At 41.7% G+C, this 288,358-nt stretch overlaps 3 protein-coding genes across 5 annotated transcripts; 2 read left to right on the top strand and 1 right to left on the bottom strand.

The window, feature by feature from the left end:
- The first annotated feature begins 93,422 nt into the window (after nucleotides 1-93,422).
- On the top strand, nucleotides 93,423-212,229 carry LOC115134624 (zinc finger protein 385B-like). The gene is made up of 8 exons (XM_065021601.1): nucleotides 93,423-93,756; nucleotides 146,820-146,962; nucleotides 181,099-181,209; nucleotides 203,101-203,290; nucleotides 204,670-204,975; nucleotides 205,191-205,372; nucleotides 206,166-206,267; nucleotides 207,461-212,229. Exons 1-8 carry the CDS (start codon nucleotides 93,423-93,425, stop codon nucleotides 207,671-207,673), a joined length of 1,581 nt encoding a protein of 526 aa, XP_064877673.1. The 3' UTR covers nucleotides 207,674-212,229.
- Nucleotides 212,230-224,566: 12,337 nt separating this feature from the next.
- Nucleotides 224,567-243,016, bottom strand: plekha3 (pleckstrin homology domain containing, family A (phosphoinositide binding specific) member 3). Its single transcript, XM_029668790.2, has 8 exons — nucleotides 242,664-243,016; nucleotides 239,483-239,599; nucleotides 239,078-239,233; nucleotides 236,057-236,202; nucleotides 232,407-232,580; nucleotides 228,470-228,513; nucleotides 228,128-228,243; nucleotides 224,567-225,808 (listed from the first exon to the last, which is right to left on the bottom strand). The coding sequence occupies exons 1-8, from the start codon at nucleotides 242,701-242,703 to the stop codon at nucleotides 225,675-225,677; spliced, it is 927 nt and encodes a 308-aa protein (XP_029524650.1). The 5' UTR covers nucleotides 242,704-243,016; the 3' UTR covers nucleotides 224,567-225,674.
- Nucleotides 243,017-254,795: 11,779 nt separating this feature from the next.
- Nucleotides 254,796-287,275, top strand: ankrd10a (ankyrin repeat domain 10a). 3 transcript variants are annotated; one of them, XM_029668770.2, is made up of 7 exons: nucleotides 254,796-255,165; nucleotides 260,176-260,328; nucleotides 262,711-262,802; nucleotides 273,032-273,276; nucleotides 273,544-273,627; nucleotides 283,402-283,896; nucleotides 286,374-287,275. In XM_029668770.2, exons 1-6 carry the CDS (start codon nucleotides 254,968-254,970, stop codon nucleotides 283,869-283,871), a joined length of 1,242 nt encoding a protein of 413 aa, XP_029524630.1. In that variant the 5' UTR covers nucleotides 254,796-254,967; the 3' UTR covers nucleotides 283,872-283,896; nucleotides 286,374-287,275. The 3 variants fall into 3 exon arrangements, with proteins under 3 accessions (XP_029524630.1, XP_029524639.1, XP_029524621.1); XM_029668779.2 differs by having other exon boundaries at nucleotides 254,797-255,165; nucleotides 283,405-287,275; XM_029668761.2 differs by having other exon boundaries at nucleotides 254,797-255,165; nucleotides 283,402-287,275.
- Nucleotides 287,276-288,358: the final 1,083 nt, after the last annotated feature.

Genomic DNA, 288,358 nt, shown 5'->3' with positions numbered 1-288,358 from the left:
CCTCTGGTCTGCCTGGATAATTGCCTTATGTTTTAGATTTATGTAATTTCGGTCAAATGTACAGGCATGGACGTATGGCACATTTGCAGCAGAGATATTCATATTCAGGTTTTGAGATAAAGTGGTTTAATAGGGCTTGCTTGAGATTAGAGCATATTTCCCTTTGGAATACCTGTGTAGGATCAACACTCAGTTTTCTATAGAAACGTTCATTGCGGAGTTGTCTCTGAATTTCTTCTTTATATTTGTCATAGTCTAAAACAACCACAGCACCCCCCTTATCTGCAGGTTTCATAACCAAAGATGAATCTTTCATTCATTCATTAAGTGCCTGTTATTCTGTTCTAGTGAGATTCTTCTGAATGTAGTTTGTTTGTCTGATGTATACTGACATGGCTTCTTGTTTGACTAACCTAAAAATAGGTATTAATCGAGGAGTTGTTAACCATAGGACAGAATTTGCTTTTGGGCTTAAAATGGGTACCAGTTCTTTGATGTGTTTCTATGCCCGAAACATTGTTTGCAAAAACACATGCTTAAGTTTAATCTTGCGAAAGAATTTCAACAGATCTACTTTCGTATCAAATGATTTATCTGTACATGTAGGTACAAAAGAGAGGCCCTTAGATAAGACTGAGACTTGAGCGTCAGTAAGGTCTTTTTTGGAGAGGTTAATTACCACGTCCTGCTATAGCTCCGTGTCCACGGCCTCTGTTCCTGGTCTCCTCTTCGACCACTTGCCTCTCCTACATCATTTATTTTCTTTCGTGGAGCCTTATGTTGCTTCCGGGCTAAAAGAAAAGCGACTGTGTGTCATGGTAGCTGGAGTCACTGTCTGTAGGGAATTCACTCTCAGTGGATGCCTCTGTGTCCAAGTGTCCATGTCCTCCCGCTGCTGCGTATCTGCATCCCCCAATCAGTGGTGCGTCCCTACATCGGCCTCTCCGGGCTCCTGTCCTTGGGCCTTCCATGCATACACCTGGTTGAGCTGGTAGTCCTCTGTGTCTCACTGATATTTTTTGATCTTTGTTGCTTGTTGCTTATTTCAGTATTTCAGAGTGAAAAACAGTCATTCAAAAACTCACAAAAGCTCTGAAGAAGGCCGTGAGGCCGGTACATTCGCTTATTAAAGATCAGTGATACTGTCAAGAGCAGTGTGCCGTTTTCTTTTTCCTTCATCTTATTATTACGAGATGAAATCACATTATAACATCACGTTATAACTAAATAATCCATTATCTTATTACAAGAAAGATAACGTTATAATGAGAAAAATGTTGATATTACGAAACAATCCGATGTGCGTTATTATGAGAAATAGCCTTTATTATGCAAAAACGTTAGGATAGGCTACTTTGCAAGCTTGGCTTCTTCTCAAGAACAGGTTGAAATTATGATCGGTTTGCTTGAGTTGATCAGCTTTTATTCTCTCCTCAGTTTGAGACATTGGGAGATATGTGTCACTGAGCAATATAGATGGTGTTGTCATTAGTTTATTCACAGTACATTACAGAGAATTCTGAGTTCTCTACGGATCTATAGACAGAAGAATACTATCTGACCTCCTTGACATAGCGTTATTCCTTCTTGAGCAACTGGGCCGACATGGGAAGCTTCATAGATACAAATGAATGCATCTTACATGTATCCAAGCGGGATATGTGTTGACCCTAAACACAGTCAGGTGTTTAGTCTCTGAGAATGAGATTAGCTAGCTACCTTAACTTCACAACCAAGGGGATATAGAGGAACAGTTTAGGTAAGTGTCATTTTTGTAATATTTGGAAGGTGCATTGAAACAATTAGCTATCATGATAATATAATTTCTAGAGCAGCCAACTAGCTGGCTAGCTACTGTATATGAACAATGCACTGAAATTAGCTACTGGGGGTTCACTATGGCAGCTAGAAAGGACTTTTCTCAAGAACAAGCAAGCCCCTATCTGAGAAGCATGTCCAACTGATCGAGCATCCTACTCAATGAGTCAGTGAGCCCTGATTTGATCAAAGCGCTTTACAGTGGCTTGGAAATACAATGACATTGCAAAAGGAGGTAAATAATGATGGCAAAGTTTATTCCTAATAAACATTTGCCTACTTTAGCAATGCCATCAGATTTCCAGGCCACTACAGTGTTATTTAAACAAAACAGTTGTTAGCCTCCATCAATCACAACCTTTGGGCACCACTATAGTGATGCAGGCAGAAGACAGCTTGAGAACGTTCATGACAATGGCTTGACGTGACCCAGTGATGGAGATGCAACCTTTGAGTAGCAATATTTGTTTTGCATTATTTTATCTATTTTACCCAGCTCTCACACTGTGTGTGTCTGTCCGTCTGTCTGCCTGCTAGTCTGTCTTTATTGGAGTTCCCGATGTGGTTGAAGGAGTGGTGGTAGCCACTGGAGGGCAACTTTAATACTGGAGCACATGGAGGAGCTTATTGTCAAGCTGTAGGAGCCAAGTTCATCGCCATTCAACCAGTGGAGGCTCCTCAGAGGAGGAAGAGGAGGACCACCCTCTTCAGGGGAAGGGGAGGACCATCCTCAGTGAATTTCATAAAAATAGAGAAACATTAAAGTTATCCTTTTTAGATTAAACTATACTAAATTGATCTGTTTCACCTGTCTTTGTGCTCGTCTCCACCCCACTTCAGGTGTCGCCCATCTTCCCCCTATGACTGCGGGATCAGCCTTCTCCCAGGCACCGCCCCGGGAATGACTGTACTCTCTGTCGGGTCCGGAGACCAAGGTTATGGAGACCTACAAGGAGGACTCTGTAGCTGCAGGGTGTATCCACCCTTCTGCCTACCCCGCTGGCGCAGGGTTCTGCATTAACAACAGAGTGTTTTCTGTTTTCTTTATATTTTGGTTAGGTCAGGGTGTGACTAGGGTGGGTACGTTCGTTTTTTTATTTATTTATTTATTTATTATTTTTGTATGTCTAGGGTTTTTGTAGGTCTAGGTGATTTGAATGTTTATGGTGGCCTGATATGGTTCCCAATCAGAGGCAGCTGTTTATCATTGTCTCTGATTGGGGATCATATTTAGGTAACCATTTCCCTTTGGTGGTTGTGGGATGTCAACACTCGTTTGTATAGCTTCACGGTTTGTTATTTTGTTAGTTTGTTCAGTGTTCATTCTTTTAATAAATAAGAATGTACGCATACCACACTGCGCTTTGGACCGATCCTTAAAACAAACGTGACAGAGGCCTCAATGACATCACTGTGGAGAACCGCTACCAGCTACCACTCATAGCCTCGGCCTTCGAACCGCACCAGGGGGCCACCATTTTCTCCACGTTGAACCTGCGGAAGGCCTACCACCTGGTGCGAATACGGGAAGGGGACAAGTGTAAGACTGCCTTCAACATAGCCAGCGGTCACTATGAATATTTAATCATGCCATTTGGCCTTAACAACGCTCCAACTGTGTTCCAGGCCCTGGTCAATGACATTCTCCGCAACATTTTGAACTGGTTCATCTTCGACTACCTTGACGACATACACGTTTTCTCCTACTCAGCCCAAGAACACGTGCTCCACGTCCAACAGGTCCTCCACTGCTTCCTGGAGAACCAGCTTTTAGCGAAAGTGGAGAAATGTGAATTCCATCGCTCCACCATCCCCTTCCTTGGTTACATCATCGCTGCAGGGAATGTACAGATGGTTCCCAGGATGGTGAGAGTGGTGGTGGATTGGCCCCAGCCTACATCCATGCAACTGCAACATTTCCTGGGATTTGCCAATTTATCCAGGCTTCTCCCCTGTCTGCACTCACCTCTCCCAAGGTTCCGTTCAAATGGTCCCAAGCTGTGGACCGGGCATTCCGGGACCTCAAGCACCACTTCACAACAGCTCCCATATTGGTTCATCCTGACCCGTTCCGTCAGTTCGTTGTGGAGGCCGTTGCTTCGGATGTCTGAGTGGGGGCTGTACTGTACCAGCATTCTGCCCTGGACCTCAAGTTACACCCCTGCGCCTTCCTCTCCTATCACCTCAGCGCTATGGAGAGGAATTACGATGTGGGGAATCGTGAGCCTTTCATGGTGAAGATGGCGTTGAAGGAGTGGAGACACTGGTTGGAAGGGGAAGAACATCCTTTCATTGAGTGGACAGATCACAAGTACCTGGAAAATCTCTGCACCGCCAAGCTTCTCAATTCCAGACAAGCTATGTGGGCCCTGCTTTCCACCCAATTTAACTTCTCCCTCTCTTACTGACCGGGATCCAGGTATATCAAGCCAGATTCAATGTCACAACGCTATTGTGCGTTCCTCCAGGCTTACCTGCCACCTGGGCTCCCGTCGGACCCTGGCCTTTGTGCGGCAACGCTTTTGGTGGCCTACCATGGTCCCGGACGTCTCCGCGTTCATCGTCGCCTGCACGATCTGTGCTCAAAACAAGACTCCTCGGCGAACTCCTGCTGGTCTCCTTCAACCACTGCCTGTCCTTCACCATCCCTGGTCTCACATATCCCTGGATTTTGTCACGGGTCTCCCCCGTCTAATGGCAACACTTCCATCCTGACAGTAGTGGGTAAGTTTTCCGAAGCTACCCACTTCTTTCCTCTCCTTAAGCTACCCTCTGCCAAAGTGTCGGCCCAGCTCTTGGTGCAGCACGTCTTCCGGATCCATGGAGCTCCAACGGGGTTCCTCAGTTCTCATCCCGTTCCTGGAAGGCATTCTCATTGAGTCGTTGGCCAGCCTGTCCTCCTGGTTCCACCCTCAGTCCAACGGCCAGTCAGAGCGAGCCAATCAACCTGGAGATGACCCTTCACTGCCTTGTCTCTGCTCCACCAGCTGGAGCCAGCAACTCGTATGGGTTGAATATTCCCGCAACACCCTCCCTTGCTCTGCCACTGGGCTCTCTTCTTTCGAGTGTCCCCTAGGTTATCAGCCCCCGCTCTTCCCGGGGTAAGAGGAAGAGGTCAGCATGCCCTCTGTCCGGATGATTGTCTGCCACTGTCACCGTATCTGGAAGAGAGCACCTACAGTTATTGACGACAAGTGGACCGCCACCAGACCCCGGCATCGTCTCAGGCAGAGGGTATGGCTGTCCACTCAAGATGTTCCGCAAACTTTCCCCCCATTATATCGGCCCTCCCCATCTCCAAGATTACGGTCCCCTCAGCTGTTCGCCTTCTGTTGCACCATACCCTCCGTTTACATCCCACTTTTCATGTGTCTAGGATTAAACCCATTTATCACAGCCCTTTGTCTCCTGTTTCTAGGCCCACCCCTCTTCCCCATTTCATCGACAGACAAACAGCACATCCCGAAAGCTCGACCCAGAGACAGGGGATTCCAGTACCTGGTTGACTGGGTCCCTGCTAAGGGACATCCTGACACAAGCCTCATCACTCAGTTCCAAAGCCGGTGACCCGGTCAACCAGGTATGTGCCCAGGTAGGACGCCAGGTGACGCCCCTGGAGGGGTGTGTACTGTCACACCCTGATCGGTTTCACCTGTCTTTGTGCTTGTCTCCACTCCCCTCCAAGTTTCGCCCATCTTCCCCAGTGTACTTATGTGTTCTGTTTTTTTTGTTTCGTCAAGCCTAACAGCGTTTTTCCCATGCTCCTGTCTTTCTCTAGTTCCTGTTTTCTAGCTTTCCCGGTTTTGGCCTTTCTGCCTGCCTGCCGTTCCGACTCTGCTCTTGACCTGTCGTTTGCCTGCACCCCTGTTCCTGCAATAAATGTTAGTTACATTGAAACAGTCTGCATCTGGGTCTTCTCCTGAGCCTTGACACTAAATATATTTACATGTCACCAAATAATTTATTAAAACACTGTTTTGCAATGAAGGTCTACACTAGCCTCAACAGCACTCTGTATCGTGGCACCATGGTGTAGCCAGAAGACAGCAAGTTGTCGTCCCCCTCTGTGTACATTGACTTCAATACAAAATGTTGGAGACTCATTGTTTTCACCCCCTTCCATAGACTTACACAGTAATTAAGACAACTTCTGGAGGATGTCCTCCAACTATCAGAGCTCTTGTAGCATGAACTGACATGTTGTCCACCCAATAAAATATCAGAGAATGGATCTAGCACTGAAAGCATAAGCTACCTAGCACTGCAGTTCATAAAATATGAGTAGTTGACTCAGAAAGACAGTAGTTGAACAGTTTTGAACAAATCCATTTATTGAAAAATGAAGGAGAAGCATGAGAGCGAGAGAGCCAGCTATATTTCAAATTAACCTCAGTAGGGTAGGGGGCACTATTTTCACTTCCGGATGAAAAGCATGCCGAAAGCAAACTGCCTGCTACTCAGGCCCAGAAGCTAGAGTATGCATATAATTAGTAGATTTGGATAGAACACTCCAGTTTCTAAAACTGATAAAATAATGTCTGAGTATAACAGAACTGAAATGCCAGGCGAAAACCTGAGCAAAATCCATCCAGGAAGTGGGATTTTTTAAATTTTTGTTATACAGGTTCCATTGACTTAGGACTCAAATAGCACTTCCTATGGCTTCCACTAGATGTCAGTCTTTAGAAATTGTTTCAGGCTTGTATTCTGAAAAATGAGGGAGTAAGACCACTCTGAATGAGTGGACAATGCAGTGTCCCAGAAGTTTTTCATGCACGTGACCGAGAGCCCACCATTCTTTTTTTACTTTTATATTGACACAACTTTTGTCCTGTTGAAATATTTAATTATAAACATCGTTTGACGTGTTTCTACGAACTTTACTGGTACTTTTTGGATATTTCATCTGCCTGTTGTGACTGCCTTTGAGCCTGTCGATTACTGAACAGAGGTTTTTGGATATAAAGAGGTACTTTATCGAACAAAACAAACATTTATTGAGTAAATGGGAGTCTGTGAGTGCAACCATATGAAGATCAAAGGTAAGTGATTAACCTCTAGTGACACCCCATCCTGTGAACGGGACCGTTGTCATCATCTGACACTAATTAGCATAACGCGACAGACATAAATATTACTAGAAAATGTTCATATTCATGAAAATCACAAGTGAAATATATTCAGACACAGGTTAGCCTTTTGTTAATCATCCTGTCATCTCAGATTTTCAAAATATGCTTTACAGCCCAAGCTAGAAAAGCATTTGTGTAAGTTTATCGATAGCCTAGCATAGCATTTTGTCCAGCTAGCAGCAGGTAACTTGGTCACGGAAATCAGAAAAGCAATCAAATTAAATCGTTTACCTTTGATGAGCTTCGGATGTTTTCACTCACGAGACTCCCAGTTAGATAGCAAATGTTCCTTTTTTCCAAAAATATTATTTTTGTAGGCGAAATATCTCCGTTTGTTCTTCACGTTTGGCTGAGAAATCGCCCGGAAATAGAAGTCATGAAAACGGCGAAAAATATTCCAAATTAGCTTCATAATATTGACAGAAACATGGCAAACGTTGTTTATAATCAATCCTCAAGGTGTTTTTCAAATATCTATTCGATAATATATCCATCGGGACAATTCTTTTTTCAGTAGGACCGATTGGAGTAATGGCTACCTCTGTATTTTACGCGAGAATCTCTCTGGGAGCATCAGGTGACAACTTGCGCAATGTAGCCGCCTACGGGTATTCTTCAACATAAATGCGTAAAACTACGTCACAATGCTGTAGAAACCTTCGGGAATACGGAGAAAGAGTAATCTGGTTGAAAGCCCATTCACTGCTCAATAGGGACACACTCTTTCAAAACACTTCCGGATTGGATTTTTCTCAGGCTTTCGTCTGTAACATCATTTCTGTTATACTCACAGACAATATTTTTAAAGTTTTGGAAGCGTTAGAGTGTTTTCTATCCTAAGCTGTCAATTATATGCATATTCTAGCATCTTGTCCTGACAAAATATCCCGTTTACTACGGGAATATTTTTTTTCCAAAAGTGAAAATACTGCCCCCTAGTCACAAAAGGTTAACCTGTCTAGGACTGGAACCCCATTCAGCTAGCAGAACCCCTCGCCAACAGCCAATAAAATTGGCATCATTCAGACATCATTCAAACAGTTTTAGAAACTTCAGAGTGTTTTCTATCCAATACTAATATGCATATATTAGCATCTGAGACTGAGTAGGAGGCAGTTCACTCTGGGCACGCTATTCATCCAAAAGTGAAAATGCTACCCCCTATCCCAAACAAGTTAATTTTATCGCTATTTCTGAGTTCTCTACTTGGCTGTTAACTGTTTGTAATGATTTGTCTGCTGGGCACTGTTCTCAGATATTCGCATGGTATGCTTTCGCCGTAAAGCCTTTTTTGAGATCTGACACCATGGTTGGATTAACAAGAAGTTAAGTGTTATACATCAGTTTAAAGATTATGTTTTATGAATTTTTACAATGTGTATTTCTGTTTTTGAATTTGGTGCTCTGCAATTTCACTGGTTGTTGGCCAGGTGGGACGCTACCGTCCCACACCTCCTAGAGAGGTTAACACTTTCCCAGCAAGAAGGTAGTTCTAATAAGGGGAATTTCACTCTGGCTCTGTCACAGCATATAGTCATTACTATATTAACATTACATTTTTTATCATAAACATCACAATTATCCAAACCACAAGCTAGAACTCTCACATTTTCATTTTACTGGGTGAATAGGGAAGTTTCGACTCCCTGTGTATTTGTCTGCTCATAGTGAACCACAAAGTCTGGCATTCATAGCAAAAACTGATACCGCCTGCTAGGTAGAGGGGGCATGCCCACAAACGTGAATAAAGAATAAATACTCCAACCCCAGTTGTAACTAACCTGATTCAATTTACCAACCAGCTAATTAGAATCAGGTGTGGTAGATTATAGAACTGGGTATACAACAAGAATGTTATTTGGTCAGAGTAACATACCAAAAAAAGTCTGAGTGTGTCTCTACGTGTAGAGACCACAAGTGCAGAGAACTGTAGCTACATATTGTTAACACCATGGAACAAACTGTATATCAGATGATAATATCGGGTACACTTTGACCTGGTACAGAACCTCAGTGTACTCCGAAAGCTGCACGCTAGGAGGTGGAGGGGGTAGGCCTACGCTTTCTTAACTGTGCGTGTGTGTGTGTGACTTAGAGAGGAGGAAAGGGAGAGAGGAGGGGTGGAAAGAAGGAGGTAGAGAGAGAGGCTCCCCTCTCTCTCTCCCCCCTCTCTCTCTGCACATTTTAAAACCTCAGTGCAGAGTGTCTCTTCGATTCACGCTGGGATGTTTAAAAATACTCTTCCAAACAGCGCTTCGACCTTTGCAAGGGAAATATTAGATGACAAACTTGAAATGAGTCCACCTCCTCAAAGAATATTGACTTTTGCTATTTCAAGAGTGGGGAAAAGTCAGTATTTTCAACTAGATGGAAGCAGAGACGACTACATTTCGTCACATTATCCATCTTGCCAATGAGTCAAGGGCACGATTCCTAGAATCCTCTGAGCTTTATAAATGGTTTATTTGAGGATATTGAGGACATGAGAAAGTGGGTAAAATTCCTAATTCCATATCCATCTTCAGCATAAATGTGATCCCATACAAATGTTAAGAATATGAGAGAATATACACCTGGCAAGAGTGAAGTATTTGTGGAGTAAGTCATTTTTCACAAAAAAGCAACATGCTGGGGCTAGAGACCACAGTTCAATGATAATGACGCATTTAAGTTGCATAGTGCTTTTCAAGAGACAATGCTTTAGAGGATAGGTGTGACATATGTCATTTTCAGGTGTTAGATATTTAAGTCTGTGATTCAGTCATTCCATGGTTCGGGTGTAGTAGAGCCTCGCTGGTAAGCAGGCCAGTGCAAACATTTAGAGGGAGATGACACATGCATCAACTGTATATCATCCAACTGCCGGTGCCCAAAATAGCCCAATTGGCCTCATTGAGGTCTGTTACTATGCATGGCACAAAGACCTAGCGATGCCACCAGATAGAGGTTAGTCATGCATGCCATGCAGGACCCTGGCATTCTGGTGACTGCCCACCTTCTGGTTGTCTTTCAGTGGTTGTCAATTGCGGGTCACATTATGCCAGGCAATGCTCTGGTAAATTCTCTACAGAAATAAGAACCAAGGAGAAAAAGGCATTCACACCCACACCCCACACGTGCTAATACACAGTCTACATGTTTTTCAAAATGAGGGCAACTGATGCTACTGAGCCAGATGTCTATGTGTGAGGGGAGAAGCTCCAGGTGGTGTCCGATTTTAAGTACTTAGGCATCATAATTAATTCAAACCTCTCTTTTCAAAGACTGGTTATTTGAGTTACCTTTTTCACCTATTTCAACCTAGCTAATTTCCAATTTGACTACAAACTGTTCTTTAATGCTCTGATACTTCACAACTTAACATACCGCTTGACTAGTTGGGCCAAGCTTGCTGTACAACATTAAAACCCTTTTAAATGTTTTATTTATTTAACTAGCCAAGTCAGTTAATAAGAACAAATTCTTATACACAATGACGGCCTACCCCGGTCTATAACGATTTTCTTCCTGGGAAAGAGAAGCGGACCAAAACGCAACGTGGTTAGGGTTAAACATCTTTAATGAAGACGAATACCGGGAAAAACACTACAAATATACAAAACAATAAAATGTGAAAACCGAAACAGTCCTGTGTGGTGAAACAAACACAACACAGAAACAACCACCCACAAAACCCAACACAAAACAGGCTACCTAAATATGGTTCCCAATCTGAGACAATGACTAACACCTGCCTCTGATTGAGAACCATATCAGGCCCAAACACAGAAACAGACAAACTAGACATCCAACATAGAATGCCCACTCAGATCACACCCTGACCAAACAAAACATAGAAACATACAAAGCAAACTATGGTCAGGGTGTGACACGGTCAAAACCTCCCCTAACCCGGACGACACTTGGCTAATTGTGCGCCACCCTATGGGACTCCCGATCACGGCTGGTTGTGATTACAGCCCAGATCGAACCCAGGTCTGTAACTCAAATAACCAAATTCAACCTAGCTCATTTCCGATTTGACTATAAACTGTTCTTTAATGCTCTGATACTTCACAACTTAACATACCGCTTGACTAGTTGGGCCAAGCTTGCTGTACAACATTAAAACCCTTTTAAAAAATTTAACTAGCCAAGTCAGTTAATAAGAACAAATTCTTATTCACAATGATGGCCTACCCCGGTCAAAACCTCCCCTAACCCGGACGACACTTGGCCAATTGTGCGCCACCCTATGGGACTCCCGATCACGGCTGGTTATGATACAGCCCAGATCGAACCCACCCCTCTAGCACTAGCGATGCAGTACCTTAGACCGCTGCGCCGCTCGGGAGGTCTAAAATTCAGTCTATCTACAAACAGGCTCTCAATGTGCTTGATAGGAAGCCCAATGGCCATCATCACTGTTACATCCTCAGAAAGCACAAGCTCCTGAGTTGAAAAAATATTGTGCAATACATACACCGATGCATGTCTTGTATTCAAGATCCTAAATGGCCTAGCTCCCCCTCAACTTACTACTTTTGTCAAACAGAAAATCCAAACTCATGGCAGCAGATCCACACAGTCTGCCATGCGAGATGACTGTATAGTTAAAACCTCTCTGGGATATGTGGGACGCAGACTTTGTGGATCTGCTGCCATGAGTTTGGACTTTCTGTTTGACAAAAGCCAAAAGCCAGGGAAAATGCAGAGTGCCAAATTCAAATAAATTACTATAAAAATCAAACTTTCCTTAAATCACACATGCAAGATAGTAAATTAAAGCTACACTTATTGTGAATCCAGCCAACATGTCAGATTTCAAAAAGGCTTTTCGGCGAAAGCAAATGATGCTATTATCTGACGATAGCACCTCCGTAAACAAAGAGAGAAACCATATTTCAACCCTGCAAGTCCGACACAAAACGAAGAAATAAAAATATAATTCATGCTTTACCTTTGACAAGCTTCTTTTGTTGGCACTCCAATATGTCCCATAAACATCACAAGTGGTCCTTTTGTTAATTCCGATTAATTCCGTCGATATATATCCCAAAATGTCCATTTATTTGGCGCGTTTGATCCAGAAAAACACTGGTTCCAACGTGACTGCAAAATATTTCAAAAGTTACCTGTAAACTTTGCCAAAACATTTCAAACTACTTTTGTAATTCAACTTTAGCTATATATTTAACGTAAATAATCGTTAAAATTGAAGACGGGTTGATCTGTGTTTAATACAGGAGGAAACAAACTGTATCTATCTTTCTGGTCACGCGGCTCTATCTAACAGTACACTTCAAGTAACCCTTGTTCAAGATGGCCGTACATTACACAATGGAATAACCTCAACCAATTTCTAAAGACTGTTGACATCCAGTGGAAGCGATAGGAACTGCAAGAAGGTCCCTTAGAAATTTGGATTCCCAATGAAACCCTATCAAAAACAAAATCTGAATGGTGTGTCCTCTGGGTTTCACCTGCTATATAGGTTCTGTTATACTCACAGACATGATTCACACAGTTTTAGAAACTTCAGCGTGTTTTCTATCCAAATCTACTAATAATATTCATATCTTAACTTCTGGGGATGAGTAGCAGGCAGTTGCATTTGGGCATGCATTTCATCCGGATGTGAAAATACTGCCCCGGTCACCAAGAAGTTATAAGGAAAAGCACCTTTAGTCAATCTGCTTTCTCTGCTTTCTTTGTGAGAGCTTCCCATATCTGTAACACACTGCCATCAGACACACACAACTGCACCACCTATCGCACCTTCACAAAAAACGTAAAGACATGGCTAAATCAGACTTGTGAACTTAATCTCTAGCTGTGTATTGCCACTTTCCATGTTATCTGTTGTCTGTTGCTTGTGAGGTGTGTGAACACTTTGTTGCTTTTATGGATTTTGTTTTGTTGCTTTTTGTGCAATTGCTCTGTCTGCATGACACGTGTTGCTTGTCATATGTTTGTCTGAATGTGCTTACTGTTCATTGTTTGTCTGTACTGTTACTGACCAGGGACTGAGGTTGAAATTAGCCTGCTCGCTAATACCGGCACTTTTACTGAAATGTTGATTAATTAAAAAATAAAATAAAACTCAACTCACACACGTGCACAACAGTGGAGGCTCCTCAGTGGAGGAAGGGGAGGACCATCCTACTCAGTCAATTTCATAAATTAAAAATAGTGAAACATTTAAAGTTATCCTTTTAAGAAAGGACTATACTCAATATATTCTCATGTCAAATAACTCATTTAAACACACTGTTTCACAATGAACATTACAGTAGCCTCAACAGCCCTCTGTAGTATAGCATCATGGTGTAGCCAGAGGACAGCTAGCTTCCATCCTCCTCTTGGTACATTGACTTCAATACAAAACCTAGGAGGCTCATGGTTCTCACTCCCTTCCATAGACTGAGAAAGTTATTATGACAACTTCCAACCTTTTGAGAGATCTTGGAGCATGAACTGACATGTTGTCCACCCAATCAAAGGATCAGAGAAGAATTAATCTAGTACTGAAAGCATAAGCTACAGCTAGCTAGAGCCACAGTGTATAACATGTGGTGAATATTTGACTCAAAGAGAGAGAAAGACAATAGTTGAACAGTTTTAACCAATTCATTTCTTTAACAATGTAGAAGCTAGAGAGAGAGAGTAAAACGAGAGAGCTAACTATATGTTTTTGTTTTATTTTTCACTTTCACTTAGCTAGCAAATGCAGCTAGCTAGTTTAGCCAAACACCTGGCTCAAACAGAGAGGGATACTATGTTAGCTAGCTGGCTATGGCTATCCAACACTGAAACTTTTCCATGTCAAGGTAAGCTTTCTTAATTTATTGCCACCGGGGACCGCCGGTGTAACTGCTAAACTGCTTGCTCACACTGTACTGCAAGATTGTAGTGGGTTTACTAATGCTTTAGTTATTTTAGAAATGTTGACTTTGACATCAGCTAATATGGTGACAATGATGTAGGCTGTGTATAGTGGTTTTCAATTGATTCTTTGGCTTGGAAAGTTGTTTTGCCTGGTCACAGACAGCTGATTTGTACTGAAGTCCACAAGCAAATGAAAAAGGTGAGAGGAGAGCACATAAATGCAAGAAGAAATTATACAACAAGCAACATGATGATGCTGTTTGTGTGTGGCTGCTATGAAAGTGAACTGTGTTTGCGTGTGATCAGGGGTGTATTCATTCTGCCAATTCTGTTGAAAACAAAATCTTGGAAGTAAACAAAACAAAACCAGGATAAACATACCTGAATTTGTCCAACAGAATCTCCTATTTGCAACTGTTGGACTAATGATTACAGCCTAGATCAGCTAGATGCAGGCAATAGTGTTCAAGGCTCTTGTCATGTTCTGACCTTAGTTCCTTTGTTTTGTCTTTGTTTTAGTATGGTCAGGACGTGAGTTGGGCGGGCAGTCTATGTTTGTTTTTCTATGTTGGTTTTTGTGTTCGGCCTAGTATGGTTCTCAATCAGAGGCAGGTGTCGCTAGTTGTCTCTGATTGAGAATCATACTTAGGTAGCCTTTTTCCACCTGGGTTTCGTGGGTGTTTATTTCCTGTTTAGTGTTTTGTCATTCGGGACTGTTCGGTTGTTGTTTATTATTTTTGTTCAGTGTTCATTTTGCCTCATTAAATTATGGACACTTACCATGCTGTGCTTTGGTCCTCCTCTCTTTCTCCCGACTACATCCGTTACAGCTGTATTTAATGTGCCAAATTTTTCTCTCAATCTGTGCACCGAGTGTACGTTGTATTCTTTCATTCATAGGCTAGGTTGTAGCAACCTCATGATGGGTATAGGGAAATTTGAGTATCATGTAGTAGCCTAACTCTTATATCTGACATTGAGCTGGGTGAATGGAATAGAAATGACAGTCATCCAATATGCGGTAATAGAAATAAGGCCATGCTCATTAAAAAAATTAGCGTTCGCCCTCATCTTAAACGGCACAGACGACCACTTGTGCGCACGCACACACACACACACGCACACACACTCCTCTGAGGCAGAGCAGTTGGCCAATTTCTGAGGGCAGTTTTTTCAGACAAACAGGCAGGAGCAGGAATAGAGAAACCTCTATCTGTTGGTTAACAACAAGTATGCATTCCAAATGTCACCCATTTCCCATTATTATTATTATTATTTTATTTTTTTCACCTTTATTTAACCAGGTAGGCTAGTTGAGAACAAGTTCTCATTTAAAACTGCGACCTGGCCAAGATAAAGCAAAGCAGTGCGACACAAACAACAACACCGTTACACATGGAATAAACCAACATACAGTCAATAATACAATAGAAAAGTCTATAGACAGTGTGTGCAAATGAGGTAGGATAAGGGAGTTACTACACAGTGCCAAAATAATTACAATATAGCAATTAAACACTGGAGTGATATATGTGCAGAAGATGAGTGTGCAAGTAGAGATACTGGGGTGCAAAGAAGCAAAATAAATAAAATAAGTAATAGTATGGGGATGAGATAGTTGGATGGGCTATATACAGATGGGCAATGTGCAGTGTGCAGTGATCTGTGAGCTGCTCTGACAGCTGGTGCTTAAAGTTAGTGATGGAGATGTGTCTCCAGCTTCAGTGATTTTTGCAGTTTGTTCCAGTCATGGCAGCAGGAAACTGGAAGGAAAGGCAGCCAAAGGAGGAGTTGGCTTTGGGGGTGACCAGTGAAATATACCTGCTGGAGCGCGTGCTATTATAGTGCACTAATTGTTACCAATTTTGCACTACGTAGGGAATAGGGTGCCATTTGGGATGCATTAATAGATTCTACAACAGGAGGCTAAACACACACTTCTAAACACACACTGTTGCTCAGCTTTTATATACTGTACACCATAAAACATATAATGAACCCCTAGCCACTGGCAAGCTCTGTCCCCATAATTCTTTACCATTGGTCGTAAGACAATGATATGGGAGTTTTTTAGTGGCAGTTGTGCTGCTGCTGGTGCACATCACTAAGGCTAGCAAGGTCAGACTGTGATCTTGAGGAAAGAGAGGGAGGGAGAGAAAAAGGGAGAGAGATATAGTGATCAAAGGGGATAGAGGGTGAGGGGAGTAGAGGGCGATATAGAGTGAAAGAGAGGGGGAGAGAGGAGTAGGGATGCAAAGGGAGAGAGAGTGATAGTGAGAGAGGGATGCATGGAAAGAGGGGGTAATAGAGAGAGGGGTGGTATAAAGGATGAGCAAGATGGGGAGGGAGATAGATTGCGGTGTACATTTGTGACTGGTGGTGGGTGGCGGAGATGGTGATGTGTTAAATGTGCTATTTACAGGCATCCCCTGGCCAGCGGCTCCTCCTGTTTTATGACTAATTAATCTGATTTATCAAATTGCTCGGTGGCAAGGCGAGGCAGCTTGATTGTAGACAAATAATTGTATTCTTAATTAACCTGTGGGGGGTGGAGAGAGATGGAGGCTTTGATGTGCTTCCGCAGACCTATTAAGTGGCCAGAGTGTGAAGGGAGAGAGGAGGAGAGGAGAAGCAAGTCTAGCAGAGCTGGCTTCTCCGAAGGGTGCGAGATGCACGTGTAGGCCGCGGCAACGCCAGCAGCTCACAGGAAATTGGGTTTTGCTGTGTACTAGGCAGGGGGAACATGACCAATAGCATGAAAACAACCTTAGATTTAGACAGTTGAACTAAGCTCATGAGGCATTTATAAGTGATATTCTTCAAGAATCAATGAGTATAGTATCAAAAAAATGACCGCACGGTTCAAATCACCATTTGAAATTGTGTTTTTTACATTGGATAAACGTAGAGACTCCTAGCTAGAAAATTGTATATCATACACTACAGTTGAGGAACAATGGTAAAGTAATTCTGCTTTGAAAGTTGATAAACTTGTAACCTCACTTTTGAAAAAATGGTCTTGGAATGTTTTGGTACTACTACTAGAGAGCCCTTCTTTGTCTACACCCATTCAGCATCAACCAATCTCTTTGGGTGGATCTGAGTGTTCTGTCCTAACAACAGCAGTCAAGCACTGAAGCTAACTGGCTAATGTTGGATAGCTTGCTAGCTACTTCCAGACACGTGAGAGAACAGCTCACTGACCATTTTACTCGCCCTAGCAGAGCTGGTTAGACTGTTTTTATGCTATCCAGAGCGTTGGTAACGGCAACTGTGCTACCGGCAACAATAAATAAATACAAATTTGCTGACACAGGCCATATTCAACGGGTGTTGAACGTTCATAAATTCGTCAGTTATTCTTCACTCTGGCACACTCAAGGCGAGAGTGCTCTGAAATCAGAGTAGATAGCTAGCAACATCTATCAACAGTTTTCGCAGTGACATCATTTAAACCTCTTAAGGATCCCCCCTATTTTTTTTTATTGACGCTTTGCCTGTTTGATGGTTTTTAATGAACCTTTCTAAGGCAGGCGTCCTGCTTATAGAACCCCTCGACAACATTCTGCTGAAAAGGCAGCGTGTGAAATTCAAAAATATATTTTTTAAATATGTAACTTTCACACATTAATTAACAAGTCCAATACAGCAAATGAAAGATAAACATCTTGCTAATCTACCCATCATGTCAGATTTCAAAACTGCTTTACAGCGAAAGTACAACATATGATTATGTTAGGTCAATAGCCAAGTCAAAAAAACACACAGCCATTTTTCCAGCCAAAGATAGGAGTCACAAAAAGCAGAAATATAGATACAATTAATCACTAACCTTTGATGATAGTCATCAGATGACACTCATAGGACATCATGTTACACAATACATGTATGTTTTGTTCGATATTTGCATGTGCATATTTATATCCAAAAATCTCAGTTTACATTGGCTCGTTACGTGCAGTAATGTTTCGATTCCAAAATATCCGGTGATTTTGCAGAAATACTCATAACAAACGTTAATAAAAGATACAAGTGTTATTCACAGAATTAAAGATAAACTTCTCCTTAATGCAACCGCTGTGTCAGATTTCAAAAATACTTTACAGAAAAAGCATAATCTGAGGATGGCGCTCAGAGCCCAAAACAGCCAGAGAAATATCCGCCATTTTGGAGTCAACAGAAGTTAGAAATAACATCATAAATATTCACTTACCTTTGATGATCTTCATCAGAAGGCACTCCCCGGAATCCCAGTTCGACAATAAATGACTGATTTGTTCCATAAAGTCCATAATTTATGTCCAAATAGCCACTTGTTGTTAGCATGTTCAGCCCAGTAATTCATCTACATGAGGTGCAGGCACTTCGTCCAGACAAAAACTCAAAAAGTTCCATTACAGTCCTTTAGAAACATGTCAAACGATGTATGGAATCAATCTTTAGGATGTTTTTAACATAAAACATCAATGATGTTCCAACCGGAGAATTCCTATTCCTGAAGAAAAGCAATGGAACGAGAGGTAACTCTGTCGGGAGCGCACGTCATGAGACCAAGGCACTATGCCAGACCACTGACTCAAACAGGTCTCATGAGCCCCTCCTTTATAGTAGAATCCTCATTCAAGTTTCTAAAGACGGTTGACATCTAGTGGAAGCCGTAGGAAGTGCATCTTTATCCATATCCCACTATATATTCGGTAGGCCAAGCTTGGAAAAACTACAAACCTCAGATGTCCCACTTCCTGGTTGGATTTTTCTCAGGTTTTCTCAGCTGCCATATGAGTTCTGTTATACTCACAGACATTATTCAAACAGTTTTAGAAACTTCAGAGTGTTTTCTATCCAATACTAATAATAATATGCATATATTAGCATCTGGGACAGAGTAGGAGGCAGTTCACTCTGGGCACGCTATTCATCCAAAAGTGAAAATGCTCCCCCCTATCCCAAAATAGTTTTAACCTAGTTTTGCTAAACAAAACAAACAATTGCGCAGATGGTATATGTTACAAAAAAATGTAATTTTCCTATAATAACCGCAGCTCCATGCCTACTGATAACAATCAGCAAATACCCATTCGGGGGAAAAATAATTTCTATTTAATTCTGTTATATTCCATCATATTCTTTCTGTAAAATATACAGTCCCTTCAGAAAGTATTCAGACCCCTTGACTTTCTTTCCACATTTTGTTATGTTACAGCTTTATTATAAAATTGATTAAATTGTATTTTATTTTATATAAATCTACACAAAATACTCCATAATGACAAAGCAAAAACAGGTTTTTAGACATTTTTGCTCATTTATAAAACCTAATAGAACTAAAATATTACATTTACATAAGTATTCAGACCCTTTACTCAGTACTTTGTTGAAGTTGGTAGCGATCTTGGGTATGATGCTACAAGCTTGGCACACCTGTATTTGGGGAGTTTCTCCCATTCTTCTCTGTAGATCCTCTCATGCGCGGTCAGGTTGGATGGGGAGCATTACTGCACAGCTATTTTCAGGTCTCTAGAGATGTTTGATCGATCGGGTTCAAGAACGGGCTCTGGCTGGGCCACTCAAGGACATTCAGAGACTTATTCAGAGACATTCAGAGACTTCATCATATATGCATAGTCACTTTAACCATATCTACATGTACATATTACCTCAATCAGCCTGACTAACCGGTGTCTGTATGTAGCCTCACTACTTTTATAGCCTTGCTACTGTATATAGCCTCGTTACTGTTTTTCACTGTCTTTTTACTGTTGTTTTTATTTCTTTACTTACCTATTGTTCACCTAATACTTTTTTTGCACTATTGGTTAGAGCAAAAAATAAATGTTCTATTAAGGTATCTTTACCTGTTGTATTTGGCGCACGTGACAAATAAACCTTGAATTTGTTTTTTGATTTTGATTTATCCCGAAGCCACTCCTGCGTTGTCTTGGCTGTGTGCTTAAGGTCGTTGTTGTCCTGTTGGAAGGGGAACCTGACCCAGTCTGAGGTCCTGAGAGCTCTGGAGCAGGTTTTCATCAAGGATCTCTCTATACTTTGCTCCATTCATCTTTGCCTCGATCCGGACTAGTCTCCCAGTACTTGCCACTGAAAAACATCCCCACAGCATGATGCTGCCACCACCATGCTTCACTGTAGGGATGGTGGCAGGTGCCACGTGACGCTTGGCATTCAGGCCAAAGAGTTCAATGATATTTTCATCTGACCAGAGAATCTTGTTTTGTCATGGTCTGAGAGTCTTTAGGTGCCTTTTGGCAAACTCTAAGTGGGCTGTCATATGCCTTCTACTGAGGAGTGGCTTCCATCTGGTTACTTTAGAATAAACGCCTGATTGGTGGAGTGCTACAGAGATTGTTGTCCTTCTGGAACGTTCTTCAATCTCCACAGAGGAACTCCAGAGCTCTGTCAGAGTGACCATTGGGTTTTTGGTAACCTCCATGGCCAAGGCCTTCCTACCCGATTGCTCAGTTTGGCCGGGTGGCCAGCCCTAGGAAGAGTCTTGGTGGTTCCAAACTTCCTCCATTTAAGAATGTTGGAGGCCACTGTGTTCTTGGGGACCTTCAATGCTGCAGAAATGTTTTGGTACCCTTCCCCAGATCTGTGCCTCGACAAAATCCTGTCTCGGACCTCTACGGACAATTCCTTCGACCTAATGGCTTGTTTTTTCCTCTGACATGCACAGTCAACTGTGCAGTGGTGAAAAAGTACCCAATTGTCATACAGTAAAATACTGCTTGAGTAAAAGTTTTAAACTATTTGGTTTTAAATATACTTAAGTATCAAAAGTACATGTAATTGCTAAAATGTACTTAAGTATCAAAAGTAAAAGTACAAGTATAAATAATTTAGTGTTCATTATATTAAAGAAAGCAGACAGCCACATTTACCAGTTTTTATTTATTTACGGATAGCCAGGGGCACGCTACAACTCTCAGACATAATTTAAAAATGAAGCATGTGCTTAGTGAATTTGCCAGATCAGAGGCAGTAGGGATGACCAGGGATGTTCTCTTGATAAGTGTGTGAATTTGACCATTTTCCTGTCCTGCTAAGCATTCAAAATGTAACAAGCACTTTTGTGTGTCAGAGAAAATGTGTGGAGTAAAGAGTACATCATTTTCTTTGGGAATGTAGTGAAGTAAAAGTAAAAGTTGTCAAAAATATGAATAGTAAAGTACAGATTCCCGTAAAAACTGCTTAAGTAGTACTTTAAAGTATTTTTACTTAAGTACTTTACACCACTGCAACTGTGGGACCTTATATAAACCGGTGTGTGCCTTTCCTATCCAATCAACTGAATTTACAACAGGTGAACTCTAATCAAGTTGTAGAAACATCAAGGATGATCATTGGAAACAGGATGTACCTGAGCTCAATTTCGAGTCTGATAGCGAAGGGTCTGAATACTTATGTACTCTAAATAAGATATTTCAGTTTTTTATCAATAAATTAGCACAAAAACAACAAAAAACTGTTTACACTTGCCATTATGGGGTATTGTGTGTAGAGTGCTGAGGATATTTTTTTATTTAATACATTTTAGAAAAAGGCTTGAATACGTTCCGAAGGGGTCTGAATACTTTCTGAAGGCACTGTATGTGTGACTGTGGCAGGGCTGGGGAATATAAGTGTGTAATTAACAAGTTAATTTCATTGACATGGTGTAGCCATAGCCTCAGCTACTATAGTACAGATGAATAAATATTAAAACATGCTATTCTGTTCATTTGAAATAAATAGTCTTAGAATGTTTTTATGACATTCCTATACAAAATACGAATACATTTCTTTGTGATTGTGTATATTACATTTATTGGTACGCTACTCGTTGAGTCTCAGCTATTCTACTGTTAATATTGCTTGTGGTGCATCAGACCATAATGGCGCTTTGAGGATTACATTCTCAGAAGGTTTTTGTCATTTATGATATTTATCTCAATGTAGGACTACTGCTAGAGTGTAAAATACACATTTTTAAGAAAATTCAGGGACAGATGGGTTAAAGGTTTTTATTGAAATTAAATTATTGAAATGACATGGAGCTGTAGGGCTAAGAGTCATGTCTACAGTATCTGTCTTAACGTAACTTACTTATTGGCCTAAAGGCCTACTTCAATATATACAACATGATAAAAGGTATGTGGACACCTGCTTGTTGAACATCTCATTCCAAAATCATGGGCATGAATATGGAGTTGTTATAACAGCCTCCACTCTTCTGGGAAGGCTTTCCACTAGATGTTGGAAGATTGCTGCAAGGACTTGCTTCCATTCAGCCACAAGAGCATTAGTGAGGTCAGCACTGATATTGGGTGATTAGACCACTTCATCCCAAAAGTGTTTGAAGGGTTTGAGGTCAGGGCTCTGTGCAGCAAGTCAATTTCTTCCACACCGATCTTAACAAGCAATTTCTGTATGGACCTTGCTTTGTGCACGGGTGCATTGTCATGCTGAAACAGGAAAGGGCCTTCCCTAAACTGTTGCCATAAAGTTGGAAGCACAGAATTGTCTAGAATGTCATTGTATGCTGTAGCGTTAAGATTTCCCTTCACTGGAACTAAGGGGTCTAGCCCAAACCAACAGCCCCAGACCATTATTCCTCCTCCGCCACACTTTACAGTTGGCACTATGCATCAAATCAATTAAAAGTGTATTGGTCACATACATATATTTAGTAGATGTTATTGCAAGTTTAACGAAATACTTGTGTTCCTAGCTCAAACAGTGCAGTTATACTTAACAATTCACCATAATACACACAAATCTAAAAGTAAAATAATGGAATTAAGAAATATATAAATATTAGGATAAGCAATGTCAGAGTGGCATTGACTAAAATACAGTATATACATATGAAATGAGTAAAGCAGTATGTAAACATTTTTATAGTGAGTGGTGTAGCATTATTAATTAAAGTGCTACAGAGGATAAGTTCATTAGAGTTACCACAGAAATTGCAGCCCAAATAAATTCTTCACAGAGTTCAAGTAACAGACAAATCTCAACATCAGCTGTTTTGAGGAGACTGCGTGAATCAGACCTTTATGGTCAAATTGCTGCAAAGAAACCACTACTAAAGGACACCAATAAGAAGAAGAGACTTGTTTGGGCCAAGAAACACGAGGTTTTGACATTAGACCGATGAGTCCAAATGAGATTTTTGGTTCCAATCGCCGTGTCTTTGTGAGACGCAGAGTAGGTGAACGGATGATCTCCACATGTGTGGTTCCCACGGTGAAGCATGAAACATGGTCAAATAATGATAATCACAGTAGTTGTCGAGGGTGAAACAGGTCAGCGCCTCAGGAGTAAATGTCAGTTGGCTTTTCATAGCAGATCATTGAGAGTATCTCTACGGTTCCTGTTGTCTCTAGAGAGTTGAAAACAGCAGCGCTGGGACAGGTAGCACGTCCGGTGAATCCATGTAAAATTTCCCTGTTTTAGGTCAGTTAGGATCACGTCTTCATTTTAGGAATGTAAAGTGTCAGAATAATAGTAGAGAGAATGATTTATTTCAGCTTTTATTTATTTCATCACATTTCCAGTGGGTCAGAAGTTGACATACACTCAATTAGTATTTGGTAGCATTGCCTTTAAATTGTTTAACTTGGGTGAAACGTTTTGGGTAGACTTCCACAAGCTTCCCACAATAAGTTGGGTGAATTTTGGCCCATTCCTCCTGATTGATTTGTACTTTTTGCCCATCTGGGATTGATTTGTACTTTTCTCACCAAAGTACGTTCCAATCTAGGAGACAGAACGCGTCTCCTTCCTGATAGGTATGACTGCTGCGTGGTCCCATGGTGTTTATACTTGCGTACTATTGTTTGTACAGATGAACGTGGTACCTTCAGGCGTTTGGAATTGCTCCCAATGATGAACCAGACTTGCGGAGGTCTACAATTTTTGGCTGATTTCTTTTGATTTTCCCTTGAGGTCAAGCAAAGAGGCACTGAGTTTGAAGGTAGGCCTTGAAATACCTCCACAGGTACACCTCCAATTGACTCAAATTATGTCAAAAGCTTCTAAAGCCATTACATCATTTTCTAGAATTTTCCAAGCTTTTAAATGCACAGTCAATTTAGTGTATGTAAATTTCTGATCCACTGGAATTGTGATACAGTGAATTATAAGTGAAATAATCTGTCCTGTAAACAATTGTTGAAAAAATTACTTGTGTCATGTACAAAGTAGATGTCCTAACCGACTTGTCAAAACTGTAGTTTGTTAACAAGAAATTTGTGGAGTGGTTGAAAAATGAGTTTTAATGACTCCAACATAAGTGTATGTAAACTTCCGACTTCAACTCTATGTATCTTTTTAGAATATAATTTCCTTCATTATTCCCCGTAAACCGTACCACCCTCTCCCAATTGGAGTAAACTAATAAACAATAGCACTTAGCCTTCTACTTCCAGCATATAGATACTATATACATTTAGTGTCCAAAGTGTCAATATTTTGTGTGGCCACCATAATTTTCCAGCACTGCCTTAACCCTCTTGGGCATGGAGTTCACCAGAGCTTCACAGATTGCCACTGGAGTCCTCTTCCACTCCTCCATGACGACATCACGGAGCTAGTGGATGTTATAGACCTTGCACTCCTTCATCTTCCGTTTGAGGATGCCCCACAGATGCTCAATAGGGTTTAGGTCTGGAGACATGCTTGGCCAGTCCATCACCTTTACCCTCAGCTTCTTTAGCAAGGCAGTGGTCGTCTTGGAGGTGTGTTTGGGGTCGTTATCATGTTGGAATACATGACCTTGTATTCCAACATGATAACGACCCCAAACACACCTCCAAGCTCTGGTGAACTCCATGCCCAAGAGGGTTAAGGCAGTCTCCGAAGGGAGGGGATCATGCTCTGCTTCAGTATGTCACAGTACATGTTGGCATTCATAGTTCCCTCAATGAACTGTAGCTCCCCAGTGCCCAGACCATGACACTCCCACCACCATGCTTGACTGTAGGCAAGACACACTTGTATTTGTACTCCTCACCTAGTTGCCGCCACACACGCTTGACACCATCTGAACCAAATAAGTTTATCTTGGTCTCATCAGACCACAGGACATGGTTCCAGTAATCCATGTCCTTAGTCTGCTTGTCTTCAGCAAACTGTTTGCGGGCTTTCTTGTGCATCATCTTTAGAAGAGGCTTCCTTCTGGGACGACAGCCATGCAGACCAATTTGATGCAGTGTACGGCGTATGGTCTGAGCACTGACAGGCTGACCACCCACCCCTTCAACCTCTGCAGCAATGCTGGCAGCACTCATACGTCTATTTCCCAAAAACAACCTCTAGATATGACGCTGACAACGTGCACTCAACTTCTTTGGTCGACCATGGCGAGGCCTGTTCTGAGTGGAACCTGTTCAGTTAAACCGCTGTATGGTCTTGACCACCGTGCTGCAGCTCAGTTTCAGGGTCTTGGCAATCTTCTTATAGCCCAGGCCATCTTTATGTATAGCAACAATTGTTTTTCCCAGGTCCTCAGAGAGTTCTTTGCCATGAGGTGCCATGTTGAACTTCCAGTGACCAGTCAGTATGAAGGAGTGTGAGAGTGATGACACCAAATTTAACACACCTGCTCCCCATTCACACCTGAGACCTTGTAACACTAACAAGTCACACTTTTATACAAGCTTTACACTCACTACTTTACATTGTAGCAAAATGTCATTTCTTCAGTGTTGTCACATGAAAAGAAAAACTCAAATATTTACAAAAATGTCAGGGGTGTACTCACTTTTGTGATATACTGTACATTTTACAGACCTCGTATGTTTTACATTTATTATCTTGTTGTTTTTACGCCCACCCTTCAGCTCCATTCAACCCCTCCCATCTATCTCAACCCCTCCCACCTATTTTGGATTTCTAATTGCCATATATTTTCAACTGTGCTGTGATGCTTCACAAAAGTACTGAACCTTTCTATTCGCATATATTCTACAGATTGTAAATTAAAGATAATTTAGATAGATGCTGTCGGAAAGACAGCCACAAACCCACACCTGCACATAATTGGCGCGTTATCACTCATTCCTCTCGCAAGGCATTCTGGGACTTGCAGTCAAAAAGCGTAATTCAACACAACCCAATACAATTACATATGCAAATAAATCTAAAGAAATATCTTTAGATACAGCTCAAAGAATAAACTTAAACATTAACTCAAACACATTAAAGTTACAACAGTGGGTACTTGATTCGCGAAAGCATCATGTGTGCTTACTGCACGTCAGAAACACTGCTAACCAGACAACAGAGCAAGTTTCATCGATTATTCCCAGACCTCAAAAGTAATCTCCTTGTGTAGTTTAAGCATTGCTGGAAACACAGAACATCAAAATGGGTGATATCTGAAACCTGGAATAACAAAACCGAGTAAATTAAACTCAGCCAAAAAATAAACGTCCTCTCACTGTCAACTGCGTTTATTTTCAGCAAACTTAATATGTGTAAAGATGTGTATGAACATAACAAGATTCAGCAACTGAAACAACTGAACAAAGTGGGGGTCAAAATCAAAGGAAAAATCGGTATCTGGTGTGGCCACCAGCTGCATTAAGTACTGCAGTGCATCTCCTCCTCATGGACTGCACCAGATTTGCCAGTTCTTGCTGTGAGATGTTACCCCAGTCTTCCACCAAGGCACCCGCAAATTCCCGGACATTTCCATGGTGGAATGGCCCTATCCCTCACCCTCCGATCCAACAGGTCCCAGAAGTGTTCAATGGGATTGAGATCCGGTCTCTTCGCTGGCCATGGCAGAACACTGACATTCATGTCTTGCAAGAACTCACGCACAGAATGAGCAGTATGGCTGGTGGCATTGTCGTGCAGGAGGGTCATGTCAGCATGAGCCTGCAGGAAGTGTACCACATGAGAGAGGAGAATGTCTTCCCTGTAACGCACAGTATTGAGATTTTCTGCAATGACAAGCTCAGTCCGATGATGCTGTGACACACCGCCCCAGACCATGACGGACCCTCCACCTCCAAATCGATCCCGCTCCAGAGTACAGGCCTTGGTGTATCGCTAATTCCTTTGACGATAAAAGCAAATCCGACCGTCACCCCTAGTGAGACAAAACCGTGACTCGTCAGTAAAGAGCACTTTTTTGCCAGTCCTGTCTGGTCCAGTGACAGTGTGTTTGTGCCCGTTGTTGCCAGTGATGTCTGGTGAGGACCTGCCTTACAACAGGCCTACAAGCTCTCAGTCCAGCCTCTCTCAGCCGATTGCGGACAGTCTGAGCACTGGAGGAGGGATTGTGCGTTCCTGGTGTAACTCGGGCAGTTGTTGTTGCCATCCTATACCTGTTCTGCAGGTGTGATGTTCGACTGTACCGATCCTGTGCAGGTGTTGTAACACGTGGTCTGCCACTGTGAGGATGATCAGCTGTCCGTCCTGTCTCCCTATAGCGCTGTCTTAGGCGTCTCACAATACGGACATTGCAATTTATTGCCCTGGCCACATCTGCAGTCCTCATGCTTCCTTGCAGCATGCTTAAGGCACGTTCACGCAGATGAGCAGGGACCCTGGGCATCTTTCTTTTTGTGTTTTTCAGAGTCAGTAGAAAGGCCTCTTTAGTGTTTAGTTTTCATAACTGTGACGTTATTTGCCTACCGTTTCATTGAACAAACATGGGAAACAGTGTTTATACCCTTTACAATGAAGATCTGTGAAGTTATTTGGATTTTTACGAATTATCATTGAAAATGATCCCAGTCCACATGGCCGTGCTGCTGCTCCAGTTTCAACTGTTCTGCCTTATTATTATTGGATCATGCTGGTCATTTATGAACATTTGAACATCTTGGCCATGTTCTGTTATAATCTCCACCCGGCACAGCCAGAAGAGGACTGGCCACCCCACATAGCCTGGTTCCTCTCTAGGTTTCTTCCTAGGTTTTGGCCTTTCTAGGGCGTTTTTCCTAGCCACCGTGCTTCTACACCTGCATTGCTTGCTGTTTGGGGTTTTAGGCTGGGTTTCTGTACAGCACTTTGAGATATCAGCTGATATACGAAGGGCTATATAAATCAATTTGATTTGAAAACAGGGTCCTGAAAAAGGGACGTTTCTTTTTTTGCTGAGTTTATTTGACTGCGCATGACTGCACTTTAGTGTGTCATCCTGCAGCACAGCATTTTGGGGAAAGTTTAGGTCAGGTCCAATATTGGCTATGCACCCAAGAGAGCCATCCTGTTTTAAAGTAATAGAATATAATTTAGAAACTGGCTGATTCGAGCCCTGAATGCTGTTTGGCTGACAGCCGTGGTATATCAGATCGTATACCACAGGTATAACAAACCATTTATTTTTACTGCTCTAATTATGTTCGTAACCAGATTATAATAGCAATAAGGCACCTCAGGGTTTGTGGCATATGGCCAGTATAACACGGCTAAGTGCTGTGTCCAGGTACTCTGCATTGCGTCATGCAATAAAAACAGCCCTTAGTCGTAGTATATTGTCCATACCCCCCCCCCCCCCCACACACACTTTTATCCAAAGCGATTTCAGTTGTGTGTGCATACATTTTTGAGTATGGGTGGTCCCGTGAATCTAACACACTATCCTGGCGTTACAATGCTCTTCCTAGAAGCATGACAAGGTTTTAAATTTATTGTGAAGCCTCAATTGAATATGATTTATAAAGGCTTTATTTGGCGGTGCTTATGCCACCCTTTATAAAGCACAGGTTTATGTCATATTTAAGATAGTGGGTTTTGTCACATTTGGCTAGCAGATACCCATAGACTTCCAGTCATTGTGCTAACGCTAGTTAGCATTGGCTCGCAAAACCACCTCAAACTTCCTGCATACTTGACATACAAATGGTATCTACAAGTTCATCTGAATCTGGGGAAGTAGATACAGGGCCTCATTGCCAAAATCATAAAGTATACCTTTAATCCCCACATGAAATAAATTCTTTCCCCACTCACATCAGCAAGAGAACCTGGAAAAGGTCTACATTTTTTTTATATATATATATATATATATATATATATATATATATATATATATATATATATGTGTATGTATTTTTATTTTTTATTTTTATTTTACCCCCTTTTCTCCCCAATTTCATGGTATCCAATTGTTAGTAGTTACTATCTTGTCTCATTGCTACAACTCCTGTACTGGCTCGGGAGAGACGAAGGTCAAAAGCTGTGCGTTTTCCGAAACACAACCCAACCAAGCAGCACTGCTCCTTAACACAGCGCGCATCCAACCCGGAAGCCAGCCGCACCAATGTGTTGGAGGAAACACCGTGCACCTGACGACCTGGTTAGTGTGCACTGCGCCCGGCCCGCCACAGGAGTCGCTAGTGCGCGATGAGACAAGGATATCCCTACCGGCCAAACCCTCCCTAACCCAGACGACGCTAGGCCAATTGTGTGTCGCCCCATGGACCTCCCGGTCGCGGCCGGCTGCGACAGTTTTCTATATTTTTTTTAACCTATATTTAACTGTGATTGAGGCACCCTTACCAAAAAACAGGCTTCTGGCAAACAATTGTGGCAAATATTTAGCCAATTTGCCCCAAATTTGCGACAAGCTCATATTTTCCCATGCAAATGAGTATTGTGGCAACATGATTCCATATATGTTATTTCATAGTTTTGATGTCTTCACTATTATTCTACAATGTAGAAAAGAGTAAACATGTAGAAAAACCCTGGAATGAGTTGGTGTGTCCAAACATTTGACTGGTACTGTATCTACGACAAAAAAAATCCATGTGTATGTGTGTGTAGAGTGCGTGTCTTATCATGTGTATGTGTTTCTGTGCCTGTGTGTGTGTGTGTCTCTTCACAGTCCCCACTGTTCCATAAGGTGTATTTTTAACTGATTCTAGTGCTTTCATCAGTTACCTGATATGGAATAGAGTTCCATGTAGCCATAGCTCTATGCAGTACTGTGCGCCTCCCATGATCTGTTCTTGACTTGGGGACTGTGAAGAGACCTTTTGGTGGCATGTCTTGTGGGATATACATGGGTTTCAAAGCAGCTAGTAGTTTGAACAGACACTTTTTTACATTCGATATGTCAACACTTCTTATAAAAACAAGTAGTGATGAAGTCAATCTCTCCTACACTTTGAGCCACTAGAGATTCACAGTAAATCCATATTGTTAATGTCAGCTCTCCATGTACATTTAAGGGCCAGCCGTGCTGCCCTGTTCTGAGTAAACATTGGAGATGGCAGACCTGTGGAAGTACTTCGTCTAAAGCTTGTTGAATGCAGGGCACTGAAACAATCAGAAAACACAAAACAAAAACAACATTAAGATAGAGAAAACAATTACTCAAAACATGTTCTATTTTGGCATCTTGAAATGTGGACTGGGAGGCTAATGGGCAGGTTTGGCTTTGGAAAAGCAGGGTCAGCTGTTAAAAAATTGCGCTGATGTTGCTATGCTTCTCACTTAATAAATTGGCATTCTATATATTCATCAGCATGGAAACAATTGTATCAATGCTATATAAACAAACAATTTAGCTAGCAGAAACTGGGATTTAGGCCTACTAATTCTACATTTAAATATGTACCTAGAGAGCCACAGTAAACACAATTTTTCTTCAGCCGAGCCTCAACACAACGGATCAACTAATTATGATCTTCCGTCTAGACTGGGGACGTCATCATCAAGAGCCAGTTGTCTACTAATTGTCTATTCTTCCGGACTCCAGTGTATAAGGCTTGGGTGGAAGAAAAGCTAAATAAAATGTTATGTTTATGGAAATTGATATGAATTTTTCAAAAAATGATTATTGTTAACTTACATCTCAAGGACATGCATGAAAGAAGTATTAACCCTATGCACCCATATTTCTCTGATCCTCACTTTGATTGAAGGCCTCAATTTGTATTTTTGCCTGGTAACTGCTTCTAGAAAGAGCAGTTGGTTCAAAGAAAATGAGTTGGCTACAATTATGAGAATAAGACATGCATTTGCTTACCTTATCAAGACGATACACACATTTATCACAACAAAGAGTGTTTTGAGTGAGTGCACCACAAACATCTTTCCAGGGTGTTGATGTATCCTCATTCCCATGCAACACCTTTCAACACCATGGGTAGGGAAAAGTATCCATCTGCAAAAGCAAAGCATGATGTCAAGTCAGCTCATATTGTTGCTACCTTAGCTTTTGTGCTAGCTAATATGCTACTCAACAGTGAGACAAGGATATTAAAATGCATATACAAAGCCTTCAGAAAGTATTCACATCCATGAACTTATTCCACATATTATTGTGTAACAGTTAAAATTGATTAAATATAGATTTGTTTGTCACTGGCCTACACACAATAACCCATAATTTCAAAATGGATTTTTTTTATTCTGAATGTTTACAAATTCATAAAAATTTAAATCTGAACTCTTGACTCTTGAAGAACAATCTGGCCTTAATAGCCATGCGCTCTTTTAATTTCCATCCAGCACAGCCTGAAGAGGACTGACCACTCATCAGAGCCTGGTTCCTCTCTAGGTTTCTGCTGATGTAAAAAGGGCTTAATAAATACATTTGATTGATTGATCGAGTCAATAAGTATTCAAGCCCTTTGTTAAGGCGAGCCTAAATAACTTCAGAATAAAATAGTTGCTTTAACAAGTCACCGAAGTTGCATGGACTGACTGTGTGCAATAATAGTGTTTAACATGATTTTTGAATGACTACCTCATCTCTGTACCCCACACATACATTTATCTGTAAGTTCCCTCAGTCAAGCAGTGAATTTCAAACAAAGATTCAACCACAAAGACTAGAGAGGTTTTCCAATGGCTCGCAAAGAAGGGCACCTATTGGTAGATGGGTAAAATACAAAAAGCAGATATTTAATATCCTTTTGAGCATGGTGAAGTTAATTAATTAATTACACTTTGGATGGTGTATCAATGCACCAAGTCACTACAAAGATATGTGGGTCCTTCCTAACAGTTGCCAGAGAGGAAGGAAACGGCTCAGGGATTTCACCATGAGGCCAAAGGTGAATTTAACACAGTTACAGAGTTTAATGGCTGTGATAGGCGAAAACTGAGGATGGATCAACAACATTGTAGTTACTCCACAATACTAACCGAATTGAGAGGGAAAAGAAGGAAGCCTGTTAAGAAAAGCATTCCAAAATAAGAATCATGTTCAAAATATAACTGCAAAAAAATGTGGCAAAGCAATTCACTTTTTGTTCTAAATATAAAGTAAGTTTGGGGCAAATACAATACAATACTTTACAGAGTACGACTCTCCACATTTTCAAACATGGTGATGGCTGCATCCTTTTTATGGGTATGCTTCTAATTGTCAAGGACTGGTGAGTTTTTCCAGAATAAAAAAAATAAACAGAATGGAGCTAAGCACAGGAAAAATCCGAGAGGAAAACCTGGTTCAGTCTGCTTTCTACCAGACCCTGGGAGATTACTTCACCTTTCAGTAGGACAATAGCCTAAAACACAAGGCCAAATCTACACGGGAGTTGCTTACCAAGAAGACAGTGAATATTCCTGCATGGCCAGGTTACAGTTTCGTCTTAAATCTACTTGAAAATCTATGGCAAGGCCTGAAAATAGTTATCTAGCAATGATCAACAACCAATTTGACAGAGCTTGAAGAATTTTGACAGGAGTAATGGGCAAATGTTGCACAATCCAGGTGTGGAAAGCTCTTACCCAGAAAGATTTACCCCGAAAGACTCAAAGCTGTAATTGCTTCCAAAGGGCCTTTTACAAAGTGTTGACTCAGGAGTGTGAAAACTTATGTAAATTAGATATGTGTATTTCATTGCCTATAAATGTACAGACATTTCTTAAAACATGTTTTCACTTTGTCATTAATGGGTATTGAGTGCAGATGCATGATTTGTTTATTTTTTAATCAATTTTGAATTCAGGCTGTAACACAACAAAATTATCAAGTGCTATGAATACTTTCTGAAGGTACTGTAGGTTTTAAAAGACAGCAACGTCTTCACCAAAAAATATGTGTTGAATATATCCAGCAAATCATGAATTCGCAAGCTAGCTATCACATGCAAAAAAATATATGATAGCTAACTTTAGCTAGTTAAGCGCTAGATACTAGCTAGCTAGCCAGTCAGTGGCATTGACAGTATCACGTTCTGACCTTTATTTCCTTTGTTTTGTCTTTATTTAGTATGGTCAGGGCATGAGTTGGGGTGGGCAGTCTATGCTTGTTTTTCTATGTTTGGTTTCTGTTTCGGCCTAGTATGGTTCTCAATCAGAGGCAGGTGTCGTTAGTTGTCTCTGATTGAGAATCATACTTAGGTAGCCTGGGTTTCACTTTTGAGTTGTGGGTGTTTGTTTCCGTGTGAATGTTTGTTGCCACATGGTACTGTTTCGGTTTTCGTTCATGTTCACATTCATTGTTTATTATATTTCAGTGTTCAATTCGTTGTGAATAAATCATCATGAACACTTACCACACTACGCTTTGGCTGTCTCTCCGTCTTCTGCCTACAGGCGTTCCCACCTGTCCAGCGCCGCTAGAGCCTTCCTCCTCTCCAGAGCCGCCAGAGTCTCCCGTCTGTCCTGAGGCGCCAGAGTCTCCCATCTGTCCTGAGCCGCCAGAGTCTCCCGTCTGTCCTGAGCCGCCAGTCTGTCCTGAGCCGCCAGTCTGTCCTGAGCCGCCAGAGCCGCCAGTCAGCCAGGAGCTGCCAGAGCCGCCTGTCATGCCGGCATCGCCCTTCACTCCGGAGCTGCCGGATTCTTCCGCCGGTCCGGCGCTGCCGGAGACTCCCGCCTGTACGGCACTGCCGGAGTCTCCCGCCTGTACGGCGCTCTGCCGGAGTCTTCCGCCTGTACGGCGCTGCCGGAGTCTCCCGTCCATTCGGGACCCATTTTTAGGGTCCCCAGTCCGAGGTCGGCGGTGAGGGTCGCCGCTCGTAAGAGGCCACGGAGGCGGACAATGAGGCGGACAAAAACTGTGGTGAAGTGGGATCCACGTCCCGCGCCAGAGCTGCCACCGCGGACAGACGCCCACCCAGACCCTCCCCTATAGGTTCAGGTTTTGTGGCCGGAGTCTGTAGGTACTGTAAGTTTTAAAAGACAGCAACGTCTTCACCAAAAAATATGTGTTGAAAATATCCAGCAAATCATGAATTCACAAGCTAGCTATCACATGCAAAAAAATATATGATAACTAACTTTAGCTAGTTAAGCGCTAGATACTAGCTAGCTAGCCAGTCAGTGGCATTGACAGTGTCACGTTCTGACCTTTATTTCCTTTGTTTTGTCTTTATTAGTATGGTCAGGGCGTGAGTTGGGGTGGGCAGTCTGTTTGTTTTTCTATGTTTGGTTTCTGTTTTGGCCTAGTATGGTTCTCAATCAGAGGCAGGTGTCGTTAGTTGTCTCTGATTGAGAATCATACTTAGGTAGCCTGTGTTTCACTTTTGAGTTGTGGGTGTTTGTTTCCGTGTGATTGTTTGTTGCCGCACGGTACTGTTTCGGTTTTCGTTCATGTTCACATTTATTGTTTTATATTTCATAGCGTTCAGTTATGAATAAACGTTATGGTCACTTGCCACGCATTCTTTGAAAGACTCTTTGATCCATAGGTCTCCACTTAACACTGCAGCTGTCATGCCTGCTCCCACTCTCCCTCCCTGGTGCGCGGCAAGGCTCCCCAGCATTACGCACTCCTGCCACCTGCCTTTCCCCGTCACGCACATCAGCGTATTATTTGACTCAATCACCTGTTTATTACTTCCCCTATATCCCCTATATCTGTCAGTTCCCCATCCCTGCCTTAATTGTAATTTGTCCTTGTATACCAATGTGCTGACTCTGCTGCTGTCCTGTTCTCTGTCTATTCCTAATTAAATGTCAACTCCCCATACCTGCTTCTCAAATCCAGCATCGGTCCCTACAGTAGCTAAATTCCTATCATTGTCAGGGTGAAGTCAGGGGTCTTTGGGATCGACATCACTGCATAGTGAGCACAATAGCACGGGACTGTTCTCTTGGAGGTTGATTTGAAGAGGGGCCACTATTGCCTTCCTCCTAGACGGCAGCCCGAGCAATGACCCATCATACCCTCCCCAACACACCTCTCCCCCTTCAAGCCTCCTGCCCAGGCCCAAACCACAGCCTGTCATACACCCCTCCTCGCCTGGTGATGGAATCGCAGTGATTAGAAATGTACTCCTACGGTTCTCTGAGCTCACCCCCCAGTCCAGAATGGCCCTCACTTAACTCTCTGAGTGAAGTAAGAGGGTTTGTCAGGCGTTTAGCATAGGACTGGATTGGTCAGGCCCCAGCCCAGAGGTTGCAGCAAAGCAGCAGCCTTTTCACAGTTGACTTGGCAGCATGGTTATAAAAATGCCACATGACCTTACCGGGTCAGAACACCAGGGCTTGCCTGAATAGGCCCCATCTAGTCCAAATACTGTACAAGACTGGACACAGTGCTTTGTAGAATGTTTACGATCTCTGCCCTTGCCATTGACTTCTTCTGCTTTGTTCTCCACCTTCCTTTCTCTCTCCCTCTTTCTTTCCACAGAGTCCTCTGTCATTTACAAGAGAACATCAGAGGTTCCTCAAAGAGCTTTTCCTTGTGCGTAGATAAAAGTGAACCGACTGAACAGTGTCCCAGAAATCAATGATCTGTCTGCAATTATGACTCACCGTGGTCGCTTTAGATCATCGATTTCTGGGACTGTTCAGTAGGTTCACTTTTATCTAAGCACTAAGGAAATGCTCTTTTGAGGAACCTCTGTTCTCCTATAAATGACAGAGGACTCTGTGGAAAGAGAGAGAGAGATAGAAAGAGAGGTCGGGTATATGCTGGAATATAACAGTAGGTAAAGGCATTCATGAGATGCAGAAGTCAACTGATATTCTATTGTGTGTCATCTGTAATTATGACTCACCTTGGTCGCTTTGATTGAAGTTTACAGACGATAGGAATGTCAGTTTACTTTTGCATCTCATGAATGCCTTTACTTACGGTTCTCTTCCAGCATATACCTGTCTGTGTCACGTGTGCTCCCCCTCAAGCCTCTAGGTCACCAGGCTGCTCGTTAAGGCGCACACCTGTCACCATCGTTACACGCATTAGTGCAATATTACATTCCTTGATTACCTGCCCTATATATATATATATATATATATGTGTCACTCCCCTTGGTTCATTCCCCAGGCGTCATTGTTTCTGTTTCATGTCTGTGCGTTGTTCGTATTTCTTGTTTTGAGTTATGTTGCATTTTTCATTAAAACACTCACTCCCTGAACTTGCTTCCCGACTCAGCGCACAACGTTAGTCTGTGTCCAACAGTACTATAATTATAGCAATGATCAACATTGACACGGACATCCATCTCAGTAGTTTGTGTACTTGCAATATTTACATTACGTTTTATAGTTATGTTGAAATTGAAATGGGGCTCAGGTGGTTTTTAAAATGATTGCTGGGAATATAAAGTTGTCAATCAAAAAACAATCACATCAACATTTATGTAAACGCAAATAATTCAAATCACAAGGAAAAGTTCTCCAAGTTTCAGGAAGACAATGTGGATATTTGTGATATTTGTGATATAGTGGTCAGTGCTAAGGGTAGTAGAGCATTATGGCAGGGCAGAGCACAGAGAAAGCTGCCGATACTGTTTATATAAATTATATAAATGATTATGTATGGTCCTGTGTGGTTCAGTTGGTAGAGCACGGCACTTGCAGTGATAGTCACTAGGCCACCCATATGAAAAAATCTTTGCATGCACTTTAGTAAGTCACTTTGGATAAAGCATCTGCTAAATGGCATATATTATATAAATAATCAAAGTAACTGGTTATCACCACACACAGATCTTACAGTTGCTGTAATATTATCATATGTCTATATTAACATGACCTTCGATTGGCATCATCAATCTCGAATTCATTCAAGTCTTCTTACAAAATCGAATGTCCAAATAACTATTATGATTTACCGTCGGATAAATCAAGTGTTTAAAATACCCAATTACGAAGGAGCTATTAATTTATTTTATGCGACAATAAAATATCAGAGCTTACTAGTGAGAGCTAAAATCAGCGGGAGGAGTAACATTTGTAAGCAGCTGAGCACTCACATTTCTATACAGTCCCTCTGCATCATCTGAGATGGTCAAATACAGCTATATTACCAAACAAAGCATTGGTTCACTTTTAAGCATTGTATAGCCGCTCAATTTAACAAAAAATGCCCTCCCACCCCATAAAAAAAACATCCAAAAAGCAGTACTTTCACAAACTATCCACTAATCCCTCTGAGAGTAGAGAAAGACTAACCAAGCCTTTCTCCTCCAACCTTGGGCTGTTCCTTCAAGGTTGCGACAGGATATTTGAATGTGTTATAGCTCATCTAGTGGAGAAAGTTAAGTTTGGAGCAATGATATTGGTCAGGGGGATGAGGGGAAGAGGGGAATGGGAACTCTTGGTAATCGGCCAAGCACACACACACCTTTCACAGTCCCTCCACAGAACTTTGAGGGAATGTTGCACCTCACCCTCTGAGGCTAATTCCAGGAGCCTGTGTCATTCAGTCACACTCTGTGTGTAATTGTCGAGTCTGACTGAGCAATTGTCAGCGATGGCTCATGTGTTATTATCACTATCTCTCTTCAGCGAAGATGTGCTGCGTTTAATCACAACGTTCATCCCTATTAAAGACTCATCACCGAGGGGATACTAATATATATATACAGTATATACAGTATCAATGTCTTATTTCTCTAAAATGGCTTCCTCTGAACAATGTCTTATAAGCGTGTCAGAAACACTTGATGATCAACTGTACTGTACGGCTGGTGTGGCTGCTTTCACATACAGAGAGAATCCTTGACAGAGAGGTGAGGCAGGCTTGGCACAAGAGAGAGAGAGAGAGAGAGAGAGAGAGAGGGTCTGTAGCAGGGGTGAGTATGGTCCTGGACTAGCTCGTACCAGAGAAAAGTATCTCAGACACACACACACACAGGCCTACCTCCCTATGTTCTCTAACCCCCTCTCACGGTTGCAACTCTTGCTCTTAGCAGTAATATGAATTGGATAACAACACCTTGTCCTGTGTCTAAAGGCACCATCAGGAATACTCCTAATAACCTCTGTGCTTAGCAGCCTTTTCTTCATGGCCTTCAAGATAACTAGCCATCATGTTCAAAATAACTACTGTACACTACATGACCAAAAGTATGTGAAAACCTGCTCGTCGAATATCTAATTTCAAAATCATGGACAATAATATGTGGTAGGAACTCACCTTTGCTGCTATAACAGCCTCCACTCTTCTGGGGTTTTCCACTAGATGTTGGAACATTTGCTGCGGGGACTTGCTTCCATTCAGCCACAGTGAGGTTGGTCAATGATGATCGGTGATTAGGCCTGGCTTTCAATCATTGTTCCAATTCATCCCAAAGGTGTTCAATGGGGTTGAGATCAGGGCTCTGAGTAGTTCTGTCAAGTTCTTCCACACCGATCTCGACATTTCCGTTTGGACCTTGCTTTGTGCACAGAGGCATTGTCATGCTAAAACAAGAAAGGGCCTTCCCCAAACTGTTGCCACAAAGTTGGAAGCACAGAATTGTCTACAATGTCATTGTATGCTGTAGCTTTAAGATATCCCTACACAGGAACTAAGGGGCCTAGCAAAAACAATGAAAAACAGCTCCAGACCATTATTCTTCCTCCACCAAACTTTACAGCTGTCACTTTGCATTTGGGCAGGTAGCGTTCTCCTGGAATCCTCCAAACCCAGATTCATCTGTCGGACTGCCAGATGGTGATGCGTGATTCATCACTCCAGAGAATGCGTTTCCACTGCTCCAGAGTACAATGGCGACGAGCTTTACCCCACTTCAGCCTAAGCTTGGCATTGCACATAGTAATATTTTGCTTGTGTGCGGCTGCTCAGCCATGGAAACCCATGTCATGAATCTCCTGATGAACAGTTCTTGTGCTGAGTGTTGCAACCGAGAACAGAATATTTTTACGCGCAACACGCTTTCAGCACTCGGCGGTCCCATTCTGTGAGCTTGTGTGGCCTACCACCTTGCTTTGAGCCGTTGTTAGTCCTAGACGTTTCCACTTCACAATAATAGCACTTACATTTGACCGGGGCAGCACTAGCCAAATCAAATCATATCAAATTGTATTGGTCACATACACGTATTTAGCAGATGTTATTGCGGGTGTAGCGAAATGCTTGTGTTTCTAGCTCCAACAGTGCTGCAATATCTAACAAGTAATATCTAACAATTTCCCAACAATATAGTCAATACACACAAATCTAAGTAAAGGAATGGAATTAATAATAAGAATTAAATATTTACAGGAGCAATGTCAGCACAGCATAGACTAAGATAGAATAGAATACAGTACATACATATAAGATTAATAATGTTGAAATATTTTGCATTACCAAAGTGTCTAGTGTTCCATTATTAAAGTGGCCAGTGATTTCAAGTTTATGTATATAGGGCAGCAGCCTCCAATGTGCTAGTGATTGCAATTTAACAGTCTGATAGCCTTGAGATAGAAGCTGTTTTGCAGTCTTTCGGTCCCAGCTTTGACGCACCTGTACTGACCTCGCCTTCTGGATGATAACGGGGTGAACAGGCAGTTTCTCAGGTGGTTGTTGTCCTTGATGAGCTTTTTGGCCTTCCTGTGACATCGGGTGCTGTAGATGTCGAGGAGGGCAGGTAGTTTGCCACTGGCGATGCGTTGGTCACCACCCCCTGGCGATGCCTTGGGCACCACCCCCTGGCGATGCGTTGGGCACCACCCTCTGGAAAGCCCTGTGGTTGCGTGCGGTACAGTTGCCAAACCTGGTGATAAAGCCCGACAGGATGCTCTCGACTGTGCATCTGTAAAAGTTTGAAGGTTTTAGGCGCCAAGACAAATTTCATCAGCCTCCTGAGGTTGAAGAGGTGTGTTGTGCCTTCTTCACCACGCTGTCTGTGTGGGTTGACTATTTCAGTTTGTCAGTGATGTGTACACTGACTGACTTGAAACTTTCCTCCTTCTCCCTCTGCTGTTTCCTGAAGTCCACAATCAGCTCCTTTGTTTTGTTGACATTGAGTGAGAGGTTATTTTCCTGGCACCACACACCCAATGCCCTCACCTCCTACCTGTAGGCTGTCTCGTCATTGTTGGTAATCAGGCCTACTACTGTTGTGTCATCTGAAAACTTGATGATTGAGTTGGAGGCGTGCGTGGCCACGCAGTCATGGGTGAACAGGGAGTACAGGAGGGGGCTTGAGTATGCACCCTTGTGAGGCCCCAGTGTTGAGGATCAGCAAAGTGGAGGTGTTGTTTCCTACTCTCACCACCTAGGAGCGGCCCGTCAGGAAGTCCAGGACCAAGTTGTACAGGGTGGGGTTCAGACCCAGGGCCTTGAGCATAATGATGCGCTTGGAGGGTACTAGGATGTTGAATGCTGAGCAACAGTCAATGAACAGCATTTTTACATAGGTATTCCTCTTCTCCAGATAAGATAGGGCAGCGTGCAGTGCAATCACGATTGCATCGTTTGTCGATCTATTGGGGTGGTAAGCAAATTGAAGTGGGTCTAGGTTGTCAGGTAAGGTAGAGGTGATATGATCCTTGACAAGCCTCTCAAAGCACTTCATGATGACTGAAGGGAGTGCTACAGGGCGAAAGTCATTTAGCTCAGTTACCTTTGCTTTCTTGGGTACAGGAGCAATGGTGGCCTTTTCGAAGCATGTGGGGAAAGCAGACTGGGATAGGGAGAGATTGAATATGTCCGTAAACACTCCAGCCAGCTGGTCTACGCATTCTCTGAAGATGCGGCTAGGGATGCCGTCTGGGCCGGCAGCCTTGCGAGGATTAGCACTCTTAAATGTCTTACTCACGTCGGCCACAGAGAAGGAGAGGTCACAGTCCTTGGTAGCGGGCCACGTCGGGGGCACTGTGTTATCTTCCAAGCGGACGAAGAAGGTGTTTAGCTTGTCTGGAAGCAAGACGTCAGTGTCCGATGTGTCTGGTTTTCCCTTTGTACTCCTTGATTGTCTGTAGACCCTGCCAGATATGTCTTGTGTCTGAGCCATTGAATTGCGACTCCACTTGCTCTCTACACTAACGTTTTGCCTGTTTGATTGTCTTACAGAGGGAATAACTGCACTGTTTGTATTCGGCCATATTTCCAGTCACCTTGCCATGTTTAAATGCAGTGGTTTGCACTTTCAGTTTTGCGCAAATGCTGCCATCTATCCATGGTTTCTGGTTAGTGTAGGTTTTAATAGTCACAGTTGGTACAACATTTCCTATACACTTCCTGATAGACAAATACACCGACATGGTGACTGAGTTTATATGTAATGCTCGGAAGCTACCCAGAACATATCCCAGTTCGCATGATCAAAACAGTCTTGAAGCATGGATTCCAATTGGTCAGACCAGCAATAGTCCTTAGCATGGGTACTTCCTGTTTGAGTTTCTGCCTACAGGAAGGGAAGAGCAAAATGGAGTCATGTTGAGATTTGCCAAAGGGAGGGTGGGGGAGGGGGCATTTTAGCCATTCCGGAAGTTGGAGTAGCAGTGGTCGAGTGTTTTAGCAGCGAGTACTACAGTCAAATGTGTTGATAGATTTTTTGTAAAATGTTCCTCATAATTTGCTTTGTTAAAATCTCCAGCTACAATAAAAGCTATCTCAGGATATGTGGTCTCCAGTTTGCATAGTCCAGTGAAGCTATTTGTAGGGCCGTCGTGGTACTGGCTTGGGGGGGAATATACACATATATATATGCCCTTAACCAACACAAAAACATCCTATGGCGTTCTGCATTAGCATCGAACAGACCTCGTGATATGCAGCTGTTCAGGAAAGCTAGAAATTAGCAGAAATTAGCAGAAATTAGCTTCCTGCAACACTAACTCAAAAAAGTTCTGGGACACTGTAAAGTCCATGGAGAATAAGAACACCTCTTCCCAGCTGCCCACTGCACTGAAGATAGGAAACACTGTCACCACTGATAAATCCACCATAATTGAGAATTTCAATAAGCATTTTTCTACGGCTGGCCATGCTTTCCATCTGGCTACTCCTACCCCGGTCAACAGCACTGCACCCCCCACAGCAACTCGCCCAAGCCTTCCCCATTTCTCCTTCTCCCAAATCCGTTCAGCTGATGTTCTGAAAGAGCTGCAAAATCTGGACCCCTACAAATCAGCCGGGCTAGACAATCTGGACCCTTTCTTTCTAAAATTATCTGCCGAAATTGTTGCCACCCCTCTTACTAGCCTGTTCAACCTCTCTTTCGTGTCGTCTGAGATTCCCAAAGATTGGAAAGCAGCTGCGGTCATCCCCCTTTTCAAAGGGGGGGACACTCTTGACCCAAACTGCTACAGACCTATATCTATCCTACCATGCCTTTCTAAGGTCTTCGAAAGCCAAGTCAACAAACAGATTACCGACCATTTCGAATCTCACCATACCTTCTCTGCTATGCAATCTGGTTTCAGAGCTGGTCATGGGTGCACCTCAGCCACGCTCAAGGTCCTAAATGATATCTTAACCGCCATCGATAAGAAACATTACTGTGCAGCCGTATTCATTGATCTGGCCAAGGCTTTCGACTCTGTCAATCACCACATCCTCATCGGCAGACTCGACAGCCTTGGTTTCTCAAATGATTGCCTCGCCTGGTTCACCAACTACTTCTCTGATAGAGTTCAGTGTGTCAAATCGGAGGGTCTGCTGTCCGGACCTCTGGCAGTCTCTATGGGGGTGCCACAGGGTTCAATTCTTGGACCGACTCTCTTCTCTGTATACATCAATGAGGTCGCTCTTGCTGCTGGTGAGTCTCTGATCCACCTCTAGGCAGACAACACCATTCTGTATACTTCTGGCCCTTCTTTGGACACTGTGTTAACAACCCTCCAGGCAAGCTTCAATGCCATACAACTCTCCTTCCGTGGCCTCCAATTGCTCTTAAATACAAGTAAAACTAAATGCATGCTCTTCAACCGATCGCTACCTGCACCTGCCCGCCTGTCCAACATCACTACTCTGGACGGCTCTAACTTAGAATACGTGGACAACTACAAATACTTAGGTGTCTGTTTAGACTGTAAACTCTCCTTCCAGACCCATATCAAACATCTCCAATCCAAAGTTAAATCTAGAATTGGCTTCCTATTTCGCAACAAAGCATCCTTCACTCATGCTGCCAAACGTACCCTTGTAAAACTGACCATCCTACCAATCCTCGACTTTGACGATGTCATTTACAAAATAGCCTCCAATACCCTACTCAACAAATTGGATGCAGTCTATCACAGTGCAATCCGTTTTGTCACCAAAGCCCCATATACTACCCACCATTGCGACCTGTGCGCTCTCGTTGGCTGGCCCTCGCTTCATACTCATCGCCAAACCCACTGGCTCCATGTCATCTACAAGACCCTACTAGGTAAAGTCCCCCCTTATCTCAGCTCGCTGGTCACCATAGCATCTCCCACCTATAGCACACGCTCCAGCAGGTATATCTCTCTAGTCACCCCCAAAACCAATTCTTTCTTTGGCCGCCTCTCCTTCCAGTTCTCTGCTGCCAATGACTGGAACGGACTACAAAAATCTCTGAAACTGGAAACACTTATCTCCCTCACTAGCTTTAAGCACCAACTGTCAGAGCAGCTCACAGATTACTGCACCTGTACATAGCCCACCTATAATTTAGCCCAAACAACTACCTCTTTCCCTACTGTATTTAATTAATTTATTTATTTTGCTCCTTTGCACCCCATTATTTTTTATTTCTACTTTGCACATTCTTCCACTGCAAATCTACCATTCCAGTGTTTTACTTGCTATATTGTATTCACTTTGCCACCGTGGCCTTTTTTTGCCTTTACCTCCCTTATCTCACCTCATTTGCTCACATCGTATATAGACTTGTTTATACTGTATAATTGACTGTATGTTTGTTTTACTCCATGTGTAACTCTGTGTCGTTGTATGTGTCGAACTGCTTTGCTTTATCTTGGCCAGGTCGCAATTGCAAATGAGAACTTGTTCTCAACTTGCCTACCTGGTTAAATAAAGGTTAAATAAATAAAATAAATAAATAAATAAAATACACGGCTGTGTCTATAACCGAAGAGAATTCTCTTGGGAGGTAATACGGTCGGCGTTTAATTGTGAGGTATTCTAGGTCACGTGAACAAAATCATACCATGTGTAGTTAATCATGAAACATACACCCCCGCCCCTCTTCTTCCCAGAGAGATATTTATTCCAGTCTAAGCGATGGACTGAGAAGCCACCTGGCTGTATGGACTCAGACAGTACTGTATATCCCGAGAGAGCCATGTTTCCGAAAAAAAACAGAGTAAGTTACAATCCCTGATGTCTCTCTGGAAGGAAATCCTCAGCCTGAGCTCGTCAACATTACTATCCAGAGACTGAACATTAGCGAGTGATATACTCGGAAGTGGGTATGGTAGTTTCGCTGGTGTGTGCGCCTCCTGAGTTGAACTCCGGCGCACTCCAAGAAGTCCACTCCGAATACCTCCTCTCCGCCGGTGTTCTTTGGGATCGGCTTCTGGAATCATTTACATTTCCCTGGGGGATATGAACAAAGGATCCGATTCGGGAAAGTCGTAATGCTTGTGAGTTACCGCCACTCTGATATCCAAAAGTTATTCTCATCTGAATGCAATAACACCAAATAATTCTGAGAAAGTAATGTAAGAAGTAACACATAAACAAAAATACTGCAAAGTATTGAAACAGCCGAATACACCGATTTGAAGTGGTGTCCACATACTTTTATATATTCAGTTGAAATTGTAAGTTTACATATACCATAGCCAAATACATTTAAACTCAGTTTTTAACAATTCCTGACATTTAATCTTAGTAAAAATTGCCTGTCTTAGATCAGTTAGGATCACCACTTTATTTTAAGAATGTGAAATTTCAGAATAATAGTAGATAGAATTATTTATTTCAGCTTTTCAGAATGCTGTTAATTTCAGCTATTTCGTTCATCACATTCCCAGTGGGTCAGAAGTTTACATACACTCAATTAGTATTTGGTAGCATTGCCTTTAAATTGTTTAACTTGGGTCAAACGTTTTAGGTAGCCTTCCACAAGCTTCCCACAATAAGTTGGGTGAATTTTGGCACATTCTTCCTGACAGAGCTGGTGTAACTGAGTCAGGTTTGTAGGCCTCCTTGCTCGCACACGCTTTTTCAGTTCTGCCCACAAATTTTCTATGGGATTGAGGTCAGGGCTTTGTGATGGCCACTCCAATACCTTGACTTTGTGGTCATTAAGCCATTGTGCCACAATTTTGGACGTATGCTTGGGGTCATTGTCCATTTGGAAGACCCATTTGTGACCAAGCTTTAACTTGACTGATGTCTTGAGATGTTGCTTCAATATATCCACGTACTTTTCTATCCTCATGATGCCATCTATTTTGTGAAGTGCACTAGTCCCTCCTACAGAAAAGCACCCCCACAACATGATGCTGCCACCCCCGTGCTTCACAGTTGGGATGGTGTTTTTCGGCTTGCAAGGTTCCCCCTTTTCCTCCAATCATAACGATGGTCATTATGGCCAAACAGTTCTATTTTGTTTCATCAGACCAGAGGACATTTCTCCAAAAGTACGACCTTTGTCCCCATGTGCAGTTGCAAACTGTAGTCTGGCATTTTATTGCGGTTTTTGAGCAGTGGCTTCTTCCTTGCTGAGCGACCTTTCAGGTTATGTCGATATAGGACTCGTTTTACTGTGGATATAGATACTTTTGTACCTGTTTCCTCCAGCACTTTTTCCATCATGTCAAGCAAAGAGGCACTGAGTTTGAAGGTAGGCCTTGAAATAAATCCACAGGTGCCTCTGATTGACTCAAATGATGTCAATTAGCCTATCAGAAGATTCTAAAGCCATGACATAATTTTCTGGATTTTCCTAGCTGTTTAAAGGCACAGTCAACTTAGTGTATGTAAACTTCTGACCCACTGGAATTGTGATACAGTGAATTATAAGTGAAAATATTTGTCTGTAAACAATTGTTGGAAAAATGACTTGTGTCATGCACAAAGTAGATGTCCTAACTGACTTGCCAAAACTATAGTTTGTTAACAAGTAATTTGGGAAGTATTTGAAAATCTAGCTTTAATGACTTTAACCTAAACTTCCGACTTCAACTATATAGTGTATCTGCAGACATATATGGAAAGCAAATTTGCTAAATCATAGTTAAAGTGTGGGTCTGGTCTGATGTGACATTTATGCTTAAATCCAAAAATTACCAAAACATGGGCTAAAACATCATAATCAGTGAAGACATCTCATGGATACATTCACAACCTAAAATTGACACTACTCCACATGGCACACAACAATTCTAAAGGAAAACACACAAAATCCAATTTAATTTGTTTCATCTTTCAGTCCAGACCTTTAAGGCTAGGTGTCCCGCTAAAGAGACAACTTCCGGTTAAAATGGAGGGCCCGCAATTCAAATAAATAATCATAAAAATTATGGATATTAAACATTTAGGAACATACAAGTGTCTTATATCGGTTAAAAGCTTGTTCTTTTTAATCTAACTGCACTGCCCGAATTACAATACGATTTACAGCGAAAGCATGTAAAGCATTTTAATGCCCTGTGATTGTTTGAGGACGGCGCCCCACATCAAAATATTTTTCCATCAGCACAGGTTTCATAAATTCACAAATAGTGGTTAAATATTCACTTACTTTAAAAAAATCTTCCTCTGATATGTCATCCAAAGAGGCCCAGCTACAACATGTTGTGTCGTTTTGTTAGATAAAATCCTTCTTTATATCCCAAAAAGTCTGTTTAGTTCGTGCCATCTATTTGAGTAATCCACTTGTTCAACATGCAAAGAAAGGAATCCAAAAAGCTACCGCTAAACTTTGTTAAAACAAGTCAAAATACATTTCTAAGTAATCCTCAGGTATCCTAAAATGTAATTAAATTATACTATTTCATATGGAAAGAAGTATGTTCAATAGAAAAACGATATTAGCAGCTGCGCGTCATCTTCGTTGCGCGTGGATAGACTGATTTCCAAAGCTGTATCCCAGTACTAAAACTCATAATTCTTCTTTGGGAAGAAACCAGCCTGAAACATTGAACAAAGACTACTGACATCCAGTGGAACCCATAGGAATTGCATACTAGGAGCTAGATAAACATTTTTTTTTAAATCTGGTTGGTTTTCTCCTCCCATATCTACTGTGTTATAGTCTCCTACATTATTTTTAAAAATTCTACAAACTTCAGAGTGTTTTCTTTACAATGGTACCAATTATATGCATATCCTGGCTTCAGGGCCTGAGCAACAGGCAGTTTACTTTGGGCACGTCAGTCAGGCAGAAATAGAGAAAAATAGACCCTAGCCTGAGGAAGTTTTTAATGCTCTGATTTCTCCACTTTCACAGGACATATTCTATTCAATAATTTTGAATGGTGTAAAATGTTTTTGAATAAGACAAAGAACATGTCACATGTATCAGTTTGTAGCATATTGTTGATTTATGTATTATTTATTTTATTTAGCCATCATAATTAATATCTTATCATATAGGCTATATCACATATGCATGCGGGTTTGGATGAGGCTGGGATACCTTGTTAGCGTCCCAACTATCTGACCTTCAGATGCATAATCTCTAACACGTTATCACATCAAGATCACTTATTTTGTCATTAAACCGCACATAACGGCACGGCGCAGTCAAGGAGAAAGTAGGACAATCGTCTGGTAAGGTAGTACAGTAGCCCCCTGAATGCTGCGGGTGAGCATGCGTAGAAAGATTGCAACCCAACATGAATCACATCGCAGTCCAACATTTGGAGCGAACAACAACGCAACGTTATCATCAGTGTTTGACTCGGCATTCCACTGGCATCTGTTGGAAAATTTGCCTATCACTTGTCCATAGGTAAGGATATATAACGTTTATTTAAATAGCTTGACAAATGCAGTGCGCAAGTTTTGTTCTTACTTCTACCCTGGCTGTTGATCGGAAAGAGTAACTTTAATGTCAAAGAGAAATGTCAAGCAGCGTTTTTAATGTATGTTGTGGCTCTTTTGTTCACGAGCGAATAATCTGTCAGTGCACAAAAAAATAATATGATAATGTGCCTGACCTGATACACTGTTCAAATGTATCCGGTCTATTTCAGGACATATCTTACCTGGTCATACATTAAGACAGTCTACAGTAGTGCATTTTGTTCCACCCCAGAATTGGGATCTTGGTTATAGTTGACAGCATGATGATATATGTTCTGGTATTTCTGGCTTTGTGAACCTTTGGCGTCATAAAATCCAAAAGCTATCCGTTTGTTTTGTGTAAGAGCTCAATTATGAAAGGTGTTTTGCGACACTCAAACTTTTCTCTCAATGGGGGGATTCAGATACTGTAGATTTCAGCCACCTTTTGATTTTAATCCTCTCTGGTCCATCTCAGTCTGGTCTATCTATATAGTATAAATATGTATCCAGATACATACCTTTCATTAAAAGCTTTCCTGCTGTACTTGGACCAACCTACGTTATCAGGAGTGCTGTTCTCTTTGTATTTTGTAATTGACAACAAGTGTGTGTCAAATTTAGCAGTCACCAGTCCATTGAGAGCGAGAGAGAGTGTGTAAAACGTAACACCTTTTTAAACCAATTACAGTTGTCCTCACATGAGAAAGAAAGAAAATGTTCTACTTTGGTGAAGGTGCCAAGTTCACATCATTCCACTGTTAGCTGGTTATGTGTTGCTATTTCTGGGCATCAAACAAGTCACACATGGAAAAATGACTCATTTAACATATCTCAAGCACTGTGTCAGAAGCATTCAGATCATTGAAGAATACTAATGTAATGCAGCTCATGCTGTTTGGTATAGAGGGCACTTTATGACCTCCCAAGAGGTGTTTGCAAATGTGTGAATATGGAGCTAGATTCATATTTGTATTACCAGGTAAGGATCTGTTTTGTATATATGTTATGTAGATCATTAGTAGGTTTGTCATGCTGCCAGAGCGCATGTCAGCGGCTCTCCCTTACTTTTTTCAATTAGAGAATACATGAAGCTGGTAAAACTATTTACTTAAAAATGATAGAATGACAAACTAAATAAATATGTATAGCAGCCTAGAGGTAGGCCTAGCTACAAGGTGGTTTCTTCCTTGTCTTCTCTATAGTGGTGGAGGGAATGATGAAGAACTATAGGCTATTTGTGTGAACTGCGGAGGCCCATCACATGTTTGACCACTTTGGCCAATCAGAACGTTGATAAAAAGCTGCTGTTTTTGGTGGGCATTTCTGCATCTGCAGTAACCCCTCTTTATACTTCAACTGGTTAATATTTAATTTAGGACAGGTGGGAGGAGAGGGTGTTCCAGTACAGTAAGTGGTGTTAATGCACAATAATGTTGGATGCCAGCCACCGATAATCCCCAGGCTCTGTCGTAACCGGCCGCGACCGGGAGGTCTGTGGAGCGACGCACAATTGGCCTAGCGCCGTCCAGGTTAGGGAGGGGTTGGCCGGTAGGGATATCCTTGTCTCATCACGCACCAGCAACTCCAGTGGCGGGCCGGGCGCAGTGCGTGCTAACCAAGGTTGCCAGGTGCACGGTGTTTCCTCCGACACAATGGTGCGGCTGGCTTCCGGGTTGGATGCGCGCTGTGTTAAGAAGCAGTGCGGCTTGGTTGGGTGGTGTATCGGAGGACGCATGACTTTCAACGTTCGTCTCTCCCGTGCCCGTACGGGAGTTGTAGCGATGAGACAAGATAGTAGCTACTAAAACAATTGGATACCATGAAATTGGGGAGAAAACGAAGTAAAAAAATAATAATAATAAAAGAAGGGGCGGAGGCGACTACGGTAGCTAGCTTGCTGTACACTGGTAGACAGTGTCCTTCGCCCCTGCCTGTCAGGCACTCTTTTCCCACAGTTCTGTTAACAACAGCGAGGGCAGGTGCTCGGCACGCGGGAGCGAAGGACACTGTGTGCTAGCTTAGCCAGCTAGTCCTAAGGAGGACTCTAGTACACAGCAGCTGGGAGGTGAGCAAGCTAACAAGCATACTGTGTCACTAACTATCAAGCTAGCTATTATACGGTGTTGCCCAAGCCTCGTGTGCTAGAGGGAGACGGTGATGACCTGTAGACAGTGTACTACACCCCCGCCTGTCGCAGACGGTTTTCTCTGGTACACAGCAGGCGGGAGCGACACAGTGTGCTAGCTAGCTAACTAGAAAGCTAGCACACTGTGTCGCTAACTAGCAAGCTAGCTAGTAAACTAGCATACGGTGTCACCCTAGGCTCCTAGTGGGAGCTAGTGGGAGGCAGGGACGACTGGAAGAGAGTGTCCTTCGCCCCCGCCTATCGGGCACTGACTAAGGGCAGGACACTGTCTACTGGTGTCGCTCCTGCTAGCTAGCAAGTAGGACTCCGGTAGGCAGGGGCGAAAAACTCAGATAATACTTTTATTTCCACACCGGAGTGATCACATCAAAGCCCAAGGAGCCTGAACGTCTCTGGATGTTGCTTGGGATATTTTGCCTATATTCACAATTGGTTGAGATGCAGGCCCTGTTCTAGCTTGTTATGTTAGGGTGGGCAATTGAAAATGTGAAAGCATTTAGGTTATAGAACAACAGGTTTTTACCTCATCAGCTCGGGGATTCGATCCAGCAACCTTTCGGCTCCTGGCCCAACGCTCTAACCACTAGGCTACCTGCTGCTCCAAGATTCGTTCCCATACCAGGAGTCGAATCCGGGCCGCCAGGGTAAAAACCACAAATCCTAACCTCTAGACCATATGGGAAATGCATGAATACACCACACCAAAAGCTTGATTTTTATGGGTGTTTTAAAACTATTTTCCTGCAATTCTATGTCGTAAAGATTTATGTTTACTACTTGGCCAATTGATTTGATAGGTGGGAAATGTTCTTGTTACTTATGCTCATGCTAGTCACATTAGCTCAACAGTCCCGAGGGTGAAACACCAATCTGTAGAGATCCTTAAGAGGATTTATTAACCTCTAAAGGATCATCGCCCCCTAAAGCGCAACTCTAAATTGTGCCTAGATTCCTAAGTCATATTGGCCTTTCTCATGCATTTCAAAGATGATGGAACAAAAAATAATGCATGTTTTTGTCTTTGTATTATCTTTTACCAGATATGTGTCATTCTCCTACATTCATTTCACATTTCCACAAACTTCAAAGTGTTTCCTTTCAAATGGTATCAATCATATGCATATCATTGCTTCAGGTCCTGAGCTACAGGCAGTTAGATTTGGGTATGTCATTTTAGGTGACATTTTAGAAAAAGGGTCCGATCCTTAAGAGGTCCTTTAAACAGTAACAGCAGCATAGGCGATGAGTCAAAATAGTTAGTGCAAAAAGGGTAAATGCAGATAGTTAACTATTTAGCAGTTTCCATTCCAAGTGGTGATGCTGCACGTCAAGATGCTCTCAATGGTGCAGCTGTAGAATGTTTTGAGGATCTGAGGGCCCATGCCAAATCTTTTCAGCATCCTGATGGGGAAGAGGTGTTGTCATGCCCTCTTCAGGACTGTGTTGGTGTGTGTGAACTAGGGCTGGGTGATATGGCCAAAATATCATATCTCTTTCTAAATTTAGTTTATAAATAGTGAGTGACCCTAGGGTGGCAACACATACGTTCTAAGTGATTTCAATGTGTCTTTTTCCATTCTGATTGTTTTATACTGTTCAGTTCAACTGAAAATCATTTTTAGCATTTTCATCAACTTCTGCATTTCGGGCACTCATTTCAGATCATTTCCACACTGCCACGTAGGGCTGCACGATATGGCCAAACAATCTAAGCTGTATTTCTAACCAAATGTTGCAATTGCGATGTTAATTGCGATTTAGAGCAACACACTTGGGTAAACTGTTGAAATAACGGAAATAGAATGATAATTCAAATTCTATAGTTAGAATATAATAGTGGGCATTTTCAATAGTGTTTGACATGACAACGAATGAAAATGAAGAGTAGGAACCAAAGTGTTGATAAGTGTTTCCTTGTGGACTCTATAATCTTTGGATACATTCCACCCTACCTGACACCCTAGACCCACTCCAATTTGCTTACCGCCCAAATAGGTCCACAGACGATGCAATCTCAACCACACTGCACACTGCCCTAACCCATCTGGACAAGAGGAATACCTATGTGAGAATGCTGTTCATCGACTACAGCTCGGCATTCAACACCATAGTACCCTCCAAGCTCGTCATCAAGCTCGAGACCCTGGGTCTCGACCCCGCCCCGTCCTGGACTTCCTGACGGGCCGCCCCCAGGTGGTGAGGGTAGGCAACAACATCTCCTCCCCGCTGATCCTCAACACTGGGGCCCCACAAGGGTGCTTTCTGAGCCCTCTCCTGTACTCCCTGTTCACCCACGACTGCGTGGCCACGCACGCCTCCAACTCAATCATCAAGTTTGCGGACGACACAACAGTGGTAGGCTTGATTACCAACAACGACGAGACGGCCTACAGGGAGGAGGTGAGGGCCCTCGGAGTGTGGTGTCAGGAAAATAACCTCAACGTCAACAAAAATAAGGAGATGATTGTGGACTTCAGGAAACAGCAGAGGGAACACCCCCCTATCCACATCGATGGAACAGTAGTGGAGAGGGTAGCAAGTTTTAAGTTCCTCGGCATACACATCACAGACAAACTGAATTGGTCCACTCACACAGACAGCATCGTGAAGAAGGCGCAGCAGCGCCTCTTCAACCTCAGGAGGCTGAAGAAATTCGGCTTGTCACCAAAAGCACTCACAAACTTCTACAGATGCACAATCGAGAGCATTCTGGCGGGCTGTATCACCGCCTGGTACGGCAACTGCTCCGCCCTCAACCGTAAGGCTCTCCAGAGGGTAGTGAGGTCTGCACAACGCATCACCGGGGGCAAACTACCTGCCCTCCAGGACACCTACACCACCCGATGTTACAGGAAGGCCATAAAGATCATCAAGGACATCAACCACCCGAGCCACTGCCTGTTCACCCCGCTATCATCCAGAAGGCGAGGTCAGTACAGGTGCATCAAAGCTGGGACCGAGAGACTGAAAAACAGCTTCTATCTCAAGGCCATCAGACTGTTAAACAGCCACCACTAACATTGAGTGGCTGCTGCCAACACACTGACACTGACTCAACTCCAGCCACTTTAATAATGGGAATTGATGGGAAATGATGTAAATATATAACTAGCCACTTTAAACAATGCTACCTTATATAATGTTACTTACCCTACATTATTCATCTCATATGCATACGTATATACTGTACAATATATCATCGACTGCATCCTTATGTAATACATGTATCACTAGCCACTTTAACTATGCCACTTTGTTTACATACTCATCTCATATGTATATACTGTACTCGATACCATCTACTGTATCTTGCCTATGCTGCTCTGTACCATCACTCATTCATATATCCTTATGTACATTTACATTTACATTTAAGTCATTTAGCAGACGCTCTTATCCAGAGCGACTTATGTACATATTCTTTATCCCCTTACACTCTGTATAAGACAGTAGTTTAGGAATTGTTAGTTCGATTACTTGTTGGTTATTACTGCATTGTCGGAACTAGAAGCACAAGCATTTCGCTACACTCGCATTAACATCTGCTAACCATGTGTATGTGACAAATAACATTTGATTTGATGTTTTCTCTTAGCTACAAGATGTAGCTGACATATTCTTGCTTCGCATATTCCTCTTTGATTTAGAAGATACTGTTGCAAAAACATGCTGATTTTAGGCCTACACCATCACTGGTATTATCAGGCTGTATAGCTAATTGGGTTCGCTCTGACTCAGTACAAGTATTAGCTAGCTAGCAATTCGCATTAGCAATTAGTATGGACTATTAGCGGATAACAAGATTGTATTCAGCAACTTGGGCATCAATCTAGCTGTTTCCAGATGTAAGAAGTCACAAACTAATAGTGTAATTACAGAATGCTAGTGGATTTACCGTTGAAGTCAGAAGTTTACATATACCTTAACCAAATACATTTAAACTCAGTTTTCACAATTCCTGACATTTTAATGCTCGTAAAAATTCCCGGTCTTAGGACCACAACTTTATTTTAAGAATGTGAAATGTAATAATAATAGTAGAGAGAATAATTTATTTCAACTTTTATTTCTTTCATCACATTCCCATTTGGTCAGATGTTTACATACACTCAATTAGTATTTGGTAGCATTGCCTGGGTCAAACGTTTTGGGTAGCCTTCCACAAGCTTCCCACGATAAGTTGGGCCCATTCCTCCTGACAGAGCTGGTGTAACCCTTCTCCACTGACATAATTTTCTGGCCTTTTCCAAGCTGTTTAAAGACAGTCAACTTATTGAATGTAAACTTCTAACCCACTGGAATTGTGATACACGGAATTATAAGTGAAATAATCTGTCTGTAAACAATTGTTGGAAAAATTACTTGTCATGCACAAATTAATGTCCTAACCGACTTGCCAAAGCTATAGTTTGTTAACAAGACATTTGTGGAGTTATGACTCCAACCTAAGTGTATGTAAACTTCTGATTTCAACTGTCGTTAAAAGTGAAGACAGTTTGTTATGTGGTGATTTTATGTGGGCACACAATCCATAAATGCAATTGGTTCGGATGTTGTAGATCAGTGTTTCCCAAACCTTTTTATAGACCGGTACCCCTTAAAACATTCAACCTCCAGCTGCGTACCCCCCTAGCACCAGGGTCAGCATACTTTCAAATATATATTTTTCCATCATTGTAAGCCTGCCACAAGCACACTATACAATAAATGTATTTAACATAAGGATGAGTGTGAGTTTCTCACTTCCCATGCCCCGGATTGTGACAAAGAGCTCTTATAAGACCAGGGCACAAATACGAATACGAATATAAATATTATCAATAATTTTGCTCTCTTATTTAGCAATGTTTCCTATAAAACCTTACTTGTTCATCAACAATTGTGAATAACTCACTACAGGTTAATGAGAAGGATGTGCTTGAAAGGATGCACATAACTCTGCAATGTTGTATTGGAGAGAGTCTGTCTTAAATCATTTTCCACACACAGTCTATGCCTGTATTTAGTTTTCATGCTAGTGTGGGTCGAGAACATAAACTCAGCAACAAAAAAAAAAGAAACTGCCCTTTTTCAGGACCCTGTCTTTCAAAGATAATTAGTAAAAATTCAAATAACTTCACAGATCTTCATTGTAAAGGGTTTTAACAATGTTTCCCATGCTTGTTCAATGAACCATAAACAATGAATGAACATGCACCTGTGGAACGGTCATTAAGACACTAACAGCTTACAGACGGTAGGCAATTAAGGTCACAGTTAGGAAACTTAGGACACCAAAGAGGCCTTTCTACTGACACTGAAAAACAAGACCTATGGGTTCTGGTCAAAAGTAGTGCACTTTATAGGGATAGGGTGCCATTTGGGACGATATCCTAAATCTAGACGGCAGAGAATAATCAGATAGGATAGAAGCTGATTCATTGAAGAGAAGGAAGAAGCTTTTATTCACTGAAAAGAGGATCCATTGTTCTTTCTAAGGAAACTTTAGTGAGTAGTTTTATATGTAGGCTTCTACTATACCTGCAGAGTCTCTAAACACTACAGCTATAGTGGCTTCCAAAGAAATAAATTCAGCAAAAAAAGAAACAGGACCCTGTCTTTCAAAAATAATCCATAAAAATCCAAATAGCTTCACAGATCTTCATTGTAAAGGGTTTAAACAATTAATGAACATGCACCTGTGGAATGGTCGTTAAGACACTAACAGCTTACAGACGGTAGGCATTTAAGGTCACAGCCATGAAAACTTAGGACACTAAATAGGCCTTTATACTGACTAAATAGGCCTTTATACTGAAACACACCAAAAGAAAGATGCCCAGGGTCCCTGCTCATCTGCGTGAACATGCCTTAGGCATGCTGCAAGGAGGCATGAGGACTGCAGATGTGGCCAGGGCAATAAATTGCAATGTTCGTACTGTGAGACACCTAAGACAGCGCAACAGGGAGACAACAACTGCACAGGATCGGTAAAAAAATAAACGCAGTTGACAGTGAGAGGATTTTTCTTTTTTTGCTGAGTTTAGGCACGTGGTTGCAAAAAGCATGTGTCATTAACTTCTTTGGGATAGTGGTCAGCATTTTCACTTTTGGATGAATAGTGTGCCCAGAGTGAACTGCCTCCTACTCAGTCCTGGATGCTAATATATGCATATTATTATTGGATAGAAAACACTGACGTTTCTAAAACTGTTTGAATGAAGTCTGTGAGTATAACAGAACTCCTATATGGCAGGCAAAAATCTGAGAAGAACTCCAAACAGGAAGTGGGAAATCTGAGGTTTCGAGTTTTTGAACTCAACCCATATCCCACTGTGAATTCAATAGGGGCTATGTTGCACTTCCTAAGACTTCCACTAGATGTCAACCGTCTTTAGAACGTTGTTTCAGGCTTCTCATGTGAAGGGGGGCCGGATGGGAGCTGTTTGACTAAGGGGTCTGCCAGCAGCCTTGTTCTCAGTCACGCGCATTTCGCATGAGGTATCTCTCGTTCCATTGCTTTTCTACAGACAATAGAATACTCCGGTTGGACCATTATTGAACATTTATGATAAAAACATCCTAAAGATTGATTCTATACTTAGTTTGACAAGTTTCTTCGACCTGTAACAACTTTTTGAACTATTCGTCCGACTGGATTTGAACGCGCTTTTAAAACAAACATTTATTGTGGAACTGTGATTCCTGGGAGTGCATTCTGATGAAGATCATCAAAGGTAAGTGAATATTTATAATGCTATTTTTGACTAATGTTGACTGCGCAACATGACAGATATTTATTTTCGCTGGTTTCGGCTCTGACCGTTCTCAGATTATGCTTTTTCCGTAAAGTTTTTTTGAAATCTGACACTCCTTAACCAGTTGAAGATCCTATTTCATTATTGGATTAAAAAAACGTTCCCGTTTTAAGCGCAATATTTTGTCACGAAAAGATGCTCGACTATGCATATAATTGGCACTCTGACGTTTTCAAAACTGCAAAGATATTATTTGTGAGTGCCACAGAACTCATGCTACAGGTGAAACCAAGATGAAACCTCCAACAGGAAATGAGCAGAATTTTTGAGGCTCTGTTTTTCTATCGTCTCCTTATATGGCTGTGAATGTGCCATGGTGAGCTTATGCTCTCTGCCGTTCGTCCAAGATGTCTGCACCATTGTGACGTATTTGTAGGCATATCATTGGAAGATTGGCCATAAGAGACTACATTTGCCAGGGGTCCGCCCGGTGTCCTTTGTCTAAATTGGTGCGTAATTCTCAGCTGCATGCATTTTCACATGGGATACAGAGGTGAAAGCACACTTCCACGAACAATATATCTTTGAAGGGATATGTAGAAAAACACCTTGAGGATTGATTCTAAACAACGTTTGCCATGTTTCAGCCGATATTATGGAGTTATTTTGGAAAAAGTTTGGCGTTTTTATAACTGAATTTTCAGGGTTTTTTGGTAGCCAAACATGACGCAGAAAACGGACCGATTTCTCCTGCACAAATAATCTTTCAGGAAAAACTGAACATTTGCTATCTAACAGAGTCTCCTCATTGAAAACATCTGAAGTTTTTCAAAGGTAAATGATTTATTTGAATGTTTTTCTGGTTTTTGTGAAAATGTTGCCTGCTGGTGCTAACGCTAAATGCTAATGCTAACGCTAAATGCTAAATGCTAGTTTTGCTATGGTTGAGAAGCATAATTTTGAAAATCTGAGATGACAGTGTTGTTAACAAAAGGCTAAGCTTGAGAGCTAGCATATTGATTTCATTTCATTTGCGATTTTCATGAATAGTTAATGTTGTGTTATGCTAATGAGCTTGCGGATAGATTTACACAATCCTGGATACAGGTTTTTTTAGTAGCTAAACGTGACGCACAAAATGGAGCGATTTCTCCTAAACAAATAATCTTTCAGGAAAAACTGAACATTTGCTATCTAACAGAGTCTCCTCATTGAAAACATCCGAAGTTCTTCAAAGGTAAATTATTTTATTTGAATGGTTTTCTGGTTTTTGTGAAAATGTTGCCTGCTGAATGCTAACGCTAAATGCTAATGCTAGCTATCAATACTGTTACACAACTGCTAGTTTTGCTATGGTTGAGAAGCATATTTTTTAAAATCTGAGATGACAGTGTTGTTAACAAAAGGCTAAGCTTGAGAGCTAGCATATTGATTTCATTTCATTTGCGATTTTCATGAATAGTTAACGTTGCGTTATGGTAATGAGCTTGAGGCTGTATTCACGATCCGGGATGGCTCGCCGCAAGAAGTTAAAGCAACCACTGTATCTAAAGTTCCATGCATAACACTTGAATTTTCATCAACATTTATAATGAGTATTTCTGTGAATTCATGTGGCTCTCTGCAATATCACCGCATGTGTTCTGGAACTACTGAACATAACACGCCAATGTAAAATAAGATTTTTGGATATAAATATGAACTTTACCTAACAAAACATACATGTATTGTGTAACAGATGTCCTATGAGTGTCATCTGATGAAGATCATCAAAGGTTAGTGATTTCCTTTTATCTCTGTGCTTTTTGTGACTCCTCTCTTTGGCTGGAAAAATTGCTGGGGTTTTCTGAGTTGGTGGTGACCTAACATAATCGTTTGTGGAGCTTTTGTTGTAAAGCATTTTTTAAATCGGACACTGTGGCTGGATTAACGAGAATTGTATATTTGAGAAATTTGATTTATGAGATTTCTGTTGATTTGTATTTGGCGCCCTGCAATTTCTTTGGCTGTTGGAGAGCGGAACCCCAGTCCTAGACAGGTTAACAGTGCGATTTGCCAAGGCAGGATACTCTGAGCGCAGCCCAATACAGAAATCAGGCAGTAGCTTCTGATTTTGAAATAAAAATTTCACAGAACCACTTTTTGCAATTTCGATGAGGCTCTCTTGTTCAGATATCGGTAAGTGGACTGGAGGCAGGGCATGAAAGGGATAACCAATCTCAGACAGAGAAGAGCCCCAACTTCTTAATCATAGCCTCAATGTAGTCCCACTAATCCTAGATTCAGATCATTCAGGTGAAAAAAAAGATCACCCAGATAGGCCAGTCGTGTGAGAAACTCGTCATTACGCAAGCGGTCAGAAAAGGGAAAATTATGGTCAGTAAATAACTTTAAGCTCGTCTCTCAATTAAAAAAACGTGTTTATACTTTTCCCCTTGATAACCAGCGTTATGTGGTCGCTGCCCATATCATTGCATTGTGCAGAAATTACTTGAGAGTTCAGGGGCTTTGCTTTAAACAACGTTAACCATTTTCACTGTAGTGTCCAAAACGTCTTTCAAGGTGTCAGGCATTCCCTTGGCAGCAAGAGCCTTTCGGTGGATGCTGCAGTGTACCCAAGTAGCGTCAGGAGCAACTGCTTGCATGTGCGTTACCACTCCACTATGTCTCCCTGTCATGGCTTTTGCACCATCAGTACAGACACCAACACATCTTGACCACCAAACTCCATTTGATGTCCCAAAGCTGTCCAGTACTTAAAAAATAACATATCCTGTTGTCCTGGTTTCCAGTGGTTTGCAGAAGAGGATGTCTTCCTTTAATTGACCCCCATAAGTGTAACGGACAAATACCAGGAGCTGTGCCAAGCCTGCCACGTCTGACTCATCCAGCTGTAACGCATATAATTCACTGGCTTGTATGCGAAGCAGTAATTGTTTCAAAACATCTCCTGCCATGTCACTGATGCGTCGTGAAACAGTGTTGTTTGATGAAGGAATTGTCTGCATAGTTTCCCCCCCATCATTGTGCCAGCCATATCTGTGGCAGTAGGAATAATTAAGTCCTCCACAATACTTACTTACTGACTTTCTTGTCCCCATGGGGAAATGTTGTTGCAGTGTCATGTACACATTTTAAAGTGGCATTTAAATACAAGACAAAATTGACAATACAACTTTCATAAGTTACATACCAATAAATTAAAAAAATTAGGAATAAAGAAATGAAACATATATTTTTTTTTTAAAGACTGGCCTGCTGGCCTTACGGAGTCGATAGGAACATTAGCCCAAGCTATTTAGGATGGATATCACGCCTGGCACAAATTATTGTCTAGTTCTGTTTTTCCTGCTGAGGGATTCCCTATACCTGCACCCAGAGGGGAGTAGTTCAAAGTCCAGGTACAGGGGGTGGCTTGGGTCTAAAATTATTTTGTGAGCCTTACGGAGGGTCCTGACCTTAAAGATCTCATCCAGGCCTGACTGTTTGACTCCAAATACCTTGCTTGTTGTGGTAATAATCCTTCTCAACATATTTCTCTGGCTAACAGTGGCATTGCCAAACCAACAAACAATACAAAAAGTTAAAATACTCTCATTAAAAGATTTGTAAAACAGAGTCAATATAGTACAGTCTACATTAAAATATCCCAGTTTTTTGAGAAAGTACAGTCTCTGTTGGCTCTTTTTGTAGATCAGGTCTGTACATTTACTCCACTGAAGCTTATTGTCCAAAAGGACACCCAGATAATTGTATTCCTCTACAATTTCTATATTCTGACCTCTGACAGATGTTGCAGAGGTAGGTGTTGTACGCTTCCTGAAGTCTCTGCACATCTATTTGGTCTTGTTGGTATTGAGGACCAAGTGTGATTCCTAACACCACTCTACAAAGTCATCATGGACCGGGCCATGATGTTCTTTGTCATCATGCAACAGGCTGATCAAGGCAGTGTCATCAGCGAACTTAACGAGGAACTAGTACAACTGTTACTGTACAGGAGTGGGGACAAAACACATCTCTGAGGAGAGCCTGTGTTGGTATTGCGTATATCCGACACGCAGGGACCTATTTTGAGAGTTGGCTCAGGAAGTCCAACAGCCACAAAACCAGCCCCCCATCTAAGGAGACGTCCCGAATGACATTCTGGCACAGAGACTAAGGCTGGATTGTGTTGAAGGCAGAAGAAAAGTCAACAAACAGAACCCTGACATGGGATTTGGCACCCTCTAAATGTCTATAGACCATGTTAAGGAGGGTAAGAATGGCATCATCAACTCTGCTAGGCTGATAGGCAAACTGAAATGGGTCGAGAAGCTTCTGGGTGACACTGAGTATGACTTTTCGCAATTTTCTCAAGGCATTCCATTACTAAGGATGTCAAGGCGACAGGGCTGTAGTACAGAGGGATTAGATGCTTTAGGAAATGGTATAATTATTGTTTTTCCACAATACTGGCACGTGTTGCTGGTCGAGTGAGGATTGGAAAATGTCTGTTAAACACCAGCCAATTGTTCAGCACCGTGCTTTGCCACACGTCCACTTATTTTGTCTGGGCCTGGGCTTTTGTATACGTTAAATCCCTGAACAACATTAAAACATCAGACTGTTTAACAACAACTCTCTCAAACATTTGTAATGATGCTTCCATTTGTTTTTGTTTTTTTACCTCTGACACAAAGTTGTCCGATTCAAATCTTGAGAAAACATTCAGTTCATTGGGCCCTCATATCCCCCAAGGTCAGCACTGTTTTTTCCCCTGCCTATGTGGGGGGTACTAGCCATGGATTTAATCCCTTGCCAGGCCACCCTTGGGTTTCTTGAGAGGGTCCTCTCCACCCTTTGCTTATATGCCTCCTTGTCCACCAGTATCTGTCTTTGGATCTCACATTGTATATCTCTTAAAGCCTGTCTATCACCCACAGCATGAACTGCCTTCTTCCTAGCAAGTAGCGATTTTAGATATTTTGATACCCAAGGGTTATTGTTAGGGAATACTTTACAGGTTTTAGTAGACACAACTGACTCAACACAAGTTTATGTAGTCTGAAATAACATCTCTGAGTTCATCAAGATCAGAGCTGCTGTGCTCAAATACCTCCCACATTGTACAGTCAAAACACCCCTGGAGACAAGTGATACTGTTGTCATTCCAGATCTGGACAGTTCTAACTGTGGGTTTCTCCCTCTCCAGGAGCCGACAATAGATTGGCCTGAGGTAGACCACATTGTGGTCTGATGTCCCCAGGGGAGGTCTGGTGGTGGCAGAGAACGCATTTGGTATTGTCTCATAGCACAAATCAAGAGTCCTATTTTTTGCTAGTGTGACATTTCACATACTGGTGGTATGTGCGCAGGACTTTGCAAGGTATAGTTGTTCAAATCCCCTAAAATAAATTTGGGAGCGTCGGGGGAGATGGATTCCAGTTTATGTGACAGATTATAAATTATCTCTGATGCCTTTTTATATTAGCTTTCGGTTGAATGTGCACAACGGTAACAAACAATTGGGGGAACTCACAGGGCAGATGATAAGGTCGCAGTGATACAGAAAACAATAGTATGGGTCTTGCCTGTTCTTATTAATGGTATCTGTTGCTTTTATACATGTCTTGCTACTCGAAAGTTGTCTTAATTCTCGCTCAGAAAGCATCTGTGGCTTATTTTTCAAATTGGCATGTTTTGTTTCTAAATTTCTTCACGAGTGAAGGTTTCATCGAGTTGTGAGAGTACTTTTGCACATATAACACACTGTGGCTGAGGAAAGGCACTACTCCCAATATAAGTGAACCTCACATGTGGAATTACTAATGCTTGCATTGGATGTGCTCGTGGAAGCAGAACAACTTGTTTCGTCGACACGTGCAGGTGTAGAACTGCTGGTAGAAGCAGTACTACCACCAGTAGAGCTGGTATGTGTCTCTATGGATGAGGGCATTACTTCTTTTTTTTTAACCATTTTATCTATTTTTGAGCAAAAAGAATGAGCAGCAGCTACGTTTGGCTACGGTTAATGTGATTGGATTATTTATTTGACTAGGCTACCTCTATTTGACATGGGGTTCTTATTTCGCTGACCACTAGATGGTTACATTTTATTTTCTGTCAGTGAAACAAGGCTACTCAGGCAAGAATAAAACCTCACAAATGTATAGCACCGTTGGACGGCAGTGTGCGCACCCATGGGGGACACGTACCCCAGTTTGAGAATACCTGTTGTAGATTACAGCATGCCCTTGTTTTGCTGTAGGTAAGCACACTGTTCAAAGAAATAGGATATTAGCTGCGTATCCCAACTCCCGAAGTGACTTGGCTATGTTTTAGAAATGACTGGGAATCTGTTCAAAACAGTCCATGTATTTCAAATTGGAAATCGGAGGTGGATACTTTGAAAACAGGGTTATGTTAAGTTGGCACCAAACAGTAAAAACTGAAATTGAGAGGTATCTCTAATTGTCAAATAAGAAGTGCTTGTTTTCATTTTCTGAAACATTTTGCTACAGTATGCTCTTGTGAACATGACCCAGGCCTTCTGGTAGATACAGGGAGAACTCGGATGCTGCAGGGGCCCCTATACTCGGCCTCCAGGGTTCTCTATATGGGCCTGCGCATGATTGAGAAGATGGTGTGGGAAGATTCATACTGTTTGTGAATGTGCCATTTAGGCAAATCCCACTCCCATGAGAAAAGTGCAATCCAGGTGAGCTGTGCTGACTCTAGCCCTGAGGTCAACCTCCATCCCCCCCTATCCATTCCCACTTCCCCCTTTCCCTCTCTCTCCCAGGTGTGCACTGCCTACTAGATAAGAAAGCGTCAGGTGCACCATGGGAAAATAATTCCTAAATCAGCAGAATAGGCCTGGGAAAAATTATAGATGCAGGGCTATGCACGTGAAATGCAGAAACACAAAAAACACTTTGAATGCAAACTATGAACTTGACTTGATACTTTCGTGTTGATATGTTAGAATGGACCCGGACGATGTTGGGCCAATTGTGTTCCGCCCTATGGGACTCCAATCACGGCCCGATTTTGATACAGCCTGGATTCAAACCAGGGATTGTAGTGACACCTCTTGCACTGAGATTTACATTTACATTTAAGTCATTTAGCAGACGCTCTTATCCAGAGTGACTTACAAATTGGTGCGTTCACCTTAAGACATCCAGTGGAACAGCCACTTTACAATAGTGCATCTAAATCTTTTAAGGGGGGGGGTGAGAAGGATTACTTTATCCTATCCTAGGTATTCCTGAAAGAGGTGGGGTTTCAGGTGTCTCCGGAAGGTGGTGATTGATGCAGTGCCTTAGACCGCTGCGTCACTCGGCAGCGACCCCGTAATGGGTTGCTCTATGATCGCTGTGAGATCCTATACCAGCTTTTGTTTACTGTAGTGGTTCTCATTGACTGGTATGAGACTAGACTGTTGTGCCTTTTTACTGTGAGGGTGGGGTTCGTTAGGCACTAGACAGAGAAACTGACAGACAGCCAGGGACCACCTGGACCTGTAAGAAACGCTCATTTACATGTTCTGTTGATTGCCCTCATGAACACAACACTGAAGTAGAGTGTTTTTGCACAGTAGTGGGGATAAGTAGTTCAACAAGCTAGAATTGGGAATACCGTACTATTTGAATGAGCATTTGAGTTGAAGTATCCTGAAGGCTACAATATAGAAATCAACTATTGTAATGTTAATAGGTAAAATGTATGCAATATTGGAATGCTTTCATAACCTTACAATTTACATTTACATTTAGCAGGCGCTCTTATCCAGAGCGACTTAGTTAGTGCATTCATCTTAAGATAGCTAGGTGAGACTACTACAAATCACAGTCGTAGTAAGTCTTTTTTTTCTCAGTGAAGGAGTTATCAGCAAAGTCAGTGCTATTACGAAAGGACAAGTGCAGTAAAAAACAAACATTTATGGGGGTAACAATGAGATGTCTTATTTAAGATACTCTTTGAATAGGTAGGGTTTCAGAATTTTTCAGAAGATGGGCAGTGACTGCTGTCCTAGTGTCAGGGGGAAGCTTGTTCCACCATTGGGGTGCCAGGACAGAGAAGACTTTTTAATTAGGCTGGGATGGCCAAGAGACCAGACGTGGCAGAAAGGAGTGCTCCCGTTGCAGTGTGGGGTTTGAGCATAGCCTGAAGGTAGAGAGGGGCAGTTCCCATTGCTGCTCCGTAGGCAACCCTCATGGTGTTGTGGTGGATTCAAGCTTTGAATGGAAGCCAGTGGAATCTGCAGAGGAGTGAGGTGACCTGGGAGAACTTGGAAAGGTTGAACACCAAGTGTTCTGGATAAGTTGCAGGGTTTTGATGGCGCAAGCGGGGAGCCCAGCCAACTGAGAGTTGCAGTAGTCCAGACGGGAGATGACAAGTGCCTGGATTAGGACCTGTGCCGCTTCCTGTATGAAGAAAGGTTGTACTCTACGGATTAAACTCTATAGTATGTATCGATCTTTGAGTTTGCCACATTATGTTGCTCTAACATTAGTAAAAAGGTGTTGAGATTTATTTTGAGTCCAAATCTAGACCCCACTATCAGCATAAATCAGAGAAATGAGATTCAAAGCTACAGACTACATTGTTATCATGTGGAGTCCCCCCCCCCCCCCCCATGTACTTTACCATTGCCTTTGCATTGTGGGGCCCTGTGTTCACCATGAAATGTACATGTTTATACGACACTCGACGGAGCCCGCCATAGAGGTTGCTGGGTAGTGAACTGCACATAAATAAATTGGCTCCATGTCTCGGGTGTCTCGGCGGACCTAAACAAATGGTCGCTGTGGAGATGAACTAGGATATTGGGAAGGTCAGATGGTTCCAGCAATTAGCTGCAAGGATACGGAGAGTGAAGGAGTCTAGGTCTACGTCCCAACTGGCACCCTATTCCATATGTAGTGCATTACTTTTGATCAGGGTCTTGTCAAAAGTAGAGCAGTATGTAGTAGAGGTCGACCAATTTATGATTTTTCAACACCAATACCGATTATTGGAGGACCAAAAAAAAGCCGATACCGATTAATCGGACGATTTTTAAAATGTGTGTGTGTGGGGATATATATACACATTTTTGTAATAATGACAATTGCAACAACACTGAATGAACAATGAACACTTTTATTTGAACTTAATACATATGGGCTTTTGGATGGGTGTTCTTAAGGTGATTCCACAGGTTGGTGGTATTCTTTGATTTAGTCGTTGCTGACCCCATGCTTACATCTTTATCACAAATAAGACCCCTTGCTTTCCCTTGTGCCAATTCCATGTAATAGTCCCACACTGGTGCCCTGCTTTTCTCTGCCATCTGTAAAACACACACACAGCACACACACAGCTCTGAAGTGACAATGCTTAGGAGACAAATACTCTCAATTGTTACCTGTGATGAATGTTGAAAACAAAAACTGTAATTTCTACGTGCAGGAAATCCTATTTTATTTTAATAATGGACATGGTAAGAATTGACTACCAAAGTGCGAGTTATAATTCCCATGACACCAAGCAAAATCTGAAAAGCGGTTCCTTCATTAATTTATTCCATAGGATATTTTTTTAGATTCACTTAAAATAAGGTCTGTGTTTTGTGTAGGCTTACACCACCTTGCCAATTTTATAACTGTGTAGATATCCATAGGACAAGGTAACTCTGATCAATATTGGCTAAATATAAGCGAATATCACAGACCTTATTTGAAGTAGATCAAGACATTCTCTATGGAAGACATGAACGGTAAAATAACGAAGGAACCCCTTTCAAGTTCAGGAATTATAACGCGTCGACTATTTCTCTCTAAACCATATACCTTTGACTATTACGAGCCTGCTGCTGCCTACCACCCCCCAATCAGACTGCTCTATCAAATATAAAATCATAGACTTAACTATAATAATCACACAGAAATACAAGCCTTAGGTCAAATCCGGAAACTATCACCTCAAACAAAACGTTTATTCCGTTCTGTATTTTATCTAACGGGCGGCAACCATGAGTCTAAATATTCTGGCAAGTTCGTTCGCAAAAAGCCAGGCTGCCCAAACTGTTGCATATACCCTGACTCTGCGTGCAATGAACGCAAGAGAAGTGACACAATTTCACCTGGTTAATATTGCCTGCTATCCTGGATTTCTTTTAGCTAAATATACAGGTTTAAAAATATATACTTGTGTATTGATTTTAAGATAGGCATTGATGTTTATGGTTAAGTACACATTGGAGCAACGACAGTCGTTGATTTATTTGTTTTTTTATAAGATAACTTTCATGCTAGCTAGCAACTTACCTTGGCTTACTGCATTCGCGTAACAGGCAGGCTCCTCATGAGGCAGGTGGTTAGAGCGTTGGACTAGTTAACTGTAAGGTAGCAAGATTTGATCCCCCAAGCTGACTTGGTAAAAAACTGTCGTTCTGCCTCGTTCCTAGGCCGTCATTGAATATAAGAATGTGTTCTTAACTGACTTGCCTAGTTAAATAAAGATTCAATAAAGGTGTAAATAAAAAAGTAAGGAAATTCGGCGCCCAAAATACCGATTTCCAATTGTTATGAAAACAACTTGAAATCGGCCCTAATTAATCAGCCATTCCGATTTAACCGGTCGACCTATGTAGGGAATAGCGTGCCAGTTAGATGCAGCCTGGGAGCTCGGAGGGGCGGTGGAAGAAGACAGGAGGGCTGGGGAAGACCCCTACTGTTGGGTGATTAATTCATCATTCCTGTCAGGTACAGAGCTATTATGGGTAGAGAACAGAGGGAAAAAGAAAGATGGAGTTCTTGAACAGCAATGGTCTATGTAAACTCATGTCATTAGCACACACACACACACCCCCCCAAAAAACACCTACGTCTATCCGTTGGCCTTCTCGCAGATGGGTGAGGAGAGGGCAGGCAAGTAGAGGTATGCTGTGAACCGTAGTTCATCTCAGGTTGCCAGTGATTATATGCTAGCCCATCTTGTGTAAGGTTCTCTTTATTGGTTTGGTCATTTTGTCCTGCTCTGCCCTTCAGTTGAGCTGTAGAAGCTACCTCTGCACTCCCCCACTCTGCGCTTCCCCCATAGGTTAAAGATGCCAATCTAGGCCCCTCTCTGGCTGTCAGATCTGGAGGTCACGTCCCCCACAACATCGACAGCCCTTAGATGTGATAGTGCAGATGTAAATGTGTGATAATTCACTCAATGCCCATCAAGGGCAGAGTGAAGGAGAGGAGCTGACGCATATTTGACTGCTGGAGTGCAGAGCAAGAGGCTGCCACCCTCTCTGTTACTTCACCCTCTCCACACTCTCTGCTCTAGCAAAGGCTATTATGTAACTTCAAAACATGGCTCATTCTCCCTTGTTTTCGAAGAGGTATAACTATTCCCTGGGCTGCCTTCGCTTCATTAAACTGAGGTCAGGTTACGTGGCATGTTGAAGCTCTGCCAGTCATCGGGTCTGTTTGGAGAGGCAGTCAGATGGAAAACACTCCTCACAACAAGGCACTGGTTGCAAACACAGCCCTGTCTCCCACACAATACTTCAACTCAGTCCAGTAGTATTTTCATACCTACAGTAGCATCTGGGTCATATTCATTAGTGCACACTGCTTCAAACCCTTTTGCAACGGAAAAGGAAAACAAGCGTTCTGGTAGATCCCTCTCTGTTACATTGTTTTTTAAATTTGGTACCTGATTAACAAAACCCAGTCAGCAGATGATTCTCTGAAGACCACAAGGCCAACTTAACAGAAGTGATGTCATGGAGTAAAGGTCTACAGAGCCAAAATAGCTTCAATCAGTCCACTTAATCCCATGTTGTGCCGGAATACTTACTAATCAATGTTTACAATCAATATAAAATTGATTTGTCAGCCTGTTTAAGCAACGACTAACTTAAATACAATGAATTACAGGCAAACTGAATAGCAGTCAGTCCCATAAATGCCCTACATTTATTAATATGTTTCTGAACAGGGCAGAGGTCACCTCAAGTAAGAAAGTAAAGAGTTATTGCATGAAGTAGATAGAAAGAAGGTAGAGGTCTCTTCAGTAAGGTATAGGAACTGAAGGCACACACCCAAACACGTAACTGGTGCAGACCAACCTCATAAGGTTATGATTATATACTGCAGAGTTAACCTTTAGCACCTCCAGTGGTGTAAAATACTTCAGTAAAAATAATACTTTAAAGTACTACTTAAGAAGTTATTTTTGGGCATCTGTACTTTACTATTAACAATTTATACTTTAACTCCACTACATTCTTAATGATAATAACACTTTTTATGCCATACATTTTTCCTGACAACCAAAAGTTTTTATGCTTAGCAGTACAGAAAAATGGTCCAATTCACATGCTTATCAAGAGAACATCCTTGGTGATCCCAACTGTCTTCAATCTGGAGAACTCTAAACTAAACACACATGCATCATTTGCTAATTATGTTGGAGTGTGCCCCCTGGATATCTGTAAAAATAAAAAATAAAAATTGCGCCATCTGGTTTGCTTAATATAAGGAATTTGAAATTATGTATACTGTTATTTTTGACACATTAATACATTTTAGGGATTACATGTACTTTGATACTTAAGTATATTTAAAACCAATTACTTTTAGACTTTTACTCAAGTAGTATTTTACTGGATGACTCACTTTTACTTAAGTAATTTTTCTATTAAGATATCTTTCCTTTTACTCAAGTATGACAAGTGGGTACTTTTTCCACCACTGAGTACCACACATTACTTGTAGCTGAAACGTTTTTTAATGGATTTTTTAATGACATGAATCAGCATTAGCTGGGGGAAAAAGATACTTCAACAGTCTTTAGTTTCACCTTTAGTACCCGCAGTGACTCTTTATCAACTCTTTGCTCGTAAATGGCAGAATGAAATCCCTCTACTCCTTAACTGTGTCACATCCTCCAACAGACACTTCCTCATTTCCACTATGGCGGAGAACGAGAGAGAGGGGAAAGGGCTCCAGTAGATTATGTGTTTAATTACTTCCACAGTAGGAGATTCACAGGCCGGCAGAAAGCCCCTCTACAGCTGAGACCATAATAATAGAATGATTTAGAATGGACAATCCCATTCAAGTGAATATCCTGTGATTGGGTGGACAGGCAGCCATATTGATTTGAAGATATTCCTGGAGGTGGACTGAAGTTTTTTTTGGCTCTTTTGACCTTTCTCTATAGCAACACTTCTTTTAAGATGACCTTGTGATCTTTAACAGAGATGAATCTGTATCTCAACCTGGGTTGTGTTCATTAGGCCCCAACCAAAGAAAATGGACTGAGACAGGAAGGGAGTACCTGGACAATAAGAAACGCTCCATTCAAGTAAGAAAATACAAGTAAAGAGTTATTTCATAAAGTAGATAGAAAGCAGGTAGAGGTATCTTCAGTAAGGTAGCACACACCGAAACACAAGTAATTTCAAATAACAAAATCAAATTAGATTCACTACCCTTAACTCCATAAATAAAAATAATTGTAGCCATACGGTCATAGTAAAATAGACTTATAACAGCCTAGCCCTCTCCTTCTTCCCATTGGTCCAAATCACAAATAGGGCTAAGAACTAGAAGCTTCATCATAATCATCAATATTACAAATGACCTTCAAATCAGTATTACAAATGACCTTAAATTCATTTTTCAAATGTCTTTCCAGTGAGGGTGATCAAACCACATTGGAAAGTCAGGACAGAGATCATACAAACCCTTCAAAGAAGTTTCTTAAAATATTAGACAAACATTTAATATCCCAGATTTCCAGTAAGTTCCCAGTACATGTCTTATCAAAATAATTCACGTTTTCAATTAAAACTCAAAAAAGAAAAACTTCCATGTGTGTGTGCCTCTTTAAGATACCTTGGCACGAAGACAAAAGGAAAACTCACTAAACCCAAATGAAATAGAACACTCACAATAAATCAAATGTAGTATTTTAAAAACACCAACAAATTGTCATATCAGGTGTGTTGTGTGTGAGTATTTGCAAAACTAAAGGTAAAAACAAACAAAAATGGTCAGGCCTTATTTAATTTGGCAGTTTATGGCCTCAATCTCACTCACTACTCTCCCCAAGACCATAGCCCCGGGAAACATTTCAAAGAGAGAAAATGACTACCCACATTATCCTGGAAACAAATAAAAAAATGTCAATTTCATTAGCATTCACTATAATAATATCAAAATCAGTAACCCAAAGGTTTATGATAAGTCCATTGTACTCCCTCAAATCATTAATCATTTGTTTTAATGTACCCCAGCACTTATGTGCGCTCAATTTAGCATATGCTACCCTTAGACTCCGTGGCGAGATACATTTTGCTGTGTATAACAATTCACTCCCATATTATATGACTGGTCTCTTTTTCATAACCATATAACATTATTCTGGTATCGTTACTAAATGTACTACTTTTTTTAACTGTCGCAAATGTCAATTTCTCAGCGTAAGGAATCAGTGATATTTGATCCCAGGCATCTATTAAATTAGTTTGAGACATGGTCTCCTACGTCTCCCTTAAGGGTTTGTTTATTTTAAGTTTCAATTCCACTTAACATACATACTGTAGGGGACTTCCATCAGTCCTGGAAGGAAGAATCCTACTCAAAACACATCAGATAACACTGTTTCATTAACTTCTTATGGCTGCAGGGGCAGTATTGAGTAGCTTGGATGAAATGTGCCCAGAGTAAACGGCCTGCTCCTCAGTCCCAGTTTCTAATATATGCATATTATTATTAGTATTGGATAGAAAACACTCTGACGTTTCTAAAACTGTTTGAATGATGTCTGTGAGTATAACAGAACTCATATGGCAGGCAAAAACCTGAGAAGAAATCCAAACAGGAAGTGGGAAATCTGAGGTTGGTCGATTTTCAACCCAGCCCCTATTGAATACACAGTGGGATATTGGTTGTGTTGCACTTCCTAAGGCTTCCACTAGATGTCAACCATCTTTAGAAACTTGTTTGAGGATTCTACTGTGAAGTGGGGCCTCATAAGGGCTGTTTGAGCCAGGTCTCTGGCAGATTGCCACAGGCTCTGAGGCGCGTTCACGAGAGAGTTAGCTCTCGTTCCATTGCTTTTCGACAGACATAGGAATTCTCCGGTTGGAATATTATTGAAGTTTTATGTTAAAAACATCCTAAAGATTGATTCCATACATTGTTTGACATGTTTCTACGGACAAAATGTTTCCACGGACTAAATCAAACATTTAATGTGGAACTGGGATTCCTGGGAGTGCATTCTGATGAAGATCATCAAAAGTTAAGTGAATATTTATAATGCTATTGATGACTAATGTTGACTATCCAATATCGCAGATATCTTTTTGGCTGCTTTGTTGCATGGTTTGCTTTTTCCGTAAAGTTTTGTGAAATCTGACACAGCGGTTGCATAAAGGAGAATGTATCTATATTTCCATGTCTAACAATTGTATTTTCATCGACCTTAATGAGTATTACTGTAAAAGGATGTGGCTCTCTGCAATATCACCGGATGTTTTTGGAACTAGAGAACATAACGCGCCAATGTATACTGAGATTTTTTTTATATAAATATGCACTTTATCGAACAAAACATATGTATTGTGTAACATGAAGTCCTATGAGTGTCATCTGATGAAGATCATCAAACGTTAGTGATTCATTTTCTCTTTTTGTGACTCCTCTCTTTGGCTGGAAAAATGGCTGAATTTTTTTGTGACTTGGCGGTGACCTAACATAATCGTTTGTGGTGCTTTCGCTGTAAAGCCTATTTGAAATCTGACACTTTGGTGGGATTAACAACAATATTACCTTTTAAAATGGTATAAGATACATGTATGTTTGAGGAATTTTAATAATGAGATTTTTGTAGTTTGAATTTGGCGCTCTACACTTTCACTGGCTGTTGTCATATCAATCCCGTTAACGCGATTGCAGCCCTAAGAAGTTAACCGCATCCAGTAATCTAATCATTTAAACCTGTTGCATTAATTTAGTAAAAATATAAACCTGTTGTTTAACAAATCTAGAACCTTCAAAAAGTTGGTGCTGTCTCATCACTGTAACAGTCAAAACTAACTGTCGCCGACTCTTAATTATGATGTGGGTGTTCCCCAAGGATCAGTACTATTCAGCCTGTACATTAATGGTCTGCCTTCTGTCTGTACTGGGGTCTGAAGTTCAAATGTATGCAGATTGTTAAAAAGAAAAATACTATTGCAACCTCTCTGTAATAAGGAGTTGAGACCAAAAGCTCAAGAGAAGTTTCAAGTGTTTAATACCAAGGATACAGTCAGCCGAGTGCATGCATTTAGAAAGTTTACAACGCATCTTCCCTTGTGTGCGTCACCTCCCCAGCTACATTGGGGCAAAAAAGTATTTAGTCAGCCACCAATTGTGCAAGTTCTCCCACTTAAGATGAGAGAGGCCTGTCATTTCCATCATAGGTACACTTCAACTATGACAGACAAAATGAGAAAAAAAAATCCAGACAATCACATTGTAGGATTTTTAATGAATTTATTTGCAAATTATGGTGGAAAATACGTATTTGGTCACCTACAAACAAGCAAGATTTCTGGCCGTCACAGACCTGTAACGTCTTCTTTAAGAGGCTCCTCTGTCCTCCACTCGTTACCTGTATTAATGGCACCTGTTTGAACTTGTTATCAGTATAAAAGACACCTGTCCACAACCTCAAACAGTCACACTCCACTATGAACAAGACCAAAGAGCTGTCAAAGGACACCAGAAACAAAATGGTAGACCTGCACCAGGCTGGGAAGACTGAATCTGCAATAGGTAAGCAGCTTGCTTTGAAGAAATCAATTGTGGGAGCAATTATTAGGAAATGGAAGACATACAAACCACTGATAATCTCCCACGCAAGATTTCACGCCGTGGGGTCAAAATGATCACAAGAACGGTGAGAAAAAGTCCCAGAACCACACTGGGGGACCTAGTGAATGACCTGCAGAGAGCTGGGACCAAAGTAACAAAGCCTACCATCAGTAACACACTACGCCGCAGGGACTCAAATCCTGCAGTGCCAGACGTGTCCCCCTGCTTAAGCCAGTACATGTCCAGGCCCGTCTGAAGTTTGCTATAGAGCATTTGGATGATCCAGAAGAAGATTGGGAGAATGTCATATGGTCAGATGAAACCAAAATATTACTTTTTGGTACAAACTCAACTCGTCATGTTTGGAGGACAAAGAATGCTGAGTTGCATCCAAAGAACACCATACCTACTGTGAAGCATGGGGGTGGAAACATCATGCTTTGGGGCTGTTTTTCTGCAAAGGGACCAGGACGACTGATCCATGTAAAGGAAAGAATGAATGGGGCCATGTATCGTGAGATTTTGAGTGAAAACCTCCTTCCATCAGCAAACACACCACCCGGGCAACGAAGGAGTGGCTTCGTAAGAAGCATTTCAAGGTCCTGGAGTGGCCTAGCCAGTCTCCAGATCTCAACCCCATAGAAAATCTTTGGAGGGAAAAGTCCATGTTGCCCAGCAACAGCCCCAAAACATCACTGCTCTAGAGGAGATCTGCATGGAGCATGGAGGAATGGGCCAAAATACCAGCAACCGTGTGTGAAAACCTTGTGAAGACTTACAGAAAACGTTTGACCTCTTTCATTGCCAACAAAGGGTATATAACAAAGTATTGAGAAACTTTTGTTATTGACCAAATACTTATTTTCCACTATAATTTGCAAATTCATAAAAAATCCTACAATGTGATTTTCTGGATATTTTTTTTCTCATTTTGTCTGTCATAGTTGAAGTGTACCTAATGATGAAAATTACAGGCCTCATCTTTGTAAGTTGGAGAACTTGCACAATTGGTGGCTGACTAAATACTTTTTTTGCCCCACTGTATATATTTTATGACCCCCAATGAGCTTCCCTCTGGCTCCCCTGTGGAATTTCCATGGTCCTCTGTTTGTTAAGCCAGGTGTCAGAATCACAACCCTGTCCATCTTCTGTTCTGGGCCTGACCCTGCTCTCTGATCCTCTTATCTGATTAGGTCATGGCTTCTAAATTAGCATGCACACAGTTTCATGGCCTAAACTCCATTAATACTCACAGTAATCATTCACTAAACAGGATACAAACTACATTTTTAACTTGAAACATGTTACATTTTAATAGAATCCATCAGTCCCACCTAGTAAAGACACAACAGTTTAATATCATTAACTGAAGACTGATAGTTTTTATCAAAGATTCTCTGTAATTAGTTATTACGCGATTAGACTGATTAATCATGTAACCGTAATTACTAGGAAGTCGGAGCACCAAGGAAAAATATTCCGATTACAAAGTTGTAATTTCCTAAAATAACTTTTCAGATATTTTATCTGATCAATTAGTCTTCGAATGAATGAATAATTTACTTTACCTCACGTTAGTCTCATTCCAAACGTCGTAAATTGTTTCTTATCTGCACTAACCCAGTCTTCACTATGAGTCATCCATACATAAATTGTCTTAAATCATTTATTTATTACTAACTAAGTAATTCACAGAAATGCATAAACAAACAAACAAGGTAAATGTGGTTACATGAAATGAGAGGAGAATGTGCCCTAGTAGGCTGAACCGGCATGGCGGCTTGTTAGACAAAAGGGGAAGTGGGGGTCGACTAAAGTCACTACAAAGTGATAATTATAGCAATTGAAATGCATGCTAATCCTTTGCACATGAACGCTCACTCATTCGGGAACAATTGCAATCAGTATATATATTTACGCTCAGTGTGTTGTTTTGATCACTGGTGAAAAGTTTCTTTATTTTGTAGAATTGTCCATCTCTCTCTCTCTCTCTCTCTCTCTCGGTTGTGGTTAGAGGGGATTGTTCAGAGTGACATTCGTTAAAGAATAGATGTTTCGGCGGTTGTCGTTCTTTTCTTTGTTCAATGATACCGAATTCCTAGCTGCAGACTAGTAATTAATATCAAAGACTTGTTCTTATTCTGTCGGTATCGATAGTCTAAGAGTTTAACCACGTGGTATGGTTAAAAGATTCAGCAATGGTCTACAACCTTTGTCCTCCTAATGGAGAAAAACACGGTCTTCAACCTTTAGCCATCTCGTAATTGAGGTAAGCTCGGTCTGCTGATAATTTCTCAAAGTTGGGTTTTATTCGGAATGGCAGAAAAGGGGCTGTCCCAGGAGGCCTGACCCTAACTGGGCTCAGGGGCGGTCCTCTGATTTAGTTCAAATCAAAAGGGAATTCTATTTTTCTTCATTAAACAGTCAAATCATATTACACAATTATACAAACAGTATCATACTCATTCATCTTATACAACAATTAGATGTAAACCTCATCTGAGGCTATTATATAAATAGTGTTATGGTAATGTGGCCACACCGTCTCCCATGAGCTTCCCCAAGTTGTGACAAACGGACCAGTTCGTAGCTGGATTCTTCACGGATCTTTTATACTTTCTCCGGAACATGAAATTTGTTCGTACCTCAAGTTCTGTGAGGTGGAAGGATTTCCTTTGTTTTCCATGAAAATCTACTCTCTATACTGTGTGTCCATGAGGAGATTCTCAGGAATTTACGACATCTCTCTGACCACAGCAACCTAGTTGAAGGAGGAAAGGGGGAAGCAGGGAGAGGTGGATGGGCTTGCTATACCCAAAGAGGCCAATGTCATGACAAAACCATAAACACATTGTTTAATATCTCTAAACAATCATTCAACTACTGTTAACGCTTTCTTCCGTCGAAGGAGAGGTGGACCAAAATGCAGCGTGGTTATTTCGATACATGTTTAATAAAAGATAAACATGAACAAATACAAAACAATAAACGTACCGTGAAAACCTAAACAGCCTATTCTGGTGCAAACTAACACAGAGGCAGGAACAATCACCCACGAAACACTCAAAGAATATGGCTGCCTAAATATGGTTCCCAATCAGAGACAACGATAAACACCTGCCTCTGATTGAGAACCACTCCAGTTAGCCATAGACTATTCTAGACAACCCCACTAACCACAATCTCATGGCCTACAAAAACCCCAAGACAAAACACACCACATAAATAACCCATGTCACACCCTGGCCTGACCAAAATAATAAAGAAAACACAAAATACTAAGACCAGGGCGTGATAACTGCCTGCTGTAGACTTTCTTCTTTGGTTTTCTCCAGACCGGAGAGTGTGATAGAATCAACAGACTTGATAGAGAAAAGAAAATACTAAACACAAAACAGAAACAAAAAACAATCATGAGTTAAAACAATCCTACGTTCTACTGATTATCATAAGCTTCTATGTAGATACATTTATAAACTAAATCTCTGACCACAGCTTAAAGAACCCGACTGACGCAATCTCCTGCTACCCATGAACACTATGCCCACTGATATGCTTTTCTGATAAGGTCCACAAAGATGTTTTTCAGCCAAGTCCTCCTCACTGCGTCCACCTCCTAAAGCTACCCTGAAGACGCGAGCCGGAGCCTGAATCAATTTCACCTCCTACTGTGGCAGTTCCTCACTATAGATGCGTTTCAACAACAAAGCTTTTACTATATGGATTCCTAACAATGCCATCAGAGCTACCTCGTAACTGCCAATGCGGCATAATCCAAAATCCACCTTATTTGATTAATAGTCCAATACCATGCTGTTCCTACAGCATCTTCCACAACCTTAAGTGTATTTTGTTATTACTCCCAATGTAACTGCAGTAAGTATTGTTACAGCTGTAACTCTGTCACTGTCAGTAACTTTCATCACTGGCTTTACCGCTAGATCTATGATTGAGTTTGTGAGATATTCTCTGCCTTTTTCCCAGTCCTCTCCTAATGTTTTCCTGACCATCTCATCTATTGCCTCCTTATGTTGTGCTATAGTAGGGACTGGTGGGTAATAATTACCATTACTCGGATCTGGATCACATCTCTCATCCCATGGCATACCTATCCCCCAACCCCTTGTGAAAACCCTGTTTGTGACATAGATTTTAGGGCCTAAAGGTTGTTTTTCCACAATCCCTCTACAAATTCCTGTTAACCGTGTGTTGGTCCCAGTTCTCTGGGAGGTATGTCAATGGATTATCTGCTCTTTGATATGGAGGAGAGAGCAGTGGGTTTGAGAGTGTGTCCAGTTCAACATATCTCTGAGTCACATGCTTCCTGATTGTCCGCTGCAACAGATGAGCTGCCACAACTACTGCAAGCTTTTTCCTCTGGGAATACAGCTTCCTGTATACATGGGTCTGTGGCAACCCTCTCAATTGTTGTTCCCTCATCAGTAAAACCGTCACCATATGTGGATATTAAAGTCTGAAATGACTCAACTATTTCGGCGACGGTTATGATCACTCTCCTAGAGTCCTCCACATTGAGCTTATCCTCATAGTAGTCCTTCCACTCTGCACAGTGGAGTGGTATCATTCTCTAATGAGTCTATCACCCATTTTCTTAATTTATAGGCGAGTCACATTTATTCCTCTATTTCCTGTCCCTGTAAAGACTATGGCCTTGGTTATCAGAATACCCTGGAGAGGCCTTACATGGGTTACCCCCACATCTGACATCAACACTCCATATAAATGTCCAGTACTTCCCACACTCTGCCAAAGGCATTGGTGTATATGTGTCTCATGAACTAAAGTAGGGCCTAACCGAGCCTGTAAATGAGCCTTCATCTGCTCATATCCCTCACTTTGCTCATGCCGTTTAACAATAAGGACTATCTGGTCATTATACTCTCTTTGCATAATATCATCCAGGGTCTGATTACCCCAACAAGCTATTTCTCACCAGGTCCTTAGCCTCTCACTATCTAAAATCTTCCCAGACCATTTCATTCCTGTTGGTGTTGGGTAATACGGGGTGACCGGTATGTAAAACCTCTTGCTCCGAAATAATCTCCTCTTTTTTGTTTCTGTAGCTTCACCTGGCTTGACGTCCTGTGTCGTATAACTCTCAAAAGTGTTGTCCTCTGCCTACACTAACTTGAATGTTATTAATTGAACTGCTGTTCTTATATCTGGAGTCTATCGCACACAATGCCAAGTTGAGGGAGGGTCAAGAATCTGGTTTCATCCCTCAAACTATCTGTTCCATTGCGCTCTTTACAAATGCATGTTTGTAAGAGAACCGTCCTCTTATCAGAACATCCTACGTCTAGGACACTAGACCTATTTTCTAATGGTGCCTCCCATATCCCCATACCCTTATTATTAGTCACGCTCATGGCTTCAGCAACTTTGGATGTTACTCTCTCCCAATGAACCCGAGTATCGAGCTATCCACTCTATATGAAGTGGTATTTGGATTTTCTCCCCTTGGAGTAGTAGTGATTATAGCAGCTGCCACAAAAACTACCCCAACTAAAAATGTCCCTAGGCCCCACATTAATGCCCTTCTACAGTGTGATCTACACTCCTTTTCCATTATCACCTCTATCAAATCTTGCTCTAGCCTCTCCCAATTTTGACTCCCATCTAATTTCCCGTGACCCATACAGCCTTTCATCAATTCATTAAATCTATTTCAGAATATGACGAAATATCTCTCACAAGATTAAAACATTTCCCCCAATGTTCTCTGAGTTTGCAATGAGTATTTCCCCATTCCGATTCTAACTTGTTACCTTTTATCCTCCATTGTCTTTGATTCTCGCAAGGATTTTCCAACCCCCCCCACCCGTATCGCCTTAGATGATGACAATATTACCCTGATAAATTAAGTTGTTTCCTGTCGCAAATGTAGCATATATCTTATCTTATTTAATCCCTGGCATCTTAAAATGTTGCGTGAGACGTGTCCTCCCACGTCTCCCTTCACGTAACTCTATGATCTCTATGAACCACTATTGATCGAACTGAGGCCATACAACGCTATTTAAAAGTTTCCTGCTCCTCTGCCTTTAACAGTTGCTCTGTTCTTTGGTTGAAGATGCAAACACTTGCATTGCTGCATTCTCTCCGAATGCACCGGGTGTAGTCGGCTCCATTACTACTCTACACTCATTCTTCCAATGGTCCCACATCTAAAACAGGGATCTATCACCTTAGAAACCAGGCTCTGGCTCTGAGCCATCGCTCCCTGGTACCTTATGGAACAGAAACGCCAACTCATGCTATGGAATGCGGTCACCCAAAGCATCGTAAATCTTCTGTCAGCATTAAGCCCCCCAGAGGCCCACTTTCAGTTCACACAGACACAATAGAGTTATAAGAACCATCGATGTTGCATTAAACAACCATTGATGCAATACAGTATTATAGGAATCTTGCAGACAATCATAAGGTTATGATTGTATAGAATTAACCTTCAGTACCAGCAGTGTTAAAACATTTAGGTAAAAAAACTTGAGTTCTACTTACGAAGTTGTTTTGGGGTATCTGTACTTTACTATTTATATTTTGTGTTCATTAGGCCCCAACCGAAGAAAATGGACAGAGACAGGAAGGGAGTACCTGGACAATAAGAAACACTCCTTTCATGTAGAAAAGTAAAATGAATACTTGGACAAGGAGTACCTGGACAAAAAGAAACACTCCTTTTCATTTTCCGTTGCAAAGCTTCCTGCCCTAATGAACATGACCCAGGTGATTTGATTTCTTAATGTACATAATGGCAATCCAGCATAGAGTCCCCACAGGGTAGGCTATGCAGTCTGCGTATTTGTCGAAATTAATTGGACTTTATTACTGCAATCCCTGGGGTGGAAATTAAGAGCACACAAACATAATAACAACACATTATAAACAGTATTGGTCCACTCCACTCTCAGTGATGTGTGTGTGTGCCATCATTGACATGTCCACCTCAATGTATTGTTTTATTGACAGCTAAGTCAGAAGGTAGAGAGTAGGGGCTGAGGTGAGGTCTGGAGTCGGCAGTACAACTAGGCCAGACTTCGGCACGGGTGTGTTTATGTGAGTAAGAGAGAGTCATACAGTCCTACTGACATTGGTTTTGCATGCAGCAAGTGTGTCCGTCAGAGTAATGATATCATGCTTGGCCGGATGCTGTGCTGAGCAGGTGCATACACCGCAGACACTTTGACCTCTGCCACTCCACATGCCAGCGTGGCAGATGGAGGAGAGTTTAGTCCTACCCCCCCAACCCCCTCCTCCCACCGACCGACCATCATCACCTTGTCCACAGCCCTCCGAGGAGAAACTAAATGAAATGTTCCGTCACTGTGTTGGCGCTGCCTCCTCTTCTCCTGGTTCCCTGCCTGGCCATTACCTCACAGCCCTGTGTCGGCACAAAACCTGGCTACATGCATGGCACGAGTCTCACTAAGTACCTCCCTATGGAGACAGTATGGCCAAGCCGCTAGGGAAAAAGACAAGGCATCAAAAGGATGCTGATTCAAGCCCCTATTTGGGATTTGAAGCCCCTTTTGGGATACATAAGTTTTATACAATTGTTTGTTTGTTGTTTATCACAGTGAATATATATTCTCGCTTTCATCCTTTGTTTTCTGTTTGGAACAGAGGTATTGTGGACTTGTGAAGACTAATTTGCTGAATGAAAAAAAAACCTGAGGCAAGTACTGACCTGGATGGGAGAATTAAGAGTTGTTGTCTCCAGCTGTTACCCTCCTCATAGGGATTGTTAGCAAACACAGAGGTTGAGTCCTGAATGGAACCCTGTTCCCTTTATGGTACACTACATTTGGCTAGTGCCCATAGGGCTCTAGTCAAAGTAGTGCACTATAAAGGGAATATGGTGCCATTTGGGATGCATCCAGAAGCACTGGAGAGATTAGTCAAATAAGATTATTTAACTTGATTTGGAAAGATGAGTAGAAAATGTTTTGTACCTTTTCAGAAATATAAAATACAACTGTATTGTCCATATGTTACACCGCCGAAAGATGGACATTTGTCTTCTGCTCCATTCTCAACCCATGCATCCCTTTTGATATTTTAAGTAGAAATTGTGCACCAATATTGAATTATAAAAGCCTGTTATATTAAATGAATTGCCTTTTAATAAAGAACACATTCATTTTAATATGAATAAAGGCTTGGTAAAGTGCCAACAATCTGCATTTTGACATGTCCCTAATGTTTTCTGATTTCTAGGAAGATTTGTACACACTTAACAAAAATTAATATCATTGTAAAGTTACTTTGTTACCATTTCTGAAGATGATTATTAATTTAACATGATTCATTTTCATTTGTCCTTCATTTTAAGGTCAACTCTGTCACGTGAACTGAACTCTTGTTTTAATATGGTGAAAATATTCCTTTTAAAATTGTTTTTTTCAAACGAAACATTGAACATCTAATAGTCAAATCATTATGGAATGGCCAGGGAGCTGGTTCTACTCTTTTTGGCAATTTTGTGGTGGAAAACTGAGCGGGTCGAGCACAACATGTCAACTCTGTTACCCATAGACAGATAGGCCATTTGAGTTTTTTGTCAAACTTGCATTCAATTGCCCTCCCTGTTGCATACAACAAGCTTCCATTTCCCCTGTCACTATGGGATTTATGACCGATTTAAGATTACGTCAACCCTGTTACTTTAATTGACACCAGTCAGGGGTGGACATGGGAAATCAGCAAATTATATCACAAATTGGCTTAAACTACGATGCATTGTATTGAAAAAATCTTTCAACTGTTAATTTGTATCTGTCCCTAGTGTATTCAAAACATCTATTTGAAAATGAAGACAGAAAATATTCAAGTTAGATACATGTTAACTTAAGTAGTAACTGACTCCCATTGAATAATTACCAACCTTTGAAAGCAGTAAGGCAATTCCAAGGTAACATAGTGACACTAAGACTTGTCCAGGGGCGCGCCATTCACTGGGGACATAATCCCCCCACATTCTGAAATTGCATTTTTGTCCCCGTCCCCTGGAGTTTAATCATTGCACTGTGATACAAAAAGCGGAACCGGGGTGCCTTAGGACCACGCAGACACCTCAGAGTGGTTGGGTAGGCTGTTTGGTGGTTTTCCCAGACTGGATTTAGGCGCGGATACCACAGAGCGTGCGAACAGAGGCAGCTGTTGTCTATGTGTGTTTTGCTTTTTATCAGAGTTGTAAAGCAAGCAGAGCAGAAACTGGCTACTCTTTATTTGGCTGATGTAGCTGGCAAGGTAACTGCTGTTTGACTTAACAGGAAACAAGTGTTTGCTCTGTGCTGAGCTGGTAGTGTAACAGACATGTAAAGTAAGCTAATGTTTTATCCCCTCTTGACTGAAGTTCTGTCTGAAGTGAATGAACTAGCTAGCTAGCTACAACAGCCAGTTCAGCTGTAGCCTCTAGCTATCTGCGAGGTAGCAGTATCTAACAGCTGTTGTATGTATGGTCATGTTTTGTAGCCTTTGTTTTGTCCCCTTTCAACAGAAGTAAATTGATGTACCATTGGTGCGAGCCAAAAGTTGGTTAACCTTAGATGTTATTTTTTACTTCAATCAGTCAGTATAGCAATGTAACATTATTGGTCTGTCATTTTCCCAAGATAATTCCTGACTTTACACACTGAAACGGTAAAAACAGCTCTACGGGCTTCACTTTCATGGTGCACAGTCAGTACACAACACTTTGCTCATTATATCTTAGCAGGATCAGATGGTAACAGGTGTCCCAGCAGGGTCAGACAGCTGCCAGAGAAGACCAGTCTACAGAGCTCAGGTGAATTTTGCAGTATATTATCACAATCAGTGAATGAAAACAAAGTTCCATCTTGAGTTGATGGGTAGGCTACAGTCTGGGATCTGGGAATAATGGTAATTTCAATTATTGAACTATTAATTCTATTCTTGGATAATATCTCACCTCATCTGAGGAGGATAAGATGGTGACGGGTCTCCGCAGGGTCAGGCAACTAGGGAAGACCAGTCTGTGATGGCGCTGAGGGGAACTCTAGGAGATGCAGCAAACATTGGACAAGCCAGAAACTTCAAAGATGAAAACTATTTGAAGGCAGTTTGACAAACTTATAAAGTTGATTTCCAAACTGTATTAAGAGGCGTTTCCCGATGACACAAAACATGTAAAACAGAAATGTGAGGAAAATCTAGGAGACACTACTGATGAATGGATACAGTCATGTTCATATAATCTCAGACATAAATTACTCCAGTGTAAGACCCTCCATAGACTGTACTATATGCCAGTGAAACTGAATATCATACTTTCAGAAATGTAATTCCTCTGCTGAAGGTGCAAAACACAAAAGAGGACATATTTCAGTATGTTATACTCTTGTGAAGGCTGGCTGAATTCGGGCAGTGTTCTTTTATCTCAGCATGTCTACAGATTCCCTGTTTTTGTTTGCTTGGGAATGTTGATACTGGAGACTCTTACCTGAATAATCTCTGTAACCAAGCATTTGTGTCTAAGAAATGCTTTGCAATTAATTGGATGGTTGGTTATCCTCCGACGATGTATGGCAGAAATGTCAAGTTATGTATCACTAGATGAATTACAAGATTAAGAGTATACTGTGCAACTTTCATAAGGTCTGGATGCCTTATATAGAATACTGTAAGACAAAAGGAGTCTGTATTGAAAACATGCCCATGTCAGGGGAGATACCTACAGTGCCTTGCGAAAGTATTCGGCCCCCTTGAACTTTGCGACCTTTTGCCACATTTCAGGCTTCAAACATAAAGATATAAAACTGTATTTTCTGTGAAGAATCAACAACAAGTGGGACACAATCATGAAGTGGAACGACATTTATTGGATATTTCAAACTTTTTTAACAAATCAAAAACTGAAAAATTGGGCGTGCAAAATTATTCAACCCCTTAAGTTAATACTTTGTAGCACCACCTTTTGCTGCGATTACAGCTGTAAGTCGCTTGGGGTATGTCTATCAGTTTTGCACATCGAGAGACTGACATTTTTTCCCATTCCTCCTTGCAAAACAGCTCGAGCTCAGTGAGGTTGGATGGAGAGCATTTGTGAACAGCAGTTTTCAGTTCTTTCCACAGATTCTCGATTGGATTCAGGTCTGGACTTTGACTTGGCCATTCTAACACCTGGATATGTTTATTTTTGAACCATTCCATTGTAGATTTTGCTTTATGTTTTGGATCATTGTCTTGTTGGAGGACAAATCTCCGTCCCAGTCTCAGGTCTTGCAGACTCCATCAGGTTATCTTCCAGAATGGTCCTGTATTTGGCTCCATCCATCTTCCCATCAATTTTAACCATCTTCCCTGTCCCTGCTGAAGATAAGCAGGCCCAAACCATGATGCTGCCACCACCATGTTTGACAGTGGGTATGGTGTGTTCAGGGTGATGAGCTGTGTTGCTTTTACGCCAAACATAACGTTTTGCATTGTTGCCAAAAAGTTCAATTTTGGTTTCATCTGACCAGAGCACCTTCTTCCACATGTTTGGTGTGTCTCCCAGGTGGCTTGTGGCAAACTTTAAACGACACTTTTTATGGATATCTTTAAGAAATGGCTTTCTTCTTGCCACTCTTCCATAAAGGCCAGATTTGTGCAATATACGACTGATTGTTGTCCTATGGACAGAGTCTCCCACCTCAGCTGTAGATCTCTGCAGTTCATCCAGAGTGATCATGGGCCTCTTGGCTGCATCTCTGATCAGTCTTCTCCTTGTATGAGCTGAAAGTTTTTAGAGGGACGGCCAGGTCTTGGTAGATTTGCAGTGGTCTGATACTCCTTCCATTTCAATATTATCTCTTGCACAGTGCTCCTTGGGATGTTTAAAGCTTGGGAAATCTTTTTGTATCCAAATCCGGCTTTAAACTTCTTTACAACAGTATCTCGGACCTGCCTGGTGTGTTCCTTGTTCTTCGTGATGCTCTCTGCGCTTTTAACAGACCTCTGAGACTATCACAGTGCAGGTGCATTTATACGGAGACTTGATTACACACAGGTGGATTGTATTTATCATCATTAGTCATTTAGGTCAACATTGGATCATTCAGAGATCCTCACTGAACTTCTGGAGAGAGTTTGCTGCACTGAAAGTAAAGGGGCTGAATAATTTTGCACGCCCAATTTTTCAGTTTTTGAAATGTTAAAAAAGTTTGAAATATCCAATAAATGTCGTTCCACTTCATGATTGTGTCCCACTTGTTGTTGATTCTTCACAAAAAAAATACAGTTTTATATCTTTATGTTTGAAGCCTGAAATGTGGCAAAAGGTCGCAAAGTTCAAGGGTGCCGAATACTTTCGCAAGGCACTGTATTTAGGCAATCCCTAGCTACTGGGCTGTTCAGTCCTGGCTCAGGGGGTCTGCCGTACTGTCACTCTGGCCTTGGCCTAACACACCTGAAACCAATAATGAATGTTTCACTGAGATCCTAAAGCAGACTGGGGTGTTGGGTTGGGGCGGTGGACCCCTGAGGGCAGGACGAGATGATCCAGCTATATTGTGTACAAGTAAAAAGAGCTCTACAGTAAGATTAGGCCTATGGTATGAATGACAGTGCCCTCTGTAATTATTGGGACAGTGAAGCATTTTTTTTTCTAATTTGGCTCTATGCTCAAAGTTTGGATTTGAAATTAAACATTGACTATGAAGTTAATGTGCAGACAGTCAGCTTTCATTTCAGGGTATTTTTTTAAATCAATATCGGGAAACTTATTTTGAAATTACAGAACTTTTTGTACATAGTTCCCCCATTGTAGGGAAGCAAAAGTATTTGGACAAATTCCCTTATGTCTATTAAAGTAGTAAAAAGTTAAGTATGTGGTCCCACATTCCATGCACACAATGACTACATCAAGCTTGTGACTCTACTAATTTGTTGGATGCATTTGCTGTTTGTTCATCCCGACTGAATAGTGATGAGTGAGAAAGTTATATGCGCAAATGTCATACCTCCAAGACATGCTAATCTCTCACCAATACAATAATAGGGGAGGTTAGCATTTTTGGGGGGCATGATATTCGTGCATCTAACTTTCTCACTCATCATTCACAATTCATTCAGGATGATCCATAATCATGGTAGCATCCACATTCATGTAAAAGTGTATAGAAATAAGTGATCCCAAAAGGGTCATTAGATTGTATCAATGCAGGAAATTAGCTTTAGATCCCCCAGACCCCTACCAGGTTGTGTCCCCATGTCCCCACCACTTCTAAAACCAAAGTTGCACCCCTGGATTTTTCACATTAAAATATACAGTACCAGTCAAAAGTTTGGATACACCTACTCATGCATTCCAGGTGACTACCACATTAATTATATTTATCACGTGACCAAAACAACGGTGAAATGCTTACTTACAAGCCCTTAATTAAAAAGCAGCAGTAAAATAACAGTAGCGAATACAGGGGGTACCGGTACAGAGTCAATGTTCGGGGGCCTGAGCAGGCACCCCTGAGGGGCACCCTTGTTGAGGATCAGCGTGGGGGTGGCCCGTCAGGAAGTCCAGAATCCAGATGCAGAGGGAGGTGTTTTGTCCCAGGGTCCCAGTAGTCATTTAGGCAGGTTACCTTGGTGTTCTTGGGCACAGGGACTAGGGTGGTTTGCTTGAAACATGTTGGGATTGCACACTCAATCAGGGACAGGTTGAAAATGTCAGTGAAGACATTTGCCAGTTGGTCAGTGCATGCTTGGAGTACACGTCCAGGTAATCCGTCTGGCCTTGTGAATGTTGACCTGTTTAAAGGTCTTACTAACATCGGCTACGGAGAGCACAATCACAGTCATCCGGAACAGCCCTGCAAGCCCTGCCACAACCAACGAGCGTCCGCACCGGTGTAATACGATTCAATCAAAACAGTTCTGTAGCTGAGCATCTGTGTCATCTGACCACTTCTTTACTGACTGAGTCACTGGTGCTTCCTGCTTTAGTTTTTGCTTGCAAGCAGGAAACAGGAGGATAGAATTATGGTCAGATTTGGAAAGACAGTACCGTGCAGTATCGAAGAGCCCTCACTGCTGCTCGATCATCCTATTTTTCCAACTTAATTCAGGAAAATATGAACGATCCAGAATTTCTTTTTGATACTGTCGCAAAGCTAACTAAAAAGTAGCATTCCCTAAGAGAGTATGGCTTTCACTTCAGCAGTAATAAATTCATGAACTTCTTTGAGGAAAATATCATTAGAAAGCAAATTACGAACTCCTCATTGAATCTGCGTCTTCCTCCAAAGCTCAGTTGTCCTGAGTCTGCACAACTCTGCCAGGACCTAGGATCAAGAGAGACAATCAAGTGTTTTAATACTATATCTCTTGACACAATGATGAAAATAATCATGGCCTCAACCTTCAAGCTGCATACTGGACCCTATTCCAACTAAACTACTCAAAGAGCAGCTTCCTGTGCTTGGCCCTCCTATGTTGAACATAATAAACGTCTCTCTATCCACCGGATGTGTACCAATCTCACTAAAAGTGGCAGTAATGAAGCCTCTCTGGAAAAAGCCAAACCTTGACCCAGAAATATAAAAACTCAAATCGGCCTATATCAAATCTCCCATTCCTCTGAATAAAAAAAAAAACTGTTACACGGCAACTCACTGCCTTCCTGAAGACAAACAATGTATATGAAACGCTTCCGTCTGGTTTTAGACCCCATCATAGCACTGAGACTGGACTTGTGAAGGTGGTAAATTACCTTTAAATGGCGTCAGACCGAGGCTCTGCATCTGTCCTCGTGCTCCTAGACCTTAGTGCTGCTTTTGATACCATCGATCACCACATTCTTTTGGAGAGATTGGAAACCCAATCTGGTCTACACAAGTCTGGTTTAGATCTTTTCTGTCAGAAAGATATCAGTTTGTCTCTGTGAATGGTTTGCCCTCTGCCAAATCAACTGTAAATGTCGGTGTTCCTCAAGGTTCTGTTTTAGGACCACTATTGTTTTTACTATATATTTTACCTCTTGGGGATGTCATTCGAAAACATGTTAACTTTCACTGATATATGGATGACACACAGCTGTACATTTCAATGAAACATGGTAAAGCCCCAATATTGCCCTTGCTGGAAGCCTATGTTTCAGACATAAGGAAGTGGATAGCTGCAAACTTTCTACTTTTAAACTCGGACAAAACAGAGATGCTTGTTCTAGGTCTCAAGAAACAGAGACTTTCTGTTGAATCTGACAATTAATCTTGATGGTTCTACAGTCGTCTCAAATAAAACTGTGAAGGACCTCGGCGTTACTCTGGACCCTGATCTCTCTTTTGACGAACATATCAAGACTGTTTCGAGGACAGCTTTTTTCCATTTATGTACCATTGCAAAAGTCAGACATTTTCTGTCCAAAAATGATGCAAAAAATGAATCCATGCTTTGTTACTTCTAGGTTAGACTACTGCAATGCTCTACTTTCCGGCTACCCGGATAAAGCACTAAATAAACTTCAGTTAGTGCTAAATACGGCTGCTAGAATCCTGACTAGAACCAAAAAATGTGATCATATTAATCCAGTGCTAGCCTCCCTACACAGGCGTCCTGTTATGGCAAGGGCTAATTTCAAGGTTTCTCTGCTAACCTACAAAGCATTACATGGGCTTGCTCCTACCTATCTTTGTGATTTGGTCCTGCTGTACATACCTACACGTACGCTGCGGTCACAAGATGCAGGCCTCCTAATTCTCCCTAGAATTTCTAAGCAAACAGCTGGAGGCAGGGCTTTCTCCTACACAGCTCCATTTTTATGAAATGGTCTGCCTACCCATGTGAAAGACACGGACTCGGTCTCTACCTTTAAGTCTTTACTGAAGACTCATCTCTTCAGTAGTGGGGGCTGTGCTATGGCAAAGTGGGTGGGGTTATATCCTGCCTGTTTGGCCCTGTCTGGGGGTATCATCGGATGGGGCCAGTGTCTCCTGACCCCTCCTGTCTCAGCCTCCAGTATTTATGCTGTAGTAGTTTGTGTGTCGGGGGGCTTATCTGGTCTTATCCGGTGTCCTGTATGAATTTAAGTATGCTCTCTCTAATTCTCTCTCTCTCTCTCTCGGAGGACGACCTGAGTCCTAGGACCATGCCTCAGGACTACCTGGCATGATGACTCCTTGTTGTCCCCAGTCCACCTGGCCGTGCTGCTGCTCCAGTTTCAACTGTTCTGCCTGCGGCTATGGAACCCTGACCTGTTCACTGTGATTACTATTATTTGACCATGCTGGTCATTTATGAACATTTGAACATCTTGGCCATGTTCTGATATAATCTCCACCCGGCACAGCCAGAAGAGGACTGGCCACCACTCAAATCCTGGTTCCTCTCTAGGTTTTGGCCTTTCTAGGGAGTTTTTCCTAGCCACCATGATTCTACACCTCCATTGCTTGCTGGTTGGGGTTTTAGGCTGGCGGCAGGGTAGCCTAGTGGTTAGAGCGTTTGACTAGTGACCGGAAGGTTGCAAGATCAAACCCCCGAGCTGACAAGGTACAAATCTGCCGTTCTGCCCCTGAACAAGCAGTTAACCCACTGTTCCTAGGCCGTCATTGAAAATAAGAATTTGTTCTTAACTGACTTGCCTGGGTAAATAAAGGTAAAATAAAAAAATAGGCTGGATTTCTGTACAGCACTTTGATATATCAGCTGATGTAAGAAGGGCTATACTGTGGGGCAAAAAAGTATTTAGTCAGCCACCAATTGTGCAAGTTCTCCCACTTAAAAAGATGAGAGACCTGTAATTTTCATCATAGGTACACTTCAACTATGACAGACAAAATGAGGGAAAAAATCCAGAAAATCACATTGTAGGATTTTTTATGAATTTATTTGCAAATGATGGTGGAAAATAAGCCTAAGAAGCCCATGCGCAATGCCAATCTTCGGTTGGAGTGGTGTAAAGCTCACTGCCATTGGACTCTGGAGGAGCAGTTGAAACACACTCTCTGGAGTGATGAGTCACGCTTCACCATCTGGCAGTCCGACGGGCGGATCTGGGTTTGGCAGATGCCAGAAGAACGCTACTTGCCCCAGTGCATAGTGCCAACTGTAAAGTTTGGGGGGGGGGGGGGGGTAGGTAATGGTCTGGGGCTGTTTTTCATGGATTGGCCTTAGTTCCAGTGAAGATAAATCTTAACGGAAAATTCCTTCAACCTCAGGGCTTGTTTTTTGCTCTGACATGCTTTCAACTGTGGGACCTTATATAGACAGGTCTGTGTCTTTCCAAAACATGTCCAATCAACTGAATTTACCACAGGTGGACTCCAATGAAGTTGTAGAAACATCTCAAGAATGATCAATGGAAACAGGATGCACCTGAGCTCAATTTCGAGTCACATAGCAAAATATCTGAATAATTATGTAAATAAGGTATTTCTGTGTTTTATTTGTAATAAGTTTGCAAAAATGTCAAACTGTTTTAGCTTTGTTATTATGGGGTATTGTGTGTAGATTGATGTTGGTTTTTTAAAATGTAATCCATTTTGGAATAAGGCTGTAACATAGCAAAATGGGGGTAAAGTCAAGGGGTCTGAATACTTTACGAAGACACTATGTGTTTCCCAGGCCTTTCTGCATGTGAATATGTAGATGTGAGTGGAGGTGACCTGGTGTTTACCAACTAGTTGCTAATCCATTTGGAACGAGCGGAGTAACAGTGCTTTGATAAACACCAGGTTCACCTCTGGCCCCCGGGAAGCCTGCACCCACTGTTTGACACAACGAGTGTCTGAGAATCATCATTTTTCATCTCTGTCAAATAAAAATCACTTGACCTTTTGCTGATAGGCAATTTGGCAGTGAGTAATGCTGGGTCTGGGCTATAGCTTTGTCTTTGTCCCAAATGGCACCCTATACCTGGGATAAAAGTAGCACACTATAGGGAATGGGTACCATTTTGGATACACGTTTTGTGATGATGGCAGAGCAGAAACAAGTAAAATAAGTGGTACTAGTTGATGTGTTGACTAGCAGTTTTTGAGTGGAACTCAAAGGTAATGGCCTGTGAATACTTTTTTCAGGTCTTTCCAGAGATGTTAGATCGGGTTCAAGTTTGTGATCTGGCTGGACCACTCTAGGACATTCAGAGACTGAAGACAGTCCTGTGTTGTCTTGGTTGTGTGCTTTGGGTCATTGTCCTGTTGGAAGGTGAACCTTCACCAAAGTCTGAGCTCCTGAGCACTTTGGAGTAGGTTTTCAACAAGGTTCTCTCTGTACTTTGCTCCATTCATCTTTGCCTCAATCCTGACTAGTCTCCCAGGCCCTGCTGCTGAAAATCATCCACGCAGCATGATGCTGCCACCACCGCGCTTCACCGTAGGGATAGTGCCAGGTTTCCTCCACACGTGACACTTGTCATTGAGGCCAAAGAGTTCTATCTCGGTTTCATCAGATTAAAGAATCTTGTTTCTCCCCCTATTGCTCAGTTTGGCCGAGGGGCCAGCTCAAGGTGATTCCAAACTTCTTCCATTTAAGAATTATAGAGGCCACTGTGTTCTTGGGGACCCTCAATTCTGCAGACATCACCAACGAACTGGTCCAAACACACCAAGACAGTCGTGAAGAGGGCACAACAACACATTTTCCCCCTCAGGAGACTGAAAAGATTTGGCATGGGTCCCCAGATCCTCAAGAAGTTCTACAGCTGCACCATCGAGAGCATCCTGACCTGTTGCATCACTGCCTGGTATGGCAACTGCTCTGTATCTGACCGTAAGGTGCTACAGAGGGTAGTGTGAATGGCCCAGTACAACACTGGGGCCAAGCTTCCCGCCATCCAGGACCTAGATAATTGGGGCGGCAGGGTAGCCTAGTGGTTAGAGCATTGGACTAGTAACTGAAAGGTTGCAAGTGCAAATCCCCAAGCCGACAAGGTACAAATCTGTCATTCTGCCCCTGAACAGGCAGTTAACCCACTGTTCCTAGGCCGTCATTGAAAATAAGAATTTGTTCTTAACTGACTTGCCTTGTTAAATAAAGGTAAATAATAATAATAATAGGCGATGTCAGAGGAAAGCCCAAAAATGGTCAGATACTCCAGTCAGCCGAGTCATAGACTGTTTTCTCTGTTACTGCACGGCAAGTGGTACCGGAGCGCCAAGTCTAGGACCAAAAGGCTCCTTAACAGCTTCTACCCCCAAGCCATAAGACTGCTGAACAATTCATCAAATGGCCACCGGACAGTTTACATTAACATTGACTTTTTATAATTTTTTACTTTAGTTTATTAGGTAAATATTTTCTTAACTCGTCTTGAACTGCACTGTTGGTTAAAGGCTTTTAGGTAATCATTTTACTGTAAGGTCTACACTTGTTGTATTCGGCACGTGACATAGTTTGATTTGATTTTTTGGTACCCTACCCAGATCTGTGCCTCGACACAATCCTTTCTCAGAGCCCTACGGAAAAGTAGCACACTGTATAGGGAATGGGTACCATTTTGGATACAGGTTTTGTGATGATGGCAGAGCAGAAACAAGTAAAATAAGTGGTACTAGTTGATGTGTTGACTAGCAGTTTTTGAGTGGAACTCAAAGGTAATGGCCTGTGAAGACTTTGTGCAGAAGGTGACGCTAAAAAAATTGCAACATAAGTTGTGAATATGTGGTTTGGAGAGAAGACTTCTCTCCCTCTGCAATTACCGTCCTCATATTTGTTGCCTGTGTCTATGCTCTTGGTGTTTACCTGAGGAGTTTTGCTACGAAATCCCAGCCGTTTGCACCCGAGGTGGAAAACTGAAGGGCAGCACACTGTAAGATGTCTAAAGAAGACCTTGCCAATTCTGTACCTATTACTCATCTCTTGACTCACCCTGTTCCCCCGCTGTGTTAATTTCTAGGTATGAAAAGGCCTCGGAGTCCAACCCAGTTGCTGCAGAAAGGCAGTGGCGGCGGCCATGGCGGAGGCGTGTGCTTGCCCTTCAACCTGTGTGGCGAGCTGCTACAGGAGCCCGAAGAAGGACACCCAGATGGCCCTCAGCAGAAGAAAAGGCTGCTCTACTCCCTCTGCGAGGTGTGCAACCTCCAGCTCAACTCAGCCGCCCAGGCCCAGGTCCACTACAACGGCCGTTCCCACCTGCGCAGGGTCAAGCAGCTCAACAATGGAGAGCTCCCCCCGAGCACAGGCAGCGGCACCAGTCCAGCACCGGCCGGCACTCTCACCTGCTCCAGCACAGGTAAGCTGGGACAACTCTCCATTCACCAATTCACTGGAACATAGAATAAAATAGAATACTATGTTATTAGTCTGTCTACTGAGACATAATTATTCTGCTCTACTTCCAACACCCAAAGAGTTGTTTGTCTCTGTTCATCTGTCTCTCTCTCTCTCTCTGGGCGCGTGTGTGTGTGTGTGTGGGCACGGTGCACGCATGCAATTGTGGACGGAGGTGTGTGTGTGTTTTTGTGAGTGAGAGAGAAAAGTACATAGTGTCCTGTGGGTTACTCATGGTGAAGAGATTCCCTGCCCCCCATGGTTGACGAGGCTTGTGATGGGCTGTGCCCTCTCTCCCCTGAATTAACCCAGCTGGAGATGCCTGGTTAGGGCCAGAGTCTGAGCATCATGCACCCGCACACCCTAGAGTAACGAGCTCTCACGGAGGAGAGAAGCCATGGAGCTGGGGTTGGAGCTCGGCTAGAGCTGAAGATTGGGGGTCAGGCTGGAGCTGAGGCTGTGGGTCAGTTGATGCTGAGGTTGGAGCCCGAAGTCGGGCTGGGGCTGGGATTGTGGGTCGGCTTGGGCTGGAGTTGGAGGTCGACTGTTGCCTGCTCATGGCATAGCTGCAGCTCAAACACCACTCTCAGTGTATTATTGGTGAGAGAGCAGGGAAGAGAGAGTGAGAGGATTACATAGGTCAGGTGCAGTGGGGCAGAGGAATATAATCACAGTTACCAGGGCAGATGTACTGTAAACAGCATGGAAAGAGCACTTGCGGGTGAAACACCATTTAATAACACTGATGTTGTAGAGGGATGCATTGGGGAAACAAGATTAAACCCTTACAAGTAGAGTAGGTAAGGTTAGATGTTATTAAAAAACATTGAAGCGATTTGCAGAAACATTTAAATGGAACACCACTAGCTAAACAGTAACAGAGTTTTGGAAGAAAATGACTGGGACCATCCAGCAGAACTAGGTTCAAGTATTATTTATTTTCTTTCAGATTATGAACCAATGGAATAGTCCCAAAAAAAGGCTAATCCCACCCATCTGCCACACAATACAGCATTGATCAAAAAGTATTTGAAAGAAAACAAGCTATGCAATTTGAACCCAGGTCTGTTTTAAAGTCTGTTCATAACTCTCCTTTCAGTCAGGAGGTCCATACTGCTGTTGTTGTGTCTTTGTAGAGCTGTCTGAGCCAAACAAATGTAATTACAGCAGACTCAGGCTAGGACTGGAGATCCTCCTCAGTAATACTATATCATCCTAATCAGGAAGTGATGCAGAGCGCCTGGAAATCTCCTAAAGTCACCACACACCTTGTAAATAAATGAGTCCTTGACCTGCAGTGAACCAATCAGTGGCGTGCCTGGGGCCTGGGCCTTCAGTGAAGTCCTACACAGTCCCACCCGAATTAATCCACCTCTTATTACCATCATTATGATGCCATGGCTCTAGACACTATACATTTAGACAGAAACGCAGAATAACCAGGTGTTGCGTCACCTTGAAATTTACATTTTTATTCAGAGAATTGCAGGGGAAGAGTACAATACCTTTTCATTGTGCAGCTTCGTTGCCCTGCGCGCTTGTTCGTTGAGCTATAGATCGTCTCGGGTGTCCCCAAAAGTTTTCAAAAGCACCATTGCTTGTAAGTGCCCAGCCGGACTTTGGTGTCTCGTTGCTGCCTTGGTTAGACAACTCAGGTTTGCAAAGCCAGTGTGGCTCCAAACACCAAATCGATCACTTGCAAATAATAGGCATTCCCAGCAGTACAGTTTGCAGTGCTTCTCTGAGCCTGTGAGCCATTGATAGCGCTCGTAGATGGAACTTTGAAAGTGGTGAACGAACCCCTTTCCCGCCTGTGACAGGCTTTGTAGCGTCGGCGTCGACCTCTCCTGACAATGTCTAACTTTTCTTGAAAAGTTTGTCTTGAGAATGGCGTTATAATTATATCCTCGACCAAATCGATATCTTCTCCTTCCGCCATTGTGGGTTGAAAAAACAGCTTAGTAGTACGCGAATTAATTCGTTTATCAATTTCAGTTTCCTAGTTCTGAACCTGCCCATATAGGACCTGCCTCTCAATATTGGTAATCCAATCAAAAGACGTGCACGCACTACGCCTGCTAGCTGGCTCCTGTGTAACACTGGAGCCAGCCAGCAGGCGTACAATAGCCAACTCTAAAGCTGATTGGTTGACACTAAATTTAAATTTCCATTCACTTTAAGCTACAAGCGCCCGCACTGTTGATTCTGAAGGCCTGGGGCAGATTTTAGACCCCTGGCAACACATGATGACTGAATATGATTGGATAAAAGATCTAACATAAAGACCAGCCCTCCAAATCTCAACCTGGGGCTGGAAGCAGTGCAACCAAGAGGAACGCTATGAAGAGTGTAACTCTTACTCTGGGGAATAATTTAATACATATTTGTGGGAAAATATATTTAAAAAATATATATATTCTGATGATGTTTAGGCCAGCAGAGAAGGCATGTAAAAATCATCTGTCCTCGGTTGCAACATTCTAGTGAATGAGTTCCAAGTTACAAACTGCCTCTGGAAGCAACTCAGCACAAGAACTCTTCGTCGGAAGCTTCATAAAAGATCACCATGCGCAAAGCCAAGCTTCATCTGGAATGGTGTAAAGCTTGCTGCCATTCGACTCTGGAGCAGTGGAAACATGTTCTCTGGAGTGATGAATCATGCTTCACCATCTGGCAGTCCAACGGACAAATCTGTGTTTGGTGGAAACGCTACCTGCCCCAATGTATTGTGCCAACTGTAAAGTTTGGGGGAGGAGGAATAATGGTCTGGGGCTGTTTTTCATGGTTCGGGCTAGGCCCCTTAGTTCCAGTGAAGCGAAATATTAACGCTACAGCATACAATGACATTCTAGATGATTCTGTGCTTCCAACTTTGTGGCAAAAGTTTGGGGATGACCCTTTCTTGTTTCAGTATGACAATGCCCTCGTGCAAAAAGCAAGGTCCATACAGAAATGGTTTGTTGAGATCGGTGTGTAAGAACTTTGAATGGCTTGTACAACCCTGATCTCAATTCCATCGAACATCTTTGGGATGAATTGGAACGCCGACTGTGAGCCAGGCCTAACCGCACGACATCAGTGCCCAACCTCACTAATATGCTGACCACACCTCTCGCGTCGCGTGCGCGAGTGTCGCAAAATACATTTACACCTGTTATTTAATTATTGCACCCACACTGATCGCGCACGTCAACGAGCATCTGCGTAGCCAGGCGCTAAAATAGAACTTGATTATTTTTTTGACGCCTTGATGCTCTGCAAGTCCCGCCTCTCCCATCTCCTCATTGGTATTTAGGAGCATATACACACGTGAGTGACTGAAAGATGAACTGAGGTCCACACTCCATTCCTGTTGGTGGTGGTAATGCACATTTAAAGTTGTTTGCCAACCGCCATAACGTCCAAAGAAGAAGAAGAAGCCTGAAGGAGGAGATATTACTAGAAACAAACTTGGTTTATCCTTTTATCTATGGATAAATTGTCCGAGTAGAGGACCTACCCTGGCGTAACCCAATGTTTATCACAGGACAAATTAGATAGCAACAGCAAGTTGGCTAGCTAAATTGACGTAAATCTTTAATGCTTTTTGTTCTGTCCCCAAATAAAAAATTTGTTTCAGAGTTGTTTCGGAGTTCGTTTTGATATTTCAACCTGCGTGTCGTGATTTCGTCTGCTGTGGGTGGACAAAATCCTCATGCGTGCGATTGTGCACATGAGCAGCCTGGTCAGCATGTAATGCTCTTGTGCAACAATGTACCAACATCCAGTGGAACGCCTTCCCAGAAGAGTGAAGGCTGTTAGAGCAGTAAAGGGGGGACCAACTCAATTAATGGCCATGATTTTTTTGAATGAGATGCTCAACGAGCAGATGTTCACATACTTTTGGTCTTGTGGTGTAGGTAGCCTAAACAGTACCAACTACCAGCCTACAGGATCCAGATAACACTGGCCTCACCACTAGATGGCAGTGCTGACAAAAAGCAGTAGCCAAGACACTGCACCATAGAGCCGCTAAAAGAGTTTATGGTAAGTGTTGGTGTTATGAATGTAAAATATATATATTTGCACAGTAGCCCTTTTTGTCCCATGGTTGATTTAAAAACCAAAGAATTGTTGTGGGGACTTTACTCCCCTCACAGGTATATGCTTCCAGTGATCAGAATATCAATAATTTGTAGACAAAACAATTTGCCTTGGGGTTTCATTGAAATTCTAGCAATTCTTTGAATTTGACCTTTCATGTTCATTGGCATTTATATGTCATTTGTAAATACAACATTGAAATTTCTCTTTGATGAGAGCTCAATAATAGAAATATAGGAATGTCACCGTGCAAATGGTGGGCAACATCATCCGTATATACAAAAATAGTATCTGAAAGTACAAATGCAATTGTCTTATGTGCATGTATTTAGGCTACACACAGCACTGAGGTAAAAACTGTTCTGGTGCTTTGGTAGGTTCCTGAGCTCTGAAGCTATTGTAAAAGTAAAATGTAAAAGAGTCATGAGTGAGCAACAAAGCACATTTTCACCTATAGTCGATTTGCATCACCTTGAGATTTGTATGACAGAAACAATGACCTTATCAAACCTAGGCTGGGAGCATAACTGTTTGGAAAGTTAATTACTTTATTAATTAATTAATGTGTTGTGTCTCTTGGGCCATGCTGTAAATATAATCATGTAATGGGATCTTGATTACCAACAACGACGAGACGGCCTACAGGGAGGAGGTGAGGGCCCTCGGAGTGTGGTGTCAGGAAAGTAACCTCACACTCAATGTCAACAAAATGTGTGTGTGTGTGCATACGTATATGCTCGTCTATACATCTCCCAACATTGATGACAAAAAAAACGAACAAACACATCCCTCTGCCTGTCCCTGAGGAGAGTGTTTCCGCAGTGTTTTGTCCTTCTCTTCTGATATAGTCATCGAAAAGACTTTCTGAATCGCACCAGTGACTAATCAGTGACTAATTCATTATTCCCCAATTGCACTTCCCAACCAGTGTTGCAATGACATGGTACTGGTACTGTATAATTCAAACTCATTTGTTCGCCTCTTTATTTACAATTGTAACGGACACAATTTGAAATCGCCCTTCGAGCATGAAAGCAGACATTGGCAAGATGCCAAGTTGGCCCCCTCTTGGTGATAATTGAAGCATTGCTCCAGATGCTATGGCAGAGTCATAAATAGCCCATGGGCTCTGCTCAAAAGTAGTGCACGATTTTGGGGAATAGGGTGCCATTTGGAACGCAACCTTTAATTGATTTACTCACCAGTGAGGGCAATCAGACAGGCTTTATTTGTTTCTGTACCTGGCACGGTCAATGGAGAAATGAGCTGCTAGCTAGGTCAGGGAAACTGCTGACACGTCATCGGGGAGCATCAAGATGCTATTGGGACAGATTGCACAGAGGACATTGGCACTCACTCAGACACACACACACTCTTGTGTGCACACACATACACGCACGTGCACACACACACACACACACACACACACACAACACACAGATGACGGCAAGAGCCGTGCAAGCATTCCGGGCTGTGGTGTGGGATCTCTCTATTTACTTTCCATTAAGGACAACTTCTGTTTAGGTTAGAGAAATAATGCACATGAAAAGTGATCTAATTTTGGTGTGAGTGGCATCCAGTGCCGGTGATTTGGTATTCAGGCACTGTCAAACTGCCTCCTGTCAACAGAAGCAGAGCAGGGCTAACACGGCAGGTTAGGGGGAAGGGAAGCGGGAGGAGAGGGGCGAGGACAGACTGATTTGGGCTTTGGGACCAGTAGGACCTCTAGAGAACGATCTTGAGAGAGCTAGATGTTTGACTGACATTTCTGTTGCTCCTGTCCACCAAGCTCCTTCCTCCCTCTGCCTCAACAGACTCCACTCGGAACACAAGGTCGTTTTCATTAGGACAGGGTATGGAGTACAGCTGGTCCAAATTGCTCCCTATAACCCCTCAATGAGGTTAGCATGTCTGGATAGGTATAAGCAGTGTAGTAGTAAAGCTTCCACCATATTGCTTCCTGCAAGGATTATGGCCAAGTAAAGTGATAGGGAACGAATTGGGACTAGCTTGTTGTGTAGTGTACCCAAGTATAGTGTAGCATTGTGTAGTGTCGGGGGTTGTGGCGGACTGCTGTGCATGCATTGCTTTCACACGCCAAGGTCACTTTCACACTCTTTACGTAGCACGTTATTGTCTGCTCTTGTAGATTGACATGAGAGAGAAAAAAAGTTGTTTGAACCAGCGATACCCCCTATGGCTACTGTCCTTGTATTTCATCATTCTCAGTGTTACTCCTGGCCAGCACCATTGACTTGGCAGCACACAGTATATTTGAGGAGCTTTACATAGCCAAGATCTTTTCAGAAGCTTTGTTTTATTTCGGCCATAGTACATCCCTCATGTTTTTCCACAAGGCTCGAGACATATGTTTGCTATATCAGAAGGTGGAACATTTGTGGCGTTTGGCACATGTCGAGGCTCTCACTCTGTGTCAGTGAGAACACATGCTCTGTCTCTGTCGGGAGCTCAGTGTTTGTAGTTCTAGTCCGTCATCTCTCTCCTCTCTCGCTCTCTCTCTATTCAATTTCAATTTAAGGGACTTTATTGGCATGGGAAACGTGTTTACATTGCCAAAGCAAGTGAAATAGATAATAAACAATAAAAATGAACAGTAAACATTACACTCACAAAATTTCCAAAAGACATTTCAAATGTCGTATTATATCTGTGTACTGTGTTGTAATGATGTGCAAATAGTTAAAGTACGTGTTAAAGTATTAAAACATAAATATTGGTTGTGTTTACAATGGTGTTTGTTCTTCACTGGTCACCATTTTCTTGTGGCAACAGGTCGCAAATATTGCTGCTGTGATTGCACACTGTGGTATTTGACCCAATAGATATGGGAGTTTATCAAAATTGGATTTGTTTTGTAATTCTATTTGGGTCTGTGTAATCTGAGGGAAATATGTGTCTCTAATATGGTCATACATTTGGCAGGAGGTTCTCTCTCTCTTTCTCTCTCTCTCTCTCCCTTTCTCTCTTGGCACAGGCCATGCCAACACACTGTGGCCACGGCCAGGCTCCCTGGTGCTGTGTGCCTGGCTCTCCGTGCCAGTCCTGCTTTATATATCCCATGCCTGGACCGTGCCAGGCCATGCTGATGCCAGGAAGACCCCAGCCCTCCCACTCCTTCATACAGGGATTAAATTTGGCAACCACTAATAGGGACTCACAGGCCCTAAAGGTTCAGAGATTAAAAAGGAAATGCCGATAGGGATATGTCAGTTGAAATTTGATGGAGATGTCCTCTTTAAAAATGTGTATGTGTGTGTGTCACCGGCATACCACGCTTGCTCGCACCTTGCGGGTGGCCCCGCGAAACTACGTGCACGTGTGTCATTGATTTCTCTCACTTTAAACCGTGTGTGCATACATGTGTGGTGTGTACATGTGTGAGAAAGATGACGGAGACTAACAAGAGTAGACAGGCTATCGGCTTGTTAGCTACTTGGTCAGATAGTGAGAGGAATGTTATGTTATAACATGTTCTGAACGTCAAACACACACACTCTCTCTCTCTCACACACACACACACACACACACACACACACACACACACACACACACACACACTTATTTACAACTTACTCAGAAGTGTCACTGTGAACTAGTCTCTCCTCACCTCATTTGTTATCTCTAGTGGCATGGCTTATCTGTGTTTGTGTGTACGTGCATGTGTGTGTGTGCCTGTGCACATGTGCGTGCCAGCTTGCGTGTTTGCGCGTGTCACTCTCCCTTTCTTCCCACTGAGTGAAGGGTTTTGCTCAGGGGGAAATGAGCCAGTGTCTAGGGAGCTGCGGAGGTGTGCTGATCTTAAAGTGTGTTGTCACACTGACGATAAGGCTCAGAGGCAAGGCGCACTAGTTCTTCACCACTCAACACAGTGCAGCATTTCTTTCTCTCGCTCACTCTCTCTCCCTTTCTCTCTCTCCCTCAGCTCTCTCTCTTTCTCTCTGTTCCTCTCCCTTTTCCCCTACTCTCTCTCTTTCTTAGTCCACCTCTCTCTCCTTCAATCTCCTTCGCTCTGTCTCTCTCTGCCCCCCCTCCACAAACACACACACACACACCTCTCTCTCGATCTCTCTTTTAACATAGGAGGACACAGATTCTATTCAGCATTGGGAGGGAGGAGTTGTGTGTGTGTGAATATGTGGACCAGTCTACTGAGCCGAGGTGAGCGACGCTGTTCCGTTGTTGCTGATTGTTTTCAGTTCTGATGTGCTTGACAGAACTCGAAGCTGGTAACAGTACAGCAAATGCATGACTTTGAAATTTCTTTCAGTTTATTGATTTCATAGTAGTTGTTCCCTGCTTTGAGTGAATACGTGTTTGATATACAGTGTCTCTGTTAGGTTACAGTATGCCAACAGATTTTTTTGATTTATTGTCTTTTTGTATTGACATTTGAGAAGCAATTTTTTTATGATGTATAGTATTTTGAATACACAGTTATGGACAACTCTTTATAGCACACTGTAAAGAGGATGTCGTGAATTTGACAGTAAGTTACAGTTACTGTATTTCATATTGGAGTACAACTACTGTAATCTAAATGCAGTATCAAAGCAAGTACTGAGTAATGACACACAGTAAAATACATACCGTAGAATTGATTGTATTATACTGTTTTAAAAAAAAAGTAAATGCTAATGTAATTGTATAGAATGAATGATTGAATTAGTTAAATTCTTTAAGGGCAGATGGGATTTGTATTTCACAGTATTATACTGTAATTACATGGGATTGGTGCAAGCAGGTTGGCTGATAGCTAATGTGTTTACACATTACAGCATATCAATTCATATTTGGTATGTTATATCACTTGCACTTCTAGAGGTCTCATCTAATGCTTTCAAATTGGCTGCGACTACAGGGCAACACTGACCAAAAGGACATGTCAAAATGCTCAACAAGGTTTAAGACTTGATGCCATTCCAATCTGTCCCCTATATATTTTCATTTCATGGGGCGCTACTACTACATACCAGTTAAATTGGTGCAGCATTGTTTAAATATGTTAAGTGCCAGAAACTGCAATACCATGCACCCACTGTTGGTCAAAATGGTTTTGGCACTCCAATAACACGGTACTGTCCTGTATTCTGTGGGATGGAATTCCTGCACACAAACCTTTCCCACAACGCATCATAAATTACAGTATGCTTCAGTAAATCTTTTTACACTATTTTACTGTTGATAATACCCCAAAGTTCTCCATTAGTGTGTCTGTATGTACTCTACTCATCTACTTGGGAATCAGAAGGTGTGTGTGTGTGTGTGTGTGTGTGTGTGTGTGTGTGTGTGTGTGTGTGTTTGCATACAGCTTGTGACCATAGATTGTTGATACTAGATAAGGGCTGTTGTATTCTGTAACAGTCAATCATGACTGTGTGTGTCTGTCTGTGTGAGGGTTTGTGACTGTGTGTGTATTTTCTTTGGTTGTGCGTCTGTGCATGCGTGACTGTGTGTTTGTTTGCTGAAAGAGCTATATGGAGTCTGGAGTTTTCTCCTCTGTCATTATGCAGAAAGCTCATTCAATAGGTAAATATCACATCGTCTATCTATGTCTGCCTGTCTGTCTCACCATGGGCCATCAGAAATTAGTGTGGCTGCCCTGCACCCAGTATATTGGTCAATTCTAATGCCTGTTGATTGTATTTATTGGTGTTGTCTGGATTTGAATGTATGTCCAGCATTATACATTATGTTCTTCAAGCTTATCTACTTCAATTACTGTAGATCAATAGACACAGTATTAATGTGGATAATAGTTTTAAATCAGCTTTATGGTGGTAGGGGGGGGGGGGGGTCGCTCCATATCGCCTTCTCACACCATGTCACTTTTATGGGGGGCTGAAAAGTAGTGTCAGTCTGCTTAATACTCGCCCCTAGGCTCCCTTATATTGGGTTGTGTTCATTAGGGTACGCAGCAAAAAAAACTTTAGCATTTTGCAAGGGAAAACGAAAATTAACATTTCTATTGGACAAATCCAGGTAGTGCCTACCTGTTTCACTCCATTTCCCTTTATTTCGGACCACTTTCTTCTGTTTCTTGCCTAATGAACACGACCCTGTTGGTGTAATGCTTTAGCCTCGCAGTCCACTGCTCCTCCACAGTATAACCAGCTCATAGTCTGGAGGAACCATGGTGAAGTGGTTTCTCAGACGTTTGTCCTCAGACCGGCTGGCTGAAATTAATACAAACATTTGCATTTTCATGTGCATGTGAGTTCCTCTGGATCATTTTTATTTGGTCTCTCTGCTGAGTTAACCCACCTGTTGTGTTCCGGTCGAATTGGACCGATTTTACAAGGTTTCTCTCTGAAAAAGGTACACAGGGCATCTGAACACACAAAATACATTTTGATGATTTTCATTACATTTTTTTTATTTTTTATTTGACTTTTGTACACCTGCGGTTTTCCCGGTCAAAAATGACCGGTCATTAGAAATTAATGGATGAGACTACAATTAGTGTATAAAATTGAGTTCAGGAACATGCCCATTCGTCAGATGGACACACTTCCTCTCCCAGACCCCCACATGCATGTGTGTTTGAGCACACACACACACACCTCACTCCCCTTCTTGTCTTCCATAGCAACCCCCTACGGGAACCTTTCCCCAATAGAATCTTTCCCCCACGGGAACCACATCTGTTGGCATTCTCACAAACAATCGCAACATTTTAACTTTTCTCGCAGCTCTGGAAAGTAAAGCTTTTTTGAGGCCTTGCTCACAATGCATTCTGTGGCAGCACAATGACCAACCGATATACTTTATGTGAGGTTCTTGATCATATCTTTGATCATGACATTGGTGAGGAGGAGAGAGGCCAGTAAACTGACAGTGAAGATGCATTAGAGGAGGAAGTGTCAGAAGTTGAAGACAACACAGAATATGATCCAGACCAAGAGACAACCGATGTGGAACAATCCAGTGATGAGGAAGAGGGCCCTGCCGAGGTTGTTGTTACATTCCAGTGATGAGGAAGAGGGCCCTGCTGAGGTTGTTGTTACATTCCAGTGATGAGGAAGAGGGCCCTTCTGAGGTTGTTGATACATTCCAGTGATGAGGAAGAGGGCCCTGCTGAGGTTGTTGTTACATTCCGGGTCAAAGCATGGGAATTTGTCCTGGTCTTCATCCCCACCTGAGAGGAGAGGTCGGCTGTCAGCTGAAAATATTATCAGGATGAGCCCAGGGCCAACGAGATACGCCATATCCCGGGTTGATGACATAAAATCCTGATTTGAACTGTTTCTGACAGTCAATTGAAACTATAGTGATCAACATGACCAACTTGGAGGGGGAGACACGTTTACAAAGACAACTGGAAGTAGGTAGACCAGACAGATGTTCAAGCATACGGGGGTCTCTTGATTTTGGCTGGCGTGTACAGGTCCAGAAACAACCTACCACCAGTTTATGGGATGCAGAGTCTGGTCGTGCCACTATGTCATTTCAGACATTTCACCCGTGTTGTCAAGGGTGATTCGCTTCGACAACCATGATACATGACCAGGCCGCCGTCAACCAGACAAGCTGGCAGCAGTCAGATAGGTTTGGCACAAGTGGGTGGAGAGGCTGCCACTCATCTATAACCCAAGTCCAGGCACATGCAACAACCACCACGCATTTTCCAACATGTGCATGAGAACACACAAAATGTTACCACCATTGATTGACAGATTGTGAACATTTTACTGTTTGTTGTTCTTTAGTGCGTTCAGACATACATTTTGCAATATGGTAAAGTTTTCAAGTGAGGTTTTGGGCCGATATCCTTTCTTTAGGAATAAAATCATACCGGTCAGTTTTGACCGGGAACTCAACCGATGTTATTTTGTGCCACTATTTAAAATGTTGAAATGGTTTCAAAACAAATGTTCTTAGTTAACTTTGACACAAAGTGATAAATAGCACAATATGTTTCATCTGAGTATTTGTTATAGTCAAAATAATCCAAACATTATGCATTTTTTTAAACTCAAAAACGAGTTGTATGAGCTCAGGTCAATTAATAACAAATAGAAGTTCAAAACTTGTAATGTTCACAAGAACTTAAGTTGATAAAAATATTTAACACAACATTAGGTGATAATATATGTATAATTATGGATTTATAATCAGCTATAATGGGGTGGTCATTTAGGACAAGGAACACAGAATGAATTAACATGAAACAAACACAACAGGAGGGTTAATTGAATCTTTGAAGTCTCTTCTGTGATGTTAAGCCCTGAGAACAACTAAGGGGTTGGGGTGGGACAAATGTAATGTAATACACTCATATTCATAGACGGAGCAATGGATGCAAGGATCAATGGCAATATATCATTACTTTAAAAGTCAAAATTTGTATGTACCAATCCCAGATTGCAATTTCAGTACAACTGAAGTGGGTACCTTTTGGAAATGTGTGCGTCTTTGCACGATAATATGAGAGTTCAATGCAATTTAATTACTTTTAGTCAAGTCAATTCTAACAACCGACACATTGCTGATTTAGTGTTGTACCAAGATCAAATATTAGATGAATAATGTGAGGAATGTCTTTAGAGATCAAATAGTAGCTTTGGTATTGCCAGTAGCGGTGTGTGGGTAAATGTTTACTCTATAATCGGTTCGTTTATATGCCTTGCAACCGTGATATGTAGGCCTGAGGCCAAAACAATAAGAACAATAAGAACACACAGTGGCAGAATAAATTCAACCACACCTTGGCTTCATCACGAAACCGAAGAGCAACCTCTGTCCAGTAAGGTCTGTTTCAAGCCCAATACAATTAATGGGCAATAGAAAGTGTGTGTGTCTGCTTTCTGAAAGGTTATAGTTAGTCCTGAACAATTAGTACTTTTCTAGGTCTGTTTGGTTTCAGTTTGATTATTCAGTTTTGCGGACCCCCACAAGTGTCAGGGGACTCATATAAAGGTAACCGTACTGGTTAAGGAAATGAGCCTCCACCGAAACCTCCAGCGACTGTTCACGGCCCGGAACCTCCTCCGACTGTTCACGGCCCGGTCCCTCCAGCGACGGTCAACGGTCCGGAGCCTCCAGCGACGGTCAACGGCCTTCCTCTGCACCGGTGCCCAGTCCAGGCACGGTGTCCAGTCCCGCTCCATAGCCGGAGCCTTTCTCTGCTCCGGAGCCGCCACCAATGCTAATTGCCCACCCTAACCCTTCAGGTTTTGCGGTCGGAGTCCGCACCTTTGGGGGGCAACCGCTGAATAGCATAGCGCAACAGTCAAATAATATTACTAAAAAATATTCATATTCATGAAATCACAAGTGCAATATTGCAAAACACAGCTTATCTTTTTGTTAATCCACCTGTCGTCTCAGATTTTGAAATTATGCTTTACAGCTAAAGCAATCCAAGCGTTTGTGTAAGTTTATCGATAGCCTAGCATAGCATTATGTACACTTAGCATCAGGAAGCTTGGTCACGAAAATCAGAAAAGCAATCAAATTAACCGTTTACCTTTAATCTTCGGATGTTTTCACTCACGAGACTCCCAGTTACACAACAAATTTTCCCTTTGTTCCATAAAGATTATTTTTATACCCAAAATACCGACGTGTGTTTGTCGCGTTATGTTCAGAAATCCACAGGAAAGAGCGGTCACGACAACGCAGACGGAAATTCCAAATAGTCTTCATATTGTCCACAGAAACATGTCAAACGTTTTTTATAATCATTCCTCAGGTAGTTTTTAAAATATATATTCGATAACATTTACATTTACATTTAAGTCATTTAGCAGACGCTCTTATCCAGAGCGACTTACAAATTGGTGCGTTCACCTTAAGACATCCAGTGGAACAGCCACTTTACAATAGTGCATCTAAATCTTTTAAGGGGGGGTGAGAAGGATTACTTTATCCTATCCTAGGTATTCCTGAAAGAGGTGGGGTTTCAGGTGTCTCCGGAAGGTGGTGATTGACTCCGCTGTCCTGGCGTCGTGAGGGAGTTTGTTCCACCATTGGGGGGCCAGAGCAGCGAACAGTTTTGACTGGGCTGCGCGGGAACTGTACTTCCTCAGTGGTAGGGAGGCGAGCAGGCCAGAGGTGGATGAACGCAGTGCCCTTGTTTGGGTGTAGGGCCTGATCAGAGCCTGGAGGTACTGAGGTGCCGTTCCCCTCACAGCTCCGTAGGCAAGCACCATGGTCTTGTAGCGGATGCGAGCTTCAACTGGAAGCCAGTGGAGAGAGCGGAGGAGCGGGGTGACGTGAGAGAACTTGGGAAGGTTGAACACCAGACGGGCTGCGGCGTTCTGGATAATATATCAACCGAGTGTGTAGGTTTTTCAATAAAAGCGGGAGGAACAATGGCGGCTTTACTCTGTAGCGCAAAAACTCACTCTGAGAGCCCCCACCTATCCACTTACGCAATGTGATCTTTCACGCAAATTTTTCAAAATAAAAGCCTGAAACTATGTCTAAAGACTGTTCACACCTTAGGGAAGCCAGAGAAAAAGGAATCTGGTTGATATCCCTTTAAATGGAGGATAGGCATGCATAGGAACAGAAGGGTTTCAAAATAAGAGGCACTTCCTGATTGGATTTTCCTTAGAGTTTCGCCTGCAATATCAGTTCTGTTATACTCACAGACAATATTTTGACAGTTTTGGAAACTTTAGAGTGTTTTCTATCCTAATCCGTCATTTATATGCATATTCTAGCATCTGGTCCTGAGAAATAGGCCGTTTACTTTGGGAACGTTATTTATCCAAACATAAAAATAGTGCCCCCTAGCTTCAAGAGGTTAGCACTTTTTTTGGTTACGACATCATTCCATGTGTTACTTCATAGTTTTGATGTCTTCACTATTACTCTATGGTGTAGAACATAGTTAAAATGAAGTAGGTGTAGGTTAAAAATAGAAAAAGTAGGTTCAAATGAGTAGGTGTGTCCGGTACGGTGTATATGTATTTTTTTCTGTCTTTTTTGCCATTTATGAATGTCTTGTTCAGTGTGTTTCTCTGGGCTATAGTAGTAAAGTCCAAATTCAATATATTATCCCCAAAGAATTATACCTAAAGGAGTCCTAAAATTCCAAATCAAATAGTTCAATGATCCATAGTGTGACCACCTTAAAACATTTCAATATGTCAGTTTGGGAACCCCCCCCCAACGGCTTTGACTTTTAAAACTGAAGGATTAGCCCCTTTTCTTGCATAAAATTACAAAAGTAGTGCACTATGTAGGGAATAGTGTGTCATTTGAAGAAACACACTATATTGGAATAAGGTGCATTTTGGGACACACCCAGAATGCCAAAGCCTAGGCACTAGATCCTGAGATCAAGAAGAACCCAATGAAAGTTTCAGAAGACTCCCACAAAATTTCTGGCATTATTCAAATCCCAAGCTTGCTTAACACTGCATTGATAAACGGTGCATATATTTGATGTTTACTTCAAGAGCTTGAAGCTCTCAGAAGTTCCCACCTCTGACTGGTTAGACTGAGACATTGAGGGTATTATTTTGTTGTGAATGGTGCCAAAAAAATAATGGAATGGTGGACTTGTTACTCTTTGAACTTGTAATTATACAGCACTATAGGTCAAAACACACAGCATTGTAAAAATGCCTTCAAATTGGTTGTTTGTTAGCATTGGCCCAACCACATTTCTTTGTTTGATAAATCCTGACTTTTTGTGTGGTTTGGGTGTTGTTGCACTGCACAGCACACCTATTGTTGGTCTACCTGTCTACCTGTCAACCTGTCTGCCTGCCTGCTTGTCTGCCTGTTTTGTCTTTCCTTTGGTCTATTCTCATCTGGCACTGTATGAAGCAAAGCAAAACTGCACTTTTACCAACCTCTTTCCATAGTATGTTCCATCAGCTCAAATGACAGTGACAGTTGGAGAGCGATGACTCCATTGCCTCATTCACACTGTCACACATACAGCACCCCCACCAATGCTAAAAGGGTATTTCAGCACAAAGATTATCTGGAAGGTCTGTCCCGTTCTACTCAATGTTAATGATGTTGTGAACATTGTGGAAATTAAAGCTGGAGTGTATGAACTGTGATTGATGAGTGTGTCAGCTGTTTGGGATGAAAGGCCATTATCACTGGGAGATACAATTATAGATCATGACACAGTTGAATTTCACTGGGAGCTCTGTTACTTAAGTCTAGTAGCTTAGTCTACACACAGCACCACGCTAGTTGTGTTGAGGGGAATACTCAAGCTTTTGTATTGGTAAGGAGACAGGACAGCATTATGTTAGCCTCAGAACATCTTTACTAAGACAATACTGGATATGGTGTAGAGAGCATATGGGTTCTGTAGCATAATGCTTCAGCTCTGGTTAATGGTATGATGGTGTGAATAAATAAGAGGTGCTTGTATATGCTTCAATTCAAGATGTCTAAGTCAGGGGTGTCATTGACCCCCACCATATTCCCTATTTAGTGCACTTCTATTTTAACCAGGGCCCATTGGACTCTGGTCAAAAGTAGTTTAGGTAATAGGTTGCTAATTGAGACACATACCTATAATGCATCCAGGGCGAAACCAGGATGCAGACACAGGAGGCAGATGGTATTTATTGAAATACAAGGGGCAGGTCGGGTACAGGCAGAAGTTCATAAACCAGGTCAGAGTCCGAAAGGTACAGTGGGGGTAGGCAGGCTCGAGGTCAAGGCAGGCTGAATGGTCAGGCAGGCAGGCTCAGTGTCAGGGCAGGCAGAAAGGGTCAAAACCGGGAGGGCTAGAAAAACAGAGACTAGGAAAACAGGAGCACAGAAAACACGCTGGTAAGCTTGACAAGACCAGACGTACTGGCAACAGGCAAACAGAGAACACTGGTATAAATACACTGGGGATAATGAGGAAGATGGGCAACACCTGGAGTGGGGTGGACAGAAGCACAAAGACAGGTGAAACAGATCAAGGTGTGACACATACCCAGTTTTACAGAAGACAAGAATGGAGCGCCTTGGCCACGTTTTATGTTTGGGACCTTGGGAGAGCAAAGACAGCTGCTGTCATCGCTGTGGTTTACCCATGGCATTACGATGGTGGAGTTACAGGCTGGGTTGGTTACACAGGATAGTATTTATGCCACACATGACATAGGTTCTCCAATCTGACCAACCATTCAAAATATATAAGCCTGCTGTTTGTGTGAGAGAGAGTATATAACCTACACATTTGTATGGGGCCTTTTGTGAAAATCTGACATTTGAGGAGTTGCTTGTGAAGGAAAACCAGATCTGTTTGTGTAATAAAGGACAAACAGCATTGTATGACCACTACAAACTGGAGAATGGAGTTGCTTAGCAGGTTAAAGGTGATTTATTAGCTTATTTCTGATTTACCAATAGGATGATATAATTGTATTTCATTTCAAGTTTGTTTCTCATGTTATGTTTCCCCTTCCACCTCTCGTTCCTCATACTTTTCAATGCACCGCAAGCTGATTCAATCCATTTCCAGTAACATTGCTACATGTTCAAAACATTTTTCAGAAAGAAAGTTGAAAGTCAAAAGCAGTACATATGCTAAAAATTCACACATGGTGAACTATCCCTTTAACTTATTTCTGATAACAGAGATTTCAATCTGTATGTGTCTCTCCTTTTTGCAGCCATGGGCTCTTCTCTCTAAAGAGAGATGTTAAATTTAAATATGAGATTCATTTCAAAGGGGATTCAGGATTCCAACAGCAGCACTGAGCACTTTGTCTCTGTACACATATTTGACTTTCTTGTTTGGTACTTCAAAGGCATCATTGTGCTTCTGGCTTGGTGTTCACCAATCGTGTATTCTAGTCCTGACGTTTCTGTCTCGTACCGAATTGTTATTGTGCAAGTAAGTCCTTGGAGAATAAACTGAATGGTGTGATATCATACAATATTCAATATTCTTAATGTGAAACCACTTTTTCCTATTTTCTGCAAAATTAAGGATTTATGCTCTTACCAAGGGGGGCGAGAAACACAGACTTCAATTTGAGGTAAACCCCACTACAGCTTTGATATTCTTCTTTAAATACTGCTGTCAGGAATCCACAGGGAACCATATGGATTTTAGGGTTGAAAATAGTGCAGTTTATTATAATTGCCACTCAAGTTTCCCTTTATAAGACAGTCTGAGGACTCCCAGTTGAAGTCGGAAGTTGACATACACCTTAGCCAAATACATTTAAACTCAGTTTTTCACAATTCCTAACATTTAATCTAAGTAAAAATGTTATGTCGTAGCTCAGTTAGGATCACCACCTTATTTTAAGAATATGAAATGTCAGAATAACAGGAGGGAGAATTATTTATTTAAACTTTTATTTCTTTCACCACATTCCCAGTGGGTTTGAAGTTTACATACACTCAATTAGTATTTGGTAGCATTGCCTTTAAATTGTTTAACTTGGGTCAAACGTTTCGATAAGCCTTCCACAAGCTGAATTTTGGCCTATTCCTCCTGACAGAGCTGGTGTAATGGAGTCAGGTTTGTAGGCCTCCTTCCTCGCACACGCTTTTTCAGTTCTGCCCACACATTTTATATTGGATTGAGGTCAGGGCTTTGTGATGGCCACTCCAATACCTTGATTTTTTTGTCCTTAACCTCTCTGGGATATGTGGAACATATGGATTCCCAATGAAAACTCATTGAAAAGAGTGACAACAAAAAAAAGAAATCTGAATGGTTTGTCCTCCGGAGTTTCGCCTGCTAAATAGGTTCTGTTATACTCACAGACATGATTCAAACAGTTTTAGAAACTTCAGAGTGTTTTCCCACCTGGCCAAAAGCCAGGGAAAATGCAGAGCACCAAATTCAAATAAATTACTATAAAAATCAAACTTTCATTAAATAACACATGCAAGATAGCAAATTAAAGCTACACTTGTTGTGAATCCAGCCAACATGACAGATTTCAAAAAGGCTTTTCGGCGAATGCAAATGATGCTACTATCTGAGAATAGCACCTCCATAAATAAAGAGAGAAAAGCATCTTTCAACCCTGCAGGCATGACACAAAACGCAGAAATAAAAATATAATTCATGCCTTACCTTTGACAAGCTTCTTTTGTTGGCACTCCAATATGTCCCATAAACATCACAAATGGTCCTTTTTTGTTCGATGAATTCCGTCGATATATATCCAAAATGTCTATTTATTTGGCGCGTTTGATCCAGAAAAACACCGGTTCCAACTTGCGCAACGTGACTACAAAATATCTCAAAAGTTACCTGTAAACTTTGCCAAAACAATTCAAACTACTTTTGTAATACAACTGTAGCTATTTTTTTACGCAAATAATCATACCATTGAAGACCTGATGATCTGTGTTCAATACCGGAGGAAAACAAACTGGAGCTATCTTTCTGGTCACGCGCCTCTATCTAACAGTACACTACAAGTGACCCTCGTTCTGAACAGGGCTACTTCTTCATTACACAAAGGAAAAACCTCAACCAATTTCTAATGACTGGTGGCATCCAGTGAAAGCGGTAGGAAGTGCAAAAAGGTCCCTTAAAATTCTGGATTCCCAATGAAATCTCATTGAAAAGAGTGACAACAAAAAAAATACATCTGAATGGTTTGTCCTCGGGGTTTCGCCTGATAAATAGGTTCTGTTATACTCACAGACATGATTCAAACAGTTTTAGAAACTTCAGAGTGTTTTCGATCTAAATATACTAATACTATGCATATCTTATCTTCTGGGGATGAGTAGCAGGCATTTGAATTTGGGCATGCATTTAATCCGGACGTGAAAATACTGCCCCGTCACCAAGAAGTTAAGCCATTTTGCCACAACTTTGTAAGTTTGCTTGTGGTTGCTTCAATATATCCACATACATTTCCAGCCTCATGATGCCATCTATTTTGTGATGTTCACCAGTCCCTCTTGCAGCAAAGCACCCCACAACATGATGCTGCCACACCCTTGTTTCACAGTTGGGATGGTGTTCTTCGGCTTGCAAGCCTCCCCCTTTTTCCTCCAAACATAACGATGGTCATTATGGCCAAACAGTTCTATTTTTCTTTCATCAGACATTTTTTCTTTCAGAGGACATTTCTCCAAAAAGTACGATCTTTGTCTCCATGTGCAGTTGCAAACCGTAGTCTGGCTTTTTTATGGTGGTTTTGGAGCAGTGGCTTCTTCCTTGCTGAGTGGCCTTTCAGGTCATGTCGATATAGAACTTGTTTTACTGTGGATATAGATACTTTTGTACATGTTTACTCCAGCATCTTCACAGGGTCCTTTGCTGTTGCTCTGGGATTGATTTGCACTTTTCGCACCAAAGTAGGTTCATATCTAGGAGACAGAACGCGTCTCCTTCCTGAGCGGTGTGACTGCTGCATGGTCCCGTGGTGTTTATACTTTTGTACTATTGTTTGTACAGATGAACGTGGTACCTTCAGGCGTTTGGAAATTGCTCCCAAAGATGAACCAGACTTGTGGAGGTCTACAATGTTTTTTCTGAGGTCTTGGCTCATTTATTTTGATATTCCCATGATGTCAATTAAAGAGGCACTGAGTTTGAAGGTAGGCCTTGAAATACATCCATATTCCTGAAAACCTGAAGTAAACAGTGGCCAGGGGGTGCTAGGGCACCTAGGTTAAACTATACCAAATGATTGGGGACATTGCTCTGTGTAGGGTGCCGTCTTTCAGATGGTATGTTGAAAGGGTGTCCTGACTCTCTGTGGTCACTAAGATCCCATTTAACCAAGCAAGAAAAATAAACGTTCAATCAGTATTGAGTGAATGAACACCGACATAAGTTTCCTGTTATTACCATACTGTCCATATAAAGTGTGTCAAGATAATGCGTTCATGACATGGTTCATAGCGTAAGCGTTAACGCCACTGCCATGGGATCTGAAGAGTTACCACAGTCACAAATTCATGTATTTAAAAAAGACATACTTTAAAGTTAGGGTTAGACATAAGGTCAACAGTGTGATTAAGATTAGGGTTAATAAATCCTGTTAAGGATAGGCAGAATACTGCCCCCTTTGGATGAATTGCATGCCCATAGTAAACTGAAAAAAAATCTGTCCAAAATTGCTAATATATGCATATAATAATTATTATTGGATAGAAAACACTAAAGCTTCTAAAACCGTTTGAATTATGTCTGTAAGTATAGCAGAACTCACAGGGCAGGCAATCTCCCAAACTATTTTTGGGAGCCTGAAAGTTGGGGCAACTTTGACATCATTGCCCCCACCCTTCCCAACCAGCTATGGATCTGGAGACACGTTCTATGTCTTCCACTAGATGTCCTCATTCAGTACAGTCCTCATTCAGTTAATTGTGCAAATCCCGCGGGTTTTGACCCTTTGGGAGGCAAAAGACTGAGTGTCGCGAGAAAATACCAAGTCAGGAGAGCGCGCATTTTGGAGAGACGTCCCTTTGTTCCAGAATGCCTGAGAGCAAGCAAGAATGTTCGATAGATTAGATAATTGTTTTGTACGTTTAGAACATCCTAAAGCTTGATTCTGCACTTAGTTTGACCAGTTTAGTCGACATATAATATGTAATTTTGAAGTTTTGATGCGCAACTGTTCGTGACCAGAAGTAATTTTTGGTAGCATTTCAGCTGGAACTTGCAGCATATGCTAATACAAAGACACACGACTTGAAACCAAACAATGTTTTGGGTAAGTATGACTTCTTCCACTACATTCTGATCGAAGACCATCAAAGGTAAGGGAATATTTATGTTGTAATTTTGTGTTTCTATTGACTCCAACATAGCGGAGAAATATTGCTTATGGCTGAGCGCTGTCTCAGATTATTGAATAGTGATCGATTTCTGTAACGTTAAAAAGAAATGTGACAAAGCTATTGCATTAAGAAGCAGTGTATCTTTCTAACTATATGTAGAACATGTATATTTAGTCAAAGTTTATGATGTGTATTGCTGTTATCTGGCGTTATCTGGCGGAGCTATCTATAATTTCTCCGGACATTTTTTTAGCATTTTCTGAACATGGCGTCAATGTAAACAGAGAATTATGGATATAAATGGCATATTATTGAAAAAAACATAAATGTACTGTGTAACATGTCCTTTTACTGTCATCTGATGAAGATTTTCAAAAGGTTAGTGAATTATTTTTCTTTTAATCCTGCGTTTGTGATTGCATCTTTTGTTTGACAAAATGGCTACATATTGTTTGTGTCTTTGTGGTGGTTTGACATGCATACAGTGCCTTGCGAAAATATTCGCCCCCCTTGAACTTTGCGACCTTTTGCCACATTTCAGGCTTCAAACATAAAGATATAAAACTGTATTTTTTTGTGAAGAATCAACAACAAGTGGGACACAATCATGAAGTGGAACGACATTTATTGGATATTTCAAACTTTTTTAACAACTCAAAAACTAATCAAAAACTATTCAGCCCCTTTACTTCCAGTGCAGCAAACTCTCTCCAGAAGTTCAGTGAGGATCTCTGAATGATCCAATGTTGACCTAAATGACTAATGATGATAAATACAATCCGCCTGTGTGTAATCAAGTCTCCGTATAAATGCACCTGCACTGTGATAGTCTCAGAGGTCCGTTAAAAGCGCAGAGAGCATCATGAAGAACAAGGAACACACCAGGCAGGTCCGAGATACTGTTGTGAAGAAGTTTAAAGCCGGATTTGGATACAAAAAGATTTCCCAAGCTTTAAACATCCCAAGGAGCACTGTGCAAGCGATAATATTGAAATGGAAGGAGTATCAGACCACTGCAAATCTACCAAGACCTGGCCGTCCCTCTAAACTTTCAGCTCATACAAGGAGAAGACTGATCAGAGATGCAGCCAAGAGGCCCATGATCACTCTGGATGAACTGCAGAGATCTACAGCTGAGGTGGGAGACTCTGTCCATAGGACAACAATCAGTCGTATATTGCACAAATCTGGCCTTTATGGAAGAGTGGCAAGAAGAAAGCCATTTCTGAAAGATATCCATAAAAAGTGTTGTTTAAAGTTTGCCACAAGCCACCTGGGAGACACACCAAACATGTGGAAGAAGGTGCTCTGGTCAGATGAAACCAAAATTGAACTTTTTGGCAACAATGCAAAACGTTATGTTTGGCGTAAAAGCAACACAGCTCATCACCCTGAACACACCATCCCCACTGTCAAACATGGTGGTGACAGCATCATGGTTTGGGCCTGCTTATCTTCAGCAGGGACAGGGAAGATGGTTCAAATTGATGGGAAGATGGATGGAGCCAAATACAGGACCATTCTGGAAGAAAACCTGATGGAGTCTGCAAAAGACCTGAGACTGGGACGGAGATTTGTCTTCCAACAAGACAATGATTCAAAACATAAAGCAAAATCTACAATGGAATGGTTCAAAAATAAACATATCCAGGTGTTAGAATGGCCAAGTCAAAGTCCAGACCTGAATCGAATCGAGAATCTGTGGAAAGAACTGAAAACTGCTGTTCACAAATGCTCTCCATCCAACCTCACTGAGCTTGAGCTGTTTTGCAAGGAGGAATGGGAAAACATTTCAGTCTCTCGATGTGCAAAACTGATAGAGACATACCCCAAGCGAATTACAGCTGTAATCGCAGCAAAAGGTGGCGCTACAAAGTATTAACTTAAGGGGGCTGAATAATTTTGCACGCCCAATTTTTCAGTTTTTGATTTGTTAAAAAGTTTGAAATATCCAATAAATGTCGTTCCACTTCATGATTGTGTCCCACTTGTTGTTGATTCTTCACAAAAAAATACAGTTTTATATCTTTATGTTTGAAGCCTGAAATGTGGCAAAAGGTCGCAAAGTTCAAGGGGGCCGAATACTTTCGCAAGGCACTGTATGTGCTATGTTTTCGCCGTAAAACATTTTAGAAATCTGACTCGCTGGGTAGATGAACAAGGTGTTTATCTTTCATTTGAGCTATTGGACTTGTTAATGTGTGGAGGTTAAATATTTCTACGAATATTTTTGCATTCTGTGCGCCATCTTTTGAGTTGAGCGTGGGGGGGGGTGCCCTTGGGGAACGTGTAGCGTCAACAAGTTTTAAGGTTAGATTTCAAATCCGACTTTAAGAAGATAAATGGTTAAGAATAGGCAGGGTTCATGACATTATGGCTGTGTTAACTAGACCAATCTGAATGTCCTGGGTTCGCCTCTCAGAGGAGAAATTTGGACCATTCTGTTATGTTTATAGTTTTGACAACCCCTGCCAATCCCAACACACACACACTGGCCTGCACAGGCACGGTGTGTGCGTATTTTCAAATATTAGGTGGCCATTATTAAAATACCATTGTTGAGTGACAATGGACAGGGACTGTGGTGTGTGTACTACTACACCCTTCTTGCCAATAGTGTGTGATTGCGGCCCACCTCCCATTGGTCCTCCACTCTTGAGCACGCCCCTGCCAATCCCAAGGGGGGGGGCGGTCTGTGCATATTTGTAAACAACAGCTGGTGCGCGAAATCTAAGGAAGTCTCTAGATTTTGCTCGCCTGAGTATATTGTGATAAATTGCAGGCCACACTACTTGCCTAGAGAGTTTTCAGCTATACTTTACGTGGCTGTTTATTTACCACCACAGACAGATGCTGGCACTAAGACTGCACTCAGTCAGCTGTATAAGGAAATAAGCAAACAGGAAACCACTCACCCTGAGGCGGCGCTCCTAGTGGCCGGAGACTTTATTGCAGGGAAACTTAAATCAGTTTTACCAAATTTACACCAACATGTGAAATGTGCAACCAGAGGGAAAACAATTCTAGATCACCTGTACTCTACACACAGAGACTCATACAAAGCTCTCCCTCGCCCTCCATTTGGTAAATCTGACCACAACTCTATCCTCCTGATTCCTGCTTACAAGCAAAATTTAAAGCAGGAAGCAGCAGTGACTAGGTCAATAAAAAAGTGGTCAGATGAAGCAGATGCTAAAACTACAGGACTGTTTTGCTATCACAGACTGGAACATGTTCTGGTATTCTTCCGATGGCATTGAGGAGTACACCACATCAGTCACTGGCTTTATCAATAAGTGCATCGAGGACGTCGTCCCCACAGTGATTGTACATACCAGAAGCCATGGATTACAGGCAACATTCGCACTGAGCTAAAGGATAGAGCTGCCGCTTTCAAGATGCGGGACTCTAACTCGGAAGCTTACAAGAAATCCTGCTATGCCCTGCGACGAACCATCAAACAGGCAAGTGTCAAAACAGGGCTAAGATTGAATCATACTACACCGGCTCCGATGCTCGTCTTATGTGGCAGGGCTTGCAAACTATTACAGACTACAAAGGGAAGCACAGCCACGAGCTGCCCATTGACACGAGCCTACCAGATGAACTAAATCACTTCTATACTCGCTTCGAGGCAAGCAACACTGAGGCATGCATGAGAGCATCAGCTGTTCCAGACGACTGTGTGATCATGCTCTCCGTAGCTGACGTGAGTAAGATCTTTAAACAGGTCAACATACACAAGGCTGCAGGGCCTGACAGATTACCAGGATGTGTGCTCCAGGCATGTGCTGACCAACTGGCAGATGTCTTCACTGACATTTTCAACATGTCCCTGATTGAGTCTGTAATACCACCATGTTTTAAGCAGACCAGCATAGTCACTGTGCCCAAGAACACAAAGGCAACCTGCCTAAATTACTACAGACCCGTTTCACTCACGTCTGTAGCCATGAAGTGCTTTGGTAATGGCTCACATCAAAACCATTAACCCAGAAACCCTAGACCCACTCCACTTTGCATACCGCCCAAACAGATCCACAGATGATGCAATCTCTATTGCACTCCACACTGCCCTTTCCCACCTGGACAAAAGGAACACTTGTGACAATGCTATTCATTGTCTACAGCTCAGCGTTCAACACAATAGTACCCTCAAAGCGCATCACTAAGGTAAGGATCCTGGGACTAAACACCTCCCTCTGCAACTGGATCCTGGACTTCCTGACAGGCCAGCCCCAGGTGGTGAGGTTAGGTAGCAACAAATCTGCCACGCTGATCCTCAACACTGGAGCTCCCCAGGGGTGTGTGCTCAGTCCCCTCCTGTACTCCCTGTTCACCCAGGACTGCATGGCCAGGCATGACTCCAACACCAAATTTGCAGACGACATAACAGTGGTAGGCCTGATCACCGACAACGACGAGACAGCCTATAGGGAGGAAGTCAGAGACCTGGTCGGGTGGTGCCAGAATAACAATCTATCCCTCAACGTAACCAAGACTAATGAGATTATTGTGGACTACAGGAAAAGGAGGACCGAGCACGCCCCCATTCTCATCGACAGGGCTGTAGTGGAGCAGGTTGAGAGCTTCAAGTTCCTTGGTGTCCACATCAACAACAAACTAGAATGATCCAAACATAAGACAGTCGTGAAGAGGGCACGACAAAGCCTATTCCCCCTCCGGAAATGAAAAAGATTTGGCATGGGTCCTGAGATCCTCAAAAGGTTCTACCGCTGCAACATCGAGAGTATCCTGATTGGTTGCAACACTGTCAGGTACGGCAACTGCTCGGCCTCTGACCGCAAGACACTACAGAGGGTAGTGCATACGGCCCAGTACATCACTGGGGCTAAGCTGCCTGCCATCCAGGACCTCTACACCAGGCGGTGTCAGAGGAAGGCCATAAAAATGGTCAAAGACCCCATTCACCCCAGTCATAGACGTTTCTCTCTACTACCGCATGGCAAGCGGTACCGGAGTGCCAAGTCTAGGACAAAAAGGCTTCTCAACAGTTTTTACCCCCAAGCCATAAGACTCCTGAACAGGTAATCAAATGGTTACCTGGACTATTTGCATTGTGTCCCTCCGCCCAGCCCCTCTTTTTACACTGCTGCTAATCTCTGTTAATCATATATACATAGTCACTTTAACGATACATTCATGCACATACTACCTCAATTGGGCCAACCAACCAGTGCGCCCACACGTTGGCTTACCCGGGCTATCTGCATTGTGTCCTGCCACCCACCACCCGCCAACCCCTCTTTTACTCTACTGCTACTCTCTGTTCATCATATATGCATAGTCACTTTTACCATATCTACATGTACATACTGCCTCAATCAGCCTGACTAACCGGTGTCTGTATGTAGCCTCGCTACTTTTATAGCCTCGCTACTGTATATAGCCTGACTTTTTACTGTTGTTTTATTTTTTACCTACTTATTGTTCACCTAATACCTTTTTTTTGCACTATTGGTTAGAGCCTGTAAGTAAGCATTTCACTATACGTTCTACACCTGTTGTATTCAGTGCATGTGACAAATACACTTTGATTTGATTCATGCTTGTGTGACACTTGAATTTGTCTATGCGATTATAATGTGGGTCAAAAGAAATGGGAAATAAAAGTATTACTTGAGTTTTTCGGGGATGGACACTGTCTAGGCATCTACCGGGGTCATCCCCACCTCCCACCTGCTGTGTAAAGGTGTCCTCCTAGCTAGCTATCACACAGTGTCCTTTGCTAACGCCACCTTTGTGTGTCTGTGTGTGTCAGAGAGGCAGTGGGTCAGCTCTGACTGAAGTCCTATTCTCTGGGAACGAACGCCAGGAGCAGAACATATAAAACTTAAGAATTTGTTCTTAACTGACTTGCCTAGTTAAAGAAAGGTTACATTTAAAAATATATATGTATCTGTCACTACACCTTATATCTTACCTCCTAAGCTGGTTGATCTCCTCCTACCTCTTACCGCTTTCCTCAAATATGCTATATCCTACCTCTTACCTCCTTTCACCTACTGTAGCTCTTACCTCCTACCCCTCTAAAGTCGCTCACTATTACCTCTTACATCTTACCTTGTAACTTATGCGGTGCCTGCTCCAACCGCTTACCTCCTACTGTAACCCGTACCTTCATAGCTCCTACACCCTACAGTAACTGTTCCTACCTAGTACCTCCTACATATTACGGTTGACCTTCTACCTCCGCTGTGGCTGCTGCTCCACTGACAGCTGCTTTATTGTCTGGGTGAGTCCCGGCAGTTAGCGCACCAGCCACCTCCTCCCCCCACCGCGCCCCAGCGTGTGTTCCCCTGTCCTCACAGTAGAGCTAGCAGTGACAGCAGAATGCCAAAGTGGACCAGGAGGGGAGTTGGATGGATGCACTCAGGCGTATTCACGATCACACTACATAGTGCAAGCATGCTTTTAGGTGAGTTGGACCGTTGGATTCCTTTTGATTTGATGGGAGCATGCAGTGTGTTGACATGGTGTAGGCAGTTTGTGCTGATATCAGAACACTCCTGTGTCTGTAGAATTGTCTGGAATTAATTGTTTGTTTGATCTAAATTTGAAAAGGTTTTTTGAAATGTGGAAATGTCTTAAGTTGTCCAACAAGGATATGTTTGAAGACTATATCTGTGCTATCCTCTGTTACATAATACTTGGTTGTTGTTGCATTCTTATGTCTCTGAAATATGCGCTGTACTCCTACTGTCACCGTGACAGTGTTCCTTAAGTGAGCAGCCAGCAGAACAGAGGATGTTGAAGTGAATTGTGAAGGTGTTTGAAAGAGCATTGATGATGATTCTGCTTCAAATTCTAGATGGCATTGAGCTGAGAAATCAAGCTGAGAAATTCGCCTCCTGCTGTCAATCCCAGATAGGAGAGTACATCTGAAATTCCTGTCAACTTAAATTGAATGATAACAATGCGCCACTCTGAATATAGCAGAAATCATCTGTATCATCACCCTGACTGAATGACTGAACTGTCACTTGGCGACTCGATGAAATGGTGTTTGCACCGCTATCGAATAGCTGGTGTAACATACTACCCTGCTGTCCTAGTAGATCTGTTTCCACTGCTAACAGTGAAAGGATGTATTGTGCGTGTGTGTGTGCGTGTGCTTGTGCGTGGTTGTGTTTGTACGTGAGCATGCGTGTGTGCTTGTGTGTGTGTGCTTGCGTGTGTGTGTCTGTACGTGTGTGTCTCTGCTTGTGCATACCAGTGTGTGAGTGTGTGTGTGTGTGTGAGTGTGTGTCTGTGTGTGTGTGTGTGTGTGTGTGTGTGTGTGTGTGTGTGTGTGTGTCCTCATAGGGCCCTGGAGAACACCAATGGGGTCTGTACCAGACTGACCCTGAGACAGAGCACTGCTGGGACCACTTGGCCATTCTGGCAAATGGTCCAGGGGGCTAACAGTTGCTCCTTTCAGACACTGCTTGGTTAAACTGAGGTATAAATGCCAGCATGTTCAACTGCAGTTGTACAGTTTTGAGCTCATGGCAATATGAGTGTACAGTATCTACTTTTATATAGTCTGTTTTGATACTAATTACAACTTTGCAGCAGTAATCACATTGGTTTTGTCTCCACCATCTAGGACATAACTTAAAGATCTGTGTGTATGTGTGTGTGCGTGCTCCTGTTCCACTGTCAGGAGAAAATTAAGGGAAGTTCCTCTCCTTATGTAGGCCCTTTGTTTCCATGGAAAACTTAAAGCTGAAACAACAAGAACATGCCCCTATTAAAATCAGTAAATTGAAGTTGATTTTTTTACACAGCTTACACTGTTTTGTGATGGGAATTAATTGATTGCTGTAAGCATGTCCTTGCCTATTTGTTTTCTTTGTCAAACCCCTTTGTTCAGAATTTAACATTTGGTTAACTTTGGGAAAGGTGGGGCGCTAGCTCCCCATCTCGACAACATCCGGTGAAATTGCAGAGCGCAAAATTCAAAATACAAATATCGTAATATTAAATATTCATGAAAATACAAGTGTCTTACATCGTTTAAAAGCTTAACTTCTTGTTAACCCAGCCGCTTTGTCAGATTTCAAAAAGCCTTTACGGCGACAGCATACCATGCGATTATCTGAGGACAGCACCCCACACACAAAAGCATTAAAAACATTTTCCAGACCAGCAGAGGCGTCACAAAAGTCAGAAATAGTGATAAAATAAATCACTTACCTTTGAAGATCTTCCTCTGTTTGCAATCCCAAGGGTCCCAGCTACATAACAAATGGTTGTTTTGTTCAATAAAGTCCTTCTTTATATCTCAAAAAAGTCTGTTTGGTTGGCTCGCTTGATTCAGTAATCCACCTGTTCCACTCATCCAAAATGCATACAAAGGAATCCCAAAAGTTATCAATAAACTTTGTCCAAACAAGTCAAACAACGTTTCTAATCAATCCTCAGGTACCCTAATATGTAAATAAATGATCAAATTTAAGACGGAGAATAGTATGTTCATTACTGGAGATAAATAACGAAGTGCAGGCCCTCATCCACGCGCGGCAAAACACTACAGTCAAAATGAGAACCACCTAGAAAAACTACAAATTCTAACTTATTTTTCAAAAAACAAGCCTGAAACTGTTTCTAAAGACTTTTGACATCTGGTGGAAGCCCAAGGAACTGCAATCTGGGAGGTATTCCTTTGATTTTCCCATAGACAGGCATTTTAAATGATGGTCACCTCAAAAAATTCAGGATCGATTCTCCTTGGGTTTTTGCCTGCAATATCAGTTCTGTTTTACTTAAAGACATTATACAGTTTAACAGTTTTAGAAACTTCAGAGTGTTTTCTATCCAATACTACAAATTCTATGCATATCCTAGCTTCTGGGCCTGAGTAACAGGCAGTTTACATGGGCACCTCAGTCATCCGAACTTCCGAATACTGCTCCCTAACCCGAAAAAGTTCTAAGGTTAGCTCAGTGCATTCAATGAATGCAATGGTAGGCTATGGCATTGTGCTTTATATCTTTACATTGTGTTTCATGCCAGCTTATGAAAAGTGCATCTTGGGCATTTTGTTGATTCCTTCTGGTAATATGTGGTCTCAAAATAGTGAAGAAAATGCAATGGAATGCAATTTCATTTGATCAATTTTATTGTGTATGCTACTGTATTCAGCATCTCATTTACAGTGTGAGTCATACAACTGTTTTGTGTTTTGTCTCGTGTTTTTCCCATGTTGAGTGGACTTTTCAAGGGCATAAAGTGCCTTGATATTCATCCAAATGAACGATTTCACTGAGATACACTCTGTGTGTGAGACTAATAGTGTTGTTGGCTGCTAAATGGAGACGGGTTTGCGTTTAGCTACAGCTTAGATGTGCCTGGATTGGTGTCTGCAGTGGTTTACCTGCATGTTTGATTCATTGGGCATCGTCGCCTCTTCCTGTCCTCATCTTGTGAACTTCACATCTAAGCATTACATTTTCATGTACTGTATGTATTTAATTGTATTTGTCACTGTTTAATGCAATGACTGGTAACAATGATACTAGGAAATAATAGTAGAATAAAATCCCAATACTTTTTTATTATCCAAAAGTTTTCGAGCAGATGTGAACTTCACAGACCCACACTGACTGGTTATCTACCACCTGTGTTCTTTAAGTTAGGCCTAATTGCAATGGTAGATTCTATTTCTTATAAAAGCATTACTGTAGCCTGTTTTCCAATTGTTCTGCCACTGGCTTTGACTTATGAAGGCTGTCTATATTTATTTCCCATGTGGAATCTGGACTTTCTTTTTCTGTAGAGCAGCATTTCCCAAACTCGGTCCTGGGGAACCCAAGGTTTGCATGTTATGGTTTTTGTCCAAGGACTATACAGCTGATTTAAATAATCAACTCATCATCAAGCTTTAATTATTTGAATTAGCTGTGTATTGCTAGTGCAAAAAAAATAAACCTGCACCCCTTAGGGTCCCAAGGACCCGAGTTTGGGAAACGCTGCTGTAGAGAGAGATCCCAGGTACTCCCGTATTTATGGTTTCATTCACACTAGAAATTACTAATATCTTCCACGTTGAGATCCACCACTCTCCTTTCGTTTTATTCCAACATGTTGGATTTGTCTTTGCATTTGTCCATATTAGCAAGAAATATTTAATGATGACTTAATTATGTGGAATGTAGCCTCAGTGTTATACACAGATGCTCTGAAGTTTACATTTTTAAGGAAGTGGAGCATATTTTCTGTTTAGTGACCCTGTTCACTGCTCTAACCCAACTCTGCCTTATGACTGGCAGGTCTCTACTTATTAGCCTCTGCTCCCACCAGGTCATCTGCCTCTGCAATTGAATTAGTCCTCCCTGGCATGCGGACCCAAGTTTGTGATAAGCCCTCATTTAATTTCACCCAGCCTGCATCAGGTGCTTCTAATAGAAGGGAACCTTCAATCTTCTCACAAAATCGTCTGTAGCATCCGAACGGTTTGGCCTACAAGCTATTATGACCCCTCTATTGAAAGATGAGACTCTCACGAACACGTTTTGCTCTACGACCCCCACATGCATCTTAGGACTCCGTCTGACGTCGGTACAGCCAATCTGCCAACTTCTGTATGTAACACCCGAACAGTTTGAGCTACACACTAATATTTTGGTGGAAAGGCGAGACTCTCACAAACGCGTACATGTTGGTTGTTTTGCTCCACCGTCCTCAGAGGACCCGTCTGAAAGTCCACGGGTACCAGTTGAAAAAATGAATGGAAGTACAGAGCCTTCGGAAAGTATTCAGACCCCTTGACTTTTTCCACATTTTGTTAGGTTAGATCCTTATTTTAATGTCAAGAGTCTGCAAAGCTGTCATCAAGGCAAAGGGTGGCTACTTTGAAGAATCGCCCCAAAAATGATATTTTTAATATTTAACACTTTTTTAGTTACTACATGACTCCATACAGTGTCTTGCAAAAGTATTCACCCCCCTTGCAATTTTTCCTATTTTTTTTGCATGACAACCTGTAATTTAAATATATTTTTATTTGGATTTCATGTAATGGACATACACAAAATAGTCCAAATTGGTGAAGTGAAAATGAAAAAAATGACTTGTTATCAAAAATAAATAAAAAACGGAAAAGTTGCTTTCCTATGCTATGAAGCCCCTAAATAAGATCTGGTGCAACCAATTACCTTCAGAATTCACTTAAATAGTTCAATAAAGTCCACCTGTGTGCAAACTAAGAGTCACATGTTCTGTCACATGATCTCATTATATATACAACTGTTCTGGAAGGCCCCAGAGTCTGCAACACCACTAAGCAAGGGGCACCACCAAGCAAGCGACACTATGAAGACCAAGGAGCTCTCCAAACAGGTCAAGTTGTGGAGAAGTACAGATAAGGGTTGGGTTATAAAAAAATATCCAAAACTTTGAACATTCCACGGAGCACCATTTTAAATCCATTATTAAAAAATGGAAAGAATATGGCACCACAATAAACCTGCCAAGAGAGGGCCAAAACTCACAGACCAGGAAAGGAGGGCATTAATCAGAGAGGCAACAAAGATACAAAAGATAACCCTGAAAAAGCTGCAAAGCTCTGTCCATTAGGACCAGTTTAAGCCTTACACTCTGCTGGGATTTACGGAAGAGTGGCCAGAAAAGAATAAGCAAACATGTTTGGTGTTCGCCAAAACGCATGTGGGAGACTCCCAAAACATATGGAAGAAGGTACTCTAGTCAGATGAGACTAAAATTAATATTTTTGGCCATCAAGGAAAACGCTATGTCTGGCGCAAACCGAACACCTCTCATCACCCTGAGAATACCATCCCCACAGTGAAGCGTGGTGGTGGCAGCATCATGCCTTGGGGATGTTTTTCATAAGCAGGGACTGGGAAACCGGTCAGAATTGAAGGAATGATGGATTGTGCTAAATACAGGGGCATTTGTGAGGGAAACCTGTTTCAGTCTTCCAGAGATTTGAGACTGGGACGGAGGTTCACCTTCCAGTAGGACAATGACCCTAAGCATACTGCTAAAGCAACACTTGGCACACCTGTATTTTGGGGAATTTACCCCATTCTTCTCTGCAGATCCTCTCAATCTATGTCAGGTTGCTGCACAGCTTTTTTTCGATCAGGTTCAAGTCCGGGCTCTGGCTGGGCCACTCAAAGTCATTCAGAGTCCCGAAGCCACTCCTGCGGTGTCTTGTCTGTGTGCTTAGGTCATTGTCCTGTTGGAAAGTGAACCTTCGCCCTTGTCTGAGGTCCTGAGTGCTCTGGAGTAGGTTTTCATCAAGGATCTCTCTGTACTTTTCTCCGTTCAAGCTTCACGTCTGGAGGAAACCTGGCACCATCCCTACAGTGAAGCATAGTGGTGGCAGCATTATGCTGAGGGGATGTTTTTCAGCAACAGGGACTGGGAGAGACTAGTCAGGCTGGAAGGAAAGGTGAACGGAGCTTAGTACAGAGAGATCCTTTATGAAAAGCAGGTCCAGAGCGCTCACTACATCCAAACCACTTGAAAAATGATCATGTAAATCTGAAATGTCAGACTACAAATTGCAAGACAGATCGCTTTAGGGTCAAATGTTATCAGAATGTGTAATTTGTCCTATTAAACACAAACAATATGTTTTAAGTTAAAATTAGGCAGGTCTGATGCAAAAATAGAAAGTAATTTATTGCTTACTTCCCCCATATTGTATTTTCTTTTCGCAAAAAAGCAGTATGTAGTTCCCGTAGTTAGCTACACCTCTACATGTCAAAAAATGTTATTAACCACTGAAAACACTACCTAGATTTGAATTAAGTTCAACTACCACCAAGCTACTTCAAAAATGTGGTTACATTACTAGTTGAACTACAGTACATATCACTACTCTCCAACACTGTCACTAAAAACAATAATTAGACCTTTGATTTTAGCTTTCTCTAAAGCAATTTAAGACTTGGGGTTATGTCTCTCGAATTGGAACAATGTGTCTGCACTTAACCAGTGGCAGCCAATAGTTGAGGAAGGATGAGGTTGTGGTAATGTGGTGGCTGTTTGTCTTTTTAACAGAGCTCAGGACTTAATTGTAATAGATGACGCACTGGCTATTTAGCGAACATTGCCAGCTCTGAACAACCAACTGACCAGCATTTACAATTCTTGTCATTTTTAGGTTCCCTCTAGCCTGGTCCCAGATTTGTTTTTTTGCTCTTGTCAACTCCATTGCTGCCATTGTCAAACCATGCTTTTTTGTCATGACAATGAGTGACAAGGAGTTGGCATAATGGCACAAACAGACTGGCACTCAGGCTATCTTCCATATCATATGAGATCAAATGTGACCAACCGGCTCTATTCTGTTTTATGCAGCAAAATTTGAAGTTGTGTTTTTTACATTGTATAAAAGTACAGTCAGATCTACAAAATGGTATATCATACACTACAGTTGAGGAACAATGGGAAAGTAATTCTGCTTTGAAAGTTGAGAAATTTGTTAACCCACTTTTGAGAAAATGGCCCTTGAATGTTTGGGTAATGTCACGCTTGCTCCCGCTCTTCCCCCCCTGGTGCTCGAGGACGCCAGGCTCCCCAGCGTTACACACTCCTGCCAGCATCATTACGCACACCTGCCTTCCCCCATCACGCGCACCAGCGATTATTTTACTCACCTGGACTCAATCACCTCTGTCATTACCTCCCCTATATCTCTCCGTTCCCAGCTTCAAAATTGATTGTCATATGTCCTTGTATACCCGTGTGCTGGCGCTGTTCCTGTCTTGTTCCATGTCTGTTCCAATTAAATGTTTGTCTCCCTGTACCTGCTTCCCTACTCCAGTGTCGGTCCTTACAAGTGCACCTACTGGAGAGCTCTTCTTTGTCTACACACATTCATAATCGTCACACACTAAAGCCTTATGCCCACCCATCACTTTAAGGATTCACATGTGAGGCCATGTGCTATACAGAGTAAGTACGGTAGTGTACTAAACAACCAAAGATTTCAAGATTAAAGGCTGGTTTATAATATGTCTATTGTCATGTCTGTAGACAGTTGTTGCAGTGACATTATGAACAGTATGAACATTCTAGTGTCGTCCGACATCCAACATCCGTTGTCTTGATGAAAAAGTATAAACACAAAAATGATCAGGGTTGGTAGTCCAACATATCATAACTGGTGTATTTTAACACGAATAAATCCATTATTGTAAAAATGTATTTTGTGTAAGTCAATCTAACAAACCAATCAACTAAAACCAACTCTCGAAACAATGTTTTGGTTAGATTCTAGCTTGTTAGCTAGAACCCCACTTTTTTTTGGACCGTAACATAAAGCTGACAACGTCTTAACTTTAGCTAATTTGTATTTGTTATTAAAGGAAAATAAACTCGCAACAATAGTTAATGGCGAGCTAATTACAGAAAATAGCTTACGGTTGTGAGTGTGAAGAAATAAAACGAGGGCATTCTACTGGAGAATTTTAGAACTTAGACAATGTCTCATTGGCCTAATGCTATATCCTAATTTGACTTTCGTGCAGTTCATGTTGTTCTTCACATTACCATTAACAGTGACGCTGAGAAAAATGGCTTTACAGATTTTTTTCTAGCTAGCTAGTAAATATGTTGTAAGAGAAAAATGCACTGATTTCTCATCTTATTATTAAGTAATGTTTATCATATAAACCATGACCACTGATTTGACCTATGGCGCTTTAAATGCAGATACTGCACTCTGCCTTTGTATTACCTTAAAAAACTGCACCGAGTGTACAAAACATTACGAACACCTGCTCTTTCCATGACATAAACTGACCAGGTAAAACCAAGTGAAAGCTATAAACCCTTATTGATGTCAATTGTTAAATCCACTTCCATCAGTGTAGATGAAGGGGAGGAGACAGGTTAAAGAAGTATTTTTAAGCCTTGAGACAATTGAGACATGGATTGTGTGTATGCCATTCAGAGGGTGAAAGGACAAGACAAAAGATTTAAGTGCCTTTGAACAGGATATGGTAGTAGGTACCATGCGCACCGGTTTGAGTGTATCAAGAACTGGAATGCTGCTCTGGGTCAGGAGACAGAGGAAACCAAAGGCTACCCTCGGGAACTACACGAACAAACCATGCAATCTGGAGTGAAAATGTCAAAGCTCTTGGCAATGACAAATCTGTTCTTTGCCACCAATTTAAGGGAAACTCTCCCAAAGTGGTCTGAAATCAGACTGAACTACATTTTTTTATTGTATTACTATACATCAGTCATTATCCACCAGTCAGCTGTTTACCTATACAGGATTAAGTATAGGGGTTTGGCATAGTGGTCTTGTGTGGCTAAGCTAGTAAGGTTTTGGCACTAGCAATTCCGAGGTGGTAGGTTCAACTCCCGCAAGGATCACCATCATGTACATACAGTACGTAAAATGTATGAACTCAGTACTGCAAGCCACTTCAGCTAAACGGATAGGCTAAGTGGCATGTATAATTATTATATTATATATTATCAAATATTACTCTGAATACAAGTGAGCACTCACATTTGGTGTGCTGGAGAGTGGAAGTATTTCTCTCTTCTCACTATTTCACCCTCAGTTGATGCTCTTGGGCCTCATGTAAAGGCCGCAAGACAAGGGTTATTTTGTTGCATCTTTGTCCCAAACTGAGGGAGTAGGTTTGGGTCACTTCCATTTCAATTCAGGGATTGAAAGGTCTGCACAAAAATAAATGTGTAATTTCCTATTCAACCATTGAAATGCAATGTACAGTGGTTCCTCCTTTAAAAGTTGTGAGCTTGCACCGCGGGACTTAGAGGTACCCAGCGTCACGGCGTCGTTGCTCCAGACCACCACAAGGGGGAGTTAGAGCACTCGTTATGCATTTGGGTCCCAAGGTTTTTATATGACCAATCATGTCGAGTGGTTCCAATGACGAATTTTGACGCGAGCCACCCGTCCCTGGGTGAAGATGGCTGACAAAACATTAAGGTGGAACCAAATGTAAGTTGTTATAACGTCATAACGAGTCAAGCAAAACATGTACAACTGAGAGGAATATGTTAGTTAATATAGAGACAAATGTTTATGCATATGTTATTAACAAAAAGTTAATTTACGAAAATGGCTATTTAGCAAGTTATCTGACTAGTTAACATTAGCCAGCTAGCTAATGTTAGGATAATACATTTGTAATTTGTGTTGTTTAATGTTTTAGGGACTCCTGAGAAAACCAGCAAACCAGGCTGTCGTCTTGTGAAACAGTGGATGTAAAGAATCTAGTTTGCTAAAGCATTTACGGCATATTGAATGTGCAATTGTGTAAGCTTGCCTTGCAATGCAGATGGAGTAATATAGCTAACTATTTACTTGCTTATTATGTGGTGGAGGATTAAAAATAACTGTATGCCTATGGATGTGTAGCTAGCTACAGTATGTAGCCGATCTGTGTATGGAGCTAAAACGTTCGATTCTGAACTAATATTCATACCAATCTATGAACCTCAGCTATCATAGTTGTTGTATCAAGTCTGAATGGCATTAATGAAGCCTATGTGTAATCGATGTGAAATGGCTAGCTAGTTAGCGGGGTGCGTGCTAATAGCGTTTCTATTGGTGACGTCACTCGCTCTGAGACATTGAAGTAGTTGTTCCTCTTGCTCTGCAAGAGCCATGGCTTTTGTGGAGCGATGCTTCGAGGGTGGCTGTTGTCTGTGTGCAGAGGGTCCCTGGTTTGAGCCCAGGTAGGGGGAATGAGAGGGACGGAAGCTATACTGTTGCATATAGATAGAGTAGAATATAATATCTTTATTGTGCCAAGGATGCAAGTCCTATATACAAATGTACTGTAGATATTACCACGCACGAGATTCCCACATTGTAGGCTGTACATTGAATATATTCGCTGATCATGTACTCTACCATGGCAAATAAAGGTGTGGTTCAGGTATGAATCTCTGAGACATTCTTTTTCAGTCATATCCAATACCAGGTTTATCAAACTCCATTATTTGAATGATGCTGTGTCTGCATGTATGTATTACAATTATACACTTCAGTGTTTACCACTCCTGCTCCGAGGTGGGGAGAGAGGTGTAGAAGACAGATAGGGAAAGAGGTAAGAACAGCGGCAGACAGCATTACAGTGCTACCCTAAAATTCTCTCAGTTCATCACAATTGCGGTGTCTCCTAACCAGCCTTGGGTCCCCAGATGGCCCAAGGGTTATCATAAGAGCGGGTGAGGTGATGATGACGGGACTGGCTTCCTCTCTCACAACAAAACATACCTGCAGACGAGTGACAGATGGATAGAGAGAGCATGATAGAGAGAGCTCACCTATGATCATGCTGTGCCCTCTGTGTCAGCCAGTTCAGATGTGGGAGGGGTTCACCAAAACAGCTGATATACTGTAACCTTGGGGATTTAGGGAGAAGGGGGAGAGGGATGAAGTGAAGGAGAGACTGTTGTTGTGTGTGGTCTCACCTGGTGTCCACACTAAGTGGCTACAGAGTACTTTATGCTGAAAAACAGACACATGAGGACAAACAATAGAAGATAATGTCAATAGAAGATACTGTATGTGACGCAGACACCTATCAGAGTGTACCTGAAACATTTAAATATAGAAGGCTATGTGTCTCACCACTTGGTAATTGCAAGGCTAACCCTCAGGGAAATAATGACTTGGCAGCAACAGACAGCAACACATAGTCTTGTGAAAATGGCTGTGTTTATGTGGTGTAAATCTGAAAATTAGCAGCTGACATCTTAAGTTTCTTTTTAAATGAATGCATGTGAAACAGGTTCCATGTACAACAAGACAGGCAGAGATGGAGAAAAAGAACACAGAACAGTTTAATTAATTATGGCCACTTTTGCCAGCAATAAAGCTTCCTCGGCCTGTTCCTCGGACAGTGAACATCTGGCAATATCTACATTTTCGACCCCTTGATCAGCTCGCTCTCTGAAAGTAAAGAAAACAGCTTATTTTTTTATAGATATGAAAACAATAACAGCAGATGTCATTTTTAGGACACGAACAATTAATTTTGATTGAAAATAAAGGTTTTGCTCTTGACAAAAAGACACACATGTACCTCCATAGCATATAACAATTTGCATGTGAATTATTATTTTACCTTTTATTTAACTAGGCAAGTCAGTTAACCTGTTGCTTCTACCCGGGACGCTTGCGTCCCAACTAGAGCTCTGGAAATGCAAATGCGCTACGCTAAATGCTAATAGTATTAGTTAAAACTCAAAAGTTCATTAAAATACACATGCAGGGTATCGAATTAAAGCTACACTCGTTGTGAATCCAGGCAACAAGTCAGATTTTTAAAATGCTTTTCGGCGAAAGCATGAGAAGCTATTATCTGATAGCATGCAACACCCCAAAAGACCCACAGGGGACGTAAACAAAATAATTAGCATTTCGGCGTTACACAAACCGCACAATAAAATAGAAAACATTCATTACCTTTCACCATCTTCTTTGTTGGCACTCCTAGATGTCCCATAAACACTATTTGGGTCTTTATTTCGATTAAATCGGTCCATATAAAGCCTAGATATCGTTATATGTAGACTGTGTGATAAATGAAAAAAACATCGTTTCAAAACGTAACGTCATTTTTAATTCAAAAAGTCGACGATAAACTTTCACAAAACACTTCGAAATACGTTTGTAATGCAACTTTAGGTATTAGTAAACGTTAATAAGCGATAAAATTCATCAGGAGGCGATGTAAAGATTATTAGCTGTCCGTCTGGAAAAATGTCCGGCTAGAAACTCAACGAAAATATCCGGTCCTAGACCGGATTAGATACGGTGTCCTGTATGTGTTTGACCAAGAAAAAACTCGAAGGGAAATGACAAGACTCTAGACACCCTGTGGAAGCTGTAGGTACTGCAACCTCAGTCAATTAATTATGGTTCACGTTTATCAATGGGTTCAAGTAGCGCATGGATATATTTTCCCCATTTTCAGTGATCAGTTTTTCCTGTGCTTTTCGATGTAAATGCCGTTCTGGTAAAGCCACAGCAGTGATTTAACCAGTTTTTTAAACGTCTGAGTGTTTTCTATCCACACAGACTAAGCAAATGCATATACTATATTCCTGGCATGAGTAGCAGGGCGCTGAAATGTTGCGCGATTTTTAACAGAATGTTCAAAAAAGTAGAGGGTCGACTGAAGAGGTTAAAGAACAAATTCTTATTTTCAATGACGGCCTAGGAACAGTGGGTTAACTGCCTCTTCAGGGGCAGATCGAGGATTTGAACTTGCAACCTTCTGGTTACTAGTCCAACGCTCTAACCACTAGGCTACCCTGCCGTCACTGAATAACCACACCTTCATACAAATGTGGTAGTGTATGCAGAATTCTTGACGCACAACCGAAGATGCTGCCATATCCTGCCAGCACGCCCACAAGCTAGCCACTCAGGAGCAGAATGATGATGCATGGAAGAGGGAAAGGAATGAGATGGGAACAACAATTTGTTGCAGGTTGGAGAGGGGGGCTAATAGCTGAACAATAGACTATTCAACCTTTACTAAAGAATAGTCTAATAGCCGAGCTAGGTGTGAAAAACACCCCTCCTATCACAGACCAGATTTGCCCTAACGACCAAGGGGTAGCTTGCTACTCAATGTAATAAAGTAATGACTTTTCAAATAAGTTACCTTACACGTTATGTTGGCTAACGATTTGTTAGCTAAACTGTTATTACGACAATAGAACAAGTCAAAATTCACCCAAGGCTGAAAAATGGCTTAAGAACATTGGCTGCACTGGAAACCTAGAGCGAGCCCATAGCAAATTAATGGAATCGAACATTCGCAGTGCCAGTTGCGAACATTCGCAACTGTGCTTATGTCTGCGTAAAAGTAGGGGAAAAATAAAAACTTCTGACTATTAACGAGCTCGCTGCCCAGACTTACGTCCCTGGTTTGAGGGTCCCTTTGGGTGCAGAGGGTCCCTCAAACCAGGGACCCTCTGCACCCAAAGACAACAACCACCCTCAAAGCTTTGTTACCCATCGCTCCACAAAATCCGTGGCCATGGCTCTTGCAGAGCAAGAGGAACAACTACTTGAAGGTCTCAGAGTGAGTGACGTCACCGATTGAAACGCTATTAGCATGCACCCCGCTAACTAGCTAGCCATTTCACACCGGTTACACCCGACTTGAAAAAAACAAAGTGTACACAGTGAGATATTTGGTGAAATAGACCGGCATGCCTCTCCATAGGAAAACAATGGGGAGAGCTCAGCGTTCCAAGGGCAAAAAGTATTTAGGGGCTAGCATTTGATGACAACCGAGCTAGCTGCCCAGGCTTACGTAATTAGAAAGAGGAGATTCTCATGATTAAAATGGCCCCCAACTTGAAAATAGTCTAAATATACACATTGCGAGATATTTTGCGAAATAGACAGACATGCCAATATTTCCGCCATAGGAAACAATTGAAAGACCGCAGAGTTCCAATATTATTTTTGTTCTTTACATTTTAACTATAAAACAACGTGAGCAGTACTCATTTCCAACAATACCGAAGCAGGCATTGTAATGTTGAACAATAAGCTGGGAATAGAACGTTCGGATGGCGAGTTGATGCAATGGTGCTCAATAGTACTAATCGGAGCTGGCAGGGTGAAAAATGCAGATGTTCATTTAGTTATGGATCCATAACGAATTACTTTGGGAAAAAATATCACTGATCACAGAAATATTGGAACAAAGTTGTCTAATGAAGGCAAACCATTTAGAATCCTCCAATCCTGTAGACTACTCCCGACAATCACGTTGTACAGTGCCATATTTTCCATTCCATCCTAATGGAAAACCTTAGGGTTTAATTTTTTGTTTTTCTCTGAATGGAAACACCATAATATTAATACAATTAATTAAGCCAAAAATCAATCCCATATACTATGTTATTACAAGAAAGGTTTTAAATTCTCTTGTAATGCCAATACAGAATACTATCAAATGCTTCTTAAAGATGCCCTCTGGTGGGTAAACTAGCAATAACTTACAGTAACAGAAGAAATGGCTGAGAATTAAATGACGTGCCACAGAATGCTGCAGCAGCACGCAGGGTGTGCCGCAGACTGACGCAACTTTAGAAGGAGGAACCACTATCCCCCTTTATAGATAGAATAGAAATGGCATTGACCTTGACCCTGGAGTAGAGGAACTTCAACTTTTATATGATAATACCCCATAATGACAGAGTGAAAACATGTTTTTAGAAATGTTAGCAAATGTGTTGAAAATTAAATACATAAATATCTCATTTACATAAGTAGTCGGTACATGTTCGAACCACCTTTGGCACCAATTACAGCTGTAAGTCTCTAAGAGCTTTGCGCACCATCTTTAAATTATTCTAGCTCTGTCAAGTTGGTTATTGATCATTGCTAGACAGTAATTTTCAAGTCTTGCCATAAATTCTAAGTCAAATCTGTAACTTGGCCACACAGGAACATTCAATGTTGTCTTGGTAAGCAACTCCATTGTATATTGGCCATGTGTTTTAGGTTATTCTCCTGCTGAATAACTGAATTTGTTTCCCAGTGTCTGTTGAAAAACGAACTGAACCAGGTTTTCCTCTAGGATTTTGCCTGTGCTTAGCTCCATTCTGTTTATTTTTAACCAAAAAAACTCCTATGTCCTTGCCAAAAACATGCATACCCATAACATGATGCAGCTTCCACCATGTTTGTGGTACTCAATGATGTGTTATGTTGGATTTGACTCAAACATAACGCTTTGTATTCAGGACATAAAAATAACTTTTTTTAATGGATTTTTATCAGTTTTACTTTAGTGCTATATTGCAAAACGGATCCATCTTTTGGAATATTTGTATTCTGTAAAGGCTTACTTATTTTCACTGTGGAGTAGTTTGGAGTAACTACAATGTTGTTGATCCATCCTCAGTTTTCTCGTATCACAGCCATTAAATTCTGTAACTGCTTTAGTCACCATTGACATCATGGTGAAAACACTGAGATGTTTCCTTCCTCTCCCTCAATTGAGTTAGGAAGGACACCTGTATCTTTGTAGTGACTTACTGTATTGATACCCCATCCAAAATGTAATTAATAACGTCAATGTCTGCTTTCTTTTTTTACCCCTCTACAAATAGGTGCCCTTTGCGAGGTATTGGAAAACCTCCCTGCTCTCTGTGGTTGAATCTGTCATTTGAAATCCACTCCTCGACTGAGGGACATTACAGATAATTGTATGCATGGGGTACAGAGATGAGATCATGTTAAACACTATATTCGCACAGTCCATGCAACTTATTTGTTGCTGTGATTTGTTAAGCACATTTTTACTCCTGAAAATATTTAGACTTGTCATAACAAAGGGGTTGAATACTTCTTGACAAAAAAACATTTCGGCTTTTCATTTTTTATTGATTTGTTAAACATTTCAAAAACTTAATTCCACTTTGACATTATGAGGTATTGTGTGTAGGCCAGTGACACAAAAGTTCTATTTAATCCATTTTAAATTCAGGCTGTAACACAACAAAATGTGGACAAAATCAAGGGGTGTGAATACTTTCTGAAGGCAACCTTGCCAGAGACCTTAAGACTCGTGTTAGCTTCCTGAAGTAATACGAGATTAGTTTATTTGAAGGAAAAAAGGTCATAAAAACGTCCATCTTTCAGGACCCTGTCGTTCAAAGATAATTTGTCAAATCCAAATAACTTCACAGATCTTCATTGTAAAGGGTTTAAACACTGTTTCCCATGCTTCTTCAATGCACCATAAACAATTAATGAACATGCACCTGTGGAATGGTTGTTAAAAAACTAAAAGCTTAGACGGTAGGCAATTAAGGTCACAGTTATGAAAACTTAGGTCACTAAAGAGGCCTTTCTACTGACTCTGAAAATCACCAAAAGAAAGATGTCCCGGGTCCCTGCTCATCTGTGTGAATGTGCAATAGGCATGCTGCAAGGAGGTATGAGGACTGCAGATGTGGCCAGGGCAAAACATTGCCATGTCCGTAATGTGAGACGCCTAAGATAGAGCTACAGGGAGACAGGACGGACAGCTGATCATCCTCACAGTGACAGACCATGTGTAACAGCACCTGCACAGGATCGGTACATCTGAACATCACAACTGCGGGACAGGTACAGGATGGCAACAACAACTGCCCGAGTTACACCAGGAACGCACAATTTCTCCATCCATGCTCAGTCTGTACGCAATAGGCTGAGAGAGGCTGGACAGGGCTTGGAGGCCTGTTGTAAGGCAAGTCCTCACCAGACATCACCGGCAACAACGTCGTCTATGGGCACAAACCCACCATCGCTGGACCAGACAGGGCTGCCAAAAAGTACTCTTCACTGATGAGTCGCGGTTTTGTCTCACCAAGGGTTATGGTCAGGTGCGGGTTTATAGTCAAAGGAAGGAGCTTAAACCGAGGCCTGTACTCTGGAGCGGGATCGATTTGGAGGTGGAGGGTCCCGTCATGGTCTGGGGCGGTGTGTCACAGCATCATCGGACTGATCTTGTTGTCATTGCAGGCATTCTCAACGCTGTGCATTACAAGAAAGACTACCTGCAGGCTCATCCTGAAATGACCCTCTAGCATGACAATGCCACCAGCCATACTGCTCGTTCTGTGCGTGATTTCCTGCAAGACAGGAATGTCAGTGTTCTGCCATGGCCACGAAGAGCCCGAATCTCAATCCCATTGAGCACGTCTGGGACCTGTTGGATCGGAGGGTGAGGGCTAGGGCCATTCCACTCAGAAATGTCCAGGAACTTGCAGGTGCCTTGGTGGAAGAGTGGGGTAACATTCTGCTGCAGTCCATGAAGAGGAGAAGCACTGCGGTACTTAATGCAGCTGGTGGCCTCACCAGATACTGACTGTTACTTTATTCCATTTCTGTTAGTCACATGTCTGTGGAACTTGTTCAGTTTATGTCTCAGTTGTTGAATCTTGTTATGTTCATACAAATATTTACACATGTTAAGTTTGCTAAAAATAAATGCAGTTGACAGTGAGGTGATGTTTCTTTTTTTGCTGAGTTTATAAGTAAATATGCACTCGAAATTCAAGCAAACAAATACAGGTCTCAGTAATAGTAAGAATTTTGCACAGCTATCTTTTGAAATGTAAGGCTATATTGTCTGAGATGGCTTTCTCAGAGAGAGATACACAAATTCTGTTTGTGTGCCTGCATATGTGCATGTTTTTTTCACCTTTATTTAACCAGGTAAGCTATTTGAGAACAAGTTCTCATTTACAACTGCGACCTGGCCAAGATAAAGCAAAGCAGTGTGACAGAAACAGTGTGACAGAAACAACACAGAGTTACACATGGAATAAACAAGTCAATATGTCACGGCCTGACCTTAGAGAACCTTTTATTTCTCTATTTTGGTTAGGTCAGGGTGTGACTATGGTGGGTAGTCTAGTTTTTTTATTTTCTATGTTGGCCTGGTATGGTTCCCAATCAGAGGCAGCTGTCTATCGTTGTCTCTGATTGGGGATCATATTTAGGCAGCATTTTTCCACCTGTTGTGTGTGGGATCTTGATTGTGTATTGTTGCTTTTTAGCCCTACAAAGCTGTACGTTTCGTTTGTTACTCTTTCTTGTTTTGTGCCGGTTATCATAAATGAAAAATGATTAACCTACCCCACGCTGCATCTTGGTCTGACCATCCTTCCAACAATGATCGTTACACAATAACACAATAGGAAAAAAAGAAAGTCTATATACAGTGTGTGCAAAGGGCATAAGGAGGTAAGGCAATAAATTGGCCATAGTAGCAAAGTAATTACAATTTAGCAGATTAACACTGGAGTGATAGATGAGCAGATGATGATGAGTAGATGATGGTGTGTAAGTAGTGATATTGGTGTGTAAAAAAACAGCAAAGTAAATAAAAACAATATTAGGCTGAGGTAGGTAGATTTGGAGGGCTATGTACAGATGGGCCATGTTCAGCTGCAGCGATCTATTAGCTGCTAAGATAGCTGATGTTTAAAGTTAGTGAGGGAAATGTAAGTCTCTAGCTTCAGCGATTTTTGCAATTCGTTCCAGTCACTGGCAGCAGAGAACTGGAAGGAAAGGCGTTCAAAGGAGGTGTTGGCTTTAGGGGATGACCAGTGAGATATACCTGCTGGAGCGTGTGCTACAGGTGGGTGTTGTTATCGTGACCAGTGAGCTGAGATAAGGCGGAGCTTTACCTAGCATAGACTTATAGATGACCTGGAGCCTGTGGGTCTAGCGACAAATATGTAGCGAGGGCCAGCCGACTAGAGCATACAGGTCGCAGCGGTGGGTGGTATAAGGCGCTTTGGTAACAAAACGGATGGCACTGTGATAGACTACATCCAATTTGCTGAGTAGAGTATTGGAAGCTATTTAGTAGATGACATCGCCGAAGTTGAGGATCGGTAGGATAGTCAGTTTTACTAGGGTAAGTTTGGCGGCGTGAGTGAAGGAGGCTTTGTTGCTGAATAGGAAGCCGACTCTAGATTTGATTTTGGTTTGAAGATGTTTGATATGAGTCTGGAAGGAGTTTACAGTCTAGCCAGACACCTAGGTATTTGTAGTTGCCCGCGTATTCTAGGTCAGAACCGTCCAGAGTAGTTCAGAACATCTGCGATCTGGTTTTGGGTGAAGGAGAAGCTGGGGAGGCTCGGGCAAGTAGCTGCGAGGGGAGTGGAGCTGTTGGTTGGGGTATACCAGGAGGAAAGCATGGCCTGCCGTTGAGAAATGCTTGTTGAAATGTTCGATTATCATGGATTTATTGGTGGTGACCGTGTCACCTAGCCTCAGTGCAGTGGACAGCTGGGAGGAGGTGCTCTTGTTCTCCATGGACTTTACAGTGTTCCAAAACTTTGGGGATTTAGAGCTACAGGATGCACATTTCTGTTTGAAAAAGCTAGCCTTTGCTTTCCTGACTGACTGTGTGTATTGGTTCCTGACTTCCCTGAATAGTTGCATATCGTGAGAATGGGAGCATCTAGCTTAGATTGCAGGACTGCTGGGGTGTTAAGCACATTCCAGTTTAGGTCACCTAACAGAACGAACTCTGAAGATAGATGGGGGGCAATCAATTCACATATGGTGTCCAGTGCACAGCTGGGAGCTGAGGGGGGTCTATAACAGGCGGCAACAGTGAGAGACTTATTTCTGGAGAGATTAATTTTAAAATTAGAAGCTCGAACTGTTTGGACATAGAACTGGAAAGTATGACAGAACTTTGCAAGCTATCTCTGCAGTAGATTGCAACTCCTCCCCCTTTGGCAGTTCTATCTTGACGGAAAATGTTGTAGTTGGGTATGGACATTTTTTGGTGGCTTTCCTAAGCCAGGATTCAGACACGGCAAGGACATCAGGGTTGGCGGAGTGTGCTAAAGCAGTTAGTAAAACAAATTTAGGGAGGAGGCTTCTGATGTTAACTGTCATGAAACCAAGGCTTTTTCAATTACAGAAGTCAACAAATGAGAGTGCCTGGGGACACGCAGGGCCTGGCTTAGCCTCCACATCACCTGAGGAACAGAGGAGGAGTAGGATGAGGGTAAGTTTAAAGGCTAGCAAAACTGGTTGTCTAGTGCTTTGGGGACAGAGAATAAAAGGAGCAGATTTCTGGGCGTGGTAGAATAGATTCAGGGCATAATGTGCAGGAAGGGGTATGGTGGGGTGCGGATACAGTGGAGGTAAGCCCAGGCACTGAGTGATGATAAGAGAGGTTGCATCTCTGGACACGCTGGTTATACTGGGTGAGGTCACAGCATGTGTGGGAGGTGGGACAAAGGAGGTATCTAAGGCATGTACAGTGGGACTAGGGGCTCCGCAGTAAACTAAAACAATGATAATTACCCTAAACAACAGTATACAAGGCATATTGACATTTGAGAGAGGCATAAAATGAGGCATAAATCAATCACAGGTGTTGATTGGGAGATTGCTATGTCATCAACGTGTAAGACAACAAGATCTAATCAGCTAAGACAACAACAACAGGTAAAATGGCCATGTATGGGCAGGGAGGGTCGGTTAACTACACACAGTTAACTACACACAGCTAGGGCCGACAGATCAACTTAGGTAAACAAAGTGGAGTACCGTGATAAATGAACAGTCCAGCAGGCATCAGCTATGTAGCCAAGTGATCATAGGGTCCAGTGTACAGCAATAGATGAAACGGGCAAGCCGCTAGGTATTTGTTACTACGCTAGCACGCGGGAGACACTGCGTTTAAAGTTAGCAGTCCGGGGTAAGTAGAAGAGTCTCCTCCGTCGTCCGGCAAAGACCGGTTGAAGGCACAGCTGATGAAAATACGTCTGCGGGCCACTTGTGGGGGGGCGGGGCGCCGGGCCAGATGGCGAAAGAGGTAGTGTAGTTGTGGTAATTTCGTTTGCTAGCCGGGAGATGCGCCTGGCTCAGGGCTAATTCGGGGCTGGGTCACTCAGTGGCAGCTAGCTAGATGTGATGATCAATGGTCCAGGGTTTACGGCAGGAATCTGGCGTTGTAGTGGAGAAAAACGGTCCAAGGCTGGCAGGTATTATCCAGGCTAAAAAAAATGGTGTGTGCGTGCTGCCATTAAATAATTTTGTTTTTGGTATTGTAATTTGCTCAACATTTCTTTGAATCGTCATTGTGTTTTCTTAGTGACTATTTCAGATTTCAAATTGCCTTGATGTTTTTCAGAACAGAGTGTGCCGGCTGTTTTTGTCTCTCTCCAGTCTGGCTGTGGAGCTGCGATCACTGCTTTGAATATTGATGAGAGTTCAAAGAGATTGTTAGCATACGTTTCTTTCTGATTACAGCATCACTAATATGACCAGTGTATATCTGCTACTGGTGTGCTGTGCTATAACTTATATTGATATTTGAGCATAATCTCTCAATCATGTTTTAATGAGTAAAATTATACCTGCAAAATGTTACTGTCCATCCATATTTTATTGTTTGACAGATATAGTATGAAATGAAGTGGAGATAGAGAGAAGGGAGCTGCAGTGTAGGGCCGGTAGATGCTGAAATTTGTACCATGGCAGGCAGAGGAATCATATACATGCTTTAACGACAAGGCCAGCCTCAGGCACCAATAGCTTATGTTCAAAACATTTTTTTTCTATGGCCTGACATTGTCAAATGAATATTTCATCAAAAGAGATGAGAGGGATGCTCTATTGCATCGAGAGTTTGGTATGACCTTAGGAAAGAGGATCTAATTGAGGCCGTTAACCTAAAGCTCTGGATTAAGCTGTCAGTTAGCCTGCTCCATGTTTTCAATAATTTTCAATAAACACTCTTTACGTTGACCTTATTCCATGCAGATGTGCATGAGTTATTGGTTCCCTTAAATGACACGGCATGCTTTTCATCCACTTCAACGGGAAAGGCAACTGGAAAATGTTAATGTCTCAGAGACTTACCCAAAAGGTTGGCTGGTCTTCATTAAAGTCCCGTAAATCACTTCTGTATTCCCTTTTTGTTTGCTAAGCCCTACTGACCTTAACTTTGCTGTTAAAATATAAAAACATGAGATACCATGGGATTGGTTAACCTGAGGTTCCTCAGGTCTCCACCGACATAGGTAAATCCGCATTTAATTTTAAAGCACCTCATACCTGGAACGGATCGGCGTCCTGTCAACGGGACAGTTGTAAATCATGCAGCGCCTTGTGTCACGATCGCAGATTTTAGAGAAGCAATAAATGTTGGTACTTATAAGTGTCTTATATCGGCTGAAAGCTTAAATTCTTGTTAATATAACTGCTCTGTCCAATTTATAGTAGCTATTACTGCGAAAAAATGCCATGCTATTGTTTGAGGAGAGCTCCTAACAACAAAACACTTTTCACGCACCTTAGGTTTGATAAATTCACCTCTGAAGGTGAAACGTGTACTTGCATTCTGAAATCTTGCTCTGATCTATCATCTAAAGGGTCCCAGAGATAACATGAGTTGTTGTTTTGTTAGATAAAATCATTTTTCATATCCTAAAAAGGTCCATATAGCATGCGTGATCGATTTTGTATTTCCACTCGTTCAATTTGCAAAGAAAGGAATCTGTGAAAATCTAACCCTAAACGTTGTGTCAACCAGCCAAATCACATTCGCATGTATTCCTCAGAGATCCTAGAATGTAACCAGACTTCACTATATCATTAGCGGTGTAGTATATCCTATAGGACACTATATTTGGTCAGAGAGCGACGCCTTCATGGCACGCCAATGACGCGGGCGGTCTTCACTTGAACGACTCTAACTTTGTCAAATAAGCACCCATCAGGGTCAACAAAGCTAGCTAGATAGCCAATGAGCTGGGCTTTACGGGAGTATCCGGTAACCCTGTATGTGTCCTAAAATGTAGCTACTAACCTTGTACAACAGCATGCCTTTTCCCTTTGGACAAAAATTAGAATTAATATTCAGAGTTATGAAGTTATAAAAATTGGTTGTTTTGCAAATTTTGAACTTATAATATGGCTACTAATACCGGAAAAGTTCAATCAAAGTCCAAGTATACAGATTTGACGATATTCTTGCAGAAAAATGTAATATGAATGCAAATGTCTCCTTCACGATTTGCCCAAATAATACCTGGGTGACTTCACACTAGATGTCATGTAGTTCGCTCATACTTCAAGTTATCTGTCTGAAACTTTGCACATACACTGCTGCCATCTGGTGGACACCATCAGACTTACAGAGTGATTGCTAGAACTGGGACTTTTCTCTTGCATTTCAAAGATGGTTGTAGAAAAAAAAACGGTTGTTTTTTTCTTAGTATTTTCTTCCACCAGATCTATTGTGTTATATTCTCCTACATTCAATTCACATTTACACAAACTTCAAAGTGTTTACTATCAAACGGTAAATATACATATCCTTGCTTCAGGGCCTGAGCTGAGATAGATTTGGTATGTCATTTTAGGCAAAATTGAAAAAAAGGAGGCTATCCCTAAGAAGTTTTAACTCTTGAGGTTCCTCAGGTCTCCACCAAACTAGGTGAATCCACATTTAATTTTAAAGCAGCTCATTGCTGGAACCAACTATAAAAGACATTTACAATGGAATGTTTTTGTGCCGCTCGGGAAATTTAAAATATTGATTGGGGACCTTCTTAGTGAGGAATGTAATTGTTTTCTTGTAAATGTGTGTTGTGTGGTAATTTTACTTGTTTTATATTGTATTTGATTTTTGATTTTCTCAAATGAAATTGTAGATGCAGGGCTTCCTTGTGAAAGAGACCCTTGTATAAATAAACTCCTTGCTTAAATAAAGGTAATATAAAAATATATACCTTAACGTTGCCTCGAGGATCCTCCGTTCCTCCAAAACCACATTCCAAAGTGTGTGTTTTTATCTGAAAAGATATTGAAAATAAAGTTAGACACGTTTTCTGAAACTCTGCTGTGATGTATTTGTCCTGTTGTGATGTATAGCTGCCAAAATTGCAAACTCGTTATTGATTTATTGTTGTCGTTTGCATTTTAATTGGATTTCATCAGTTATACGCTTTCATAGAATTCTGTCTGCTTACACATCATCAATAATGGATTATGTGATGATCTAAGTCAAGAGCTATGAACTACAATGTTGTTATAAGATATTGCAAGTTACATTTCAGTGTGTATTAGTCTGTACGACACTTTTGATAAAACCGTCTGCTAAAATGGATGTACTATGCTATATATGATGTGTTGGGTTATTTTGAGTGGGACTGTTTTCTGGAGATTCAGCATGTATGTTCAACTGGATTGATGTGGGATTGTATCAATGGTTCACTGGGCGCAGAATTACCATGCTGCCTCAGCACAGGTGCATTCTAGTCCCTTGGTGCGTCGTACTGTATGACATGATTGTCTGCGAGGGGATCCATGAGCTCAGTGGCAGAGCAAAAAAAGTCATGCAGTAGGGAAATTCAGAAGGCATGTTGTGTGTGTGTGTGTGTGTCTTGTCTCACGCATCACTGAATACTTGCGCTCCCAGGTGGCGCAGCGGTCTAAGGCAGTGTAGGCTGTCATTGTAAATAAGAATGTGTTTCTAACTGACTTGCCTAGTTAAATAAAGGTTAAATAAAATAAAATACTTATCCACGCTCCATCTCCTCTTCCTCCGTCCTCTTGATGCCGTCCATAGGAATGAATTACATGTGTGTGCAAGCACTGCTGCAGATATAACCATGGTTTCCTGTGAGTTTGGAAGACTCCCCTCACTATCGCTTTGTCTCGCTCTACTGTTGCTAAATTGCGTTCTCTCTCTCTTTCTGTAGGAAGTGACTTCCATAGCAGCTGTCTCCCGGCGTTGGTGCGGACCCCTCCTGTTATGATGCAGTCCACTCTGGATATGAAGTCCTTCATGTCCTTCCCGGTGGACACCACATCAGCAGTGGGACTCTTCCCCAACTTCAACACAGTGAGTCTCCTGCTATCACTTCCTATCTCGCTGAACTGCTCTGATCTGAATTGATAAGTGATGCTTTGGGCTGGACAATTAAAGCTAAAGTTGGTGATTGGTACATCCATTTTGGGACTTTAAAATTAATACAAATGAATACAACCTATATACAAATGGCTCATAAGCTTGGATCGACTGTCTTACCCCATCAAAAATGTCTTGTTTTTAGGAGCATTTATGTCCACTTGTTCTCATGTTATCTTTTTGGTCTCATCTCTTTCACTTCATTCTGTGCTGTGCACACCTTCCCATTTACTCACAAATGCCAAGCCCCTTTCCCTTCCACTCACAACAACAAAGGTGAAAGATCACTTCTTCCTTTCTGACAAGCGTTTTTAACTCTCCATTTGCATTTGAGGTTTGGTCCAACAAAATCGGTCATAAGGACACTGAAAGACATTTAGACATTATTTGTTAACCTTTCTAACAATACCCTTTTTATGTCTCAACTCCTCAAATTGCATGCAAAACAGACACTACTAAAACAGCACTATTAATGAAAATTGATCCTGGAAAATTCATGCTCAGTTTGTCGTGCAGTACCAAGTACAGCTTGTCGTGCAGTACCAAGTACAGTTTGTCGTGCTGTACCAAGTACAGTTTGTCGTGCTGTACCAAGTACAGTTTGTCGTGCAGTACCAAGTACAGTTTGTCGTGCAGTACCAAGTACAGTTTGTCGTGCTGTACCAAGTACAGTTTGTCGTGCAGTACCAAGTACAGCTTGTCGTGCAGTACCAAGTACAGTTTGTCGTGCTGTACCAAGTACAGTTTGTCGTGCAGTACCAAGTACAGTTTGTCGTGCTGTACCAAGTACAGTTTGTCGTGCTGTACCAAGTACAGTTTGTCGTGCTGTACCAAGTACAGTTTGTCGTGCAGTACCAAGTACAGTTTGTCGTGCAGTACCAAGTACAGTTTGTCGTGCTGTACCAAGTACAGTTTGTCGTGCAGTACCAAGTACAGTTTGTCGTGCTGTACCAAGTACAGTTTGTCGTGCAGTACCAAGTACAGTTTGTCATGCTGTACCAAGTACAGTTTGTCGTGCAGTACCAAGTACAGTTTGTCGTGCAGTACCAAGTACAGCTTGTCGTGCAGTACCAAGTACAGTTTGTCGTGCTGTACCAAGTACAGTTTGTCGTGCTGTACCAAGTACAGTTTGTCGTGCAGTACCAAGTACAGTTTGTCATGCTGTACCAAGTACAGTTTGTCGTGCAGTACCAAGTACAGTTTGTCGTGCAGTACCAAGTACAGTTTGTCATGCTGTACCAAGTACAGTTTGTCGTGCTGTACCAAGTACAGTTTGTCGTGCTGTACCAAGTACAGTTTGTCGTGCAGTACCAAGTACAGTTTGTCATGCTGTACCAAGTACAGTTTGTCGTGCAATACCAAGTACAGCTTGTCGTGCAGTACCAAGTACAGTTTGTCGTGCTGTACCAAGTACCGCTAGCAGCATTTTAGCCAAAGACTGTTATACTAACTGTTATACTTTGTTTAGATGTTGAAATCAAGTGGCCTCCCAATTATTTACATAATTTATGCTTATTGCGCCTATGAAATAACACATATAACACAAATGATATTCCCACTAAGCCCAAACCAGATGGGATGGTGCATTGCTGCTGAATGCTGTGGTAGTCATGCTGGTTAAGTGTGCCTTTAATTCTAAATAAATCACAGACAGTGTCACCAGCAAGGCCACACCATAACACCTCCTCCTCCATGATTTACTGTGGGAAATACACTTGCAGAGATCATCCGTTCACCAACACCGCGTCTCACAAAGACAGCGGTTGGAACCAAAAATCTCCAATTTGGACTCCAAACCAAAGGACAAATTTCCACCCGTCTAATGTCCATTGCTCTTGTTTCTTGGCCCCAGCAAGTCTCTTCTTATTATTGGTGTCATTTAGTAGTGGTTTCTTTGCAGAGATTTCGACCATGAAGGCCTGATTCACACAGTCTCCTCTGAACAGTTGATGTGAATTGTGTCTGTTACTTGAACTCTGCGAAGCATTTATTTGGGCTGCAATTTCTGAGACTGGTTACTCTAATGAACTTATCCTCTGCAGCAGAGGTAACTCTGGGTCTTCCTTTCCTGTGGCGGTTCTCATGAGAGCCAGTTTCATCATTGCGCTTGATGGTTTTTGCGACTGCACAAAGTTCCTTAAATTTTCCATATTGACTGACCAAATTTTCTGTATTGACGGACCTTCGTGTCTTAAAGTAATGATGGACTGTCCTTTCTCTTTGATTATTTGAGCTGTTCTTGCCATAATCTGGAATTGGTATTTTATCATTTCTTAACCATTTCAGCGTGGATGATCTCCACGTTCTCTGGTCTTGTCCTTTGGTAGAGTTGCCAACCATTTCAACATGTAGCGACAGCTTCCATGTTTTCTGGTCTCAATGGTGGATCATTCAGGTCACAGGTAGAACCACTTCACACACCGGAAGCAACGCGGCGTGTTTTGGTCTAATGTAAATTTGGTCGGAAGTAGGTTTTATACTTTCAGTAGAAAAGGGGGCGCGTTCCATGACGCCGTGTAATGTCTGTGCTCACGGGAGCATGGCCACTGACTGATTGTAAGTCACTATGAAAAACAATTATGTGTATACTTCTCAATGTGTGTCTCCTGTCTTTCATGAGGTCACCAACTAAAACAAATTCGACATGGTCATTTTTTGCTTCCCCACTGACCGGTTCCACATTCTGAAAACATTTGGGGATGTAGGAGTTTGTGGGAACAGCTTCTTTCTTCCACTGTGAAGTCCTCTCTCCCCATACTGCATGTCCAAACGGGGAGAGGGTCTCTTCAAGGAATTTACAACCTGCCATTTAGTCATGAAACTGTGGAGAGATAGAGAAGGGGGGCGTCATGACAGACGCTTGGCCTGAAGAGCACTCAGAAGGACCTAGAACTGTTTTGTTTCTCAGTTTCTTTGGCACACAATATTTAATAACGTTATTTTCTGGTTGTGAATTTGTTTTCTGGTTAAGAAGACATCATACAACCAGTTTACAACCAACTAATCAAATCAAAGTTTATTTGTCACGTCCCCCGAATACAACAGTGAAATGCTTATTTACAGGATCTAACCAATAGTGCGGAGAAAAAAAGTATGTGTGTGTGTGTGTGTGTGTGTGTGTGTGTGTGTGTAGGTAAGTAAAGAAATAAAACAACAGTAAAAAGACATTTGAAAATAAGAGTAGCAAGTCTATATACAGACACCGGTTAGTCAGGCTTATTGAGGTAGTATGTACATTAATGTATAGTTAAAGTGTATAGTTGACTATGCATATGAGATAAACAGAGAGTAGCAGCAGCGTAAAAGAGGGGTTGGGGGGCACACACAATGTAAATAGTCCGGATAACCATTTGGTTACCTGTTCAGGAGTATTATGGCATTGGGGTAAAAACTGTTGAGAAGCCTTTTTGTCCTAGATTGGTTCCATTTGCCACGCGGTAGTAGAGAGAACAGTCTATGACTGGGGTGGCTGGGGTCTTTGACCATTTTCAGGGCCTTCCTCTGGCACCGCCTGGTGTAGAGGTCCTGGATGGCAGGCAGCTTTGCCCCAGTGACGTACTGGGCCGTATGCACTACCCTCTGAAATGCCTTGCGGTCAGAGGCCGAGCAATTGCCGTACCAGGCAGTGATGCAACCGGTCAGGATGCTCTCAATGTTGCAGCTGTAGAACCTTTTGGGGATCTCAGGACCCATGCCAAATCTTTTTAGATTCCTGAGGGGGAATAGGCTTTGTCGTGCCCTCTTCACGACTGTCTTGGTGTTTGGACCATTCTAGTTTGTTGTTGATGTGGACACCAAGGAATTTGAAGCTCTCAACCTGCTCCACTACAGCCCCGTCGATGAGAATGGGGACGTGCTCGGTGCTCCTTTTCCTGTAGTCCACAATCATCTCCTTAGTCTTGGTTACGTTGAGGGATAGGTTGTTATTCTGGCACCACCCGGCCAGGTCTTGTCGTTGACGGTGATCACTGTTGTGTCGTTCAGTAAACTTAATGATGGTGTTTGAGTCGTGCCTGGCCATGCAGTCGTGGGTGAAAAGGGAGTACAGGAGGGGACTGAGCACGCACCCCTGGGGAGCTTCAGTGTTGAGAATCACCGTGGCAGATGTGTTGCTACCTGATCTCTGTTATAACAAGTTAATTAAAGAGACCTTTTTCATGATTTTGAAAATTTAGAAAAAATATGTCATATAAGCAGATGACAACCAGATAGACAGCCTTTTCTGGCTGCTAGAAATATCTTAGTAAAACGTCCTTATATGACCGGTATACAACCTGACCATGCGTTGTAAAATAAAACAGCGTTGTGGTGGAGTGTAAGAGATACTCCGCTGCCCTGGCATGAGGTCAGCAGTGTCCATGCATCTTTCATGGGAACAGCGAGCATTTGTCCATAGTTATAATTCGCAGTGGTTACTCGTTTTCCGAGCGAAGAGAATCGGCAGGGCAATAGGTGGCATAGTATTGTGCTCACCCAATCTAGCCCCTGCTCTCTTAACAGAAGGTCATATCCCATCGATAGGCCTCTATGGCTGTGTGTGTGTGCAAAAGCAAACATGTGATTTTCTGAGGACGGCGCCCCACACACACAAGTATTACTAGCATTTTCCAACCAAGCATTAGCGTCACGAAAGTCAGAAATAACAATAAAATAAATCGCTTACCATTGAAGATCTTCCTCTGGTGGCAATGCCAAGTGTCCTAACTACACAGTGAATGTTCATTTTGTTTGATAAAATCCATTTTTATAGCCTAACACAACATTTTTAAACCGGTTGCGTCGTGATTTCCGTCTCATTCAACTTTGGCCGAAACGTTTGTGGTAATTACACACACTAAACAAACGTTTATCCAGTAATGGTTGGTTTCATTGCAATCCTCTGGTTGTTACTAACACAACCATACATGATGGTTCTTTTCCCGGGGCGTATTGACCGAAACAAACCGATATGAAGACACCAATCAATGACCTCATTGCGCACCAATGGTAGGACCGGTCTATCGTTGATTGACTGTATTTTGGCCCAATGACCACTGATCCTCTTGAAATCTAGCTTGGAAGATAGCCAATGAGCTGAGGTAAACGGCAATATGTAATGGTTATAGGTTCGAAGACCAGCCTTTGTCGTAAACTCTGTCGTAAAAGAGGTTAATTCGCCATTGCAAATCCTACTTGACGTAGCCACGAGTGTTACTCATAGCAGTACATATTCAATAGCATTTTCAACAAGTTTATATATTTAAATTATGGCAAATAAATCAGGAAAAGCTCAAACAAAATCTAGGTATACAGATTTAACTCAAATTATAGAGGAAATTGATTGAGACAGCGAGACCGAGTTTCTTCAGGAAGATGAATCTTTCAGCGAAGCTAGTTTTGCTAGTTTTGACTCCCAGGTGGAAGAAATGTTTCTGCACGGAGAGGATGCCATGCTGGATTGGTAAATTCTAATGCTAATGTCATTGTTTGAAATTAATATGAAATATTATTCATTTTCCCCAAAAAATTGTTGATTTTCTTATTTTATTTGCAATATATAAAAATATAATCTGTAATGAAATGTGTAAAGTACACATTGGCAATACTGTGTGTGTGTGATATATTTTTTAAATGTATTTTACATAAACATGGAATGGAACAGCACTTCACCATAGTGATTATGTTCCCTGTACTCTATATATATCTGTTTATTTTATGTGTTGATACAGGGCTCATACATGAAAGTATTGTTACTGATTTTTTAAAAATATTTCACAGTGGCAGTGATTCTGATTATGAGCTGCCAATGTCTAGGTGTCCATCTCCCTCTGAAGCTGGTTCATCCAGCCGGACCCCCGCTGTCTCTGGCTCCACACCTACCCGGCCAACTAGAGTTGTGAAGTCAGTGACAAAGAAGAGGAGGTGGGGAAGAGAGAAACCTGCAGACAGAGGGCCACAGGGTCGTTGGCACTCTGTGTTAGAAGATGATGTGGAACCAAATCCACCAGTTTTTAGACCCAAAAGGGTCAGAATCAGCCTCGAACAATACATGCGTAACATGCGTAACAAGCTGTTTGTTTTGGCTGATTCTGTGTGTGCCTACACTTGCATTTTTTTTATGAGGGGAAAAACAGTTTTGCTACCGGTAATGAACTGAGTTATGATTCCGTTATGGAGTTATTGGATTTTCAACTGCTGGGGAAGGGCTACAAACTGTTTGTGGACAACTTCTACACAAGCCCTACCCTGTTTACAGAGCTGAGGAAGCAGGAGGTGTCGGCTTGTGGCACCATTCGTACCAACAGGGTGGGATTTCCAAAGACCAAGGTGAATGACATGCCTAAGCGGTCTGAGCGGGGTACCATGCGATGGATCCGTGAAGATGGCCTGCTGTTTGTGAAGTGGATGGATACCAGAGAGGTGGTCATGTGCTCCAGTATCCACAAGTCCTTCAGTGGAGATCACGTCATCAGGCGTGTGAAGGACGGTGCCGGGGGCATGGACCACAAAAAATGTCCCCATTCCAGCTGCTGTGAAGGACTACAACAAGAGCATGGGGAGTGTGGATCTGTCAGATGCGCTGATAGGATACTACAATGTTCTTTACAAGAGCATGAAATGGTACGAAACATTTCTTTATAATTTCATTGACATTGCTGTGGTGAATTCCTTCATCCTCCAGAAGGAAATGGCCAAGAGCTGTGGATAGCCCCCCATCTCACAGTTTAGCCTTCAGGGAGCTGCTCATCCAGGAGCTTGCTAGCTACTGCAGCACCTTCTGCTCCAACCAGTGGTGTTCACCTGCCCAGATTCATCTCTGCAGGCATGAATGTGCCTCAGAGCAAAAAGGGCACAGTAGGGAGATGTCGTTGTGCCCTTTGTCACAGGAAATGCCCCATCACCTGCACCACCTGTTCAGTAAGCCTCTGCTTTACAGCAGAAAGAGACTGCTATGGGCCATGGCACCAGCAGCACAATATTGTGTAGAGGACTGAGGGTTTTCACAATATTGTAAATAGAAAATGTGTAAATAGTTACCCTTGTTATTTGTTTGTTTATTATTATTTATTAGATTTTATTTTTCATATATATATAATTTTTTGGGGGTGTGTTAGAATAGCATTTATGTATTTTGTATATAGTTCTTTCCTTCAAAATGTATCACTGTACCAATTCGGCCACTTGAGTACATTTGTGTGGGACACCTGGGTGACTTCATGCTCAATGTCATGTAGCTCGCTCATTTTTTGAAGGTATCTGTCTAAAACTTTGCTCAGCTATTGTTGCCATCTTATGTTCTTCATTCAAATCATCCACAGCATCCTATCTGTATGTTTGGCTGTTCTTGGCCATTTGAAAGATGATGCGGCAACAATAAAAAAACAGAAAACGTATGTTTATTTCCTTGTATTTTATTCTACCAGATGTATTGTGTTATATTCTCCTACATTCAATTGACATTTCCACAATTCAGAGTGTTTCCTTTCAAATGATACCATCATTTGAATATGCATATCCTTGCCTCTGGGCCTGAGCTATAGGCAGTTTGATTAGGGTATGTCTTTAGGCGGAAATTGAGAAGAAGGGGGGGGGTACCCCAAAGAAGTTAAGGTTAGAGTTAGGGTTAGAATTAGGGTCAGGAGCTAGGGTTAGTTTTAGGGTTAGGGTACGAGTTAGTGGTTAGGGAAAGTTTACCTGAGAGAGAGAGAGAGAGAGAGAGAGAGAGAGAGAGAGAGAGAGAGAGAGAGAGAGAGAGAGAGAGAGAGAGAGAGAGAGAGAGAGAGAGAGAGAGAGAGAGAGAGAGAGAGAGAGAGAGAGAGAGAGAGAGAGAGAGAGAGAGAGAGAGAGAGAGAGAGAGAGAGAGAGAGAGAGAGAGAGAGAGAGAGAGAGAGAGAGAGAGAGAGAGAGAGAGAGAGAGAGAGAGAGAGAGAGAGAGAGAGAGAGAGAGAGAGAGAGAGAGAGAGAGAGAGAGAGAGAGAGAGAGAGAGAGAGAGAGAGAGAGAGAGAGAGAGAGAGAACTGGGATTAATGTTTGAACACACCAGACTATAACCTATACACATTGATATGTCTGTTCAGAAAGTGAAAGCCCTTGATTTTCTGGTTGAACTACTGTATCTCCGTTAGTAATCTAAAAGGGCATTCTGTGTGTGTATGCGTGCTTATGTTTGCACACATAAATATATACACACACTACTTCCTGTGATGAATGACTAGGCAAGACTTCATTAGAACGATTCCGCGTACCCATCTATCAGGCTGATTAGTGGTGTGTGGCTGGGCATGCTGAAAATGATTTCTACATGATTGCATCATAGCCCCAGAGCCGGTGCGTGCCCTCCATTCTGAGACTGTGTAATCAATACTTGTTGGAAAGCAAACACAGCAGATAATGGTTGCGTTCCAAAGGGTAGCCTTTTCCCAATATGGTGCACTTCCTTTGACTAAAGCTCTTTGGACTGTGATCAAAGTTGTGCACTAAATAGGGTGCCATTTGGGACGTAGACAATGGGCAACTAGGGCAACCAGGCCAAAAAAAGGCCCTGATCAAAATTTTGACGGACGCGATTCAACTGTATCCAGGGGCTAGGTAAGGCAAGAGGTGCTAACTTGACTGATGCTAACTTGACTTATATTAGTGGATGGATAATAAACAAGGTAATAGACAAACACACTCACACACACTCATCCATAGACCGACAGATACCAAAACAAGCAAGCACTCACAATAGCAAGCCAGCGACAAACCAGCACGTGTGAGTGACAAGCCTGAACACACTGACAAGCACATTCGTGAGTGACCGTTACAAAATACCTCACATGGTGCCATGACCATTGCCACCGCTTGATCAAATGAGTTTTTCTTGTGCATGCCGTGTCGGAATATATTTGTCTTGTTCCAAGCATCTGTTACAGTCAGGTGTGTGTTAGGTTGAGCCTATTAGGCTTTAATGGTCTATAACACTGCAACAGCGAGAACCACAGCTTTATATGCGTGTGTGTGCTTGGGCATGTGCGTGTGTGCATCTGTGTCGTTAGTTGCCTTTTTCTGCTAGTGTATGCTACAGCCTGCATCTTCGTTTGCTGCCCATGTTTTATGCATCCCACAGCACACAACCTCTTTGTTCCCGCGCCAGGATATGTAATACTGGCGAGCCTCAGCTCTTCATGCCAAGCATTCCTGGCTCCAGACTTGACATTTGCCACACAGGACCTCTCAATGCCTGTTAAGTCAACAAACACTCAAAAACTGCACCTCTCCTGTAACGGGGTGCGTGCTGGGAAGTCAGGCGCAGGAGAATGGACTTGGTATAAACGAAGAAGTTTAATAAGTACTCAAACTCCGTTAACCAAAATGTACAAAATAAAATAATGGGGTGAAACACCCGTCGTGCACCAGAACATAATCTTGCACAAACATACAACAAACAATCACCGACAAGGACATGAGGGGAAACAGAGGGTTAAATACACAACATGTAATTGATGGGATTCAAACCAGGTGTGATGTAAGACAAGACAAAACCAATGGAAAATGAAAAATGGATCAGCGATGGCTAGAAGGTCGGTGACGTCGACCGTCGAACACCGCCCGAACAAGGAGAGGGACCAACTTCGGCGGAAGTCGTGACATCGCCACTTGTTTTAAACATGATATTCTCTCGCTCTTGCTGCTTTGCTCTGCCCAAATGATAAATTATTGCTCCTACACATACCCTTATAAGGTGTTTGAGTTAGAACCAGTAGTGGAAAAAATACCCAATTGTCATCACCCAGTAAAATACTACCTGAGTAAAAGTATTTGGTTTTACATATACTTAAGTCTCAAAAGTAAATGTAATTACTAAAATATGCTGAACCCTTTGATGCGTATGATCACGTATTTGTTGAGTGGTCCCTGCAGCGTATGCTCTCCAATATGTGACTGGAACAGTAGCAACAGAATGTACGACGCAACAAGCGCGTCTAAACAGCATTGTTGTCTGAACAACATCTACATATTTTTTGTACTGATGGAAAATTAAGGTCTTAAACTTTATTCCTCAATTTGACCTTTTATTGTGAAAGCAACAGAACGTAAAAGATAAATGCGAACTTCATCATCCAAGAAATCACACGGAACACATCCACAGTCAAACTCATTCCATAAACTGTAATGAATACTCAGGGAGAAAAAGGTGTAGATTCACACGCAGAGGGCAGCAGGTGTTTATTTCGCCCTCGCAGAACGCATGAATCGTGGTCAAATGCAGGCAAGGCAAACAGGCAGGTGAATCAAAACTAGGACTGAAGACTATAACTGGTTCGCACAAACGAGCTAGGAAAAGGCTTAGTTGAGTCAAATTGAACAATACCTCACAAAGGCACAAACAGAATGAACTGAACTGAATAAGGAGCTGATGAGACCAGGTGGGTAACTAACACAGGTTAAATCAATGAACAAAAATGAAAGACAGGGCTACGTTCAAGAACACAAAAGAAACAGAACACAAGGTTGACTTGCCGGACCTCACCCCCGAGGTAGCCCTCCCCCTTCAAGCCCATAACCTTCCCAGTCCACTAGATAGTGGATTGGGCTCTCATGTGTTTGAAATCAAGGATGGCCTGAATGGCGTAGGCAGGTTCCCCTCCGATGTCCAATGGTGGGGGTACACTGTGGGTTGAGACTGGAGGATGAAGCGGACTGTAGGTGACCAGTTTTAACAGAGACACATGGAAGGAGGAGGAGACTTTATATTGACGGGGTAACTGGAGGGGGTACGTGACAGGGTTGATGCGATGGGTTATCTTGAAGGGACCAATGAAGCGAGGACAGAACTTTTTGCAGGGGAGGCGGAGCCGGATGTCTCTGGTAGAGAGCCACACATGCTGTCCGGGGTGAAAGAGTGGCGTAGGTTAGCGGCGTATGTCGGCAAAGCGTTTCTGGGTATTAGAGGTTTCCTGCAGATGCCGGTGATTGGTCTCCCATATCTGCTACCACGCCAAAACCAGTCATCGACAGCTGGGACAGTACCAGGCTTCAGCTCCCAGGGAAATATGGGGGGTTGGTAACCAAGTGAAACGGAGTAAGGTGGAAGGATGAATGCATGAGTGAGTTCTGAGCGTATTCGGCCCAGGCCATAAAAAGCGTGGAGAGGCAGAACATTGTTGGCCGAGGTACTTCCCTATTTCTTGGTTCAGGCATTCCGTCTGCCCGTTGGTATGGGGATGGTACCTGGAGCAGAGTCTTTTGGCTGGTAAGGGCAGTAAGGGGAGCGGCAGTATAACAGAAGTTACGAATGAACCGGCGATAGTAGTTTGAGAACCCAATGAAACATTGGAGTTCCTTAACGGTGGTGGGTTTGGGCCAGTTACTGGTGGTGGTGACTTTGTTCTCATCCGTGCTGACCCCTCCAGGTGTCAGTACGAAACCGAGGAAGCTTACCGAGGTTACATGGAAGGTACTCTTTTCAGTCTTGACATAAAGGTTATGGTCAAGGAGCCGTTGAAGAACCTTTTGCACATGCTGTATGTGTTCCTTCAGGGAATGGGAGTAAATCAGGATGTCATCAATGTAGATGATGAGAAAGTGGTTGATCATATCCTGGAAAACCTTGTTCATAAAGGATTGGAAGACGGTGGGGGTGTTAGTAAGGCCGTAGGGCATAACCAGGTATTCGTAGTGCCCAAGTGCGGTGATAAAGGCCATCTTCCATTCCTCGCCTTCACGTATACGGACAAGGTTATATGCACTTCGTAGGTTGAGTTTTGTGTAGATGTTGGCGTGGCCCACTTGTTCAAGGGTCACTGGGATCAGAGGAAGAGGGAAACGGTTCTTGACCGTGACGTCATTCAGGGAACGGTACTCAATACATGGACGAAGACCACTGTCCTTTTTTCCAACGAAGAAGAAGCTGGACGCAGCCGGGGAAGAAGAAGGATGAATGAAACCATTGAGTGTTTCGATTTTCGAGTGTTTCATCTATGTAGTTCTCCATTGCCTAATTTTCCGGGATAGATAGGGGGTTAACACAGCCCTTTGGTGGGGACACTACAAGGAGTAAGTCAATAGCACAGTCCCCTGGGCAATGTGGAGGCAGAGTGGAGGCCTTGATTTTGCTGAAGACATTGCTGTACTGGGCATATTCAGATGGTATGGTGGGTGGCACTGCAGGGTAGGCTGAGACAACTGGTGAAGCAGGTAGAAGACCAGAACAGTAGTTCACCTTGTCGCCACGAGACGGCAGGGTCGTGACGACAAGGCCAGGGGTGTCCGAGGATGAGTCGCTGTTTGGGGGATGAGAGTTCCATGAGTTGAATGGTTTCGGTGTGGAAGACTTCAATCTGGAGGGTGAGGTTGACTATGAAAATAAATAAAGAACCTATCATAAACCAGTCTAAATAACAGGTTGCGCTGACAAAAACAAAACACAAGTTAGCGACCTAACAGCTAGACTAGTTTACAATGTACCACATCTCTGGTGAGCACAAGAGCCTAATGTAATGTTGTTTAGAAAATAAATGTGTGTCAGCAAAGCTAACAACAGCTAAATTCCTTATGATGGCAGCCATGTTTGTTTATGTTTCACCTGGCGAAAACTCCATAATCCCAGAATGCCATTCACTATGAGACGCAAATAAATGAAGTCAAAGACGGCTGCGCCCATTTCCTGAAAAATATTAATTTAATTTAGCCACTTTTCAGCATATCATCGGTGTACTTGTTATAGTGTATACAAGAACCGGAGCACATGATTTGACAAGTCATTTATAGTTTTTGAATAAAACAGTGAATACATTATGATCCATATATACATATGGTGTGCTACAGCAGAAACGACAACAAAATATACAGCAAATAAGCCACTTACTTTGATAGGAACGCACACATGTCCAAGGTCCAATGTGTAAGGAAAAAAACCACGAAGGTAATGCGGGCGCCAGCCAGAAAATGTGCTGGTGGAAAAGATTTGTGCAAGGCCTGTTCTGACTAGAGATGTGCAATGTCTTCATACTTGATCTGTGGAAAGACTAAGGAAGTACTCAGGCTCTCGATGAAGAGAGAATTTTATCCTCTCTGTAAAGCCTCAAACATACATTTTGAGAAATGGGCCACTTTTTATGTGAATTAGGAGGCGGAACACACCTCAATTCAAACTGTTTTTAGAAAATAATTTGAAAATAACAAGTTGAAGCATAGCCTATGGATAATTAGAATGACACAAATATTATTAATGTCCACAAAGTTTGCTGCTTCAGTGTCTTTAGGTATTTTTGTCAGATGTTACTATGGAATACTGAAGTATAATTACAAGCATTTCATCATTGTCAAAGGCTTTTATTGACAATTACATGAAGTTGATGCAAAGAGTCAATATTTGCAGTGTTAACCCTTCTTTTTCAAGACCTCTGCAATCTGCCCTGGCATGCTGTCAATTAACTTCTGGGCCACATCGTGACTGATGGCAGCCCATTCTTGCATAATCAATGCTTGGAGTTTGTCAGAATTGGTGGGTTTTTGTTTATCCTCCCGCCTCTTGAAGATTGACCACAAGTTCTCAATGATTTTCCTGGCCATATACACAAAATATCCGAGCCACTTAGTTATCACTTTATCACTTTTGCCTTATGGCAAGGTGCTCCATCATGCTGGAAAAGGCATTGTTCGTCACCAAACTGTTCCTGGATGGTTGGGAGAAGTTGCTCTCGGAGGATGTGTCGGTAGCATTCTTTATTCATGGCTGTGTTCTTAGACAAAATTGTGAGTGAGCCCACTCTCCTGGCTGAGAAGCAATCCCCCTCATTAATGGTCTCGGGATGCTTTACTGTTGGCATGACACAGGACTGATGGTAGTGCTCACCTTGTCTTCTCCGGACTAGCTTTTTTCCGGATGCCCCAAGCAATGGGGTAAAGTCAGAGAAAATGACTTTACCCCAGTCCTCAGCAGTCCAATCCCTGCACCTTTTGCAGAATATCAGTCTGTCCCTGATGTTTTTCCTGGAGAGAAGTGGCTTCTTTGCTGCCCTTCTTGACACCAGGCCATCCTCCAAAAGTCTTCACCTCACTGTACGTGCAGATGCACTCACACCTGTCTGCTGCTATTCCTGAGAAAGCTCTGTACTGGTGGTGCCACGATCCCGCAGCTGAATCAACTTTAGGAGACGGTTCTGGCGCTTGCTGGACTTTCTTGAGCACCCTGAAGCCTTCTTCACAACAATTGAACCACTCTCCTTGAAGTTCTTGATGATCCGATAAATGATTGATTTAGGTGCAATCTTACTGCAGCAATATCCTTGCATATGAAGCCCTTTTTGTGCAATGCAATGATGACGGGACATGTTTCCTTGCAGGTAACCATGTTTGACAGAGGAAGAACAATGATTCCAAGCACCACCCTCCTTTTGAAGCTTCCAGTCTGTTATTCAAACTCAATCAGCATAGAGTGATCTCCAGCCTTGTCCTCATCAACACTCACACCTGTGTTAACGAGAGACTTACTGACATGATGTCAGCTGGTACTTTTGTGGCAGGGCTGAAATGCAGAGGACATTTTTTTGGGAGATTCAGTAGATTTACATGGCAAAGAGGGACTTTGCAATTAATTGCAATTCATCTGATCACTCTTCATAACATTCTGGAGTATATGCAAATTGTCATCATACAAACTGAGGCAGCAGACTTTGAAAATTATTATTTGTGTCATTCTCAAAACTTTTGGCCACAATGATACACCACTGGTTATGACTCATAGCCTGAGGGGTGCCTGGGAATGGTTAGGCCGGGCAGATGCATTAAAAGATGAGGCGTGACACTCTTTACTATCAAATATACACTCAGTGGCCAGTTTATTAGGTACCCCACGTTTACATGCCTCTAAGAAATCAGGCTATTGTGGAGGAAAAGGGGGTCCAACCCGGTTCTAGCTGTACCTAATGAATTGGCCACTGAGTGTAAATAGTTCATTGTATAACCAAACTTATAAACATACTGTGAAGATCACACCTCATCTTCTAATTCATTGTTCGATTATTTAAGGTAACACCAGCAAACACCAGTTTTCTCCTAGCCGAGGATGATGGGAATAGGTTTTTATTGGCTTTGGTACAGGAGTGGAGAGCAGGATGGGGAACATATCTACTATTGAAGTCTGAAAAACACTGAAACCCTGGATAGTACAGTATCTGGCAATAATACATCCCTGGATTATGTTCTATATGATGACAAAGTTTAAATTGATCCAATTGAGTAGAGCACAGAATAAGATCATTTGACAAGGATCGACACAGTGCATCCTCCCAATCATCATTTGATAAAGGATATATCATCATTGGAATAACATGAATAACATTTTACTAAGAATAACACCACAACATACTGTGTACATATAACTCATTATTATGGCATTTAGTGTGGTTTAAGTATTGCATGCACACACACACATACACAGACTCACTGCGGTAGGGAGCTAACAGATTGGCATCACTCATGCGTATCGTGAGTGGTAATTATCTTCTTATATGAAGAGTGGCAGCTAAGGTAGGATGAAGAGTAATGAATGTTGTTTTTACACAGGAATAGAAACAATTAGTCACATCCACTAATCCCCACAGCTTGTGTGTGTGTGTGTGTGTGTGTGTGTGTGTGTGTGTGTCTGTGTCTGTGTCTGTGTGTGTGTGTGTGTGTGTGTGTGTGTGTGTGCGCGAGCGCAAACTCACAACCATCCATTTCTGTGTCCATGGCGACAGTACATCTAGATCTCAGGAAGGCAGTAGCAACGTACTAAGCTAACATATGGAAATGTTTTAAGATGGTCATACCAAGGATCATTTAGCAATTTGATTTAGAATTTTAGGACCTCTTTAAGTATAATATAAATACATCCATTCATTGTTACCATTCATTGTGTAACAATGAGCATTGGGATTGCAAACAGAGGAAGATCGTCAAAGGTAAACCATTTATTTTATTGCAGTTTGTGATTTTGTTACGCCTGTGCTGGTTGAAATAGTTGTTTTTTTATGGGGCTCTATCCTCAGATAATCACATCGTATTCTGTCACAATAAATCGTTTTTTAAATCTAACAACGCAGTTGGATTAGCAAGATTCTAGACTTTCGAAACATGTGAGACACTTGTATTTTCATGAATGTTTAATATGACTATTTATGTAGCGATCACAGTATGTTGTCGAATTTCATCCCGCTACCGGGTTCGGTGCGCAGAGAGGTTAATCCATTTTGCCACAACTTTGGAAGCATGCTTGAGGTCATTGTTCATTTGGAAGACCCATTTAACCCAAGCTTTAACTTCCTGACTGATGTCTTGAGATTTTGCTTCAATATATCCGCAGAATTTTCCATCCTCATGTTGCCATCTATTTTGTGAAGTTCACCAGTCCCTCCTGCAGCAAAGCACCCCCACAACATTATGCTGCTACACCCGTGCTTCACGGTTGGGATGGGGTTCTTCGGCATGCAAGCCTCCCCCTTTTTCCTCCAAACATAACGATGGTCATTATGGCCAAACAATTCTATTTTTGTTTCATCAGACCAGAAGAAATTTCTCCAAAAAGTACAATATTTGTCCCCATGTGCAGTTGCAAACCATAGTCTGGCTTTTTCGTGGCGGTTTTGAGCAGCGGCACAGTGAATTTAGTGTATGTAAACCTCTGAACCACTGGAAATAGTGAATAGTGAAATAGTGAATTATAAGTGAAATAATCTGTCTATAAACAATTGTTGGAAAAATGACTTGTGTCATGCACAAAGTAGATGTCCTAACTGACTTGTCAAAACTATAGTTTAAAAAAAAAGACATTTGTGGAGTGGTTGAAAAACAAGTTTTAATGACTCCAGCCTAAGTGTATGTAAACTTCCCACTTCAACTGTACACACACACACACACGGAACCGAACCATGGTCTGTAGTGGCGCCTCCAGCACTAAGATGCAATGCCTTAGACAGCTGCGCTACTCTTATTTTCACAATACGATGTGGCACATTGACAACTCAAATCGCTATGAAAAAGAGCCTTCTAATTAGGCTTCATAACTAATGTTAGCCTATCAGAACATAACAAAACAAGACCTTTACGTTCAATTTAGAGATAATGAAATAGTTCAATTGAAACTTAAATAAACAATTCCCAGAATCGAATAGGCTATAGGCTCAATCTTTTATCAGCCGCACAGGTTTAGTCTAAACTTTATATGGCCTGCTTATGGTCTAAATGAGCGAAACCCTGAATGAACTAAATGATTAACTGAATTATCGTAATCAAATAGGCCTACCTCCTTGCACGTTTTGCAGGCTGTGTATCCATTTACCTGGTTGTTGGCCTCCACAAAGACTCCAAAATTTCAACATTTCACTCACACAGCACCTGTTTCCACAATAGTGTATTCCACGATCATAACCTTTTTGTTCATTAGCTATTTTAAAGTAAGCTGGGCTAGCCAGGGAAAGTACATTTGGCAACGTGTTGTCGTGTGGGGGGAGGTAATATAAGCTCTGCACGTGGACAAATTAGGAATGTTTCAGCACCACACAAATAATAGACAGTTCCCAGCTCTCGCTGCGTGGCTGTTAGTCTAGGCCTAGGCTACTATGTCTGCCTCACTGCTCACAGAATGGAATTCGCAACACAATACAACAAGCTCCTGGTTTTGTAAAAAAACGAATATTATCTTGATTTCTGACACAATAATTGTTCAATAATGGTTCAGAACCGCAACCGCAGGTTGAAATAATGTTTCCATTCACCCGCCAGCTGAATTTTTTGCGGGTCACCTGCGGGGAACAGTGGGTATCCGACCCGATGCAGGACTCTACTCTGTGCTGTGCTGTAGGGCTAGGTATACTCTTCCACTTCCTTTTACTAACAAAGAGCCCTTTAATTGCAGCACACAGTAAAGAGAAAGGCCAGCCTCTTCCTAACACGGGCACTCTAATGTTGACAAAAGCTCCATGGGCTGACGACTATCAGTATATGCACAAACAGGCAGAAGACTAAATAATGAAGCTCTTCAGTTTATAGTACGAGACAGAATGGGAAGAGAGAGTGATGGAGGGTGAGGGATTGAGAGAGCGAAAAGGGGAGTAGAGCGATATGGGAGGCGAGATAAAGGGGAGAGAGAGACAGAGGCTCAATCCCCATATCCCCCCCTTTAGCCGTCCCACTTAGACCTACCCACTCCATTTTGTGCAATCCCGTGAGCTGGATGGAGAGGAAGTGGTGTCCCGATTGAACTTTGGCATAGTTCCTTTTCAGCGCTCTAGTTGGCCCTCCATGGAAATCGAATCGAGTTACTGACTTGCTAGCGAGTGGTACCCAAAATTCCCATGAAGCTCAGCAACCCAAGGCTGAAGAGTTGCTTCAGGAAAGATGGCAGCCAAAAACACTAGGATGGAAGCAAATATAAGTAATTATAACTTCATAACAAATCATGAAAAAAATGTACAGTTAAGAAGAATATGTTAGTTAATGGAGAGACAAATGATTGTGCATATTTAGCAAGCTAGCTGACTGGCTAACTTAGACAGCGAGCTCTATATTTAGCTAGATACAGTTGATGTCGGAAGTTTACATACACTAAGATTGAAGTCATTAAAAGTAGCTTTTCAACCAATCCACAAATTTCTTGTTAACAAACTATAGTTTTGGCAAGTCGTTTAGGACATCTACTTTGTGCATGACACGTAATTTTTCCAACAATTGTTTACAGACAGATTATTTCAATAATAATTCATTGTATCACAATTCCAGTGGGTCAGAAGTTCACATACACTAAGTTGACTGTGCCTTTAAACAGCTTGGAAAAATCCAGAAAATGATGTCATGGCTTTAGAAGCTTCTGATAGGCTAATTGACATCATTGGAGACAGTGCCTCTTTAATTGACATCATGGGAAAATCAAAAGAAATCAGCCAAGACTTCAGAAAAAAAATTGTACACCTCTACACGTCTGGTTTTAAAAAATGCGGCACTTCCTGATTGGATTTTTATCTGGGTTTCACCTGTAACATCAGTTCTGTGGCACTCACAGACAATATCTTTGCAGTTTTGGAAACGTCAGAGTGTCTTCTTTCCAAAGCTGTCAATTATATGCATAGTCAAGCATCTTGTCGTGAAATAAAAATAGCGCCCCCTATATCCAAGAAGTTAATACATGTTCAAGTTCATAATTGTGCGCTCTCCTCAAACAATAGCATGGTATTCTTTCACTGTAATAGTGACTGTAAATTGGACAGTGCAGTTAGATTAACAATAATTTAAGCTTTCTGCCCATATCAGATATGTCTACGTCCTTGGAAATGTTTTTTGTTACTTACAACTTCATGCTAATCACAATAGCCTACGTTACGGTTGGGGACACGCACACCGATTCCGTAGAGGTTAATATAGAACACTAGTCACTTTATTAATGTTTACATACTGCTTTACTCATTTCATATGTACAGTGCCTTGCGAAAGTATTCGGCCCCCTTAAACTTTGCAACCTTTTTCCACTTTTCAGGCTTCAAACATAAAGATATAAAACTGTATTTTTTGTGAAGAATCAACAACAAGTGGGACACAATCATGAATGGAACGACATTTATTGGATATTTCAAACTTTATTAACAAATCAAAAACTGAAAAATTGGGCGTGCAAAATTATTCAGCCCCTTAAGTTAATACTTAAGTACTGTAGCGCCACCTTTTGCTGCGATTACAGCTGTAAGTCGCTTGGGGTATGTCTCTATCAGTTTTGCACATCGAGAGACTGACATTTTTTCCCATTCCTCCTTGCAAAACAGCTCGAGCTCAGTGAGGTTGGATGGAGAGCATTTGTGAACAGCAGTTTTCAGTTCTTTCAAAAGATTCTCGATTGGATTCAGGTCTTGACTTTGACTTGGCCATTCTAACACCTGGATATGTTTATTTTTTAACCATTCCATTGTAGATTTTGCTTTATGTTTTGGATCATTGTCTTGTTGGAAGACAAATCTCCGTCCCAGTCTCAGGTCTTTTGCAGACTCCATCAGGTTTTCTTCCAGAATGGTCCTGTATTTGGCTCCATCCATCTTCCCATCAATTTTAACCATCTTCCCTGTCCCTACTGAAGAAAAGCAGGCCCAAACCATGATGCTGCCACCACCATGTTTGACAGTGGGGATGGTGTGTTCAGAGTGATGAGCTGTGTTGCTTTTACGCCAAACATAACGTTTTGCATTGTTGCCAAAAAGTTCAATTTTGGTTTCATCTGACCAGAGCACCTTCTTCCACATGTTTGGTGTGTCTCCCAGGTGGCTTGTGGCAAACTTTAAACAACACTTTTTATGGATATCTTTAAGAAATGGCTTTCTTCTTGCCACTCTTCCATAAAGGCCAGATTTGTGCAATATATGACTGATTGTTGTCCTATGGACAGAGTCTCCCACCTCAGCTGTAGATCTCTGCAGTTCATCCAGAGTGATCATGGGCCTCTTGGCTGCATCTCTGATCAGTCTTCTCCTTGTATGAGCTGAAAGTTTAGAGGGACGGCCAGGTCTTGGTAGATTTGCAGTGGTCTGATACTCCTTCCATTTCAATATTATCGCTTGCACAGTGCTCCTTGGGATGTTTAAAGCTTGGGAAATCTTTTTGTATCCAAATCCGGCTTTAAACTTCTTCACAACAGTATCTCGGACCTGCCTGATGTGTTCCTTGTTCTTCATGATGCTCTCTGCGCTTTTAACGGACCTCTGAGACTATCACAGTGCAGGTGCATTTATACGGAGACTTGATTACACACAGGTGGATGGTATTTATCATCATTAGTCATTTAGGTCAACATTGGATCATTCAGAGATCCTCACTGAACTTCTGGAGAGAGTTTGCTGCACTGAAAGTAAAGGGGCTGAATAATTTTGCACGCCCAATTTTTCTGTTTTTGATTTGTTAAAAAAGTTTGAAATATCCAATAAATGTCGTTCCACTTCATGATTGTGTCCCACTTGTTGTTGATTCTTCACAAAAAAATACAGTTTTATATCTTTGTTTGAAGCCTGAAATGTGGCAAAAAGTAGCAAAGTTCAAGGGGGCCGAATACTTTCGCAAGGCACTGTATATACTGTATTCTATTCTACTGTATTTTAGTCTATCCCACTCTGACATTGCTCGTCCTGATATTATTATATTCCTTAATTCCATTCTTTTATTTTTAGATTTGTGTATATTGTTGTGAATAGTTAGATACTACTGCACTGTTGGAGCTAGGAACCCAAGCGTTTCGCTACACCCGCTATAACATCTGCTAAATATGTGTACGTGACCAATAAAATTGGATTTTATTTCATTTTGATCCCAAATGGCATTTTCCCTGAGCCTTATTGAGCGTGGTTCAGAAGTAGTGGGATCATTGCACAAATGAGTGCTTTTTGCTTCCTTTGATATTTTAAGTAGAAATTGTGCACCAATATAATATAATAATAATATAGTATTTGAAAAGCCTGTTATATTCAGTGTGCCCTTTAATATAGACTAGATGGAGAATTACTATAAATCCGATTTTTTAAATTTGAATTAAGACATGCATTAAGACTGCATTTTCACATATTCCTCCATGTACCTTCTGTAATTTCTATGAAGATTTTAAACTAAACCTCAACATTTCTTCAAGTTTTCACTATCATTGTAAATAACTCCCTAGTTATTTTGTTGCTTTGACAAGGTCATTTCTGAAGGGTATTATTTAGTTAATGTGATTAGTGAAAGAAATAATAACCTGTCCCTCATTTTAAGGTCAACCCTGTTACGTACTCCTGTTTTAATATGGTAAAACTATTTATTTTTAAAAATCTAAAGAAACATTGAACATCTAATAGTCAAATCATAGTGTCAAAGCAGGTGGGTTGGTTTTTCTCTTTTTGGCCATTTTCTGGTGTTTTAGTGGTGGAAAACTAATTGGGTCGAAGCATAACACATCAACCCTGTTAGCTAGACAGCTTTTTGTGAAGCTTGATTTCAATTGATCCTCCCCGATGAACACAACAAGCTTCCATTCCCCCTGTTACAAGGGGATTTATGGCTGATACAACATGAAATCGTCAACCCTGTTACTTTATTTGGTGCTTAACAGGCACTTTTTATTTAATTTAACCTTTTGAGATGGGAAAACATGTTTTTCATTGCGTTGAAGATGTGGTCTTTATGACAGAATGTCAAATAGTGGTGAAATCGTACGTTTTTTTTTCAAGAAGTTTAACATATCAAAAGGCACCGAATTGGTGGATATACCCGGTACACTAACTAGGGAATAGGATGCCATTTTGGATGCACCCATAGTCTTTGATGCCCAAAAGGGTTATGGTGGTACTGTATCATTGCTTTTATGGGTTTATAACAAACACCCACTTTCTTTTGTTCTTCAATATGGTTTCTTGCTATTCAGTTTCTTTACTTTGAAGGTGAGATCTAAGACAGTGGAACAGAGAGACTGGGACTTTGATTATACTCTTGTCAACTGAATGTTTATTCAATTAAAGTATAATCATTGTGGATAAACACGTTTGATATTGATCGCTGCTCTGGCATTCACACAGAGAATCAATGACTATGCTGATTTTCCACCTCTCTGCCTCCCTGCTGTTTGCTTTCATCCCTCTAGTGGTTCTAATGGTTTTACTTACATAAACAAAAACTGTTGGTTTGACTTGATATCCCCTGTTTTCCTGTATACACCTGTGTACATCATCCTTTTTCACCCAAACTCTCTCGCTCTCTTGCTCTCTCTACCTCTCTCTCTCTCTCTCTCTCTCTCTTAATCTCTGTCTTTCTCTCCATGCTCTTTCCCTCCCCTCTCTCTCTTTGTCCCATTTCTATCACACAGCGGTGCAACTTTGGGAAGATCAGCTTTAACATTATCATAAATTAAATTGTGAATTTTAATGCTTGGTTGCAAATCCTTTGCAGGCAATGACTGCCTGAAGTCTGGAACCTATACATTTACATTTACATTTAAGTCATTTAGCAGACGCTCTTATCCAGAGCGACTTACAAATTGGTGCGTTCACCTTAAGACATCCAGTGGAACAGCCACTTTACAATAGTGCATCTAAATCTTTTAAGGGGGGTGAGAAGGATTACTTTATCCTATCCTAGGTATTCCTGAAAGAGGTGGGGTTTCAGGTGTCTCCGGAAGGTGGTGATTGACTCCGCTGTCCTGGCGTCGTGAGGGAGTTTGTTCCACCATTGGGGGGCCAGAGCAGCGAACAGTTTTGACTGGGCTGCGCGGGAACTGTACTTCCTCAGTGGTAGGGAGGCGAGCAGGCCAGAGGTGGATGAACGCAGTGCCCTTGTTTGGGTGTAGGGCCTGATCAGAGCCTGGAGGTACTGAGGTGCCGTTCCCCTCACAGCTCCGTAGGCAAGCACCATGGTCTTGTAGCGGATGCGAGCTTCAACTGGAAGCCAGTGGAGAGAGCGGAGGAGCGGGGTGACGTGAGAGAACTTGGGAAGGTTGAACACCAGACGGGCTGCGGCGTTCTGGATGAGTTGTAGGGTTTAATGGCACAGGCAGGGAGCCCAGCCAACAGCGAGTTGCAGTAATCCAGACGGGAGATGACAAGTGCCTGGATTAGGACCTGCGCTGCTTCCTGTGTGAGGCAGGGTCGTACTCTGCGGATGTTGTAGAGCATGAACCTACAAGAACGGGCCACCGCCATGATGTTAGTTGAGAACGACAGGGTGTTGTCCAGGATCACGCCAAGGTTCTTAGCGCTCTGGGAGGAGGACACAATGGAGTTGTCAACCGTGATGGCGAGATCATGGAACGGGCAGTCCTTCCCCGGGAGGAAGAGCAGCTCCGTCTTGCCGAGGTTCAGCTTGAGGTGGTGATCCGTCATCCACACTGATATGTCTGCCAGACATGCAGAGATGCGATTCGCCACCTGGTCATCTATAGATATATCTATAGACATAGACAGCTGGGTTTCTTCTCTGGTGATACTCTGCCAGGCCTTTACTGCAGCTGTCTTCAATTCCTGCTTGTTCTTGGGGCGTTTTGCCTTCAGCAAGTGAAATTTATGATCAATTGGATTCAGGTCAGGTGATTGACTTGGCCATTGCAGAACATTCCACTTCTTTGCCTTAAAAAAGTATTGGGTTGCTTTCGCAGTATGCTTCGGTCATTGTCCATCTGCACTGTGAAGCACCGTCCAATGAGATTTGAAGCATTTGGCTGAATCTGAGCAGATAATATATAGCCCTAACACGTCAGATTTCATCCTGCCGCTTTTGTCAGCAGTCACATTATCAATAAATACAAAGTAACCAGAATCATTGGCAGCCATACATGTCCACGCCATAACACTACCTCCACCATACTTCACAGATGAGGTGGTATTTTTCGGATCATGAGCAGTTCCTTCCCTTCTCCATACTCTTTTCTTACCATAATTCTGGTACAAGTTGATCTTTGTCTCATCTGTCCATAATTTCTGTTCCAAAACTGTACACGCTTTTTAGTTGTTTTTTTGGCAAACTCTCTAATCTGGTCTTCCAGTTTGAGGCTTACCAATGGTTTACATCTTTGGTAAACCCTTTGTATTTGGGTCAAAGACATATAAGGTTTTCAAAGTAGCAGAAAAATACAACAGCAATTACAAAAGCCATTTCAATGATTTTTTTTATGTTCATTGGAGTGTCACCTATGCCTTTATTTTAGTTATATTCAAGAATAAAGCCAATAATTCATTTCTATTGGGATTCTTATGAATGTACCCTAGTAAAACTGTTTTTGTTTTTGTTATTCATTTTATGCCCATTTTTCATAATCACAAGGTTATATACACATGCCTAGAGTGGCAGAAATATAACTACGTAGAAAAAATGACATTATTTTATTTTGAATACCACATATTTGATGTATCACGTGTACAACTCAAAATTTGATGAAGGTTTTTTACGAAAACTTCCTGCCTTACACTGAAAAAATGAAAATATCTATGAAAATATCTTTCACCTCATCCTTTGAGATTTGTTTTTGTCTCTCTGAGTCAACAAAACAACTTTTACTTTAATATAAAATACTGATGTTATACTGTATGACAATATTATGTTACCCTGAATGACACACATCATTATGGCCCACAAATATTGATTAAATGTGATTCCTTCAGCAAAAACAATAATGATCCTATGAACTATTATTAATAGCAGCAATATTATTTTTCTTTTAGCAATTATTTAGTTGTTATAAAACTATGTAAAAAACAGGATAAGATGTAATAAAATGTGCAGGCTAGCTGGTCACTTCCATACTAGAGAGAGAGAAATGACCCATATGCCACACACATAAAAAACATGGGTTTTACTATGCAACAAACAGTTTTTACTGGCACATGGGGTACAATTTCATTCACGTAGGATTAAATCAGCATTGAACATTTCAAACAAAGCATTAATTTAACATTGTGCAAAAAACTGTAGTTTTGCTTAAAATCATCACGAAACAGTGGATATCTTTCTCAAATCATATCAGGCATTTAAAAGAAAATGCATAAAAAGTATTCCACCAACATCAAAACAAAACATTTCTGTATTCTGAACATCAGAATATTAACCAAATCCATTGTCTGAACATCAAATGGAACTCATCAACATAACTTGGAATTTGGACTAATAAAGCTCTGTAAACTTTCCCAGTCAGAGTTGCAGAGTTTTGAATTCCTTCGTTTTAAACGGCTCTGGTTCCTTAACTTGAGGCCACGCAAATTAATTATTTCTTTCAGCTGCTTGTTGCATGCAACAACAGATTGTATTATTGTATGGATTGGTGAATGATCAGGATTGACATCCTTCTTTCTTCTCCGAAAATGTCGTAGTTATGACACAGAATAGGATTCGCATCTATTAAATGTTATTAATAGTCTATTGGTAGTAGGCTATACAATGATAACACTTAATAAAAGTTGAAAAGTTAAATCAATTCCATCTCCCTTTCTCTCTCAAACATGTTTTGTTACTATTTCATTGCTAATGTTAATAATAATCACTTTACTATAATTTGAGCCTACGGCAACACTTTCCGTTGCATTGAGTTGCATTATTACACGATTATTACATGATAGTTAGTTATAATTATGCATTGTTACACTAACTGGTAAATATCTATTAATGCAGGTACACAAATGCAATTTCAAGATACCTACACAAAATGGCTACATAAAATGCCCATCAAACTCCTTCAATTCAAACTTGTACAGTCTTGATTTTTCATAAAGTGCCCAAAATGTGAGCAGCTATTAACTAATATAATTCATAATCCATTTTTTATCCATAATTGTATGTGTGTGTGTGTGTGTGTGTGTGTGTGTGTGTGTGTGTGTGTGTGTGTGTGTAATATTATATTAACTAATATAATCCATCAGTTATACCTTACCTGCAGTGCAATGAAACATTTACTACAGTGTAATAGTGCAGTTAAGTTTTATCCACCCATCTTTATATCCTATTGTATCCTATTCTGTTGCTGACAGTAGCATGAAACCATCAAAACAAAACCTTGCTTTTCTTCTGGCTAGTCTTTCCCCCTTCTCCTTACTAGACATCGGCATCTACAGTATAAAGATCATGTGCCTTGAAATACCTTAAAATAGTTTCAAAGTATATTATTCAGTATTCATACAACAAGTAAATATGAATTGCATGATTAAATGTTGTAAACTAGTGAAAACATGGAAAAACAAAGCTACTGTCATTCAGCATAATGGTGACGTTGTGGTATTACATTAAACTTTTGTTGTGCTGAAGGACAAAGTCTAATACTGAAGAACAGATTTCATACATAAACATATTTAACAGGCAGTTCCTTATAAAGTAATGATCTTGACCTATAAAGAATATCCTTACTTTTCATATTTAATCTAGCTTTTTATAAAATAATAACATAAAAAGTATGTTTTCTGTGTTGTTGTTACAAAGGTTAGAGAGAGAGAGAGATTTACTCGCCTCATCACATTCATAGAGCGTCTTCAATGGGTCTTCTTTGTGATGTCACACACTGTCACATGATTACCATCATGTGATATGCTTTAAAATGGCTTTTTTCCTTTGTTATACTGAATGACATTGATAAAGCACAAAAGTCCGGACAAAAGTTATTCAAGTTTTAAAATATTTTTTAGATACTGTATGTAGATACTGTAATACAATAATGCCATGGGTGTTCATTTATATTTTTAGGATGAATTTCTACATTTTAAAAACAATTACAACACAACTAATTTTAACCCGGACAGTTACACTAAAGGACATTTTGACACTTTAGACCTCAATAACTCCCATAATTTAATAGTTTGCAAAACAAATATTTCTGGGTCAAAAGAAGGGTAAGAGTTGAGTGATTTAATATTTTATTTATACGTATTTATATTTTTATGTTAAATGAATGGACTTCGGACACCAAATTTACATGTCTCGTCTTTAACCCATTTACTCTGGTGAAGTCTTCTCTTGATTGTTGACTTTGATACAGATATGCCTACCTCCTGGAGGGTGTTCTTAATCTGGCCAACTGTTGGAAGGGTTTATTCTATCATCCACCACCATTGTTTTCTGAGGTCTTTCGGGCCTTTTGGAATTGCTGAGCTCACCATTGCGTTCTTTCTTAAGAATGTACCAAATAGTTGCTTTGGCCACACCTACTGTTTTTGCTATCTCTCTGGTGGGTTTGTATTATTTTTTCAGCCTAATGATGACTTGCTTCACTGGCAGACTGCTTCACTTCACATCGGACTTATTGAGGGTTAACAGCAACAGATTCCAAATGCAAATGGCACACTTGAAATCAACTCCAGACCTTTCATCTGCTTACTTGTAAATGCACTAATGAACACACACCTGGCCATGGAACAGCTGTGCAGCAATTACTTTTGGGTGACAGCTAAAATAATAATAACTTGGTGAACGTCCAAATATTTATGGACCTGACTGAATGTTTTAGGAAATATATACAGTATCAGTCAAAAGTTTGGGCACCCCTACTCATTCAAGGGTTTTTCTTTATTTTTACTATTTTCTACACTGTAGAATAAGACATCAAAACTTTGAAATAACACATATGGAATCATGTAGTAACCAAAAAAGTGTTAAACAAATAAAAAATATATTTTAGATTGTAGATTCTTCAAAGTAGCCAAGAGTGTACAAAGCTGCCTTGGTGACAGCTTTGTACATTCTTGGCATTCTCTCAACCAGCTTCACCTGGAATGCTTTTCAACAGTCTTGAAGGAGTTCTCACATAAGCTGCTTTTCCTTCTCTCTGCGGTCCAACTCATCCCAAACCATTTCAATTGGGTTGAGGTCGGGTGGTTGTGGAGGGCAGGTCATCTGATGAAGCACTCCATCACTCCCCTTCTTGGCCAAATAGCCCTAACACAGCCTGGAGGTGTGTTGGGTCATTGTCCTGTTAAAAAACAAATGACTAAGCGCAAACCATTTGGGATGGCGTATCGCTGCAGAATGTTTTGGTAGCCTTGCTGGATAAGTGTGCTTGGAATTCTAAATAAATCACTGACAGTGTCACCAGCAAACCACCATCACACCTCCTTCTCCATGCCAAATGTCAAATTTGGACTCATCAGATCAAAGGACAGATTTCCACTGGTCTAATGTCCATTGCTTGTGTTTCTTGGCCCAAGCAAGTCTCTTCTTCTTATTGATGTCATTTAGTAGTGATTTCGTTCCATGATTTTGACCATGATCGCCTGATTCACGCAGTCTCCTCTGAACAATTGATGTTGAAAGGTGTCTGTTACTTGAACTCAGTGAAGCATTTATTAGGGCTGCAATTTCTGAGGCTGGTAACTCTAATGAACTTATCCTCTGCAGCAGAGGTGACTCTGGGTCTTCCATTCCTGTGGTGGTCCTCATTGAGAGTCAGTTTCATCATAGGGCTTGATGGTTTTTGTGACTGCACTTAAAGAAACTTTCAAAGCTCTTGAAATTTTTCGAGTTCACTGACCTTTATGTCTTAAAGTAATGATGGACTGTTGATTATCTTTGCTTATTTGTGCTGTTCTTGCCATAATACGAACTTGGCCGTTTACCAAACAGTGCTATCTTATGTATACCAACCATACCTTGTCACAACACAACTGATTGGCTCAAACGCATAAAGAAGGAAAGAAATTCCACAAATGAACTTTTAACATGGCACACCTGTTAATTGAAATGCATTCCAGATGACTAGCTCATGAAGCTGGTTGAGAGAATGACGAGTGTGCCAAGAATCTCAAATATATAAGTATATTTTGATTTGTTTCAAACTTTTTTGGTTACTACATGTTTCCATATGTATTATTTCATAGTTTTGATGTCTTCACTATTATTCTACAATGTAGGAAATCAAATTAAAATAAAGATAAACCCTTGAATGAGTAGGTGTGTCCAATCATTTGACTGGTACTGTATACATTTGAAGTTGGATGTTTACATACACCTGAGCCAAATATATTTAAACTCAGTTTTTCACAATTCCTGACATTGAATCCTAGTACCAATTCCCTGTCTTAGGTCAGTTAGGATCACCACTTTATTTTAAGAATGTGAAATGTCAGAATAATAGTAGAGAGAATTATTTATTTCAGCTTTTATTTCTTTTATCACATTCCCAGTGGGTCCGAAGTTTACACAAGCTTACCACAATAAGTTGGATGAATTTTGGCCCATTCCTCCTGACAGAGCTGGTGTAACTGAGTCAGGTTTGTAGGCCTCCTTGCTTGCACACGCTTTTTCAGTTCTGCCCACAATGTTTCTATGGGATTGAGTTCAGGGCTTTGTGATGGCCACTCTAATACCTTGACTTTGTTGTCCTCAGGCCATTTTTCCACAACTTTGGAAGTATGCTTGGGGCAATATCCATTTGGAAGACCCTTTTGCAAACAGGCTTTAACTTCCTGACTGATTTCTTGAGATGTTGCTTCAATATATCCACATATTTTTCCCACCTCATGATGCCATCTATTTTGTGAAGTGCACCAGTCTCTCCTGCAGCAAAACACCCCCACAACATGATGCTGCCACCCTCGAGCTTCACGGTTGGGATGGGGTTCTTCGGCTTGCAAGCCTCCCACCTTTTCCTCCAAACATAATGATGGTCATTAGGGCCAAACAGTTCTATTTTTGTTTCACCAGACCAGAGGACATTTCTCCAAAAATGTCCCCTTGTGCAGTTGCAAACCGTAATCTGTCTTTTTTAAGGCAGTTTTGGAGCAGTGGCTTCTTCCTTGCTGAGTGGCCTTTCAGGTTATGTGAATATAGGACTCGTTTTACTGTGGATATAGATACTTTTGTACCTGTTTCCTCCAGCATCTTCACAAGGTCCTTTGCCGTTGTTCTGGGATTGATTTGTACTTTTCGCACAAAAGTACGTTCCAATCTAGGAGACAGAATGCATCTCCTTCCTGAGCGGTATGACTGCTTTTACCTGCATACTATTGTTTGTACAGATGAACGTGGTACCTTCAGGCATTTGGAAATTGCTCCCAAGGATGAACCAGACTTGTGGAGGTCTCCAATTTTTTTTCTGAGGTCTTGCCTGATTTCTATTGATTTTCCCATGATGTCAATTAAAGAGCCACTGAGTTTGAAGTTAGGCCTTGAAATACATCCACTGTTACACTTCCATTTGACTCCAATGATGTCAATTAGCCCATCAGAAGCTTCTAAAGCCATTACATAATGTTATAGATTTTTCCAAGCTGTTTAAAGGCACAGTCAACTTAGTGTATGTAAACTTCTGACCCACTGGAATTGTGATGCAGTGAATTATAAGTGAAATAATCTGTCTGTAAACAATTGTTGGAAAAATTACTTGTCATGCACAAAGTATATGTCCTAACTGACTTGCCAAAACTATAGTTCATTAACAAGAAATTTGTGGAGTGGTTGAAAAATGAGTTTTAATGATTCCAACCTAAGTGTATGTGAACTTCCGACTTCATCTGTATATATTTATATATATTTATACTTCTGATAAGTCTCCAGATTCAACATTTCCAAGCAAACAAAAAAAGGGAGAATCTGTAAACATGTTGAAATAAATGAACATACTCTTTGCCAGAATTCAGCCAGCCTTCACAAGACCACAACATATGCAAATATGTCCCCTTTGTGCTTTAAACCTCCAGCAGAATAATACAATTCCTGAGTGCATGATATTCAGTTTCACTGGCATATAGTACATTCAATGGATGGTTTTAACTGCAGTAATTTATGCCAGAGATTACTGCAGTATAAACTTAAACTGCTATCCTGTAGCTACTGTAGGTCTACCCATCAATTCGATATGGAACTTTGTATCATTCACAACATATACTGCAAAATTCACCTGAGCTCCGTAGACTGTTCTTCCCTGGCTGTCTGACCCTGCTGGGACCCTGTCACTATCTGATCCTGCTAAGACATGGTGGGCATAGTGTTGGGTACTGACTGCACTAAAGGGCTGCATTCCCAAGGGATGCCTGCAGGACCTGCGAGTCCCCACAGAGATCATTGCGGGGCGGGCAGCATTTTTCATGCTGCAGGCAGGTGCGGGCAGTCAGACAGACAAAAATGAAAAATGAAAATAGTTTTCTTGTCCGGCAGATTATTTTTTGAAACGGTCCTTTTTCTGCTTTGTTTGCTTTTGCCTAGCTATTGTATTAAAATCACGTATTTGTCGCACTATTCACACAGTCAGAATGCCCAGCTTCACCTTCAGTAGCCTGCCTCTCCTAGTTGGGCGTGAGAGCTCAAGTGCGCCTAGAATGTGTGGTCTCAACTACGTTGTAGTTAAACCTGAATTGGAAATGAACTTAAATATGATTAGACTGTACTTTACTAGTGTCTGTAAATACATATTGATAATGAAAAGAAGCGGAGGGCGCTCACCCAACGTGAGTCAAAGTGAAATTCAAAAATTCATCATTGAAAAGGAAAAGGCACAACGCGCACATAAATTGGGCTTCTATGGTGAGCGGAGTGTTGCGCCTTTTTATTTTCAATAAGTATGGATTACCCTAATATTTGTCTCTGCCTGCAAATCGTACTCCTAAAAGGTAGGATATATCATATAGGATTATGCAAAACGTCACAGGTGTCGCTGTCATAATTCTCGCTGCTTCCTATCCAGTAGCCATACTTACGAGATCAGGTGCGCGTTTGGTCCCAATTAAATAGAGTAGGCTATAGACCGAGGTAAAGATAGTTTTAACAAACTTTTTTTACTTTACATTTTTTTAAACATTCAATAGGTCCTTGCTCATGTGACCTACTTGACTCAAACAAGGTTCAGAATATCCACTGACTACCCTTCTATATTGCACACCCTTTGGTTTGTCCATTTTCATCTCACACGTTTTTTAAAAATTCTAATTCTAATTTCAATAGCTCCTTGGTCATGTGACCTGCTGACTTCAAACATGGTTCAGAATGTCAACTCAGTGGTCCTACACATTGTACACCCTTTAGTACTATTAAACTATTACTATTGAAATTTTAAATTTAGAAAAATTCATGTAAAATGTGTGAGATGAAAATGGACAAACTTAAGGTGTCCACTGAGTGAACATTCTGAACCTTGTTTCGATTCAATAGGTCATATGACCAATGAGCTATTGAAATTCAAAAATGTAAATAAATAATAAAAAATAGTGTGAGATGTAAATCGACAAAACAAAAGTGTGGAAAATGTGTGTCTATGCCATCGGGTTAGCTACAACCAGTTTTGAAAGTTTTAGGAGTAATGGTTAAAGAGCTATTGAAATTAGAACATTTTGATTTGTCACTATGTTGACGGTCCCTAACTGCTGTTGGTCGCCATAAGGAAAGCTACAGGCAAATATCAGTCGAATATCCAACCTGAAACACTCTTTACCTCGGTGGCTATAGCCTGTGTATACATGGGCAGAGAAGCACAGGGCAGTTATCCTAAATAGGCCCATGATTAGGCTATAGGTTAGGCTATAGTTTACTACATTGAATAGTAATAGGCCTAAATATTGATCACACATATTTCACCGTCTGAAAATCTTCCCACTCCTAAAGGATAGGCTATGAAAATAGCTCAAGAGAAAGTGCAAGTGTCTCCAATTCTGCTCTCTTCAAACTACATCTACACATATTGGCTGATATAGCCCAGTAATACAATGTAAGGGCCATGTCAGAATCTCTGGTATTTTAACTTATTTCTTAAGTTATTTTTGCACATTTGATATTGCCTATAGGGCGCAAAATCCCTGGAAACATGGCAGGCAAGTGAGCTAAGTCACATACGCCTAAAATAACATTGCGGGACTGCGGTTGGGTTTGAGACCAGTTCTTGCAGTAGGGAGTGGGAGTCCGACAGAAAGCCAACAGGTGCGGGCGGGAGCAGGATGAAGAAATCGGTCCAGCGCAGATCACTACTGTGCACCATGACAGTGAAGCCTGTAATGTTAGAGCTGTTTTTTACTGTGTCAGTGTGAACAGTAGGGAATTAGCTTGGGAAACTGACAGATCAATAACGTTACATTGACATACTGACTAATATAACTCGCATTGCACTGAAAAAGCATCCGAATATCAATCTTCGATTGTATGGCTGATGGTTTCATCGTTTGATTCAGGTCTAGTTTGATTGAGGCAAAAATGATGGTACATCAACTGGCGAAAGCTTGCCAGGTTCATTTACTTCTGAAACATGACAACACAAAGGCTACAAAACTTTTCCATACAAACAACTGCTGTTAGATAACGATATGAGGTGGTTATTCCAACGTCATGACACCACTATCTGACAGATAACTACAGGCTAGGGCTGATCTGGCTGTGGTGGCTCCTGTAATTTATTCATTCACCTCAGTCGAAAGGGGATGAAACATTAGATAACGTTACATGTCAGTTACAATACTAGCTCAGCAGCAGTTACCAGCAGTTACCTTGCCAGTTACATCAGTCAACTAAAGTGTAGCAAGTACACACTGATTACTGGGGGTAATTGGGGGGGACATTTCCCACCCGTTGCCAGTCAAAGTTGCGCCCCTGCTCTCACACACACATACTCTCTCTCCTTTTCTCTTTTTCCCCCTTTATTTTTAATCTGGTCTCTATGTGCTCTGCTTGTTTTCCAGATGGACCCTGTGCAGAAGGCCGTAATTAATCACACATTTGGAGTCTCCATCGCGCCGAAGAGAAAGCAAGTTATTTCCTGCAACATCTGCCGACTGCGCTTTAACTCAGATGTGAGTACATGGGATTCCCTTCTCTCTCTCTCTCTCTCTCTCTCTCTCTCTCTCTCTCTCTCTCTTTCTCTCATGGACAGCTTTGTGCATTGTCATTTGTCTTCAGGTAGCTATATTAAGTGGTGTGAAGTGTGTGTTCCCCAGACAGTCTACTCTAAAGGTTCAGGGAGTACGATAATGTATGATTAATACAATTAATGATATCAAGACATCTATTTGCTGGCATCCATATTAGAACAAATGTAAGTTGTCAGTAAGTTCTCTGACAGTCAATCAACTCTATAGGATGTTATGGATCATGCAGAAGGGGAATTGTTTTAATGTGTTCTTTATTTAACTTTTATTTAACGAGGCAAGTCAGTTAAGAACAAAATCTTATTTACAATGACGGCCTACCCAAGCCAAACCCTTCCCTAACCTGGACGATGCTGGGCCAATTGTGCACCGCCCCGATCATGACCGGTTGTGATACAGTCCAGTATCGAACCAGGGTCTGTAGTGATGCCTCTAGCACGGAGATGCAGTGCCTTAGGCTGCTGTGCCACTCGGGAGCTAAAAACAGTGGGGTGGACCACTGTCTCTAGTGGGGCGATTTGCTATTCGTTAACATACTGCTTGTGTCTCCTGTTTAATGCCTCTTCAAATGACAGCAGCTGGGCTCTATTGTCCTCGGTCCAAGTGTTTTCCTCTCTCATACTCTCGCCAGACATGTGAAATGACTGAGGGTGTTTGAGACTGTTGTAGACAGGCAGCGTTCAGGAGAGCTTAAGTGTTGCAGTGTTTAAGTATTGTGGAGTTGACATTCTCTGCCCTGTGTAATTAGGTAGCAGTTGACTCTGAAAGGCTCATCAAATAGATGCAGTCAGAGAGAGAGACAGTGACAGAGAGAGGAGGAAAAAAGAGCGAGATCTTGTGAAATAAGCCCTACTGTGAAAGAGGAGGGTTCCACTGTCCTCCACTCATCATGGTCATAAAATCAAACAAACCACAGCACTATGGGCGAAACAGGACTTGGATCATTGACTTTTAAGTTTCCTTACCAACTTCTTTGGTACATAATGGAAGTTTCAAGGGAGGGTATTAGGGGAGTTTGCAATTTGTAAGTCGCTCTGGATAAGAGCGTCTGCTAAATGACTTAAATGTAAATGTAAATGAACTCTTATTCCTGACCTCGTCAGTGTTTCGGAGCAAGAGTGCTGATCTAGGATCAGTTTTGTATTTTCAATCATGATGAATTAGATTACATGGGGGGACCTGATTCTAGATTAGCACTCTTACTCTGAAACGCTTTATGAAAAAAGTTGGTTACTATGTGCCATGGTTACTGTGTGATTGAGAGCATAGCTGATTCAATATCAACAACATTGCAGAGGCATTCCACACCAGACTAACCCAAAATATAATTATGATGTTTTGTGTCTTCCCCAAATTAAATTCATAGAAAGGTCCGGGATTCAATCCGCAATGAATGTTTTAAAGCCAATGTTCCCATGTTCGCAGAGACCAAATTCACAGGAAATGCTGCAAATGGCAGATTTGGTCACTGATAAGTGCCTAAAGTGGAACGTAGTGGCTGTAACATTCTATACAGTACATGATGTCGGAGCCCAGGGTCTCCACTTTACAGCTCTGTATACTATTCAACTGACAGCTGTTCTAAACTTGAGCAGCAAGTGCAACAATAAGATGCCCCCATCCTCACAGCAAATTGGGCTACTTTGGCAAATATTTTGTTGTCTGAGTGAGGGGAATATGCTCTTCACATTTCCGTATTGTAAAATTCATGTAATTTACAGTATCAATGTTTATGATCACTATGTTTGATGCACAGTTACAAGGATGACATGGCATTTTTCCTGTGTTGTTCTGAACAGAATGAGCCTATGTTTGTCGTATTTTGGAGAAAATTTGCCATGGAACACTCACTTGAATGCACTCATGACTCCATTCTGTGAGCACCAAACGTGTTTTCTCTGAAGAACCTTGTGAAAGGCTATCACTGTAAGATCGTATTTTATAGCTAGTCATGTCAGCAATTGAATAAGCTTTCAAATGTTGCCCACCTGACCCAGATTGCGATTTATAGTGGGCTGTTTTTGGATTGCGTAAACAACAGCAATTGTGTGATGGTGGGGATGCAGGGCTGTGTTCCAAACAAAAAACTACAAGAATGCTTGCTTCAGTTCCTCAATGGCACAGCTAGACGAGCAAAAAAATCACATATTAATTACATTACTTAAGAACTGTGCACACTTTGGAGAGTTGTGTGGCCACTTGGAGACACCAGTGAGACCTCTAATTCAAACCCTTGTCATTTTTTGTCTTATGTTGCACCTACCCTAGATTTCCATGAATTCTTATTATATTACTGAATGTATCCAGAGTATTTTCAGATTTCATTATTGACAAATGCTGAGCGAAAAGTACAGTAAATGTAAAATGCACATTAAACCAACAGTGTAATGTGTGATGTCTGGACTATCATTAAATGTGAAGACGTATTTAAATCAAATCAGTTCTCTAGGTTTAATTATTACGTGATTAAACTAATCCCGTAAACATTAATTAACTAGGAAGTCGGGGCACCACGGGAAAATGTTTAGAGTTACAGAGTTATCATTTCCCGAATATAACTCTAATTACAGTCTTCCATTAATGATTACTAATTGTTACCTTCTATCAGTGTCATCTGAGCGTCGTACAATTCTTTATCTGCACAAACCCTAGTTTCAATAATGAATCAGCAACATACAAATTGGTTTAATTGGTCTATTTACTAACTAACTAAATAATCACAGAAATACATCAAAAACAAACAGTAGATATTGGTTACTAACAATGATAGAAAGTCACTAGTGAGCTAAGTCGATATGACGGCTTGGTAGACAAAGGGAAGGGGTTGTGGACTGAGAAAGAGCGGGAATTACAACATGGATTCACTACACACAGTCTATAATTATATTAATTGAAATGCTAATCCTTTGCCCATGAAGGGCAGCTCATTCAAAAAGAAATTGCAATTTATATTTACGCCCATATCTCGTTGTTGTTTTCTCTGTTGGAATCCTCGATTGTCCTGTAGGGTTTATCAGAGTCTCTGGTTAACTTTAATTGAAGTCACAAAGTATTTTGTGGTTGTAGGCGGTTAGAATGGATACTTCAGATGTTCTCATGGAATAGATGCTTCGACGGTTATCGGTATTCTCGTCCTAGGTTTACGTAATTTCTAGCTGCAGTCTAGTAATTTGTGCCGTCTACAATTTCTCACTTATTCTGTAGTGAATCGATAGCCTCACAGTTTAACCACTTCCAGCTGTGTAGCCAATACTCCACGTGGGATGGTTTTCTTGTCTTATCGTTTGTAGGGGTCTTAACCATTCACAACCACAGCTCATGCTGGGGTTTGCTTAGTCTGATGTGAATTCGGTCATCCCTCTCCAACCAATGTCTCTTCACTTGGGTGGGGCCACTGAGTCAGCATAAAATTACTTCTGAAAACAATTCTCTCATTTAGAAGGCTAAAATTATATTTAATCTTTTCACCATTAGTTTCATATTTAAACATTTCAATTGCACAACAATTCCATGTGAATCTGAATGTGAATCTGAACTAGAATGTGTAGAGGGAGAAAGTTGGTTTTATGACCCTCACCCAACAGGGCAAAGTCATGACAAATGTTTGGATTCAGTCTTGTGTCAGGTGAACTGTTGTGTCCTCACCTTTTGGTTTAATAATTTCTCCATAATCTCCAAAGTGATCCCTTTCAATTGCTACCATGGTTATGCATATGCTTCTCATATATATTTCAATTTGACCCTTTCCAATACTCACACTCATATTACAGATGGCGTCCTGAGTAAGGCCAAAATGTTTTTAACTTTAATGAATTATTTCTCAAATTATTTTGGATACAGATTTCAAATGTATGCCAAACACCCTTCCCTCCAAGGACCTTTCTACAGATTTGAAAGAATATCCAAAACTTCATGATTATCATTTGGCCAAACCGGCATGCATTTGCCCTGCATTATTGATCAAAGAGAATTAAAAATATATATATAGAAAGTCAGAGGCTGGAAATATATAACTAACTAATACTATTTCTTAAGGATTGAAGGCTCTCAGTGTCACTCTGAATGGGCCTTGTCAGTTTCTGTATGAAGTCTATAATCAATGGCTTTGTCAATTTTATATTGCCCTTCATCTCTCTCCATGCAAAACCATGTCATTTAATATTGCCTCGCCCCACTTGTCAGGCGATTCAAACCCCACAGGCTGTGTGGTGTCCTCTGGGAGGCAGGTAGAAAAACAGAGGTACAGTGCATTCGGAGAGTATTCAGACCCTTTGACTTTTTCTACATTTTGTTACATTACAGCCTTATTCTAAAATTGATTAAATTGTTTTTTTCCTTCATCAATCTACACACACTACCCCATAATTACAAAGCAAAAACAGGTTTTGAAATTTTTTGCTAATTTATAAAACAAAAAATATTGAAATATCACATTTATATAATTATTCAGACCTTTTACTCAATAACATTGTTGAAACACCTTTGGCAGTGATTACAGCCTCAGGTTTTCTTGGGTATGAAGCTACAAGCTTGGCACACCTGTATTTGGGGAGTTTATCCCATTCTTCTCTGCAAATCCTCTTAAGCTCTGTCAGGTTGGAATGGGGAGCATCGCTGCACAGCTATGTTCAGGTCTCTCCAGAGAGGTTTGATCAGATTCAAGTTTGGGATCTGGCTGAGCGATGCTCAGGACATTCAGAGACTTGTCCCGAAGCCACAATTGCATTGTCTAGGTTGTGTGCTTAGGGTCATTGTCCTGTTGGAAAGGGAACCTTCACCCCAGTCTGAGGTCCTGAGCGCTCTAGAGCAGGTTTTCATCAATGAGCTCTCTGTACTTTGCTCTGTTCATCTCTCCCTCAATCCTGACTAGTCTCCCAGAAACTGCCACTGAAAAACATCCCCACAGCAGGATGCTGCCACCATGCTTCACTGTAGGGATGGTGCTTGGTTTCCTCCAGACATGATGCTTGGCATTCAGGCCAAAGAGTTCAATCATGATTTAATCAAACCAGAGAATTTTGTTTCTCATGATCTGAGAGTCTTTAGATGCCTTTTGGCAAACTCCAAGGGGGCGTTCATGTGCCTTTTACTGAGGAGTGGCTTCTGTCTGGCCACTAAAGGCCTGATTGATGGAGTGAGGTAGAGATGGTTGTCCTTCTGGAAGGTTCTACCATCTCCACAGAGGAACTTTAGAGCTCTGTCAGAGTGACCATCGGGTTCTTAGTCACCTCCCTGACCAAGACCCTTCTCCCCCAATTGCTCAGTTTGGTCGGGCGAACGGTTCTAGGAAGAGTCTTTGTGGTTCCAAACTTCTTCCATTTAAGAATAATGGAGGCCAATGTGTTCTTGGGGATTTTAAATGCTGCAGACATTTTTCAGTACCCTTCCCCAGATCTGTGCCTCGACACAATCCTGTCTCTGAGCTCCAAAGACAATTCCTTCGACCTCATGGCTCTTAAATGCACTGTCAACTGTGGACATTATATAGACAGGTGTGTGCCTTTCCAAATCATGTACAATCAATTGAATTTACGACAGGTGGAATCCAATCAATTTGTAGAAACATCTCAAGGATGATCAATGGAAACAGGATGCACCTGAGCCCAATTTTGATTCCAAAGCAAAGGGTCTGAATACTTACGTAAATAAGGTATCTGTTTTTTACATTTAATATATAATATAATATATATAATTTCAAAAACCTGTTTTCACTTTGTCATTATGGGGTATTGTGTGTAGATTGATGAGGAAATTGTTTTATTTAATCAGTTTTAGAATAAGGCTGTAACGTATCAAAATGTGGAAAAGCCAAGGGGTCTGAATACTTTCCGAATGCACTGTATTGTCATATTTCTGAGGTGGAATGACAGGTGATTAGGGTCATTTTCATTAGGACAAACAATGGAAAACAAAAATGAGCTTTTCTTATTGGACGAGTCTAAGTAGTCCCTCCCTATTTCAGGCTGTTTTCTTCAGTTTGGTGCCTAATGAACACGACTTTGTTTCAGTAAGGATGCATGGAGGGACAGAGACCTGTTAAAGTAGACAGCTAATGGAGGAAACCTAACCAATCAAAAATTCAGTAGTGTTTGCAACTTCCTGACATCCCACAAGTTTGCCTCATGCACGTTGGTTAGGGCTGAATATAATTACATTTGACACTGAAATATGACACTGTGTGTCTGTGTGCCCGTGCGTGTGTGTGCGTACATGCGTGTGTGCGTGCATGCATGCCAAACTTGGTTAAATACTTTTGAAATCATTATAAATACGTTAGCTGGGTTTTGAGATTGCCTGGCACAATGGAACCAATAGAATAGTCACAAAAGTGCAAACTGCACCTTCTGCACTTGAAGTAGGCTAAAGCAAATGCTAAAAGTATTTGAAGGGTTTCAAATAGTATTTGAACCCAGGTGTCTGGCGCGTGCGTGCTCGTCTGTGTTTGGCACTATAGATTCAAATGTGATTGATATAATCCGGTTCCATGTATGTTCCCCTCAAGGCACGTACTCTGAGTGAAGATCTAACCCCAAAAATATTTCCCAAATGAAGCTAGTGAAGTTAGATAGCAATTTACAGCATTAAATCCGCTGCCACTGTTATTGTATTTTTGGGGGTGAAGCATTAGTGAATTGAAAAGGAATGAGATAACCACGAACACTTTGATGTATTACTTCTATGTCTGAATCCCACATGGCACTCTAATCCCTATTTAGTGCAAGACCTATGGGTTCTGGTCAAAAGTAGTGCACTTTATAGGGATAGGGTGCCATTTGGGACGATACCTAAATCTAGACGGCAGAGAATAATCAGATATACTGAAACACACCAAAAGAAAGATGCCCAGGGTCCCTGCTCATCTGCGTGAACGTGCCTTAGGCATGCAAGGAGGCATGAGGACTGCAGATGTGGCCAGGGCAATAAAATGCAATGTCTGTACTGTGAGACGCCTAAGACAGCGCTACAGGGAGACAGGGCGGACAGCTGATCGTCCCCGTAGTGGCAGACCATATGCAACAACACCTGCACAGGATCGGTACATCCGAACATCACAACTGCGGGACAGGTACAGGATGGCAACAACAACTGCCCGAGTTACACCAGGAACGCACAATCCCTCCATCACTGCTCAGTCTGTCCGCACTAGGCTGAGAGAGGCTGGACATGAATTTTAGGCCTGTTGTAAGGCAGGTCCTCACCAGACATCACCGGCAACAACGTCGCCTATGGGCACAAACCCACCGTAGCTGGACCAGACAGGACTGGTAAAAAATTTGGTACAAATCAAGGATTATGCCACGCCACCAATAGCCAGGTATTGCCAGGTGTACAGGGTGAAAGAGGGTAGGAGGGAGCATGAGTTTGCTCTGGAGCACTAGACTGACAAGTGATTCAGATGGCCATGCAAAATCAGGGAGGTATATAGTATATAGGTAGCCTGGTCCCAGATCTGTTTGTGCTGTATAGCCTTACAGCAACAAACATACCTATAGCACAAGCATATATGGGACCAGGCTAGAGTAGTAGTGTTGGGGATCTTTACTTGGAATGACTGTGATATGGTTGTCTTACTTACCTTAGTTAAATGCACTGACTGTAAGTTGCTCTGACTAAAATGTCAAATGTAATCCTAGGTCTTCCTCATGTCATGATATTCTCTCTGTAAACCAATAAGGAAACTGTAGTTTGGGGCATGTGTAGGAATGTAATTCTTTCTCTGATATTCTGCCCAAACTCTGTATGCCATGGGCTCTCCAACCTTGTTCCTGCAGCTACCCAGAGCATAATTTGGGAAACCAAGTGAAATCTGTTCAGCAACATCGATAGTAACATGTTTTCTCCACAAAACCGACAGCCCCTCTATATTTTTTGTTGTACTTTGTACCCCTGATAGCCAATTGGTAGTCCCATCGCTGCAACTCCCGTGTGGACTTAGGAGAGGTGAAGGTTGAAAGCCATGTGTCCTCCAAAACACGACCCTGCCAAGCCGGACTGCTTCTTGACACACTGCTCGCTTTACCCAGAAGCCAGCGGCACCATTGCGTCAGCTGAAACACCATACAACTCCAAAGTCAGCGTGCATGTGCCCGGCCCACCACAAGGAGTTGCTAGATCGCGATGGAACAAGGACATCCCGCCCTGCCAAACCCTCCCCTAACCCGGACAACGCTGGGACAATTGTGCACCACCTCATGGGTCTCCCGGTTGTGGCTGGCTGCGATACAGCCTGGTATTGAACCCGGGTCTGTAGTGATGCCTCATGCACTGAGATGCAGTGCCTTAGAAGGCTGCGTGACTCGGGAGGCCCAGCTCCTCTCTCTGTGCTCTTGAGAAAGGAATAAAGGAGAGAGGGGAGAAGATGACCTTATTAGGTCAGTGCACTACTTTCACGTTTCGTTGTTGGTTTATTGTTTTGTTTTGGAGTTTCACCGAAATAAAGATGTGGAACTCTACACACGCGCCTTGGTCCATCTCTCCTCACAATCGTGACAGGATCAAGCAGCGTGTGACAGAGGTAGTTTTGGACCTGGGAAGAAACGTGGTGAGGTTGTGAGACCCTTCCATGGAAGGAGATACAAAGGAAGGTGGAAGGACAGCGATGACGCCGGGGACCGTTCAGCCCGGCGTCATGGCCAGAGCCTTCCTCTGCAATGGTGCCCAGTCCAGGCACAGCGTTCAGCCCGGTGCCATGGCCGGATCCCGGGTCTGGGGGCTACAACCCGCACAGGAGCCGACACTAGACACCCCCCTAACCCCCCCATTTGGTTTCAGGTTTTGTCGCCGGAGTCCGCACCTTTGGGGGGGGGGGGGTACTGTCACGCTCTGACCCTTGGTTTTCTATGGTGTAGTAGGTCAGGGCGTGACTAGGGGGTGCTCTAGTTCAATATTTCTATGTTGGTGTTTTGTATGGTTCCCAATTAGAGGCAGCTGGTAATCGTTGCCTCTAATTGGGGATCATATTTAGGTAGCCATTTTTCCCACCTGTATTTGTGGGATATTGTTTGTGTGTGTGCTAGTTTCCAGAAGTATGTTACGGTTCGTTGCTTGTTTATTGTTTGTTTTTTTAAGTTTCACTGAATAAAATACGTGTAACTCAGAACACGCTGCGCCTTGGTCCGTCTCTCATAACGATCGTGATAGATATTCTGTAGCTAAAGGTAATGTGTCAGCCTATTAATTATGAAAACATAAAAATGCCCTATTACTAGGCTATTCAAAATAAAATACAAATTTGCTACAATTTTAGGGTAACTCTGTAAATCGTCCTGCACAATCAATAAACCAACAGCTCGCTTAGGCCTATACGTTCTCTCCCAGACTCATGGATAAAACATTTGGAGTGTAGTATAAGGTAACCAGTCTATCCAATATGCATTATAATACAGTCCACAGTCAAAGATGATTACTAGAATTTGTTTAATTTTGGAATATATGCTACACCAATTATGTAACAAAGAATTCTTAAATCATTTTTCACATTTGTATTTCTGCTTTGCATAATAGGCTAAAGTTGCATAACATCATTATTTAACATCAACATTTCTCTCATCTCTCTCTCTCCCAGTCATTATTTTAATTTGTGGTTTGGGGGGGGCTTGAGCTCATGTATAGGCCTATGCATATGGGTGTTTTGAATTAATCATCACCTTTCATTTTGTTAGCTTTGAAACAACATCCACTTAGTTTCAACCTGTTGTTCAACTTCTTTCTTCAAATGAATCAATCACAGTGAGGTGAGTTTTAAAAGCACATACTATTTTGATGAGTGGCACAGCGGTCTAAGGCACTGCATCTCAGTGCTAGAGGTGTCACTACAGACCCTGGTTCAATTCCAGGCTGAATCACAACTGGCTGTGATTGGGAGTCCCATAGGGTCGCGCACTGTGATTGGCCCAGCGTCATCCGGGTTAGGGTTTGGCCGGGGTAGGCCGTCCTTGTAAATAAGAATTTGTTCTTAACTGGCTTGCCTAGTTAAATAAAGGTTAAATAAAATAGAGCCCTGAGTACTAGGTCATTAGCGACCTGATGATTGTTAGGGAGTTGGGTTGTACCAATGTATGTCCAGAGTGCATTAAAGGAGATTACTGTGACTCAATGGTCACATGTAATTGTACTCCGGTCATAACTTATGACTGCCAGTGTGGCAGTAACAGCAACAGCCTTAGGGGGAAATTAACAAGTGTGTTCTTGTACACAACCATTGGTTTAGAGAGTGACTGCTGGGTGTACACTTTGGAAGTGTGTGTGTGTGTGTGTGTGTGTGTGTGTGTGTGTGTCCTCAGTGCACCACACTTCTCCAGTGTGTGTGTGAGCCACATGATGAAATCACATGCTATCAATACTTTTGCGTTTAAATTTCGCTTTCAAGTTCATTATTTTTGTTTCCAATACTAAGAATTTTGTTCTCGACTTCAGAAGTTTTGCTTGATATTAATGGCACAAAAGTAATTCAGTCTAGAGGATTGCGTCATATAATAACACTATTACTCTACTGAAGATATTTATAGTGGCAATCCTTAATTGAAACATTAACTAAGTGTACCCAACACCACCGTTTCAGTAAAGAGCTGAAGGATGTGGCTGAAGAAATGCAACCACTCTCAAATTCATAGACTAAATCAAATCAAATCAAATTGTATTGGTCACATACACATGGTTAGCAGATGATAATGCGAGTGTAGCAACATGCTTGTGCTTCTAGTTCTGACTATGCAGTAAAATCTAACAAGTATCTTACAAATTCACAACAACTACCTTATACACACAAATGTAAAGGGCTGAATAAGAATATGTACATAAAAATATATGGATGAGCGATGGCATAGGCAGATGCAGTAGATGGTGTAGAATACAGTATGTACATGAGACGAGTAATGTACATACTGGCGTTATTTAAAGTGGCTTGTGATACCTTTTTTAAGTCGGTTTATTTAAGTGGCCAGAGATTTGAGTCTGTATTTTGGCAGCAGCTTTTCTATGTTAGTGATGGCTGTTTAACAGTCTGATGTCCTTGAGATTTAAGTGGTGACATTGAGACTGTGGCTGTGCCTCGACCTAGGTTGGGCAAAACTTAACATGGCGGTGTTCACTTTAGCAATCTCACTGGAATAAAGACCTCCTCCATTCCTGCCATTATTGAAAGAGATTGTGATACTTCACATCTCAAAATAGGGCTACTTAATGTTAGATCCCTCACTTCCAAGGCAGTTATAGTCAATGAACTAATCCCTGATCATAATCTTGATGTGATTGGCCTGACTGAAACATGGCTTAAGCCTGATGAATTTACTGTGATAAATGAGGCCTCACCTCCTGGTTCCACTAGTGACCATATCCCCCGCGCATCCCGCAAAGGCGGAGGTGTTGCTAACATTTATGATAGCAAATGTCAATTTACAAAAAAACAAAAACATGTTCGTCTTTTGAGCTTCTAGTCATGAAATCTATGCAGCCTACTCAATCACTTTTTATAACTACTGTTTACAGGCCTCCTGGGCCATATACAGTGCTCCTCACTGAGTTCCCTGAATTCCTATCAGACCTTGTAGTCATGGCAGATAATATTCACATTTTTGGTGACTTTAATATTCACATGGAAAAGTCCACAGACCCACTCCAAAAGGCTTTCGGAGCCATCATCGTCTCAGTGGGTGTCACGACTTCCACCGAAGTCGGTCCCTCTCCTTGTTCGGGCGGCGTTCGGTGGTCGACGTCACCAGTCTTCTAGCCATCGCCGCTCCACCTTTCATTTTCCATTTGTTTTGTCTTGTTTTCCTTCACACCTGGTTCACATTCCCTCATCAGACTAAATGTATATTACCCTCTGTTTCCCCCATGTCTGTGTGTGGAATAGGTTCTTTGTGTAGGGTGTTACGCTACAGGCTGGCTTGCGCTATGTTTGTTTCAAACCTAGGTTTGTTTGTTTTGTTTAATCCGGTTCATGTTACCGTGGTTGTGCTTTGTACTGCCTCGCCTGTGCCTTTGGGCCAGGTTGTATATTAAAGTTCTCCTGTTGTCACCCATGCTCTCCTGCGCCTGACTTCCTGGCAACCAGTCACTCACCCTGTTCCAGTGGGTTTTGTCCAACATGTCTCCGGACCTACTCACTGCCACAGTCATAATCTGGATCTAGTTTTGTCCCGTGGAATAAATGTTGTGGATCTTAATGTTTTTCCTCATAATCCTGGAATATCGGACCACCATTATATTACGTTTGCAATCGCAACAAATAATCTGCTCAGACCCCAACCAAGGATCATCAAATGTCGTGCAATAAATTCTCGGACAACCCAAAGATTCCTAGATGCCCTTCCAGACTTCCACCGCCTACCCAAGGACGTCAGAGTACAAATATCAGTTAACCACCTAACTGAGGAACTCAATTTAACCTTGCTCAATACCCTAGATGCAGTCGCACCCCTAAAAACAAAAAACATTTGTCATAAGAAACTAAATCCTTGGTATACAGAAAATACCCGAGCTCTGTAGCAAGCTTCCAGAAATTGGAACAGAAATGGCGCCACGCCAAACTGGAAGTCTTCTGACTAGCTTGGAAAGACAGTACCGTGCCGTATCGAAGTATCACTGCTGCTCGATCATCCTATTTTTCCAACTTAATTGAGGAAAATAAGAACAATCCAAAATATATTTTTGATTCTGTCGCAAAGCTAACTAAAAAGCAGCATTCCCCAAGAGAGGATGGCTTTCACTTCAGCAGTGATACATTCATGAACGTCTTTGAGGAAAGGATCATGATCATTAGAAAGCAAATTACAGACTCCTCTTTAAATCTGCGTATTCCTCCAAAGCTCAGTTGTCCTGAGTCTGCACAACTCTGCCAGGACCTAGGATCAAGGGAGACACTCAAGTGCTTTAGTACTATATCTCTTGACACAATGATGAAAATAATCATGACCTTCAAGCTGCATACTGGACCCTATTCCGACTAAACTACTGAAAGAGCTGTTTCCTGTGCTTGTCCCTCCTATGTTGAACATAATAAACGTCTCTCTATGCCAAACTCTGTACCAAACTCAATAAAAGTGGTAGTAATGAAGCCTCTCTTGAAAAAGCCAAACCTTGACCCAGAAAATATAAACACTATTGGCCTATATCAAATCTCCCATTCCTCAAAAAAAATAAAAGCTGTTGTACTCACTGCCTTCCTGAAGACAAACAATGTATACGAAACGCTTCAGTCTGGTTTTAGACCCTATCATAGCACTGAGACTGCACTAAATGACCTTTTAATGGCGTCAGACTGAGGCTCTGCATCTGTCCTCGTGCTCCTAGACCTTAGTGCTGCATTGGAACCATTGATCACCACGTACTTTTGGAGAGATTGGAAACTCAAACTGGTCTACACTGACAAGTTCTGGCCTGGTTTAGATCTTATTTGTCGGAAAGATATCAGTTTGTCTCTGTGGATGGTTTGTCCACTGACAAATCAACTGTACATTTTGGTGTTCCTCAAGTTTTGGTTTTGGTGCCACTATTGTTTTCACTATATATTTTACCTCTTGGTGATGTCATTCAGAAACATAATGTTAACTTTCACTGCTTATGCGGATGACACACAGCTGTACATTTCAATGAAACATAGTGAAGCCCCAAAATTGCCCTTGCTGGAAGCCTATGTTTCAGACATAAGGAAGTGGATGGCTGCAGATGTTCTACTTTTAAACTCGGACAAAACAGAGATGCTTGTTCTAGGTCCCAAGAAACAAAGAGTTCTTCTGTTAAATCTGACAATTAATCTTGATGGTTGTGCAGTCGTCTCAAATAAAATTGTGAAGGACCTTGGCGTTACTCTGGACCCTGATCTCTCTTTTGATGAACATATCAAGACTTTTTCAAGGACAGTTTTTTCCATCTACATAAAATTGCAAAAGTCTGAAACGTTCTGTCCAAAAACGATGCAGAAAAATGTATCCATGCTACCCGGATAAAGCACTAAATAAACTTTAGTTAGTGCTAAACACGGCTGCTAGAATCTTGACTAGAACCAACAATTTGATCATATTACTCCAGTGCTAGTCTCTCTCTCTCCTGTTAAGGCAAGGGTTGATTTCAAGGTTTACTGCTAACCTACAAAGCATTACATGGGCTTGCTCCTACCTATCTTTCTGGTTTTGTCCTGCCATACATACCTACACGTACGCTACGGTCACAAGAAGCAGGCCTCCTTATTGTCCCTATAATTTCTAAGCAAACAGCTGGAGGCAGGGCTTTCTCCTATAGAGCTCCATTTTTATGGAATGGTCTGCTTACCCATGTGAGAGACGCAGACTCGGTGTCAACCTTTAAGTCTTCATTGAAGACACTGGCTTACTGGTGCTCTTCCATGTCATCCCTAGGAGGGGTGAGTCACTTGAGTGGGTTGAGTCACTGACGTGATCTTCCTGTCTGGGTTGCCCCCCCCCCCCCCCCGCGATATTGTCTGATGTGGCCACAGTGTCTCCCGACCCCTCCTGTCTCAGCTTCCAGCTGCAGTAGTTTGTGGCAGGGGCTAGGGTCAGTCTGTTATATCTGGAGAATTTTTCCTGACTTAACCGGTGTGAGTTTAGGTATGCTCTCTCTTATTCTCTCTCTTTCCTCTTCTTTTTTTTCTTTCTTTCTCTCTCTCTCTCTCTCTCTCTCTCTCTCTCTCTCGGAGGACCTGCGACCTAGGACCATGCCTCAGGACTACCTGGCCTGATGACTCCTTGCTGTCCCCAGTCCACCTGGCCATGCTGCTGCTCCAGTTTCAACTGTTCTGCCTGCGGCTATGGAACCCTGACCTGTTCACCGGACGTGCTACCTGTCCCAGACCTGCTGTTTTCAACTCTCTAGAGACAGCAGGAGCGGTAGAGATACTCTGAATGTGATCGACTACGAAAAGCAAACTGACATTTACTCCTGAGGTGCTGACCTGTTGCACCCTCGACAACCACTGTGATTATTATTATTTGACCCTGTTGGTCATCTATGAACATTTGAACATCTTGGCCATGTTCTGTTATCATCTCCACCCGGCACAGCCAGAAGAGGAATGGCCACCCCTCATAGCCTGGTTCCTCTCTAGGTTTCTTCCTAGGTTTTGGCCTTTCTAGGGAGTTCTATCCACCGTGCTTCTACACCTGCATTGCTTGCGGTTTGGGGTTTTAAGCTGGGTTTCTGTACAGCACTTTGAGATATCAGCTGATATAAGAAGGGCTTTATAAATAAATTTGTTTTGTTTTAGATAGAAGCTGTTTTTCAGTCTCTCAGTCCCAGCTTTGATGCACCTGTACTGACCTCGACCTTCTGGGTGATAGTGGGGTGAACAGGCAGTGGCTCGGGTGGTTGTTGTCCTTGATGATCTATTTGGCCTTCCTGTGACATCAGATGCTGTTGGTGTTTTGGAGGGCAGGTAGTTTGCCCCCGGTGATGCATTTTGCATCACTATTTTGCACACTATCCTCTGGAGAGCCTTGTAGTTGAGGGCGGTGCAATTGCTGTACCAGGCGATGATACATCCCGACAGGATGCTCTCGATTGTGCATCTGTAAAAGTTAGTGAGTGCTTTTGGTGACAAACCAAATTTCTTCAGCCTCCTGAGGTTGAAGAGACGCTGCTGCACCTTCTTCACCACGCTGTCTGTGTGGGTGGACCAATTCAGTTTGTTCGTGATGTGTACGCCGAGGAACTTAGAACTTACTACCCTCTCCACTCCTGTCCCATTTATGTGGATTGGGGGGTGCTCCCTCTGCTGTTTCCTGAAGTCCACGATCATCTCCTTTATTTTGTTGACGTTGAGTGTGATGTTATTTTCCTGACACCACACTCCGAGGGCCCTCACCTCCTCCCTGTAGGCTGTCTCGTCGTTGTTGGTAATCAAGTCTACCACTGTAGTGTCGTCTGCAAACTTGATGATTGAGTTGGAGGTGTGCATGTCCACGCAGTCGTGGGTGAACAGCGAGTACAGGAGAGGGCTCAGAACGCACCCTTGTGGGGCCCCAGTGTTGAGGATCAGTGGTGTGGAGATGTTGTTACCTACCCTCACCACCTGGGGGCGGCCCGTCAGAAAGTCCAGTACCCAGTTGCAAAGGGCGGTGTCGAGACCCAGGGTCTCGAGCTTGATGATGAGTTTGGAGGGTACTATGGTGTTAAATGCTGAGCTGTAGTCGATGAACAGCATTCTCACATAGGTATTCCTCTTGTCCAGGTGGGTTAGGACAGTGTGCAGTGTGGTTGCGATTGCGTCGTCTGTGGACCTATTGGGGCGGTAAGCTAATTGGAGTGGGTCTAGGGTGTCAGGTAGGGTGGAGGTGATATGGTCCTTGACTAGTCTCTCAAAGCACTTCATGATGACGGAAGTGAGTGCTACGGGGCGGTAGTCGTTTAGCTCAGTTACCTTAGCTTTCTTGGGAACAGGAACAATGGTGGCCCTCTTGAAGCATGTGGGAACAGCAGGATTGATTGAATATGTCCTTAAACACCAGCCAGCCAGCTGGTCTGTGCATGCTCTCAGGACGCGCCTGGGGATGCCTTCTGGGCCTGCAGCCTTGCGAGGGTTAACACGTTAAAATATTTTACTCACATCGGCTGCAGTGAAGGAGATTCCGCAGGTTTTGGTAGCGGGCTGTGTCTGTGGCACTGTATTATCCTCAAAGTGAGCAAAGAAATGATTTAGTCTGTCTGGAAGCAAGACATCCTGGTCCGCGACGGGGCTTTTTTTCTTTTTGTAATCCGTGATTGACTGTCGACCCTGCCACATACCTCTTTTGTCTAAGACGTTGAATTGCGACTCTACTTTGTCTCTATACTGACGCTTAGCTTATTTGATTGCCTTGCGGCGGCAATATCTACACTGTTTGTATTCGGTCATGTTTCCGGTCACCTTGACCTGGTTAAAATCAGTGGTTCGTGCTTTCAGTTTCGTGCGGATGCTGCCATCAATCCACAGTTTCTGGTTTGGGAATGTTTTAATAGTTGCTGTGGGTACGACATCGCCGATACACCGAATCAGCGTATTCGTTAATGTTGTTGTTTGACGCAATGCGGAACATATCCCAATCCACGTGATCGAAGCAATCTTGAAGCGTGGAATCAGATTGTTCGGACCAGCGTTGAACAGACCTGAGAGCGGGAGCTTCCTGTTTTAGTCTCTGTCTATAGGCAGGGAGCAACAAAAGGGAGTCGTTGTCAGCTTTTCCGAAAGGAGGGCAGGGGAGGGCATTATATGCATTCTGGAAGTTAGAATAACAATGATCAAGGGTTTAACCAGCCCTGGTAGCACATTCAATATGCTGATAGAATTTAGGGAGTCTTGTTTTCAGATTAGCCTTGTTAAAATCCCCAGCTACAATGAATGCAGCCTTAGGATATGTGGTTTCCAGTTTACATAGAGTCAAATCAAGTTTGTTGAGGGCCATCGATGTGTCGCTTGGGGGGGAATATATGCGGCTGTGATTATAATCGAAGAAAATTCTCTTGGTAGATAATGCGGTCGACATTTGATTGTGAGGAATTCTAAATCAGGTGAACAGAAGGACTTGAGTTCCTGTAGGTTGTTATGATCACACCACGTCTCGTTAATCATAAGGCATACCCCCCCCCCCCCCCCCTTCTTCTTACCAGAAAGATGCTTGTTTCTGTCGGCGCGATGCGTGAAGAAACCAGCTGGCTGTACCGACTCCGATAGCGTGTCTCGAGTGAGCCATGTTTCCGTGAAGCAAAGAACGTTACAGTCTCTTATGTCTCTCTTTAATGCTACCCTTGCTCAGGTTTCATCAACCTTGTTGTCAAGAGGCTGGACATTGGCGAGTAGTATGCTCGGGAGCGGTACGCAATGTGCCCGTTTCCGGAGCCTGACCAGAAGACCGCTTCGTCTGTCTCTTTTACGGCATCGTTGTTTTGGTTCGCCGGCTGGGATCCGATCCATTGTCTTGGGTGGTGGGCAAAACAGAGGATCCGCTTCGGGAAATTCGTATTCCTGGTTGTAATGATGGTAAGTTGACGTTGCTCTTATTCCGGTAGTTCCTCCCGACTGTATGTAATAAAACCTAAGATTACCTGGGGTACCAATGTAAGAAATAACACTTAAAAAAACAAAATACTGCATAGTTTCCTATGGATGCGAAGCGAGATGGCCATCTCTGTCGGCGCCGGAAGTGCCCATTCCTCCTGACAGAGCTGGTGTAACTGAGTCAGGTTTGTAGGCCTCCTTGCTCGCACAAGCTTTTTCAGTTCTGTCCACAGATTTTCTATAGGATTGAGGTCAGGGCTTTGTGATGGCCACTCTAATACCTTGACTTTGTTGTCCTTAAGCCATTTTGCCACAACTTTGGAAGTATCCAAAGTTGCAACCAAGCTTTAACTTCCTGACTGATGTCTTGAGATGTTGCTTCAATTTTACCACATAATTTTCCTTCCTCGTGATGCCATCTATTTTGTGAAGCGAACCAGTCCCTCCTGCAGCAAAGCACCCCGACAACATGATGCTGCCACTCCCGTGCTTCACGGTTGGGATGGTGTTCTTCGGCTTGCTAACCACCCCATTTTTCCTCCAAACACAATTATAGTCATTGTCGGAAAACAGTTCTATTTTTGTTTCATCAGACCAGAGGAAATTTCTCCAAAAATTACAATCTTTGTCTCCATGTGCAGTTGCAAACCGTAGTCTGACTTTTTTATGGTGGTTTTGGAGCAGTGGCTTCTTCCTTGCTGAGTGGCCTTTCAGATTATGTCGATAAAGGACTCGTCTTTACTGTGGATATAGATACGTTTGTACCTGTTTCCTCCCGCATCTTCACAAGGACTTTTGCTGTTGTTCTGGGATTGATTTTCACTTTTCGCACCAAAGTATGTTCATCTCTAGGAGACAGAACGCGTCTCCTTCCTGAGCGGTATGGCGCTGCGTGGTCCCATGGTGTTTATACTTGCGTACTATTGTTTGTACAGATGAATGTGGTACCTTCAGGCATTTGTAAATTGCTCCCAAGGATGAACCAGACTTGTGGAGGTCTACAATTTTTTTCTGAGTTCTTGGCTGTTCTCTTTGATTTCCCATGATGTCAAGGAAAGAGGCACTGAGTTTGAAGATAGGCCTTGAAATACAGCCACAGGTACACCTCCAATTGACTCAAATGATGTCAATTAGCCTATCAGAAGCTTCTAAAGCCATGACATAATTTTCTGGAATTTTCCAGGCTGTTTAAAGCACAGTCAACTTAGTGTATGTAAACTTCTGACCCACTGGAATTGTAATACAGTGAATTATAAGTGAAATAATTGTTGGAAAAATGACTTGTGTCTTGCACAAAGTAGATGTCCTAAACGACTTGCCAAAACTATAGTTTTTTAACAAGAAATGTGTGGAGTGGTTGAAAAATGAGTTTTCATTCTTGCGACGAGCAAACCCATATCCGGGAGCGTAATCATAGCCTCAAATGCATTAGCATAACGCAGCGGACATAAATACCCCTAGAAACCTTTCATATTCATGAAAATCGCAAATGAAATGAAATAAATATATTCAAACACAAGCTTAGCCTTTTGTTAACAACACTGTCATCTCAGATTTTCAAAATATGTGTAACAGCCAAGGCTAGACAAGCATTTGTGTAAGTTTATCATGGCATAATGCTATGCTAGGCTCTGCTGGCAGCAGGCAACATTTTCACGAAAATAAGAAAAGCAACCAAATTACATAATTTACCTTTGAAGAACTTCAGATGCTTTCACTCAGGAGACTCCCAGTTAGATAGCAAATGTTCATTTTTTCCAAAAAATATTATTTTTGTAGGCGAAATAGCTCCCGTTTCTTCATCATGCTTGGCTGAGAAATCGACTGGAAAAAGCTGCAACTATAACGCCAAACTATTTTCAAAATTTGCTCCATAATATCGACAGAAACACGGCAAACGTTGTTTAGGATCCATCCTCAAGGTGTTTTTAACATATATATTCGATAATATATCCGTTGAGGCAATTGGTTTCTCATAAGAAGCGATTGGAAAAATGGCTACCTCAGTATTTTACACGAGATTTTCTGCGGGAGACACCATGTGACCACATGCTATATATGGTCCCTTACAGCCATTCTTCAATGGAAATGCCTAAAAAGACGTCACAATGCTGTAGACACCTTGGGGAATATGTGGAAAACGTAAGCTCATTCGTAGCTCATTCACAGCCATATAAGGAGTCATTGGCATGAGGCGGTTTCAAAAAATGCGGCACTTGCTGGTTGGATTTTTATCTGGGTTTCGCCTGTAACATCAGTTCTGTGGCACTCACAGACAATATCTTTGCAGTTTTGGAAACGCCAGTGTGTCTTCTTTCCAAAGCTGTCAATTATATGCATTGTCAAGCATCTTTTCGTGGCAAAATATCTTGTTTAAAACGGGAACATTTTTCATCCAAAACTTAAAATGGCTGCAATGCTCCAAAGCACCTCTCGCTCACGTGGCTCTCTCAGATATCTCAAATCTTATTAGCCGATGCCAGTCACATGATCATTTCAGCTAAGAAGTAGGTAACAAGTGAATGAAGACAGACACATCAGGGATGCAACTGCGTGTGTCCCTCTTATCAAATTCCGAGGAGCATATTGAAGATGTTAGAAGTGTCCACATTTATCCTACTGTTCATCAGCCAACAAGATGAGTTGGCCTAACGAACAGCAAAAGCACTAGCCTATGTCAATCTACTATTCCCCCATAGTACAAAAGTTGATCTATTCTTGTAGTCAACTTGTCCTTCTGTGCAATAAATTAATATTCCAAACATACTCGCATCAAAAAAACTTTTAAAAGCATTGAGGCTGATGTAACAGATCAGAACCGTTTAGCTTAAAATGTTGATAAACTATTAGGCTATTTCTTCACATTATAAGCGCATCAATGCGCACAAGGCAGTAGGCTATAAATGCGAATATTATAAAATTAATTAGCAGTAATACAGTGTTCTCGAAAGTAACAGCAAATGCAATTATGCATGTAGTGCTGTATTATAAAGGTGCATTTTTATGGTGAAAATGATATTCCCCAAACTTGAAGCTCACATGCAGCCTATGTACAGATGCCAGTTAGGCTCTACATCGGTTATAAAGCAGACTAATGTGCTTAATTTTAAGAAGCTATTTGGCCACAATTGTGATACAAACCTTATCAAAACATATAGGCCTATGGTCTAGGTTACATAAGGTGTGTGACTATAATTTGAAAAAGTCGCAATGCTCTGTTTCTTACCTTACTGTACAAGCTGGGCATCATTCACAAGTGAAAATATATCATTCACAAGTGATAGACCAATATTGTCACCCCATCAGACTCTTGTTAATTTAATGTTGTCTTTACATATACTAAATAATATATGTGTGTAATGATCATATTAATATTAGGACAGTTGATACATGAATATAGTAGGCCTAGCCTATAGAAAGCTGATGGGATCATCCTCTTTTTAGTAGAGGCTTTCAAAACTCTGTTTTCTCACGCAATTACATAGCCTATAGAATTGTTGTGCAACATGAGTTCATGGGCTCTCATTAAGTGTTTGATAAATATTTTTGAGTGATGAGTGGGACAATAGAGTCCCCAGTACCAGGCAGTTAGCAAGTCTGGTAGGCTACTAATGACCATCAGTAGAATCAGAGCTTAGAGAAGCCTAGTTACCGTCACGTGGAATTTGACCTTGGTCATCATGACTCGTGACTGCTGGTGTGGCGGTAATAAGGTCACATTAACAGCCCTTGGCCTGCGAGCGTGCGTGCGTGCGTGTGTGTGTGTGGCGGTAACCTCTGTGTTAGAAATTAGCCTGACGGAACAGTTAATTTCTTCCCCTTTGTAGAGCCAAGCCGATGCACACTACAAAGGCAGCAAACATGCCAAGAAGCTCAAAGCGCAGGAGACCCCTAAACATAAGACCCTGAAGAACAACAGCATACCCAGCCAGGACAGAGGAAAGAGATTCATATCCTCCACCACCTCCTCTTCCTCCTCCAGTATCGCTGTCACTGCCTGCAGCTCTGAACAACCAGGTTAATAGCTCATCTTGTTTAAGGTTGAGTTCTAAATGGCATCCTATTCCCTACATAGTGCATTACTTTTGACTATTGCCCTATGTGGGCTCTGGTCAAAGGTAGTGCACTATATAGGGAATAGTGTACCATTTGGGACAGGCCCATTGTCTACTCCGAATATTTATGCTGCATGCTCTATACAGCCGTTGTCTTATTGGCCTTTGTCTCAAGCGTTTGGACTTGTGATGATGTGTTTGTGAATGTGTGTATGTGCTTCTCTGTGTGTTATTGTTATACCTCAGCTTAGAGGAGCTTGTGAACATGTGTCAGGGTCATTTGAATGTGCTGCCTACATCAATGTGCCGCGTTGGATTGCTAAAGTCACTGACAAATGAAAGTGGTGTTGGATTGCATACCCATTGATCTGAGGTGGGAATGGTAGGCTACGCTACCACCTGGGCTGTTGCTTGGTTTAATGATAGATGTATTCGTGCTGGATAAGTAGTGGTGGATCCTAATATCAATAATTTGTTATGATATCGTTATGAGCAAGGCATATTGTGAATAAGTTTAACCCCGCTACAGCTTAGGGATGTTGCTGGATAAATGTAAGCACCTGCAAATTCATAGACAAAGCTATGGATACAGGGAATGACCATCCATGATATCAACATTATAGGCAAAGTGGCCATCAACAGTTACATTGTTTACAAACAATGGAGTAAAACAAGCTCATTTTTGGGTTCTGATCAGTCACGACAGTTGAATTAAGCTCATGTGGCATTCAGAATTTACTGTGTATTCTTAAAGAATCAATGGATAAATATCATTAATTTATGTACCAATTGTAGATTGCCTGTAAAAAAATATATATATATTTTAAAAAAGCACCAATCATCATGTGTACGGTCTGTTCCTCCGCAGGTCAGCTCAAATTTACTGGCTAATTCATAGTCACGAAAAGGAAGAAATCGGTCCAAAATGGGGAGTTTCATCAATCCTGAACAGATGGAAGTCAGATGACGTTAGGTTTGAATAAGGTTAGATAAAACCATAGAGGGAGTCTTCTCTTATGGTAGCAATGGCATGTATCAATACCTTACAGACATGCAATTCAGACTAGTTTGAGAGAGAAAAGGCTCTCAACTCATTCATTCAATTGATCACAGATTGCGTGTATCAATGCCAATTATGTGGCCTGTCGTGGTCAAGCGGTCTAAGCCGCTGCCTCCAGAATACAGCCACTGTATCCGTGCAAGCGTGGTTTCGAGCTAGTGTCCTATCTAATAAAACACACACACCAAAAAAGCCCAATACCCCTATTTACTAACTCTGTAGCACAACACTGTGTTAAGTGGGTTATGAGGTGGTTTAACTGTTAAAATAGGGTTAAATAGGGTTACATCCAAACAATCTCTACACCATGGCGTCTTCAAAATCATTTTTCCCAGCTGCTGGCCTGGCATTGGCGCCCTCATCTATCCTGTGTAAACCTCTGTGTGAGCCCACACCTGCCAGTCCGGCCCCAGAGATGTCAAAGCCCACCCTCACTAAACCAACCCCAGTGCCTGCTGTGCCTGCTCTCCCCGCCCCGTGCAAGCACTCCGACGAATCAGAGGAGGAGAAGGCCAAGAAGCTTCTCTACTGTTCGTTATGCAAAGTGGCCGTCAACTCCCTCTCCCAGCTTGAGGCCCACAACACAGGTCGGCTAAATGGAATCTACTAGTTGCTAATTGTTCACGTGAAACTTTGGCTATGGTTCATATACTGTACATATAATGTAATAATATGTGTATTGTCTGGGGAGGTGTAATTTCTGTCCATCTATGGGATGTGCCCCTTTTGGCTCAAGAGCACCCTTTATACGTGACGAATAGCCTCTTTAATTTGCTTGCTTGTTATTCCACATCCTTACCAGGTTCCAAGCACAAAACGATGCTGGAGGCGAGGGATGGAGCAGGGCCCATCAAAGCCTATCCCAGGCCAGGGGCTAAGCTCAAGGTCCAGGCCACCATCACCAAAGGCTCAGGCCTGCAGAATAAGATGTTTCACTGCGAAATCTGTGATGTCCACGTCAACTCAGAGATCCAGCTCAAACAGGTAAAGAAATAGACAATTACAGACAATCTCAACATTTATTCATTGAATTGATCACAAATCCAAAATAATAAATTTTACCTCTGTACAACAAGTGGATTGAGTTGGCAGAACAATTGCCTCAGTGTGTGTCTTTGTCACAAAATCCTGTACCGCGGTATAGTTTTTTATTTCTACAACTTTTTGTGTATGTGCCATGCCATTGCCTGTGTAGTCAAATTACATTTGAAATGTCTATAGTATGATATGTCATCTTGCAAAGTTGATCATATGAAGTCTCTAATTCATAGAATATGGCCTCCATGAGTCAAACACTAGGCGGGTAGCTTTTATATTTTTCTCCCACAGGTATCTCGTAATTACACTGTCAATCTCCACCAAAATTAGCAGTTAATAACTTCACATTTATAATGAACAGGCCTAAGGCATGTGTTGTCATTTTTGGGATGGCCGCAGTATGTGCAGGCTTTTGTTCCAAATGTTAAAAAACCTGATAAACTAGTCTTGATTTAAAATGTATTATTTCAATCAATCATGTGTTAGTACTGGGCTGGAATAAAAGCCTGCACATACTGCGACCAGAGCTTCCCATCGCTGAGATATGTCCTACAATCAACTAGATCAAACTGATTAGCTCTGAAGAAATACGAAATCAGTGCCAGTTTAGTGATTTTCTAACATCGGCCATATTGAGTTTGTATATACACTATGTTTCAACTGAGTATGAACGACTTTGAAAGGTAATATTTCATGCGCCTACAGGACTTATGTCAACCCTTTTTTGTACTTGTTTCAGCACATTTCCAGTCGGAGGCACAAAGACCGAGTGGCCGGGAAACCCTTGAAGCCCAAATACAGTCCTTACAGCAAGCAGCAACACGCCACCACCACACTAGAAGTAAGGCAGTATTATCATCAGTCATTTTCCTCAGTTTTGGTGGAGATTTGTCAAATCTACACTGAGTGCACAAAACATTAAGAACACGGTAGGTAGCCTGGTGGGTAGGGGCGTTTGCCTGTAACCGAAAGGCTGCTGGATCAAATCGCCAAGTTGACAAGGTAAAAATCTGTCATTCTGCCCCTGATCAAGGCAGTTAACCCACTTTTCCCCGTGCGCCGATGACGTGGATGTTGATTAAAGCAGCCCCCCGCACCTCTCTGACTCAGAGGGGTTGGGTTAAATGTGGAAGATGTATTTCAGTTGAATGCATTCAGTTGTTCAACTGACTAGCTATTTCCTTCCCACCTTCCTAATACTCCACCTTCCACCTTTCCACCTTCCTTTTGCCCTCAGAACAACTTCAATTTGGCAGGGCATGGCCTCTACAAGGTGTCGAAAGCGTTCCATAGGGATGCTAGCCCATGTTGACTCCAATGCTTCCGACAGTTGTGTCAAGTTGGCTGGATGTCCTTTGGGTGGTGAATCAGTCTTGATACACATGGGAAACTGTTGTGTGTGAAAAACCCAGCAGTGTTGCAGTTCTTGACACACTCCAACCGGTGCGCCTGGCACGTACTACCATACACCGTCCAAAGGCACTTAAATATTTTGTCTTGCACATTCACCCTGTGAATGGCACACATACACAATCCATGTCTCAATAATCTCAAGGCTTAAAAATCCTTCTTTAAACTGTCTACTACACTTCGTCTACACTGATTGAAGTAGATTTAACAAGTGACATCAATAAGGTATCATAGCTTTCACCTCGATTCCCCTGGTCAGTCTGTCATGCAAAGAGCACACTCAGTGTATATACACTATGTTTCCAGATGAAAAGAGAATAGCAACTCACTGAAATAATATCCAATATCCTGAGATAATGTCCTGAGATAATATCTGTATTAATTCAGTTGACAATGTACAGAATTAACTGTATTATCTCACCCGGTGGCTGTTCTCTTTTAATTGATATTACACATTGCCTATGGGTAGTCTGTTTGAGCAGAGAGGCTAGAATCGTCTCTCTGATGGATTCGTTTACAGATTTAATTGTTGACTAATCAGTCAATTATAGAATTGGATAGCATTTACACACCTTACCCCCATGTGAATTGTTGTGTCTCATGGAGTTGCTCTCTTCCCCTCAGGCTAAACTGGCATTCCAGAAGGACCTTCTGAAGCCCCTGTCTCAGGCTTTCCTCTCCAGCCCGTTCATCCCCACCACAATACCCTCCATCTCCCTCCGCCCGCGGCCCAACACCTCCATCTTCCAGAAAGTCGCCCTCCCGCCCTCTTTCCTGCGAGCGGCTCCTGGCCCTATCCGGCCAACAGGAGGGTCCATCCTCTTCGCCCCATACTGACCCCTCATCCTGAGCACCAAGGGAGGTCCAGCTTCGTGTGTACAGTGTCCATATTATGACAGCCTCCGAGTCACAAGTAGTTGGTGTCAAACTGTTCCTCAGAGAGCTCTGAGATGTGTATGAGAGGTGTTACCATGGCAATGTTCACACTGGTGCAGTCAGGATTACGGAGCTTGACCCGACAACATGTTTCTCCTAAACCTGCTGAACCTTAACCGAGGGGAGCATTGAACTGTCTACACCCTGATTGACTTGAATTACCGCGGTTTCTCGGGCACAATGTAAGGACAACACCAGTCATGTGTACGGTGACCTATTAGGACAGCCTCAGTGTCAGGACTTCTTTCAATCTCACCTTACACATGATCGGTGTGAATTTGTGGTAGTGCTGGACAGCAGAGGAAGTGCTGTGTTGTTTTAGACCGATGATGGGGGCTAGCTTGTCTCCAGTGTTTGTATGGTGGAGAAAGCTATGGGATACAGTGCCATGATTGACCTCAAATCAGGCTCTTGTGGGCTGAACAACTGACACCAGCTGCGATTAACTCTTTCAAAACCACAATAAACATCCCTGCAAAATCTGGGATGTTTTCCTTCGGTCCTTCAATTTCAGTGTTATTATAAGATAAACAACTGTTTGTTTTTCCAAAGACAAAATGGAGAATTGCACATTAATGCTGACCTGCCTGTTGTCTGGCAGGGACGTCATGGGCATTTGATTTCTATGTGATGTCAACGTTTTTGTCAGGGCACTGTATTGTGACCCCTTAATGCAATAATGTACAGAGTTTAAGATACGTGTACAGTATATACAAAACTATGTTAGGTAGTATTGTAACAGAGTACTAGAAATAGAGTTTATGCACACATTGTGGTTTGGAGAGTTTGGAAAATAATGCTTTAAACTTTTTTTTTAAATCAAGAAACGAGATATGAATGTTATAGTTGTGCTCCTTTAAGTACGGAATTGTGAGCTTAGGATCAAAATGGAAAAACTGCCATCTCTGGATGATACAGTGATGTCCTTTGCTATGCAAGAAGTTGATAACTATTGTCACCACATTTTAAGCAATATTGTGTACGGTTTTAACTGCGGCAACAACAGCAAGATTTAACCTGTATGGTGTTAATATTGCGACACCCTCATTCTCAGCAGGACTTGTTTCAATCTTAGCAGGACTTAGGCAGTCCTAATATAGACACCGTCAAACAGAGTTGATTACAATAGAAGGTGGCTAGATGTTTATCCATAGGAATTCTTTGAAGGTATGCCTTCAGAAAATATTCACACCCATTGACTATTTCCACATTTTGTTGTGTTAGAAAATGGGCTTAAATTGGATTTAATTGTCATTTTTGATAACGATCTACACAAAATGTAATGTGAAAGTGGATATATTTTTTGAACATTTGTCAAAACTATTCATGAAAAATAAAACACTAATCTATATTGATTAGATACAGTTGAAGTTGGCAGTGTACATATATCTTAGCCAAATACATTTAAACTCAGTTTTTCACAATTCTTGACATTTAATCCTAGTAAAAATTCCCTGTCTTAGGTCAGTTAGGATCACCATTCAGAGAAAATGATTTATTTAAGCTTTTATTTATTTCATCGCATTCCCAGTGGGTCAGAAGTTTACATACACTCAATTAGTATTTGGTAGCATTGCCGTTAAATTGTTTAACCTCGGTCAAACATTTCGGGTAGCCTTCCACAAGCTTCCCACAGTAAGTTGGGTCAATTTTGGCCCATTCCTTCAGACAGACCTGGTGTAACTGAGTCAGGTTTGTAGGCCTCCTCACTTTTTCAGTTATGCCCACAACAAATATTCTATAGGATTGAGGTCAGGGCTTTGTGATGGCCACTCCATTACCTTGACTTTGTTGTCCTTAAGCCATTTTTCCAGAATTTTGAAAGTATGCTTGGGGCCATTGTCCATTTGGAAGACCCATTTGTGACCAAGCTTTAACTTCCTGACTGATGTCTTGAGATGTTTGCAAGCCTGCCCCTTGTTTCGCCAAACATAACGATGGTCATTATGGCCAAACAGTTCTATTTGTGTTTCATCAGACCAGAGGACATTTCTACAAAAAGTACCATCTTTGTCCCCATGTGTAGTTGCAAAGAGTAGTCCGGCTTTTTTATGTTGGTTTTGGAGCAGTGGCTTCTTCTTTGCTGAACGGCCTTTCAGGTTATGTCGATATAGGACCAGTTTTACTGTGGATATAGATACTTTTGTGCCTTTTTCTCCAGCATCTTCACAAGGTTCTTTGCTGTTGTTCTGGGATTGATTTGCACTTTTCACACCAAAGTACGTTCATCTCTAGTAGACAGAGCGGGTCTCCTTCCTGAGCGGTATGAATGCTGCGTGGTCCCATGGTGTTTATACTTGCGTACTATTGTTTGTACAGATGAACGTGGTACCTTCAGCCATTTGGAAATTGCTCCCAAGGATGAACCAGACTTGTGGAGGAGGTCTACAATTTTTTTCTGATGCTGATTTCTTTTGATTTTCCCATGATGTCAAGCAAAAAGGCACTGCGTTTGAATCTTCTAAAGCCATGACATAATTTTCTGGAATTTTCCAAGCTGTTTAAAGGCACAGTCAACTTAGTGTATGTAAACTTCAGACCCACTGGAATTGTGATACAGTGAATTATAAGTTTCAATAATCTGTCTGTAAACAATTATTGGAAAAATTACCTGTGTCATGCACAAAGTAGACGGCGGCAGTGTAGCCTAGTGGTTAGAGTGTTGGACTAGTAACCGAAAGGTTGCAAGTTCAAATCCCCGAGCTGACAAGGTACAAATCTGTCGTTCTGCCCCTGAACAAGGCAGTTAACCCACTGTTCCTAGGCCGTCATTGAAAATAAGAATTTGTTCTTAACTGACTTGCCTAGTAAAATAAAAAGTAAAAATATGTCCTAACCTACTTGCCAAAACTATAGTTTCTTAACAAGAATTTTGTGGAGTGGTTAAAAAATGAGTTTTAATGACTCCAACATAAGTGTATGTGAAGTAAGTATTCAACCCCATGAGTCAAAACATGCTAGAATCAACTTTGGCAGCAATTACAGCTTTGAGTCTTTCTGGGTAATGCTCTAAGAGCTTTGCACACCTGGATTGTACAATTTTTGCACATTATTATTTAAAAAAAATTTCAAGCTCTGTCAAGTTGATTGTTGGTTATTGCTCTATAGCCATTTTCAAGTATTTTTAAGTCATAACTGAAACTAGGCCAATTAGTAACATTCAATGTCGTCTTGGTAAGCAACTCCAGTGTATATTTGGCCTTTGTTTTAGGTTTTTGTCCTGCTGAATGGCAATTTTTTTCCCAGTGTCTGTTGGAAAGCAGACTGAACCAGGTTTTCCTCTAGAATGTTGCCTGTGCTTAGCTCTATTCCATTTATTTTTATCCTAAAAACTCCCTAGTCCTTGCTGATGACAAGCATACCTATAGCATCATTCAGCCACCACTTTGCTTGAATATATGGAGAGTGATACTCAGTGATGTGTTTTATGGATTTGCCCCAAACGTAATGCTTTGTATTCAGGACAAAAAGTTAATTTCATTGCCAAAATGTTTGCAGGTTTACTTTAGTGCCTTATTGTAAACAGGATGCATGTTTTGGAAGATTTTATTCTGTACAGGCTTCCTTCTTTTCACTCTGTCAATTAGGCTAGTATTGTGGAGTAACTACAATGTTGATCCATCCTCAGTTTTCTCCTATCACAGCCATTAAACTATGTAACTGTTTTAAAGTGACCATTGGCGTCATGATTAAATCCTTGAGCAGTTTCCTTCCTCTCCTGCAACTTAGTTAGGAAGGACGTCTGTATCTTTGTAGTGACTGGGTTTATTGATACACCATCCAAAGTGTAATTGATAACTTCACCATGCTCAAAGGGAGTTTTAATGTCTGCTTGTCCCTTGTCTTTGTGGTTGACTCTGTGTTTGAAACTAAATTATTGACTGAGGGATCTTACAGATAATTGTATGTGTGGGGTACAGAGATTAGGTAGTCTTGCAAAAATCATGTTATTGAGTCCATGCAACTTATTGTGACTTCTTAAGCAGATTTGTACTCCTGAACTTATTTAGTCTTGCCATAACAAAGGGGTTGAATACTTATTGACTCAATACATTTCAGCTTTTCATAAAAATATGTTTTGTAAAAAGCTCTAAAAACATGATTCCACTTGGACATTATGGGGTATTGTACATAGGCCAGTGTCAAATTTAATACATTTTAAATTCTGGCTGTAACACAAAAAAATGTGGAAAAAGTCAAGGGGTGTGAATAATTTCTTGAGGCACTGTGCCTCTATGGGTCCACAGTGGGATTTGTAATATGGTGTGTTAACCAGAATTTACAAAGTCCTCCTAAAAAAATTGGTACCATACATGGGTATTTCTAGAATATTAAGTCATTTACACTGCTCAGATGAGACAACAGAGGTTATTTGTGAGGATGTGGGGACTTGATAAGTGTATAAGATGTATGTATGAGAAAAAAGTATACATTGAAAATATTTCAATAAAATAATATATTTGTTTCACAACCACCTCAATGTTGTTGTTTTTTACTGCACATTAACAATACTTCTCACCTGAATACAGTATGATCATCCTTGAATTTGAGTGTAAATAGAAATAAATAAAACTGTGTTTGGGAAATGTAGGAGATAATCAATTAAACTACCATCATTATCCACTTATCAGGTGCAATGGAACACGAAATTGGATGATATATCTTATTTTTCCTCTTTTGTCCTATTTGCTTGACAAAAATGTCAAGGCAAGATTTACTAAGCATTTGCTTCAAGTGCAAAATTACAACTGTTTTTTCAACAAGTGATAAAACATCAAAACAATGCTAAAACATGAAACTGCATTATTTACAATTTACTTTAGATTTATTCTTTCTCGTAACTGTTATTTTACTTGTTTTGCTCTGTCCTCAATGTTTAATTCCGATTTGAATATTTTTCAATATTGGCCCTATGTGAGTGTAAAAACATCATACTGTACAGTGGCTTGCGAAAGTATTCACCCCCCTTGGCATTTTTTTCTATTTTGTTGCCTTACACCCTGGAATTAAAATATATTTGGGGGGGTTGTATCATTTGACTTACACAACACGCCTACCACTTTGAAGATGCTAAATATTTTTTATTGTGAAACAAACAAGAAATTAGACAGGAAAAAATGAAAAAGTCAATACTTTGTAGAGCCGCCTTTTGCAGCACTTACAGCTGCAAGTCTCTTGGGGGTATGTCTCTATAAGCTTGGCACATCTAGCCACTGGGATTTTTGCCCATTCTTCAAGGCAAAACTGCTCCAGCTCCTTCAAGTTGGATGGGTTCTGCTGGTGTACAGCAATCTTTAAGTCATACCACAGATATTCTCAATTGGATTGAGGTCTGGGCTTTGACTAGGCCATTCCAAGACATTTAAATGTTTCACCTTAAACCACTCGAGTGTTGCTTTAGCAGTATGCTTAGGGTCATTGTCCTGCTGGAAGGTGAACCTCCGTCCCAGTCTCAAATCTCTGGAAGACTGAAACAGATTTCCCTCAAAAATGTCCCTGTATTTAGAGCCATCCATTAGCGCCATCCATCATTCTTCTGACCAGCTTCCCAGTCCCTGCCAATGAAAAACATCCCCACAGCATGATGCTGCCACCACCACGCTTCATTATGGGGAAGTGGTTCTCGGGGTGATGCGAGGTGTTGGGTTTGTGCCAGACATAGCATTTTCCTTGATGGCCAAAAAGCACAATTTTAGTCTCATCTGACCAGAGTACCTTCTTCCTTATGTTTGGGGAGTCTCCCACATTCCTTTTGGCGAACACCAAACATGTTCGCTTGTTTGTTTTTTGGCCACTCTTCCGTAAATCCCAGCTCTGTGGAGTGTACGGCATAAAGTAGTCCTATGGACAGATACTCTAATCTCCACTGTGGAGCTTTGCAGCTCATTCAGAGTTATATTTGGTCTCAATGTTGCCTCTCTGATTAATGCCCTCCTTGCCTGGCCCGTGAGTTTTGGTTGGCGGCCCTTTCTTGGCAGGTTTGTTGTGGTGCAATATTCTTTACATTTTTTTAAATAATGGATTTAATGGTGCTCTGTGGGATGTTCAAAGTTTCTGATATTTCTTTATAACCCAACCCTGATCGGTACTTCTCCACAACTTTGTCCCTGACCTGTTTGGATAGCTCCTTGGTCTTCATAGTGCTGTTTGCTTGGTGGTGCCCCTTGCTTAGTGGCGTTGCAGAATCTGAGATCATGTGACAGATCTTGTGACACTTAGATTGCACACAGGTGGACTTTATTTAACTAATTATGTGACTTCTGAAGGTAGTTGGTTGCACCAGATCTTATTTAGGGACTTCATAGCAAAAGGGGTGAATATATATATTTTTTTCATTTCACTTCACCAATTTGGACTATTTTGTGTATGTCCATTACATGAAATCCAAATAAAAATCCTTGTAAATTACAGGATATAATGCAACAAAATAGGAAAAACACCAAGGGGTGTGAATACTTTTGCAAGGTACTGTATGTCATATGGGTTTATCCACAAATGTGAGTAAGTATTAGTGTGACTCATGCGGCAGCAGGATTTCGTTATGCAAGCAGGTTATGTAAAGAACATGTGTGTCTTTTGATCCTCCTGCCGAGTGCTGTGTAAGAAGCTCAGCATCACTCCACTGACACCACATCTAGCTTATACTCATGTTTACATAAAATCACTTAGTACAGGCTACACTGCATGAGAAAAGCATGCAAGAACAAAAATATGCAATGGCTGAAATGACCAGTTATGTTTTCAGCCATATCAGCGAAATCACCGGACATTTCATATTTAAACAATTTACACATTATCTACATTGGCCATGTTGATCATTTAGTTCTGCAGTATAGTTTTGAGCCTTAATGCTGCTGTTATGACAGGCAAATCTTACCACATACGTCAAAGAACACAATCTAACCCTAGAAAAGCTTTAAGAAATCTTAGGAAAGTATTTTAGCAGTGTGAAAGACTCAAGTCCTCAAGTCTTTTCCCCCTTTTCCTTTGAAGTGAATGCCGAGGTTAAACCGTGGTTGTCATAGTATTATGAAAGCCTTATGTCAGCTTATCTACTCTTTTCACTCGCGCTTGATGCGGTTGATCCCACTTAAACACCCAGGCCCCATGCATAATGTTGAAAGCAAGTCATTACAGTCAAGAGCGCTGAAAGAGGAACACAAGTGGAACAAGTGTCGCAAATCTCCCTTGATTGCAGTTAATGCCAGATTTAGAAAGCATAGTTCTTTCCCTTCATATTTTTTAAATGTCAGTACTTATTAACTTGCACAATTGATCTGATAGGCATGGTAGGCTGGTTTGTGCTACTGTAGAGTAAGAATTAATAGTAAATACTAAATAACAATAACACTGGGTAGTTCTCATCATTTTATGCTTGGCCCTACATGAAAATGACCTTGCAAATAATCCAATAGTAAATCATAGAAACATGTACAGTATGTAGGCTACTGAATATTAATGCTATGCCTGTAATGAATACAACAGGAGACAGAGAGCTGGTTTCAAGCACATAAAAATCCAGACAGAAAATATTTACACAAGAAGCAATCTAATATCACACAGTCAAAACTCTCCGTCGTTTAGTTAAGTTCACCAGGTGTTTATTTGTAAAGGACTACAGGAGGAGGCAGGTAGCTGGGTCCAGGGGCAGGCAGAAGGTCATAAACAAGGGTCCAAAAGGGAAACAGTACAGGCAGGGAGAAGGCTACAGACATAGTCCGGAAGATCAGGCAAGAGATTGATGACAGGAAATCCAACAGGCAAAAGTGCAGGCAGGGAATAGGCAAAAAGGCGTGGTTAGTGAGGATGGCCAAAACTATGGTACACAGGAGGACTAACATGGGAAAACCCAGCACTCCAAGTAGACATGTGTATCAACACAAACAATTCCTTACAATGATGGGGTGCTAGGGAACTGATCTAAATAGTGTGTGTAAATTACATACAGGTGTGTGAACAGGTGATCAGAATTCAGGTGATTGGGATCTGGAGAGTGAGCTGCGTTCAGGGGATCTATGTGTTTGAGAGTGTGAGTTGGAAGCAGACGTTTCAATGCCCTGAAATACAATTTCTGCCTACTATGAAAAGGACTCCAAATGGCAACATTTTCTCTATATAGTGTACTGACCAGAGCCCTATAGACCCTGGTGAAAAGTAGAGCTTATATAGAGAATAGGGTGCCATTTGGGATGCAAGCACTTTGTTAACAGTCTGCCTGGAGTGCTTTATATGCACAACCATTAGTCTGTTAATCCTTGTGAGACTGGGAGCAACAGCTCGACTCTAGCCTTCTGTTATGAAAGATGACACCATGGAATCTCTCAGTTTCTCTCAGAGCTAATATCACACTGACATGACTGAACATACCAGAGTATGATACCATTCAGGTAGGAAAGAATGGACCTCTGTTAAAAACGATTGGGAAAATAAATACAGTAGTTTGCATATGGACATAAACATTTAGAAGAGCATCACTACTTTCAGTTATTCTGGGCTGGCTGCTCACTTCCTCCTGATGTATAGAAAGCTCTGTGTTAGTCTTATTGAGTTGGCCCTGGCATCCTCTCTGCAGGGAAGCCCCATTTTGTTCAGTAGTGAGTAATCCAGACAGAAAATATTTACACAAGAAGCAAACTAATATCACACAGTCAATCTCTCAGTCATTTAGTAAGTTCGCCATTCTGCGATTCTCACTGTTAAACATTGCCTACTACCAATGTTCATCAGTGCTCAGAAACAACCCCAAGCCCTCCTCCACCTTAGACACTTGAAGATCTGAGAGGATATGCTAATAGCTCTACCTTATCCTTGTTGTGTCTTTGGCTATGCCGGATTCAGTGATATGACATGCTATTCTATAAAATAATTTATCCATAATTAATATCACCTGATTGAGCTAATCATGTAAATGTAATTAACTAGAGAGTCAAGCACCACAAAATAATATTTATAGAGCTGTTATCTTCCGAATAAACTCTTAAAGACCTAGTAATATCTCACGGGTGACGCAGTGGCTAAGGGCACACATTGGCGCGGCTGGCTTCTGGGTTGGATGGCGCTGTGTTAAGAAGCAGTGCGGCTTGGTTGGGTTGTGTATCGGAGGATGCATGACTTTCTACCTTCGTCTCTCCCGAGCCCGTACGGGAGTTAGCGATGAGACAAGATAGTAGCTACTAAACAATTGGATACCACGAAATTGGGGAGAGAAAGGGGTAAAATAAATAAATAAATAAATAAAATACATTTAAAAAAATTAAAAGACCTAGTAATATTTTACATAAATAGCAGTCAATATTAATCGTCATCTTATTTCAGTCTCATCTGAAAGTTGTAAATTCTTGGTTATCTGCACGAAGCCTGGCTAACAAGTTGAATCAGCAATACAAAATTGGGGTTAATTATTTATTTACTAACTAACTAATCACACAGAATTACATATACAAAGAATGAATTATACCTCGATTACAAATTATGTCATAAAGGAAAACCTCCCTAGCGGGCGGAACAGATATGACAGCTGGTTACACAAATGAAAAGAAACTGGGGTGAAACTTTGAGTGAAAGAGCGGGAAGACTGAGGGACACAGAGAGAAGCTGTGCTATCCTAAATACAGTATCTTATGCATTCTAAATTACCGCCCATTTTGAAAAGGAAAATGCAATAAATATTTACTTTGAGCTGCGCTTTGGTAGGTTGGTGGTAGATGGAAGGTCATGTTGCCAAACCAAGTTCTTTGTCCTTTGAAGAATGTCTCTGGTGGTCAATTGGATACGTTGTAATAGAGTCGTTGTGTGATAGACGGGATACTCTGTCTGTTCCTTCCTAACTCTCGTTTGCAGCTTCTGTTGCTAACTCAACGGCTAGTAGGTATCACCTCTGTAGTGAAGAGTTCAAAATTCATACCATTCGCAACCAAAGCTCACACTGATGTTGGCTTCGTTCTGTAGTTATTATCTGAACCATTCTGACATAGGACTGTCGTCCTCACGTCCTCGGAACAGGAGGTTATATTGTCGTCAAGGGCTTATATAGGAAGGGAGAGGAGGGCGTGTTTGAAAAGTTTTATAGCCCATGTCCCTTCACAGGGGCGGGCCACTGATTGAGCAGAGCCCTATCTTATGAAAACCCAAATCTCACATTTTAGAAGCTAAAATCACATTTCATCCCATCACAAATAATTTCACATTCAAACATTTAAATTGAACAACAATTCCATGTGAATCCGATAACTCTGATGTGTAGACTTTCCACTGTAGAGTTTATGTCATCTTATCATTGATGTGAATGTCTCAGATGACAACTGAACTGACATCATATTCATTAACTTTTTATGGCTGCAGTGGCAGTATTGAGTAGCTTGGATGAAAAGGTGCCCATTGTAAACGGCCAGCTCCTCAGTCTCAGTTGCTAATATATGCATATTATTATTCATATTGGATAGAAAACACTCTAAAGTTTCCAAAACTGTAAAAATATTGTCTGTGAGTATAACAGAACTGATATTGCAGGCGAAACCCTGAGGAAAATCAAAACAGGAAGTGGCTTCTATTTTGAAAACTCCATGTTCCAAAGTCTCCCTTTGCTGGATTTAAAGGGATATGAACCAGATTCCTTTTCCTATCGCTTCCTCAAGGTATCAACAGTCTTCAGACATAGTTTCAGGCTTTTATTTTGAAAAATGAGCCAGAACGATAACATCGCGTCAAGTGGTCACATGAGTTTTGCTCGCGCAACAGAATTTGGATAGGTATTGCTTTTCCCTCTCCTACTGTGAAAGACATTTGCAGTTGATATATTATTGATTATATATTTTGAAAACAACCTGAGGATTGATTATAAATTCGTTTGACATGTTTCTGTGGACATTATGGAAACTATTTGGAATTTTCATCTGCGTTGTCGTGACCGCTCTTTCCTGTGGATTTCTGAACATAACGCGACAAACAAACGGAGGTATTTTGGATATAAATAATCTTTATGGAACAAAAGGAACATTTGTTGTGTAACTGGGAGTCTCGTGACGGAAAACATCTGAAGATCATCAAAGGTAAACGATTAATTTGATTGCTTTTCTGATTTTCGTGACCAAGCTTCCTGATGCTAAGTGTACTTAATGTTTTGTCGTGCGATCGATAAACGCTTACACAAACGCTTGAATTGCTTTCACTGAAAAGCATAATTTCAAAATCTGACACGACAGGTGGATTAACAAAAGGCTAAGCTGTGTTTTCCTATATTGCACTTGTGATTTCATGAATATAAATATTTGTAGTAATATTTATTGAATGTAGCGCTATGCTATTCAGCGGTTGATGATGACACTTATCCCGATATCGGGATTGCAGCCATAACAAGTTATTAAGTACCATCGCATATGTTTAATTGATTGGATTGCCAGAATATAGTTAATTTCCCCCCCACCTTCTGATGTTCCCAGAATCTCTATGTTAACCAAGGGTTTTGCAAATGTAACCTCAGTAGGGTAGAGAGAGGAAAAATGGGGGAAGAGGTATTTATGACTGTCATAAACCTACCCCCCAGACCAACGTCATGACACCCTCTTATAGGCTAGGTGGAATAAACAACTGTGCAATCCTCTCACATCTCCACAAGTGCCTAGGCCAGGGGGTAGTGGCGGGCACCTATGTGAAGGTAGACACAATTAGGATTAGCCACAATAGTAGAATTTATGATTAGCCTCCAAAATAAAAATCACTAATTGAAAGTGATGCAAATGGTTACAAATAGTGTTATCAAGACATATTTGGACTAGGTAGGTAGCCTCAAGGTTAGAGCATTAGATCAGTAACTGAAAGGTTATTGGTTCAAATACCAGATCCAACAAAGTAAAAAAAGAAAATAGAAATCTGTCACTGTGCCTTGCCTAATTTCTGTACAATGGTGCTGTGAGTGTCACTGAGTAGGCTGATACCAACTTCATGGGTGCACAATCCATAGCTTAGGCTGTACTGTGCATATAAGTACGCCCCCAATGCAATTCTAAATCCACATGTTATTTTTTTGTTGTTTTAAATTAACTATTGTCATCTGTTTAATATATATAACAACATTCCAACCTTAGCATTATCTAGTCCAAATATGATTCCATTATTTTTAATTAGTTTGAATCATTTTCAATTGGGCACTTTTATTTTGGAGGCGATTCTCAAATTCCACCATTGTAGCTAATCCTTATTGTGGCTAGCTTCACACCGGTGTGGCGAGCAAGGAGTTGTTTCTGGATAGGGCCTATAGACCTTTATTCTAAAAGCCTAAAAAGAAGCACATGACTTGTTGCCAGTGTAAACTAGCTGATAAATCACTTCGGGGTGGCAGGAAGCCTAGTGGTTAGAGTGTTGGACTAGTACCCGAAAGGTTGCAAGATCAAATTCCTGAGCTGACAGGGTACAAATATGTTGTTCTGCCCCTGAACAAGGCAGTTAACCCACTGTTCCTAAGCCATCATTGAAAATAAGAATCGGTTTTTAACTGACTTGCGCAGTTAAATAAAGGTTAAAAAAAAAGTTGAAAGATCTATGACAGTTTATTACAGCTCTCAGATGAATGTGTGGCTGATCATTTTGTGAATTCATGCATTTAATGACATCACTCTGTGTTCCACATTTGTTCGATGATGGCTCCTGATTTGGAGCAATTTACAGCCAATCAGTACCATGCAATTCAAAGTGAAAAGCTTTGCAGGCTCATTTTTCCTGAACATAGTCCAGTCAAACCATTTCCATTTCACATTCTCTACACTCAATTGCTCCACAGTGACAGTAAGCAGTGAGGTGAGGTGTATATGATAGTACAATGACAACAGACTTTTCTACAGTTCAAATGATCTTGTCACACCAGAATTACACCACATCTCAACTGCAAACGAGAATGATTTTGGAACTGGGCCCTGAACTTGTTTTCATGATAGTATGGCGCCCTCTACTGTTATATGTGATATAACAAAAGCGCATTGAATTTAAAAAAATGTTTTGGACATCCCTTGTGTTTTATGATCTTTTATTATTCCCATTTAATGCTTCTTGTTTGCTTTTACTTCTTTTCATTTGACTATTTTACTGTAAAGTGTGCTGCAATTTTAAATGCACTGCAATTATAAATGATTTTAAATGTACTTTAAAGTTTGATTTCACTTTTAATTTGACCATCTTTCTGTACTAACTACAGGTGGAAGATCTGATTTAGAATGCAAATAGAGCATTTATCACCACAAAAATGACCAGCCTTTTGTCATGATGTGGCCCTTTCTGGGTATAGATCGTGGCATCCCCCTCTCTATCTCCTACACCCAGGTTCTGTTATCTCAGGTCGTGCATTTCTGGAGGAGACTCTCTTCCTTTGGGAATGCAGAAAGAGAGCCACATAGAGAGAACAAAGGATTTCAACATGGCGATCTCCTAAATTCCCAAAATGGGAATTTGATACAAAAGGTCCACTTGTGAGAAGGTGGGAATGGTTCGTGGACACTTAAGGGACGAGTGTGTTTCATTTGGTGACCTCAGAGAGGACAGGAAACACACATAACTATATCTCTGAATATGTAAATGTCTCAATTATGGGGTTTGCATCTAATTCTTGTATAAAATGAATGAGTAAAGATTAAACTATTTGTGAAATTATATAAGGTTTCCTTTAAAGTTGAACTAAGTCATTGGCCCTCCCCCATGAGCACAGACATGATCTGGCGTCATGGAACAGTCCTTTTCTACTGTTACAAATAAAACCACCTCCTGAGGAAATCCTCTTCAGACCACAAAAACAGTATAAGATAAGGTTGTAATGGTTGTTGAATTCCTAACCATACCACATGGAGCATTGGCTACACGGCTGGAAATGGTTAAACCATGAGACTATCGATTCCTACAGAAAAAGAACAAATCTTAGATAATAATTACTAGCCTGCAGCTAGAAAAATGTCAACCTGGGATGCGAAGATAGACAACCACCAAAACACCTATTCTATGAGAACATTTCTAAATGGTACTCTGAAGTAACCATTCTAACCAGGAAATACTTTGATCTTCAGGGAAGCAGAGAGAGCGACGATGATGAACTGACTCCAACAGACGGACCGGATTCCAACAGAAATCACGACGACACACTGGGCGTAAATATATATTGATTGCAATTATTCCCAAATGAGTGAGCGTTCATGTGCAAAGGATTAGCATTTCAATTCATATAATTATCAACTGTGTAGTGATTCCTTTTTGTCTTTCCGGCCTGTTCTCAGTCCACACCCACTTCCCTTTGTCCACCGAGCCGTCATATCAGCTAGCCCACTAGGGAACCTCACCTATCATTTCCTTGTAACCATAACTGTTGTTTGTTTATGCGTTTCTGTGATTATTTAGTTGGTAAATAAATGATTAAGACAATTGGTGTATGGATGATTCATAGTAAAGGTTGGGTTCGTGCAGATAACCAACAATTTACGACATTTGGAATGTGACTAACGTGAGTTAAAGAATAATTCATTAATTAGAAGGCTAATTAATCAGATATTAAAATATCTGAAGAGTTATTTTAGGAAAATTATAACTTTGTAATCTGAAGATATTCCTTGGTGCCCCGACTTCCTAGTTAATTACATTTACATGATTAGTTTAATCATGTAATAATAATTACAGAGAATTGATTTGATAAAATAAGTCTTCACTTTAATGATGCCAAAGACAAAAACTTTCTTTGAAGGAAAGAAGTTCCAGTAAGTGACGGTAAAACAATAAGGATCTGTTGGTAATAAAATCTAATGGAAAATCAACAAGGAAATGAATCGAATTGACAGCAATCACTTTTTTTCCCTCTGCACTACATTTTGAGAGTAACAGAATGTTCAGTTCACTTAATTGGCCTTTGTGGGTGTTTGACTCACATTTCTTAGAAATAAAATCAACTGTTGTCAACTATGTGTCCTAAAGACTAGTCTCTCATGACAGACGTTAACATAGGTGTAACTCAAATATAAAGGTGAATAAAAACACATGGTTGACTGACTGTTTGCTATGATGCTGCAATCAAGAGACAGTTCAGACCTCTTGAGCTGGCTCACCTCGTGATTGACAGGAGGACTATCCTTCAACCACTCCGCTGTCAGGAGGGCAGAAAAGGAACACAGACACCTTACTGTCATAGGATCTGGCCTGCACATGATGCACAGCACTCTGGGCCAGGCCGGGACGCTGCAAGACATGCGGTTCAGCTCGGGATCCGACACAACCTTCTGAGATGAGCCTGGACAGTCAACCTCCCTCAGGATCATCAGAGGGGTTTCTGGGGTCGACACACAGGATGGACTCCCAGAGGAATTTTGCCTTGCACCGGTCAGCAGTTCCTGCACGGTGAGTGACTTTGAATTCGGAACCAAGAGATGAAGCTGTAGCCGGGTTGTTACCATTGGAGACTTGAGCAGTATGCTACTGTTACTAGAGACTGAGTTGCATCCTGTGGTAACCTCAGATCCAAGGAAATGCATTGTCTGTCACAAGAGACTATTCCTATGGATTCCTGAAAAGTGAGGAGAGTATTTGGAGATTACAAACTAGGCCTAGTTGAATTTACACTACTTCTAAATAAACTGACATCTTGAATTGAAATGCTGTGAGAAATGTTTTTTTACATTTTAGAACTGCTTTTAGGCATAAGCGACAGAAGCTGTAAGTTCAAAATATGGTTGTGCAGCAGCAGTTTTTCTTGTTTTGTCGGTCACTGACAGTCACACAACAGTGCTTTCAGAAAGTATTCATACCACATGTTGTTGCAGTGTGAACAAACTACTGTACAATTCCTAAGCTATCATTCATTACATTAACACGTAGACCTAGTTCCATGTCAGTGATGCTTTGACCTGCTTGCTTTGACTCTTAAAATGATCACTTTCCCCAAAAAAATCATATAAGTCCGCTGTTGATATGGTCCCAAAAATGTAGCATGTCAGCAGGAAGGTTTTTATGATAGAGCTTTTTTGAGTAAAAAGAAGTAAAAAAGCAACCAACATTTTTTTGAGTAAAAAGCAAAAAATTGGAGATGCAACATGCACCATATTATTGTTCATGGAAGAACGGGCCACAGAGGTCATCCTCAGTGTGGGAGCCTTACAGTCACTACACTGACATAGGGAGAATTTCAATTGCATTTCCTTGATTCCTTGCATCCTCTCGTTGTCTCCTTAAAAACCATTGGATGAGATCAGAAAGGAGGGACCTCCCTTCTGATCTTTCAAACCCCAAAAGGAGGCCGAAGGACACAAGAAAAGGCAATTGAGATTCTCATTGTGTGACATTTAGTAAATTGGTCTCCTTCACAGTGGCAGGTGCGTGCAACCCTGGAGGTCAGGTGCTTGAAATGGGTCAACAATATGTCAGCAGCACCCCCTGCTGGCATAGATATGTGGCTGTGTCACTTCATTGTCAGTTCTCTCCGAGAAGCTTAAAACTGACTGGCATCTGAAATTCTTTCACAGATAATGAATGCATTGCATAATTCATCTTATTCTTAAGATGAAAAGGGGTTAGGCTATTTGTGACAGCCTTTCAGAATAGAGAGACACAACTGACATGACAGGTTTCTGTCAGATACACCAACTAGTAGTATTGATCTAGAATCGGCAAACTCCTACCCATATAATTTGATTCATTATGGTCTAAAATGCTAAACTGATCCTAGATCAGCACTTCTACACTGAGGCACTATGAAGATGAGCCCTGCTTCTCATTGCAACATATTTCCAAAGGACATTTTCATAGTGCTAAATAATTGTGGGAAGTGCAAACAAGTGATTTCACTCCATTTATAAGACACATCTTCACATTTCAAACATCAACATCATACAGTCACATAACTCCTTCCATGCCCAGAATCTCTGTTAAGGCATTACTCTTTTTTGGTGGATGTAATGAATGGCAAACATAACTTTAAAAAATAACAATAAAAAGTGTCTGTCACATAGCAATATGGTGAACACTGGGGGCATGCCAAATTTGAAATATTGGGCAAGTTTGTTTTGCATCTCCCAGTGACTTGGGAGGGTGGAGATTTCACTTTAGGACCAATGGAATGGTCTAAAATAGACAAAACTCTGCCCATCCGGGGTACCAGGAGATGCATGTGAACTCAGCCCATTGATGAAAATGTACCCACATCCACACATTCTGAATTGGTCCTTGGCACAGTTAGCAACCCTAACATTTAAGGGTTTTGGTTAAAGGCTAATATGTCCCACCTCTGTGTTTCAAGGACAATTTTTCACTCCATAGTGAATGAACAGTAATGTTGCATATCAAACATTTTATTCTGCAATAATAACATAAAACTTCCTGGAATAGTACAAACATTCAAAAAGGACTTTGTTTTGATCCATAATTCTTAAAGTGCAAAGCAATGCTTCCACAGGAAAAAATACAATACTTTTTGAAAATACCATTAACGCATTGCCAAGCAGTGACTGCATTGCAGTATGTGAGCAATAAAAGCTGGGGAGTGTTCATTAGGCACTGAAGGGAAGAAAATGACAGGGAAGGACACCTAGAGTTGTTCAATAAGAAACACTAATTTTCTTTTTTAGTTTTAAAAAGTTTTTCCATTGCGTGCCCTAATGAACACAACCTTAGTAACACCTCACATTACAGTAGCCTCAGATCAGTCTAACTTCAGTAGAGTAACTGAAGTACCTGATACATTCAGCTATTCACGCTTTAGCCAAGTCATTATTCAGAAAAGATAGACAGTACTATGCCTAGAAGTTTGCACAGGCCTACTGACCAGACGGACCAGTCACTTGACAGCAGACGACCAATCTCAACTCCAGGACCTGGATTCACAAAACACTTCTAACGTCTCTTTATCTGAAGATACTGCAATGTATTTGGTGAGTGACAGGACAGGTCAGATGGACAGGTCAGTATCTGGAGTGTCTGACATAGCTCGGGGACTGGTAGGACTGATGGCACCACACTCCTCGGGGATACTGTGGGAGGAGTCCCCGTTCACACTGGCATTGAGACACAGCACAGCAGTGCCTGTATGGATGAGACAAAATGGAGACCAGGCTCATTTTCAGCAGGAGAATACAGGAGAAAGTATTTTGAAATGGAGGTGCCTCGTCATACATGAACTTGTCCAATTAGAACCCAAAGTGTTTAGGTACGTTGTGCCCTCCCCTACTACACACCAGCCCCGACTAACAACTTAGAAAAAGGGAATGTATGTGTGCAAGAAAAATACTGAACTAACATAACAAAATGCTAAAAAAATACACTTTTTATTTATTTCACCTTTACTTAACCAGGTAGGCTAGTTGAGAACAAGTTCTCATTTACAACTGCGACCTGGCCAAGATAAAGCAAAGCAGTGCGACACAAACAACACAGAGTTACACATGGAATAAACAAACATACAGTCAATAACACAATAGAAAAAAAAGTCTATATACAGTGTGTGCAAATTAGGTAAGATAAGGGAGGTAAGGCAATAAATAGGCCATAGTGGCAAAATAATTACAATTTAGCAATTAAACACTGAAGTGATAGATGTGCAGAAGATGAATGCGCAAGAACAGATACTGGGGTGCAAAGGAGCAAAAATAAATAACAGTATGGGGATGCGGTAGTTGGATGGGCTATTTACAGATGGGCTATGTACAGGTGCAGTGATCTGTGAGCTGCTCTGACAGCTGGTGCTTAAAGTTCGTGAGGGAGATAAGAGTCTCCATCTTCAGTGATTTTTGCAATTCATTCCAGTCATTGGCAGCAGAGAACTGGAAGGAAAGGCGGCCAAAAGAGGAATTGGCTTTGGGGGTGACCAGTGAAATATATCTGCTGGAACGCTTGCTACTGGTGGGTGCTGTATGGTGACCAGTGAGCTGAGATAAGGCGGGGCTTTACCTAGCAAAGACTTGTTGATGACCTGGAGCCAGTGGGTCTGGCGACAAATATGAACCGAGGGCCAGCCAACAATAGCATACAGGTAGCAGTGGTGGGTAATATATGGGGCTTTGGTGACAAAAGGGATGGCACTGTGATAGACTGCATCCAATTTCCTGAGTAGAGTGTTGGAGGCTATTTTATACATTTTTATTTACCTTTATTTAACTAGGCAAGTCAGTTAAGAACAAATTCTTATTTTCAATGACGGCCTAGGAACAGTGGGTTAACTACCTGTTCAGGGGCAGAACGACAGATTTGTACCTTGTCAGCTCGGGATTTGAACTTGCAACTTTCCGGTTCCTAGTCCAACGCTCTAACCACTAGGCTACCCTGCCGCCCCATGACATTGCCGAAGTCAAGGATCGGCAGGATAGTCAGTTTTACGAGGGTATGCTTGGTTGCGAAATAGGAAGCCGATTCTAGATTTAATTTTGGATTGGAGATGCTTAATGTGAGTCTGGAAGGAGAGTTTACAGTCTAACCAGACACATATTCTAAGTCAGAACCGTTCAAAGTAGTAATGCTGGACGGGCGGGTAGGTGCGGGCAGCGATCGGTTGAAGTGCATGCATTTAGTTTTACTTGCATTTAGGAGCAGTTGGAGGCCACGGAAGGAGAGTTGGATGGCATTGAAGCTCGTTTGGAGGTTAGTTAACACAGTGTCCAAAGAAGGGTCAGAATTATACAGAATGGTGTCGTAAAGCGTAGAGGTGGGATCAAGGAATCACCTGCAGCAAGAGCGACATCATTGATATATACAGAAAAATGGGTCAGCCCGAGAAGAGACTACCACACCATGCTTCTACAACTGCATTGCTTGCTGTTTGGAGTTTTAGGCTGGGTTTCTGTACAGCACTTTGATATATCAGCTTATGTAAGGGGGGCTATATAAATACATTTGATTTGATACCAGAGGTCCGGACAACAGGTCCTCTGATTTGACATGTTGAACTCTATCTGAGAAGTAGTTGGTGAACTAGGCGAGGCAGTCATTTGAGAAACCAAGGCTGTTGAGTCTGCCGATAAGAATGTGGTGATTGACAGAGTCGAATGCCTTGGCCAGGTCGATGAATACAGCTGCACAGTATTGTCTCTTATCGATGGCGGATATGATATCGTTTAGGACCTTGAGCGAGGCTGAGGTGCACCAATGACCAGCTCGGAAACCAGATTGCTTAGCAGAGAAGGTACGGTGGGATTCGAAATGATCGGTGATCTGTTTGTTAACTTGGCTTTCGAGGACCTTAGAAAGGCAGGGTAGGAATATGAATAAATAAAATGAAAACACATGGAAGATGTCTTGTATGTGAATTCACAAACGTAGAGTCTGAGAAGTGACATAATTTGGTAATTACTGTAATGTTTGAGGGGAGCAGTGTGCGTGTATGTGTTTGTTAGTTCAAATATCTCTTACGGTCCATCTCATAAACACAGCTGTCACTGTGAGCCTCTGTGTCCGAACAAGTCCGTATCCTCCTCTGGGTTGACCTTTGACCTGATAACACACCCTCCTTTGGCGGAAGACCAGACCTGGAAATGACAACGGCTTCACTTAGAAACACAGCTCCAGGGTGAATTTCCCCCTAGATACAGATCTAGGATCAGCTTCCCCAACCCTAACCATTAGTGGGGGAAATATAAAACTGTCCCAAGATCAGCGTCTAAGGGCAAATTCACTCTACACCTAGAAGCACACTGGTAATGACAAGGACCTTTGTAGTAGAACCAGTGGAATGTTTTCTGTACGCAATAATACCTGTCGAAGTTGTACGTGCCCGGGTAACTTATGGACCGCTTCATCTGCAAATGAAAAAAGGAAATGGACACCGTTAGTACTTGTGCCTATCACTGAATATCAAGGACTTTAAAATGACAAAATATGATTCCTATATTGAGCCTATTCACAGCAGCATAAAAGCGAACATCCGTAATTGTGGTATATTCCAAAACGGGTGTATAAAAAGTAAGTAGCATAGGAAACTAAAACACAGTCTCTGTTCAAGTCTACAGAAGCCAGAGGCAAAAAATTAAATAAAATGTACACTCTTGGAATTCTCACTAGAACGACTTAGTATCTTGTTCAAACGACTTTTAGTATCTTTTTCGAACAATTATCTCAACGATAGTACCTATTTAGAAACAAATTAGTATAAGTAGTTTCAACCACTTATCTTGTTTGAATGACAATTGTTATTTTGTCTAATTAGACCTCATTTGTTATGTAGCTTGTCAGACCATGTAATGGTTGTTGCAGCCATTCCATCCATTGATATGATTATTAATTGACAGTTATTTGATCGTGCAGGGCTGCTTTTGAATGCCAGAGCATGTAAGTAAGCCGCAGAGCGTAATTTGAGCAGATTTAAAAAATGTTGTCGGCCTTCTCTCCCACTCCAATGTCACTCTGGTACTGCTCAGCCACAAGCTCGGGGCATGCCCCGCCAAGCATTTTGTTTCCTTTATCACTATTTCAATTAGGCCTATTCGGTTGTAATCATTTAGCCTACTCCACCCACCATAGTCTATATCTAGTTTATATTCTACTTTCTAACTGTATGAAATGTAATTTCAATTTTGAAGGACTTCAAATGTATTAACATGTTTTAGGTAGGCAATACATAGGCTACTGTCAAATGTTTTTCTTGGAATAGAAACACCATAACATAAATCAATTTAATTAAGCTAAAATATCAGAAATAAATAGTAAATAAAAGGCCACTATGAGCTTCTTTTCATAAATAATCATCTCAAACTGCCAGTCAATTGATTTGCGCGCAGCAACAAGCTTCACATGTGCAATGAGTGTGGGAAATGTGCTCGACAAATATATTCTAATTATTATAAAAAGACAGAAAAATACACATGTAAAAGCTTAATTACATAAAGGAATAGTAGTGAGAATATAGACAAGAGAAAGTAATATATTTGAAAAGCCTCAAATGGAGAAAAAAAATGCATTGATAAAGCCGCCACCGTGTGTGGATGCAATTTAAATAGGGACCGGCACGGAGTTCAGCAGGACGGTGTCAAAAGGCTGCATCGTCGTAGGCCTACACTTCACCACTGCTGGAGGGAGTACACAGCCGTCCTTGACTGTGAGCTAGAATTAAAATGTTGAATTTAAATGTGTGCGACACTACACGTAAACAATAGAATCAATGTAGGGAGGTAACGTGATAAGGAAATTGCTTTAGACTGCATTTACCGGTAGGACTAGTTATCTTACGCGCTCTGGCAGAGAAATAGCCTGTGAGTTCTTTAACAGTAGCCTAAAGTAAAGTATCCATCACCAACAAATTCAGGAATTTCCGAGATAATAGGCTGGTTTATGCTGCGAACAACATGCTTTTATCAGCCTACCAGAATCACCTACAAAAACAGGTTTGTGATAGGCCTTTAATTTAATTGTTCTAGCCCACAGTTTATAATAACAGGAAAAAATGGATTTAAATCACTGAAATAAAATGAAGTGATAGTAAACTTTCTTGACATTTAATTTAATATTTAAAGTGTTGGCTAATGGTTTACTGAAACATAAAGGAAGCTATCTGATAGCTTTCAATAGCACTGATGACAATAACCTATTAACTTGATGGAAAGGCAAAAAATATATATTGATTTGAACGCATCCTTGAGAAGGAGCACTTGAGAGGGAGAACCATGTGTGATGGATGGAGTGTTGCTAAATAAATCCTTGCATTGCAGGGATCCACTTGATTTTTGAATGACTACCTCATCTATGTACCTCACACATACAGATAATTGTCCCACAGTCGAGCAGTGAATTTCAAACACAGTTTCAACCACAAAGACCAGGGAGGTTTTCCTATGCCTCGCAAAGAAGTGCACCTATTGGTAGATGGATAAAAAAAAAAAAAATTAAACAGACATTGAATATCCCTTTGAGCATGGTGAAGTTATTAATTACACTTTGGATGGTGCATCAACACACACAGTCACTACAAACATACAGGCGTCCTTCCTAACTTAGTTGTCAGGGATTTCAGCACGAAGCCAATGGTGACTTTAAGACAGTTACAGAGTTTAATGGCTGTGATAGGAGAAAACTGAGGATCAATCAACAACATTGTAGTTACTCCACAATACTAACCTAATTGACAGAGTGAAAAGGAAGCCTGGACAGAATAAAAATATTCCAAAAACATGCATCCTGTTTGCAACAAGGCACTAAAGTAATAATGCAAAAAATATGGCAAAGTAATTCAATTTTTTCCTGATTACAAAGTGTTATGTTTGGGGCAAATCCAATACAACACATTACTGAGTACCACTCTCCATATGTGCAAGCATAGTGGTGGCTGCATCATGTTATGGGTATGCTTGTAATCATTAAGGACTGGGGAGTTTTTCAGGATAAAAAGAAACAGAATGGAGCTAAGCACAGGCAAAATCCTAGAGGAAAACCTGGTTCAGTCTGCTTTCCACTAGACACTGGGAGATTAATTCAATTTTCAGCAGGACTATAACCTAAAACACAAGGCCAAATCTACACTGGAGTTGTTAACCATGTTCATGAGTGGCCGAGTTACAGTATTGACTTAAATCTGCTTGAAAATCTATTGGCAAGACCTCAAAATGGTTGTCTAGCAATGATCAACAACCAATTTGACAGCATTTGAAGAATTTAGAAAAGAATAACGAGCAAATATTGCACAATCCAGGTGAGGAAAGCTCTTAGAGACTTACCCAAAAAGACTCACATCTGTAATTGCTCCCAAAGGTGATTCTAACATGTATTAACTCAGGAGGTTGAATACTTATCTAATCAAGATATTTGTGTTTCAATTGTGAATCATTTATTACAAATGTTATAATTTCTTCCACTTTGACTTTACAAAGTATTTTGTGTAGACCGTTTCCATTTTAATCCCACTTTGTAACACAACAAAATGTTGAAAAAGTCAAGGGGTGTAAATACTTTCTGAAGGTATTGTAATTAAACAGTATTTTAGGGAGTGCAGATTACCAGTGCAGAGCTGTTTTTACACAATAATCTGTGTTCTCTTTTGGTGATATCACCATTGCGCATGCTCTTGGTGAGTGTGTTAGATTACAGCCAAACATTGTTTTGTCGAGTTAGTAGTGAGTCTCTTATAGAACTTATAGTAATTCAGTTTTATAGACAGGATATTCTTGTACAGTAAAAACACCTCCCTTGTCCACTGGGTGGAAGGTTATAGAGGTGTCATTCGGCGGGTAAAGTTATTCCTAACATGGGGAATATGAAATGCAAATATTTGAAATTGTTGCATGTTGAGTTTATATTCTTGTTTAGCATACATAGGGGACTGTATAGCTGTGCTTTGGATCAAGTCAAGCAAGGATGCAGCAGATAAGAAGAGATAAGAGACAAAATGAGATAAGACATCTGGGTAGTGTTCATTAGGCACCAAATGGGAGAAAACGGATTGAAACGGAGTGACAACCTGTAATTTTCCGATACGAAATGCTCATTTTGCAATATGTTTTAAAACGTTGTCTGTTGCATGCCCTAATGAACACCCCTGTGATGAAGCTGTACAGAGTATGGTGAAGTTGCCCCTAGACATTGATCATGGGTGAAGTTTTGCATTTGCCCCACCAATTGGATTGGGGAGGGGAATCTGATCCAAGATCTGTACCTAGGGGAAACTTCACTCCGGAGCTAGACAGTACATTGAATACCATCCTACCCGGGCCATCTGTATTGGGGACGGAGAAACAGGGGACATCATCATGTCATCTGGAGGGTTCAACAGCACCATGTCTGTCTTGAACTTGGAGTTGGCCATCTTCATACATTCTTCCAGTGTTTTGATGAAGGTGTTACACGTGGCACTCAGTAAAGAGGACGCCTCATTCAGAGTCTGGAGCAACAAAGAAAAGACAAGGAGAGGCAAATCAGTCAACTGGAGATGGGGCACTGACGAAAATACAATTCATAAATATACACAATATTAAGCCTAATATATTACTACATGTGCCTCAGGCTTTCTTAGCTGGTGTGAAGAAACTACTCCTTAAATTGGCAACACAATTTGTTACTAAAAAGGGCTTGAAGAGTTTACAATGCTCCAAACTACAACCATTTAGCCACATTTCACGACCCTTTGACTTGGTTGTGAAGGTTACATTTTTAAAATTGGACATACCGGTGAGAGTTGCACATTTTAGCTGGTCACCTCAATCAAAACTTCAAGATGTTTTGGGTGGATAAACCCATGCTTTTGTACAACAGTAAAGTGCATTATCCTCATGGTTCCTGTCATGAAATTGTCTGCCCTGCCACTGTGCCTGTTTTGACAGGGCCGGCTGATGCAATGAGTGAGTCTCTCACACCCTCTTCCCCCCCCCCGTGCACCCCAAAAAATGCATTATGATTGTATAACATAACAAAATGCAATAGCGGGGGTAAAACAACTTTGTCCATGCAAGAAAGAGAGGAGGAACTCGGCTTCCTGTAGGTATACTTTTTATTTCTCAACTCTCAATATTTAGCTCAAAGCACACAGTTTTACAATCAAGATGTCTGATATGGCTTTGAAATACAGAGCACGCGAACTGCATATCGGCCATCACAAGTGCACTAGGCCTCGTTGGCAACATTTAATATACTGTTAGATTAATACATGGCAACACTAGCAGTAGGTGTTATATTTTTTGTCAGCAACCTAGCTAATGTGTTTGAAGTGTTCACTTCCTTAGGTGGTGAATTAGTACCAATTGAATTCTGGAGTCCTATTTTTTTTTCTGGAGTCCCATTAAAACATAACAATAATAATTATCAACCCCAAATTCATGACAATTGCTGGATTATGTTACATATCAAAAATATATTGAATTACGCATTCCTGCTTGGACATGTTATATGTAACAACGTATTTATTGAATACTATAACAGTCCATTACACTAGCATTGTACATCTAAATTACTTTCTATTGCGTGACCCCGCAAAAATGTTGTGGTGCGACCAAATTGCTGCTAGTGCCACCAACTGAAAAAGTTACTGGCTCCAGTGCCACCAAGGGGAAATGTTAGTCTGGAGCTCTGGTTTAACATAATTAACTTAATTTATGTACTCATCAAAACAAATATATACTTTTGTTGACTGTTTTTAATTCCCAACCCTGGGTTTCCAGACACACCACACCAAACACACACGATGAGTGCCTTGCTCAAGGGCAAAACTGCAGTACCAGCTTGCACCAAATATTTTCTTGCCAGCCCAGGGATTCACACCGGCAACCGTCCAGATCTTGGCCTGTCGCTCTGATCTCTAGTACAGTGTCACTACCACAACTTCATTTGGCGTAGATGAAGAGCAAAAGAGCAAATGGGGAAAGGTGGATACCTAGTCAGTTGTACAGGGGGGGGATGTATTTGATCTCCTGCTGATTTTGTACGTTTGCCCACTGACAAAGAAATGATCGGTCTATAATTTTAATGGTAGGTGTATTTGAACAGTGAGAGACAGAATAACATTTTTTTTAAACATGTCAAAAATGTTATAAATTGATTTGCATTTTAATGAGGAAAATGAGTATTTGACCCCAGATTTCTGGCTCCCAGGTGTCTTTTATACAGGTAACGAGCTGAGATTAGGAGCACACTCTTTAAAGGGAGTGCTCCTAATCGCAGCCTGTTACCTGTATAAAAAACAGCTGTCCATAGAAGCAATCAATCAATCAGATTCCAAACTCTCCACCATGGCCAAGACCAAAGAGCTCTCCAAGGATGTCAGGGACAAGATTGTAGACCTACACAAGGCTGGAATGGGCTACAAGACCATCGCCAAGCAGCTTGGTGAGAAGGAGACAACAGTTGGTGCGATTATTCGCAAATGGAAGAAACACAAAAGAACTGTCAATTTCCCTCGGCCTGGGGCTCCATGCAAGATCTCACCTCGTGGAGTTGCAATGATCATGAGAACGGTGAGGAATCAGCCCAGAACTACACGGGAGGACCTTGTCAATGATCTCAAGGCAGCTGGGACCATAGTCACCAAGAAAACAATACGCCGTGAAGGACTGAAATCCTGCAGCGCCCGCAAGGTCCCCCTGCTCAAGAAAGCACATATACATGCCCATCTGAAGTTAGCCAATGAACATCTGAATGACTCCGAGGACAACTGGGTTGGGTGAAAGTGTTGTGGTCAGATGAGACCAAAATGGAGCTCTTTGGCATCAACTCAACTCGTTGTGTTTGGAGGAGGAATGCTGCCTATGACCCCAAGAACACCATCTCCACCGTCAAACATGGAGGTGGAAACATTATGCTTTGTGGGTGTTTTTCTGCTAAGGGGACAGGACAACTTCACCACATCAAAGGGACGATGGACGGGGCCATGTACCGTTGGGTGAGAATCTCCTTCCCTCAGCCAGGGCATTGAAAATGAGTCGTGGATGGGTATTCCAGCATGACAATGACTCAAAACACACGCCCAAGGCAACAAAAGAGTGGCTCAAGAAGAAGCACATTGGCTAGGCCACTCCAGGACCTTAGTCTCCAGAACTTAATCCCATAGAAAATCTGTGGAGGGAGCTGAAGGTTCGAGTTGCCAAACGTCAGCCTTGAAACCTTAATGACTTGGGAGAAGATCTGCAAAGAGGAGTGTGACAAAATCCCTCCTGAGATGTGTGCAAACCTGGTGGCCAACTACAAGAAACGTCTGACCTCTGTGATTGCCAACAAGGGTTTTGCCAACAAGGACTAAGTCATGTTTTGCATAGGGGTCAAATACTTATTTCCCTCATTAAAATGCAAATCAATTTATAACATTTTTGACATGCGTTTTTCTGGATTTTTTTGTTGTTATTCTGTCTCTCACTGTTCAAATAAACCTACCATTAAAGTTATAGACTGATCCTTTCTTTGTTAGTGGGCAAACGTACAAAATCAGCAGGGGATCAAATACTTTTTTCCTTCACTGTATAACTGAATGCATTCAACTGAGATGTGTCTTTCACATTTAACCCAACCCCTCTGAATCAGAGAGGTGCGGGGGGGGCTGCCATAATCAACATCCACGTCTTCGGCGCCTGGGGAACGGTGGGTTAACTGCCTTGTTCAGGGGCAGAAAGACAGATTTTTTTACCTCGTCAGCTCAGGGATTCGATCTAACAACCGTTCAGTTACTGGCCCAATACTCTAACCACTAGGCTACCTGCCGCCACGCTGGCGATTCCTGACAGCCAACACTTTGGCTGCATATGGCACCATATTCCATACAGTGCACTACTTTTGACCGGGGCCCATAGGTCTCCGGGCAAATGAAGTGCAGTATGTAGGAAAAAGGGTGCCATTTGGGACACAACCTAGCTAAAACCTTGCAGGTATAGTTACCTCCGAGCTGGAATTGGAGTGGTCTCTTTCCTGGTCCTCCTGGCCCACAGACTCCTGTATCGTGTGGACCTGCTGCATTAGCAAGTCACAGTAGAGACGCAGCTCGGACATCTTTGTTTTCAGAGATTCTGTCGTCTCTGTTATTTCTTCCAATAAAAAAAAACAGAACACTGTTATGTTAGTGAGAGGACCTTTAAGGTAAGGTACTGTAACTCTAGCCTGGTCAGTGGTCCTAGATCTGTTGGTGCTCTTCAGTTTTCCCCTAGGATTTTTTTCCAGCAGCAGTGTCAGAGTTAGCGGTGAGGGGGTCTCCCTTCAGGGGAGATGGGGTCTTTCTTGGGCATACATCTATACATCTCCATGTGTTTTTTTACCATTGCGGCCACGATTACGATATGCTTGAAGGGGAAACACTGCTATTTCCAACTTAATTTCTGTCACAATTCCATAAGGAGTAGTTAGCAAGAGAGCATAAACAGACTGGCATCCATGCAAAGGTAACACATGATCACTCATCTAAGGGTGTTTTTAGTTCGGTTCCCTTTTTAAGGGCATTGTGAACATAAAGCTCCCCAGGTTCGCTTGTCATTATTCCCGCACCACACAGACTACTGCAACACTGTTTCCCCTGCCCCTCACATTGGTGCCACAAAACAGAGATGATGATGTGAAAGTTTGTGGGAAAAACGTGTGCCGTTATTGGATATTGATTAGCGATTTTCAAGGATGGAGAGAAATTCCCAAATATGTGTAGAGATTTGTACTGGCACGATAATATGTTATTTGTTTGCAATATGTGATATACTCCAATGTAGATTTGGCCATGTGTTTTAGGTTATTGTTCTGCTGAAAGTGAAATTAATTTAAGCAATTATTTTACTGCTGAACTTATTTAGGCTTGCCATGCCAAAGGGGTTGAGTACTTATTGACTCAAGACATTTCATTTTTAATTAATTTGTAAACATTTCAGAAAAACATAATTCCACTTAGACATTATTGGGTATTGTTTGTAGGCCAGCGAGAGAGAAATTCAGGTTTACCCTGGGAGCTTGAGTGTGCGGCTCTCTTTATCTATTTTTATAGCCTACAAATTAAGGATGTAACACAACAAAACATGTAAAAAGTCAAGGGGTGTGAATACTTTCTGAAGGCACTGTACATGAATGATCCCAATTCAAGTTCAAAGACGGCGGCAATTAGAAAAAAAATGAAAAAGTAGATTGTGCTGATTTATAGGTACATTGAATGAACCGTATCACGTCATAGATTAAAAAGTCTGTGAATAGTGCCCAAACAAAGACGTCATATGTGAATTCCTCCATCTTTATGCACCTTCGCCATTACAGCATTACTTAATCTGCAGTATTCTTCTGCTAATTATTCTGTTACCAATAATATTTACATGCTAATATGTTCTGATTAGAATTGTCTCATCTTTTAACTAAATGCAATCTATTAGCTTCCAAAATGTTAGTTTGAAGTTTTATTAGTTATATTTACAGAATACACATGATATATATCGTCCAACGAAATGCTTACTTGCAGGTTCCTTCTCGACAATGCAACAATAAGAAATAATCAAATAAAGTAAATAGCTCAGTAGAATAGAATAAACATTTTAGCATAGGTATAATACAGGAAGGGACAATTTATAGTCAAATATTTACACGTGTATTGTGGAAGGGGTGGGGCAGTGTATAATCTGAGCAGTATAATAAAAGCCTGGTAGCAGGAGGGGACTATAGTCTGGGACAGGTTAAAGATGTCAGACAAGATGCCCGCCTGCGGGTCAGCACACACTCAGAGAACAGGACCAGAGATACCATCTGCGCTGACAGCTTTGTGAGTATTCACTATTTTGAGAATTTTCTTCACGTCAGCCTTGGATTGCGAAAGCACCTGGTCGCCCGGAGCAGCGAGAGTCTTCCTGGATTGCGGTCTCGAAGCGAGCAGAGAATGTGTTCAGCTCATCTGGGAGGGAGGCTTTAGTGGGCACTGCACAGCTGGATTTGCTGCAGTCGCCTGTGAGTCTAATGCGTCGCGAGTCTGAGTTGTTGAAAATGAATTCATGTTCATGGCCATGCTGCTGTTCCAGTTTCAACTGACCTGAGCCCTAGGACCATGCCCCAGGACTACCTGACATGATGACTCCTTGCTGTCCCCAGTCCACCTGGCCATGCTGCTGCTCCAGTTTCAACTTCCACCTGACTGTGCTGCTGCTCCAGTTTCAACTGTTCTGCCTTGTTATTATTCGACCATGCTGGTCATTTATGAACATTTGAACATCTTGGCCATGTTCTGTTATAATCTCCACCCGGCACAGCCAGAAGAGGACTGGCCACCCCACATAGCCTGGTTCCTCTCTAGGTTTCTTCCTAGGTTTTGGCCTTTCTAGGGAGTTTTTCCTAGCCACCGTGCTTCTACACCTGCATTGCTTGCTGTTTGGGGTTTTAGGCTGGGTTTCTGTACAGCACTTTGAGATATCAGCTGATGTACGAAGGGCTATATAAATACATTTGATTTGATTTGATTTAATGTTCGAGTCTGTATTGTCTTTTTGCGTCCCTCGTAGCTGTAAGTATGTATATCACACTATCCGATAACCCGATCTGATGGAATTGCTTGTCCTGCACTTTGTAAAAACCCAAAATGCATCGAGTGAATGTTTGAAAAATATCCTGGTTCCTTTCTTAACATAGGAATGGAATGCAAAGAGGACTCGGACCATAAAATAGATGAACTGGAGTTGAGTCCTCAATCAAAGGCAAGGGCAGTGTGAATACAAAGAGAACAGAGTTATTTAGCTTTTTCCTTTTCTTTTTTACACCAAAGTTCACTTTAAAGAGGACTGCGATTGGTTATTTTAAAGAGGACAATATGTGAAAACATCCTAAAGAATAGGCCTATACAGTAAATGTTCAATTAGGACACTGAATGACAACGCATGAGGGTCAATGTGAGAGGGAGACAAGCACAAGGGAGATTAATGACGAACAAAGAAAACACTGCTGGGTCAGTACCTTTTTCTTTATTGGCCCTCGTGTCAGCAAGGCCAGCTTTGGAACTTCCAAGTGCCACAAGCCACTTCTGTCGTTCGGCAGCATTGACAGCTTTGACGTAAAAATGCTGCTCTCCTGGTATGATCAGTTCCAGTCTGTTATTGTCGGTGGGGTGAACTAATGAAAAATATGTCAACACAACCCTTCAGCACAAGAATCAACCATAAATTGAGATTTCAATAGCAAATACTTCCTGTACTGAGATTAGAGGGGTTTAACTGTCAATCTGGGATTTAAAACAACAATGAAGCAGAAACCCTGCCAATGTTTGGGAAAACAGCTGAGGGATGGGAGTTGAGAAATGTAACCACTATCAAATTCATAGGGTGAGTGGCACAATATAGGCCTTTCAGAAACAAATCATACCTTTGATTTCACAGACGGACATCTTAATACTTCCTTTGCTCCCTTTGCAGACATCATCTTGAGAATCATAGTAGGAAATTATTCCATCGTCTAAAACAAACCAGCGTGGCTGCCACCCTGTAATCATTTCAGATAAGCTAGGTTAGTTATTCTTGCACTGACAACTTCTGTTTTTACAGGTTGGTTCTTCCTGTGCAGACAATTGATGAATCAAGCTAGCTAGATATCAACACAACCAACCAGTATTACCAAGAACACCTAGTGAAACACTCTCTTCCAGGTAGCCTAAACTCAACTCCACAATTTACGATGGAGTTGAGCGGTGACTAGTGTGTGAAGGGGGCAATTGCGACCTGCAATTTGGGACAGAATTGCACGTGGGCATTCTTGCATAAGCAGGAATCCCTCATTATACTTATATTGGTCCATTTTAAGCTACAATTCCAGTACACAAGTGGGAGGTGGGGGCGCTCCAGTACAGTAGGTGGCAATAATGCACTATAACGATGGATGCCAACTGACGATAAACTCCACAGAAGAAAAGACGGGGCGACAATGGTCGCTAGCTATGGTAAACAGTGTCCTTCACTCCCGCCTGTCGTGCAATGTCCTGCAGTTCTGTTAACAAGGGCAGTTCTTCGGCAGGCATTTAGGATAATAGGTGCAAGCTAGGACTCCGGTACACAGCAAGCAGCAGGCGGGATAGGTAGCTAGCTAGCACACCGGTAGACAGTATCCCTCGCCCCTGCCTGTCAGGCACTGCTTTTCGGCAGTTCTGTTAACGATGGTGAGGCCAGGTGTTTGGCAAGAGGGAGCTAAATACACTATGTGCTAGCTAGTTAACTGGGTCATTCCTACATTGAGGTGCCTGTTCTGTCGCCAGGAAATATCAGTTCTTATTTAGTTTAAAATGTGAATCCAAAAAACTTTAAATATGAGATCAGGTGTCCTTTACCTTAAAAACACCAAAATATGGCTATTGAAAGGGCATTTTATGCATTTTGAATATTTTTTCTGTGGATTTGGGTGTTTTTGCCATGTACCCAGGTGTTATTCATCAATTTCTAATAGAAATATAAGCCATAAACCCCCCCCCCCCAAAAAAAAAAAATGTGTTCATTATTTTATAGTCCTAGTTAATCAAATCTCTCAAATGTTTTTTTCATGATTCTATTTATTTTTATTGCATTTAAAATGTTCTGTGTCCTTTATCACTTTCCACCTTGTTAGTTTGTTGTAATTCTCTGTAATATGTAACTGTTTGGGTGACCTGACCAAATTCACATAGAAATTTGTTATAGAGATGTAATTGTCATAGAAAGCAAGTCTATGTGCACTATTTCTATTCTTCCCATTCTTAAATTTAGTTTTAGCCTCGGTTTTGTACACCAGCTTCAAACAGCTGAAAATACAATATTTTTGGTTGTGGAAAATATATTTCACAACAGTTTAGATGGTACAATGATTCTTTATAACAATCTTGCTTATTTTGTCACATGAACTGATTTAGAATCAGTTAAAATTTTAGCAACCAGAAAATGACAGAGCGATTTCTGCATAGCACATCTTTAGACTTGCTTTCAATGACAATGTCATATCCATAACACCTATTTCTATGTTCATGTTGTTTGGTGGGAAAACAATGGTGCGAAGCTAAATAAATATAAAACACTCGGTTTTATTTATTTTCCCATGTTTCATGACACTTGTCTGTCTCACATGCATTTCCACCCTATTAGGCTAAATTAGAGAAGATTTAACACATTTTCTAAATGTTAAAATACATTTCATATAGAAGTTCAAAACCTGTTCAAATGTTTACCATTATGCTAGTTTAATCTCAATCACCCACAGAGTTACGGCTAATTAAGGCTACACATTTCCACCCTGTTAGGTTTTGGCGGTAGGAGGTGGAGATGGGGTATCCACAGGAAAGTGTTGTTTACCCCACTTTTTGTAACTCCGGTGGGTTCTGTCGCTTGTGTTTTTAATCTGTTGACGCATTGCACGTGATGCTCAACATGTAAAAAATAGCCGAACATAACCGAATGTAGTAGACCGAAGCACATTTCCTCACAATCAGCTGGAAGTGTTTGCCTGTTCGGTTAGGCTCGGCCATATGTAAGTGTTTGTCACATACGAATTGCATCAGTATTGAAAATAAAAACCAAAAATACAAACGATAAACATACCAGCATAGGCCTACTTAATGTCTGGTTGATAACACTACTCTGTGAATATTTTGTCTCACATTCCTATCTGCAAAAGGACCAACCACACGGACAACCGGTGAAGTATTTTATTCAGCATTCTGTCTCAGAGGTCGTGAAAGGAAACTTTCCTGATCCAAACGCTAATTTCTGTCTAGGGTCTTTAGGCTAGGTTCCACCCTGTTATTATTATGCAATAAGTATGGGATTATGCACCTAAAATAGATCAAGTGCCTTAGTTTGACCAATATGTTTTTCTGAAAGTCAAATATGTGCTTTTTCTGAATAAAAATATAAATATTTGTTTTGTATTCTAAAGTTATGAGGTCCAAAAGGTACTGTAATGTAGGAATGACCCAGCTAGGAGGACTCCGATACACAGCAGGCCGGAGATATCTAGGACACTTGTATTTCCCTTTTGACAACATTTTAATCGCATAGACAATCAGGGGAAATCCAGAATATCAAAAGTGTCACAGAAGCATGAAGATGGCGTTCTGGGGGGGGTTACCGCTCACACGCAGGAACGCCCCGAATTGCAGGTCGCAATCATACACAATTGACTAGTGTGGGCAGACTGGAACATCAACGTCACATAAAAAAACGACTGATTTCAGCACCCAAAGAACAGCCCGCAATTACACACGACATGGGTAATGGTATGTGACAGCTCCAGTCCGCCCACAAGCACAGCTCCATCGTAAATCGTTGAGTTTAGTCGGTTAGTGCAGAGTTAGCTAACTTACATAAGTGTAGGTTGTAAGTTAGTAAGCATCTTATAAGTTAGTTACCTTACACATATATCAAATGACACAGCAAGGGCTGTGAAGGGCAGACAAGCAGGAGTAGGTTATGTATCTAAGCTAACGTTAGCTTAGCTACATTTTATGTCAATGTGACAGCTATGCTAACGAGATAGTCAAGCTAGCTAGCTAAACTATGGACCAAACACATTAAATGCATAACGTTACCTGTCATATAATTTGTCCACTTATAGAGAACTCCTTCCATAATGAACTTGCAGAAATACCACACGATCCACGTCCCCAAAAATCTCGTCACTAGTTAATACTGATATCGTACCAAAGCTAGTAAGCAATTTAGCTTGTCAACTTCATGATGCTAGCTAGCTAAAACCAAACTAAATATGTATGTTAACCTCAAAGTATATAGTGCCATGTGAATGACTATGCGTCAGCCAACAACACAGTGTGAATTCCGTTCATGTTGTTATCTTGTTGTAATTGAACTGGCGTTGAATAAACAATTGCCAGCGGATTGCTTCTTAGGTAGCTAGCTAGCTATATTTGTAAACAAAAATAACGTCACGTCCGTTTTGAGACTTCAAAATACAAGCTCCGGTTTGATTTAGATGCTTTCTTTACAAGCACAACTTTACACCCCATAATTATCCTACATGGAAGAGAGAAATAGTAATAGCGTATTTTTGTATGTTTTTTTAATAAACTACGAAAATAAATTATGTTCTAAACACACGTTTAGATCTTATACTTTTTATTCTATGCGTTCATTTTCACTTTTTGTGAATTTTGATGAATTTATGTAACAAAAAAAAGCACAAAGGCTTATTCATAAAGGTAATGTTAACTGACTAATATTATCTCATACAACAAAAAGTATAACATCTCATAAACCTGTGTCAAACTCAGACCTAATTTTCGGCATTTATTCCAAAGGGATGGTTGAACAAATCAGAGGTAACTAATTTCCGGGTTCTAGGACTACAAATTGGCGAGCTCTATAATCGCTGTGATTTCATGCCCCCTGCTTTTGGTGAGATGGGGTAACTGGCAGTTAATCCAAGAAAGAAGACAAGTAGGCTGCCAGTCCATTGCAATAAAAACGATTTATCTTAGCTTCCCCTGTAAACTAAAGTGCACTTTAAAATGCTCAATAATATTTATACAGGCTTCGTTTCAACCTTGGCCAAAACTGCGGACCATGCATATTCTTCTCCTGTACCTTCACCCAAACATGCTGGACTCCTCTTCAAGACTGGTTTGCGCTTTATTTTTCGAGATATTATATCATATACTGTATATGGTGCTATTATAACATATTCAAATTCGGAATTTCTAACCAATATAATAAATATTCGCGATTTTTTATCGACAAAGTGACATTTACGAAGACTAACCCCAACTCTGTTTTCCAACATGAATTCCACATTTATACGGAATCCCTTAAATTGCTGAAGAACAGAAAAGTATGTAAACTTCAGACAACTGTTATGGATTCAAATCCGATTTTATGAGAACCCCTGCTACAGTATGTATTGTTGTCCTACTCTCTCTCTCTCTCTCTTTTTAATGTAACCTATTATTTTCATTGTAAACCCTGCGCAGGCCTTTGTTTGTATGATATTGTGAAACTATTGTGCCTATTGTTGTAAATTTAATTATTGTGAATATTTTTTCTTCTTCTTAAAACGTCTCATTTGATTAGAAGACATTACAATTTTACATAAAATAATCATGTTCACAGTTATTGTTTAAATCATCAAATGTAATTATGATTAATACAAATTAAATACAATAATAACACATTTTTTGACATAATAAATTACCAGACCGTTATTTGGACTGATTGAAACTAACATCAAAATGTTAATTTCAAGGTCCCTAAAGAAATAAAATAACTTACTACAGCAAATTCGAACAGAAAGTTAGCAAAAATAGATACGATTTTGCTACTACGGTAAGGATGTCTATTTGTGGAAAAATCACCATGATTCATTCTTTAGTCACATCCCAGTTTACCTATCTTATTTATGTCCCGGCACATGGAAAACAATTTGTCTTTAAAATAATTTGAGCAAAAATTATTTCCCTTTATTTGGAATGGCAACCCAGACAAAATAAAACATTCCTATTTGTATAATGAATATGAGTTTTGGGGGCTTAACTCATGAAATATTAAAGCATTAAACCTCTCACTAAAAGCATCAGGGCTCCAGAGTGGCACAGTTGTCTAAGGCACTGCATTTCAGTGCTAGAGGCGTCACTACAGACCATGGTTATATCCTGGGCTGTATCATAACCGGTCCTGATTGGGAGTCCCATAGGGCAGCGCACAATTGGCCCTGCGTTGTCCAGGTTGGAGTTTGGCCGGGGTTGGACGTCATTGTAAATAAGAATTTATTCTTAACTGGCTTGCCTAGTTAAATAAAGGTTCAATAAAATGAATTTTAAAAACCTGTCATAGAAAAGTTATGCTTAAACCTGAACTTGTTCTCCAGTAGATTCGTAAAAATGGATCATCCCTTGTTCAAAAATGGCCTTTTTCCCTTTATCCAGATTACAACCTCTCATTTTCAGTTAAATGAAATGGAACCTTTTTCTAAAATATTTCCATTTCTAAAACAAGCCACACATAGCTGGTTGCTATTCCAGTTTCATCCTCCAGAAAAGACAGATAAAATATTACAACAACTAATATGGTTAAATTCAAATGCACTACACTGAACAAAAATATAAACGCAACATGTAAAGTGTTGGTCCCATGTTTCACAAGCTGAAATAAAAGATCCCAAAATGTTCCTTAATTATGCACGAAAGGCTTATTCCTCTCAAATTGTGTGCATACATTTGTTTACATCCCTGTTAGTGAGCCTTTTAGCCATTGTCAAGATAATCCATCCACCTGACAGGTGTGGCATATCAAGAAGCTGATTAAACAGCATGATCATTACACAGGTGCACCTTGTGCTGGGGACAAAAGGCCACTCTAAAATGTGCAGTTTTGTCACACAACACAACACAATAATGAGGCTATATACAGGGGGTACCGAAACCACGTACCAGTGGGGGTAAAGGTTAGTCGAGGTAATTTGTACATGTAGGTAGGGGTAAAGTGACTATGCATAGATACAGTTGAAGATGGAAGTTTACATACACTTTAGCCAAATACATTTAAAATCAGTTTTTCACAATTCCTGACATTTAATCGTAGTAAAAATGTATCGTCTTAGGTCAGTTAGGATCACCACTTTATTTTAAGAATGTAAAATGCCAGAATAATAGTAGAGAGTGATTTATTTAAGCTTTTACTTCTTTCATCACACTCCCAGTGGGTCAGAATTTGACATACACTCAATTAGTATTTGGTAGCGTTGCCTTTAAATTGTTTAACTTGGGTCAAATGTTTCAGGTAGCCTTCTACAAGCTTCCCACAATAAGTTGTGTGAATATTGGCCCATTCCTCCTGACAGAGCTGGTGTAACTGAGTCAGGTTTTTAGGCCTCCTTGCTCGCACACGCTTTTTCAGTTCTGCACACAAATTTTCTATGGGATTGAGGTCAGGGCTTTGTGATGGCCACTCCAATACCTTGACTTTGTTGTCCTTAAGCCATTTTTCCACAACTTTGGAAGTATGCTTGGGGTCATTGTCCATTTGGAAGACCCACTTGCGACCAAGCTTTAACTTCCTGACTGATGTCTTGAGATGTTGCTTCAATATTTCCATATAATTTCCCTTCCTCGTGATGCCATCTATTTTGTGAAGTGCACCAGTCCCTCCTGCAGCAAAGCACCCCCACAACATTATGCTGCCAACCCCATGCTTCACGGTTGGGAGGGTGTTCTTCTGCTTGCAAGCATCCCCCTTTTTCCTCCAAACATAACAATGGTCATTATGGCCAAACAATTCTATTTTTGTTTCATCAGACCAGAGGATATTTCTCCAAAAAGTATGATCTTTGTCCCCATGTGTAGTTGCAAACCATAGTCTGGCTTTTTAATGGTGGTTTAGGAGCAGTGGCTTCTTCCTTGCTGAGTGGCCTTTCAGGTTATGTCGATATAGGACCCTGTGGATATAGATACTTTTGTACCTGTTTCCTCCAGCATCTTCACAAGGTCCTTTGCTGTTGTTCTGGGATTGATTTGCACTTTTCTCACCAAAGTACGTTCATCTCTAGGAGACAGAAGACGTCTCCTTCCTGAGCGGTATGACGGCTGCGTGGTCGCATGGTGTTTATACTTGCGTACTATTGTTTGTACAGTTGAACTTGGTACCGTCAGGCATTTGAAAATTGCTCCCAAGGATGAACCAGACTTGTGGAGGTCTACAATTTATGTTTTGAGGTCTTGGATGATTTCTTTTGATTTTCCCATGATGTCAAGCAAAGAGGCACTGAGTTTAAAGGTAGGCCTTGAAAGACATCCACAGGTACACCTCCAATTGTCTCAAATGACATCAATTAGCCTATCAGAAGCTTCTAAAGCCATGACATAATTTTCTGGAATTTTCAAAGTTGTTTAATTGCACAGTAAACTTAGTGTATGTAAACTTCTGACCCACTGGAATTGTGATACAGTGAATAATATGTGAAATTATCTGTCTGTAAACAATTGTTGGAAAAATTACATGTGTCATGCACAAAGTATATGTACTAACCGACTTGCCAAAGCTATAGTTTGTTAACATGAAATTAGTTGAAAAACAAGTTTTAATGACTCCAGCCTAAGTGTATGTAAACTTCAGACTTCAACTGTTGTAAACAGTGAGTAGCAGCAGCGTAAAAACAAACGGGGGTGTCAATGCAAATATTTGATTAATTGTTCAGCAGTCTTATGGCTTGGGGGTAGAAGCTGTTAGAGAGGCTTTTGGACCTAGACTTGGCGCTCCGGTACCGCTTGCCGTGCGGTAGCAGAGTGAACAGTCTATGACTTGGATGATTGGAGTCTGATATTTTGGGGCGTTCCTCTGACACCACCTAGTATGTAGGTCCTGGATGGCAGGAAGCTTGGCCCCAGTGATGTACTGGGATATTTATTTATTTATTTCACCTTTATTTAACCAGGTAGGCTAGTTGAGAACAAGTTCTCATTTGCAACTGCGACCTGGCCAAGATAAAGCGTAGCAATTCGACACATACAACAACACAGAGTTACACATGGAATAAACAAAACATACAGTCAATATTACAGTAGAACAAAATAAAACAAAAAGTCTATATACATAGAGTGCAAATTAGGTAAGTTAAGGAAATAAATAGGCCATGGTGGCGAAGTAATTACAATATATCAAATAAACACTGGAATGGTAGATCGGCAGAAGATGAATGTGCAAGTAGAGATACTGGGGTGCAAAGGAGCAAAATAAATAAATACCAGTATGGTGATGAGGTATATAGATAGATGGGCTGTTTACAGATGGGCTATGTACAGGTGCAGTGATCTGTAAGCTGCTCTGACAGCTGGTGAGGGAGATGTGAGTCTCCAGCTTCAAATATTTTTGCAATTCATCCAGTCATGGGCAGCAGAGAACTGGAAGGAAAGACGACCAAAGGAGGAATTGGCTTTGGGGGTGACCGGTCAGATATACCTGCTGCAGCGTGCTATGAGTGGGTGCTGCTATGGTGACCAGTGAGCTGAGATACGGCGGGGCTTTACCTAGCAGAGACTTGTAGATAACCTGTAGCCAGTGGGTTTGGTGACGAGTATGAAGCGAGGGCCAACCAACGAGAGCGTACAGGTCGCAATGGTGGGTAGTGTATGGGGCTTTGGTGACAAAACGGATGGCAATGTGATAGACTGCATCCAGTTTGTTGAGTAGAGTGTTGGAGGCTATTTTATAGATGACATCACCGAAGTCGAGGATCAGTAGGATGGTCAGTTTTACGAGGGTATGTTTGGCAGCATGAGTGAAGGATGCTTTGTTGCGATATAGGAGGACGATTCTAGATGTAATATTGGATTGGAGATGCTTAATGTGAGTCGGGAAGGAGAGTTTACAGTCTAACCCGACACCCAGGTATTTGTAGTTGTCCACGTATTCTAAGTCAGAGCCGTCCAGAGTAGTGATGCTGGACGGGCGAGCAGGTGCAGGCAGTGATCGATTGTATAGCATGCATTTAGTTTTACTTGCGTTTAAGAGTAGTTGGAGGCCATGGAAGGAGAGTTGTATGGCATTGAAGCTCGTCTGGAGGTTAGTTAACACAGTGTCCAAGGAGGGGCCAGATGTATACAGAATGGTGTCGTCTGCGTAGAGGTGGATCAGAGAATCACCAGCAGCAAGAGCAACATCATTGATATATACAGAAAAGAGAGTCGGCCCGAGAATTGAACCCTGTGGCACAACCATAGAGACTGTCAGAGGTCCGGACAACGGGTCCTCTGATTTGACACACTGAACTCTATCAGAGAAGTAGTTGGTAAACCAGTGTCGTGGCAGAATCCGAATTCTTTAGGTAACATTTATAAATAAGATATTTTATTCATTTTATAGCATGCTTATGAGGAAAAAGTTACTTGGGCCCAGAGAGGGGAGAGGTCTGGTTAGTCTTATCTGTGAATGAGTCATGTGTAAATGTATATTTTAAACCATGTGAAGGGATGATTGAGGGGGGACCAATTATCTCTTGACTCCACAATGTCTGTGTGCCAGTCACTGTCTCTCTGTGATCTTGTCCAGGAGGGGGTGTATCTAATATATGCCATTGGAAGAGGTAGTGTTTTTGGTTCTGAGTGGTACCAAGAGGGAGATAAGAACATAGTTTAGGAGACCAAAGCTGAATGATAATTTATAGCCAATGCTGTCTGGCTATGTGTGTCTTTGCTATAAAGGATCTCAGTTGCAATGTGTAAGCACTCTCAAAGAATTAATTTATAGACACTGAATTGATCTGAGAGTCACTTGAGAAACCAAGGCTGTCGAGTCTGCCAATAAGAATGTTGTGATTGACAGAGTCGAAAGCCTTGGCCAGTTCGATGAATACGGCTGCACAGTAATGTCTCTTATCGATGGTGGTTATGATGTCGTTTAGGACCTTGAGCGTGGCTGATGTGCAACCATGACCAGCTCTGAAACCAGATTGCATAGCGGAGAAGGTATGGTGGGATTTGAAATGGTCAGTAATCTGTTTGTTAACTTGGCTTTCGAAGACCTTAGAAAGACAGGGTAGGATAGATATAGGTCTGTAGCAGTTTGGGTCTAGAGTGTCACCCCCTTTGAAGAGGGGGATTACCGCGGCAGCTTTCCAATCTTTGGGAATCTCAGACGATACGAAAGAGAGGTTGAACAGGCTAGTAATAGGGGTTGCAACAATTTTGGCAGATAATTTTAGAAAGAGAGGGGCCAGATTGTCTAGCCCAGCTGATTTGTAGGGGTCCAGATTTTGCAGCTCTTTCAGAACATCAGCTATCTGGATTTGGGTAAAGGAGAAATGATGGGGGCTTTGGCGGGTTGCTGTGGAGGGTGCCGGGCAGTTGACCGGGGTAGGGGTAGCCATGTGGAAAGCATGGCCAGCCGTAGAGAAATGCTTATTGAAATTCTCAATTATAGTGGATTTATCGGTGGAGACAGTGTTTCCTAGCCTCAGAGCAGTGGGCAGCTGGGAGGAGGTGCTCTTATTCTCCATGAACTTTACAGTGTCCCCAAACTGCTTTGAGTTAGTACTACAGGATGCAAATTTCTGTTTGAAAAAGCTTGCCTTAGCTTTTCTAACTGCCTGTGTATATTTGTTCCTAACTTCCCTGAGAAGATGCATATCACGGGGGCTATTCGATGCTAATGCAGAACGCCACAGGATGTTTTTGTGCTGGTCAAGGGCAGACAGGTCTGGAGTGAACCAAGGACTATATCTATTCCTAGTTCTATTTTTTTTTGAGAGGGGCATGCTTATTTAAGTTCGTGAGGAAGGCACTTTTAAAGAATAGCCAGGCATCATCTACTGACGGGATGAGGTCAATGTCATTCCAGGATACCCTGGCCAGGTCGATTAGAAAGGCCTGCTCGCAGAAGTGTTTCAGGGAGCGTTTGACAATGATGAGGGGTGGTCATTTGGTCGCAGACCGATTACGGATGCAGGCAATGAGGCAGTAATCCCTGAGATCTTGATTGAAAACAGCAGAGGTGTATTTGGAGGGCGAGTTAGTTAGTATGACATCTATGAGGGTGCCCGTGTTTACTGATTTGGTGTTGTACCTGGTAGGTTCATTGATAATTTGTGTGAGATTGAGGGCATCAAGCTTAGATTGTAGGTTGGCTGGGGTGTTAAGCATGTCCCAGTTTAGGTCACCTAGTAGCACGAGCTCAGAGGATAGTCAATAATCAATTCACATATGGTATCGAGGGCACAGCTGGGGGCAGAGGGAGGTCGATAGCAAGCGGCATCAGTGAGAGACTTGCTTCTGAAAGGTGCATTTTTAGAAGTAGAAGCTCAAATTGTTTGGGTACAGACTTAGATAGCCTGCAGAGTTCTGTATTACTATCTTTGCAGTAGATTGCAACACCTCCCCCTTTGGCATTTCTATCTTGGCGGAAAACGTTATAGTTAGCGATGGAGATTTCAGGGTTTTTGGTGGTTTTCCTAAGCCAGGATTCAGACACGGCTAAGACATCTGGGTTGGCAGAGTGTGCTAAAGCAGTGAGTAAAACAAACTTAGCAAGCAGTTAGCAGGGGCTAGCAGTTAGCAGACCGGGCAGGCAAGCTAGCAGTTAGCAGACCGGGGCCGGCAAGCTAGCAGTTAGCAGACCGGGTTCGCAAGCAGATAGCAGGGGCTAGCAAGTTAGCCTTTGGGGGACGTCGCAATGGGGGTAAGTCTGTTTTTGCCTCTTCGTGCGGTGACGTCGATAGACAAGTCGTGGAATTAGTAGGGTTCCAAGTAGCTCTAGGTAGCTAGCAGGCCTAGCTGGTTAGCAGAATGGGTCTTCAGCGGGCGTCACGCCTGAGGGGCCTGTTGGAGTCCTCGGGCAGATTATGTCGGTATTCCAGTCGTAGGGGATCTGCCGGGTTCCGTGCCCCATACCAGCTATAGAAGGGTTCCGGATATTGTAGCCCAGGAATATGCTTCGGTGGTATTACAGGAGCCCTGGCCGAGCTAGCTTCAAGCTAATCGGTGCTTGCTCTGGGATGGAAACGCTAGCCAGGAGTAGTCATCCGGGATTGCGGTTAGCTAGTTGTGAAGATCCAGACGAAAATGTTCAGTTTGCGGTAGGAATCCGGGGATAAAAATAATAGGTCCGTTATGCTCTGGTTAGAGTCACGTTGCTCAAACTGGCGAGAGCTTTCCGAGCTGAAGGTTAGCTGATGACCGCTGGCAATGGTTTGCTGACTGATAGCTGGTAGTTAGCTGTTTAGCTTCAGTTGACGGATTCCAGATCCGAAGTAAATATAAATACTTTTGGAAAAAAAACAGATCCACGCCACATTGGGTGAGGCGGGTTGCAGGAGAGTATTTAGAAGTTGAGGTTTAGCAAAATATTTTAAAAGATGTGCAAAGAAAAAGATGTAAAACGATATATACAAGGGACACGACAGGACAAAGACGTCTGACTGCTACGCCATCTTGGATCAGTACGCACTACCCTTTGTAGCGCCTAACGGTCGGATGACCAGCTGGTCACTTAAAAAAATAAAAAATAAATGTCAATTTTACCCCGTTTTTCTCCCCAATTTTGTGGTATCCAATTGTTTAGTAGCTACTATCTTGTCTCATCGCTACAACTCCCGTACGTGCTCGGGAGAGACGAAGGTTGAAAGTCATGCGTCCTCCGATACACAACCCAACCAAGCCGCACTGCTTCTTAACACAGCGCGCATCCAACCCGGAAGCCAGCCGCATCAATGTGTCGGAAGAAACACCGTGCACCTGGCAACCTTGGTTAACGCGCACTGCGCCCGGCCCTCCACAGGAGTCGCTGGTGTGCAATGAGACAAGGATATCCCTACCGGCCAACCTCTCCCTAACCCGGGCGACGCTAGGCCAATTGTTCGTCGCCCCATGGACCTCCTGGTCGCGGCCGGTTACGACAGAGCCTGGGTGCAAACCCAGAGTCTCTGGTGGCACAGCTGGCGCTGCAGTACAGTGCCCTTAACCACTGCGCCACCCGGGAGGCCGCTGATGAACTTTTTGAGCATCTAGGGACCCATGCCAAATCTTTTCAGTCTCCTGAGGGAGAAAAGGTGTTGTCGTACCATCTTCACAACATTCTTGGTGAGTTTGGACCATGATAGTTTGTTGATGATGTCGACACTAAGGAACTTGAAACTCTCGACCGCTCCACTACAGCCCCGTCGATGTGAATGAAGGCCATGTTCGGCCTTCCTTTTCCTGTAGTCCATGATCATCTCCTTTGTCTTACTCACGTTGAGGGAGAGGTTGTTGTCCTGGCACCACACAGCCAGGTCTATGACCTCCTCCCTATAGGCTGTCTCATCATTGTTGTAGGCCTGAGGAGGCACCCCCGTGTTGAGGATCAGCGTGGCAGATGTGTTGTTGCCTACCCTTACCACCTGGGGGAGTCCCGTAAGGAAGTCCAGGATCCAGTTGCAGAGGGAGGTGTTTAGTCCCAGGGTCCTTAGCTTAGTGATGAGCTTTGTGGGCACTATGGTGTTGAACGCTGAGCTGTAGTCAAAGAACAGCATTGTCACATAGGTGTTCCTTTTGTCCAGGTGGGAAAGAACAGTGTAGAGTGCGATTGAGATTGTGTCATCTGTGGATCTATTGGTGCGGTATACAAATTGGAGTAGGTCTAGGGTTTCCGAGATGATGGTGTTGATGTGAGCCTTGTCTAGCCTTTCAAAAAACTTCATGCCTACGGGGCGGTAGTTATTTAGGCAGGTTACATTCGCTTTCTTGGGCACAGGGACTATGATGGTCTGCTTGAAACAGGTAGGTAGTACAGACTCAGTCAGGGATTGAAAATGTCAGCAAAGACACTTGCCAGTTGGTCTGCGCATGCTCTGAGTACACATACTGATAATCCTTCTGGCCCCGCGGACTTGTGAATGTTGACCTGTTTAATGGTCTTGCTAGTCATCCGGAACAGTTGGTGCTGTCATGCATGCTTCAGTGTTGCTTACCTCGAAGCAAGCATAAAAGCAGCTCGCAGATGGGTTTCCCTTTGTAGTCTGTAATAGTTTGCATAGCGGGATTTCTTATAAGTGTCCATATTAGTGTCCCTCTCCTTGAAAGCAGCAGCTCTAGTCTTTAGCTTGGTGCGATTTTGCCTGTAATTCATTGCTTCTGGTTGGGATATGTACAGTGGGGCAAAAAATTATTTAGTCAGCCACCAATTGTGCAAGTTCTCCCACTTAAAAAGATGAGAGAGGCCTGTCATTTTCATTATAGGTACACTTCAAGTATGACAGACAAAATGAGAAAAAAAAATCCAGAAAATCACATTGTAGGATTTTTAAAGAATTTATTTGCAAATTATGGTGGAAAACGGAAGAGTTGTTGTCTGTCCTTTTGCGTTTTGATGTTGACACTGCCTAACAAAGTGCTGTTAGGATAATAAATGATCCCGTATGAGCTTTGTGCCAAATACATTAAGTTGTTATAGGTGTCAAGCTTATGGGCATGTTGCAGCAGTGTGTAGGAGGGAGGTTCCTAGGTGTGAGAAATGTGCAGAAGGGCATGAGACAAAGGAATGTGTAGCATTGGGGAAAATAGTGGAATTTGTTAATTGTAGGGGTGCCCATGGGGCTGGGGATCAGAAATGTCCGGTGTAAGAGCGGCAGATTGAGGTTTCCAGGGTTAGAGTAGTGCATTAGTTGCTGTATGCTGAAGCAATGGAGAAAGTAGAGGAAGATGGATCAAGGAGGAGGGATCCTGAGAGGAGTGGTGTGAATAGTACAGCTGTACAAGGATAGGCCAACAAGTGATATGTTTCAGTAAGATTTGATTTTTAGCATTTCTAACAATGGTTATCAACTCTACTGCAGGGATAGAATGTAAGTCGCAGAAAATTGAGGTTGTGGTGGCAGCTGCAGGGTGGTATTTGGATGTGCAAGACTGGACGTCAGAAGAGCTACAGGGTATGTTAAGTGGTGGTATCCCATCCTTTCAGGCTGTTGGCCTGAGGTAGGACTACATTGATTTAAACAGTTGAGTAGGATGGTGAGTTTTTAGTGAGTATAGTGTTAGATGGTAGGGTATTTATTTATTTGTTTATTCGTATTTTTTTATTCTCCAGCAAAGTCTAAGGGAGTTATATTCCAGTCTAGTAGGTGGCGGTAATGCAACATTTATTGGATGCCAACCGCCGTTAAACCTCATCGACAAAGAAGAAGATTTAACAAAGGACTCCATGCCGGGTTTTGATATAACCAAGCAGCCAAAAAAAAACAGTCCGTGTTTTGCGATTCGCGCCAAGTTGAAAGCGCGAGCTCTCATCTCTTCCTTTCCTTTGTGTATCACTTGTGCATGTTCCTGTCGGTGCGTGCGAAGCGGGTTAAATTCTTGGCGACTAAGGCAACTTGATACGGCTACTTTTCTCCCAAACATCTGTACACACCGTATCGCAACCATGTCCGTCAGCGTAGAGTCTGGATTTTCAAACGACGAGGTGCTGAACATTCGTTACCCTCTCCACCGGGCGTGCAGGGATGGAGACGTTGTTGCTTTGTGTTCGCTTCTTCAGTGCACCACAAACCAAGCAGACCTCATCACGGAAGACTCCGTCTATGGCTGGAGTCCCATTCATTGGGCAGCACATTTTGGAAAGGTAGCTTGCAAACATTCTAAAACTAATAGAGATTATTCATATTGTCACATTGTTAGCAGGCGTAAATCTAACAAGAAATTCTATTATCATTTTCGAAAGAACTGACATAGTTAGATTTTCCGATTTGTGATGCTAATCCGATACATTGATACAAATATACGTACCATTTAAGTATCTAAAACGTTAATGTAGCAAGCTGTCTAGCTGAACAGCGATTTACGTCATTTGTCTCAACACTCATAAGAATGTTTTCTAATATTTTCTAATTGTTAGGTGTTTGTTCATCTCCATAATGTGGAATCAAATGTTATCACCTAATGTCGTGAAACGTGCGTGCGTTCACACCTGAAAGCAAAGATTGTGTGAATGTACAACTATGTAATATCGACATTGATTGTCCTAATAGTGCATTTGTGCTGCTGTTGAAGCCTAGTTGTCAGTATTTCAGTTGGGCCATAGCGCTAACGTTAGTCTTCCCGAGAAAGTAGTTAGTATTCCCTTCCTGTCAGTTTATTTCAGGAAATGTCCAATATTTTATAAAGCAGTGCATCGTTTTCTATTGGCTGTGCATGGGCCAATGGCAAACAACCCGCCAACAATATCTACATTTGAAACAACTTGCACGTACCTGCTCTGCATACTGTGCTGTGCTCATGGAACAAACCATTTTCTCAAAAGTCTTGCATGACTGTGGCATTGCTTTATTCAAACTTTGTTTTACAAGTATATCCCATAAAAAAATTACGTAATTACGCAAAATATCTTTCAAACTTTTGACTTGTTTAATTGAAATGTACTGACAGGCTCCCAACTGAGAGCACTGGTACTCACAACTTTAAGAAGTTAAGAACGCAACTTTACATTTAGGAGCACCAGAATGTTTTATTTGTATCGGTTGAGATATAGCCTATATGAATTCTAGCTACTTCTGAAGCACATGCCGTGCCCAAGAAAAACAATATTTAACTGTGTAAAAGCTACATTTTTAAATTAAACAGTAATGTGTAATATGAGGTTTCAACATGTAAAATCACAATTTTTCTATTGCAATACATTCTAGAACATTTACACGGTGTTTTTAAGAAGTCAAGCTTCTGAAGTTTCTGATAACATGCTAGATCTCCTGAAGAAGCCTTTCCTTTCTTTTTGTGCCCCCAAATGTAGGGATATACTGGTAATGTTACCAGGTTGTTAGCTAGCTAATGAGGTAACAAATATGACTGAACAATGTGTAAAACAAATGGTTAAACTTGCCAGCAATTAGCTTTAGAACAACCTGTGACATGGTTTATGAATAAAGGGGGTTGTTTTTCTGGCCGGGTTACCCCCGTGGGAAGAATTTGAGCCGGGTGAAATGTGATTGCATTTGTTTTTTGTTCTGCTGGGGGGGGGGTGAGCCAGGTGCCATGCTCTGGCCTATGGTGTCTGCTCAAAACAAAAGGGAATAATTACAGTGGTTTCAAAATACTTAAATGATACTTAAGTAGTTTTTTTGGGTATCTGTACTCTACTATTTACATTTGACAACTAACTTCTACATTCCTAAAGAAAATAATTTATTTTACTCCATACATTTTCCCTGACACCCAAAAGTACTCATTACATTTTGAGTGCTTAGTAGGACATGAATGCTCTAATTTGTTAAACTTATCTATAGATCATCCCTGGTCTAACCTACTGAATCTGATCTGGCGGACTCACTAAACACACATGCTTAGTTTGTAAATTATGTTGGTGTGCCCCTGGCTATCTGCAAAAAAAACAAGGTGCAGTCTAGTTTGCTTAATATGAGGAACTTAAAATTTATACTTTTACTTCTGACAAAGTATATTTTCACAATTACTTTTAGACTTTTACTCAAGTGGTATTTTACTGGGTGACATAATTGAGTAATTTTCTAATTAAGTTCTCTTTACTTTTACTCAACTATGACGATTGGGTGCTTTTTCCACCACTGTGTAATTTAAGTGATGAGAAGGATTCTGTTTACATATGGAAAAGTGTTTAATTTGGAAAAAAAAACGCTGTATCGGCCATTCCAATGATTGAAGTTTCAAACATTTATTTAATGGACAATAGATGCATGTTTATGGACGATGCACCATGCTGCCTTGTTGACAATATGACCGAGCGGTGCAGAATTCTGTTTGATTTGTGAATGGCGCTCCTCCCTCCCTGCTTTCGCTCAGTGACGTGACGGGCCATTGCTTAGTTCAACCTGGGCCAGCGTAATAGAGCTCCCTCAATATAAAATGCATGCCCACAATCCTCGACAGGAAGAAAAAAACATTGCGCTGGTGATATGGGTCAGATCTTTTTAAAGGGATGGTTCGGGATTTTGGCAAGGAGGGCCTTTATTTACTTTCCCAGAGTCAGATGAACTTGTGGCTACCATTTTTATGTCTGTTTCCAGTATGAAGGAAGGTAGAGGTTGTTTTGTGAGCATTGGCTAGTGCAATGACTGGAAGTCTATCTGCTAGCATGCAAAACTACCTCTAACTTCCTTCATACTGGACATAGAGACAAAAATGGTATCCACAAGGTCATCGGACTCTGAGGAAGTAAAGGGCCTAATTGCCAAAATCCTCGAAGTACAGTGCCTTGGGAAAGTATTCAGACCCCTTGACTTTTTCCACATTTTGTTATGTTAGCCTTATTCTAAAATGGATTAAATTGAATTTGACTCATTCTACACATTATACACAAAAAAAAAATGTTTTCCCAATCTATTAGGGAGGTGACCAAGAACCCGATGGTCACTGACAGAGCTCCAGAGTTCCTCTGTGGAGATGGTTGTCCTTCTGGAAGGTTCTCCTCTCTGCAGCACTCCACCAATCAGGCCTTTATGGTAGAGTGGCCAGATGGAAGCCACTCCTCAGTAAAAGGCACATGACAGCCTGCTTGGAGTTTGCCAAAAGGAACCTAAAGACACTCAGACTACGAGAAACAAGATTATCTGGTGTGATGAAACCAAGATTGATCTCTTTGGCCTGAATGCCAAGTGTCACAACTGGAGGAAACCTGGCACAATCCCTTCAGTGAAGCATGGTCGTGGCAGCCCCATGCTGTCGTGTTGTTTTTCACCGGCAGGGACTGGGAGACTAGTCAGGATCAAGTGAAAGCTGAACAGAGCAATGTACAGAGAGATCCTTGATGAAAACCTGCTCCAGAGTGAAGGTTCATCTTCCAACAGAACTAGTACCCTAAGCACACAGCCAAGACAACGCAGGAGTGGCTTTGGGACACGTCTCTGAATGTCCTTGAGTGCCCCAGCCAGAGCCCGGACTTGAATCCAATTGAACATCTCTGGAGAGACTTGAAAATAGCTGTGCAGCGACGCTTCCCATCCAACCTGACAGAGTTTGAGAGGATCTGCAGAGAAGAATGGGAGAAACTCTCCAAATACAGGTGTGCCAAGCTTGTAGCGTCATACCCAAGAAGACTCGAGGCTGTAATTGCTGCCAAAGGTGCTTCAAAGTACTGAACACTTACGTAAATGTGAGGTTTCTGTTTTTTAATTTTAATAAATTAGCGAACATTTCGAAAACTGGTTTTACCTCGTCATTATGGGGTGTTGTGTGTCGATTGATAGAACAATTTAATCAATTTTAGAATAAGGCTGTAACAGAATGTGGAAAAAGTCAAGGGATCCGAATTCTTTCCGAATACATTATATATATTTTGTCGCATATGCGACCAAATTGGTCACACTAGAGCTCTGTGTGTGTCACTGGCAAGGTTCCCCTCAGTGAGGTGGTTTGGAGAAAGTTCCACAGATGTTGGAGAAGGAACAGGGCAGAAGAGGAAAGGAATGAGGCAGTTATTAGTTACTATTGTGCCCAAAGCCGAAACAACAAATTAAACAGCGGCGTTCTCTGCCCCATGTCCACAGCATCCGGACTATCATATCTGCATTTTATCTTAATCATATTGGCACTTCTCAATCTAGAGATGCACGTTTGACAGGAGGGAGAGAGATTGTTTAGTTAAGCCAGTCAGGCATACACATTTTGAACAGCTGCTTGGATCATGTTTTTAAACTACATGCACTGTATTTACCAAGCCCGGTCTTGAAGTGGGACTTCGGTACAATATCAACTATGACTCATGGCCTGGTCTTTGTTGCAGAGCTATTAGGCTACAGGTCCTCCCAGACAACATTATTTGATATGGTGGGGTTAAAGTGTCTTTGTTTGCCAGGAAAACTGCAGTGTGTCCCGCCAAAACTGCTTAGGCTGGGTGTGCTCACTCTTCCCACACAGAGGCTGGCCTGAACATAAGTCAGTGGGAGTGACTGCAGTTGAAGCCCCTATACTGTGACCAAATATGGGCTTAGGTGTCCTCTTCGGTACAAGAAGCTCAATACAGGGGGAAAAAAGGAGACCAACAAGATTAGGGTTGGGATAATGCCAGTATCGCGATACTCATTACTATCGCAGCAAGGAAACAAAACACGTAGTGTATTGAACTGCTTTAGGAAAACAGCCCTAATGTTGGAAACAAACAATTTATGTTGTCATCCAGAGTCACATTTTCCAAGCTATAGCACATTATTTGACATACAGCAGGTTTTTAAAGGACTGAATCAATCAAATGTATTTATAAAGCCCTTCATATATCAGCTGATGTCACAAAGTGCTGTACAGAAACCCAGCCTAAAACTCCAAACAGCAAGCAATGCAGGTGTAAAAGCACGGAAGAGTTTGCTCTTCGTGTTTTCATTTTTTGGCATGAAAACAATATTGCGATACTGGTATTGTCCAGGCCCTAATAAAGATGCCACTGGTTGGTTAGTGTGCCTTTGGGGTTTACCTCAAACAAACACACTTTCTTTGCTGTGGTTTGGTTTCTGTAATGACATAGAGCTTTCTTTTTCAGTCTGTAGTGATAATCTCACTGTGATTTGCGTAATGGCTGTGTGTCTTGTCAATCATTAACTCTGCTCTCAACAGAAAAGCTTTTGTTATTGGTCAACTACAGTATGTTGACTCACTCTCACTTTCTTTACAGTTGGAGTGTGTAATGTGCCTGGTGCAGGTGGGCTGCAAGGTGAACGCCATGACGACGAGGTTTGCCCAGACGCCTGCACACATCGCGGCTTTTGGAGGCCACCCAGAGTGTGTGCTGTGGCTGTTGCAGGCAGGGGCCGACATCAACAGGCAGGTGGGTCTCAGTCTTACAGGTTACAAGACAATGGCACTTATGACTGGATATACCAAATAACAAGACAGACTACAAGTACTTTCCCTGTTTGCAAAAGTGAGTCAAACTTATGTCGTCTATCTTTTCCATGTGGCCCAAGTAGGCCAGAATTATCCTACTATCTAGGGATCAGGCTTTCTGGGAGACAGCTATAGTTCATGCTATGTGTCGGTTTATCTGAGACTGTCTCTTCACACCAGACTGTTTGACTAGAGACTATGTATGGCCTCGGAGTCACAGCATAGAGCCAAAGGCAGGCAGCCGTGTCATGACCACAGCTCAAATAGAGTCTGCCCCGGCCTGCCGGTGCTACTGTTTGTCTGTGACTACCTTTTTTTTTAAAGCACCTAAAGGAAGCAGCCAGGGAAGCTCTGCTCGGGAATTCAGATTAGGAGGTCATGATTGCATAACATTCTACTGCTTCATCCTTTCCACCTGGCTCTCTCCACTGTGACATTTAGAGGTTTTATGGGTCAAGTTCAGCAGTCTGATCCAATGTAATGGGGTAAGTAGGAGAAGATTGTGATGCCTCAGAGCTATGGGGGAGCATCGCTACACTGGCCTGCAACAAACATACACACATAAATAAATAGTAGGGATGTGGATCGTTCCCCTTTAAGACGATTTGATACGCTTCTGGATACATGGCTCTGAAACGATTCAGGAATGGTAAGTTTTAGTTTGAAACGATTCTGTACGATTCCGTTTACTGCGATATGATTCGATGCACTAATATTTGTTACATAAACGCATTCATTTTCCATTCGATGTATACTGAATATACCAAACATTAGGAAAACCTTCCTACTATTGAGTTGTACACCCTCCCCCCTCTCTTTGCCCTCAGAACAGCCTCAACACGTCAGGGCATCGAATCTACAGGGTGTCGAAAGCTGGCCCATGTTGTCTCAAGCTTCCCACAGTTGTGTCAAGTTGGCTGGATGTCCTTTGGGAGGTGGACCATTTTTGATATACACAGGAACCTGTTGAGTGTGAAAAACCCAGCAAGTGAATCCTGTCCTAGTTATGAAATGATCAACTTTACCCTGTGTATCTAAAAATGACCATACACCCTGATTGTTTAAAGCAAAACTACCAGAACTATTGGTGAACCTATAAAACAATATAACAATTAAAATAAAATAAAAACTATTCTAACCCCCCCTGTTCAGCAGGTATAGCCAGCTGAGTGCCAGCTGAGAGTTGTCTCCAGTAGCCTACTTTTATTATGCTAAAACAACCTCCTAGCAAATTACATAGGGTGTCACTCAACTAATAAAGCCTAATATCTAGCCATTTTTGTGTTTGAATGTTGAAGGTGCCACCCAGATGTGCAAGATCAGGAACAGGCCATGTACTTCACATTGGTTAGCTCGCTAAGCTGGGCACAGTTTGACTAGGCTAATGATATTCCCTGTTCGGTATGCAAAATGACTTGAAGATCAATGACTGTCAACACAGTAACATGCTTAGTTTGACACTGAAGGTGAAAAATGCATCAGTTGTAACAAAAGATTAGGTATTTATGGAAGGTAGAAAACGTTATGAGCAACAGTTGTTGATTTTTGGACCACCGCAAGCTTAATTTGGATCAGTTTGGGGTCCGCCGAACAATGCAATCATATCTTATGCATCTGTCCCTGATTCAAATGTTTATCAGTGAATGTTACATCCCTAATGCATACACACAGAGCCCCTTATCCCTTCACCACCCTTAACTGTTCACTAACAGTGAAATTGTGCAGCCTGACTTACATTCTGGCTGCATGGAGCAGAACGGGGTGGTAGCTGGCGGGCGGATTTGCTGGCTAGAGTGCAATGTGTCAGTTCTCCTTGGCTTGAGGGGGTGCCGGAGAGCTGGGTGAGGAGTTCAGCGGCTGTCTCCAGTGCCCACTGTCTCTGTTGGCAGCAGACACCTTTTCACAGCCTCTCTCTGTGATTAGTCTCTCTGGAGGACTGTTGCTGCTGTGCTCAACTGTTGGAGCATGCCACACAGATAATTGCCCCTTTCAGCAGACACTTGGAGACTTATTTATGAGTGGCCAATATCAACATAAGCGGCAGGTGGTTAATAGCCTAGTGGTTAAGAGCGTTGGTCGCTGGTTTGAATCCCTGAGCCGACGAGGTGAATAATCTGTGAATGTGCCCTTGAGCAAGGTACTTAATCCTAATTGCTCCTGTAAGTCGTCTGCTAAATTACTAAAATGTGATAACGATGCCTTGTATATTGATATATTGCAAGCAATAATGTTTTTCCATTCTCCCCATTGTACTGGTTGAGTGCATGATTATGATTCTCTATCACTTTGTATAGTGATATGTTTTTGCCTTGTCTTGTTCCAGGACTATGTAGGTGAGACCCCTATCCACAAGGCAGCCCGGGCTGGTAGTATGGAGTGTGTCAAGGCCCTCTTGATACAGGGTGCTAAACCGGAGTAAGTCCCCCACTTCACTGTGCCCGTTTACACCAAACTGTACCACACAATACTTTGTTACCACAGCAACAACATTATTGTTGAAAGGGGAACTCCACCAGATGGCCTCCATTCTGCCCCCCCTTGAAGTCAAGGCAATTTAGCTGCGTGAATGTGGCACCCCGTATTGCTCAATGATTGTCTTTGTGCCACTTCTGTGCTGGGTTGTGTTGTAGAAAATGTTTGTGCCAGTAGGGTGTCTTTACAAGCATGCCTGCTCAAACAAATTATTTTATGAACCAAATCAGTACAAACATGGCAGAAACTAATGATAAATCTGGTCATTTCTGAGTGACCTACTTCTCTTTTTGAATGTAATCACTAATTGACACAATTGTCACAGCACAGGTGCCAGATGGCTCTGTAATGAAAGGCCTGAACACACTGATGATTCGTTCGGGGTGCTTCTGCAGCAAATGGAGCTTTGTAAGGATTTGGCTGTTAGGCTGCTCCATAAGCTCATTTGCATTTCGGTGGGTGACATCCAAATCCTCTGTGTCCATAAGGTGACTCATGATAAAGCCCCTTTCCCGAGGGGTTGATGAGGAAGTTGTTTCTGTGTGATTTATTTAAAAAACAGCTTAGTTGGTGATGGCAGTGCCAATTAGTCAGTTCCCAACCTTCTCCGGAATACTCTCCCCTCGCTGCACTGTATCATTACCATGTGCCATCCACTTCAACCACTCCAAATTATGGTATTGAATTCAAATCTGCCACCACAACCACACTCATACTTATTGTAGTTGACTTTTTGTCCCAGTTGTCTACTGCCGTTTGTGCGATACAAATGGCTTTTGGAGAATGTTTGTTGGTGGTGTTCCTCATCAATAAGTCTGCTGCTGTAGTGGTTATTTCAATGTTTACGTTTCATTGTCTTTTATAACTCTGTAATGTTAAATAATGTAAGTTTATGCTAACTGAATGCGTTTAAAATGTCTGATGTAAATATATACTATTTAGAGTTAATGTACTTCTCTTAGCAGGGCATAGGGCAAATGCACATTTCCTCCTGGCTTATACGGAGTCTGGATTTCTCCCTCTCCTTGCTAGTGCCATCTAATAATTATCTCACCATGTGAGGGATGTGACAACAGAACTATAGCATATATGTAGTGTTACGGAACTACAGTGATATGTGATATCTTAACTTAACCTAGGCCTAACGCCTCGATCACACCAATCGTGTCAGTGCATTTTGGTACACCAGAAGTACATTCATTTCCAATGGAATGCTGCGTTTGCCTTGCAGCGCGTTCTGTATGGTTCCAATGTATGTGTCAAACTGTATCCGGAGACGGCTTGACAGAAATGGTAGCAGAAGGTGAATGTTGAAGTGTACGTGTTTACTTTGGCGTCTTTTGAACTTATTCAGTTGTCATGTTGAGTGTTTAAAATCTGCTTTAAATTGCATCTTATCGGATACTTTTCATTAGTGCAGATGCACGAACTTGTAGCTGGCGCAAACAGTTAGGCCCTGCACTAATTTAGTATGTTTGCTGGTATTAAGGAATGCAGTGTTAAGACGGGCATACCCCACCTTAAGTGTTGAGTATTTTGTAAGCTTGATAACAAGCATTGTACCTGGACACCTCGCCTAATTGATTTGACCACATTTACTGTCAAGTTTCACAGTCAAGCCCATTAGTCACAATGAAGATTTCACTTCCTTGTCATGTTTTTGTCACAATTTCATAAATCTCCACAAGGATTATTTAATCATGAAAGAATTGAAAATGAGGAAATGTGCATTTGGTCCATGTTTCCTTCCAAAACTATCAATGAAAAATGATTTGTAAGAAATGTGGTACAAGTCATAATATAACTCTTAGTAGTCTGCATCTGTGTATATTTATAGCATTATGTATTGCCCATGCTTTTTCATGCCTTTGACAGCTACTAAGATCTACTATATTAGTCCTTATGTTAGTGAAAAGTTTAGGTAAAATGTATAGTGACTAGTAAAGTGAAGGAAGCTCATGTTTTGTAGACTATTTTAATTTGCAGTCACTCAAGAAGATGACATCTGAGACTGACATTATCATTAGTTTGAGATATTTTCAACCATTTTGAAAATTAAAGATCCATGGTAATTCCTTTAAAGTAACTTGAATTGGCACAATATGAGAACTTTAAATCCAATATTTATTCTACATCCACCAATTTAGAATATGGCTATAAGATAAGAACTCACCATTTCTATGGCTTTCAAAAGCCTGGCAAACCTAAATTAATTTCTGTAGCAGGGATTGGTTCTAATTTTAATGGACAATGCTTCTGTATTGACTTCCCCAGGCCAATTGAGCCAAAATACTGGATTAGCGGCTTCCATGATAAACAGACTATTCAACTGTTTATACCTCAGAGTTGATATTGCCTCCAACTTTGGCACAATAAGAGTTGAGGTTTTAAATAATGTCTCTCAAAAGTGTGTCCTTCCTCACCACACTCAATCAGGACTGTAGTGTCTTCCAAAAGATGGAAACTTTTGATTTCTCTTGAATCCCTTATCATGACTTCAAAGCCACCATGGAAAAATTATTAAGTGTTATGTCCTTGTTACACCATATTTATTCTCGTTCAAAGCCTGGAGATTAAGGCAGATTTTTACTTGTTCACAATTCATTCCACGTTGTGTCCATGGAGAGACTGTTTATATTGGTCTTATTGGACATCTCTCCAAATCGTGGGTTTAACGTTGAACTTTATAAGGAGCTTTTTTTTGTGGTAGGATGACTCTGTCCTAGACCACATGATTACTCAGTTTTTCTCTTAAAATAAATCGTAATTCCAAATAGAACATTCTGAGCAGAACAAACCTTTACATTCCTTACCCAAATTACGCCATTACATTTTTTTATAACACCCTCCTCAACCATACCTGAAAACAACATTGCTTGAACAACTATACATCTTGAAGATGTCATTATCAATAAAACATCACAATAAGGTGCAGAGGATTAGATTTGCCTGCTGGCGGGAAAGGAGACTCCAAGCTCTGCCAAAACCATTGACAACTGCGTGATGTTTTCAAGGGATTGTTAAATAAATGTTAACTATTTGGTTGTAATATCATCACCTCTTGAAGAACATGGTCAGAACTACACATTTCTGATTATTCCGTGCAAAACAATTGCTCACATTTAGCTACATCATAGTTGTACAGAAAGTAATGGCATGCTTTAAAAGATCAGTAAACATCCATTTATCATGTCCAAATATTGTTTGTTTTGCTTGCAATCTATAGTGATGATGACAGTCGTCCGACTGACAACTTCACTAAGACGAGGACTTGCCAATGTCAAGCTCTTTCCAAAGCCTAATCTTTGTTAAAGCAAGCTAAATGACATGTTGCTTAGCTAGCTACATGCCAAATGGATAGGCTACCCTTGCGAATCTGAAAATACATCATCAATTGATGTTTACTGATCATGAAAAGCATGCAGTTACTTGCTGTATAACTCTGATGGAGCTAAATGTGAGCAATTGTTTTGCATGGAATAATCAAAGGCCTCTACATTGTTCCAAATTCCTGCATATACTTTTCCGAAATCAAGTTATCTACATGCCAGTGCCTTGATCACCGGGCTGTAGGTAGCCTAGCTGTTAGAGCGTTGGGCCAGTAACCGAAAGGTTGCTAGTTCAATTCCCGAGCCGACAAGGTGAAACATATCGACGTGTCCTTGAGCAAGACACTCAGCCCTAATTGCTCCAGGGTTACAGTTGATAATGGCTGACTCTGGCTGTGACGTTATTCTCCAAGGTTGTCTCAGGGGGAGTTGGGATATGCAAAAAACACATTTCAGTTCCATGCGTATAATACACACTTGTGCATATGCGAAACAGGACTAAGTACCCATCAAATGTTTATTTATATTTTATTATTAACTACCCCATGCGTTCCAATTATTTCCTTTATTTATACTGCCCGATTCACCTGGACATGGAGCAGTATTTCTTTTGGTAATTTCTTATTAACAATCCTCCAAGTGCCATAGTTACTAGATTTTGACTGGACTTTTTAACTTCCATGTCTTTGCAAAAATTACTCATTCATTTAAAGATACATTTTCAAGAGAAACCAAATGCATAGTCCCGAAATTTATACATATACATTTAAGTGACTGCTATATTATTTTTCTACATCATGAGCTTTCAGGTTCTTGAATTTAGTGGGAAAGTCAGTGAAGGGGTGAAAATATAGAGATATGTTAGGACAGCAGTTCCTGCGTGGGTTTAGGTTGCTTACTTATTACAGCAGAACTGATTCATTAATGTTTCCATGTTTTATGTAGGATTGTTTCACTGTTTTGAATGTTAATATATTTGATTTAGATCTTTTTGAAATCATTTGCTAAATGGCCATCTAATAATTGATTGCAGAAAAATTGTACTGTCACTAAAAAACAAATCCCCTGCACGTTTCGATGTTTTGCAGCTATTGAATTTGAACTTGAATTTCCCAAGTAATCCCAGAAAGGGGGAGCATTCCAAATAGGCACTGCAGAATCTGCCACAAGTGCTACAGCGAACATCTTACAGTTGTGGCATTGAGTGTTCTCACTATCGCTTGGTTTCTACACTGGCAAACTGTCAAGGTATTTCTTGCAGTGATTGGTTTTAATGCTAGGATAACAGTCATGATAGTCATGTCTAGACCTGCATGTTTAGTTTACCTAATTGTTCATCTATTTTTTTTCCAGATACTTGCTAACTAGCCATAGGATTATTGGTCAAGCTCAGGATTTACAAATCAGAAATAGTGCAGAATGCAGTCCAATTGAGTCATTAGTATGCATTTAGCAAATTTGTTACAGGTCTTACTCTCAATGCCAGACAAGAAAAATAAGCATAATTTTATACCCAATCTTGAAAGGGTATAAATCCCATAGAGCCAATCAATGTCATTAGAAAAAGATCAATCCTTTTTTATAAGAAGCCTGATAAGCATCTTGTTCATTTTATAATCAGACTAAGTGACAACAGTAGCCACTGGCATACATTCAATGTGTACCAGGCCCAAGTCCATCATAGGATATTGCGTATACAGACTTATCTATTAATAGCAAACACTGTTGCTATATTGGTCTGTTTTCATGGTCCCCTGGTATCCGGATGTTAGTGGTGCAAGGCAAAACAGTAGTCCTATTCTTCCCACGCTGAAAGAAAGCCCAAACAAACATGATCACTGAGTTTTTTTTTGTTTTTGTTTTTTGACAAAGACTAAATGGTGCTTTCCTAACTGATTTTTATTAGGATTTATGGATTTGTTTACAACCCACCTCCATTCAACTTGAACGCAAATAGGTGAACTGATTGGAAAATAGATGAGCAGACCATTCAAAGGTGTTGGGTTAGGGTTCTTCCTTGCAGGTTGCCTGGCATTGAGAGCGACTCTCCAGGTGACTCCCCAATACTAAGTCATGTCTGTTATTAGACAGCTAAAAAAATAAAATCTGATCATGTTTGGAAACATTTTATTTGTATATAGTGGATAGCTGGGGTATACTGGGGAAATGGCTGTATGCAAATCTGTTCTTTTAATTTGTAATGTAATATGATTGTGCACTTGAAATTCTAACTTACAACTAATTGCATTTTGCTGTTTATTTTACTACATTATTTGAGCTTGTTATACAAGTGATGAGGAATAAAGTAGAGCTTAGGCCTATGTTGCATTTGTCTGAATTCATAAATGATCAATCTCCATAAGTAGTAGTAATGACCAAATTTATGTCAAAGGACCTGTAGGGCCTATTTCAACGAACATTGGTTAGCGCACTAATACAAGATTATCTCCTGCACAGCTGATCTCAATTACAACCATCATTGGCCACCGATTTTTACTACTCCCTAAAGTAGATGCCAAGGTTATTTTAGTCCTGATCGCTGCCAACAGTAAGACTTTCGCCCTCTGGTTTTTGTCATCGGGAAAAATTCATCCTAAAAGCGATCAATTTGATCAATTTGACAATCATTCCGTACAACTGGAAATGAAGTATTTCCTAATTTAACATGGCAAATGTCACACATTATTTTGCAATTTTAAGATGAAACGTTTGAATGAAGTCTACTACTACTTCTATATTCTTAAGTATTTTACATTCATCAGGTCCATGGTTTCCGATGCTCCTGATAGGTCATTATTTCGTTGATGGGTGGGAATAGAGAACCTGGACAACAAAAGATCAGCTAAATCACTAGTTTATTCTGGTTGGTTTTTCATTGCATTCAAGCTCATTTTTGCACGCATGTGAAGTGTGCTTGTAATCGTCTGGTAGTATAGTTTTGAGAAGAGAGAAAAACGCGCTAACACAGGGCTCAATGAGTCCCTCGTCTTTGTTGCAATGCACCCAAAATTCTGTCTTGACATTAATATAGGCTGCCATAATGGGCAACCCTGTACAATTGACTGGTGCTGCAGTGTTGAGAGACATTTTTTTTTTTTTACATTCCCTAATTTCAATGTAATTTCAGAAGCTATCGCCAGCAGGAGAATTTCCCTGACAGAACCAATGTTCTGCCCACAGCCCTCTGAGTGCCAAACCTTCTGATGCCAAACAAGTTTGATATTTACCACCTGTGGAAAATACAGTGCATTCTGAAAGTATTCAGACCCCTTGTTACATCCTTATTCTAAAATGGATGAAAATATATCAATCTACACACAGTACACCATAATGACAAAGCAAAAATAGGTTTCTAGACATTTTTGCAAATGTATTAAAAATAAACTGATTACATTTACATAAGAATTCTGACCCTTTACTCAGTACTTTGTTGAAGCACCTTTTGCAGCAATTACAGCCTCGAGTCATCTTGGATATGATGCTGCAAGCTTGGCACAACTGTATTTGGGGAGTTTCTCCCATTCTTCTCTGCAGATTCTCTCAAGCTCTGTCTGGTTGGATGGGGAGTGTCGCTGCACATCTATTTTCAAGATCGAGTTCAAGTTTGGGCTCTGGCTGGGCCACTCAAGGACAATCCGAGACTTGTCACGAACCCACTGCTGCATTCTCTTGGCTGTCTGCTTAAGGTTGTTGTCCTGTTGGAAGGTGCACCTTCGCCCCAGTCTGAGGTACTGAGCACTCTTTCATCAAGGATCTCTGTATATTGCGCCATTCATCTTTCCCTCGATCCTGACTAGCTTCTCAGTCCCTGCCATTGAAAAAAATCCCCACAGCTTGATTCTGCCACCGCGCTTCACCGTAGGGGTGGTGCCAGGTTTCCTCCAGACATGACGCTTGGTATTCAGGCCAAATAATTCCATCTTGGTTTCATCAGACCAGAGAATCTTGTTTCTTATGGTCGGAGAGTCTTTTAGGTGCCTTTTGGCAAACTCCAAGGGGGCTGTCATGTGCCTTCTACTGTGGAGTGGCTTCTGTCTTGCCACTCTACCATAAAGGCCTGATTGGTGGAGTGCTTCAGAGATGGTTGCCCTTCTGGAAGGTTCTCCCATCTCCATAGAGGAACTCTGGAGCTCTGTCAGTGACCATCAGGTTCTTGGTCACCCCCCTGACCAAGACCCTTCTTCCCAGATTGCTCAGTTTGGCTGGGCAGACAGCTCTGGGAGAGTCTTTGTGGTTCCAAACCTCTTCCATTTAAGAATGATGGAGGGCACTGTGTTCATGGACCTTCAATGCTGCAGAAATGTGCTCTGACATGCACTGTTCACTGTGTGACCTTATATAGACAGGTGTGCTTTTCCAAATCATGTCAAATCAATTGAATTTACCACATGTGGACTCCAATCAAGTTGTAGAAACATCAAGTACGACCAATGGAAACAGGATGCACCTGAGCGCAATTTTCGAGTATCCTAGCAAAGGGTCTGAATACTTAAGTAAATAAGGTATTTGTTTTATTTGTAATTCATTTAAACAAATTCTGAAACTGCTTTTGCTTTGTTATTATAGGTTGTGTGTAGATTGAGGAAAAATCTATTTAATCATTTTAGAATACGGCTGTGACGTAACAAAATGTGGAATAAGTCAAGGGGTCTGAATATTTTCCAGAATGCACTGTATATTGTAATGTTTTTGGCTACCTCTTTTAAATATGAGGTAGACGGGGCCAAAGGAACTGACAGTTTAGGTCAGGTGGAAAATGTTCTCTAAACATTTTGTTTACACTGAAACCAAGTAGGGCTGGGAATTGCCAGGGATCTCATAAGACGATATTATCACGATACTTAGGTGCCGATACGATATGTATTGTAATTCTCATGATTCTGTATGTATTGCAATTTGATACTGTGATTATAAAAAAATATATATATTATTTATTGCAATTGAACATTCTAAACGTATTGCTCACCATATGTCTGCTGCAGAGGAACGGGAGAGCTCTGAATTTATTTTGATCAGTCCTACAAATAAACGTGCTGATAACAAATTTGCTCCCCTTTCAAAAAAGAACAAGCTATGCAGAGTTTTGGCGCAGGTACAGCCAACTAGCACAAATAATTTTGCAATATTGTCAAATTGATACCATACGAAATATCGTCAAAAATGATTTCCCATCACTAAAACCAAGGGTATTTTAGTCAGTTTCTTCTCAGAACATATTTTCTTAAGTGACAAGATAAAGATCAAGTAATATCTTCTACTTTTCGAACCAGTCATATTAAAAATATATAAGTATTTAATTAGATTTCTGAACATCTTGATGTATTGTGGTACAGACAACCCCATACTAGTGACATGCACTTTATGACATGATTTCTTCTATGAATAGTATTGGGAGGCCCATCATACAAGTGAGTTACGAGACTAATTAAAGGGTTTTGTTCATTCATGAATTCAGACCAGGATTAGCTCACACTGCAGTGGGAGATGGTCAGGTCTAAGGTGAGGATGCTACAATCCATGTTGATGCTGTGTCCATTCCAAACGGTCACTTGGCCAACATGCCTTTCCTGTGTGTCTCAGGCTGTGTTTACACAGGCATCTCAATAATGGGAATCAAATCTGTATTGGGCTGCTTGTGTTAACACAGCCTTACTACTTTCACATTATTCATTTAGGGTGAAGGAATACAGTTCCTTAACTTCTTTTAAACATTATTTTGGTCTCTTCTCTGTTCCTGCTTAGACATTCTGAATATCTAACCTTCTTGTTAGCTATGAATATGGACTGAACTTTTAGGCCTATTCAATGCCTGAAATACCATCTTGGATCATGGCTTTGACGCACGCAGATGTACATTCCGGCAGGGCCTTTCACTTGAACATTCTCCTGTCCATATTCAGAAAGCTTGACGATCTTGGCTTCTCTAATGTCTATAATGAAGGGACACCACACCGGGTCTTCACTTTCTCGATGGATCCCACTCTTACTTCCTCTGCAAATTATCATATTTTTCCGTCATCAACCACATCATGAAGATCTGGACTTCGTGGAGCTTGTTGACATGGCATCCTCTTGGAAAGACTATTTGAACATAAGTTACTGGTAGGGCCCAGAGAAAGGTTGACTTCTATTTTAACTGGTAGTTTAGTCAACCAGCACCAATCGGTTGTTGCAGTAGCCTACATTCTCAAGTCTGTTCTTAAAAGGATAGTTTTCTTACGTGTGTTAACTCTTCTTACCATGGAGTCAATGAATGATTTAATTGCAACAACCAACTGAGTATTGTAGTGAGTTTCAAAGCAGAGAAATGCTACATCTTTGAATCCTTATAAACAACTAAGCTGCTCTGTCTACATGGTGTGACATTTTATGCAGTCTACCTTGCTATCCAGAAAATATGTAAACGGAACACTTTTTCTACCAATTGGTTTTTTCACAATTATATCTTTTTGGGACTGCATTCTCTAAAACCTCACTTTTGGGTTACTTTTTAGTTGAAGCTCTGGTCCTCTTCTGTCTAGCTGGACCTACTCTATCCACTGAACTACTACGGAAAGTCAAATTATTTCCTGGATTGTCACGTTTTAATGCTACCCATAGATGGACATTAATCATCTCTTACTGCAGTGTTGGTTTCTACCATCCTTTGTCTATTTTTGTTTTGTTATTTCAGGGTAAGATTTGGGTCAGTTTCAGTGTAACTGAGTCAGTGCAATAAAATGTAGAATGATAGCAGAAGTAGAGCAGACAGGGTTGGATATAGAGGGGGCTGTGTGATTAGTCTTGTACGTGCTTGCTTTAGCTTGGGGAAGTTCCTAACTTTGGTCCCATCTCACCGGGCAGCTTAAGGAACGCTAATGGCTTGACGGCGGCAGACCTGGCCCACGCCCAGGGCTTCTGGGAGTGCGCCCAGCTGCTCTCCAACGCTCAAAACCACCTCAACCAGCTCAATGGTTTCCACTCCAACGGGGCGCTAAACGGCCACCGCTCTCTCAGCCAAAGCCAGGGTCTCCTCAATGGGCTGGCCAATAGAAAGAGGCTTCTGGACGGTGTGGAGCCCAATCGCATCAAGAAGGCCAGAACAGACGGTAGGGGCCTATCTAGTCTGTTGCAGGGCCTGAGAAATGTTCAAATATGTGTATTTATCTTTGTGAATGTGCTGATTCGATATGAATCAGTTGGACTATCTTTCTAGCTCTTACAAAAAATGTAATTGCCTGGCAAGTCAGTGGGCATTAAAGTCTGAACGGCAACTCTTATAGATACCATATGAGAACAAAATTAGCTCTGTAGACATTCTTATAGTAGGTCCTTAACTATGCCTAATTCCGCTCTGTCTGTCCGTCGTCCCTCAGGTGTGGACCTGCCCAAGTGGATGCAGCATGGCTGCGGGGAGGAGCTGGAGACCATGTATATGGAGTCTGCAGACCCTGTCTCAGGTGGGACTGGCCCCTCCACAGCCCTGAAAGAGCTGGATATCTCTACTGTGGTCTCCATGCAGATCCTATGCCGTTGCACTAACTCCTGCGCCTATTTGTAGCGGCCTTTCTTAAAGCCAGTTTCACACTCTGAATCATGTGTATGTATAAGCTAGGTTGTTATCGTCTTGACTTTAATATCTTGTCAAGATCAAGGCATCTGAAAATGTTCTATGGTTCAGAAATGTATTAAGCTTCTAGTAATGTTAACTTTCATTATCCCTGAGCAGCTCATCCTACACCTTCTGCATTTCTGGCACATTCATGTTCAAGATGTAGGAATGCACACAAATCCAGACATGCATATTTTATGCATGGAATGCATTTTCCCATTCCGTGTGTACCCAAATGTCCTTTCCTTACTGTTCAGTTTGAAATATTTCCCTTGTTCTTGATAGGCCTCCACAATATGGTAGTTGTGTGAATGAACCTCAACAAATTACATTTGTTTTTCACAACCGTCTGTCATCCACAATTTGGTTATGCCCTAGTCGAATCCTGTGTACCATTTATGCTTTGGCAACAACCAAATGGCAGAATCGCTACCTGGACTGAAACTATAAGGCTTTAATGAATGTATTCTGTAGATTTAAGGTTGTCTTGAAAGAGGGTGTTTATGAAGTACATTTTGACTGATTACATGGTATAAGTGTTAGGCCAAGTTCGCCCCCTCCATATTCCCTTCTGTCAATACTGAGGTTATTATAGTAAACAATTGTTTTTCCAATTTTTGTTAAAATAATGAACATTTAGTTTCAGTATTTTTCTATCATTTACTTGGTTATTTTTTATTTGTTATCCATTGCTACGCCACTTGGAGGACAGTCTAAAGCACTGCTGCGGTGCACAATTGGCCTAGCGTTGTCTGGGTTAGGGAAAGGTTTGGCTGGGGGGGCTTTACTTGGCTCATTGCACTCTATCGACTCCTTGTGGCGTGCCGGCCGCCTGCAGGCTTGACTTCAGTCGTCAGTTGAATGGTGTTTTCTCTGACTCATTGGTGCAGCTGGCTTCCGGGTTAAGAAGCACAGTTTGGCAAATCATGTTTCAGAGTGCGCATGACTTAGTTTTCTGAATCTGGTGGAGAAATGCTGCCAGTAGATGGCAATGTTTCAAATAGGTCTAGTTTTTTTTTTTTTTTCACTTCCGGCGCCGACTGAGATGGCCGCCTCGCTTCGCGTTCCTAGGAAACTATGCAGTTTTTTGTTTTTTTACGTGTTATTTCTTACATTAGTACCCCAGGTCATCTTAGGTTTCATTACATACAGTCGAGAAGAACTACTGAATATAAGATCAGCGCCAACTCACCATCAGTACGACCAAGAATATGTTTTCCGCGACGCGGATCCGGTGTTCTGCCTTACAAACAGGACAACGGAATGGATCGCATGCAGCGACCCAAGGAAACGACTCCGAAAAAGAGGGAAACGAGGCGGTGTTCTGGTCAGACTCCGAAAAAGGGCACATCGCGCACCACTCCCCAGCATTCTTCTTGCCAATGTCCAGTCTCTTGACAACAAGGTTGACGAAATCCGAGCAAGGGTAGCATTCCAGAGGGACATCAGAGACTGCAACGTTCTCTGCTTCACAGAAACATGGCTTACTGGGAAGACGCTATCCGAGGCGGTGCAGCCAACGGGTTTCTCCACGCATCGCGCCGACAGAAACAAACATCTTTCTGGTAAGAAGAGTGGCGGGGGCGTATGCCTCATGACTAACGAGACATGGTGTGATGAAGGAAACATACAGGAACTCAAATCCTTCTGTTCACGTGATTTAGAATTCCTCACAATCAAATGTAGACCGCATTATCTTCCAAGAGAATTCTCCTCGATTATAATCACAGCCGTATATATCCCCCCCCAAGCAGACACATCGATGGCTCTGAACGAACTTTATTCGATTTATTGATTTTAACAAAGCTAATCTGAAAACAAGACTCCCTAAATTTTACCAGCATATCGATTGCGCAACCAGGGGTGGTAAAACCTTGGATCATTGTTACTCTAACTTCCGCGACGCATATAAGGCCCTGCCCCGCCCCCCTTTCGGAAAAGCTGACCACGACTCCATTTTGCTGATCCCTGCCTACAGGCAGAAACTTAAACAAGAGGCTCCCACGCTGAGGTCTGTCCAACGCTGGTCAGACCAAGCTGACTCCACACTCCAAGACTGCTTCCATCACGTGGACTGGGACATGTTTCGACAAGCGTCAGATGGAAATATTGACGAATACGCTGATTCGGTGTGCGAGTTCATTAGAACGTGCGTCGAATATGTCGTTCCCATAGCAACGATAAAAACATTCCCAAACCAGAAACCGTGGATTGATGGCAGCATTCGCGTGAAACTGAAAGCGCGAACCACTGCTTTTAATCAGGGCAAGGTGTCTGGTAATATGTCCGAATATAAACAATGCAGCTATTCCTCCGCAAGGCTATTAAACAAGCTAAGCGTCAGTACAGGGACAAAGTGGAATCTCAATTCAATGGCTCAGACACAAGAGGCATGTGGCAGGGTCTACAGTCAATCACGGACTACAAGAAGAAACCCAGCCCAGTCACGGACCAGGATGTCTTGCTCCCAGGCAGACTAAATCACTTTTTGCCCGCTTTGAGGACAATACAGTGCCACTGACACTGCCTGCAACGAAAACATGCGGTCTCTCCTTCACTGCAGCCGAGGTGAGTAAGACATTTAAACGTGTTAACCTCGCAAGGCTGCAGGCCCAGACGGCATCCCCAGCCGCGCCCTCAGAGCATGCGCAGACCAGCTGGCCGGTGTGTTTACGGACATATTCAATCAATCCCTATATCAGTCTGCTGTTCCCACATGCTTCAAGAGGGCCACCATTGTTCCTGTTCCCAAGAAAGCTAAGGTAACTGAGCTAAACGACTACCGCCCCATAGCACTCACTTCCGTCATCATGAAGTGCTTTGAGAGACTAGTCAAGGACCATATCACCTCCACCCTACCTGACACCCTAGACCCACTCCAATTTGCTTACCGCCCAAATAGGTCCACAGACGATGCAATCTCAACCACACTGCACACTGCCCTAACCCACCTGGACAAGAGGAATACCTATGTGAGAATGCTGTTCATCGACTACAGCTCGGCATTCAATACCATAGTACCCTCCAAGCTCGTCATCAAGCTCGAGACCCTGGGTCTCGACCCCGCCCTGTGCAACTGGGTACTGGACTTCCTGACGGGCCGCCCACAGGTGGTGAGGGTAGGCAACAACATCTCCTCCCCGCTGATCCTCAACACGGGGCCCCACAAGGGTGCGTTCTGAGCCCTCTCCTATACTCCCTGTTCACCCACGACTGCGTGGCCATGCACGCTCCAACTCAATCATCAAGTTTGCGGACGACACAACAGTGGTAGGCTTGATTACCAACAACGACGAGACGGCCTACAGGGAGGAGGTGAGGGCCCTCGGAGTGTGGTGTCAGGAAAATAACCTCACACTCAACGTCAACAAAACTAAGGAGATGATTGTGGACTTCAGGAAACAGCAGAGGGAACACCCCCTATCCACATCGATGGATCAGTAGTGGAGAGGGTAGCAAGTTTTAAGTTCCTCGGCATACACATCACAGACAAACTGAATTGGTCCACTCACACTGACAGCGTCGTGAAGAAGGCGGAGGCCTCTTCAACCTCAGGAGGCTGAAGAAATTCGGCTTGTCACCAAAAGCACTCACAAACTTCTACAGATGCACAATCGAGAGCATCCTGGCGGGCTGTATCACCGCCTGGTACGGCAACTGCTCCGCCCTCAACCGTAAGGCTCTCCAGAGGGTAGTGAGGTCTGCACAACGCATCACCGGGGCAAACTACCTGCCCTCCAGGACACCTACACCACCCGATGTTACAGGAAGGCCATAAAGATCATCAAGGACATCAACCACCCGAACCACTGCCTGTTCACCCCGCTATCATCCAGAAGGCGAGGTCAGTACAGGTGCATCAAAGCTGGGACCGAGAGACTGAAAACAGCTTCTATCTCAAGGCCATCAGACTGTTAAACAGCAATCACTAACATTGAGTGGCTGCTGCCAACACACTGTCATTGACACTGACCCAACTCCAGCCACTTTAATAATGGGAATTGATGGGAAATGATGTAAATATATCACTAGCCACTTTAAACAATGCTACCTTATATAATGTTACTTACCCTACATTATTCATCTCATATGCATATGTATATACTGTACTCTAGATCATCGACTGCATTCTTATGTCACTAGCCACTTTAACTATGCCACTTTGTTTACTTTGTCTACATACTCATCTCATATGTATATACTGTACTCGATACCATCTACTGTATGCTGCTCTGTACCATCACTCATTCATATATCCTTATGTACATATTCCTTATCCCCTTACACTGTGTATAAGACAGTAGTTTTGGAATTGTTAGTTAGATTACTTGTTGGTTATCACTGCATTGTCGGAACTAGAAGCACAAGCATTTCGCTACACTCGCATTAACATCTGCTAACCATGTGTATGTGACAAATAAAATTTGATTAGATTTGATAGCTTGTGCATCACTATCACAACCTAACGGGGAAGAAATCTGAGGGTGAGCAATGGTGGCAGCAAAAGGTAAAGCGCTGTATGGGATTGTTTTGAGTACATTGCTGGAAAGGACCATGTATTATAGTGTCAGCAGTGTGTATGGAACAGAGGTAAAAGGGAAGTCCAAACCAATCTCAAAGTTAATCTGAACAGTGCCCACAAAGAATCATACAAACAATTTCAGGCTAAAGACCAGGTGGGACAGCCAGAAGCTACAAGTAGCTGCACGGCAACGTTAGGACAACCAACTAGCAGTTTGAATGAAAAGAGCAGAAACATGGAAACTCGTTCAAATCTGTAAAAAAAACAAAAAAAACAGCACTGGTTAATTTATTCATCCAGTCTGGCAAGTCCACAAGACTGTGTGATGAACCAGCCCTCAGACAATTCAACCAAATACCCCACTGGGCATACATTGGTTGAATCAATGTTGAATTGACGTCTTTGCCCATTGGGACTTGATCCCAAAATTTAAAACTCCTGCCTCTGCTAGAGTAAACGTGTTGATTGCTTTGCAAATGGATACAGCAACACAAAGTTAAGGACATTCTAAAAGAGGCATGAAAATCAACCCTGTGTGTTGACTGCTGGAGCAAGAAAGGACTGACTGCTTTGTTTATGTGCATATCAGCCTGCTTCTATCACCCCTCCAACAAGACACCACCTGTTGCTCAGCCTCTATTGGATTTAACATCCACACACCAGAGTGGTAATTGACTGCACATTGGACGTATAGGACAGCGAAGAGCCTACTCGTAACTGACAACGGGGCGAAAATGGCTATCAAGCTTTCCAAACAGGCAAGAGAATACCCATGAACAAGAACCCCCAGAGCTGGCCATGACTATAAACGGCGTGGCAGAAATGTTTGAATCAGACACCGACGATTATCCTTTTAAATCCAAGTCACATTAAGTTCCTTTAAACATTGACAAACCTTCAGCTTGTATTACTGCCCCCAGTGGCAAGATGTGAAAATCCCCAAAAAACAACAAAAGGCCAACAACACATACAGTGGGGCGAAAAGGTATTTAGTCAGCCACCAATTGTGCAAGTTCTCCCACTTAAAAAGATGAGAGGTCTGTAATTTTCATCATAGGTACACTTCAACTATGACAGACAAAATGAGAGAGAAAAAAATCCAGAAAATCACATTGTAGGATTTTTTATGAATTTATTTGCAAATTATGGTGGAAAATAAGTATTTGGTCACCTACAAACAAGCAAGATTTCTGGCTCTCACAGACCTGTAACTTCTTCTTTAAGAGGTTCCTCTGTCCTCCACTCATTACCTGTATTAATGGCACCTGTTTGAAGTTGTTATCAGTACAAAAGACACCTGTCCACAACCTCAGTCACACTCCAAACTCCACTATGGCCAAGACCGAAGAGCTGTCAAAGGACACCAGAAACAAATTTGTAGACCTATACCAGGCTGGGAAGACTGAATCTGCAATAGGTAAGCAGCTTGGTTTGAAGAAATCAACTGGGAGCAATTATTAGGAAATTGAAGACATACAAGACCACTGATAATCTCCCTCGATCTGGTGCTCCACGCAAGATCTCACCCCGTGGGGTCAAAATGATCACAAGAACGGTGAGCAAAAATCCCAGAACCACACGGGGGGACCTAGTGAATGACCTGCAGAGAGCTGGGACCAAAGTAACAAAGCCTACCATCAGTAACACACTACGCCGCCAAGGACTCAAATCCTGCAGTGCCAGACGTGTCCCCCTGCTTAAGCCAGTACATGTCCAGGCCCGTCTCAAGTTTGCTAGAGAGCATTTGGATGATCCAGAAGAAGATTGGGAGAATGTCATATGGTCCGATGAAACCAAAATATAACTTTTTGGTAAAAACTAAACTCGTCGTGTTTGGAGGACAAATAATGCTGAGTTGCATCCAAAGAACACCATACCTACTGTGAAGCATGGGGGTGGAAACATCATGCTTTGGGGCTGTTTGTCTGCAAAGGGACCAGGACGACTGATCCGTGTAAAGGAAAGAATGAATGGGGCCATGTATCGTGAGATTTTGAGTGAAAACCTCCTTCCATCAGCAAGGGCATTGAAGATGAAACGTGGCTGGGTCTTTCAGCATGACAATGATCCCAAACACACCACCCGGGCAACGAAGGAGTGGCTTCGTAAGAAGCATTTCAAGGTCCTGGAGTGGCCTAGCCAGTCTCCAGATCTCAACCCCATAGAAAATCTTTGGAGGGAGTTGAAAGTCCGTGTTGCCCAGCAACAGCCCCAAAACATCACTGCTCTAGAGGAGATCTGCATGGAGGAATGGGCCAAAATACCAGCAACAGTGTGTGAAAACCTTGTGAAGACTTACAGAAAACGTTTGACCTCTGTCATTGCCAACAAAGAGTATATAACAAAGTATTGAGAAACTTTTGTTATTGACCAAATACTTATTTTCCACCATAATTTGCAAATAAATTCATTAAAAATCCTACAATGTGATTTTCTGGATTTTCTTTCTCATTTTGTCTGTCATAGTTGAAGTGTACCTATGATGAAAATTACAGGCCTCTCATCTTTTTAAGTGGGAGAACTTGCACAATTGGTGGCTGACAATTTATTTTTTTGCCCCACTGTAAATGGCTCCTAGCTTCCCACACATGGGCTACTTTCTGTCCGTAACACAAACTAAATAATACAACAAAAAACAGGTTTTAGATTTAGTTTTATAAAATCATAACTGAATTTCAAATAAAATTTGAAGAACTAATAGAAACTAATACAAAATCAAAACTACACTGCTCAAAAAAATAAAGGGAACACTAAAATAACACATCCTAGATCTGAATGAATGAAATATTCTTAATACTTTTTTCTTCACATAGTTGAATGTGCTGACAACAAAATCACACAAAGTATCAATGGAAATCAAATGTATCAACCCATGGCGGTCTGGATTTGGAGTGACACTCAAAATTGAAGTGGAAAACCACACTACAGGCTGATCCAACTTTGATGTAATGTCCTTAAAACAAGTCAAAATGAGGCTCAGTAGTGTGTGTGGCCTCCACGTGCCTGTATGACCTCCCTACAACGCCTGGGCATTCTCCTGATGAGGTAGCGGATGGTCTCCTGAGGGATCTTCTCCCAGACATGGACTAAAGCATCCGCCAACTCCTGGACAGTCTGTGGTGCAACGTGGTGTTGGTGGTTGGAGCGAGACATGATGTGCTCAATTGGATTCAGGTCTGGGGAACGGGCGGGCCAGTCCATAGCATCAATGCCTTCCTCTGGCAGGAACTGCTGACACCCTCCAGCCACATGAGGTCTAGCATTGTCTTACATTAGGAGGAACCCAGGGCCAACCGCACCAGCATATGGTCTCACAAGGGGTCTGAGGATATCATCTCGGTACCTAATGGCAGTCAGGCTACCTCTGGCGAGCACATGGAGGGCTGTGCGGCCCCCCCAAAGAAATGCCACCCACACCATGACTGACCCACCGCCAAACCGGTCATGCTGGAGGATGTTTCAGGCAGCAGAACGGTGTCTCCAGACTCTGTCACGTCTGTCACGTGCTCAGTGTGAACCTGCTTTCATCTGTGAAGAGCACAGGGCGCCAGTGGTGAATTTGGCAATCTTGGTGTTCTCTGGCAAATGCCAAATGTCCTGCACGGTGTTGGGCTGTAAGCACAACCCTCACCTGTGGACGTCGGGCCCTCATACCACCCTCATGGAGTCTGTTTCTGACCGTTTGAGCAGACACATGCACATTTGTGGCCTGTTGGGGGTCATTTTGCAGGGCTCTGGCAGTGCTCCTCCTTGCACAAAGGCGGAGGTTGCGGTCCTGCTGCTGGGTTGTTGCCCTCCTACGGCCTCCTCCACGTCTCCTGATGTACTGGCCTGTCTCCTGGTAGCGCCTCCATGCTCTGGACACTACGCTGACAGACACAGCAAACCTTCTTGCCACAGCTCGCATTGATGTGCCATCCTGGATGAGCTGCACTACCTGAGCCACTTGTGTGGGTTGTAGACTCCGTCTCATGCTACCACTAGAGTGAAAGCACCGCCAGCATTCAAAAGTGACCAAAACATCAGCCAGGAAGCATAGGAACTGAGAAGTGGTCTGTGGTTGCCACCTGCAAAACCACTCCTTTATTGGGGGTGTCTTGCTAATTGCCTATTTCCACCTGTTGTCTATTCCATTTGCACAACAGCATGTGACATTTATTGTCAGTGTTGCTTCCTAAGTGGACAGTTTGATTTCACAGAAGTGTGATTTGACTTGGAGTTACATTGTGTTGTTTAAGTGTTCCCTTTATTTTTTTGAGCAGTGTATAATAGCCTTGTCCCATACTCTGTTTGATCTAAAGAAAATTAAGAGAATGAGATCCAAGCTGGTGCTTTGGTTTAACTCCTTATAAATCCTTTGTTTAAGAGCCAAAGGGTAGACTTCTTACTCCCCTGACTGATTCTAAATTTCAAAGGGAAGCGATGAGAAATGAACTTGTTTGTACTATAAAATTGGCCGGTTGTGGTTTAATTAGTTCAATGAAACATAATATGGACTGCATTGTATAATAATTAAGGATTTGTGCTGTGCCACTGTATTTGACAAACCTCAGCAAATAATACATTTTCAATTTTATTTGCATGGTATGGTAGTGATTAATCTGACAGTATCTTTCAACTGTACGTTATAGAAATAAGTACCAATGTTTATAGTACACCTAGATTTTTTTTCTGATTCTGACAGTTGTATTAATGTTTTGTTAGTGTAAGTACAAATCTAGTTTGGCCAGGGGTATGTATTTCTGGTACATTGTCATGTGTTTGAAAGGCACATCGATAGAGAATGTATACTCGAAAGTCATATTTTTATTAACCTTTTTGATGACCTTGACGTGATGAAATTTCATAGGCATTTAATTACATTGAAATCATCTGTCTAGGGTAAAGTAATTGTCTGGGTCATATTCAATGGTTTATTTTTTGTAAAAGTATCATGAGAATCGGACATGGATATGTTTGCAAAACAAAATAAAGTTGCTTACCTCGTATTTATGTGTTTGGAGAGTTGCTACCAAATCCTGTTCATTAACCTGCCAAGTGTGTTCTTTCTATGTGCCATCCAACATTTGAATATGACTAGTCATGTCTTTTTTTCAACAGCAGATGACCCCAAAGCCACCACGGGTCAGACGAACGGCAATAATGGGCCACAGAACGGTGCCATCTCCACCAATGGCCACATGCCAAAACACCTAAGTGGTGACAACCCTGCTGTGCTGTCAACCGGCTTCTCCACGCCATGGGGACTGCCGGCCTTGGCTACTTCCACTGAAAACGGTCTGTCGTCATCACGGCTAGCTAATCAGGAGGCGGAGGAGACCCGGCGGCATTCAGCCCACGAGATGTGCGGTTCGCTACACCTGACGGGAAGCCCCAGCAGCTGCGTGTCCCACCGACCCTCCTGGGAGGCCATGGCCAGCGACCTGGGAGACACCCTGCACTACGGACATTACCATGGCTTTGGGGACACGGCAGAGGACCTGGCTGAAGAGCACAGCAACTCGGTGTGCGTGGAGCAGTGTTACGACCAGGCCGTGCTCAGTGACATGCACCTCTACCACGGATCCTAAATTGGGGGAGGCTGGCCCTTCCCAAGTAAGTAGTCAGTCTATCTACCTACCCCAGCGGTGACACAACTTTGCATAGAGCCGCTAGCCTGCCTTAAAATCCAATGGTTACCATAACATCATTGTTGCACTGGGGATGGAGTGGAGAGAGACACTTTGGCCCATCTACCAAAGGGAACAAGCACAGTTGAAGTCGGAAGTTTACATACACCTTAGCCAAATACATTTAAACTCAGTTTTTCACAATACCTGATATTTAATCCTAGTAAAAATGGCCTGTCTTTGGTCAGTTAGAATCACTTTATTTTAAGAATGTGATGTCAGAATAATAGTAGAGAGAATTATTTCGTTCAACTTTTATTTCTTTCATCACATTCCCAGTGGGTCAGAAGTTTACATACACTAAATTAGTATTTGGTAGCATTGCCTTTAAATTGTTTACCTTGGGTCAAAGTTTTCGGGTAGCCTTCCACACGCTTCCCATAATAAGTTGGGTGAATTTTGGCCCCAGTTTTCTATGGGATTGAGGTCAGGTCTTTGTGATGGCCACTCCAATACCTTGACTCTGTTGTCCTTAAACCATTTTGCCACAACTTTGGAAGTATGCTTGGGGTCATTGTCCATTTGGAAGGCCTATTTGCGACCAAAGCTTTAACTTCCTGACTGATGTCTTGAGATGTTCATTATATCCACATTATTTTCCATCCTCATGATGCCACCTATTTTGTGAAGTGCACCAGTCCCTCCTGCAGAAAAGCACCCCCACAACATGATGCTGCCACCCACGTGCTCCACATTTGGGATGGTGTTCTTCAGTTTTGAGAATGACACAAATATTAATTTCCACATAGTTTGCTGCTTCAGTGTCTTTAGACACTGATGTTACTATGGAATACTGAAGTATACTTACAAGCATTTTGTAAGTGTCAGACTTTTATTGACAATTACATGAAGTTGATGCAAAGAGTCAATATTTGCATTGTTGACCCTTCTTTTTCAAGACCTCTGCAATCCACCCTGGCATGCTGTCAATTAACTTCTGGGCCACATCCTGACTGATGGCAGTCCATTCTTGCATAATCAATGTTTGTCAGAATTTGTGGGATTGTTTGTCCACCTGCCTCTTGAAGATTGAACACAAGTTCTCAATGGGATTAAGGTCTGGGGAGTTTCCTGGCGATGGTCCCAAAATATTGATGTTTTGTTCCCCAAGCCACTTAGTTATCACTTTTGCCTTATGGCAAGGTTTGCCATCATGCTGGAAAAGGCATTGTTTGTCACCAAACTGTTCCTGGATGGTTGGGAGAAGTTGCCCTCGGAGGATGTGTTGGTACCATTCTTTATTCATGGCTGTGTTCTGAGGCAAAATTGTGTGTGAGCCCACTCCCTTGGCTTAGAAGCAACCCCACACATGAATGGTCTCAAGATACTTTACTGTTGGCATGACACATGACTGATGGTAGCGCTCACCTTGTCTTCTCCGGACAAGCTTTTTTCCGGATACCCCAAACAATCAGAAAGGGGATTCGTCAGAGAAAATGACTTTACCCCAGTCCTCAGCAGTTCAATCCCTGTACCTTTTCAGAATGTCAGTATGTCCCTGATGTTTTTCCTGGAGAGACGTGGCTTCTTTGCTGCCCTTCTTGACACCAGGCCATCCTCCAAAAGTCTTCGCCTCACTGTGCGTGCAGATGCACTCACACCTGCCTGCTGCCATTCCTGAGCAAGCTCTGCACTGGTGGTGCCCAGATCCCGCAGCTGAATCAACTTTAGGAGATGGTCCTGGCGCTTGCTGGACTTTCTTGGGTGCCCTGAAGCCTTCTTCACAACAATTGAACCACTCTCCTTGAAGTTCTTGATGATCCAATAAATTGTTGATTTAGGTGCAATTTTACTGGCAGCAATATCCTTGACTGTGAAGCCCTTTTTGTGCAAAGCAATGATGACGGCACGTGTTTCCTTGCAAGTAACCATGTTTGATCAATGATTCCAAGCACCACCCTCCTTTTGAAGCTTCCAGTCTGTTATTCAAACTCAATCAGCATGACAGAGTGATCTCCAGCCTTGTCCTCGTCAACACTCACACCTGTGTTAACGAGAGAATCACTGACATGATGTCAGCTGGTCCTTTTGTGACAGGCCTGAAATGCAGTGGAAATGTTTTTGGGGGGATTCAAGTTCATTTGAATGGCAAAGAGGGACTTTGCAATTACTCTTCATAACATTCTGGAGTATATGCAAATTGCCATCATACAAACTGAGGCAGCAGACTTTGTGAAAATGTATATTTGTGTCGTTCTCAAAACTTTTGGCCACGACTGGATAATTTTGTACCTGTTTCCTCCAGCATCTTCACAAGGTCCTTTGCTGTTGTTCTGGGATTCATTTGCACTTTTTGCACCAAAGTACGTTCATCTCTAGGAGACAGAATGCGTCTCCTTCCTGAACGGTATGACGGCTGCGTGGTCCCATGGTGTTTAAACTTACGTACTATTTTTTGTACAGATGAAAGTGGTACTTCCAGGCGTTTGGAAATTGCTCCCATGGATAAACCAGACTTGTGGATTTCTACAATTTATTTTCTGTGGTCTTGGCTGATTTCTTTTGATTTTCCCATGATGTCAAGCAAGAGGCACGAAGTTCAAAGGTAGGCCTTGAAATAGATCCACATGTACACCCCCAATTAACTCAAATGATCAGAAGCTTCTAAAGCCATGACATCATTTTCTGGAATATTCCAAGCTGTTTAATGGCACAGTCAACTTAGTGTATGTAAACTTCTGACCCACTGGAATTGTGATACAGTGAATTATAAGTGAAATCATCTTGTCTGTAAACAATTGTTAGAAAAATTACTTGTCATGCACAAAGTAGATGTCCTAACCAACTTGCCAAAACTATAGTTTGTTAACAAGAAGTTTGTGGAGTGGTTGAAAAACAAGTTTTAATGACTTGTTTGTGTATGTAAACTTCTGTCTTCAACTGTAGCATTGTCGTTTTTGTATTTGATATTTGAAATTCTTATTTTATTACTGTCTGTTGTAGCGCAAGAGATGTGATTGTGGTAAGCTGATCCTAGTTTGTCTGGTGATGGTATTGCATAAAATGCAGGTTATTAGAATTATGAGTTATGATAAGTCGGCGATGCCGGTTTTGGTTTTTTTTAGACCAAAAGGGTAAATTACTTGTGTTTGGCATGTAGGTTCTGTGCCAACACTTATGTTAAATCTATTATGGCATAAAAAAAAGTGTTTTTACTGAGTTTGTTTTACCTTGTTGTTCATTGTCTGTACTTGGAGCACTGCAAACAGTATTTATCATGTAGACAATCTGTAAACTGACTTGTGACAGTCCTTTTTAGATTCATTTTTTTGGGTCTTCTGAAATAAATGTGTTACCAAATTGCATACTTGACCATGTCTTCCCTTTTGCTTCTATGACATTGCTAAAATGTTTGAATGATTTTTTTTGAATGACCTTGTCTTATCTTGCTTGTGCAACTAGCATTTATTTTAAATTGGAATTATAGGGTTGTGTTGGACTTAATAATACAAACTCAATCATGTCTGAAGATGTGCTTTCATGGGATACTACTGTAATCAAATCAAATTTGACCACATGCGACGAATAAAACTGGTGTACACTTTACAGTGAAATGCTCGCTTACGAACCTTTCCCAATGATCCAGAGTTTTAAAAAGAAAATAGTAACTAACACATGAGGAATAAAATAACATACATAAGAATGGAGCTATATACAGGGAGTACCAGGTCAATGTGCAGATGCACTTGAGGTAGATATGTACATGAAGGCAGGGTGAAGTGACTAGGCATCCGGATAGATAAGTAGCAGCAGCAAATGAGTGTGTGTATATGTTTGAAGTCAGTATGTGTGTTGTGTGTGTGTGCATATCTAGTCTCAATGTGTGAGGTATATGTTTGGGAGTGACAGTGTAGTGTGTGTGTGTGTGTGTGTTGTGTGTGTGTGTAGAGTCAGTGCAGATATTTTGGGTACCCATTAATTGACTATTTAGTGGTCTGGCTATTTAGCAGTCTTATGGCTTGGGGGTACTCGCGGTCTCTGTGCCTGTTGATTCGAGAAGGCACCGTGTGTCAGACAACAGTACATGGCTTGGGTAACTGGAGTCTTTGGCTATTTTTAGGACCTTCCTCTGACATCACCAGATGTAGAAGTCCTGGATGGACAAGGTGTGACCACAAAATGCATTTGTTAAATCTATTTCAAGTTGTTCTTCCCATGCATACTAATTGTAGTCCTAAAAGTACATGCCATCCCTTGAGAGCAATCTCTAACTCACATGGCTATGCATTCGTGTGCGTCACCTTGTCACCTCCGCAGTCAACCTTTTTGTACAACCCGTAACGTTCCAAGGCCACGCCTCCAGCTGAGTCTGTTCCATTTTACACCTAGAAATAGGGGTGTGCATTTGTAGTATCTCTATATGTGATATTAGCCACGCTGATTGACAT

Source organism: Oncorhynchus nerka, linkage group LG2, assembly GCF_034236695.1.
Source record: "Oncorhynchus nerka isolate Pitt River linkage group LG2, Oner_Uvic_2.0, whole genome shotgun sequence".
Classification (NCBI taxonomy): Eukaryota; Metazoa; Chordata; class Actinopteri; order Salmoniformes; family Salmonidae; genus Oncorhynchus; species Oncorhynchus nerka.
This window is presented reverse-complemented; position numbering and strand designations above follow the sequence as displayed.

What these genes read in the sequence shown, in the direction of transcription:
- LOC115134624 (XM_065021601.1), top strand. Translation starts at nt 93,423, where the DNA reads ATGAAAAGGCCTCGGAGTCCAACCCAGTTGCTGCAGAAAGGCAGTGGC. An exon ending in TCTTCCCCAACTTCAACACA is followed by an intron (nt 146,963 to 181,098) that starts GTGAGTCTCCTG and finishes CTTGTTTTCCAG; the next exon opens with ATGGACCCTGTGCAGAAGGC. An exon ending in CTGCAGCTCTGAACAACCAG is followed by an intron (nt 203,291 to 204,669) that starts GTTAATAGCTCA and finishes AGGGTTAAATAG; the next exon opens with GGTTACATCCAAACAATCTC.
- plekha3 (XM_029668790.2), bottom strand. Translation starts at nt 242,703, where the DNA reads ATGGAAGGAGTTCTCTATAAGTGGACAAATTATATGACAG. An exon ending in GGCACGTACAACTTCGACAG is followed by an intron (nt 228,244 to 228,469) that starts GTATTATTGCGT and finishes TGTCATTTCCAG; the next exon opens with GTCTGGTCTTCCGCCAAAGG. An exon ending in CTGTGTTTATGAGATGGACC is followed by an intron (nt 225,809 to 228,127) that starts GTAAGAGATATT and finishes TCATCCATACAG; the next exon opens with GCACTGCTGTGCTGTGTCTC.
- ankrd10a (XM_029668770.2), top strand. Translation starts at nt 254,968, where the DNA reads ATGTCCGTCAGCGTAGAGTCTGGATTTTCAAACGACGAGGTGCTGAAC. An exon ending in GGGCAGCACATTTTGGAAAG is followed by an intron (nt 255,166 to 260,175) that starts GTAGCTTGCAAA and finishes CTTTCTTTACAG; the next exon opens with TTGGAGTGTGTAATGTGCCT. An exon ending in GTCTGCAGACCCTGTCTCAG is followed by an intron (nt 273,628 to 283,401) that starts GTGGGACTGGCC and finishes TTTTTTCAACAG; the next exon opens with CAGATGACCCCAAAGCCACC.